This window comes from Ambystoma mexicanum, chromosome 2p (genome assembly GCF_040938575.1).
Source record: "Ambystoma mexicanum isolate Mex_15411 chromosome 2p, UKY_AmexF1_1, whole genome shotgun sequence".
Classification (NCBI taxonomy): domain Eukaryota; kingdom Metazoa; phylum Chordata; class Amphibia; order Caudata; family Ambystomatidae; genus Ambystoma; species Ambystoma mexicanum.
The window spans coordinates 728,123,265-728,411,622 of NC_090923.1; positions in this window are offsets into that span (position 1 = coordinate 728,123,265).

Consider the following 288,358-nt stretch of genomic DNA (forward strand, 5'->3'; position numbering starts at 1 on the left):
GGTTACTACTACGAAAGACAGATCAGAAACAAAACTGATACTGATTTTTCTTTACCGAGGATTCCCAGCCTGACGACGGGGAATTCATGAGCATGTGAATCCATGCCAGACCCATGCTGGAGAACAACAGTTACAGATAAGTAACTTGTTCCTTCCAAAACCAAACTTCATGAATGTAAACTCCTTTGCCCTGGTTCGTTCCCTTGTAGGTCCCAAATCTCTGCTTCTCTTTCTGCTTGGGCCAACTTTGTTCACTTCCCTGCCAAGTATGGTTCTCACTAGTAAATTGCTCTGTGGTTTCCCTTCTCATGGGATTGGGTCAGAGAGCCCTCTTTATGATCAGGAACTGGGAGCCCTCGTCTTCCAAGTACCACCATGAGGAAGTGGACTCATGTGGTTCTCGTGTAGTGGGTCCCAAATACCTCTTCTTTGTGTGCAAGTACTTGGAGCCCTTTCCTACCAAGTACCCCCACGAGGAGCAGGACATGTGTTGCTTTCGTTTGGTGGGTCCCAGACCCTTAAGATTCTCTTGTTGCGGGACAGACCTGGTTCACGTGCCGGCCAGGTCCTGTGACTATGAAGATGCTGACTGCACCTTCTTAGTTTCCCACCAACCAGCCTGAGCACTCCTCCCGACCTCTATGGAGCTTTGTAGGGGGGTGTGGTCCGCCCGGAAACACTGCAGTGTCAATCTTTCCATGGACAGTGCGGTCTTCCTTTCATGCGCTTCCCAGTCTTCAGGAACACCGGGACCTCATCACTGCCAGCTCACCTTCTGGTCCTTCCACTCTGGACTGGTCCTGGCCCTTCTAGCTCCCCTCTTGGCATCCTGGTGTGCTTTCCTGCAGCTTCATGCACCTTGCTGGCTCCTGCAGCTCCACCATGGAGGACTAGACAACTTCTTCCTAAGTCTCTCTTTCTACTCTACATTGTCCATTGAGCAGCCAGCAACAACTAGACTGCTCATTGTGGTTCTTAGGAGTACTCTTACTGCTTCTGCACCTCCTCTTCGTCCCAGTACTTATTTCAAGTTGTCTAGAATACTCATGTTGGTTCCGCAGGGCACTCTACATTCCTCCATGCATCTTCTTCGTCAGTGGTTGTAAATCGTATATCTTTCATTTCTTCCCCAGACGTCCTTGTACAAGTATTTCTACCCTTGATCTCCCTTGGGTCAGTTGTGCTATTAGTCCCAGTACTTTCTAGGGAAATGGCAGGGCAACTACAACTCATCAGCCTATTACGGAAGGGGCTGCTCTTAGGGTTGTAGAAAAGGGGAGGGAGCTTAGGGTCTGGCGATTGGCAGGGATGCCATTTTCTGAAGGGTGGGTCCTCCCAAGTCCCATGAGTGGTTTCTTCTCCCATGTGATCCTCTCTGTGCACCAACCACAGGGGAACTACTGTACTGAGGATGCACCCCCCTGGCCCCATGGGAATGGTCTCCCCCTGGGGAGAAGGGCAATGTACACAGATTTGTCACAGACCCCAATAAAATGTAAATTATGCCACATGATGTTTCAATCAAATACCTCTAAAATCCACCCTAGAGCCCTATGGTCTCTGTGACAGACCACTCGGACTAGGCAGGTAACTTGAACAAAGGTCAGTCTTTATTGACTTTTTTCAAGAAATAAAAAGAAAATATTAAATCAAGTATTAGTTCTCTATCCAGCCGAGATGACTCTGATGGGGTTTTCTGCAAGTGTAAGGCACAAATCTCTGTTTAATCTTCGTAAACCCACTGGTATGGACTTGTGGTCTCCTCGCTTCCAACCCGATTCTGAAAGAAGAAAGAGAAATCCCCACCAGTCCTTCGTCTCTCTTTGCTTTATATAGGGGCTGGCCACTCTTGACCCAATCAGGTCTCTCCTTATGTCCGAGGATAGAAAAACCCTCCCAAGCCCCGCCCCCTTCCTTCTGTGCTCCCAGTCGCCATGATGTCGCCCCGCTATGTGCCACGAGGTGAAGATTGGGGTTTATACAGTCAGAGGTCCCCAGCTTTGGTAAGGATAAAGTTCTTCTAATATTCTTCTTTTTGGTATCTTTTCTCTGTTTTACGAGTGTAAGGTTATACGGTTCTTTTGCTTCTCTTTGCTCCGTTCCCGGTTTGTGGCGTCTTGGCCCAACAACCTCCCCCCGTTGGTCGTTCGTGCTGCGGTACACGCGGCTCACGCCGGCAGACCCTTGCTCCGTCTGGTCGCCTGTGTCGTGGTTTCCGCGTTCCTCGCTCGCAGGACCCACGCCACTTCTCAACCCAGTTACCGCTACCGGCCGTGCGTTAGGGTTTCCACTATCGGCATTCAGGCAACACAATTCGCGGATGGCACCCAGGTCTGCCCCCGACCACAGATGACTGCCTCCTTCAGTGTCCTCCTCCTCCTCCTTTCGGGCCGTACGTTCAGGTTCGAGTTCTGCTTCTCCAGTGTCCACCTCATTGCTTCCCACGGGCCGCTCCGTTGTTTCTTGGTATTTGGTGTTCGCGTGTCGTCCCAGGGCCTCTGATGCAGTCTGGCTGTTACAGTCTCCATCAGTGGGGACAAACACTGCCAAACCACCACTTGGAATCCAGCAGTGATACCACCAGACAAAGTGGCGGTGCCGTTGAGATGCCACCAAACTCGTAATGAGCCCCAATGTTCTAATTTCTAATTTGTGTTGCAATCATTTGTCCGCCAACTGTGCGCTGACATGTTCCATCAAAAAATGGATGTTGCTCACCATTTTATTCGCTATGCCAATTTTGCTTACTGCGCACAAAACATTGGGGACCACTACTGTAGATGGTCACTGAATTTATCAGCTGCATAAGTCTCAAATGTACACTCAAGTGTCTTTGATTCAGAGTCGTATAACAACATGGTGTTACATTTTTCTATTTTGCCCAGACTCCATTTCACTCGCGAACCTTTGACATCAATTTCGACATTCTCACAATAAATGTTTAGGGCATCACCTTTTTTTACCCAATGCAAATTACATGAGAGCATTTCATGATCGCTAACTATTATAGGACTGACCTCCATATTAGCCAGCATCAAATATAATTCAGAGCCGACAAACATATAATCTATTGTGGAGGACTCTCCTCTGCCCTGCCACGTTGGTTTAATATTGTGCCTGATATTGAGGGCCCAACTATGGGCAAACACCAACCATAAACTTCCTCTATACATTTTACTTCTATCATTTGAATTGCGATCACCCATGGAGGACAGTGCCCATACCATGTCACTATTTGTCATGTTGCATTCAGCGTTCAAATCACCAGCTAAAATAATTGATCCACCGGTTTTGTACCCAGCCCGACGTATCTGAAAATTCCAGCGCGTTCCAATAGATGTTAATTAGCATTAAATGCTTTATGCCATTATCTGTTAGTATTTTTAGTGTCACAATCATAATTGAGTCAAAAATATGTACTTCAGATTCTACAATTATTGATTCATCATTACAAAATGCAAGGGCTAGTCCTCCTTTTTGGCGACCTCTAATTCCAGATTTAGCCTGTATACACAAAACCTCATATCCATCCCATACCAAGAGGCCTTTGGCCCAAGTCTCTTGCAATAGAATTAAATCAGGTCGGGCCAAAGATTTGCATACTTTCTTATTTGAAACAAGATGGGAACATCCCCTTGAGTTCCATGATACTATGGTAAAGGTTCCTGTTGTGCTAAAGTGGTTTCCCCAAAGCCTTCAATTGCATAATTGAATCTTTTAGGGATAATGCTATTGAACGCCATTCATGCATATCTTTAAGAAGTACACTGTTGGGATCTATTGTTTTCTGACTTTCTACTCTCAGATATTCAGGTGCGTCAGTTCTTACCATGTTTTGGCTTCCCACAATAGTATTGGAAGTGGTATACTGGTAGTTGAAGATAACATAGCCTCGCTACCAACTTTATGTCGGCTGACGTTATACGATTTAATTCTGGATTATCTGCAAACAAACTTAAGATGTATGGTCTATTCAATGACCCGGGTCCTTCATGGTCAAATATGTAATGAAGTATAAGGCTTGGTTCTTGTGGGAAAGTAGGCTTCTGTTAGCCTTTAATCTGCTCATTTAACTGACAAGTCTCCTCGACTACATAATTGAGTTTTATACGCGGTTCAATAGAATGGCCTCGAATATTCATGATCTCTTCATGTGATATCTCATCACCTATAACGTGGTGGACAGCAAGACAAGTATTAGATATCAGACCGTTAACAGTTACAGATTGATTCGGCATATTCCCTTTGCTGTTGAATGCAGTGGGGAGTATGATGGGGCTCCAAATGTTACTCATGGCTTTCTCTTGAAGACTCTTTCTATTTAATATCTCTTCGATAATCGATCGTACTGAGTGCTCAGACAAATCCATCGGCCTTGTGTAATCCGCGATGTTGCTTAGCAAATTAGCATTTAAACTTTATACACATGCATCTGCATAAGTTGTTTTTTGCAGTACTTTTAGTAATGACTCATCTCGCATTAAGGGTACACTACGATCACAAACCTTTGCCTTGGATGGATTCAACACCTTGACTAGAAAATGTAGGTCACGTTTGCACTGAACTACTTGCTTTCACACTTGAGATGTTTGTATCAGGGATTTTTAATTCTAGTTGTGTAGCTGGACCTAAATGTTCAGCTATTTCAAAAATGTCCAGGCCAGCTGAGGTTGGTGTGTTAGTGCGAGAAATTGCATTTTTTATAATATAAAATATGTCTAGGACACCCAATACAATCGATTTCAGATGTTTATCTATCCTTCCGGACATCTCCTTATTTTTGAGAGCCTCAGACATTCGAGTGCATTGGGTTGCTTTCGATTCTTTTTTTCTGCCATTCACTGATGCTCTGTGATCAGACAGCAAGTTCACTGAAGGGTCTTGTGTTGGATATTCGTTACAAGGCTGAGGCATTTCTTTTACCTCACGCAAGTTCGGATCCCTCAAAAACTTGCGAGAGGAAATATTAAGCACTTTTTGTGCAAGTGCATTTTTGCGTCGCATTTTCTTTTTCTTTTTTTGTTGGATGTTTTCACTGTGAATTGTTCGGGCGCCTGCTTTTGTAATATTCCTCCTGACTTATGTCTTTCCCTAGGTGCACCGTCACTCACAGGATCAACAAACATTGGGGCATTTTGTACTAAAGGCCCTGATATATCAGCAGTGTGCATATCCGTGCCCTCATGTTCCTCTCTTACGGGGAACATCACTTTGCTCTCAACATTATTTTTATCGTTACTTAGTTCTGGATAAGTCAAATGCATTCCTTGCCAGACTTTACAGCACACTTCTGGCATGGACGTCAGTACTAAAACGATCTCATTCAACAGCCGAGATTGTTCTTTTAATACGGCTATAATCAGCAGATTTTCATTCAGGTCAGCTGAATGCACAGCACTAGCCTCCTTTATTGGTCTTAATTTATATGCTGCAGAAAGTTGAGCCTGAGGATCTAAATGTTGTGAGAGACAAATCGCCCCGGTCGAAAAAATTAAGAAATGATTGATTTGGGTTGTTTTCATGCGCTGTTATACAATTCAGGTGTACATTTTCAGGTGAGTCAAAGGGGGTAATTCATAGAATTCAGCGCACAAGTGGCGCACGCGGCTGGCGCACAGTGTGCGCATGCGAATTTCTGCGTCAGCCGCGCGCGCTAAAATCCATTTCCGCGCACAGCGTATTCATGGATTTTAGCTTCCAAAACCAGCCGTGGCGCAGCGACCCTGCAGCAGCGCCAGTTACGCCCCCAACCCCTCCCCGTGCGCCATGCACAGCGCACAAATCCCATACATAGCGCACAGGCCCCCAACCATGAAAACGCCTGTAAAACTCCCAGCGCACCCCTCCGAATACACGTACCCCGCTGCACGAGGAGTGTCACACGCGATTGGAGCGGGGTACGTGTATAACAGGGGTTTTCGGGAAGTTTCACACGCGAAATGCCCTGTGCGAGTGGGGTACGTGTATTCCTGGGGTGTGCAGGAAGTTTCACACGCGATAGGCCCTGTGCGAGTGGGGTACGTGTATTCCTAGGGTGCACGGGAAGTTTCACACGCGATAGGTCCTGTGTGAGTGGGGTACGTGTATTCCTGGGGTGCGCGGGAAGTTTCACACGCGATTGGAGCAGGGTAGTGTATTTCGGGGGTGCGCGGGAAGTTTCACACGCAATATGCCCTGTGCGAGTGGGGTACGTGTATTCCTGGGGTGCGCGGGAAGTTTCACACGCGATTGGAGCGGGGTACATGTATTTCGGGCGTGCGCGGGAAGTTTCACACGCGATTGGAGCGGGGTACGTGTATTTCGGGGGTGCGCGGGAAGTTTCACATGCGAAATGCCCTGTGCGAGTGGGGTACGTGTATTCCTGGGGTGCGCGGGAAGTTTCACACATGATAGGCCCTGTGCGAGTGGGGTACGTGTATTCCTGGGGTGCGCGGGAAGTTTCACACACGATTGGAGCGGGGAACGTGTATTTCGGGGGTGCGTGGGAAGTTTCACACACGAAATGCCCGATAGGCCCTGTGCGAGTGGGGTACATGTATTCCTGGGGTGTGCGGGAAGTTTCACACACGATTGGAGAGGGGAACGTGTATTTCGGGGGTGCGCAGAAGTTTCACACGCGATAGGCCCTGTGCGAGTGGGTACGTGTATTCCTGGGGTGCGCGGGAAGTTTCACACGCGATTGGAGCGGGGTACGTGTATTTCGGGGGTGCGCGGGACGTTTCACACGCGATAGGCCCTGTGCCAGTGGGGTACGTGTATTCCTGGGGTGCACGGGAAGTTCCACGCGCGATTGGAGCGGGGTACGTGTATTTCGGGGGTGCGCAGGAAGTTTCACACGCGATTGGAGCGGGGAACGTGTATTTCGGGGGTGTGCGGGAAGTTTCACATGCGAAATGCCCTGTGCGAGCGCGGTACGTGTATTCCTGGGGTGCGCGGGAAGTTTGACACGCGATAGGCCCTGTGCGAATGGGGTACGTGTATTCCTGGGGTGCGCGGGAAGATTCACATGCGATTGGAGAGGGGAACGTGTATTTCGGGGGTGCGTGGGAAGTTCCACACGCGATAGGCCCTGTGCGAGTGGGGCACGTGTATTCCTGGGGTGCGCGGGAAGTTTCACACGCGATTGGAACGGGGAACGTGTATTTCGGGGGTGTGCGGGAAGTTTCACACGCGATAGGCCCTGTGCGAGTGGGGTACGTGTATTCCTGGGGTGCACGGGAAGTTTCACACGCGATTGGAGCGGGGTACGTGATTTTCGGGGGTGCGCGGGGAGTCCTACATGTGAATTGGCAGTTTTGGTTCTCCCAGGTGTTCCCTCTACACTCTCCACGGCCCCTGCAGGCAGCCCACAGCACAGGGTACTACCCTGCACCCCTGGTCATGTCCCGCAGGCAGCCCTTCCACCATGGGCATGCCCCCCAGCCAAGCCACATGTCACCTTGCACTGGTGATCACCAACTCATGTTCCCCAGCACCCTCCACCCCCCAGCAGTCAGGGGAACCTGCCAGCAGGCCCCCACTCATGTCCCCCAGCAGTCAGGGGCACCTGCCAGCAGGCCCCCACTCATGTCCCACACATGTCCCCCAGCACCCAGCAGTCAGGGGCACATGCCAGCAGGCCCCCATTCATGTCCCACACATGTCCCCCGGCACCCCCCACCCCCAGCAGTCAGGGGCACCTGCCAGCAGGCCCCCACTCATGTCCCCCAGCACCCTCACCCCCCAGCAGTCAGGGGCACCTGCCAGCAGGCCCCCACTCATGTCCCCCAGCACCCCCACCCCCCAGCAGTCAGGGGCACCTGCCAGCAGGCCCCCACTCATGTCCCCCAGCACCCCCACCACCCAGCAGTCAGGGGCACCTGCCAGCAGGCCCCCACACATGTCCCCCAGCACCCCCACCCCCCAGCAGTCAGGGGCACCTGCCAGCAGGCCCCCACTCATGTCCCACACATGTGCCCCAGCACCCCCACCCCCCAGCAGTCGGGGCACCAGCCAGCAGGCCCCCACTCATGTCCCACACATGTCCTCCAGCACCCCACCCCTTAGCAGTGAGGGGCACCTGCCAGCAGGCCCCCACTCATGTCCCCCAGCACCCCCACCCCCCAGCAGTCAGGGGCACCTGCCAGCAGACCCCCACTCATGTCCCACACATGTCTCGCAGCACCCCCACCCCCCAGCAGTGAGGGGCACCTGCCAGCAGGCCCCCACTCATGTCCCACACATGTCCCCCAGCACCCACGTCATGACGATCCTCAATCATGGGCCTCATGGCCACCCACATCACACCCCACGCCACCCCAGCCCAAAGACCCAACCAAGTATTGCATCCACCCACAGAGAAATGGCCTTTACATGATACAACCCGAATGGCAAGTATGTACATGAACACATGTCTGTCACACACACACAATGGGTGCAAGTGAATGTGAAAACCCATATCATGACATGCATGAAACCAATGAGAGAATAGCACACATCGAAGTATGAAAGAAAAATATATTGAACACAACATGAATGTAATGAAAAAAAAACACTCAATAATGGGAATAAGAAATAAAATGCAGCATGTCCGGAAAAAAATAAAAAATATGAATTCAGAATCCAAAGAAATCCAAATGAAAATGTGTCCAAAGTCTCATTCCAACCAAGTAAATCCAAGGGAAAAAAAATATATGAAATCCATTGCGCCATGGTGAAATTAAAATAAAAACGAGAAACATCCACTTTTCAACTATATACAAATCACCAATCCAGAGTCCATGAGCCCAACAAATGAAATGAAACCTACAAAAAACACTACCTAATAAAGAACTATATACAAAAATGTGGTGAATTGTCCAAGCGGCCCAAAATAAACAAAAACAGAAAGGAAACCTAACGCTATCTAACTATTTACAAAGGCAGCGGGCTAGTCTGACAGCTCACTTTTTGATATCCCGGGCATGTTCACCTCCAACTCCCTGCAAATTGCCTCGAGCCACTCGACCCGCCGCAGGGCCCTACGCATGGAGTTCTCCGCCCTGACCATTGTGAGCCGTACCTCTTCCGCCCGCTGCTGCTCCGCATCTATGGCGGGCCCAACCGCTGCCACACGGAAGACACTTGAAATCCGGGGTCCTCCTGCCCTATGGCTGATGCCTGTCCCTCCGATGTTGAAGGCCCCGAGCCATCATTGCTCCCACCATGTTGCTGCTCCTGTGCCTGTGCCTGCGCCCTGGCTCTTGCTGCCTGCACGTCTTCCTCCGGCTGGGGTGCAGTTGTCGTGGTGGCCACCCCTGCTGGACGTCCGACTCCCGACTGTGGCAGGGATGTGTCCTCCACCAGCCTGGCCACTGGGTCAGGCGCAGCTCCATAGGGTACCCAGGTGATACATGGGTGGGAAGATGGCATGGAGGATAACTGGCACGTAGGGGGTTCAGGTGAGGAGGGGGTCGCAAGAAGGTCCAGCACACGGAGGAATCCAGCACCGGTGACCCGTCCCAGTAGGTCAACGTGGTCAAAGAGGCATGCAAGACAACGTGCAGTCTCTCCACGAAAAGACTGCAGGTCACCTCGCATGCCCCGTTGACGCAACGCTATCCCAGCCAGGACAGGCTCAACACGGTCCCGGATAGCCACGTCCGTAGGGAGAGGAAGGCCAGTTGTTGTGCGCTCATCCCCTCCCTGAAAACGGGTCTGGACGTAGGCATCCCTGCTGGTGCCAGATGATGCAGTGACAGGATCAGAGACAGGATTATACACAGGCACCTCCGCGGCTGCCTGTGCTGCCTCCTGTCCCTGCCCCTGCACTGCACCACTAGCACCAGTGGAATCCCCACCTCCAGACCCCGTGTGTGTCCCTTCCACGGCCTCCTCCTCCACCAAACCCCCCACCAACCTGGATGACTCCGTGCCATCTTCCTCCGTTGGACCCTGTGGGGTCTCAGCTGCCCCTTTTGCTGCTGAGGAGTCCACCTCCGACCTCTGCCTCTTGGACCTACCCTCGGCAGCTACGGCCTGGGACGTGGCACCAGACTCCTCACTCCCTGACGAGATAACAATCTGGGAGGGTGAACCGGGCCTTGCGTCTCCGGCTGGTGGTGCGATCCCTGCTGCAGTGCTCCACAGCACCCTTTCCGCCCTCTTCATCAGTTGACGCTGCAGACAGGGAGAGATAAAACACAGACATCAGGGCACTGTACAATGGACTGATACACACATGACAGTTGCACATGAGTGGCAGTGTCAAACTTCAGACATGGCATCACACTCCACGACACACATTTCATTTCAACTCACACACATGAGCATTTCCACAGCAATATTGCACCAGGCAGCAACATCCATACTCATACAACAACATGAACAGCCGAAGGTGAGCCTGACATCACATGAAACACAGGAAATGCACTAGACATGCACACACGCCACCACACTTAGATGCATGTTTACATTTCCTCCAACTGTCGCAATGATGCGATCGCCATGCATGTCACATCTGGCATTCAGCCTTCTACATATCAGTGTCACCTGCATCCATGTTGCATCCCAGTTGCACACTTGTCAAATGCACACACATGCACATGTACACAGTGCCGATACATGCAGCAGGAACCACCATCCATGTGTGACACCACAACCATGCCAACGTACATACACAGAAATTCAAACATGTGTGCTCCCACACCTGCATTTGCACGGCATGCTTACCAACGCATACACCATCGATGTGTCTCACACCTAAGAGGGCTCACATGTGGCAGCCTCACGCCCCTGTTCATACACATTCCTACATGGCCCTACGAAAACACATGTGCAACCTGCACACTACTGGCACACCACCACACGCACAGCTTCCAATCAGTATGCATGTACACTTACTGCTCGACTCCAGACGGGTCTGCCTCTCAAGGACCTGGATGTGGAGCGCTGGGCATATGTGTTCCAGGACCCTCATCTGGTGGTCCGACAGGTGGCCCCAGCGCACCTTGGCATCCGGGGCCGGCCCACTCTCACCAAGGCCAGGTGAAACAAGGCTGACTCCTGTCCTAGCCTGTCCCAGCCGCTACACCATTCCCCCCTTCCTCTTCAGTGGAGTTGGAGCTCCCGTGACCCTGCAGGAGCAGTGGTCTACCAAAGGGAAGGCACCCCGAATTTTACAACCTTTTCCGGTAAGCGCACCTCCAAATTGTGCAAAACGGATTCTCTGCATCACAATATCCCAGCTACGATGCCCAGATGCCATTGCTGTCCCTGCAACTGAAATCTGCTTTGGCGCTGTGTTTCCGGCCGAAATTGCGACCGTGTGCATGCTTTCCCCATTGCTCACCATGTGGAGCCTAGCACACTCAAAGATGGCCGCCCGCCACCCATTTGAGGCATCCACTGCCTAATCCACCCAGCAGACGCTGCTGAGTCCCGATTGGCTGGTGACCCTTCTTCAGCTACCTATCGGGAGCCGGCAGGCAAAGCCGGCCCACTCTCACCAAGTTGTCTGCTCTGTGCCTACTGCCCTACAAGCATTTATCTTGCCTGTTGAACTAGCTGACATACTATCTATCCTGATGTTGATAATGCCTTTACTATGCTAATATAATCACATATGCCACTTGACGAGCTGTAGCAACGTAGCAACGTGCTCCATGCACACCTCTGTACTAAGTCTGCACATCTATTACGAGCGTCCTGACTTTAATCAGCTGAGCCGACTGCATATTTGAGCCCCTAGTCGCTACCTATTCGTGGTTGCTTACCACTAAGTGATCGCACCATTTCAGTGCCTTATTTGCTTGCATTGCCTATGTCTGTTCTCATTGCCGCCCAGCCCATACCTTCCCATTGCATGACCACATCACCGCTTTCATTTGCGGCTTTGTTCGCCTGTGCTTGCCTTGAAATTACTATGCTGCCAACTCCATGCTCGCTTTTCAAATGATTGAGCTCTTGCTCAGAACCGCGACGTGGACCCACTTGTTAGCTCTATAATATATGCTACTCTGCCTGCCTGATACGCTCATTGTGTATTCACTAATTTGCTGTGCCACACCTTGATCTATGCCTACATATGTTGCACCCCTCCGCATAAGGCATGTCCACATGATCTAAGCTAACTCCAGGGTACCTGCCTTACTCTGCCGTGCCTTTCAACTTGACATTTACCTGATCTGCCAATACTTGCTGCCAACACTAGAATGTCTTCTCTGCCTGAATTGTTGCACCGTTACAATTAGATCACGCTTCTTGCATTCTGCATTGTTCCCTGCCTAAAATGCTAATGTATATGCAAGCTTTGGTATTTACTTTGCCTGTGTACCCTGATCTGATGCACCCCATTGCTTGACTCTGAATAAGTAGACTTAACCTGTCTTAAACTCACTAGCCTGCATTGCTCGTACAGAGCACGCACTGCCTAGCCAAATAGTGCCTGTAACGCTTACCTATAACTGCCTTACAGACCCTGCGGCCCTTCCTCTCTAATCTCGGTAGCATGCTACCACGCTGGTCTTCCCTAAGGTCACTGCTCTCCTCATTACAAGTACTACGCTCAGTGTGGTCAATTACCAGGTCGTCACACCTACCAGCTCCCAATTTGGCTGCACCTAGCTCCTTGCACACCTCATCCATGGCCACCTCCCACAGATCTCCTGATACCTACCAAAGTACTGCACCTCAATACCAAAATATCTACCTCAACGTTCCGGCCCTATGGCTCGACCATTTCGCCAAAAAACCCTCACCCAACCAACCATGTCCTTTCACTCTTAGAAACCTAAGATTAGGATCTAGACTTATGGGTAAGAAGGGACACCCCTTGTACCTGAGCCCATACCTCAAAACTCATACGCACAGCCCGCCTCCACAAACGGCCACCTCACCCAGGCCCCATCACCCTCAAACCATCACAGCTTCATCAAGCAACGTAGGTTTAATTAAAGCTGCCTTGATTAACGCAAGATCCTTAGCTGCGCACGCTCTGGACATTGCTGATCTTATCAAAACTCAGGAACTCGACTTCATCGCCATCTCCAAGACCTGGCTGCACGCGGCTTCCGGCCCGGCACTCTCATTGGCCATCCCCACTGATTACTCCATCATCAGATGTGATCGCACTTCGAGAGGTGGAGGAATTGCTTTCATCACTCGAAACTCATTAGGACTTAGAACCATCCCAAGCACTAAGGTGGAAACTGTAGAGTTACTCTCCGTCAAGCTCAGACTCTCAGCTAACCAAACGGCTACCATCCACCTAATATACAGACCCCCTGGTCCACCCACATCCTTTGTGGATGATAGCTCTACGTTAGTACTCAACAATGCTAAATCCAACTCCCAAACCATCATTCTTGGCGACCTCAATCTAGGACACCAAGACCCTAATGATCCTGCGGCCCTCGACCTAGCTAATACCTTAACAGATTTAGGTTTCACTCACCACATACAGGAACCCACCCACATTAAAGGGTGGTCCCTTGACTGGCTTAGTGACACCAATTGCAATATTAGCGTAATCTCCAACGCCCCTTGCTTGTGGTCTGACCACCATGTCATCACCTTCAGCATCGAAGCAGCCCCACCACCCAGGCCTTTGGTCGCCCCAGCCACCCTCACTAGAAATAAAAAGAACATTACGACAGAAAAACTACTCCCCCTTATCCTTCCCACACTAACTAACGCTCCTGACACTAGCTCAGACCCCACCAACCTAGCCGACATGTATAACCAGTCACTGCTTGCAGCCATCAACTCTATCGCCCCGCTCAAACTGAGGAAACCCAAACTACGAGCGCACCTTAACTCGTGGTTTAGTCCCCAGTTTAGAGTTTTACGCAAAGATAAACGCACAGCAGAGTCACGCTGGAGAAGTCACCACTCCGACGCCCACAAGGACAGTGTTCTGATAGCCACCGTTAACTATAAAGAAGCTGTACTCAAGGCAAAAAAAGATTCTTATAATAACCGCATTATGTCAGCCCCCCCTGACTCTTGCTCCAAAGACAACACTTGGTGCACCAATATTCAGCCAGCACTCCTGGGTAAAATTGCTACCCTCCAATCTAAAATCAGGGACAAACAGAAATCCCTGCAGCTTGACCAACCACCGACCACACCTACACTTAATACACATTTACCCTATCCGCATAAACCTTTCTCCTTCTCCCCACTCACTACTTTCGAAGTAGAACACATCATAAACAATTTAAAACCTTCCAATTGCCATGGTGACCCCTGCCCAGCACCTATTATCAAGGAAGCATCTCATGAGCTAGCCACGTTCATTACAGCATTCATAAATGCTTCTTTCAAGACGGGCATTGTCCCCAACAACCTAAAGGATGCATGGGTTATCCCACTCCTCAAAAAACCCTCCCTTGACCCTAATATCCCAACTAACTTCAGACCTATCACTACAGTCACATTCCTGCTCAAGATCCTGGACCGCGCAGCCTAGGTGCAGATTCAGGATTACCTCAAACTAAACAATCTCCTGGGCTTAAGACAATCAGGGTTCCGCCCTAAACATGGCACGGAGTCAGCTCTGATCGACTTGAAAACTCAGGTGGAGTCACTGAAGGACAATGGGAAGCTAGCTCTTCTCCTTCTCCTCAATCTCTCCACAGCTTTTGATCCGGTCAACCCACCAAATACTCTGCCAGCATCTCAAATCCGCAGCCCACTTCTCCGACTCTGCCAATGCCTGGATCCACTCATTCCTGAGCAATAGATCCATGAGGGTCTTCTCACCGCTGGCATCAGCGGATCCCTCCCCTATTCACTGTGGCATTCCTCAAGGCTCGTGTGTTTCCCCTACGTTGTATAACGTATTCACCAAGCCCCTGTTCGATGTGCTTGACTATCTGGGTGTCTCCTACACTAACTACGCGGACGACACCCAGATACTCATCCCTATCACAGGAGACTACACAGCTGACACCAAAGCCCTTAACGATGTTTACTCGGTCATCCAGGCCTGGATGGCACAGCACGAACTTTGCCTTAACGATGATAAAACTGAGCTCTTACTTTTAGGATCAAATCATCGGCTCAACAAACTAGACCAAACCTACAAGTCCTTCATTATTGACGGCAATGACATTAAAGTCTCCAAAGATACTAAGACGCTAGGGGTCTATCTTGACTCCTCGCTTTCTCAGAACAGACAAATAAATGCAGTTAGGTCAGCTTCGGCCTATACCTGCAAACTTATCACTTACTGTAGACCCTTCCTAAATTCCACCAACTGTATCACACTCGCCAGAACTCTTGTTATGGCCAAAATCGACTACTGCAGTGCTCTCTACCTAGGGACCTGTCAGTTTAACCTTAATAAATTGCAAACTGTACAAAATAATACCTTAAGGGCAGCCTTAAACATCCCAAGACGCTCTCATATCTCCTCCGTCAGATCGGACTTACACTGGCTCCCGGTAAAACAGAGAATTGCCCTGAAAACCCTAGCTTTGACTCACAAATGTCTGAGCAACAACGCCCGACCTTACCTGTCTGCTCGCTTCTCACGCCACACCTCCACTCGACCTACCCGAGCAGCCCAAACTCACAGCCTCATCGTGCCTAGATACAAACTCCAAAAAGCTGGTGGGGTGAGCTTCCCCGTCCTGGCCTCCAAACTCTGGAACACCTTGCCCACACCTATCAGAATTGAACCATCATTCCACTCCTTCAAGAACAATGCTAAAGCATGGCTGCTCTCCCAAGACTCATGAGACCTTGACACAGTCCAGACTCCATGTGGGGTACAGGATTGAATATACATTTTCTCTCTGCTCTGTCCCTGTATTATACGCTGTTAATGGTACCCCTCTGTACATGTATATATTCTGTATATTTTTGTAACTCACTGTAACTACTGCTCTTTGTAACATGTTTAAGAGTATGTACATGTATATATGGTGTATATTTTTGTAACTTCTGTAACTACTGCTTTTTGTAACATGTTTAAGAGTATGCGCCCGGTTGCCCCAGGGCCTGGTTTTTTGCACTTTATAAATAAAATAAAATCAAAATCAAATCTGCTGCCTTCCAGAGACGCCGGGCCTTGTTGAGGGTCCTGGACCTGAAGTCCTCCCAGCGCTTCTTGACATGTTGTAAGTCGCGGACTGCCACCCCCTCCACGTTGATGGCAGTCACGATGTCCATCCAGATCCTGGTCCGTCCTTCATTGTCGGCGCGCGAACTTCCAAAGAGGGCATCATACTGCCCCAGGACTTGCTCCACCAGGACACCAACTTCCCTTTGGAGGTCCTGTCCAATCGGTGTTCCGGGTCCTGCGCATCACGCTAGAAGAGGCCACAGCAATCCAGACTAGACCAGCGCCCCCGTGGGAACCAGGTGAGCGTTACACTCGTCATCTTCCCCCAGGGGTCACAGACAGCCTTGCTAGAGCACTAGGGTACGAATTCCACCTAGTACCCTACCCCTTTCACCCCCAATTGCCCAGGACAATTGTTTACTGCAACTCCCATACGCACAACAACATCAGTGCCATGGTTGTGAGGCGACCTAGCGGTAAGGGAGACAAAGGTGGCCGACCTCCAAAAGGTGGGCGTGGTGGGCGCAGTAGGGGACGTGGCCAGGATTTGCAGGGTGCCCCTAGACCCCTATGTGTGGAGGACCAATCAGGGACACCCATGCCCCCCTCCCCCCCATGGTTGAGGGAAACGTGGCTGACACCATCCCAGCTCAGACCTTGTTGGACGAGCCCATTGTGACACCTGAGCCAGCACAGGATGACTCCCAGGCTGACTTCCAGGTCAGCAAGTCTAAGCCAAGTGTGTTGGTGCAAGTTGGTGTCACCAGGCCACATCATCTGCTGCCCCAAGTAGGCAGGGTGGGGAGGCTGCAGGGGCAGCTGCAGCTCTATCCACCCCAGCTCTGAGTCTCCCAGCTGGGACAGTGTCGGCCCTGGTCCATCAAACTGACGTTGCCCCTGCCAACATCACACTTCAGCCAATGCCTGCACCAAGTCCTATGGTCATTGTGCCTTCGCACACTCCCAGTACCCAGTCCACCTGCACTTATGCCCCTACTGCCCCTACTGACCAGAGCGGCGCAAGCCACTCAGGCTCTGCTCCACCTTTGAAGAAGAGGAAGAAGGGTGCTCTGGCACTACAGGCTGAGACTCCAGACACGGCTACACAGTCCGGCACGTCAAGGAAGCCTAGCTTTAATGACCCCAAACTTGATGCACTTGTGAGCTATGTGTCGGCACATAGCCGCGAAATGTTGGTGACTGCAGGGTGCAAGACCACACCTGGTCGACGTAGGGCACACTGGCAGACCATCGCGGACCGCATAAGTGCCCTTGGATTTGTAAGGCGCACAGCTGATGATTGCTACAAGCATGGAATCACCTGAAACGCGGAGCAAGGAACAAGCTGGCCTCAAATCATGCCGCTACTCTGGTGACTGGTGGTGGGTCTCCACAAGAGGACAACAAACTCACTGAACATGAGTATGTTGCTGGGACCTTTGTCACAGAGGAACAGATCCAAGGTGTGGGAGATCTACCTGATTACGACGCATTGTCCGGTGAGTGCCCATGCGTGTGTGTGTAATCCATGTGTATGTTGTTTGGGTGACGGGTTCTGATTGAGTGCCAGGTGAGGGTTTGTACTCCTGAGTGTTATGGGTCACCCGTTTGCTTCCTCCCATGCATTCATGTGCCTTGGATTTGGGTATGACTGTATCCCTTCTGCCCACAGTTGCCAATTAGGCCCACATTAGTGCACTTTACCTTGAACTGTCATCTTGCAACTACATTGTTCAGATTTTGTAAGTGTTCATTCAAGTAGATTATTTCCACTCTCCCATTTTTGCTACGCATTATTCTGCCCTATTGCAACATATGTGATATGCTTCAGTCATTCTTTACAGCCCACACTGGGCCACTATTTGTACCTGGTTATGTTAATAATTACACCATTCAGGCCGATGGAGTATTGGGCTGCAGACATTTTTTATTAGGGCTTTTTGCATGTGGAAGATGACAGATGTTTCCTGTAATGTTAAAGTGACCAACCATTGATCAGCCCACAATGACTGTGTTATTGGACACTGGATGTGTTTCAGTGTGTGGCACATGCATATTTTGCAACATTATTCAGCATCAATCTTCGCATCATGTCAATGTGACATGGATGTGTGACAGTACTCATTCACTGACATATTGCTGTAGTTTTGTAATTTACCGTGGATATGCTACATGACATCTGTGTGGTGGCATGTGTCATGTATGTGTATTGGACATGCCACTCACAGCCTGATGTGTGATGCCAGTGCTACATAACATGCTGCAAATGTGTTGCTTTTCCTTCTTGCTCTCCCCAGTGTCTGCCTTTTTGGCTCCACTTCCAACTCTTTGACAGTGCATGCATGGCAGGGTTATAGTCATGTGGGACATGTGTAAATCATGTACTGGATCTCTGGCTTGTCACGGCCTATGTGTGTGCTATGGCTGCCCCCAACTACGATACGGCACCTAGGGATTCGTACGTGTTTTGCTTGACTGAAGCGAGAAGGCACGGACGGTTTCAGCCACTGACGTTCCCGCTGGCCCAAAAAAAAGGGAAATTGTCCCTCGGAACACTCTAAAGCAACTTGAAGGTTCCAAATAGAGGGGGCCCACACTTTTATCGAAAGTGCCATTACATAATTCTTGGACACAAGATCTAAAGAAACCTGGGATGCTGGTGAAGAGAACAACATGGGTTAACTAACTTACACCCTTCGTATAAGTACAAATTCAAATGGCCACAAACGAGCCGACACCTTTGCTCACGTCTGTTTTGGATGGTCCAGTTGTTGTTGTTTCTTTCGCCATGAGGAAGGCAAAATTTGGAAATTAATTGCCAGACAAGTGGCTTATTTGCCGAAACGTGTTCTAGATGTCTGTGAATAATTTGTTTTTCTAATAAATCTCAACAGAACACTTTTGTGAAAGACACCTGCACGTTGGCAGACCTGTTCTAAGTTACAAATTGAGAAATTCACCGTAACTTGTTCTAAGTTATAATCCTTTTTTTAACCAACCATGATCTATTATGTTTTTCTTGTTAACGTTTAATGTTTTTTGGTTCAAATATTCTGTCACATTATTGTTTAATCCAAGATTGTTTAATAAGTGTTACAATGTTTTCACAGATTTTTTATATGTACTTTCTTATTGGTTTTTTGATCCAATTTGGACTTTCGTAAATACAAATATCAGAATAAAATAAAAACTTTCTTTTCTCCTTTTTTTCAACATTGTCTTGATTGCTTCTAAAGTTTGATATAGCCATCAAATTTGTTTTTTAGTGATATCATTATATGATACACTGTATATTTAAATTACTTTCTGAATTATTTAACCAGCATGTTGGTCCATTTTTGTTTTTTGATATATTGTTGTCCCGCCCCACTGCTGTGTTTGGGACACTCCCACAATTCTGTGTTTTCTTGCTATGGTGCTCATGCCTGTTTCCATTTGTTGTCTTTCATGTTTTTGCAGGTGATGACGCACTTGGTGCTGTTGAGGTTGAGGAGATGGTGCAGACCCAGGAGGAATCTCAGGCACGACCGGGCACCAGTGGGGGACGTGGTGTGGTGGTGGGTGAAAACCCAATGTTACTGCAGACCATACTGTCCAGGGGTGTCTCTGGGTGCACCTCCCCAGACCTCTATTCAGGTGCTGAGTCGGATGATGAGACTTATGTGCCGTCGCAGGTGAGTGTTTCTGGCAGGGATTCTGTTCTGTCCAACCAACCTGCACCAAGGGTAGAACCCTCTATGGGGATGTCAGTGTTAGTAGGTCCGCCTTTGGCGGTTACGGATGCAGGGTCACACTCCAAAGCATCTGATCCTGTTCCTGGGCCAGCAGATCAGAGGGAGAATGCAGTCCTGCAGCCTCAGGCAGTGCCAGCACAGCAAGGTGCAGTTAGCCTTGCCCCAAACAGGTGTGGTGCCCGTCGACGCGATGGCCGTGCGCCACCAGGCAATACTGTATGGGAAAACTCCATGTACGGTATGGCAACCCAACAGGCAGCATCAGTAGAAATGATGGCTCAGGCAATGGAGAGGGTGGCCACTTCCATTATCCCCCCTGAAAGGCAGATGGAGCAACAACAGCAGGCAACAGACTCCATTTGCCAATCACACAGGGAAGACATGTTGGTGTCCAACAGGGACCGACGGGCGGCACTGGAGACTCTGCGCGAATCCATATCAATAGAGTCCCAGGGCCACAGGGAAGCCCTGAGGGTAGAACTACATAACCTCAGGCAGGCTCTGGTTGAACTTGAGGCTTCCAGTAATTTAAGGGCAGAACAGCAGCTGGAGCTCGCTCTCAGCTGAGCTGCATGCAACACGTAAGGAGATCCGGGCATCACGTGAGGCCATGCGTGCAGAACTGCAGGCAACCCGTGATGTGCTGCATGGGGATCTCCGCACTTTAATCCTCCAGAATCAGACCTTCCAGACCCGCATGCTTGCTGCCATGGAGGACCATACTAGGGCTTTACGTGGGCTGCCTCCAGTAGTGCCACCGCCTCCTGATGCTGCAGCAGAGGATGAGCAGAGCGACAGCAGTTCTCCCACAATGGCATAGCCGTGCAGGCCATGAGCCCAAGGAGGTTTTTTTTTTCTCACAACATCCACGCAGGTGGGTGTTGGTGTGCACCCTTTCCTCGAACCTCCTGGGTGGCCTCCCCCATCCCCCTGGCCCCCACATGGCCAATTTTGATTTTAGATTTATTTTTTTTGGTTGTGACAGCTGAGTGTCCCTTATGTCATCATCATTTATTGTCAGCTGGTATGTGCCAGGGCTGTGTGCACTCCACAGGGGTGTGATTTTATGTGAAGTAATTAGCCACCAGCTGCATACGGGCTGCCTCACCACATGCCCTTCCCCCTCCCATGTGCAGCGGACGTGCATGTTGTTGGGGATGTGGGGGCACCACCATGTCCACCGGCAGGCCCCGGCGTGTTGCAACGTTGTGCAGGACACATGCTGCCACTATGATCCTGCACACTACTGGGGGAGCATATAACAGCTGCCCACCAGAGCGGTCAAGGGAGCAAAAGCATGACTTGAGCACTCTGAATGTGCGCTCCACTATGCCCCGGGTTGCAATATGGGCTGTGTTCTATCTTACCTCGGGTGGCGTGGTGGGTGGGGTTCCGAATTGGCGTCATCATGTGGGTGCTCAGAGGGTAGGCACTGTCCCCTGGGGAGGTGGTGATGGGTATCATTAGTGGGGTTGTGACATTACTCAGTATCAGACATGCATGAGTGTGCAGTGGCATTTATACTCACCAAGCAGCCATGTAACGCCATGCCGCCTAGCTTCTAGGTCCCGGTTTAGGGTTGACATTCTGTAAATTAAACTGTCGTGGGTGGACCCTGGATAGTTGGCATATACTGAGGTGATGATTCCCTTGGCATCACATACTACCTGCACGTTGATGGAATGCCAGTGCTTGCGGCTTCTATAGATGTGCTCAGATGCCCTGGGGGGATGTAGAGCCACATGGGTGCAATCAATGGCACCTAGCACTTTGGGGAATTGTGCTACCCCATAGAAATCCTGGACGGCAGCCTGCCTTTCTGCAGGTGTTCTGGGCAGGTATATGTGCCTGCGGACTGATGGGCATGCAGTCATGATGGCCAACAGCTGGTGTAGGCAGCATGACTGCGTGGCCTGTGACACCCCCCCACTATAGCACTTGTCTGCTGAAATGATCAAGTGGCAAAGAAGTGCAGTACATTAAGGACCTTCTCCAGGGGGCTGAGTGGTTGGGAGCACAGGGTGGGTGATGTGAGGTCATCCTCCCACTCACTCACCAGGTCGAGTATTATGTGAGGTGGAAACCTGTACCTCCCATACACCTCGTCATCAGGCATCCCAAAAAGGCTGGTTCTGGGTGTAAAAATTCTGGGCCTCACTATCCTCCTCCTGCGGTATCCCGCGAGCACTGCTGCTAGGAACGGTATATTCATCTTGGCGTCTGAGCTTGTTTGTTGTTTGTGCGCACTTTTATGCTGCGCGGGTCCACGTACGCCTGCTTCCTGGTGGCGTACGTGTTTCCGGATTAGCGCATCTTTTTTGGCGTACGCATTAGCCCCGTTCGTTTCCATGAATACGTGTTGTAGACGCGCGTGTGGGCGTTCCGTGCATTTACCTCCTGTACTTCCCCCGTGACGCCCACATTTTCACGCGTTGTCCCCCATTCTGCGTGTTACGCCCCCTGTTCCGCCTACTTTTGTTGTGTGCGCTGCGCTATGTGCGCTTTCGCTGTGCGCTTAGCACACGCTTTTTGGAGACATGTGCGCCAGTGTGCGCCACGCAGAATTTTAGCGCACATCCATGGATTTACACGCGCACGGACTTCCATGAATCGCTGTGCGCTGGTTTCGCTGTGATTTTCGCACTTGCACTGCGATTCGCACGCTCTCGCCGAAAATTTCAGCGCACATTAATTCCATGAATCGGCCTGTAAATCGCGGCCTTTAACATACAATGATAGCGAAGACTCATGACTCACTGCTGCCCCTGCGTGCATTTTTTTGCATCATTATTTATACTGTTTAAAGAGCACTGCTGGGCACACTTGAGTAGGTCCTCGTCGGTGTCGGAGGACCCAGGGAGCAGCAAACCAACTGCACGAGACATGCTCATCTGCTGGGTCTTTGGCCCCGAGGGCATAACTGTGCAATCCTTTCTTGGAATCTTAACATGCAACATTTTTCTTTTCATAATCTCTTTAACCATCAACAGTCTGTAATACAAGTATAATACTTTGCACGATTGGTCTATGTTAGGCAGAAACCTGTGCAGTTCCCTTAGGGACCACTGCAAAAGATTTAAGACTACAGGTGTTGGCAATAAACCCACTTGGTAGCAGTCTGTACCACCCAGATTTACCTGGTAGCTGTGGCTGAGCAGTCAGACTTCCCTCAAGAAGAGTTAGGCAGTATGCAGAGTATACACAATAGGCACTCAGGTACAATAATACAAGCAAACACTGACCAGAGATTTGGTATCAAAGTATGTAATTATTTATTTAAAAACACAGTTTGAAACACTCCAGCACTCTTATTGTAAAATATTCTAAATACAGTTACTATTGTAATATATACACCCCTATTCCCTTATCGGATATGTCACAGTAAAACACCACTTATTTTCATACAGAGGTGAGCGCTTAACTAGATTGCACTCCAATAAGTTTGTGAGAAAGGGGGGGAAAAAGACAGAATATGGAAAGGTACACCACTCTAAGGTTCAGGAACACTACAAGCAAGGCAGAAGAGCAAAAGTCACTGGTGAGCCAAAGTCCAAAGGCTGGGCCCACTCTTAGAGAGAGCAGAGCACAAATGCGTCCAAGATCACACAGTTACACTAGGCTTTGAAAGTCTTGCAGAGGGTTCAAAAAGGGTTTAGAGAGGCTTTAAGAAAGTTTAGCCAGGGTGTCCCAGACTAACCCAGGTTCGAAAGCCGGGGACTAAATCTACCCCGTACAGTCGGTAGCAAGGGAAGCCAGGCGGGACAAGGTACCTTAAGTGGGAAGGATCCTCCAGCGGTGGCAGTTGTTCCTGGTAGTGGGTGCAAGTTGCGTCGTCGTCCGGGGGAAGAGAAGATCTCGACTTGGAGGAAAGATGAAGGTTGTTGCACTACCAGGGAAGAAACCAGCCGCAGAGTTTTCCGGTTAAAGGTGGTACCTTTGTTTCGCGGTTGTGGTAAAACGTGGTATCCGGGGTGCTTGGCACGGGCAAGACGGCCACGAGATACGTCGGGAAAGCGAAAAGACGGTGAAACTGGCTATCCCCACCAGTCAAAGGAAGAAGACTCTCCGGCGGGAGATCTCCTCTGTCGTTGGGAAAAGTGGTGAGGCAGTCCAGCAGGGCTCCACCGGTGGTGGTGTCGTGGCAAGTCGGCTCAGCTTCTCCCTCGTCAGATTCTTAGGTCCTGTGGCGACTTCTGAAGTTCCAGTCCCCAAAGCCCTGCTTTTATGCAGCAAACCCCCATTCACTCAGCCTAGCTGTTACTCAAACATGCTAAGTGGTGAGCCGGCCGGCTCACCACTTGGGCCAATCAGGATGGAGTGCGACTTGAGTTGCCTAGGCAACTCAATCCAGGGTGCCTAAATTCCCCTCCACCCCTCCTAAGTACCCCAGACAGAGTGGCACCACTTTGGAGGGCTTCTGTGGAGAAGCCCGCCAAATAGTGGAACAAAGGGCTCAACTTGGGTTGGAGTCACAGAAGAGAACACAAACGCCATTTTAGAATCAAGTTTTGGCAAAAAATACCAACCGGAGAATTAATATTAATTAAATAAACCGGCGGTATGTTCAAGGATACTGTAAATAATTAAATAAAGATAGTAGCCTAAAACAATGGGAAATCCCATAGGAAAATATTCGCGGTTGAATATAAAAAAGTAGTATCCACTGCCACCAGCCAAAACTCGATCAGGGCGGACGGAGACGTGCCCCCTCGACTAACAGACCCCGGGGCAATTGAATTGCCCCAGCCAGTACGTCCACAATATGATGGTTTGTACTGGTTCTGTTCAGAATTTAAGACTAGTAAAGTCAATGGTGACTTTGCATGCCCTGGGAGACTGTAGTCAGTCCCAGGGAATGGAGTCTATACTGGGGGGTCACTATGACACCCCTGTGTTACTGCACGGAGGGTGCTGTGTAACACACATCACAAAAACACATGAAGCCCTATGGAGTAACAGACCCCATAGCCCATTAAACACATCTAGATTCAAAGAAACACACTTAAATCATGCCCAAGAGTGAGGGTAAAAGAGTCTCACTCTTGGCAGGAGAAAAAAATAAACCCCAAAAATCCAGCAAAGATGCTGGGGGACTCAATAGGTTAGGAAATTCTGCCTAAACAGAGAATTCTCCCTAACACTCGCCCCCCCACCCCCAGACTAAGGGACAGGAGGATTTAATCCACTCCTGGATGAACCTCATACCTCTAGTCGATGACATACATCCTAGAGAGTCCATCAGCATTTTGATGGTGACACCCTGACCTGTGCTCAATGGTGAAATCAAACCCTTGCAGGCAGATTGACCATCTCAATAGTTTTGGATTTTCTCCCTTCATTTGCATTAACCATCTCAAGGGTTGGTGGTCAGTCTGAATGACAAAAGTAGAACCATACAAGTATGGCCTAAACTTCTTCAGTGCCCACACAATAGCAAAGCATTCTCTTTCTATTGTTGCCCACCTTGTCTCAGGATCCTTCAGCTTACGGCTGATGAAGCAAATGGGGTGCTCTCTACCCTTCTCATCCAGTTGGCTTAGGACTGCATCTATACCTACATTGGAAGCATCAGTTTGTACAATGAAAGTTTGGTGGTAGTCAGGAGCTCTCAATACTGGAGCTTGGCAAAGAGCTTTCTTTAGTTTTTCAAAGGCCTGATTGCACTCCTCATTCCATTTGACCTTTTTAGGGGATTTTGGAGAGGAGATTACATTCAGTGGAGAAGCTATGGTCCCATAGTTCTCAATGAAATTCCTGTAGTACCCAGTGAGGCCTAGGAAGGCTCTCACTTGGGTTTGAGTAGTAGGTGTTGTCCAATTTTGCACAGCTTCAATCTTGCTGAGCAAAGGCCTTATTTCTCCACCTCCTACCTCATGCCCAAGGTAGACCACCTTACTTTGACCTATCTGGCATTTACTTGCCTTGATAGTCAAATTGGCCTGCCCAAGAGCCTGCAAAACATGTACTAGGTGGTTCACATGATCCTCCCAGGAGTGGCTGAAGACTGCAATGTCATCCAAGTATGCCATGCAGAAGTCCTCCATCCCAGCCAGAACTTGGTTCACCATCCTTTGGAATGTAGCAGGTGCATTTTTTAATCCATAAGGCATGACCTTAAACTGGTACAAGCCAACTGGGGTGGAAAATGCAGTTTTCTCCTTGGCATGGCCTGTCAAGGCTATTTGCCAATAGCCTGACGTAAGGTCAAATGTGCTGAGGTACTTGGCTGCACCAAGTTTATCCACCAACTCATCTGTCCTGGGTAAAGGGTGGGCATCAGTCTTGGTGACTGCATTTAGAGCTCTATAGTCCACACAGAATCTCAAGTCTTTGGATCCTGCCTTTGGTACTAACACAACTGGGCTAGACCATGGGCTAGTAGAGGGTTCTATTACCCCGAGATCAAGCATCTTCTTGACCTCCCCCTTGATATGGGTTCTCACATTTTCTGACATTCGGTATCCTCTGCTTTTGACTGGCAGACAGTCACCAGTGAGTTTTTCGTGCTGTCCCCAAGGGGTCAAGCCTGGTGAGAGTGAGAACAGGGAGGCAAACTGATTTAACATAGATTTGCACTCCTCTTGTTGCTCAGGTGTCAGATCTGAAGAGAGATTGACTCCTTCAATTTTTTCATCTAAAGGTACACCTCTGAGGAGATCAGGGAGAGACTCACTCTCTTCTTCCTCTGCTGCTGAAGGTAGAAGTAAGGCTCCTACTTCAGGTCTGGAGATGTACGCTTTCAGTCGGTTGGTGTGGAAGACTCTAGGAGTTTCCCTGGGTCTGCCCAGATCCACCAGATAGTTGACCTCTCCAAGTTTTCCCACAACCTTGAAGGGTCCCATCCATTTGTCTTGCAAGGCTCACTGCCTTGTTGGGAGCATAACGAGAACTAGCTGGTCTTGAATGAACTCAACCATGTTAGCCTTTTGATCATGCCAATGCTTGACCAAAGCTTGTCCAGCTTTCAGGTTATCACTAGCTTCTGCCATCACGTGTGACATTCTCCTTCGGATACCTATCACATAGTCAGTCACTCTGACTGGCTTGAGGGGAGGAGCGCCTTCCAATCCCTCCTTAATCAGGGCCAATGGACCTCTGACCGGATGGCCATAGAGAAGTTCAAAGGGTGAATAACCTACTCCCTCTTGAGGGACTTCTCTATAAGCAAAGAGAAGGCATGGCAGTAGAAGGTCCCACTTTCTTTTCAGAGGTTCCTCTAAAGCACCTATCATGCTCTTCATGGTTCTGTTAAATCTTTCTACCATCCCATTGGTTTGGGGGTGGTAGGCGGTTGAGAACTTGTAAGTAACTCCACAGGTTTTCCACATGGCTTTCATGTAGTGGGACATAAAGTTTGACCCCCTGTCGGATATTACTTCCTTAGGAAACCCAACCCTGGTAAAAATACCAAGTAGGGCCTTAGCCACAGCCGGAGCTGTGACAGTTCACACAGGTATTGCCTCAGGGTATCTAGTAGCATGATCTACTACAACAAGGATAAACCTGTTGCCTGAGGAGGTAGGGGGATCAAGGGGACCAACAATGTCAATCCCTACCCTCTCAAATGGGACTCCCACAACTGGGAGAGGCACTAATGGTGCCACATTCTTGGCGCCAACCTTACCAGAAATTTGGCAGTTATGGCAGCTCTTGCAGAACTTATCTACTTCGGCCCCCATTTTTGGCCAATAGAAGTAGAGTGAGAGCCTTTCCTTGGTCTTCTTGAAACTCAAGTGACCAGCCAAAGGAATCTCGTGGACTAAGTGCAAGAACTGTTGTCTGTTTTCTTGAGGTAGTGCAAGGCGTTTGTAGTCTCCAGGTTCAGACTCAGTTGGTTCACTGTAGAAGAGGCCATCTTCCCAGTGCAACCTATACTTTCCAGGCTCTTGCCCATCAGCCTGAGCAGCTGCCTGTTGGCGGAGACCCTCCAGAGTTGGACATTCTCTTTGTCCCTTACAGAAATCTGCCCTGCTGGCCCCACCTTCTGCCAGTAAAGACTTCAGCTCAGGATGGTCCTCAGGGTCTAGATCTCCAATAAGTTCTTGTCCTCCCACTAGCTCTTCTTCAGAGTCTAGTTCAACCATACAGGGTTGTACCTCCCTCTCAGCCTCAGCTGGAGGTGGAGTTACATGTGTAACTGTTGGAAGCACTGGAGTGCTTGCTGCTGACGTTTTCCTAGGAGTCTTGGGTTGCCCCTTTGCTCCGGATCTGGTAGTTACTGCAGTGAGTTGCTCCAGTGGTAAAGGAGTGATCTCTGTCATCATCTCCTGAGATAACCCTCTCAGGGTTTTCTCTCTTGCAGGTTTTGTGAGCTCCTGTAACCTTTTACTAGGTGGTCTGGGGGTATGTGACACAACTCCAAGAGCTTTTAGGTCATTACCCAACAGAACCCTACCTGGCACTTCACATTGTACACTGACAGGTATTTTTACAGCCATGTCATTACACTGGATGAGAACTGGTAACTGGGGACACATCTGCACAGGCCCTCCAGCTAACTTGGTGAGGCATTTGGGTGCCTTAGCAACATCCTCTGCCTTGAAAAAGGATTCATCCACCACAGTTATGCTGGCCCCAGTGTCTCTAATGGCAGGGGTCTCCTGACCATTCACCTGGACACTGTCTTTATAATACTCTTTAGTATTATCTGGGATAGAATTATACACATCTAAATTCTGTTGTTCCCACAACCCCAGAGAGACTAAAGAAACACTGGCTGAGACTCCAATGGGTTCATCAGCCAGCAGTAGAAAGTTTCCACTTGCCATTGGGACTTCCTCTTCTGGAGCGAAGGCTAAGGAGGCAAGTTGGATCCCTGAAGGTTTACCCTTGCATCTGGGATCTCCTTTCACATGGTCAGTAGAGCCACAAACAAAGCTTTTACCAAATGCCTTCTGGAATGGAGGCTTGTTCTGACCTCCCTCTGGTTTGGCACCAGAGGAGACACTATTCTGCTGTGGTTTCCCTGGTGGCTTACCCTTCTGGTTTTGTTTGGGGCCCTCTTTGGAATTTGCAGTATTAGAATTCTCTTTGGAGTCCTTTTTAGGCTGTTTCCCCTCATCCTTTTTCTGATTTACCCCAGAATCCTTGTGAGTGGCCCTGTTGGCAACCCACAAGTCAGCAGCCTTAGCTAGTTTTCGGGAATCTAATTCCTTTGAATCAGCCAAGTGCTGTCTGAGCTCAGGAGAGCAGGCATCATAAATTGACTCCAACATAGAAAGATTCTTCATACCTTCATAAGTGTTCACTTTGTAACCCTTAATCCATCACTCTAAGTTTTTCAACCCTTCACTCACGCAGGTAGCCCAAGGGGTACCATCATGCTTTTGGAGGGTTCTAAACCTCTTAAGATACTGGGAAGGGGTCTTCCCAAATCTAGCTATCAGAGCTAGTTTCACACATTCATACTCTTTCCTATCCTCCTCCCCCAACTCCATTACCACATCAGTTGCAACAGGGGGAAGCCTAGAGGACAACCAGGTGAGTAAGTAATTTCCTGCGATGTTCTGGAGCCCATGATTATATTCAAACAGAGACAACCAATCCAACACATCCAACTTAGGCTCATACATACCAACCAATTCTTTAGGCATCCGGGGTCTTTTAGGACTGGAATTTCTAGAGGAGCCAGAGAGAGAAGCATTTTCGACAGATAATTTCTTCATTTCTAGCTCATGCTTGAGCTCAATTTCCCTTAGCCTTAGTTCTTGATTAATTTCCTGATGTCTCTGTTCAGCCAGAGTATTCAGTCTCTTGAACTCTAGTTCAAGTTTCATTTTCTCTAATTCGAGATATTGAGGACTTAGTGTGGGACTTGGCAAAGGCCCAGTAGGTACAGCAGGTAGAGCAGACAGAGGCCTAGGGGGGGGGGACAGTCACAGCAGCCTCACCCTCCTCTTCTGACTCTTCCTCAAGATTATCAACATTTTGATCAATATCCATTTCTATACTGTTATCTACATTTTCTGGCATGGTAGGTTCCTCAGACCCATCATCCAGACTTTGGTTAGCTAACAACCTTTCTATTAATTCCATTTTCTTGCCTTTAGTCAGGAGATTCTTATGCTTACATAATACTCTTAAACAATCAGCAGTTTTTGTAGCAAGGGACTCTTGACTATAAGTTTCCATAGTTGACATGTTAGAAAGATTACTTTTTCAGTGCTAAGCTTTGTGGTTAGTTGTACTAAGGTATCCTAAAGCACTCTAAAGTGTATACTCAATACAAATCCCACCGCTGTACACCAGTGTTAGGCAGAAACCTGTGCAGTTCCCTTAGGGACCACTGCAAAAGATTTAAGACTACAGGTGTTGGCAGTAAACCCACTTGGTAGCAGTCTGTACCAACCAGATTTACCTGGTAGCTGTAGCTGAGCAGTCAGACTTCCCTCAAGAAGAGTTAGGCAGTATGCAGAGTATACACAATAGGCACTCAGGTACAATAATACAAGCAAACACTGACCAGAGCTTTGGTATCAAAGTATATAATTATTTATTTAAAAACACACAGTTTGAAACACTCCAGCACTCTTATTGTAAAATATTATAAATACAGTTAGTATTGTAATATATACACCCCTTTTCCCTTATCGGATAAGTCACAGTAAAACACCACTTATTTTCATACAGAGGTGAGCGCTTAACTAGATTGCACTCCAATAAGTTTGTGAGAAAGGGGGGGAGACAGAATATGGAAAGGTACACCACTCTAAGGTTCAGGAACACTACAAGCAAGGCAGAAGAGCAAAAGTCACTGGTGAGCCAAAGTCCAAAGGCTGGGCCCACTCTTAGAGAGAGCAGAGCACAAATGCGCCCAAGATCACACAGTTACACTAGGCTTTGAAAGTCTTGCAGAGGGTTCAAAAAGGGTTTAGAGAGGCTTTAAGAAAGTTTAGCCAGGGTGTCCCAGACTAACCCAGGTTCGAAAGCCGGGGACTAAATCTACCCCGTACAGTCGGTAGCAAGGGAAGCCAGGCGGGACACGGTACCTTAAGTGGGAAGGATCCTCCAGCGGTGGCATTTGTTCCTGGTAGTGGGTGCAAGTTGCGTCGTCGTCCGGGGGAAGAGAAGATCTCGACTTGGAGGAAAGATGAAGGTCGTTGCACTACCAGGGAAGAAACCAGCCGCAGAGTTTTCCGGTTAAAGGTGGTACCTTTGTTTCGCGGTCGTGGTAAAACGTGGTATCCCGGTTGCCGGGGTGCTTGGCACGGGCAAGACGGCCACGAGATACGTCAGGAAAGCGAAAAGACAGTGAAACTGGTTATCCCCACCAGTCAAAGGAAGAAGACTCTCCGGCGGGAGATCTCCTCTGTCGTTGGGAAAAGTGGTGAGGCAGTCCAGCAGGGCTCCACCGGTGGTGGAGTCGTGGCAGGTTGGCTCAGCTTCTCCCTCGTCGGATTCTTAGGTCCTGTGGCGACTTCTGAAGTTCCAGTCGCCAAAGCCCTGCTTTTATGCAGCAAACCCCCATTCACTCAGCCTAGCTGTCACTCAAACATGCTAAGTGGTGAGCCGGCCGGCTCACCACTTGGGCCAATCAGGATGGAGTGCGACTTGAGTTGCCTAAGCAACTCAGTCCAGGGTGCCTAAATTCCCCTCCACCCCTCCTAAGTACCCCAGACAGAGTGGCACCACTTTGGAGGGCTTCTGTGGAGAAGCCCGCCAAAAAGTGGAACAAAGGGCTCGAATTGGATTGGAGTCACAGAAGAGAACACAAACGCCATTTTAGAATCAAGTTTTGGCAAAAAATACCAACCGGAGAATTAATATTAATTAAATAAACCGGCGGTATGTTTTAGGCTACCGTAAATAATTAAATAAAGATAGTAGCCTAAAACAATGGGAAATCCCATAGGATAATATTCGCGGTTGAATATAAAAATTAGTATCCACTGCCACCAGCCAAAACTCGATCAGGGGTGACGGAGACGTGCCCACTCGACTAACAGACCCCGGGGCAATTGAATTGCCCCAGCCAGTACATCCACAATATGATGGTTTGTACTGGTTCTGTTCAGAATTTAAGACTAGTAAAGTCAATGGTGACTTTACATGCCCTGGGAGACAGTAGTCAGTCCCAGGGTATGGAGTCTATACTGGGGGGTCACTATGACACCCCTGTGTTACTGCACTGAGGGTGCTGTGTAACACACATCACAAAAACACATGAAGCCCTATGGAGTAAAAGATCCCATAGCCCATTAAACACATCTAGATTCAAAGAAACACACTTAAATCATGCCCAAGAGTGAGGGTAAAAGAGTCTCACTCTTGGCAGGAGAAAAAAATAAACCCCAAAAATCCAGCAAAGCTGCTGGGGGACTCACTAGGTTAGGAAATTCAGCCTAAACAGAGAATTCTCCCTAACAGTCTACGACCCTGCTTACAAACCAAATCAATATTGCTGGGGTACTTTTGCTAAGCCACACATTTAAATTCATGGCGCGATTGAAACGGAGGAGAAGCAAAATACAGCCTCAGCCTAACAGGCATAACAGGCTACTTCAGCAGGCCACTTCGCACGGGTGCACGCGCATGCGCGAGCGCCCGTTCCTTTTTGAAAACTCACGTGGGCTGGTGGCGTGGCCACCGTATAGGATGACAAAAGTTCACGAATTAGGCTAGTATACAACTAGTAATGTTCTGTTTGATACAACAGCACAAACTGTTGAAATCCATTTTGTATGAACGTGTTCTTACACTCTTCTATGCAGATGGATTCAAACTGTTCCAACACGTATTCAATCCGGCAGGGGTCCCCCAGGCATAACAGCCCACTTCAGCAGGCCACTTTGCACGGGCGCGCTTAATTACAACAGTATAACATTCGCTAGACACACTTTCTAAAAATCCTAAAATGTCAATTGTCAGTGATGTTTCATTTAAGTTTACAATGCGAATCCATTGTTGATCAGCAGACCAAGGTCCCACATTCTTAATACATCGATACAGTTTTTCATGCCACCTCTTCTCCAACATTGGGCAATCAACAGATAGATACCTAAGTGTTCCCAACTCGTTTTGGCAGTGCTGACATACTCTTGTGCTTAACTCTTGGCCACATTGCCTGCCCTGAACATCCCTTGTTAGGAAGAGGTTACGTTTCAGTTTTAGTGCTTTAAAGTGAAACTCTCTTGAGGGGTGCTTCTTCAGATAAGGTGCTAAATAATTCATATGTTTTAAGCTCCTCAAAATGATAATTGAAACATCAATAGTTCAATAGAAGCAGCCTGTTCTTGATCCATTCGGATTGTTGCAATTTTAATTTCACTTTATTCAGGTTGCACATCAATTCCTCAGCGGTTGCTTGTGTCCTTAACAAGGACTCCTCAGTTATTCAAGCCTATAACAATTTTCATGTACGATTTTCTTTTAGCTCTTGACCCATCTTAATGTGCATAGATGCCCTTGGGGGGTTCAATACAAGCGCATAAGTTTGCAACACCTTCCATTCCACTAAAGATCCCAAGGGCAGCATCCCCAATTTGTTTCTTATTGCTGCCTTAGATAACGAGCTTGGAAGGTGGCATACCCTTCTCGATAGGAGAGCCTCCAGCCTTGACCAGTCTGCTCTTGTATTCAGATGTTCCACCCTAAAAATCAATTTTGGGACTAACTTCTGTTTATAGAGTTTTACCATAGGAAGTGTAGAAAAACGACCAAACTCATGGTCAAATAACATAAGTTGGGACGCGGCGACCAAAAACGCGGCTTTATACCTTTTGTTCACGTCCGCCATAGAGTTTCCCGAATTTACCAAACTACCCAGATATTTAAATTCTTCCACCACTTCCAATGGCTGACCATCATCAAACCATTTAAAGGACTTCCGTTTGACATTTGGCGCCTTCAAGATCAATACCTTTGACTTGGATACATTTAACTTGAGGTCCAAATCTACCAGGAATCAATATACTTTGTATGAAGCATGTTGCAGTCTGCTTGGTGTTCTATCAAATAAAATGATATCGTCTGCATAGTTTAAATATCGAATTTTAGTTTGACCTAAAAGCAGGGGGGTTAGATCGTATACCTTCCTAGCCGACTGCCATATTTTCTATATAAAAGATAAACTAAAAAGGCACCAAGACACATCCTTGGCATAAGCTTTAGGTTGTATCTATCCAGCTCGTAGTTGACCCCTTTATGTCTAGTGTCACCCTTATTTTCGTGTCTCTATGCAGAGCTGAAAGGATATCAATTAATGCCACTAGGCACCAACATTCATATAATTTCACCCAGAGTAGTTCCGATTCAACCCATCGAAGGCCTTGCTAATGTCCAAAAAAGCTAACTATAGAGATTGCTTTTGCTCCTGCACCTGGGAGTCCAATGTCCATGATGGAGGGATTACTTTCAATAACAAGACATTATTAAACAGAGCAGAGATAATCCCTGCCCACAACCTCGGGTCTGATTTAAACGCGATATTCGATAACCCGTCAGGCCCTGGGGCATTTGAGTTTTTGCTAGCCTTAATCAGAGTAATTATATCATCCATATCGCAGGATGCAGCCCCAACCCAGTTGGTCATATGCAAGACAGGGGCAATAACTGCTTCTGCCCTGTAAAAGTTCCCGAAATGCTCTACCCAGGATTCCTCTGACATGGGTTGCACCTGCAAATATGGATCCATCCCATCCAACATTATTAATCACCAGAAGTTATCTGTCCCACCGCTCATTATGCAACCCAACATTTTCTTTGTGTCCTTTATGGACATCATAAACCTATGACCCCTGAGCCAGTTGTTATGCTTCGACGTCAGGGTTTTTATTTGTTGTATAGGAGCAAAAATATCTTTCTTCAATATTCTAATATTATTTCTTAGCTCTTTCTTACATTACATTACCCCTCTGTCAAATGCATGTGTGTGGATTTGCAAGGACTCCTTTCTCCATCTGTCTAGAGGTAGTGAGGTTTCCCAACATTCATCGAACTATAGGCTCAAACTACGCTGGACTACACAGTCAAGCGGGTTTCTCTAGGAGCCTCAGTTCAATAAGATCATTAAATCTATCTGCAATTTTATACTGCCAAAGAACACTGTGGTCCTTTGTGTTAACTGACACTTCGAGACCTCTACCATCTTTTATTACCTGGCATAGGACCATATCATCATTGCATGGTCGCTCAAAGGCGACCTCTGCACGTTCAGAGAGCCACACCCGGCAAGCAAATCCAATGACACAAAGATATAGTCTATTGTGGAGCGCCAAAGCGAGTTGTGCCAGGAGACGGTTGGAGGGATATTAGGGTCTAGTACCCCATTCAGTGGCACCAGATCCCACAACGCTAATTCTTGTTGAATTACCCTTCCATTGTGTAGTTTTTTGTTGTTGGATGCCCTCCTGCCCCCTGGCTTGGCTCCTGGTATCAGCCCTCATCCAAACATTCTGAGTTAAAACCCCCAACCACAATAGCATAGGCACCTTCTTCAGGGGTCTCCCCCAAAATAAGATTTTTTTAAAAATCATAAAATCATCAAGGGATACACAGTCGGGATTGAAATACATGTTTAATAGGAGACACTTGGAGAACTTATCCGCCTCTTGCGACCTCCCAGAAAGTAGTGTGACCAGCATGTCTTTTTTTCCCCACAATACCCTGGTTGTGCTTTATTCATGTTCGCAGCCCACCATATGGGCGCCCTCTTATGCCTTGTTCGGCCTTGATTGCCAATACCTCATACCCATCCATGATGAGGAGTTCACATAAGTGTTTCCTGGAGACACACTATGGGGAAAGTTCTCAACTGTTCCTCATTATTTGATATGTTGGTAAACCCCCCAGAGTTCCAGGACAGAATAGACATTAAAGCCACTCATTCTGAATGCTCTCTACTAAATGAGCCACTATGCAGCGAGCTTACACTATCTTCATCCACAAACACAACTTGCTTAATATTCGCTGGAGTTAATCAACCGTAAAGTTAAGATCTCTGAGAACACACTCAAAATATGCTGCTAAATTAAGGGGCTATTGTCATATTCTTCAAATATGCAGGCTAGGTAGACATAGTGTAAATCCTCCTCTACCTTAACTTTAGTTATTTGTCTTTTCTCTTTCCGCCCACCGAGTTTGTGTAGCTGATCTATTCTCTGTGTCCCTTTATAGCACTGCAACTGGGTCCTTGGCTCAGCTACTCTAGATACTTGATCCCTTTCCTCTGGTCTCTGCATAATAGCCTTTCTTCTATCTTCCAGGGACATAAAAATAGGGAAGGCCTTCTTCGGAGGAGCCACCGAGTTATCTTGGCTGCTTTGGGATGCTATTTCGTACTGCTGCGAGCTCCCATTACAGTCTTGCCATTTTGCTATGGTCAGAGTATGACACTTACCCTCCCCCATTCTAATCCAGCTTTCCTTGGACCTGCTAGCCCCACATTCAGAACCATGTTCAACTTTGTGCTCTACAAAACTTAGGACACTTGGGTGTATAGAAATATCACTCAAATTAAAAGCGTCATTATTCTAGGCGATTGATAGCATAAAACGTATCATAGTTTCCTAGTCTTTAGGAATAGAATCAACATTTAAGAGAACACCCTTTTTTTCAGCTTCCAGGCCGATTAGTTTCATTCTTTTATTTTTCCTGCTTCAACCATTTAGGTGGTGTACTGGAGCTACCAGCAAACTCATCTACCTTTAGCCTTTGCTTCTGCAAAAACCTTCTTTAGCCGTTATTTGAATGCTTCTCAAGAGCCTTTCAGTTTCATTTCATTGAGTCCAATAGGCGTGATGAAACAGTGAAAGATAGTTTGTCAATCATTGTTCATTCAGGTCCTGGTTAGGATCCCCCAGTCTCCCCTAAGTTAAATAGAGGTTTCAGCATGCAGTCTTCTGTCTCCAATATCAAATCTTTTCTGCATTCCTCAGACCCCATGACCTGGTTCAGAGATTTTTCCACCTGATTTTGTATGATTGAGGATACTAAAATGTTATGATGTCCAGAGTCTATATGGTGGTGCAGTATGACCTCGGCGACCTCTTCATTGTGAGCTTTATGGTTGGCACGTATTCACTGGTTAGATTTAAAATCAAGTGAGAGCCACCCGCATTTACCCAATTTGTGGGAAACTGCCAGGCCATTCCCCTTCTCACCTCAAAAGACGACTTATTCCATCGTTATCAACACCTGCGTTGGTTAGAGGGGTCAACCCTAGAATTGAGAAACTGTTTAGTCCCTCGCCCTCTGTCCTGTTATACATTAAGGGTCTGTAATACATCGAACATGGAAGGTTTGGAACCGATGGAAGAACACCTAAGATGGATGCTAGAAGGTTCGTGTGGCGGTCTATGCCCCATCCAAGATGGCCGCCAGCACGTATTTATGCACAACGCTTCAGTGCTCCGATGCGTTGTATCAAAGTACTTTCGTATCTTCCCAGCGCTGTGTTTCTGAACTCTCGCTACCTATTATTGCTTCCTGTTGATTATTCATCTCTCTTCTTCGACTATTTTACACCACGGTTTATGTACCTTTTTTTGGGTAGCTTTCCTTATAACGGTTGGATCCCTGTTAATCGCACTTTGAGGTTTGCTCTTTAACTCCTTTTATCTTTCCTTCCCTGCTACGTCTGTTGTTTACTTTCGCCTTGCCTTCCACTTTCATTTCATTTCATATTGTTCCTATTTATTTTACTTACACTGTTTTCTTCCACCTGGATTTTCTTCTCTCGAGTGGCAGTCTATCCTTTCTAGGCTGTTACTTACCGGGTTGTCGGTTCGCCGTCTTGCCGTTCTTCGACCATCCGGCCATTATCCTGTGCTCCTTGTGTGCCTTATCTACTAATCCTTCACATCTACAGTCGTGCACCTTCAATTCCTTCGGCACCACTGGCTACTTGGAACTGACTTTTGGACAAGATCTCTCAGTTCTCTCTATGTACTCTTACGGTCCTTATCATCTTACCCTTGCTTTTGGAGAGAACTACTGTATGGACATTTGGTACCAGAGTGCATACTACACAGAAGAGAAAACCGGACTCGCTTCTACTCTTCTACACAACCTGAAGAAGACCATTCACACAGGGTTTTTTCAGCTTACGGCTTTTCCCCTGGAATAGCGGGTTGACTCCTGAGAGGCTTCTGGGATTTGGTTCCTATCCGGTCACGGTGGCCTCCAGGGAGTCACGCCCGTATTTGCATCAAAAGAAGAGTAAAGATACCAGAAAGACACGAAGGAAAAAGAAGACGGAACTCCAAGAAGACTCCGCCGGTGATTTAGGTGAGGAGGAGTTGGAAAGGAGGGGAACTAAGGTTGCAAGTTTTGACAGTATACAACGCCAAAAGACAAAGAGGATGGCCACTCCAGAACAGGTTCAAGAAATGTGTAACACCATTCAAGCGCTACGATTCGATATGCAGAATCTACAGGCTGAAAATCAGTGTCTTCGTCAGCAAGTAGCTACCCGAGATGAAGGAAGAGGTGGACTACCACTGATGCCCCTATCCATTCACAAATTTGATGGAAACCCTAAGGGAATGAAGGAATTTCTCGATGCTAATACCGTGTATTTCTCTTTCAGAAGGAGGAATTTTGAGTCAGGAAGATCACGGGTTGGATTCCTGATAGCTAACGGGTAGTGCACCTCTAGTTACTTCTGATGATCCTTCGGTAAATGATTGCGACTTATTTGTTCGCAATTTCAAGACAAGGTTCGAAAGACCAGAGGTTCAGTACTCTACCTATGAGGCCCTTATGGACGTCAAGCAAGGGAACCAAGACGTACAGACTTATATATCTCACTTCCAAGGTTTGGCAAGTTTAGCAGGATGGCCAGACACTGCGCAGCAGACCATATTTCGAAGAGGGTTGCACGAAGATATAAAGGATGAGTTGGCACGTGTCGAAAGACCTGGGATGTTCTCTGATCTGGTGTCCTTGGTACTCCGGATAGAATTCAGGTTGAATGAGAGACGCCAGGAGAAACGGAAGGGCCGAGGACTCCAATGGAGCCACCAAACTGGTGCACAACTGGTGATCGTGTGTCTGCAGAGGAACCAATGCAGATAGGTGCAACCAAAAGACCCCTATCTGCTAATGAGAGAAGATGCAGAAGATAACGCAATTTGTGCATGTTTTGTGGGTCTTCAGTTGAAAGATTGTACAGAGATTCCATCTCGGCGTTTGGGAAACGCGCAACCCAGAGTCTACGCAAGGGAGACTACGGGGAAGGTGGCACAAACCCTTGCAACACCACTAACACAGGAGAAGACAACCGACTGATGATATTTCAAGTATCATTGACCCCTACTCATGGAACCTCGATTCCGGTATTAGCCATGTTGGACTGCGGTGCTGCAGGCAACTTTATTGACTCCTCATGGGCACAAGACAAGGGGATTCCGCTCAGGCAGAAGAGGAAGCCCATTCCTGTGGAAGGTGTTGATGGACGCCCATTGTTGTCAGGACCTGTTACTATGGAAACATTACCCTTACAGGTAACCATGGAGGATCATACCGAAGAGATAATCTTAGACGCTATCAGGGCTGCTCACTTTCCGGTCATACTTGGCATCTCTTGGTTGAGACTTCACAACCCTTCTATTGATTGGAGTGCTAATCGACTGAGTTTCAATTCAGATTTATGCGGAAGGAATTGCATTAACGAGCAACTGGTTGAAGTTCCTGCTTACTCAATCAACCAGTCTACTGTTTCTATTTCTGCCATTCCCATCCAGTATCAAGAATGCAAAGAGGTATTTGAAGATGTTGTTTCCAAACTCCTCCCACCTCACCGACCTGAGGATTGCAGGATAGACTTAAAGGAGGAAGTCTCACTATCCTTCGGTAGGATGTATCCGTTGTCCCAGCAGGAACGGACTGCCTTGAAAGAATATCTGGACTCCAATCTTCAGAACGGTCTGACTCGGAAGTCAAGATCCTCCGGAGGTGCATCACTTTTCTTTGTAGCCAAGAAGGGAACGAAAGGACTACGCCCATGTATAGACTATCGAGAACTAAACAGAATTACTGTCCGGGATCGTTATCCCATGCCCTTGATAAGGGACATTCTCGAAGCTGTTAAGGACTCAAGATCTTCACAAAGATCGATCTACGCAGAGCATACCACTTACTCAGTATCCATGCAGGCGATTAATGGAAAACCGCCTTCCGAACACCGTTGGGGTTGTTGAATATTGTGTGATGCCGTTTGGATTAGTCAACACCCCATCGGTGTTCCAGCAGTTCATGGACCACATTTTCGCTGATATGCTAGGAACTTCTGTAGCAGTGTACTTAGATGATATTTTGATCTACTCCTCCACACTAACAGAACATCGGAACCTTGTTAAGGAAGTACTGCAGAGGCTCAAGGACAATCGTCTGTACGCTAAGGTTGAGAAGTGTACCTTTGAGGCAGCCGAAGTACCTTACCTCGGCTTTATCTTATCCTCAAATGGAATACGGATGGATCCGGATACAGTAAAGGCCATTCTCAGGTGGCCAGAACCTTCTTCTCCTAAGGATATTCAAAGATTTCTTGGTCTGGCTAATTTCTACCGTCGTTTCATTCCTCACTTCTCGGAGATGGTACTTCCTCTGACAATGCTTCTCAAGAAGGGAAGTGTCTTCGACTGGAATCCTACCGCACAATCAGCCTTTTCGGACCTCAAGAAACTGTTTACCACAGCTCCGGTGCTTATTCAACCGGATCAGTCAAAGCCCTTTATTGTGGAAACAGATGCTTCAGGCGGAGCCCTCGGAGCTGTTTTGTTACAAGAGGATAATGAAGGAGTAGAACATCCCATCGCCTACTATTCACGTACTCTTACAGTCAGTGAACAAAACTATTCTGTTCTCGAGCGAGAACTTTTAGCTATGAGAAGAGCATGCGAGGAGTGGAGACATTTGTTACAAGGGGCCACGCATCCATTTCTAATTTGCACTGACCACAGGAATCCACGGGTTCTCCAGCAGATGGAATGCCGCAATTCCCGTCATGCCAGATGGGCATACTATTTCTCCAACTTTGATTTCCAGATAACATATATACCAGGCTCACAAAACGGAGTGGCTGACGCCCTTGCTAGAAGCTGGTCGGAAGAATGGGGAATGGAAGCTACACCTACCGAGAAGGAAAGGATGTTGCCTACCACAAGATTTATAGCAGTGATCAACTGCTTTCTTCAGAAGGTTAGGAAGGAATACAAGACATGGACTAGACAGAAGCTAATGTCTAAGGATCTTCAAGAAAGAGGTGGATTATGGTTCTACAATTCGACTCTCTTTCTTCCTTCGCAACTCCAAGCCAAGGTGCTACATTTTTGCCATGATCTCCCTTTAGCTGGTCATAGGGGACAAAAGGCAACCTACAAAATATTGGCCAGAAGTTTTTGGTGGTCTTCAATGCGAGCTGATGTCAACTCATACGTTAACTCCTGTTCGGTATGTGTAAGTGCAAAGGTCTCTAGACAGAGGCCTTAAGGACTTCTGCAGCAAGCTGATTTACCTTCTCGTCCCTGGGAGAATCTATCTATGGACTTTATTGTAGAGTTACCTCCATCCCAAGGGAAGACAGCTATAATGGTTACTGTTGATTCCTTTTCCAAGCAGGCTCATTTCTCCTCTCTAACAGGAGTGCCTTCCGCTTCAGAGACAGCTTCTGTGTTCCTACGAAACATCGTCTCGGACAGAGGAGTACAATTCACCTCTAAATTTTGGTCCATTTTGTGTAAGGAACTAGGGATCCCTAGAGCATTATCATCAGGATACCACCCTCAGTCCAATGGACAAACGGAGAGACTAAATGCCACACTGAGGAGTATCTTTGGTGTTTCTGTAACAAGGAACAAGATAATTGAGCATCATTGTTACCCATGGCGGAGTTCACATATAACAACACAGTACATGCAGCTATCGGAATGAGCCCTTTTCAGTGTACCTATGGTTACCATCTGCATTTTCTACCCACCAATATAGGCGGAAGTACCAACGCTCCGGCAGTAGACGAGGTAGTGTCCAAGATCCAACAAGCCCATCAATTGGCATTGCAGACTCTAGAGGAAAGCAGAAGGAACTACAAGAGATATGCCGATGCCAAGAGAAGACCAAATCCTCAATGGGGTCTTGGTTCAATGGTATGGTTGTCCACCAGGTACTTACCTCGCTGGACACGAATGGGCACATTTTCTCCAAGATATATCGGCCCATACAAGATCGAGGCTATGATCAATCCTGTCGCTTACAAGTTGAAGCTACCACCTCGATTCAAGAGAATACACCCGGTATTCCATACTTCCTTACTAAAGGCTCATGTGGAAGATCCTTATCATAGGAGTGTTAAGAAGACGAGTGTAGCAGATCTCAAAGAGACCAAGGAGTACAAAGTGGACAGATTGATGGATTCACGTTATCAACAAGGTATCTTGCAGTATCTGGTACACTGGAAGGGATATCCCAGATCAGAGAGAACCTGGGAGCCCAAAACCCATATAAGTGCTCCAAGACTTGTTCAGAAGTTCCACAGGTTGTACCCGAGTAAACCAGGTGGTGACCGGCATCGAAGGGGGCATACTGTAATGCATCGACTTTGGAAGGTTTCGAACCGATGGAAGTACACCTAACATGGATGCTGGAAGGTTCGTGTGGCGGTCTATGCCTATTCCAAGATGGCCGCCAGCACGTATTTACGCACAACGCACCAGTGCTCCGATGCGTTGTATCAAAGTACTTTCGTATCTTCCCAGCGCTGTGTTTCTGCACTCTCGCTACCTATTATTGCTTCCTGTTGATTATTCATCTCTCTTCTTCGACTATCTTACACCGGGGTTTACGTACCTTTTTTTGGGTAGCTTTCCTTATAACGGTTGGATCCCTGTTAATCGCACTTTGAGGTTTGCTCTTTAACTCCTCAGTCTCTGTATCTTTCCTTCCCTGCTACGTCTCTTGTTTACTTTTGCCTTGCCTTCCAGTTTCAAAAGAAGAGTAAAGATGCCAGAAAGACATGAATGAAAAAGAAGACGGAACTCCAAGAAGACTCTGCCGGTGATTCAGGTGAGGAGGAGTTGGAAAGGAAGGGAACTAAGGTTGCAAGTTTTGACAGGGTCATGCAATACCTGATTCCTTGGTAGTAACAACCACAAGGAAAAGGGCAGAGGTTCCGCTACCTACTAGCGAAGCACCGCCAGACAAAGAAGGAAAGAAGCTTTACGCCCTGGGAAAGAGGATTACAGCCTCTGCAGCTTTTTCCACCAGAATTGGCAATAACATTACCTTACTGGCAAGCTATGCTGATGCCCAATGGGGAAAGTTACGCCAAGACCTCGAAGAAGTCCCTGAGCCCCTACGAACTCGCTTGTTAGCCACTGTAACGGAAGGTACAAAAAATGGTTAACCAATGCATCATCAAAAACACACCAGATGCTGCGGAGACGGCGGGCCGGTCTTTAGTTCAAGGGATACTTCTCAAGCGTCACGTCTGGCTCCGGAACTCATGCTTTAAACCAGAGACTCAGTCGTCACTAATCAATAAACCAATCGAGGATTCTAACCTGTTTGGTAAAGCGCTGTATGACGCGCTAGAGACTGCTAAGAAGGATTTCGATACCCTTAAAACTCTAGACCAGATCTCAAGGCCTCAAAATAAGCAAGGTTACGGCAACAGACGCTTTTTTCGAGGCCAGCAACAACAATAACAACAACAACAACAATACTCCTCAGTAGGCAACTGGTCCTCTACTCAGGTAACCAGCGGCCAATACGCTCAGAGAGGACAACGTTGTGGCAGGGGAAGAGGTCGGGGCCCCACTCCTAGAGGCTCCCCGGCTACCAACACCAAATTGCCCACGGGTACGGCATAGAATTCAATCGGTCCCCTACATACAGACCCCCAAGGGGAAGGCCCCTATCACCAGAGCACCTCAACATCCTTCTTCAAGAAGTCCAACTGCTACTAGAAAAAGGAGCAATAGAGGTCATGCCTCTATCACAGGTAACGGAGGGTATTTATTCAGTGTACTTCCTTGTACCCAAAAACAACCTAACCATGCGCCCTGTACTAGATCTGTGCCCAGCGAACAAATTTGTCAAAGATGCATACTTTCATATTTTAATGTTGCCAGCGCACAGAAAATACCTCAGGTTCATGATAGAGGGCAAACACTACCAGTTCAAAGTGCTACCCTTTGGCATAGCGTCAGCGCCAAGGGTATTCACGAAAGTACTGGCAGTGGCAGCGGCCCACCTGCGCAGGTTGTCCATCCCAGTTTACCCTTACCTCGACGATTGGCTCATAACCGGGGATTCTTACGAGACATACTTCTCAAATACCCAAAAGACTGTAGACCTTTTGTTCCAACTGGGCTTCTCCATCAACGAGAAGAAGTCCAGCCTAGACCCCAGCCAGGTCAAGCAATTCCTAGGGGCTCTAATTCGAACAAAGTACGGCCTCGTCTTCCCCTCCATTGAGAGGGTCCAAAATATGCTGTTTCAGATCCCTCAAAACGTAGCCGGTCGAGAGGTGACGGTACGCAAGGCAATGTGTTTGCTAGGAATGATGGCGTCATGTATATATTTGGCACCTCACGCGAGACTGCGCATGCGCCCAATGCAAGAGTGGCTCAACAGCCAGTGGTGTCAGGCCAGCGGACAATAGGACGATCTAGTGATGGTCTCGCAGGCCTTGGTTCTCTCGCTGCAGTGGTGGTCGAAGGAAAACCTTGTAATAGGTTAAACCATTCGCCACCCCCGCAGTGGAAGCCACTCTAACCACAGACGCATCCCTCACAGGATGGGGGGCTCACCTATCCCATCAGACTGCACACAGAGTCTGGACTCCGAGTGTGGCGTCCAAACACACACATTTGCTGGAACTACTGGCGGTCTTCAAGGCATTGAAGGCTTTCCAGGCTCACCTTCAAGGGAAGACAGTGCTGGTCCTCACAGACAGCACCACAGCCATGTACTACCTAAACAAACAAGGGGGCATTCACTCTCCAGGACTGCCCAAGCTATCCCAGAACATCTGGAAGTGGGCGCTCAAACACAACATGTTCCTGTTATCACAACATGTACCGGGGGAACTCAATCTGCTGGCAGACAAATTCAGCAGAGACTTCCCTCTGCCCGCAGAGTACGAATGGCGATTACGAGAAGACATCGTCTCTGGCGTTTTCGTACAATGGGGCTTCCCAGAAATAGATCTGTTTGCAACTCTGGAGAACTCCCAATGCCAAGATTACGCCTCCAGGTACCCCCAGAACCGCTCCAGGGGGAACGGTCTCTGGATAACATGGTCAGGGAAATTTGTTTACGCTTTTCCCCCCCGACTCCCCTTCTCAACAAAATAGTGCACAAGATGCACCAGGAACCAGTTACCATGATACTAGTGGCCCCTATGTGGGCCCGACAACCCTGGTTCGCTCACCTAATGGAAATGTCACTGTCTCCACCAGCGAAACTACCCTGCCCATACAACATGCTGTCACAGGACAGGGGCAAAACTCTGCACCCATGCCCACAGACCCTGAATTTAGCAGCCTGGCTCCTGAGGTCATAGAATTTGGACATTTGCAGCTCCCTCAAAGATGCATGGACATCCTTAGAGAAGCAAGGAAACCGAACACTCGTTACTGCTACTCCAGCAAGTGGAAACGGTTCGTCATATGGTGTGGAGGAAAGAGCATCAACCCTGTTGACTGCTCTCCCACACAGATTGTTCTTTACCTGACTCACTTATTAGACTCAGTGTTAGTCTTTACTTCTTTTAAAGTTCATCTAGCGGCACTTTCCGCATACACCACATCTCAACATAAGGTCTCATGGTGGAAAGTTCCAGTTATTAAAGCCTTCATGGAGGGAGTAAAGAGGATCCACCCACCTGTATCTAACCCAGCTCCCGAATGGGACCTAAACGTGGTACTAACCAGGCTCATGGGCTCCCCCTTCGAACCCATGCACAAAGCAACACTTAAGAACCTCACTCTTAAAACCGCTTTCTTAATAGCTATCACCTCCATTAGGAGAGTAAGTGAACTACAAGCACTATACTAGACCCCTTTGTAACAGTTCACGAGGATAAGGTGATTCTACGCACACATCCTAGGTTTGCACCAAAATTAATTTCGAAATTCCATGTCAACCAGTCTATAGAACTACCAACGTTCTTTCACAACCCATCAAACTTGGGAGAAAAAAGCCTGCACACACTTGATGTGCGCACAGCGGTCATGTTTTATATGGAAAGAACTAGACCACTGAGAAAGACTAACCAGTTCTTTGTCTCGGTGGCGGCAGGAAGAGAAGGAGATGCAGTTTCAAAATCCACTATATCTAGATGGATTGTCCAATGCATCACTCTCTGTTACACTCTTGCCAAGAGAGAACTACCCTTCAAGCCAAGAGCACATTCTACTCGAGGCACTGGGGCTTCCATAGCATTCATTGCAAATGTCCCTCTGGAGTCCATTTGCAAAGCGGCAACCCGGAGTTCTGTACACACCTTTACTTGACACTACTGTCTAGATGCCCATTCTAGATCTGACTCCCAGGTGGGACAGCAGTATTAAGACATCTTTTCTCTACTGTTCCTTCTCAAACTCCACCTCCAACTCCGGGTACTGCTCGCTAGTCTATGCACAGCATGGGATTCTAAGCAGATTAACAAACTTCAGAAGACATGCATTACTTACCGTAAAGGCATTTCTGATGGTTGTATCTGCTTAGATTCACATGCGCCCACCCTTTGTCCCCGCTCGGATGTAAGCAACATAGGCGTCTTATTACTTCATCTCTCTTTTCTGTACTCACTCACACCTAAGAAGGCTCCCTCAGGGCGAGGAAAAAATACAAACAGAGGGACCTTGACGCGTGAGGGATTTTGGGTACACTGCACGTCACTATAGGGATAGTATTACAGACACACCAATGTTGACGTTCCCTTTTCGACTACGAAAAACAAAATGCAATACTCCGCAGTGACCACTGGATGTCGGACTATGCACAGCATGTGAATCTAAGCAGATACAACCATCAGAAATGCTTTTACGGTAAGTAATGCATGTCACATTAAGTTAAATTACCTGATTAGATTTGTAGTGCAAAGTGAGTCTTATTTATTTGTGTATATCTACCTGACTTGTTATCCTTAAATAAAAGGACTATGTTTTCACCTAACAGTGTGTGGACATTCCATTGTGGGGAGCTTGGGGATTCACTGTACCTAAAAGCCAACCTGCATCACCTTCCTTGAGTCTCAGCCTTGGTTGCCTGTCCATAGTTACCATTGGAGAACCTTGGCTGGGGTGCTCTGTGCCTCTACCCCAACCATATAGTGGGTGGAAGGTCAGCTACCCCCCTCCAGTCTTTACACAAAGGAATTGAATATCACTTCCTGTACATCAGGCTTAGTAATACCTGAATGCTCCATGAACACTATCTTCAATCAGTCTATTTGCAGTTCCCAATTTTCCCGAATTGTTTATCCGAGGGCAGATTTTGAGAATAGCAATTATTAAAGAGTGTCTTGCTTGTTCAAGAGCTTCCTGATATGCTGCTCCATGCTGCAGCCCTGTAGTAGGTGACTGTGCGACACATGGCATTGTGGTGCTCAGACCAGCCACCTGCCCCTTGGTGTTGCTGCACAGACACTTGTGAAAAAATCAATAACGTCCTATGTAGATTCTTCAACGTGTTTATCGTCTGTCTTTTTATCGATTAGTTGAGGGTTGGAACCTTTTATCCCTCTTATTTCTGATGTGTTTTTTCTTGTTGTTGTGTCCCCTAGGCATGTTGCATAGGCTCCCAACTGTCTCAAGCTCACCTTTCCTTTCTGTGGCTTTAAAGTGCACCTTATTGCTACCAGCCTATCCAGATTAAAAGTGCATTCTGGAAACTGGGTATGCCGGTTGTGGCCCATGTGGCACTGCTGTAATTGGTGTACATAAAGTGAGCAGTTGTGCCCTTAGGTGGGGCGTCCACCTGTTTTCTTTATTTCTTGCCCTTTTTCTGTCCCTTATTTTAGTACTGATCACTCAGTTACACTTGCCCCTTGTACCATTCATACTTTGACTCCACTGTGAGAAGGGCGAGGAATGTACTGAAACTCAGCTGAGTGGTTGTGAAAAGTTTTAATAGGGCACTTGTCCTGTACTCGCCCCACTTCCCATATTTAATTTGGGCATTACCTCCCCCTATATACTATTTTCTGTTATGTATGCCCCATTTATATTTCCCTTTCCTATCACTAATTGTACAAAAATAGCAGAAAAAGTATGGTATCCACAAACATGTACCAGACCCAAGACCTGAATACACCAGAGAGCCATACAGTTCTTACCAGACCATTTATGACTATTCTAAAACTTCAAGTATTTTTCAGGACATAACAAATATATTACTCTCAAGATCATAATACCACGGCAGACAAAAACAAACAGTAAAATCAGATATTCAAGCCAGAATTTCCATATCATGTTCAAATACCCCTGAAACAAATCAATGTCTTGTTTGGCCATGATACACCAATCTTGGCTTCTCTCAGTGGCCCACTTACGACTGGCCTCCTCCCCACTACCCCTTGAAGTTTTTAACTAGGACTCCTTTGTTCTTTTCTTTTTTCAATTGCATGTGGAGCATTTGAGAGGAGGCTGTCACCAAGCTCAGCGATGCACCCACATTGTGTGACAGGTCCGAGTCATGGTAACCAATCTGTTGGAGAAAACCAGGATCACGCTTCAATTTGGATTGATGACAGACAGAAGTGATTTATGTGTTGGCTTGCAAGTCAGAGTGCAGCATCACTGCCAGAACCAAACCCATCTAAGTAAGCCCGCCTTTCAGATCCTTCCCATTTATAGACAATCAGATGGTTCGAGAAAGCCTCTGCCTAGGCTATCTGACATCTTTATCCCACCTCTGCCAAACAAAGGATTAATTTAAACAAATCAGGAAAACTACCAAAATGTTCATGAACTGAAGTAATGTTTTACCATCATGCTTCCGGTAGAGCGTGGTCCGTCAGGGGGTGAAGATCACTTCCAGTTCTGCCTCATCAGTCAAGGGGCAGAGACCCTCCATCACCTTGACGACTTCCTTCATCCAACAACTGTCCATTATTCATACGTGTTCAGGCTGGACAGATGCACTTGATGCAGGCCCACGGTCCTTGCTAACCCAGGCGGAGATGGAGCATATCTGTCTCTTACTTCCATGCATGTCCAGCAACATTAATTGGCTTCAGCCAACCATGGAAAGGGGATCCTAATAGAATTCTGCTAAAGAAAAATGAACTAGCGGCATGTGAGGCATGATGTCATAGGGCTGGGCATATTTCTTACTGACGTTCATATGCGACAGCGCAGTCCATCCTGCAACAGAAACTCCCACACTGTAATAATTTTCACCCCATATATTTATTCGTATATTAATTTGTTTATTCAGGAAATAGTGCAAAGTTCCACACTTTGACTTTAGAACCTGGCTCTCTGGATTCTAACCTTACACTCTTTACTTGACCACATTGGTTTGAGATTGGTCAAATCACTATCTCCTTTTGCTTAAGTTTCCTTCTCTCCCATTTTCTCTACTCCCCTAATTAAAATCAAATGTCTTTAATGCATAATGATGAACAACTTTAATCTCTTCATATTTTAAAGGTTGTTTGTTTGACAGCCTACCTTTCGCACCTATTACTGTCTTCCAACAGGGAAAACACATGCAGAGTGAGCTTAATCATTAGAATTGGTGCTAACTAGTCTGCCTGTCATTTATTTATTTCATTAAAACTCATATGATGTGTGATTTTGGCTCACCTGGCATGCAATAATTTGAACCCTGCAATGGAAATGTTGACCAGCACGATATACTTCGCACAATTTGAAACATACATTCTGCACACCTCAATAAGAAGCTCCTTGTTCAGCTCGCTCTCTGCACTCCTCCTGGCCTTCTCCCTGTTCCCAGTCTGGAATGGACTGCAGGTGGTGTATGGGCTGCGAGGGCCAGGATGTGTGCAGGCTTACAGAAAGTGAGGCATTCAGATATTTTTTACGTTTTGAATGGTGAATCCAACCCTCTCTGCATTATTCTTGTCTCTTTTCTATGTGGACATGCCCATGCAGCAAGTTGGTTTGCACAGTTTTAAATGGATTCCTGATTCACCAACCATCAAGTTGCTGGCCATCCCTTTCAGCATGTGAGAATGGCAGTGAAGTTGAAAGAGTAATGACTGCTCTCGGGATACCTGAAGTGGTCCATCTTCTATTGTGTCGCCGGGGAATGCACTCCTGGTAGTTGCTGGCAGCTGGGACACATGAGTAGAGCAGCAGAGGGTGCTGGGAAAGAGGTCCAGGCAATAGGGAAGAAAAAACAATGATTCAGGATGCGTCCAGGGGAGCGCAGGCAACAGGGGTATCTTACAGTCAAGGAAATTAATAGTTACTCACTCTAGTGACTAACTTACTCTTAGTCCATAGTCCTCTTTCCTCCATACTGTATAGGCGTCCCTCGCTAGGGATGGGAGACAGAACCTTTTTTACCAGAACAATCTTCTTCCCTTTAAATTTTGAGCCAAGTGGGTGTGCGGCCCTGGAAGCATGCACTCGCCTGACTCCACCCACCAGCGCCACTCCTCAGTCCCCATTGGCGCATCGATAATATTCAGAATTGCCTAATGACACCAGTATAATTAGGGGGGAGGGTGGTGAGACGTATGGAGGAAAGGGGACTATGGACTAAGAGTATGTTAGTCACTACGGTGAGTAACTATTAATGACTCTTATACGTCCCATCCCCTTTCCTCCATACTGTATGGGCGATTACAACTGAATGTAGTCCCAGGGTGGAGAGGAGACCCTCCTTAAGAAAACAGTTTTCTTAGAACCGCCTGCCCGATAGCCGCGTCTGACATAGAGGCGGCGTCCAAACAGTAGTGCTTACAGAAAGCCGAAGGGGTGGCCCAGGTAGCCGCCCTGCTGATGACCTGCCTCGGCACATGCCGTTGGAATGCGATGGCCGTGGACTTGGCTCTGATTGCATGGGCATGCAAGTTAGCTGGCACCGGCTTGTGCTGCCGCTTATAAGCCTCCTTGATGGCTGCGCCCATCCACCTTTCTATGGAGGCATTAGAAGCTTGATAACCGGGCCTTGACCCACCGAACGTTACGAACAGGGCGTCTGACTTGCAGAAGTCCTTGGTCCTGTCCAGGTAGTATTTAAGAGCCCATCTGATGTCCAGACAGTGCTAGATCCTCTGAGGCTCATCCTTGGTGTCAGCGAAGAACGTGGGTAAGACAATCTCCTCGTTCAGATGGAAGGAGGAGGTCAGCTTGGGTAGGAAGGCAGGGAGCGTTCGCAGGACCACCTTGTCCTTGTGAAAAGTGGTGTAGGGCTCTAATGCCACCATAGCCTGAATCTCGTTGACTCTGCGAGCGGAGGTGATGCCCACAAGAAGGGCTGTCTTTATGGTGACCAGCCTGATGTCTGCGGATGCCATTGGCTTGAAAGGTTTGTGGGCCAAGGCGCCCAACACGACATTGAGGTCCCACACAGGGTGTGGTTTATTTATCGGTGGGTAGAGTCTGTGGAGGCCCGCAAGATGTCGCTTGACCACCGGTTTGAAAGAGGAGAAGAGGCCCTCCTCGAATTCCTGTAAGCCCCTATGGCTGCCAGATAGGTGCGGCATGTGTTCACCTGAACACCGGAGTGGGCGAGGTGTGCTGAGAAGGAGAGCACGTCGTCCAAGGTGCATCTAAGAGTGTCGATCCCCTTATGGTCGGCCCAATGACAGAATCTAGACCATTTACTCCTATATCGGGAAGGCGTATGCCATCATGTGGTTCCACCGCATCTGGAATGCGTCGTCCAGGGAGCTGGAGCCCTGCCGGGAGGCGAACTGCTGGCATCTCATGTTGTCCCGGGAGGCAAACAGATCTACTTTGGGATGCCCCCACCTGACAAAGCTCTCCTTCAGTACCAGGTCGTTCAATTGCCACTCGTAATTGTCCGCCCCCAGTCTGCTGAGCCTGTCCGCCTCCAGGTTGGACTCTCCCGGGAGGTGGACTGCAGTGAGGTAGATGTTGTTCTCCAGTGCCCACTCCCACATGCTGACGGCTAGATTGCACAGTGGAGGGGATCTGGTACCCCCACGCTTGTTGACATAGTACTTGCTGGTGTAGTTGTCTGTCTGGATAAGAACTGCTTTGCCCTCTATGAGAGGGAGAAAGGCCTTGAGAGCCAGCCATGTGTCCTTCAATTCCAGCCAATTGATGTGGGACTCCTGCCTCTTCTGAGTCCAGACACCATGAACGCTGTGGCTGTCCAAAGTTGCTCCCCAGCCCTCTAGGGAGGAGTCCGTAGTAACGGTGGCCAATGTTCCCTCTAAGCTGTGCGCATATGCGTTTGCCCAGCTTTCTTCTGGGTGCCGCTCAGTAGATATTTAGCAGCGCACACAGACAATTCTCACTTATTCAAAAAGATGTAATAAGGCACAAGCCACAGCAATTACCCGAAATGTTCTTTCTCTTAAAATAAGCAACTAGTCTAGATATTCTGCTCATTTGCATTACACTACTATGCAAGGGTGACGGTAAACACCTAAAATCCATAACAGCCAATTACAACACAAGAGGTTATAAACTAATATGAAAAACTGGCTCCATGAACAGAAGAATCTAACGAAGATATGCCTACACACATTAACCAATAATGTTCCCATGTCTCCTAAACCTGACTCTACCACACTTTTACCTTATGACTCTAACTTCTGCCCCAGAGCACATTAAGATACTACCGGACAACCTTCACTCCTCCTCTCTTAGCTCTGCGAAAGGTTAGCAGACGTGTAGCTACATCCACTTGTTTTATGTTTGTTGTAACTTGAATAAAGTTCACGCGCCAGAATTTCTGTTAGTCATTTTGCCTCACCCACCCTATGTAATCGAACTGCCAGCTCAAATTTCGGATACTGACTGTAATTAAGCAGGCTACTTGGATGAGTAACCAAATCCCATACTTCCTCTTCTTTGTACATATGTCATGCAAGTGCTTTGAAGCGGCCCCCTTGTAAGTTAACGCATTATAAAGCTCAAATATTAATTTGCCCTCTAAAGATTTTGAAAAGACAAATGTGATGCTCAGCGTCTCCTACTTAAGCAAGAAAAGTTGGGTAAGGGTAAACTGTGTATTATCGCGCTGGGGCAAAGTATATAAGACGTGCCCGCTGTGTGGCGAGTGGTATGTGGTAACCCATATGCCACTAAATAAGATGAGTTTAATAAAAAACACTCGCACTCCACACTTGGCCAGTATCATGATACAATATCCTTGAAGGGATTGCCAACAAGATTAATGTCCCAAAGACTTGAGTGGGTTGTTGGTGAAGTTTAATTTGCTGGAAAACAGCTAACATGGGTTTCGACACAAAGTCTTTCTCAAGGCTGTGTGTTTAACATTTTTTCAAACAAGTTGAACCAAGATGCAAACAATAATTATGTTTATTCCACATTGACTAGTTAACATAATCAGTTACAAAGTAAGAATAAACACAACATTTTCAAATAGTTTGTACATACCACATAGGAGCAGGATTTTGGATAGAGGAAAGAAAAATGCATATTGTGATAATTATTAGCCATACAGTTAGGTACCAATGTTAGGTGTAATTAATATGTTAATATGGCAATTTTTAAGTCCCAAGTATTGTACGTCACCTATTATGGTGTACCTCCAAGACTAGCCAAGTTTATTCTGATAAATGTGAGATTTCACCATTGCACCCGAGGTGAGTTGTGCTTCCACCACTTATATTGGGCCTGATTCATGGAAGCATTTTATAATGGCGCAATCCCATAGGAAAAACGTTCTGTGAATCTGGTCCATTGTTTATAATGCTTGATAGCGAATAAAGACACCCAATGTGGGTCCTTTATGTAAGAGTGCTGTTATGCTGCTACTGGGTGAATAGAGTATAGCATGTCTAGCAAACTCGAGGACTCACCCAATATGTTCTTTTAAAATAAATCTGAAAAGCGAATGAGCAGGAATGATTTCTGAGTATCAAATGTTCAAATAGTATGTACTCGGCAGTTTATAACGGCAGGATTTTTATTCTTTGTACTCATTGAAGTGTTTGCAGAGGAGCCCGTTAGGATGCACCTGCGATGTTACAGATGTTGGGTTTTAACCGTCTCCCTCATTGGAATCTATAACTGGATATAGTATTATTTTTCTATTTCTCCTGCTTCTGTGTGGTTTGTAAATACTTTTTGAAAACCCTTGTACTTTATATGTCTTTGACCATGAGTTATTTTATGTTGTGTCTATTCTTACTTTGTAACTGATTATGTTAATTATTCAATGTGAAGCAAACATCATTATTATTTGCATCTTGGTTCAACTTGTTTGTAAAAATGTTAAACACACAGTCTTGAGAAACACTTTGTGTCGAAACATGTGTTGGCTGTTTTTTGTACAAATTACCACCAGCAAATTAAACTTCACCAACAACCCACTCAAGTCTTTTGGACATTATTCTTGTCGGCAATCCCTTCAAGGATATTGTACCATGATACTGTCCAAGCGCGAAGTGCGAGGGGTTTTTACCAAACTCATCTCCTACTTAAGCATTACTAACATTACCCTATAAGTGGAGAGAAACATTGCAATATCATTTACTTAGCCTGCAAGGGATAATGTGTATGGACTATGCCTGGGATTACTTATCCATAGTATCAGGGCACTGAATATTTAGACAGGAGAATGCTTTTCACACAATCTGCATTGTTTCCAAGTGTTCAGAATTCCTTTGGGCATAGACCTTCACACGTTATATGGTAACTCACTCTATACAAAAACAGTTTCACTGAGCACTTGTGTAATCCTACACAATGGTATAAGGGTGGGGTATGTTGCAAACAATCTTGTATGTTCTGCATAAGAATTGTGTACATGCAGAGTCATGACATTCTTAAAATGCCCATAATATGTTGAGTCATTAAATATGCCTTGCTTGCTAAGCACTGTGTGTCTGCAAATATCCCAGTGAGTGTTTGTTGCTACAATCCCTCACATTTTACAGTGCTCTATCAAACTAGCATTGGAGGCTAGCGCCGGGGCCGGGGAAGGGTATGGGTGGAAGCATCACTCCTTGTGGGTGATGAACAATGCAGCACATTTCAAAGACCCAAGTCAGACGTTTCGGCTGTACACTGAAGGAAATGTGTAGCATATTTGCTAAAGGATAGGCCATTCTAGTACCCGTCTAGACAACAGCACCTTCTTTTTCTTTCTATGTTCAACTGCTGAGGGCTTTTCAATATAACCATGTGTTCTGTGTGTATAGTCTCTAGCATCTCCCTGCATCGTATTTAACTGATCACAAAGAATTACAGAAGAAGGATCCATAGTTACAGAAGAAGGCACTCAATCAGTTGTATCTCTGATTAATTGATGCTATTAACTTAAAAGACATACATGGGTGATATTCTTCAACAGGGCTCCATAATAAACCTCAGTAAGCCTCTTGTTTCATCTTATCTAGGCTGTGGTGCGGAAAGGTGGGCAAAACAATACACTTTATTATGTGCCCTGTCATTTCACTTCCTATGTCAGGGGTACAAGCAAGGCTCTAATCAGATTTTGCTCCCTACTTGGAGTCAAATTGTAATTGTTTATGTGTGAAGCGTTTATACACAAGTGAAGTGCTTCAAAGCTCTTCAAGGCGGGAAGGGAACAAGGGGATAGAATAATCATTCTTAGGCCTTGAAGATTCCAAATGTCCTAACAACAATAACTAGCATAGAAGCATACTAGGCCAGAGGCATTTCTACTGGTATAAGACTGTGCCAAAGAGTGGGGATAGAAGGCAGGGCAGGAGAGGGAGAAGGACATACAGAAACAAGCTAAGGAGGGGGCGACAGAGGGAGGACAGAAAAGACAAACCTGCTGGGCCTAGTACATTCAAGGTCATGCAAGTGCATAGACAGGAAGTAAGAGGGAGGGAGACAAGTGCGTCAAGTCCACAGGGGCCTGGGTTAAGTGTAGAGTGGTTGCCACTCACATGGAACGTATTCCGAGTTCAGTAGTGCAAAGCAGAGTGCAGGGGCCCGAGGCAAGTGCAAGGCTGGCAGGGGAGCCTGGGACCTGCAAGGCTCTGGAGGTGTACCAGGCGACCAGTCAGCGAACTGAGCAGGTTAGGGAAAAGAAAACGGAGGGAAGCAGGAGAAAAGAGAAAGGAGGTCGCAGGGGAGAGGGAGAGAGAAAGAAGAAGAGAAGAGGAAGGTCTTGAGGAGTTTCCAGAACTAAAGGAGGTCCGGCTGAAGACGGAAAGAGGCAGGGAGGCTGTTGCCTGAAAATTATTTTAATTAGCTTTGCCAATAGGGATACTTTCTGCTTATTAAAAGATGTTCTATCCCCATAAAATTTCTCTTGAGATCGGGCATTAATATTATTAGAGTTCCTTCGTTATACCATTGCTCTACTGGTCACTAATTTGAAAAAATATCAGTGGAGCTTTGTAGGTTGAAGCAATGTTCTTTGTTTCTCGTTTTTATTAGGCACATTTTTCTTTTTTTAGGGAGTAAAAATTCATGGGGCATATGTCTCTTAGCTCTAAGTTTGGTGTTCTCACTACCCACAGGAAAACATAATGTGGATAGTAAGCAGAGGCACAGGATTTTCTGATCATCATATTCTAAGGTGCAGTTATTGTGATGCAATTATCATCCTTGCACAAATTATTAGAGGCATGACCCTTGAATTACTTCATTAAAGTGGCACTTGAACTCCTTTCAACATGTTTTTTGACACATTGCTTTTAATTACCATTGATCCACTGGCAAATATATTCTGTCTGAGTTTCTTGGCAGCCACTTCAGCTATGACAAAAGATATTTGTGTTTTGTAATACAAATGAGTGATTTTCCAGTGGCATAAAACATACAGGGTCTCATTACGAGTTGTGGCGGTATCCCGGCGTAAATCCGCCGAAACACCACCCAAACAAATTACTGTTACCACCACTTGACCTGGAGGAATTTCTGCCGAATTACATGTGGTGGTAACAGTGTAATTCCCCAGTAATTTTTAGTCCAGTGGACACAAAAGGGCTTTTTTGGCGGAATTACCGAGACAGAAATTCCGACGATTCTGCTGATTTTTCAGCAGTGAGCTGGAGGATTTACCTACAGGATTTTCCTTCAAGCAAATCCTCCACTTCAGGCCCATAATCGTAATTTGGCGTAGTGGTAAAGTTGGCGGTAACAGAGTTACCACCAACTTTACCACTTACCGCCAAACTTGTAATGAGGCTGGCATTTTTGTCTGCACAGATGTACGTTTGCAAAATACTTTGTCAGATATTGAAGTCTTGGACTGGTTGATGAGTTTTCTGTATAATCACATATGACATATTTTATTTTAGTCTATGTGTTTGGAAAAAGTGCTGTAATATTTTTTAATGAATTGCAGTGGCTATGAAGAGGAAATTAATTTTCCAAACTCTCTCCTGCCACAGAAGCTCACAAAGTGGCTTACCACATTAGTAAATTGCACACATGGAAAATAATGTGCAAACAACAGCCAACCGGTTCAGCACATAGACAAAAATAATTAAAGGGAACATTGACAGTGACCTGAGGGGCCAGCTGCCGCAAGGGCTTGCACTGCCTCAGGTTGAAGTCCGCGGACCACCACATCAGGAGGAATGTCGACTGGCTCAGCTTGGGAGCCTTTCTCCTGATTCCATGAGGCTGCGAAGTGCAGCTGTAGTCTCCTCATCTTGAGCCTTGTGTGGGGTACGGCCAACAGGACCGCCACCATTATACCCAACAGATGTTGGTACCACCAGGCCGAGGTCACTGCCCTGTGAGGAAGTGCGAGGTGGCTTTCTTGATGGACGCTATCTTGTCCTGCTTAGGGAAAGATTCTCTCAGAGATTGTGTCCCAGGTGAGGCCCAGGAAGGTAAGGGTCTGCGTGGGCGTCAGCTGAGACTTCTTGAGACTGATAGTAAACCCCAGGTCGTGGAGTGTATTCATCAGTGCGGAGGAGGTATGGTGAATCGCTTCCAGAGATGTGGCCAGGTTTGGGTAGACATGGTGGCCCTGGGCCCTGAGGAGAGCTGTCACTGCATTCATCAACCTGTTAAACACCCTAGGGGCTACGTTGAGGCCAAAGGTTAGTACCTTGTATTGGAAATGACAGCCCATGATCCTGAACCGCAGTAAGGAACGATGTGGCTGCCAAATCGGGACATGTAGGTACGTGTCCTTCAGATCCAGAGAGCACATCCAGTCTCACCTGGCCCGTGTTTCCGCAGTAAGTGCTGGCGTAACCATCTTGAATTTTTGCAGAGGAAGGGAGAGGTTGAAGGTGGAAAGGTCCAACACAATTCCCAGTCCAGCCTGGTTCTTCTTCTTTATGGCACAAATCCTGGAATAAAAACCCACGCCTCGCTCGGAGGTTGGGACTTCTTCAACAGCCTGGCTCACGACGAGCGACCTGATCTCCGCCAACACAGTTGCTGTCCCAATCTGTGGGAGAGGAGGGGATTAGGGAGGAGAGGGAGGTACCGGTAGGTGGTACCCCGTGGAGACTACAAAGAGGATCCAGGGGTCCAAAAGATTCTGGCACAAAAAGTGCATGTGAAAGGCAAGCCTGCCCCCCACCGGAGACATGTGGACCCAAAGGGGCATGCCATGCCTTCTTTCCCTCTGAGGCTGTTGCAGAGGAGGGGGATTGGAAAAAGCCCTTGCCCCCCCTTTTGTTCTTTCCTCCGGTTCTGACGCAGTCAGATTGCCTGGACCTTTGTTCTTGAAAGCCCCAGAACCCGTCAAAGGCCCGCCCCTTGTCGGAGCGTTGCTGTGACAGGATGTAGGCCTTTGTCAGTCTGAAAACCCCAAGCCCCTAACCGTCGTGTTGCCCCCCCTTTGGGCAAGCACGCTCCGGTCTTCAGACGAACTTTGACAATCTGACAACCTCCTATTGGGGGTGTGGATCACTATATCCCCCCCTTTGACTGCATTCATATCAGGCCCCATGTGCACTATGGTTACTTACTAGATTACGCCAAATAACATACACCTATCTTACTACCGTGGGCAAAAACAAATAACACTAAGACACAAAGAAAACACAAATAATCGATTCAATTTATAACAATGGGATACATTTATTTATATACACACAGCTAAGCATAATACATGACAATGCAGGCAGTTCTAATGCTATGTCTAATTTGCACCTTTTATACTTCTGGTGCAAAGCTACCATGCAGTATCTATAAGCCTTTCAGGTTCCTAATGTAAGCCTGTGCTGCAAATGTGTGGTTCTAATGCAATCTAATGCAAGCGCTAGCATCCATCACCTTCATGGGTAAATCCACACCATCAAATCCACACCATCTTCAAACTCTAAACAATCCCTGTCTAGTTTCCCCTTCACCCAAACCTGTGTGTGTGTGTGTGTGTGTTCTTATCAATCAATTTAAGCCTAGGCCAAACCCATACTTCCCATTCTGTTGTCAATCAGCCAGTGGCAGGCCTCAAGACTGCCAACTGCCAAGCTCTCGATCTCATCAAGGCCCATCAGTCTGCTGCACCAAGCGCCATCTCCAGCCAACCCTCTCTGTGGCTCTCCCGATCTCGTGCAGTCTAAACTCTCCTCATGCAGTTCTCCCAGTGCAGACCTCGAAACCCCTCGAACTCTCTGGCCAACTCTCTCTCTGTGGCTCTCCCGATCACTCTGGCCAACTCCCGATCTCTCGTGCAGTCCCCCAACTCTTCCGTCTCTCATAACTCTTCCTCTGTCCTTTCTCTCCAGCCCTACTGGTTATAGTGTTCCATGACGCACCATAAGCTATAATTACTTGTATTCTATGAATGTCTTTTTCGGCGTATAGCAAAATGCCTGCCTGTCTCCTGTTTGCGTGTGTGTTCTTGCACGGCATGTCCTGTCACTTCGTGTGCTGTCAGCGTGACCTCATATCTCTCCCTCTTGGCCTTCCGAATATGTTGCGAAATACATCATCTATTCCCTGTTTCTCCATTCTCTCCACTGTAGGCTTCACTCTGTATTACAAAAAGCTCTTAGGCCCCGTTCTTAAATCACCTCTTCTGTGTGAAAAGGCTTCCCTCTCTCCTGTCTACCCACTCCCTTGGCACAGCCCCCACCTTTGCAGTCTCTGCGAAGCACACCAGCCAAGCTGATAAGCTTCCCTCTCGGACAAGGGTTCATGTTAGTTGTGTATGTCTGCCAATGTTTACGAACAGTGTACCATAACATTTCTCCGCACTGAGCAACTTCTGTCTTTCTCCATCAAAAAATGAATCATAGGCCTCATGTCTCATTCTGAATGCTTCCTAGTGTTTCCTCAAATCTCTCACAATGCAAACACTAACTAAATGCAAAACTCATTCTAGGTGCATACTCAATCATACATACATACATACATGTGTGTCAATCATATCTCTAAATGTGTCTCTACAAAGCATACATGTGTGCTATACTAAATGGCTTTTCATGGCATTTCAAATATGCCAGTGTGTGTGTGGTGCAAGGAATGCATTTTCTCTCTAAGCGCTATATCTAATGCAAACATAGATGAACAGCAAATCATGGTGAGTATATGTTGTTTCTCTAAAACACTACATGTCACTTCAAATATGTGCAAGTGCAAGTGAAGGCAATATCATTCTAAAAGCATATTGCAAATCGATACAAAGGTGACAGTCTAATATGTGGACAGTGTCTACTTCAGCAATGTACTAATCAGAACTAAACAGAATGCAATAATGGAATGATTCCATTACAAAGAGTAATGATTGGGTAATGGTGATTCTAACAGATACTAATGATGAGTCTAACGATAACAATACCAGGCTCCTCATTTTATCAGATTCACACCTTGGCCGTGACCTTTGTAAGAATAGATAAAGACTTTGCCATTTGTGAGCTGTTCTTCTTTTTATCTAATTCTTCATCCATGGTGGAGTGAAAGAGGTCACGACCCTCAAATGGAAGGTCCAGTATACGTTCCAGGATGTCGGGGTTAAACTTAGTAGCCCGTAGTCAAGCAGTCCTTCTCATGTCCGTGGCGATACAGATGGCCCGGCCAGAGGTATAGATGTGTCCCACTGTTGACTCTATGATGTCCTGCGCTACCAGCCTGGCTTCTCCTAGGCCCGCCTTGAAGCACGCTTGGCTCTGGCTGGAAGTTCTGGGAGGATATCCGCAATTTTCGGCCAGAGCCTTTGGTTAACGGCTGCCAGCATGGCATCCGCATTGGCTTGACGCAGGTGCAATGAGGCGTTGGAGTACAGCTTTTTCCTGTACGCCTCCCAAAATCTTCTCCTCCTTGCCTAGCATTGTCGAGTATGAGGTGGCCGAGGACGACTGAGGCTTAGAGTAGAGTGACACTGCACCGATCACGGAAGAGTGAGGTTGAGGATGTGCTGAAAGCAAGAGTGTATTCTCATCCATCTGCCCATACTGGGCGTCGAGGCTCCAATTGACAGGTTGGGCCGAGTGCAGTTTGAGCCACTTTTGGCAAGGGCAACTACGCCTTTCTGTATCGGGATCCCTGTTCTGGTAGGGGGTCTTAGGGTTAGGACTCCTGCCAAGACCCCCTCCTCGGGCTGTTCTGCCTCGGGCTGAGGAAGGCCCAAATATTCTGCCAAACCTGCAAGGCGTTTGTGGAATGCCCTGGCTGAAGATGGCGAGTCGGGGAACTTCTCCCTCCTTATCAGAGTCCTTCAGAGCGCAGAGGGACCGGAACTAGTGGAGGGGTGGTGGGCGGCGTGAGCAGTGATGTGGATACCGGAGCCGGTGGCTGCTGAGGAGGCTGTTGTGGTGCCGCCTTTAACATGGGAGGCAGGGAAGCTGCAATCGGAGGAGCCGCCTGGGCAGCGGTATCTGCACAGGGGCCTGTGGCACCGGAGCCAGAGGAGGAATTACTATGGGTGCTGATGGGGTGACCTGGGGGAGCATGTCCCCCTTCTGGAGAGTTTGCATCAGCCCTAGGAACCTTTTGAAGAACCTATCTTCGGAGGCTGTAGAGGTGGCAGGTGATATTGACTAAGTGGCTAAGGGCAGCTGGGCCCGGGGGAAATACTCTGCCTGGGGTGCAGTGGAAACCTGCCCTGTGCTGCTGATGGATAAACTGTAGGCCACGCACCTGGTTGACACCAGTCCCAACTTGTGACTCTTTCCTACACCCGCTCCAAAGGGGGGTATCGGACGAGCGGCCATCTTGTCTGGCGCTCTGACCATTTTTGTTGAGCTGTGTGCCACATGCCTAAGTCGTGGTGCCTGGCTCACTGGAACCAGCCCCGTTCAAGACGCTTCGTGTTGGAACAAAAGGCCTATCCCGCACCTCAGTCCATGACCTGGAAGGTGTATTCGCCTCGGCAGAGCTGGCGGTAGTGCTGCATGAAGGCGCCCCCTCGGACATGATGCCGGTACTAGGGTGTTGCCCTTCGGGAATAACCCTGGTAAAAGAACCTTGCGGTCCATCAGCACTGACCCGGAAGGATAGCCTTGGTAGGTGTGCTGGTGCTTGAACCCAAAACGTTCCTCCCAGTCGGGTGCTTCCTTGGGAAGGAGTCGCCCTTAAGAGGTGCGATGGTGAATAGAGGCCTGTCCTTCGGCCTCGAGTGATATTTGACGAAGTCCTTTAGGTCCTCCGGAGGTGACTTCTGGAAGAGCTCCCTCCACCTAGCTAAGCTGTTCTTCAGTGCCCGTGGAGTCAGTGCGTCAACACGGAACAACCTTCCCAGCCTTGGTCGGGGCCAAGGCAGAGGAGGCAAAGGGCATGGGGGTCTGATGTAGGGAAGAGCCACTCGCAGGCTGGACACCTGCTGAAGCCTACTGAAGTCGACTTGTGCCGGGGAGGAGTGTGGCATTGGCGGACCAAGTACCTAATGAAAAGAAAAAGACAAAGAGAGAAGAATATCCAGGGAAGGACGTGTGGTATTACATGGCCGAAGCCAAACCAAGGAGTGCTGGTGAATTCGGCCCATTCTTGTTCGGAAAAGGGGACTGAAGAGTGGCGCCGCTAGGCGGGGTCAGGCGAGTGCATGCTCCCAGGGCCGCGCACATCTAAATTTAAAGGTGAAGAAGATTTTTCTGGTGAAAAAGGTGAGGGACGCCCATACAGTATGGAGGAAAGCAGACAGGATTTAACAGTATGGAGCATACAAGGTTGGGTGGAGAAGGCGAAGTACAGTGAGTTCTGGGGTGAAGGCATACTCTTATAACTACAGGGGTTAGGAAGGCCGCAAAGGTTTTTTTTTTTTTAAAGCAATACTGAAAGATACGGCTGGTAGGGGGTTTGAGGCAGTGAAGTTGCCAAGTGAGATAAGGGCACAGGCAAAGTTGACATGTTTGCCGAGTCAGTAGTGAATCAAGCAAACATATTTCAAAAAGATGACAAGAATATGTAAGGGCTCATTGTCTGTGATTTGGATTCAAGGAGTGTGAAATTCCAAGTCAGGGTTTTGTTTGTCCAGATTCATTGAGAACACATAGATCCAGTTTGCACAAAGCAAGTAGTTGCATAAAGAGGTATTGATATCTTGGTTTATGTAAAAAAAGGTATGACCAGATCTTTAGAAAACCTTCATGTTAGGTTTATCCTAACCCGGATTAGGCCAGGTCTATATATATTTCCTTGTCTGCTCTTAATGCACATAATGATGACCCGCTTGCATGTTTTTCCTTTTTTAGATAATATCCATAACTGGCCTGCTCCTATGATTACATGTGGAAACATGTCAAATATACATACAACATCTTCTAAAGGTGGGCTAAAGTAATGAGAAATGTGGATATTTCGCGAAACCTGGAGGACATCCCACTCCATTGAACGGAATAGACTTTCTTCCGCGATCCACATAAGCAGGCTCAATATCAATTTCCTTACTTCTGGCCTGATCATTAGTACTGAATGTACGCATTTAGGGCTATATCATTCAGATCATTCCCTGCTCCTGATAAAGATCAAGGGACTCGTTAAGATCATTCCCTGCTCCTGATAAAGATCAAAGGACTATCAGTTATAGGAGTCATTTGACCCTGAGTTATTAATGTATGAGACATGTTATTTTTTTTTTTTTGGTTTAGAACTAATTGAACACATGGTTAGAAGTGAACAATGTATTTCGCCTAGATTAATGTGGGTTAAAATGAAGGCTTTCTTCAGAGGAAATACCATCAGTTATTGTATCACCACTGAAAGGTTGGTAGAGCAGGAAAACCTTTTTGCTTGGCTCGTCCTGTTGTAATTAGAGCATGCCACATTGCTCTGGACAGTTAAGGGGGTCTGATAAGCAAGATCACCACCTGAGTTTTGGGCTTTCAATCCGCACATGGTTGTGAAGTCGTCCACATTGCTCTTGGCTCTGTCTCACTGTTCCTTATAGGGTGCATACAGTTTTTTTTAACTAAAATAAGAATATCATACTTTGTTTTATGTTTGATCTTAGGCTTGTTTGCCAATGGGGAAAAAAGGTTCAAAACTGTCTTACTTTGCTACTATATTGTATTTGCAGACTGTATTTCTACTCCTCCCCTAATGTCACTTCCTTTATAAGGGCTTAAGAGCAGCTCACAAAGTGGTGAACAACTATAGCAAAAACTACATACACAAATATTGCAAATAAGTAGTTTGCAAAGTTTTTTCCTCTGGAAAATAGGCAGAAAATAAAGCATTCATGGTTAGTAAGAACACATTTTATATTTGTAAAATTGTTATTCCCTGTTAAAATAAACCGTAAACAGCAACAAAAATTAACTCTTAAAATCAAGTGAAGGTGTTACAATACTGTAACAGGTATTTAAACTCTACAGTGAATACAATATGGAACCCTGTAGAGAGGGGAAATGACACCTATACCATATATTGAAACAGTTCAGTGAATAACATGTAAACAGAAAGCATAGAACCACAGTGAGAGTGTTAGGAATAGGGAGAACACTTGTGTGTTTCAAGCAAAGGTTTATAAGACATTAATGTCTTGCAGGTATGAGAACTGCACGCCCCTGGCTCGGAACAATTGAACTGTCTTCAAGAACCACATATTCAGGCAGCTTATTTCCACTGTACAGGAATCTCTTCCTGTGACAGTTATTCAGCTGTTATCCTTAAACATCTCAGTGGATGACCATACTGTCACTTTGTGGTTCTGTGACTGAGCAGATCACTTTTAATATCCTGATGGGATTCAAGTATAAAAAGACTAACTCCCCACTCTCTCTCTTTGGATTAGCATGCCCTTGTAAATCAAAATTTCCATCATATATTTTAGGGATTTGTGTTTTTAAATTCTTCTAAATCTTTAATTTCTTTTATCATGTCTAGTGGCCAACATTGACTGCCCTATTCTAAATAATGACATAATTACTTTTCTATCCATATTTTCAACCTCATTCTGCATAATACACAACCGCTTGGACACATATTTGGGCAGGAGCAGCAGTCCTTTGATCCAAGCTTTAGCTTCATGGCTAGCCAAACCATACCCATAGTCATATTTAAATGAAAATCTATTAAATAAAATTGCATTGCATTCTTGAACCCTGGTAAATTGAGTAAACGACACAACTAGGTAACAATTAAGGACATTTGAGGGACCATGAACATGAGAGATCCAGTGAGAAAATTATTAAACATTAAGCATCTATTTGTAAATTTGACCCTTAATGGTAAGTTGTCAGTGTCCAGACATGTATGCTCCCTGAAAAAAAGTGATAGTTTCTACAATTTTGGCAAAAAAAAATCTTGTAGTGGATTTTGTTGTCCTTTGTAAAACTGCAGAGATTAGTTATGTTTGGATTTGGATGTAACTGCAGGATTGAAGGTGTGTGCATGGGTAGGTTGTGCTCTGTCTTTGTAGAAATCTATAACCAAGCCGCTCAATGTACTAACAGTGTGACTAAGGTACAAAGGGGGGGCAGCTTGTTTATGTCTGCCATGTTTAGCACATATTATTCTATGTAATTGCATTGCTCTTCTGTAAAACTCTTCTTCTCTTTTTATTCAAATGGCAGTTTCTCGGCTATTAAATGTGGCCTGCTCGAGCGTGATGCCAGGGGGCGGCACCAACATCGAACTTGCCCTGCATTGCCTTCATGCAGCACAGGGTCATATTTTGGTAAGAAGTTAAATGGTATTGTATGAAAGAGTTGCTCTGTTTCATAATACACCAAGGTGTACCTAGTAGTAAAGAACAGGAGGACAATGGCAAAATATTGAGATGAAAAGATATTAAATAAAGTTCTAGGGGCACATTTACTAATATATGGATGGGCAGCTAGAGATCCAGAATTTTTGGATGAACAATGTTACTCACGATTTACAGTACAACTGCTGGTGAAAGTTAAGGAGATTTAGTTATGAAATGCACACAATTTACTGTATACGTTTGAAACATGTTAAACTTATCCATGAGACAATGAAAAGGGGCTGAATGTATTATCAGTTGAAGCTAGTTTTTGGAAACCCAATGATCAAATCCCGGCCTTTTATTTTTCAGCGTAATGCTTTCTGGTTGTTTTAGACTTGCTTCCCATCAATTGCACTACTAGTTTACAATAGTTTGTAAACGGAAAACCCAAGACTGAATCATTAAACCCATTGTGACATGGAGTCATCGAGTAAAGCTAGAAAGGCATACAATTATTCCTGGTAAATATCACAAAAAGTCCACCTCAGAAGCAGGGCAAACGGGGAGGGCTTGGACAAGGGAAAGGCGGGAAAAAGAAGAACTAGAAGAGATTAAGGAAGGCTCCTGCAGCAGCAGGGAGACGAGGATGGACGGTACAACGCCGCAATCAGGGAAATCAGGAGGGACAACAAGGAAGGCACTGGAGATGAAGCTGATGGCGGAAATGGACATGTCCCTATTTTCTACAAATACACATACTGGCGTAAATTAAGGCCCTCAGGGGAGATATACAGACCTTTCTGACTGAACTAACTAGCCGGATGACAACGGTAGAACAAAGTGGAGGGCTTAGAGCACATACTACAACAGGGTACGTTTGAAAACATTCAGGGAGAATGACCTTCCCTAACCGTTATCATAACAGTCTTTTAGCGCAACATAAACGGTTCTACGAGATATAAGATTGATATAGACTGTACTGTCTCATAATTCAAAGAGAACAGGTAGGAACAATGTCCTGGCTGTCCCTAGTAGAAGAACGCCCTGACCCTAACATGAGTGCCTTGCCCTAGGTGGTAGGTGGTGCGCCTCCTATCTAACATGGATAGTGGAAAAAGAAACTGTCCCTCATTACTGCCAATTGAATTAGGTGTGTCAAATTTTATTAGATTTTTTTTTTCAACGAGAAACAACCCATCGGCTATTTGTACAAACAGGACTGATTATAAGATCCTGTCAGAATAGTTGATTGACTGGTGAAAAATCGTAACCTTGTGATTTGTGTAATTAGTTTATTTACCCACAGGCATCCAATATACCAAACACGATTGGTTTGACTAGAAAGTGAATATATATAAAAAAAGATCCCATGTAATTGGGACACCTTAAAAGGCTCACTACACGTGAGTATAGTTATGCTTTTTATATGACGTATCCCTCCTTATTGCCTTGGATATCACAATGGTCATGAGGTCCCTCCATCTTCAATGACGTATATGGTTTATGCCATCTTCTTCAGGACCGTTAATTTTTTATGGTGATTCAGATTCCAGCATGCCTCTGTGTTCGACAGTGCGGGCGAGCACCTCAGTCCCCTGTAGGGAGACAAAAGATCCAGAAAGCCGGGTGTAAGTGTCCTGATAGCTTCATGTTGTCTGCATTTAGCAGAGTTACAGCCACATTGTTAAGACGCTCATGCATTCATCTATGTCTTATCTGAGGAAGACTTTACATTGCCACATTACTTGATGGCTGTGCGCATTCTCTAGTGCCCATGGGGGGCGGGGGGAGTTTGACAAACTTAAAGTACATAATATTATTGTTTTGCATTTATCTGGATTTGATTCTGGCATAATCGTAATGCCTATGTATAAATGATTCTTGTTCTATTGACTTATGTTATTGTGTTGAACAAGTAAATGAGTATTCACCCACCTGGTTCTAAATTGGTGCTGGGGAACAGCGTAATTCCAAACGTGTCGGCTTTTAATTCATTCGCCAGCAGCTTCATAATTCTAAAAAGGTAGAAGGAGAGGCGCCGGCTGTCAAGCACTAAAGATAGTCGTAATATTGGTGTAATATGTGCCTCATACAATCATAGAAATGATCGGCTTACCTTGCTGTGACAGAAGTATACGTGTTCATCGACCGCCGTTCGCTCAATCTACTGGAAACCAGCGTCTCTCGGGCGAACACAGACTACAATTGTGATAGTTCCGCATTCGTCACAGGGGGCGTGGTCCATTAGTGTAGCGGCTGTCGTCCATGGAACGCGACGGCCATTTTGTAAAGGATCAGGGGACTCTTGTTTTGCCATAGCAATGTAAAGTTTAAGCAGACAATACTTTACAAACATAGCGGCGCCTTAGTCCACATTGCTGTATTATCAAATGCTCTACAATTTTTGTAAAAACCTCAATTTTGCTTAAGTGGACTCCATGGTCTGTACATTAACCCCTTAGATACCTTATACAATACTACAAATGTATCAAGGTCCATATCTTCCAGTGATGCGACATGTGAGGATAGATGCACAGAATTTAGACTCGGTAGAGGTACTAGGCAGGGGTGCCCCCTGTCACCCCTCCTCTTTGCCCTGACGATGGAACCACTGGGGGAGAAGATACGTAAGGATAATCAGATAAGAGGTATAAGGGTGGGAGATGATAGCCACAAAATAAGCATGTATGCAGATGATATATTGTTATATCTCTCAGAAGTAGTGGGAACAGTCCCAAGGGTGCTCCGTATATTAGAAGAATATGGAAGTGTATCTGGGTTTAAGGTAAATGTAAATAAGTCAGTGCTCCTCCACCTGAAAGGGGTGACAGAGGAAAAAAGTGAAGAATGGGAAAGGCTAGGGATACCGGTGGAGGAGGACAGTATACAGTACTTGGGGGTGAAAATATCCAAGGAATTAGACAATCTATATGAGAGGAATTTCCCCCTGCTTTTGCACCATCTCTTTGGTGAATTGGACACCTGGTCTAAACTCACTATTTCGTGGCTAAGATGCCTAAATGCACTGAAGATGGTGCTTCTCCCCAGGGTGTTATATCAATATCAGACACTGCCGATATGGTTGCCGGACCTGCACTATGCAGAATTAAAAAGGAGGATAGTGCGGTTTCTGTGGCAAGGGAAGAAACAGAGAGTGGCCTATAGAGTAGTAGTACAGCCCAAGGGAGGAGTGGGATTGCCCGATATGCGCACTTATTACAGAGCAGCTCAATTCAGAGCCCTAGTCCCTCACCTGCGGGTGACAAACCGAAGCAATGGGTGAGCATCGAGAATTACTTATTTAGAACGGTCACGCTGGGGGAGTGGCTATGGGCGCCACAGGTATCAGCTCAGCGAAGGGTAAAGACACATAAGATTCTAGGTCCACTTTGAAATCTGTGGAGGATCAAAAGCCAAATGGCGGGGTCACAACATGGCCCTCGCCTCTGAGTCACATATGGGCCCCACCGATAAGAGACCACATCCCAGACCATGAGAGATTCCAAGATTGGTTGGGGCAAGTCCTGAAGAAGGATGTATTCATAGACTTGGGAGAGCTGGAAGAGATTCTGGGTGGAGGTGCGATCTCTGTATTTAAATACCTGCAGCTCAAAGGACTGTTGATGTCAGATGGTTGGAAAGAAGAGTTACATAGGGAACTGACAGGTACGGAGAGGATACTGAACACAGAAAAGGGGATGGGAGGGCTAATATTGAAATTGTACTAAGCTCTACTAGAGGCGCAGGGTGGGGGGATTGAAGCATTTTAGAAGAGATGGGAAAGGGACATGGGAATGGAAATGGAAATAGACCAGTAGAGAAGGCCGTGCGTGAATGCACACCACACCTCGGTGGCCTGTCAATATAAGCTGCATGGGCTCAAACTCCTATACAGGTGGCAATGGGATCCAGCAAGACTGTCAAAGATGTACCCGGGTGCAGACCCCCATTGTTGGAGGAAATATGGGCAAATGGCAGATTACTGGCACATGTGATGGGCATGTGAGAATGTATAGAAATATTGGAAGGAGATACTGGGATGGATAAGGTGCCTAGATAGGAGCGACAGACATCTGGATCCCTTAAGTCATATTATTTAGGTTAGAGGTAGTGGAGGGGGACTGGGTTAAGCTCCTACATATGCCACATTACATACTGTTAGCAGTCAGGGCTTGCCTGGCGGAGGGATGGAAGAGGGGGAACTCCCAAGTGAAAGACAATGGGTGTCAAAAGCTCTCAAGATGTACAGAATGTAACAGTTTACCAGACAATTGCACGAACTCACCCCGTCAAGGGAAATGGAGTGGACAGCCTTCCTTGGAAAATATGACCCGTAGATGCCACATTTAGATGCCGTCAATGAGAGCCCTGTGCCTATAGAGGGCCCCAAGAGGGGACTAACCAATGCAGGAAGCAAGGAACAGAGGGGGAAATGAGGGGGAAAGGCGAACGGAGCTGGAGATAGGGGGAAGAGGACCGGGACAAAGCCGGCGGACCTCAACTCAGGCCCCAGGGATATGCTATAGAAGCTACCAGTGAATGCGTAAGGAAGGCTCGAACTCAAAGGTGGGGCAAATGGTGGAAGGCGGTACCAGGCGGTAATAGCAGGCTTCACAGAACCAGCCGCTGTGGCCACCCTGGGGCTAAGTCAGAAGGGAGAGTGGGGGGACGGTTTAGGGGTCGAAATAGGGGAAGGGTGGTTGCAGTTGGATTTTCAAAAAGTTGTTGTTGGGGTGGGGGGCCTAAACATTTATACAGTGAATCTTGTAATATGAAAAAGAGAACATGGACTGTTTTAGCTTATTTGAAAAAAAAAAATCAAAAAAATTAAGACATTTCTAAAGAAATTCTGGTTAGGTGGATTCAGAACATGAGGCCCAGCTTTGCCAGTATGTGCAGCCATCTAACCTATTTTGTCTTTTGCGTTTATGTATAACTGATGTAGCCCCCTCCTCGCCCATAAAATGAGGTGCGGCTTTGCCAGAATGTGCATCGACCCTATTCTTTCATTTGCATATATGATTACGACTCCAAGATCCACCCGAATGTTGTAACCCATATGTATGGTCCTGCACCTTACACAATGTCACTTTGCACTTTCTGTAACTAGTGCCTAGGTGTCTGGGAGTTTTGTGTGCTGCTATTAATGTGAAAATAAATACAAATAAATAAATGAGCCTACCACTACAGTAGATGCCATGTTGCACCAATCCCAGATAATGGCAACCTATACAAATATGAATATGGACCTTTCTTTTTCACTGGTTCTGCTAGGAAGACTTTTGCACAATTGATGGTGGAAGGAACAAAAATACTGTCATCACTTTATGTTTGCTAAACCTAATGAGGAGCTCCTGCAGAGTTTGGCGTTCCCCACACATCTTTGAAATGCTAAGATAGTAAGATTTATACCTAGCACAATATACTGGCCATACACAGCATACCTAAACCGCATTTCATTTTAGGCTAACTTGTCTGTGAATCTCTGATGTCACAGCTAGCATCTCAGGCCAACAAAAGCAAATCCTTGAACCGTGTCCATAACACGTAAAAATGTTACTACATACACATCAGAAAGGCTGTGATGCAGTCCTGCAAACCTATTGGCAATTTCCCTGGTTTTCCAGGGGTTTCTGATTGCACCTACTATCAGCTGAGGGAACCAGCACAACTAGCATGTGGGTCCAACTGACCTTGTGCGGTAACCCTTGTTCAATGCATACTAGCAAAGATGGTTCTCATTATTTTCTCAATACATTTATCTTAGCCATTGGATCTTCATGCAAGTAATGTTGTATTGACAAAAAGCATTTCTTGACAGTATTAACACCACATCCATCATATGTGGAGAAGACAGTAGAATGGCCGTGAACCTATGCAACAAGAAATAAAGCAAAATGACATTATATTTAAAGGTTAATTAAAAAGCATGTACTGGGGTTGTGGCTTGACCGCGCATCACGTCGTCCACAACCTAGATGAGCTCAGTTGGGACCTGCGGTGCCCGGAGGCCTAGAAATCAAATGAGGTCCTAATGTTAGGTGACGTGTGGCGGACGGCATCAGGCACCAGAAGATTCTACTTCTGCTTTCCTGCGGTATCCTGGAGCGCATAACCCAGCCGCGTCAAGCCTAAATGTCTCAAGGAGGGCAACTTGGGACTGCCATAGCGGCCTAGCGAGGTGTAATTGTGGCCCTGATCGGCCCGACTGAGAGGACTTGTGCGAGCAGGGCTGAAGCGCCACAGGCTCGGAAGGGACCTACCATGATGGAATCCTTCCCCTGGGGGATCCCGCTACGACAGTGACGAACTACAGGATTGCCTGGGAGAGGTCACATGCTTTCCGGGAGCTGTTCGTTTGGCCCCGAAAACAGCAGGGGAGTGGTTCGGTGGGTGAGCCGCCCTAGATCCGTCAAGTCTCGTTCCCGTTACTTTTGACGCTCTTGGTTGAACCACTCACAGGCGCATTCTGCCAACCACTTTATGCGGGGAATAAGATAATAATATAGGGTGACAGGGAACACAAGATCGCCTTGTTTGCGGATGATGTACTCCTTTTCTTAAGGGACACTGACAAATTCTTGCCCCCACTGCTCGCCACACTAAAACATTTTAAAAAGGTGGCTGATTTTCAGATAAATCTGCAAATCGCAGTATCTGAATTTCACAGAATCAAATGAGTCTGTGGGATCCCTGGTGCAAGTACTCCCTATCAGATGGTCCAACACCTCCCTAAACTACCTGGGCGTAGCACTGGAGCTGAGCCACAAAGGCCTAATTAAACTCAGTATTCTGCCACTGATCCAGGAACAGACTCAGGACCTGCAAAGATGGGGGCCCCTTGAAATCTCATGGCTGGGTAGAGTGAATGATGAAGATGAATGCTGTACCCAGTATAATCTACCTCTTCAGTAGTCATCCAATCCTCATACTCATCCAAGAACATCACAAAATCCTCTCCAAACACATCAAGTCAGATCCACATACGGACAGTATTGTCACCAAAGACAAAGTACATCAAGACAAAATTAAACCCTTCTCCTTCAGGGAAGTTACTGAGGCTGAAGTTATAAACATAGGGCCTCATTACACGTTGTGCGGTAAAAATCCATAATTACCGGCATGGCGCTCTTAACGTGTCCGCCCTCGCAAGAGGGCGCTAATAGCGCACCATTACGAGTACGCGGACACGAGCATAGCGCCATGCCGGTAATGACCCAACCGCCATGCCGCTAAAGACCCCAAAAAGTCACTTACTGCCCTCGACGAAAGTGCAGATAGCACCTCCGCCCTCGCGCTGCATGCAAATAACGGTCACCACTATTAGCGGTGACCGCTAAATTGCAGAACCGAAAATAGCGTTGGAAAGAGCACGGCGGCCACCTTTAAAAACACAATCCATTGCCATCCTCTGCCCCCTGGACCAGTCTGTGGTACTTTGCTGTCTGAGATTCACTGGAATACTCTTACCATGCCCAAGGAACTGAAAAAAACAACTGACCGCCAGCGGAAAGAAAAGTTTTCTAATGAGGAGTTACTCATGCTGACCCAAACCTTAGCAGACAATGCTGCAGTGGTCTTCGCTAACGACATGCGGCGGGAGACCCTCCTTAAGAAAAAGGCTATCTGGGTCGAAGTGTCAATGAAAGTAAGTGCCGTGGGCACCTGCACCCGCAATGTACGTGAGTGCAGGAAAAGATGGGATGACCTGAGACTCTGGGTCAGAATGATCCTGGCAGAGAATCATAACACTGCCACCGCTGGCGGATCTGGGTCGCCAATCAAGCTAAAGGAATGGGAGGAGACATGCGCCAACCTGATCGGAGTCGAATGTATCGAGGGAGTCGGGAGGATGGAGCATGGCGTAGCAGACACGTCGGATGGAGGTAAGTGTACTGATGAAAGCATGCAATGTGTATCTACAGGTCCCCACAAATGTCAGCCCAGGCTCACCTCATGGATGGCCATACATCCACACATGCATCCCACCCTGCCCATGTCAGTGCCAGACCCAAACACACACACATGCACACATCAACAGAGCCAAGTGCCACACACAACACTGCATGGATGAGCCACTGAACTGGCACATCACCTGCACCCTTCAATATGAATTGCAAATGCCCACAACTGCATTGATGATGTATCCTGCATTAAGTACATCGAACCCTAACCAATGCCATCCCCCTTCTTGTCCCCGACAGGGTCACATACTGACAGTGAGGATGCATCCCAGGCACCCCCTGCGCAGAAGAAGAATAGGCCACAGCCCACCGAGGACACCCCCACGACATCAAGGGGAAAAGGCGCAAGGCTCCATTTGCAGAGTTCCAAACATCGTTCGAGCACCACTGCCAAGGCCACACCAAACCCAACAGCCCCACCTCAGGAGGTTCACTCACCACCACCACTCACAGCCACCGAGGGACCACCCTCAGCTACTGCTAGTTCGGCAGGAGAGGCGGCAGCCACCGCCCCATTAACTGATGTGGAGGACCCAACTGAATTCGAGCTGGGCATGCACACCCCAATCCCACCTGGAACCCCCGAGCCATCACCACATCACACACCTGGCTCCAACATCACTGGTGACGAGACCATGGGATCCTTCAGTAGCCCCCCCGTGCATTGTGATGCTGGCAGGTGTACAGATGGAGGCACTCCATCTGTACACCTGCCAGCATCACAATGCACAGCAGCCACACCACTAGAGGCCGACACTGCCCTTGACCTGGCCAGCATCATCCAGCGGCAACAGGGTCTCACTGTGCTGGTTGGTCAGAATGTGTCGGAGGCTGCCCGTCTCAGGGCGGAGATTGGAGAGACATCCAGGCACTCCAGGGAGAGTATGGAGACCTGCACAGACAGGCTGTGTGGGGAGCTCGTCAGAGTTCGTGAGGTACTCACACGCATTGCGGATGCAGTGGACCGTCAATTTCCACCAGCACCAGGACAGTATGCCACTTATTCGTCCGCCGGTTCGCCCACTCCGACGCTCCGCACGCACCACCAGACGCTCCTACCGGCAGCCTCCAAATGCTGGATCAGGCAATGACCAATAGGGAGTGAATATCCATGCTTCCGCGTGCATGCCTGGATGCAAAAATTGTGGAAGACACATGAGGGACAGTTGTGGGGGGTGGGGGGTAGGGTGTGATGGGACAGTTGTGGGGGGTGGGGGGTAGGGTGTGATGGGACAGTTGTGGGGGGTGGGGGGTAGGGTGTGATGGGACAGTTGTGGGGGGTGGGGGGTAGGGTGTGATGGGACAGTTGTGGGGGGCTGGGGGTAGATTGGTGGGATGTTTGGGTACATGCACATTTTCCTGTTTGAGTTCATAAATACACTGGTGTTAGAGCAAAACACAGGCCTGGACTTCTTCATTGTGTATGTTTGATTTATTGACGCCAGGGTCCATTGTGAGCTAACAAACAGACACCAGTGCACCACCAGCCATATCCAGGTGACAGTACGAGAACTTGTTACTCAGAATATTTGGTTGATCAGATGCTGCCTCACAGCACGTCCCTCCTGGCCATCCCCTCTTGCATGACCTGCATCACCTTCACCTCCATCCTCATCACCATCATCATCCTCATCAGGAGATTCTATTTCAACGTCAGGGGGCAGTTGCACATTCCGTCTGATACACATATTGTGCAGCATGACACATGCCATGGTGATCTTGGCCAACTTCTCATGGCCATACAGGAGAGCACCACCAGACCTGATAATGCACCTAAACCGTGACTTCAATAGGCCAAAAGTCTGCTCGATCACGATGCGGGTACGGGTATGTGCACATTTGTATTACTCTTCGTGCCTGTTCTGTAGGTTCCTTAGAGGTGTGAGGAGCCACCTCTTCAGGGGATAGCCGGCGTCACCTATATGGTAGAAGGAATGGGGTCCTGTTACTGTTCACCTCAAGTGTGGCCAGTTCATTTCATTGGCTTACATCTGTATGTGCATTTGGACGATAGACTACAGGCTACACCCAGTTGGAGTATCTATCTCTCCCCCCCCACGCACACCCAGTTGGAGTATCTATCTCTCCCCCCCACGCACACCCAGTTGGAGTATCTATCACTCCCCCCCCACGCACACTGCCATGTGCTTGGCCTGCTACTCACCAAGTAGCCACGAACGCTGTCCCGTTTGTCACTCCATGTAGCGTAGGATAGTTGAGTTCCGCAGGACCATGGAATCATGGGTAGATCCGGGAAATCGGGCACAGCAATGTGTGATTATCTTGTTGGCGTCACATACCATTTGGACATTGATGGAGTGGAATTGCTTCCTGTTTCGGTACACTACTCCATTGTGATGTGGGACAACCAATTCCAGATGTGTACAGTTGATGCCCCCGATGCAACTTGGGATGCCTGCCAGTGAATAGAAAACAACTTTGGTGTTTGCAATCTCCTGGGCAGTCCGTGGCATGTATATGTGTTCGGGTGCATGCTTCAGGAGGGCATCGAGTACCTGGTTCAGTGTGCATGAGAATACTGGTTGGGAGATGCCATGCATCTGCCCCACTGTATGCTGGTAGGTGCCTGTGGCCAGGAAGTGGAGCACAGTCACCACCTTCAGTAGTGGGGGGATGGCAGTTCTGATGTCTATGAGGCTCACAATGTCGTGGTGTATCATGTTCACGATGCTGGTGATGGTATCCCGGTCCAGACGGTACAGGGTGTGTATCTGCTCAAGTGTTAGGTTAAATGGACTGGCTCTGATCCTGGGAATTGGTGGGTGCCTCTGTGGTATGATTAGGTGCCGTGGTGGTGCTTGCTGTGCCTGTCTTGCCCTCCTCCTCCTGCGTCTCCTCTGTGCTGCCTGTTGTTGCAGCTGCGCAGCTATCAGGTCCTCCAGGCCATGTAATGCTGCTAGTATTGAAACCATCTTGGTGTGGAAAGGGGTGTGGTGTGCTCCTTTTGAGCAGCCACAGTCTCCATTGCCTCCACCTGTGCTGATTGTGGCCACCTGTGGCAGGTGGTAACACTGCACAGTTATTTTAACGGGTGGTTCGCGATGGCGATATTAGCGGCATGCCGGTAAGGGGTTTTGGGGGCTTTACCATGCTGCTATTGGCATGTCCGCTCGCCTTGTGATGGTGTGCTATTAGCGGCATGGCGTTATTTACGGGATGGAGGGTCGCGTGCCCGCGGACTGGCCGCTATTAGTGGCACCGTACCTAGCGGTGCCGCTAATAGCGGTGAGCCGGGTCGTAATTAGCATGGGGATTTAACGTTACCAGTATTCCATTACCCGTAACGTTAAATCCCTACCGCCTACCGTGTAATGAGGCCCATAGTCACTAAAATCAGGCCATCGAACTGCAAAGGAGATGCCTGCCCAGCCAAACTAGTCAAGGACTGTGTAAAAACCCTAGCCCCTTTTCTAAAAAACCTTTATCAACGCTTCCTTCAATTCCAAATCCGCTGCTGACTGCCTAAAAGAAGCCTGGGTTCGCCCACTCTTCAAAAAAGCCTCTAGACCCAGAACTAGCTACCAATTACAGGCCTATCACCACCGTCCCTTTCTTGCTCAAAAATCCTGGATAAGGTGGCCTACACGCAAATCCAACAATTTCTAGAAGAAAACAAGATCCTAGGCAAAAGACAATCTGGATTCCGCCCAGGCCATGGCACAGAATCTGCTTTACTCGACCTCAAAATAGAACTTGGTGATATTATGGATAAATGCAAACCGGCACTTCTTCTCCTGCTAGACCTGTCAGCGGCCTTTGATCTTGTCAACCACGATATAGTTGGTAAGCACCTAAAAAATGTGCCCACTTCTCTGCCCAAGCTATTTCTTGGATTGCATCATTCCTCAATGGCAGACTCATGAGAGTCGTCTCAGACTCTGCCTGTGCCTCTCCCACCACCATACACTGTGGAGTCCCACAAGGATCATGTACTGCAGGTCTTACTCCCACTTATTAGCATCTACGAACAAGACGCTGAAGCCTTAACCAAGATTTACTCAGCCATACAAGCATGGATGGCAGCCAACGACCTTTGTCTCAATGGAGACAAAACTGAGATAACTCTGGTAGGCTCTAAAGAAACGCTCAATAAACTCTCTCCTCAATATAGCACTTTCAACATTGACAATACCAGCATCACTGTCTCCTCATCAGTAAAAACATTATGAGTGTACCTTGATTCCTTGCTGTCCATGACACGCCAGGTTAACGCCATAACCTCCTCGGCGTCACTTACCACTAAAATTATCAATGCTGTCAAGCCTTTCCTTTCTACTAAGAACTGCCTATCAATTGCCAGAGCCACAGTCTGCACTAAGCTTGACTATTGCAATGCCCTCTTCCTGGGCACCTCTGTCAACAACCTTCAAAAGCTCTAAGTAACACAAAACAATGACCTCAGAGCAGCACTGAGTATTCCTAAAAGGGAACACATCTCCCAGTCAAGCAAAGACGCACACCAGCTACCAGTCAAAGAGCGTATTCTCTTCAAATCCATGGCTATTACACACAAATGCCTTTCACACAACGTACCCTCCTATCAATCTGAAAGGATCACCCTCAGCTCACCTATCAGACCCACAAGATCGCATCTCACGAACAAAAACTTTGTCCCCTCCTTCAACAGAGCCAAAGCAGGAGGCACCAGCTTCCAACAACTAGCACCCAAAACTGGAATGCCCTCCCCACGGCACACAGAAATGAAAAGTCCTACACAATCTTCCGCAAAATGATGAAAACTAAATTGTTCAACTAAAGCTGTCTATGCTATATAACCTGTAACATTTGTTATGTCTTACCGCCGTTCCACTGTCACCCTGGAATATATACTCTCTCTCATGTGTCACAGCTTGTTTTGTGGTTCTGATTCATCCCTGTTACCAAGCAAGTATTCTCCAACAGCGCCACGATGCCCTTGGGCCGAGGTGCGCTATACAAATTCAAATAAATAAAATACTAGTCCACTATGAACATAACCCGCAAAGGAGGTTTTACTTCTTGATATGGGCCCAGAAATCCCTATGGATATCAATAAAAGTACTCTTGACGTCGATACACTCTGGCAGGCTAGGCATCCCTAATAGTAACAGATGCCTACTAGCATCCCAATTCTCACATATTTTCCGCTGGACAAATCCCAAAACCTTTCCTCAAATGGGCAAATATGGAACAGGTTGCAACCACACTCCTATTGGCAACCCTGCCATACCTAAGCAGAAGGGCTAGCAATGTGAGCGGCGCCATCCTCATGACAATGCACAACACGCTCCCTACTGGGATACCACACGAAGGCAAAGGGTACAAACACCAGGGCTTGGCCCCTTCACCTATCCTGGACAATGCGTCGCCTCTGCCTGAGACATTAGAGCTTTTCACAAATGGGAAGAGGTTGGTGTGAGAACCCTGGCATAGTGCTACAAGGATGATATCCCCTTACAGTTTGAGTAATTCAAACAGCGAGCGGGTCTCTCTAAAAACCAGTGGTGTCTTCAGGAATCAAATTTAGGGGGGGCACAGGCAAAAGTAGGGGGTTCACCTATAAATGGGCCATGTGTATTGTGCTACCTTCAGAAGCAGGAGTCAGGCACAAAGGTGGCATTTTGGCTATAGACCTTTATTTTAAGTAATAAAAACAACACGTACCCTTCCCTGGCTCTAAAGGGAAATCCCTACCTAAAGTAAAGATAAGTGGTTGCTCGTCATCGGGATGAATGTCTAACCAAAATAAAAGTCCTCTGTCAAATATCCTCTTCTGTCCCTACCTCTAAATGAGAGAAATACCTAAGAAAGAAAGGTCAGGAGGATGACCACCTTCTGAAACAGTGCACCACAATCATGGAACAAATGATAAGAAAATAAGTTCAAGTTCAAACGAAGGGCCAGGAGAATGACTCTCTTCTCCTGGTTTATCAAGTTTCAGTCATGATGATAGTCTGCAATACGCTGGTGGTAATTCAACGTAAACAACATTCTTCAGGTCTTGAACCTCCTTGCATGCTTGACTCTGTATTCTGTTGCTTTAGAGTCTCCCTTCTGCTGGTACAACGTAGGTGTTCTTCAAGATCAAACAATACTTTTCAAGAGCCCTTGTAGCTCCTTCCAAACTCCTTTTAGGGTGAACTGAAATTCTTCCTTTACCTGGTTTCTCCTCCACTGAGGAGACGTAGTTACTTTGCCTTTTGAACTTGAATGTCTCTCAAACAATCACTGAGACTCAAAGGGCCACTAAGACTAGAAAGGCCAGTCCTGATATGATCCTCTTCCTTCTGACTCTTAGTGGTGATTCTTAAACCATTGAGATCAATCCGATTGCTTCTTATGTCTTGCTCTCTTATATCACACTCACAGTGATGAAGGAAATCACTCCCAATGTATTTGATATTTAATTGTCTATTATCACAGTCTCTCTGAGGAGGGAGATCACTACCGTAGCTTCTCACACTGTCTTTACATTCACCACCCCCTCTGAGACAACAGAGATCCTTGTTCCTAGTTACACTTGAGGCACTTAGTTGGTAGTCACAGAGACATTGGAGATTACTACCAGGGTTTCCAAGACATATAGTATTTCTGTATTTATCACTGAGAGAAGGGAGATTACTCCCCGGACACTCTCCTCTTTTTGTAGTGTTGGATTGACTACTGGGATGAGAGATCACTTGGGATGATGCTCTTAGCTGGCCCCACTCCTTTAACGGGTCTCCTGTGTTCCCCGTTACCTGTGTTTTAGCGGGACACGTCACTGGTTCTTCCAGGGGCAGCGAATCACTGTGCCAGCTTCCGTGACTGCTTTCCTCACTCTCGTGTGTCCTGCGTAGACACTGTGTGCACCTCTGCAGCTCAACGGTGTTGGTGCCATTCTTGGACCAGCCGGTCCACCTCTACGAGGTTGTGCCACTGTTTTCCAACTTCAATCTTCCTGGTAAACCCTCGCACAGTCGGGCTGCAGCAGGCTCTCTCGGTTTACCCTTTGCGTCCTCAGCAGTATGAATCAGCTTCCCCAGATTTCCATCGTTTCTGCCATTTCGAATCTCCTGGGCTCTCCAGGCTTCGCACCTGGTGCTTCTCATTTCAGGTAGTCCTTCATCTCTCTTTTATACAAATAGGCTGAGTAGTCCCCAGCGTAAGGTCAGAATGCTTCCCTTGTTTCCTTTGGCCCATCATCCTTCCTAGTGGCCTCCTTGTCTCAGTATTTAGTGGGTGAATACACAATATGCTTCATTGAGTTCTCTTCCTCAACCCCACCACTCTCTGCTTTGAGAAACATATGATCTGCAGAGATTTGGAGCTAGAGGACCGAAAGGCTCTATCAGGGAGGTAGCTAGGGAGACACTGTTGGATGTAGCGGGGTCCCAGGCCCCAGACGGCCTTATGGATGATGCAGAGGGTCTTGAATTTGATCCTTGCAGCCACCGCGAGTCAATGGAGAGATTTAACGGCTGGAGCGAAATGGTCCCTGAGCTTAAAGCCAAGGATAAGTCTTGCAGTCCTGTTCTGGATAAGTTGAAGGGGGCAAAGAGTGGGAAGAAGTAGATTGAGGAAGAGGCTGTTACAGTAGTCCAGCCTAGTGAGAACCAGAGCTCTGGAGACATTGATTTTCTGGGGGAAGGTAAGGAATGGGCAAATGCATCTGAGGAGGTGACAGCTTTTTTAGGAGAGGGTGCACAAGGGAGTGATTGAGGGAAAGTGGAAAAGAGCAAGTGGCAAAGGAATGGTAACAGAAATCGGACAAGGCAGGGGCGAGAGCGGAGGTGTTCTTCTTGATAGTTCTTGATAGTTCCGGAGGACCAGGGGAGCACCTGCTTGGAGGAGACTTTCATAGAGCGGACAGCTATAGCGACCTCATCCAGTGTTATGGGTGAGAAGGAGGAGAGTAAAGGGGAGGGAGAGACAGGGGCCAAGGGAGGCCTGAGAGTGGTAGGAGGGTGGCAGCGAGTAGAGGAAAGGGATGACAGGGTGTCCTGGGTTTTGGTAGTGAAATGGGATGCCAGTGCAGTACAGAAGGTGTGGGATGGAAGAGGATAGGTGGGGACTGCAGTAAGATTGGCTAGTTCCTTACAGATTTTGAAGAGTTCAGCCGTATTGTTGGAGGCCCAGAGATGTGAGCTTGGATATGGGCTCTCTTCTTGGAGCGGATGGAGAGACTGTATTGCCTTTGGAGCAGGCGACAGGCCAGTTTGTCAGAGGATGTGTTTAAGGCCTGTCACTTCTGTTCAGAAACTTTGCACTTGCGTTTCAGAGAGGCTAGGTTGGAATCTTACCAGCTGTTGCATTTGGAGGAAGGCTTCATATGGATCCTTATGACAGGGGCAAGGGTGTTAGAGATGGAGAGGTGATGGTTGGGAAGGTTAGCGAGGGCTGTGTCAGTGGGAGAGTCATAAGCAGGGGTGTGAGAGGACATGAAGGTGGCGGCAAAAGCATCAACTGTCACTCGCTTCATCGGTCAAATGACAGAGAAAGAGACTGGCAATGCGGGAAGAGGCTTGGCTAGGGAGCCCAGGAGCTCCAGGTGAGAGGAGGGGAGGGAATGGTCAGACCAGGAGAGAGGTGTGGTCAGAGGGTTAGAGATAGGGATATCTGCTGCAATGAGTGCATCGAAGGTGTGTCCAGCTGAGTGGGTCGGACCAGAGAGAGGAATGGTGAGGGAAAGCTAGTCACAGAGGTCACGGAAGAGTGCAGTGGGCGCATCAGAAGAATCAAGATGAATGTTGAAGTCTCCAAGGAAGGGCAGCTTGGAGATATAAGTCATTGAAAAGAGACAAGAGAAGAGATAAAGAGGAAGAGAGAGCGGGCCAGGGAGCCTGTAGATGGTGGCAAGAGTAAGTGAGAAGCTAAGAGAGACACGAAGCCTGCAGACAAGGCATTGGAAGGAGGAATAAGCTTGTGTGCGTATGATGGAAACAGGGACCCATTCAGGGAAGATAAGGGCCACTCCACCTCCAGACTGGTTGGGCCTGGGTTTGGAGAGAATCTTATAGCCCTCTGGTAGAAGAGTGTCAAGAGCTGTGACAGAGCTGGCATTGATCCACGTCTTAGTGTGGGCAAGAACTTCAAGGTCAAAGTCTTCAAGAAAGAGACATATGTTAGAGGAGTGTTTGTTGGCAGAGCAAGCATTGAGAGTAGCTAAGTGAAGCTGATTACCACCTTTGAATGTTTTCCGAGCGGTGGGGGTAGAGGGATAAGGTACACCCATTGGTGGTGGAGGAGGGGATAGAGATGTGGCAGACAGAGGAACGAGAGGCGGAAGGAAGTTGATAAGAGACGGAAGGCGCTTATCAAGAAGGAGGTTGGGTTGAGAGCCCTGGGCCATGACAGTAGCATTCAGATAAACATTAATGATGCACCTAGAGGATGGGAAGTGTGCTAAGAGAACCTCCCATCTGGTTCCACATGTGGGGAGTCCATAAGTCTGAGGAGGGGACAACAAAGAGGATGTCAGTGATAGTTTGCCTGCAGGAAGCATTGACGTAGGTGTCAGCAATGGTGAAGGCATGCCCCTAAACGCTCACACCGTTAAAAATACAACCCACTAGGGAAAAAGGGCCAAGCAACTCTTGCAAGGAAAACAAGTTTTATTGCTACAAAAATAGGTTCGTCAGCAAAGAACTCTGCTGCCATGGAACGTTTTGAGGAAAAAGAGTAGAAGCAGAAGGGGACACTGCATCATATGTTACATCATTTGTTTTCAGTGGAAACCTGCATGGCTGGTTGGTGCGAACCCTATACATGGTCGGCCTACTCCATAGAAGATGCCAGGCCATTCGTCCCAGCCTAGTCCGTCCTTCTTCCATCACAGGGGGTCTGCTGGGCTCATGATCTCCTGGGAACCAAGGCCAAAGAAGCAATTAGTTACATTTGCAAACAGTGCTACTCTATCATTATACAAGGCACCTGGCATGCTCAAAGACTGGCACAGTGGGAGTCTCGAGGTTGTACTGACCCACACATCCTTCACTCATCCCGATTGCGTCTCTCGGCTTCCAACGCTTCCACCCTCGCTTTTGAATTATGATTTATCCCTCCCTGTACCTGGCATTACAAATCGTGTTGTCATGAAATAAAGTTGGGACCACCGTGCTGTTAGATCTTTTATGGTGGATTGGTTTATGGTTAGTGGTCTGGGGTCAACTGGTATCTTGGAATTCAGGGGTCTTGGGACTAGGGCAGTTGTAGGGGCCATAAATCATGTTGGCTGGGTGGGGTTCGGAGGCCTGCTTTAGCCTTTGTGTGATAGCACGTACACCAAGGTGCCCAGTGCTGTCTTGTGGCCTTGCATGTCACATTTTTCCTAGGACACACATATTGGCAACACCTTTAGAACAAAGGGAGCTTTCTGTGAAAGTTAGCAGCGTGGGCCTCTCTCGTCAGCGCTTGGCCCAATTCAGATTTCTCTTTCAGGCTCGTGGCCTCTGTCTAACATACTGAATACTGCATGGCCGTACAGGCCTTATTTTTGACTATGGCTACTTAATATCTGCAAAATGGCATCTGCTTATATACGTGCACTATGTCTAAGCATCTGAATTACGTACAATATTATGATTGTGTAGGGCCTTTAGAGCGGCCCCTGGACTATTATATTTCTTCCAATGGGACATGCCTTACCCTAAAGCGCCTAGGGAGCATGGGATGGGTTTGCTCCCTTCTCAACAATGGGTAGGCCTAGGTTGAAGACCTGGTGTGCTTTCTTAAACCTTTTTCTTCCAGGCTTCAAGAGAGAGTTAGGATAGGAGATAGAGAAGCAGTTAGAGTAGATAGAGATGGAGAGCACAAAGGATGCGGGGGGCGAGGGGACAAACATAGGAAATGCAGGAGGACCAGGAGAGTGCTGTGAAATTAAAATGCTGAAATGCCAAAAGAACAAAGACATTTGTATGTTACAGCATGAACTCTTATCGAATTCACAAAGAGTATATCAGAAGAATTTAATTTTAAAAAGATATACATTTAAAGTAAAGGGGATTCATTTAAACATCCATAATAAAAATAATTGTTCTATGATTAAATCTATATGTCAGCATAACACTAGGGAGATATGGGCTATCATCAAAAAAGGACAACCTGGCAATATTAAAGATTCAACCAATTCAATCAGTGCGGAATCATGGATTGATTTTATTGGTATGAAATATACATTGCCTGTGAGATTCGCCCATATTGGTTATGTGAATACTTTTAATTCGTTTTCTAGTCCTTTAATGTGGTCAACTTTGGACATTGAATTAGCTATTTATAAGCTTTTTAATTCTCGGGCTCCGGGTCCAGATCGAATCCCCTCATGTGTCTATAAGGCCGATAAATCATTCTGGGCAGCCATTTTAAAAATTAAGTTTGACAATATTCTTAAAACAGGTATTCTTCCTTTATCTTGGTTGACTTCAATTGTTATCCCTATTTTTAAAGAAGGGGATTCATCTAAACCGGAAAACTATAGACACATATCGTTAACGGATGCACCAGCTAAAAAAAATTCTATTCTGGTAATTTCTGATCTTGAAGAATCTTTGAAAGCAAAAAAAAATATTCAAAATTCCAGACTGGTTTTAGAAAATCTATCTCAACGACATTGAACGTCACTATTATGGCTCACTTAATTGCTGGTATGAAGAATAGAGAACTTAATCCAATTTATTTTGCATCTATAGATATGACCTCTGCTTTTGATATTGTTGTTCGGAATGTATTATGGATAAAGATGGCTGCATTAGGTATTCCTGAACATCCTATTTATTGGATAGCTAAGTTCCATTATAACACATCATGCAGAGTCAGAATTACTAAAGAGGGTTCCCTTACTGATCCTATTCAGACCTCTTTAGGATTAAAACAAGGATGCAATTTTGCAGCAATTCTTTTTAATATCTATCTATGTGATTTGAAAGATATGTGGAAAGAAAGCAACACGTTTGCTGCTAGATTGTGTGCAATAAGAATCCATTGCTTAGCTTTTGCAGATGATCTTATCCTGTTTGACCTCCCCCCGGCAGGTCTAAATACAACATTGCAGATGTTTTCTGAATTTGCTTACAAACATAATTTAAAACCTAATCTTGCTAAGACTAATATTATGATTTTGGATTCTAGGAAAAAGCTCGGAATGTTCAAGCAGAGTTTAGATGGAGCAGTAATTGCTCAGGTTTTGGAAATTACATATTTAGGCTATTATCTGAGTACTATGTCCTCGAGTAAAGCCTGGAGTCACTATCTTCATAATAAAGTGAGACCTCTGGCTTGCCAGATGAAAATAATATCTGCTAAATATTGCACATTTTTGGTGGTTCCTTCATTAGAATTTATGAAATCAAAGTTTGACCGGTCATTCTATATGCTCTGGATATTTCCACTATTAATTCGAAATTGCAACTTGACATATTACAGGGTAGATTGTTGAAATTGGCTCTTACTTTAGCCCTCTCAATACCTAATTGTATTATACACCATGAATTAGGTATCATCTCCCTGTCATGTAGCAAAGATTGGAGAGATTTATCGAATTATGCTAGGATGTTGTCTCCTTTGGAAAATTCCATTTACAGTGATTTTAATGAGATGACAAAGGGATGTAGCTCAAGCTCATTTATGAACTATAATTTAAGAATGTGTGTGATACTTAATGATCTTGATGTTGGACAATGGGATATGAGAATACGTCCTAGATATGTGACGAAGAAATTATTTGAACGAGATTGGTGTAATACTCTCAATGATTTATCCAAATATTGTACCTGTTGTGAATATGCCAAATTTCCTAGAAAAAGAGTTGGTTGTTGTCTTTATTTGACAATTTTTCCATGCAAACTTGCTCGTAGATATTATATGAGATTTAAAGTCAATCAAATGAAAACATTGGAAAGGACTATATTTTGGAGTTCCAACAAAAACAATTATCCTTTAAGATCTTGTAGATTCCCTAAATATGAAGAGGTTAATGAAATATTAAACCATCTAATTCTAGAATGTATACACTTTAGAGATGTACGGTCAGTGTTCTTGATGAAATTTGTTAATATCAAATTTGAGGACTGTATGGATTTCCTATGGAACCGACTAATGTTAGGACAATGGTTACGCACCGATTTTCAAATCAGTTGCAAGGTGTTGCCACCAAAACGCCAGATTACTTCAAAGTGTAAATTAAGCAAGGGTGTGAGAGTACCTTTACTGAGAATGAATATGGGTCAAATTCCCTGTTCTGTGGAATTTCTTCCACTCAAGAGGTTCTACAACCACGTAAGTATACCTTAGTGTTGTTCAAATGCTGCAAGGTACTGGCGCTGCCAATTCAGGGTGACCAGTGTTGCTCAATTACAGGGAGTTGCTAAAAAAGCACCAATTTAGGTAGGGTAATGTTCACATATGCCATGGATCTTTTACATACACCCACTAGTCCTCGGGGAATTGTCATCTAGGTGGCCAGGACACGGCCATCGCTATTGGATCCAGTTCCTGGGGGTGGATCAGTGCGGGAGCATCTCCTGGGTGAGTGGTCATCGGGGAGTGGGGGTGATTACTCTCTTTCCTGTACCTATTATGCCTCCTTATTTCGTAGGATTGTCTGAGGAAGAGGGCTACTGAGAGTAACAATGCTAACTCTTACACATCGCGTTGGACATCTCCTGTTAATTGGGTCAGGCGACGTAAGGCACTTTACTCCAAGTGCATACATCTGATACCAATTAGCTCTCCTCACACGGATAAAAGGCGAAACATAGAGACACACTCTGAGCAACACAAAACACGAGTGAGAGCAGAACTTCCGGGGCGCAGGCATACCTACTGGAGCAGAGCAATGGACCGAGGGACAAGAGCCACGGGTGGAGAACCCCAAGAGTTTCCTGAAGGAGGCCCTTGCCCCCAAAAGGCTGCGAAAGACACGTGGAGAAGGCCGAATCCCAAACATGAAGGCTGCATTGTATTTCAAGGACGCTAGCAAACCTCCCGGGTGAACGGCAGAGTTGGGGAGCCGAGGTCAAGCCTTTGGTACTAACCTTGACTTGTGAATTGGAAGGCAATAAAGACAAGAAAGAAACGCACACAGCCGGTGAGTTGGCAAGCAACATGAGAGACCGATGTATGCTAAAGAAAGATTGAAGTGGCAACATTATATCACACAATTGAAGGCTGCATGAATGTCGATGAGACACGAAGAAAGGCAGACCTGCGAATGAACCTTGAAGTAACAATACCTGTAAAGTCAGTGATACTGAGTATTGGAGTGGTCTGGCGAAAGGTAATAGCCACTCCAAAGTCTGTGAAAGGTGAAAGGTTTGTAGCGATAAAGGGAATGAACTGTAAAAGCGAGGTGATTGAAATTGACCCTGAGAAAAGGGGAGAGCAAAAAGGTGAACATTCAACTTTGGTGCATAATACAGTTAACTACCCAGACCAGGAAGCACCGGGGCAAATGATATAGAAGTGTGAGTTACAAGTTGGAAAGTCGAAGTGGTCCTGCGGAGGTCTAAAGAAAAAGCCACGCTCATTTGAAAGTCTTCAACATCAGGAATTGATCCAAGCGCAACTGAGGAAGACCAAAGGTGTGACAAGTTAGGTGAAGAGAACCCCAGCAAGTGTTTTTTTTTGTTGCTTTAAGAGGTCTGAGCACAACAGAGGGAGATTGATCTGAACATTTGCTGTAAATGGTCTGAGCCCTATTGAGGGAGACCGACGTGATCCTTTGCTGTGAAAGGTCTCAGCCCGACAGAGGGGGACCGACGTGAACTTTTTGGTGATTTGTGTTTTGGAAATTGGAGGAAAGTAAGACTTTAATGTGGAAGGCCAGGCGGGCCTTGATCCACATTTTGAACTGCCTATTTTGTTGAGAGCCTCAGCCAGAAGTGTCATCTTGCCCACAGGGATCGCCTTACTCTGTGCTTTCCAACATGGGGAGGAGAGCTGACTCAGTCACATTTATTCTTTATATTTGAACACTGACTTCCTTTTGCATGCATAGCTTCCTTTTTCACTTTTTGTACAAGATGTAGATCAGGCATTCGGTTTTTGCTAGTATAGGGCATATTGATTTGACAGACTCAACTAGGACTGTTTTATATATTATGCAGTGGTCGAGACTACTCACATTTTAGCTATTGGGCAAAGTAGGGGTTTCTCCAACCCCACTGAAACTTCAATAAAGGTTTTTTTTTAATTGTACCGTTTGTGTCAGTGTCATACTTGTGACATCATGCTTACCTTACATTAGTGTGTTTCAGTTTAACCTACTGCCCCAGGGCTAACTGCCGCCCCATCTCTTTCACTGCCTTCCTTGGGAAACGTCTGGAGAAGCTGGTCTTCCCCCTACTGACCCAGCATACTGAGCTCATTGGATGCCTACACGACCATCAATCTGGATTCCGAGCAACAAGAGGCACATAAACTGCTCTCCTGAACACCCATGAAGACCACTCCATCCTCATAAAACATCTCCATGATTCCCTTGGTATCTTGGAGCAGGCACTGGACTGGCTGACCTCTTTACTCACTGACCACCCCTCCCAGGTTATTCTGAGCTCCTTCTCCTCCCCCACCTCTATCTTCAACTGTGGCGATCCCAGGGCTCTAACCTTTCACCTTGGCTCTATCTCACCCTCCTTGCTCACCTTATTTCCCCGTTCTCCCTTCACTTCCAGTGCTATGCAGACAACACCCAACTCTTCTTTAAACTGCCCTCTGATCCTCTCCCTACTTCCTCTAACATCCCTGACTGCCTATCTGCTATCAAGTCCAGTGTGCCTCTAACGATCTCTACCTCAATGCTAGCAAGACTTTTGGGACTCCTGCTCCCTCTTTCCTCCCTTTACTCTGGCCACCCTCTATGGGTTGTCCCACTTCTCATTCATCTGAAAGCAGAAACCTTGGAGTCATCTTAGACTCCTCTCTCTTTCCTCCCTCACATCCTGGACCTTGCCAAGAAGGCCCATTTTCAACTCCACCTCCTCAGAGGTATTCTTCCTTTCCTCATTTTCCCCCAGAAGCTCAATGTCTTTAGAGATCTGGTACTCTCCAGGCTTGACTACTGCAACAGCCTCTTCCTTAATCTGCCCTCTTCCTCTCCCTGTCCTCTCCAGCTTATCCAGAAAAGGGCTGCAAGACCTATCCTTGGCCTCAAGCCCATGTACTGTATCTCTCCATCCCTAAAATCTCTCCACTTGCTCCCGGTTGCTGCAAGAATCAAATTCAAATCCCTCTGCATCATCTATAAGGCTGTCTGGGGCCAGGGACCACACTATCTACAACTTGCTCTCACCAAATACTCTCCCTCCAGATCTTTACATTCCTCTGGCTCCAACTCTCTGCGTGTCAAGCACTTTGCTAAGCGGCGAGCTGGTGGCCTATCTCTTTCCTTGGGTGGCTCCCTCCTATGGAACATCCTCCCCCTTCCTCCCCATCTTGAACCAGATCGCCTCAGATTCCAGAAGCGCCTTAAAACGTTCCTCATCACCTCCTCCTTTCCCCTCTCCCTCCCGTGCTAAACCCCACAGTTGCTGAGATTGGTGGCCCAAGCCCTTATTCGTCCCTCTGCGTCCTGGCCTTTTGTCCAACCACCTCAGTTTACGCCCTCACCCCAGCACTTGCCTTTGTGCACCCACAGGCCTGTGTTGTCCCACAGGCCTGCATTTATTTATTGGTAAGTGACCACTCACTAAGTGATCTCTGCCAGGCACTTACCTGTTGCTTGCAGCTGACTCTATGGCACTTCCCCCTCTGTAAACATCCAGCACTCACCTCCCTCTGCCCTTTCAGGATCCATATCCTCACAAGGCCTAGTAGTCTTTGTTCATCTGTGTTATTTTATTTGCTTTTTTTCCCTGGTCCCCAGGGGTGCTTTGAAACACAATTTCTTGCTGTATAAGTGCCTTAGAAATGCAAAATAAACAAATAACCGTATTATATAGTTTTGAAACTTTTTGCCTTTTCTACAAATTCATATGTCCAAATGTTTGTTATAGTACATCATAGCATTTTGCATACTCATGGATTCCATTCAGTGTCTTTCCAATTTCAGTCCATAACCTGACTATTGCAGTAACTAACGATATTGGTTTACCTGTTAAACATTGATGCCAACATTGTTTGGTTTTAATTTGTTTGAGATATGTTGTAAAGTACTTATCTGAGAATACATGAACTGTGAGAATGTTGGAGTCCTGTGTGGAATGTTGTTCTGTGAGTGTGTGTGAAGGTTCTAGCTTATGGCAGTTGGAGCTGGGCTAGCCTGGGTGATGGGGCGCAGTAGTGCCCTCTAATATAACAGCTACAGTGAACTTGTAATAAAGCTGATGTGTGAACCTTACCAAGAGTACCGAAGCTGCTTTCTAACAAGATTATACACACATTTCCTGAGATGTAATATGTGCAGTTCTTCTAGCCTATAGTCAGTATGTGTCTGCTACTTTCTAGAATGCCCTTCATCTTCCATAACCGACAATAACATTTGTTCTCATCTAAACCATATCAGGCCACACACACTGCGACAGTGGGGATCCTATTCATTCTTAGTTGTAAAAATATCCTCCTGTAATGGGGCAATGAAAATTGTATCAACTAACGCTGTGTTTTCAAGTAATCCAAATGTAGTCTTTAATATGTATGCATACATTCTGCGTTCCAACAGTGCCATGCCAGCATTGCCCAAGCCTGCCCCTTTATGGCATGTTCTGATGTAAGTGCAGCCTCAAATCCATCAATAATGCCTGATCAGGGGGCTGCAATAATATGCCAAGTACAGATTCCAATGCCCCAATAATGCCATTTTATGGTTGATAGAGTCACCATATGTAGGTTAGAGCCCCACAGGTTCAAAATCAAATGACCCAACACCACCACCACCCAGTGTGCAAGCCCCATACCTGGCATCCTGCAAACCCACCCACACCCTAGAGCACAAGCCCTATACCTGGCCTCCTGTCCCCCACCACCAGGATTGCAAGTACCATACCTGGCAGTTTGCCCTTCACTACTCAGAGGACAAGCCCCGTACCTGGGATTCTGACCCCCCACCACCCAAAGTGCAATCCCTATAGCTGCCATTGTGCCCCCCCCACTGCCCAGAACACAAGCCTCATACCTCTCATCATCCCCCCACCATCCAGAGTATATGCTCCATATGTGGCATTCTGCCCACCCAGAGACCACATACCTGGCATCCTGCGTCCCACCATCAAGAACACAAGCCGTATACCGGGAATTCTTCCCCCCACCACCTAGATTGCAAGCTCCATACCTGGTATCCTGCCACCCAACAGCCAGAGCAGAATCCCCACACCTGGCCCCTGCCTCCCAATTCGGAAGCCCCACACCATCCAGGCCACAGCAACCCCATCTTCCTCCCAAACAAGCTATTTGGAGTGGCAGTGAGCAGCCCTGGCCGAAGCACAGAAGTGTGTTCCCCTTCTGTTTTGTGCTGGCTTTCTCCATAGAGAGGCAGCAAACACAGCAACCCAGGCCCACACCTGCGGGCCACCTGGGCGGGTGGGGCACAAGTGGGGTCCCCACATATTTTGTAGGCATAGCAGGAACTCCCTTGGCCCTGCACTAGAGACGCCACTGCTGAAAATTAAAGGTATAGATATGCCTGTTAGGCAGAATTATATGCAGTACCCTTTGGGAACACTACACACAATTAAGACTACAAGTGACAGTACAATTTCACCTTTGGTACATGCCTGTACTCCAAAGTTATAGTTGTAGCAGTAGCGGAGCAGCCAGACTTATCTCAAGAGTAAGTGAACAGTACAAATAGTTACACAAAGAACAGCAATTACTATGATTCAGGCAAACACTGACTCAAGGTTTCTAAGTAAAAGAATATATATTTATTTACTGAACAGTTGTATAACTTTTCACTATTCTAAGCAAGTTAAAAATCACAATCATAAATACACCACACCACTTCCCTTAAATTCCAGACAAGTTAAGCTCACAAAATGAAGTTGTAGCAAAATGGCACTCCATCAATTATAAAGGGAGGGAAAGACAAAGTTATTAGAAATTAGGCAAAACCAACAGGTAATTACTCGGGGCAATTGAACAAGAGAGACTACAGTGAGGAGATCAGCTAGAAAAGGCTTAGGGCCAAAGTCAGTGGGTCAAAAGTCTTTTGCTCAATATCACACAGTTCAGGGTAGTTTGCGGTAAAGTTTGTGGCACAGATTCCGGACGAGGTTGGTTGGTAGAAAAGTTAGTTCAAAGAGAAAAGAAGGACAAGCCCTCGGATTGGAGAAAGATTTCAAACACTTTCACTGAGGCTGACCGAAACGGACAACTGGATTTGCACAGTACCTTAAAACGGAGAGGGAGCTGTAGCTGAGACGGACATTCCTGGTGGTTCCTGCAGGCTCACGGTTCCTGAAGCGACTGTCGGACTGCCACGAAGTAGGAAGACTGGAGATTCCTGCGCAACTCAGGGAAGAAACCAGCAGCAGAGCAAAACAACAAATAAAAGGTGCACTCCTTAAAATCCAAGCAGGGTCTGACCTTCCTGGCTATCCGGCCCACTAGCTCTGTACAGCGAATTCGACCAGACGAGAGGTCCTGGCTTGTAGTTTGGGCGAACTGGTTGGTCCCACCAGCTCAAGGGAAGAAGATTCCTGGAGGATCTTCTCTGTCGTCGGATTCTGGCGATTCGGACCTGCAGCAGGGCTTCACCGGGCGGTTCAGTCGTGGTAGGGGTCCTCTTCTTCTAGTTCCTCATTGGTTCTTTCGTTCCAGTGGCGACTCTGCCTTTCCAGTCACAGATACCTGCTTTTTATGCAGTTTTCCCCCATTCATACAGCCTGGCTGTCAATCACACAGCAGGGTGGCTGGCCTGGCAAGGCCAGTCCCTTTAGCCAATCAGACAAGAGTCTGACTTGGGTTACCAAGGGAACCCATGCCAGGGGTCCGAATATCCCTCCCTCACATCCTGCCTACCTAGACTATCAGGCGGCTTAAGGAGGGCTTCTGTGCAGAAGCCCGCGAAAAGACAGTGAACAAAGGAGTCATCCCTGGTTTGGCGTGCAGAGAGAAACAGGAGAAAGACTTTAACAAAAAGAAATGGAGAATAAACCCAGCCGGAACCAAAATAAAATGTATTTGGTAAAGCGGGTTTCTGTTCAAGGCTAATATAATAGCCTAAAACAATACCACGTTTATATAATATAATCGCGGTAGAAAAGTTAGGGTAGATACCACTGCCACCAGCCAAGTCTTACTGTTAAGGGAGCGAAACAAGGCTCCAAGAGGCACAGACAAAAAAAGGGATAAGAGTTAACCCTTTCCAATACTCCATGTAAGGTGGGATTTACTGGGTCTGTGGTTTAAAGTGACTATATAAAGTTAATGGCAACTTTACCTGGGGGACAGTAGTCAGCCCCAGAAAAATTGAGTCAGTCGGAAGTCTCATACACAACCCTGTGTCACTGCACTGAAGGTGCTGTGTAAAACACACAAAAAGTGGTGCATATGGAGTAGGTGAGGCTCCAGTGCCCAAGATCACACAAAAGTGAAAACACGCACAGCAAAACACATGTAAGAGTGGGAAAAAAGGCTCACACTCTTACCAGGTGAAATAAATAAACCCTAGAAATCCAGCAAAGCTGATGCGGGACTCATTAGGTAAGGGAAATCAGCTATTTATGAGAATTCTCCCTAACACTCGCCTCTCCCCCCAGACTAAGGGACAGGAGGAATTAATCCACTCCTGGATGAATCTCTACCTCTAGTCGGTTATAAACATCCTAGAGAGACCATCAGCATTTTGGTTTTGACATCCTGCTCTGTGCTCAATGGTGGAATCAAACCCTTACAGGCAGATTGACCATCTCAGAGGTTTTGGGTTCTCTCCTTTCATTTGCATTAACCATCTCAAGGGTTGTGGTCAGTTTGAATCACAAAAGTAGATCCATACAAGTATGGCCTAAACTTCTTCAAAGAGCACTTCTTCAAAGACTCACGCTCTATGGTTGCCCACCTTGTTTCTAGTTCCTTCAGTTTCCTACTGATGAAGCAAATGGGGTGCTCCCTACCTTTCTCATCCAGTTGACTAAGGACTGCACCTATACCTATATTGGAGGCATCTGTCTGCACAATGAAGGGTTGGTGATAATCAGGAGCTCTTAGGACTGGAGCTTGACAAAGGCTTTCAAAGGCTTGAGTGCACTCCTCATTCCATCTACCCTTTTTAGGGAATTGTGGGGAGGAGATCACATTCAAAGGAGAAGCTATGGCCCCATAGTTCTCAATGAAATTCTTGTAGTACCCAGTGAGACCTAGGAAAGCTCTTGGGTTTGTGTAGTAGGGGTGGCCCAGTTTTGCACAGCTTGTACTTTGCTGGGCAATGGCCTTATCACACCTCCTCCTACCTCAGGACCAAGGTAGACCACTTTACTCTGACCAATTTGGCATTTGCTTGCCTTTATGGTCAGATGGGCCTGCTCAAAAGCCTGCAAAACATATCCCGGGTGATCAATATGTTCTTTCCATGTAGGGCTGAACACTGCAATATCATCCAATTATGCCATGCAGAAGTCCTCCATCCCATTCAGAACTTGATTAACCATCCTTTGAAATGTAGCAGGTGCATTCTTTAGTCCAAAAGGCATTACCTTAAACTGGTATAGGCCTGCTGGGGTGGAGAATGCAGTTTTCTCCTTGGCATGGTCTGTCAGTGCTATTTGCCAATAGCCTGAGGTTAGGTCAAATGTACTGAGGTACTTGGCTGAACCAAGTCTATCCACCAGTTCATCTGTCCTTGGCAAAGGATGGACATCTGTCTTGGTGACTGCATTCAAGGCTCTATAGTCCACACAGAATCTTAACTCCTTGGATCCTGCCATTGGTACTAGAACAACTGGACAGACCAAGGACTTGTAGAGGGATCTATAACCCCGAGATCAAGCATCTTGTTGACCTCTGTTTTGATGTGGGATCTCACATGTTCTGACATTCTGTACCTCCTGCTTTTGACAGGTAAACAGTCACCAGTGAGAATATCATGCTGGCCCCAAGGGGTCAAGCCTGGTGATAGTGAAAACAGGGAGGCAAACTGATTAAACAGAACTTTGCACTCCTCTTGTTGTTCAGAAGTCAGCTGAGAAGAGATATTAACTCCTTCTCTCTGCTCATCTAAAGGTTGGCCTCTTGAGGAGGTCAGGCAGAGGTTCACTCTCCTCTTCCTCTGGAGCTGAAGCTAGAAGCAAAGCTCCTACTTCTGGTCTCGAGACATAAGTCGTTAAACGGTTGGTGTGAAAGACTCTTGGTGCCTCCTTAGGTCTGCCTAGATCCACCAAATAGTTCACCTCTCCAAGTTTGCCCACAACCTTGAAGGGTCCTGTGGGATGTTTCAACCCACTAGTCCAGGCCCTGCAACATTCCTGTGTGCTGCTTGCATTAGGAACATCAGAATGGCCGCCAGAGAGCATTTTGTTCGCTAAAATTCATCCTGAAGTGCGCAGGAAAAATCTGAAAAATAGGCCGCCATTCACTTTTATCCACACAGTATATGTCATCTAAACAAAGTCCACTTTTGAAGATGGTTGCTGGAAAGAAATCTGTCAAAAATGGGTGCAGTACCGTTACTCGCATCTGTCAGATGCTGGTGATTTCTAAATCTGACAGGAGAAACTTGTGTCTCAAAAAGCTAAATATGCCAAGGAAGGGACTTCCATCAAATGCGATATGGGGTGCCACAAATTGATTTTCATGTTGAAAAAGACTGGAATTGGAGATATGTTTGCTTATTTTAAATTTGTAACTGTAATTTTGCACAAAGAACAATGTTAAAATGAACTATAAGGTAACCTGATTCAGCTAAACTTCCAAGACGTTTCCCACACTGAGCTTCAAACACATTCTACACCTTCTCCCTAAACAAAGGAATCTTTTCTCCTGTGCTCTGCTGAGTAGCTGACAGACAAGTGTGAAAGGAAATGGGAGGGGCACTCTGGCATGTGGCTCTGGGAAAGAGACAATGGAGTCCTTGAACTGAATGGAAATTCGGGTGCGACTGACATCAACTGCCCTGGCAGGAAGACAAGCCATGTGACTCTCTGACTCAGCCAAGCTTTGGAGGCGGGCCAGAATGAAAATGTGCATTTGAAACTGGACTAAATATATGTTTAAGGAAAAGACTTATACAATATTGTACCGAACTGACAAAAATATGAAATTTAGAGATTATTAAAATGAAAAATTAACTCACAGTTTAAAACTAATCTGGAATCTGTGTGACATTCAGAGACTGAACCACAAAATGTTTAATATTGTAGCTATTGTGATTATGCTAGGAACATGAAAAATTACAGGAATATGCCCAGATGGTATGTACATGTATGTATAAAAAATGTTACTCATCCGAAAATGTGTAACCAACCAAAAGCGCAAAAAATTGTCCTTTATGAACCAAAACTCGTAGGAAGATAAGATTTTGACAGGAACGTACCTTAGGCAATCTGTGATGTGTATATGTATTATTAACAAGTTGTGCATATTGAAAATATGTTTTTTGGGAAAAATAGATTTTCTGGGTAAAAGCAAGGGGGAGGTTCTTTCCTAGATTGTAAATGGCAGCATCACTCTGACACATGATGACACCTCATGACACACTGTTCCTTTCTCAAATCAAGGGACAGGGAAGTCTCTGACCTATCAGATCCTTAGAGGGTTGGGCATAGACAATCAGCCTCCCCACCCACTTTGGAAAATGGATAAATAGGGACTGCTGAGGACAGGCGAGACACCCACTTTCACTCATCAACTGTTCCACTGGCGAAGCACCCTGCAGGAAGATCCCATCTCCAGAACCAGACTCCAGATCCTGACTCTAGAACCAGACTCTAGAACCCTGAAGCAGAGGCCTAACCTAAAAAGCTGAACCCGTTTCAGCAGGCCTTGAAAAATCTTGCAACCTGATTTAACCCCTAAACTTCCACGGGGCCTAACCCATTCAACAGCCTGGCTGAGCTGTTTGCTGCTACTGGCCAAGAAGCATGCTGGAACCCAAGATCCAGATCAGTCCAGCAAAGCTGTAACCCAGAACCCGTCAGATCCAGTCCAAGAGGCCACGCAGAGACCAGAGTGCTGAGAGCATAACCAAGCACCTGAGACCTGTCCAGTGGCGAGCGAAGTCCAGTCCAAACCTTTGACCAGATCTTTGACGGGTCCATTTTAAACCAGAGTTGTGAGTATTAGCATAGAACTGTCCATAGTCATCTCTTAGTTTAAAGTAATCCATCCGACCCATTCCAACATATCCAGACTGCATTGTAGAATCTCTTTTGTCCATTCTGAATCCTTTCTCATCCATCTAATCCTGTGATAATTGTTAGTGTAAGCCAACCTGTTTGCAATTCAAAGCACAATTTCATTAGAAATCTTGACTCCTTTTGAGAAAAATCGACATCTACTAAAACTTCTGTAACATTTGAGCCGTGTGTGATAGGAACGACATTTAAATGTAATTTTGAAGCTAACATCCTCAGCTTTCAAACGAACCCAAAACGGCATTCCAATTCCTTATAGTCTTTCCGTAATCGCGTATTTGCATTTGGCTCAATTTCATTCCATGTAAAACAGCTATTTCTTGCTTTCAACTTCTGTATTTCGTTTTCCATCTGCTAATCATTCTACAATCATTGCTAGTTTTGACCTGACCCAATCCAAAGCAACTCTCACTAGTTCTGAATCTCATTTAGCGAATGAAAGTCATTTTTAGCATTTTTCCCATTAATTTCAGATTACATTTAAAAGCAATTGACCTGTTTTAAAATCATTACTGTTCTCTGTAAGCTTGCTGGGGGGAATCGGGATTGAAACTGCAATTGTTGATTGTTATTCCTGATACCTGTGTGCCCTCATTCATCTTTTCATATTGCATATTGGGGGGAGTGAGTAACAACAGGGGGAAAGCGTGATTATATTGTCTTTGGTTGAATTCATTTCAAGTTTCTTTCTGTGTTGCATTCTTTCCTATCATTGCATTTCCTTGAACCACACAAAGTTATTCTCTGCTATATTATTCTTCCTATTTCTACTCCTAATTGATTAAAGAGATTGTTGATACTGTCATATTACCCATTGCCGATCTTTGTTCATATTCATAAGTGTGATATTCAGATATTATCCATATTTATAAAAGTGTGATATATATATTGTTCAATTCTTCAAATAATTCCTTTAATTTGCAAAACAAACCTATTTCTTGGTTCAGTGAGACTGGCAGAATTCAAAGAGAGGGGCGTTATATAAGGGTACATCATCCAGAAATAAGAAAGTTTGACATAAAAATATATAAATAAGGGTTTCCATTGGGAATCCCATACTAGGCATTGGGCCTCATTACAGGTCGGGTGGTCCGGAAATAACAGTAGCGGTAAACCCGCCGCCACTGTTAATTCCGGACCGCCCGATCTCGAGTCCTGCAGGCGGGAGGTGGCGTGCCCGCCAGGTCTGACCTGGCGGGTTTACCACCGCCCGCCTGCAGGCGGACGTGGAAACCGCGGCACTATCACGAGATGGTGCCGGTGTTTCCATGGTCCCCATTCCCATTGAGTCCTCCAGAATTCCCGGGTCACCGGGGTTGTAATGCCCCGGTAATTCTGGGAATCACGGAGGCGGAATGGTAATACGAATCCGGCGGTAACCAGGCGGTTTTAGCGCCTCGGTTACCGCCGGACTCGTAATGAGGCCCACTGACTTAGTTGGGAGTGCTGGATTGAAATCACTTACAGTCCTATCCATTTTTCCTGCAAGGCCCTCTGCGTTGTTGGCACCATAACTAGTACAAGCTGGTCTTGAGTAAACTCAACCTTGTTGACCTTCTGGTCATGCTGTTTGACCAGAGCCTGACCTGCTTTCAAGTTATCACTTGCTTCTGCCATCATGTGTGACATTCTCCTCCAGAGACCTATAACATAGTCAGTCACTCTGACTGGCTTGGGGGAAGGAGCACTCTCCAACCCCTCCTTGATCAGGGCCAATGGACCTCTGACTGGATGGCTATAGGGATGTTCAAAGGGACTTTAACCAACTCCCTCCTGATGGACTGCTCTATATGCAAAGAGAAGGCATGGCAATAGAAGGTCCCACTTTTTCTTAAGGGGTTCCTCTAAAGCACCTATCATGCTCTTCATAGTACGATTAAATCTCTCTACCAGTCCATTTGTCTGTGAATGGTAGGCTGTAGAGAACTTGTAAGTGACACCACCGTTTTTCCACATGGCTTGCATGTAGTGGGACATCAAAATGGATCCCCTGTCGGCTATCACTTCCTTTGGAAACCCTACCCTGGTAAAAATACCGAGTAGAGCCTTAGCCACAGCCTGAACCGTAACAGTTCTCATAGGTATGTCTTCTGGGTATCTTGTAGCATGGTCTACTACAACCAGGATAAACCTGTTCCCTGAAGATGTGGGAGGGTCAAGGGGACCGACAATGTCAATGCCCACCCTCTCAAAAGGAACTCCCACCACTGAGAGAGGCACCAGGGGTGCCACATTCTTAGCTCCACTCTTGCCAGAGGTTTGGCAAGTGTTACAGCTCCTACAGAATGTTTCCATTCATGAACCCATGTTAGGCCAGCAGAAATAGAGAGAGAGAGCCTTTCCTTGGTCTTCTTGAAACTCATGTGACCAGCCAAAGGTATCTCATGGGCTAACTGTAGGAACTGGAGTCTGTTAGCAAGGGGCACTACAATTCTTTTGCGGTCCCCAGGGATAGACTCAGTCGGTTCACTGTAGAAGAGGCCATCCTCCCAGCTTAACCTGTGCTTTCCAACTTCTTGCCCATCAAGTTGGTTAGCAGCCTGTTGTCGAAGACCTTCAAGAGTAGGACACTCTCTGTCCTTTGCTAAAGTCTGCCCTGTTGGGTCCACCTTCTGCCAGTAAAGACTGCAGCTCAGGGTGGTCAACAGGGTCAAGATATCCAACTAAGACAGTGTCTTCTTCCAGATCTGACTCTTCAGATGCTGGTTCAAACACACAAGGTTGCACCTCACACTCTGCCTCAGCAGATGGAGTAGTTACAGGGGTGACTTTGGGCAATCTTGGGGATGTCCTTGTAGGTAGCACAGGGGTGCTGTCTGACTTTTTCCTGGAGGTTTTGGGTTTCCCCTTTGCCTCTGTTTTCCTAGAAATGGCAGTGAGCAACTCCTGTGGAGTGGGCGTGATAGTTTCCTCTATCATCTCCTCTGGAGAGCCTCTCAAGGTTTTCTCCCTTGCAGACCTTGTGAGCTCCTGTTTCCTTTTACTGGGAGGCCTGGGGGTGCTTGACACAACTCAAGAGTTTTAAGGTCATTACCCAACAGGACTCTCCCAGGCACTTCACCCTGCACACTAACAGGTATCTTGACAGTCATATCATTACACTGGATGAGAGCTGGTAACTGGGGAGCATTTGCACAAGGCCTCCAGCTAACTTGGTGAGGCATTTGGGTGCCTTGACAACATTCTTGACAAAAAAGGATTCATCCACCACAGTTATGCTGGCTCCAGTTTCTCTGATGGCAGGGCTTTCCTGACCATTCACAAGAACACTATCTTTATAATGCTCTTTAGTATTATCTGGAATGGAATTATAGACATCTAAATTCTGTTGTTCCCACAAGCTCAGGGACACTGAACAAACACTGACTGAGACTCCCATGGGTTCCTCAGCCAGTAGGTGAACGTTTCCACTTGCCATAGGTACTTCTTCCTCTGGGGAGGAGGCTAAGAAGACAGCGTGGACCCCTGAAGATTCACCCTTACATCTGGGATCCCCTTTCACATGGTCAGTTCACCCACAAACATAACATTTCCCAAATGTTTTGATAAATGGGCGTTTGTTCTGACCTCCATCTGGTTTGGGTCCAGATGGTGCACTAGCTTGATTTGGTTTCCCTTGTGGTTTACCGTTATGTTGTTGTTTGTGGCCCTCTTTTGGATTGAAGGTATTAGAATTCTCTTTGCTGTCTTTCTTTGGCTGTTTCCCCTCATCCTTTTTCTGAGTAGCCCCAGAATCCTTGTGAGTAGCCCTGTTGGCAACCCACAAGTCAGCAGCCTTAGCTAGCTTCTTTGGATCTATCTCCTTAGAATCAGCCACGTGCTGTCTGAGCTCAGGAGAGCAGACATCACAAATAGACTCCAACATAACAAGATTTCTCATTCCTTCATAAGTGTTTACTCTGTAACCCTTAATCCAACCATCTAAGTTTTTCAAACACTCACATACCCATGTAGCCCAAGGGGTACCATCATGCTTTTTGAGGGTCCTAAACCTCTTAAGGTACTGGGAAGGGCTCTTCTCAAATCTAGCAATTAAAGCTAGCTTCACACACTCATAATCCATCCTATCCACCTCCCCCAATTCCATTACAACAGCAGATGCAACAGTGGGTAGCCTAGAGAAGAGCCAGGGAAGCAATTGATTCCCTGTGAGACCTTGAATACCATGGTTATATTCAAACATTAACAAACAATCTAAAATATCAAGTTTAACCTCATACATACCCACAATTTCTTTAGGCTTACGGGTTATCTTTGGACTGGAAGACCTAGAAGACTCTGGGAGAGAAGCATTTTCAAGAGACAATCTTTTCATTTCAAATTCATGATTCAACTCCATTTCTCTGAGCTTAAGTTCTTGGTGTTTTTGTTCATTTTGAGCATTTAAACGTTTGAATTCCAGTTCAAGCCTCATTTTCTCTAGAGCAATGAATTCAGGACTCAGTGTAGGACCTGTGCGGGTCGCAGTGGACAAGTGTTGAGGTTGCTGAGCAGGCAAGGGGCCAGGGAGGCCTACATTAAGAGACACATCTACCTCTTCCAACTCATCATTAATAGACATAGTATCATCCTCAATACTTTCCACATTTGCTAGAGAGGCAGGTATTTCAGAGCCACTCCCTAGACTTTGGTTCTTTAACAACTTTTCAACTAATCCAATCTTTTTACCTTTGGCAGAGAGTTTCCTTTCTTTACACATGTTTCTTAAATAATCAGCAGTGTAACTCAGGAGGGTCTCCTGACTGTGGCTTTCCATATCAGACATGATTAATATTGCTTTTTAGTGATGTCAGCCTTGTGGGTAGTTGATCAAAGGTAATAGCAGCACTCTAAGTGTACTTCTATCCTCACCGGTGTACACCAGCGTTGGGCAGAATTACATGCAGTACCCTTTGGGACCACTACACACAATTAAGACTTCAAGTGACAGTACAATTCCACGTTTGGTACAAGTCTGTACTACACAGTTGTAGTGGTAGCAGTAGCGGAGCAGCCAGGCTTATCTCAAGAGTTAGTGAGCAGTACAAATAATTACACAAAGGACAGCAATTAGTATGATTCAGGCAAACACTGACTCAAGGTTTCTAAGTAAAAGAATATATATTTATTTACTCAACAGTTGTATAACATTTCACTATTCTAAGCAAGTTAAAAATCACAATCATAAATACACCACACCACTTCCCTTAAATTCCAGTCAAGTTAAACTCACAAAATGAAGTGGGAGCAAAATGGCACCCCAGTAATTTAAAAGGGAGGGAAAGACAAAGTTATTAGAAATTAGGCAAAACCAATAGATAAGTACTCAGGGCAATTGAACAAGAGAGACTACAGCGAGGAGATCAGCTAGAAAAGGCTTAGGGCCAAAGTCAATGGGTCAAAAGTCTTTTGCTCAAGATCACACAGTTCAGGGTAGTTTGCGGTAAAGTTTGTGGCACAGATTTCGAACGAGGTTGGTTGCTAGAAAAGTTAGGTCAAAGAGAAGAGAAGGACAAGACCTCGGATTGGAGAAAGATTTCAAACACTTTCCCCGCGGCTGACCGAAACAGACAACCGGATTTGCACAGTACCTTAAAACGGAGAGGGAGCTGTAGCTGAGGCGGATGTTCCTGGTGGTTCCTGCAGGCTCACGGTTCCTGAAGCGACTGTCGACTGACACGAAGTAAGAAGACTGGAGGGTCGTGCGCCACCCAGGGTCGAAACCAGCAGCAGAGCAAAACAACGAATAAAAGGTGAGCTCCTTAAAACCCAAGCAGTGTCCGACCTTCCTGGCTATCCGGCCCACTGTAGCTCTGTACAGTGAATGCGACCAGAGGAGGGGTCCTGGCTTGTAGTTTGGGCAAACTGGTTGGTTCCACCAGCTCAAGGGAAGAGGTTTCCTGGAGGATCTTCTCTGTGGTTGGATTCTGGCAATTCAGACATGCAGCAGGGCTTCACTGGGCGGTTCAGTGGTGGTAGGGGTCCTCTTCCAGTTCCTCGTTGGTTATTTCATTCCAGTGATGACTCTGCCTTTCCAGTCCCAGAGACCTGCTTTGTATTCAGTTTTCCCCCATTTATACAGCCTGGCTATCAATCACACAGCAGGGTGGCTGGCCTGGCAAGGCCAGTCCCCTTAGCCAATCAGACAAGAGTGCGACTTGGGTTACCAAGGGAACCCATGGCAGGGGTCCGAATATCCCTCCCTCACATCCTGCCTACATATACTATCACGCGCCTTAAGGAGGGCTTCTTTGCAGAAGCCCGCGAAAAGACAGCGAACAAAGGAGTCATCCCTGGTTTGGCGCGCAGAGAGAAACAAAAGAAAGACTTTAACAAAAAGAAATGGCGAATAAACCCAGCCGGAACCAAAATAAAATGTATTTGGTCAAGCGGGTTTCTGTTTGAGGCTAATATAATAGCCTAAAACAATACCACGTTTATATAATATAATCGCGGTAAAAAAGTTAGCGTAGATACCACTGCCACCAGCCAAGTCTTACTGTTAAGGGAGCGAAACAAGGCTCCAAGAGGCACAGACAAAAAAAGGGATAAGAGTTAACCTTTTCCAATACTCCATGTAAGATGGGGTGTACTGGGTCTGTGGTTTAAGGTGACTATATAAAGTTAATGGCAACTTTACCTATTTATGGGGGACAGTAGTCCGCCCCAAGAAAAATGGAGTCAGTGGGAAGTCTCAAAGACAACCCTGTGTCACTACACTGAAGGTGCTGTGTAACACACACAAAAAGTGGTGCACATGGAGTAGATGAGGCTCCAGTGTCCAAGGTCACACAAAAGTGAAAACACATACAGCAAAACACATGTAAGAGTGGAAAAAAGGCTCACACTCTTACCAGGTGAAAAAAATAAACCCTAGAAATCTAGCAAAGCTGCTGAGGGACTCATTAGGTAAGGAAAATCAGCCATTTATGAGAATTCTCCCTAACAATGCCCAACTGTACCAACAACCCCAAGTTCGCCAAAGCAGGAGCAGAAAACCCTCTGCACTAAAACTAACAATCAAAGGGGACCCAGGAAAGGGGATAATAGTTAAACGTTATAAACTGCTAGAAGGCGAATACGGGGAAGATAAGCTACCATACATGGCAAAGTGTGAAAGGGAACTTGAAACTGAAAGCCAAAAGATCCGTGAATCCACATATGAACAAGAGCTCTAGATGTACAACCATAAAATAATGTTTATCCAGAATCATAATGAGATGGTATCATACGCCAAAATGCCTCCACCACCTAGTCCCCACAGACTCTGCACTATGCTGGGTTAGATTCACTGACGCAGGAACACCGGGACACATGTGGTGGACATTTCCCATAGCGCAATTCTATAGCACAATTATATTGGAAATAAATTCTCTTGAGAATCAGCGATCTCACTGGATTACAACTCCCATTAGGTCCGCTTGCTTATTTTAATATTTGATAACACGGACCAGAGTGGCTCGTACCGTTTAAGCATCATAACGGCCGCTCTAATCACATAACTCGTAAACGCAGCCAGTTTAATACTGGCCCAGGCATCATAGAAACCGCTTTACAGAATAATACACTGGCAAAATGTACTGCAATTTGAGAGCCATTCCATACACAAGCTTACAAACACGCGCAGGCCCCCACTGCTGAAACACTTTTTTTTGTTAGCCTACCCTAGCCAAACCTGGGAGGAGGGGTTGCTCACAAACAAAACCTGGATCAACAAGTATAGCAAACAGGGAGCGCTGTTGAGAAGCCAGGAAGATGGCAGCTTGAACTTAGAGCTCTGGTCCCACAAAATCCTGCATAAAGATAAATGATACTTTACACCATTATATGAGCAACAAATGATCCCTCAACACAGCGGAGGAGCCATGCATCCTGTTGCTCCGACTCGAGTGCATCCGTGTTGTTGGAGCTGTGATACGTGTCGCAGAGAATCAGGTCAGCAGGAGAGGGGGCGGAGGCCGACCAGCACATCCAGGTGCGCTGACGTCCAAACCACACATCTCGGAACCTGAGGCCAGCTACATCCCTCGACTCCATGTGCGCTAAGTGGAGCCGGGGAGGGAACCTTGTCTGTCACTTTGGCTGGGGTGTCTCGCTGCCTCACTGGGCAGCGAGGTAATAATCTTATTACGCAATGCTGTGCAGCGTGCGCCTTTCTTAACGGCCTGAACACATACCCTGACTGGATAAACCATAGCTGCCCAGCACCCGGAGAATGCATAGCTGCAACTCTGCATCACGCCAACTCCTGCATTGTATTAAACACAATGCTGTGCCTCAGGCCTTCTGCTACATACGAACTTACAGCCTAAGCAGTCATGCAAGCTAGGCAGCGACCTATAGGGAGTTGACATCCAGTGGCTGATCGTCCGGATTGAAAGGCACACCCCGCCAGGGTGCTTCAATCCTATTTGTCCCAGCAAGCAAAACCTCCAAACCCTTGTCCCTCAAGCTGGCAACGTAACTCCGAAGTTGTAACAAGGGATCGACACAATCAACCAATATCCTGACAACTCTTCACTTACACCATCCTATCAAATTCACCATCCCTGCAGCTCGGCCGTCAGTATCAATAAACAAAAGATTTGCACCCAACTGGGGGAATAAATGGGGGTACACAGATTATTTAACCCAGGCCAGGGGATTGATGACTCTAAAACATTGCTCATTGGGTTTCCCGGAGACCAAACATTGCATAGACCCACAGGGAAGATACGTGATTCCTTTGGGGACGATGTCCGGGATGGCCATACCATTAGTCAATACACATGGTCCCAACTTGGATGACCCTGAGTTCTGTGGGCAGGTAATGGAGACCCTGATTGGGGGACATCACTCCCTGATTATATGGCAGGGCGACTTTAACACAATCCTGGACTGTGTTGTGGACTGCTCGAAAGATACCCAGCGGGACCTATCAAATGCAGGCCGCATGGTGAGACAGATTATTCATCAAATGACATTAGCGGATGCATGGAGACACCAAAACCCTAACTCAAGTGAATATACCTACTACTCGTCGGGCCACGAAGCACAGTCCAGGATTGATTAATGGCTGGTCTTAGCGGGACTGATGTCACGCGTGATGGAGTGCAAGATCCACCCCAGAACCATTTCTGACTACTCACCGGTCACGCTGTCGATATTATGGGAGGGCCTTGGCACCCCTCGCCCTCAGTGGAGACTATCACCCTCATGCTTACTGGACACATCATTTCTCGAGACACTCTAGGGCAGAATCGAGGACTTCTTTCAGAGAAACAAGGGCTCCGTTCCCCGGTATTCCCCAATTTGGGAAACATTTAAGGTATGGCTAGGGGGCAAGGTGATTTCAATAACCACTCTTTTTTTTTAAAGAAATGAGAAACTAATTAAACAGAGTAGAAGCAGGCTTGAGGCGACACAAAAATGAATATGGTACAACACATGATAGAGCTTTGCTTGGCCTTATTAAATGCAACTGTTAGGCAGAATCCCCTGCAGTGCCCTTAGGGACCACTACACACGATTAAGACCACATGTGTTAATACAAGTTTTACCTTTGGTACACGCCTGTACTACTAAGTTATAGTGGTAGCAGTAGCAGAGCAGCCAGGCTTATCTCAAGAGTATATGAGCAGTAGCAGAGATTACACAAAGGGACCACAATTACTTTGACTCAAGCAAACACTGACTCAAGGTTTCAGATAAAAAATATTAGTACATTTATTTTTAAACAATCAGTTATAAACACAACACTTCTATTAACCTTTAAATAAAACCACACGTTAAATATACTACAACTAACCAATTCACTTTGTACAGTATGTCTCAAGGTAAGTACCCTGTGTTTGAATGAACCACTGTTATGAACAAAAAGCGATACCGCGGATACGGTTGCGATCACTTTTTGACAGTTCGCTCTACTAAATAAAAGCGTATCCGTGACATGAAATGCTACCGGGGCAAAAACACACTTAGCACCTGAGATACCCAGAGGGAGTTGGAGGCAAAAATCACAGGCAATATTTAGGTTAGGGAGACAGCATCGAGAAACACTCAGAATCAGGAGTTCAAAAGTCAAAGAGCCGGAGCCAGGGTTAAGTGACACCGGAGACCTGTTGGCGAAGATCACACCGTTAGACAGTTCACGATTCAGCGTAGCCCAAAAGTACTTTGATATTGTCAATGTTCGGAAGCAAAAGTTATTAGAAGGAGGGAAGACAAGGACGAGCCTTGAGGATGAAGAAAAGGGATTCCCCCAGTTTCCTCGGGCAGAACACAGTACCTTATTCCAACGGTGCCCTGGCAGTTGTTCCTGTTGGTTTCCCGCAGACCCACGATTCCTGGAGCTTTGTTGTGAAGGAGGACGCCTGAAGGGAGTCTGCACCACACAGCGACAACGCAAAGGTGTGCTCCTTAAAAACAGGAGAGGCTCAGCAGGTGGCTATCCGGACCACTACAGCAGTGTGCAGCGATTTCGACAACGGCGGAGATCTCTGGCTGAAGAAGATGAGCTGGTTATCCCCACCAGGCTCAAGGGAAGAAGATTCCGGACTGGATCTTCTCTTAGTCGTCGAAGGGTAGATAGCTCAGGACTGCAGCAGGGCTTCACCGGGACGGGGTAGTTGTAGCAGCCATTGTTCTCTCCGCTTCACTTCGGTTCCTTGTAGTTCCAGAGGCGACTCTCTGACTTCTAGCCCAAGAGACCTGCCTTTTATGCGCAAAACCCCCATTCACACAGCCTGGCTGTCAATCACGCAGCAGGGGGGTTGTCCAGCTGGGACAACCACCTCAGCCAATCATGGCAAAGTGCGACTTGGGTTTCCTAGGATACCCTGTGCAGGGGGTGACTACACCCCTTCCCCACATTCAGTCTACCTAGACACCCAGGCGCCAGGAGGAGGGCTTCTCTGCAGAAACCCGCCAAAAGACGGTGAACAAAGAAGGCGAACCTAGTTTGCCGCGCAAAGTAAAACACAAGAAGGACTTTAACAAAAAGAAATGGCGAATAAACCCAACCGGAGCCAAAAGAAAGACGATTTGGTCAAGCGGGTTTATGCTTAAGGCTGTTAAAATTGCTAAAAGTATTACCACGTTTATCTAATATAATCGCGGTAGAAAAGTTAGGGTAGATACCACTGCCACCAGCCAAGTCTAAATGTTAAAAGAGCGAAACAATGCTCAGGGAAGTACAGACAGAAAAGGGGTACAGATTAGCCCTTTCCAGTACTCCATGTAGGATGGGGTGTACTGGGTCTGTGGTAAAATTGACTATGTAAAGTAAATGGCAACTTTACCTTTCTCTGGGGGACAGTAGTCAGCCCCAGTGAAATGGAGTCAGAGGGCAGTCTAAAAGACAACCCTGGGTTACTACACTGAGGGTGCTGTGTAACCCATACAAGAACAGGGGCATCTGGAGTGGTGTTCTCCAGTGCCCAAGATCGCACAATGAGTAAAAACACATAGGCCAAAACACATGTAAGAGTGAAAAAGGATGTACACTCTTACCAGGTGGAAAAAATAAACTCCAGAAATCCAGCAAAGCTGCTGGGGCACTCACTAAGTGAGGGAAATTAGCCCTAGAAGGAGAATTCTCCCTAACAAAAACATGCTGAAATTCAGAGAATTAGCAGACCGCAAGGTCGCCTTATGAACCAGCCCACTCAGGCACGACGGTACGGGGAAGCGGCCAGGCCAGGCCGCTTTCTGGCGGGCGCGATCCGGTCAGAAAAAGGGACAAAGTACATAACGTGAATCCAGGGGCGATCTGGTGACATAATAACCACACATGAAGAGATCAACAGCGAGTTTCACCAATACTATAAAACTCTATATACTAATGGTGACGGGTGTGCCGCCACAGATCTGGCGCACTACCTAGACGAGTTCCCCCCTCCCTTCCTATCCCCAGAAACGAAATTGATACTCAACCAGCCGTTCACTCTTGAGGGAGTTATAGAAGCAATAATGGCTCTTTCGTCTGGGAAGGCCCCAGGCCCGGATGGGATAGGAATCAAACTGTATAAGGAGCTCTGACAAACCCTGGCGCCTAAATTGCTACCACCTACACTCTCAGAGGCCGTTATTATTAAAACCAAATAGACCAGCATCTGAAATGGCCTCATACAGACCACTGTCCCTTATTAACACATATACCAAAATCTTATCCAATCGCCTCCTGCCACACATGACGAAGCTGATAGACCCAAATCAATCCGAATTCATCCCCGGATGATCCAAGTGTTAAACTTGTGTAGACTCTTCTGTATTATGTCTCAGATAAATCCAAAGGCCAGGGCGGTAGCAGCCTCACTCGATGCAGAAAAGGCCTTCAACTCTGTGTCCTGGCAGTTCCTCTTTGCAGTTCTCCATCGAATGCGATTAGGCGACAACTTCATAGAATACATACGACTACTATACATTAACCCAACAGCCAGAGTCTGCACCAATGGCACACTCTCACCCACCTTTCACATGGTACGAGGCGCGGGACAGACCTGCCCATTCTCCCCATTGCTTATTGCCTTAACTATTGATACATTGTTATTTCCTCCGCAACCCAGAGCAGAACATGGCCCCATTAGGGGAGGAGATTTGTAAATTCACAACATAATCTGGGTACCGAAATAATGAAGCAAAGTTGGAACTGTTGCCACTGACAGACCCTACACATACCCCGATAGACCTTTAGGGATTTAGGTGGGGCCCGCACAAATTTAAATATTTGGGCATACAGATTTCTAGGTCACACCGCTCCCTGCTTGTGAAAACCATGAGACATACCTTGATATACTAGCAACCAAACTGCAACTGTTGGCGAAGTTCCCGATGTCGCTATATGGCAGACTTTCGCTACTTAAAATGGTTGTAGTCCCAAACCTTTATATTATTTTTGCAATGTCCGGGTGTGGGCAGTGCGGGGATTGTTCAACAGATTACGCACACTAGCGATTAGGTTCACATGGAGCTCAGGTGTCCCGTGAATGAAATGGGAGGGATTGGCCGAACCGTTTTAAACAAGGCGGGGTGGAGGCTCCCGACTTCAAGCTCTTCTACATGGCCTCACAGGCACAATATGCAGGCTATTGGAACTCTGCCCACAATACCCCAATACACCAACCCATGGAGTCATATAGTGCCTCACCCACAAAGTTAAGATCAATTATACTAGCGGACCAACAAACAGACTCATGCACGTATGACCCGGTCCGTCCAACAGTAATTGCTTGGTAAAGGCTGTTGAAGAGGCTAGGAATGACAACACCATACTGCTGATTGGTCCCACTGTGGAACTGCCCAGGGCTCCCCCAACATATGACAAAGACATCCAAATTACGTGGGCTGGCGGAGAGGAGCTGACTCTACGGGACAAGTTCCCTGACGGGACGTTTGTCACACAGGAGGAATTCCTGGCCAGATTGTGCAACAACCAGATCAGATCATTACAATACTTTAGAATGAGGATGACGTTTCGTCACTGATGGCCCTCGTTTCTCCAAGAACCTATGGATTGCGAGCTTATAGACATGGTGGCAAACGGTGAGGACCCTAGAAGGCTAGTATCCAGACTGTACAAAACATGTCAAGCCAATCAAACACCCATCAATGGATCCAAGGGGAAATGGGAGAGGGATTTGGGTCCAACAATGTTAATGTGAATGTTGAAGGATATTTGTACCACGCACTATCACCACCGGAGTGGTCCCCTGGCGCTATTGCAGCTCTGAAAGAAAAAGGGAGGGGTGGGGGGAGTTAGTGGGATGAGCTGGAGAAGTGCAAGAGAGCAGTGATGTGCTGTTGGCAGCCTCGGTCCGGAATTCTGTTGGCTGAGCTTGGGGTGTTATACTGTTGGGAGACGTTGTGTTCTGTTGTGGTGGTTCAGGTGTACTTTGTTTTGTTGTTGCAGTGTAGTGAAGTTTGTGCGGATTGTTGTGTTGTAGGTTTGTGGTTGCGTTTGGTTAGAGTTTGAGAGGTGTATACAGATGGTGAAGTTGTTAATGGGTTGGTTAATTGGCATTGATTTCTAGAAGAGGGGCGCTACATTTCCCCATTTCTAATTCGGTGGGGTGTGTGAGTGTCACCGTGTCTGTGTCCAGAACAGGGTTGTGAAACGCTCACGGTCCCTTTACCATATGGCATCCGTTCATATGCATAACCTTGCCGAAGTTGTGTACCAGCCGTCTACCTGGCCCCTGTTTGTGTGCGGGCAGGCAGGCGCTTCTGTGTCCCTTGCAGTCTAGCCCTGAGAGCATTCCCAATCTAGTCTAGTAGGAGGGTGGCATCGGTAACCCAAGGTTCGCTCCCTCCATGAGTTTGGTCTCCTCGGCTTCACCCTCTTATTCGGTTGCTCATTCATGTTATCGCTACTACCCCCTTTGGAATGTGGCAATGCTAGTATTTGCAATTATCTCCATGCGCGCTGTGTGCCTTCATTCACAACTCTCTCGGTCCATGGCCCAGCCAATATCCACAGCTTAGTTGGTGTGGCAGGTGCTAATGCTCACCCAACTTTATACAGGTATGAACTATAGTAGCATTCATCACGTGGGTGATGGTTGTTCACTGCGAGTTGGCTAGGGATGTTGGGTTCCGTCCTCATTGGTGTCGTTTGTGTCCTATTAGATTTAGGGCCTCATTACACGGTAGGCGGTAAGGGTTTACCAGTACCGGTATTTTACCGGTACCGGTAAATCCTTACCGCCTTACTACGAGGTCCCTTTGCGGGTTGGGGAATTTAACGCCTGCTTTTTGCAGGCGTTAAAAACCAACCCGCAAAGGGACCCAGGGAGCTAATTACGGTACCGTAATTTGCGGTGCCGTAGTTAGCGCCTTCTCCATTCCCATTATGCCCTATGGGGCAAAAATGGGAATAGGGAAGGGCAATGGTGGAAGGGGGAATTACTGCCCCGCCAACTTTGGAATGGGGTGGTAATTCCCCTTTCCACCAAGGCGGTGCCGGTATTTTACCGGCATGAACCATGTTGCTAATAATCACACGGCATGAACCATGGCGCTAATAATCACAGTACAATCCTACTAAAATACATGTATACAAGACCAAAGGGGCCCAAAAGGTTAATGCGTGAAATGGGTCCATAACCTAGAAAGAGAATGAAGCAGGTAGTGCAAATAGTCTTTAGGCAGTTCTGCATCAAACACAATTCTAACTGAAAGGCAGTCCAATCCCTAAGATGAGAGGAGCCTAGTGCTCAAATGTACTTGCGATGCTGGCGCACGCGGTAGTACAGATGGGCGAAACAGGGTCTTTTGTAGGGGCTATAGCAGCTCAAGAAGGTGGGTTAGGTGATGCAGAATAGGTTGCCACTAGTCATGGAGGGTCACCCCTTGAGGGCAGAGCAGGTTCCAAGTTTTTTCTTAAGGTATGGTTTTTCTTTCAGACGGATTACGTTGCTTGATCTGAGGAGTCTTGTCGGCTTATAGATTGTTAGTTTCTTTAGCAGGAATTGAGCTCCTTGTCCACTGATTGCCATTGTTTTGAAGGTGATGCGATGTTTGACTGGGAGCCAATGCAGTGTCTGCACTAGCAGTGGAAAGGAGAGGGGGCCTCAGGGGCCACTCGTGCGTAAAAATGTATGGATGCGCTAGGGGCCACCGGTAAGGATTGCAATTACTCACCAACCCCCGGCACACTCCGGACCAAACTTGGGCATTGAAGTCCACTTCGGATGCAGGTTCAAATGTGGCAATCTCGCAGCTCTGCGGTTTTCTGAGACAAAGTTACAATGTTGATTCCCAAGCAGGACAGTGGTGATTTTTCCGCTCCTGGTAGATGGATCAGGCAATTTCTGCTGTAGCATGCTTCAAGGCACCGAGGGGCACAGCTGCAATAAAATTGCGAAGTTCGTCACCACGGCTAGGCGAAACGGTAACCGCATTTACTCTGGTTCAGACACTCTCTCTTTACTCCAGACCTGGGAACGCCAAGAGTACGAAATTCAGTGTGAGAGTGCCATGAGCACATAGCTTGCGATGTACCACGTTTCAAGGGCCTCCTCGAATCGGTGGTGGGATCATAGCAAAGGTCCTGCGCAAGCTGGTCAGCCCACTGGTTGGCCCAGGGACACTTCTGAGAAGGCTTACTTGCAGGGTTTGATGAAGGTGCTGAGAATAGTTGGTCCCACTATTCCAATGGGTCCAAGCGTCTTCGCAGACCTTCTAGGACGTCCAGATGCATAGGGGTCCAGCGGGATGACAGCAGGTTCAGGGTGCCAAACCTTCCAGTGGGTCACCAGCGGTTCCTCGACTCAGCTTCTTAGTAAGTTGGATCCTATCCTTCGTTCAGTGAGAACTCCAGAGATGGACAAGGTATTGGTGTTTGTCGCCTTCTCTTTTCTAAAATCTCCTTCGCGCCAAAACCAAGAAGACCTAATGGGAGATCTGCTCACATACAGGCATACCTTATGTGGACCAATGATGGACCACGGTGGTCCCAGCCATTCACAGCACACCAGACTCTCTGACACCCAGGATGTGTATTGGAACCAGACAGTCCAGCCCACATCCTGGAAGCACACACACAAGGCATGCAGAAGCCTGCGAAAGGACAGGAAAAAGAACCTTGTGTCATGGCATTTTGGTGCCAGGCCACCTCTTCGTGCCTAATGCGGTAAACGCGGTTTGCATGGCAGGAAAGGGTTAAAAATATATGAAAAGATAAGCTGCCACCAGCCCTTCCAAGGCACATCTGCGCTTCTAAAAAAAATCCTTCAAGAGTATCTAGGGCCTTTAGAAATGACAGGAAGAACCAAGTGCACTATGGTGGAAGATGCATTGGACACTTACAACGTGTTGCAGAAAAGTTGCAACATTGACAAGGTCTAAGGGAAACAAAGTCTCCCAGTACTGACTGTCGTTAAGGGCATGTCAGTTTCCCTATAATAAAGTGAGCGAAAAGCCCAGCGGAGTGAAGCAGAAGGCTGTGCTCCTCTGGCAAAGTCAGACTATGGTGTTTAACATCAGCAAAAAGTTGAGGGGTACATATGAAATGGAAATCTTTCCTAACACTCACCCCTCCCAGACCAAGGACAGGGGGAATTAATCCACCCCTGGATGAGGCTCATGTTCAGGTCGATTAAACATTCTGGACAACCCATCAGCATTGCTATATTGGACACCTGGCCTATGCTCAATAGTAAAGCCAAAGCCTTGAAGGTTTATGGACCACCTGAGCAACTTTGGATTCTCTCTCTTTGTGTTCATTAGCCACTTTAATGGCTTATGGTCAGTTTGAACAGTGAAGTGGGTCCCATAGAGGTAGGGCCTCAGCTTCCCTAGGGCCCACACAACAGAGAAACATTCTTTCTCTACTGTGGACCATCTGAGCTCTCTGTCCTTAAACTGGCGACTAATGAAGCCAATAGGGTGTTCCTTACCCTTCTCATCTACTTGTGATAGTACAGTTCCTATCCCAGTGTCAGAGGCTCTGTCTGCACAATAAAAGGTCTTTGGTAATCAGTGGCTTTCCCACACTCTTCAGACCAAGTTACCTGCTTGCGTTTATTAGGAGTTGTTAGGGCCGTCAGAGGGGCAGCAATGGCGCCCTGGTCTGCCATGAAATTCCTGTAGTACCCAGTGAGTCCTAAAAACACTCTCACTTGGGTTTGAGAAGTGGGGGTAGGCCAGTCTTGTACTGCTTGTACTTTACTGGGTAGATGCTGTATCTCCCTCCACCTACTTCATGTCCAAGGTAGACCACTGAACCTTGTCCAATCTGGCACTTGCTGGCCTTTATGGTCAAATGAGCCTTGTGAAGAGCCTGCAACACAACCCTAAGGTGTTTCACATGACCCTCCCAGGTGGCACTGAAAACGGCTGTATCATCCTGATATGTAAGACAGAATTCATCCAACCCATTAAGAACATGATTCACAAGCCTCTGAAAAGAAGCAGGTGCATTCTTCAACTCAAAAGGCATTACCCTGAACTGCTAAAGACCCTCTGCTGCTGAGAAAACTGTCTTCTCCTTGGCATGTTCTGCAAGGGCTATTTGCCAATATCCTGCAGTGAGGTCAAATGTGCTGAGGTATTTGGAAGCTCCCTAAGTATCCACCAGCTCACCTGTTCTAGGCAAGGGTTGTGCATATGTCTTGGTGATGGCTTTCAGAGCCCTGTAATCCACACAGAACCTCAACTCAGAGGTGCCCGCCTTTGGAACCAAAACCACAGGCCACCGTCATCACGAATTCCTCGCTCATGGGCTGGGGAGCCACCCTGGAGGGCTGGGGAGGCACCTAGACTCGACAGGAGCCTGATTACCACATCAATTGGCTAGAGCTGAACGCCGTCTGGCTAGCGCTCAGAGCATTCCTACCACTTCTCAGGGGCAAAGTTGTCCTCATCCAGACAGACAACTCGACCTGCATGTACTATGTCAACAAGCAGGGAGGCACCAGATCCCCTCCTCTGTGCAGACTGGCAATCAGCATGTGGGAGTGGGCCCTGGAAAACGACATCTACTTCACGGCAGTCCACCTCCCGGGGGAGTCCAACCTGGAGGTGGACAGGCTCAGCAGGATGAGAGCTGACAATTACGAGTGACAGCTAAACAACCTCGTTATTCAGGAGGTCTTTAACAGGTGGGGTCATCCCCAAATGGATCTGTTTGCCACCCGGCACAACAAGAAGTGCCCTCAGTTCGCCTCCTGGCAGGGACAGAGCCCCGGCTCCCTAGGCGACGCATTTTGGCTTCTGTGGAATAGCATGAAGGCTTACGCCTTCCTGCCATTGCAGCTGATTCACAGAGTAATTTGCAAGATCAAGGACTCTCGCCAACTCAACATCATCCTAATAGCTCCATGGTGGCCGGCCAGGCCCTGGTTTTCGGAACTGCTCAGCCTCTCGGAGATGCCCCGGATTCACCTCCCGAAGGGCCCAGCACTTCTTTTGGCACAGCAGGGGGGCATAGTCATCCACCCCGCGCCACAGAAACCAGCGCTCACAGCGTGGTACATGAGCAGGTAACGCTGAGGCACCTCAGCCTCTTACAGACTAATCTGCAAATCATACAGGGCGCAAGGAGTAAAGCTACCAGGGCCCAGTATAAAAGCAAATGGACCAGATTCTGCCACTGGGCAGATTCCAAAGAAATCGATCCCTTGGCACGCACTTTGGATGACATGCTCTGCTTCTCGGCGCACCTCGCCCACTTTGGCATGCAGGTTAACACCTGCCTTACATACCTCGCAGCCATCGGAGCTTACAGGAACTCGGAGGAACGTATCTTCTCCTCCTCCAATCCTATTGCCAAGAAACATCTGACGGGGTTCGCAAGGCTCTACCCGCCCGTCAAGAGGCTGCACCTGGTGTGGGACCTCAACATCGTCTTGGGCGCCCTGGCGCACAAACCGTTCAAGCCAATGGTGTCCACGAACATCAGGCAGGTCACCATCAAGATGGCCTTACTAATCGGCCTCCCCTCGGCTCGTAGGGTCAGCGAAATCCTGGCGCTGGTCGCCTCAGAACCATATACTACCTTTCATGTAGACACACCCAGCATTTCTGTCCGAGGTGTCGTCTGCTTTCCACTTGAACAAGGAAATTATCCTTCCTATGTTTTTTGCCGATCCCAAGGACGAAGCACAGAGAGTTCTGCACGGCCTGGATGTCAGGTGTGCCCTGAAATTTTACTTGGACAGGACCAAGGGCTTCCGCAAATCGGAAACCCTGTTTGTCACTTTCAGAGGCTCAAGACCAGGCTATCAGGCCTCCAAGGCTTCCATATCCCGCTGGATGGTCTTAGCCATCAAAGAAGCGTACGAGGGCCAGCATGAGCTGCTTCCGGCCAACATGCACGCCCACGCAGTTAGGGCCAAGGCAACGGCCATCGCATTCCAACGCTGTGTCCCTTGGCAAGTCATAAGCAGGGCGGCCACTTGGGCCACTCCCTCAACTTTCTGCAAGCATTACTGTTTGGATGCCGGCTCTAGATCTGATGCAGCCTTCGAACAGGCGGTTCTCAGGAACCTATTTGCTTTAGGAGGGTCTCCTCTCCACCCTAGGGCTACATTCAGTTGTAATCTCCCATGCAGTAGGGAGGAAAGGGGACGGGACATAAGAAGTTCCCTTTCCTCCGTACCTCCCTCCAACCTCCCCCCAATAATACTGGTGTCATTAGGCAATATTAAATCTATTGTCGACGCGTCAATAGGGATGGAGGTGTGGTGCTGGAGGGAGGAGTCAGAGCAGCGCATGCTCCCTGGCCACCCCCCCACGCGCCTTTGAATTTAAAGGGGAAGAAGGTTTTTTTCTGGTGAAAAAGGGAAGGGACGCCCATGCAGTATGGAGGAAAGGGGACTAAGGACTAACAGTACGTTAGTCATTACAGTGAGTAACTTATAATTTCTTCTTTGGGGCTCTTCCAGAGCCACAATCATGCTCTTTATGGTTCTGTTAAACCTTTCTACGAGACCATTGGTTTGTGGGTGATATGCGGATGAAAACTTATAGGTGACACCACATTCATTCCACATGGCCTGCATATACTTTGACATAAAGATGCTGGCCCTATCAGACACAACTTCTTTAGGGAAGCCAACCCTAGTTAATATGCCAAGTAAAGATTTTGCAACTGACTTGGCAGTCACAGTTTTTAATGGGATGGCTTCATGATACTTGGTGGCATGGTCGACCAGAACCAGGATAAACCTATTGTTTGAGGATGTTTGGGGGCCAAGGGGACCAACAATGTCAATCCCTACCCTCTCAGATGGTACCCCACAACTGGGAGTGGTACCAATGGAGCTTGGATTGTTGTGCTACTCTTCTCAGACAACTGGCAGGTGGCACAACTCCTACAGTGACTTTCTACTTCTGGGCCAGTAGAAAGGAATGGATAACCTTTGCTTCGTTTTCTTGATGTCAAGGTGGCCAGCAAGGGGCACTTCATGCGCCAACTGCAGGATGATGGGTCTTGCAGCAAGGGGAACCACCAACCTCCTGTGGTCTCCTTCTGTAGACTCTGTAGGCTCACTGTACAGGAGCCCACCTTCCAGATAAATCCTATGCTTCCCAGAAGGTTCACCCTCAAGCTGGGAGCAGTCCTGTCTCCTTAGGCCTTCCAGAGATGGGCACTCACGCTGGCCCTAACTGACTTCAATCCTGTCAGGACCACCTTCTACTGACAATCCTTTTTGTACAGGGTGGTCATTGGGATCAAATACTTCAGGTAACACCTCTTCCTCATCAGATTATGTGTCTGACCAACTACCTCCACCTCAGTGGTAGGTGTATTAGGGGGAATAGTGGATTTCCCTCTTCTGTCTTTCTTGACTACTTTAGCCTTGGGTTTCCCCTTTGGCTTGGGCATGACATGGCATTGGACTTGGCCAGTGCAGCCCTTGTTTGTGACCTTGTGCAGGGTCTCTCTGCTGTGTCTCCCACAAGCTCTAAAGCTCTGAGATCATTCTCTAGCAAGACCTATCCTGGGACATCTCTCTGAATGCTCACTGGAATCCTGACCACTGTACCATTTATAGTAAGATTTACAGGCATAACTGGGAACTTGAGAGGTGGGCCATCAGCCAACTTAGTGGGTAACAGAGGAGCTATGGCAACTTCCTCTGGGTTGACCAAGGTAGAATCCACTCCGGTTCTGCATCACCCACTATCCCTAAGGGCAGGTGTATCTACTCCATTAATCAGCACAATGTCCGTAAAGTATTGCCTGGTATTATCAGGAATCCTTGCATAAATACATCTCTGAGGCGTTAGGCTCCCAGGAGCCCAGGGAAACTAAATCTACCTCAGAATCCATCCCACTGGGGAAAAGTCTTCATAGGAGGAGAAGGATCCCCCTGTAATCTCTTCTTCTTCATAGGAGGAGAAGGCCAGATTAGCAAAGTGGACCCCCAAGGTTTTGACTTTACATCTGGGGTCCCCCTGTCATGATTCCTGCCCCTCATGTCCCCAGCCCTCCAAGATGTCAAGGGCCTCTCCTTCCCTCCAAAGACCCACTTGGAGTCAGACTTGGCGCTTGTGGCACCAGACTCACTCACTCCCATAGGATAACATTGGGGATTGGACTTGTAGTGCATTGATGGGGACAAGATGGATACCCCCACATATTTCGGTTCCCAGAACTGCATGTGCGGTCTAGTCTTTTGGGTGTGGTTCAGCCCAGAGGCACCTGGGATACCCAGAGACTATTTAAGCCACACCCAGGCTGAGAAACATGCTTTGCGTTTTCTGCACCTGCAGCGTGACACTCAGCGTGTTCGGATCGGTATCCAGTAGGCCTGCATCTTTCTTCTGTACTCAGCTCCTGCAAGAAAAAGAACACTGTTAGGAACAACCTTACCTTGCGGCGCTTCTGCCCATCAGTCATCGCTCCTTCTGTTCTGCGGGCATCTTCGGCGGTGTCATTGCCATCCCGGCACGCCGCTTCCTAAGGAAAAGGGAAAAGAACAGAAAAAAGGCATTAGTAAGCATTCTGCAAATCTTCGCTTATTTTGAAATACTGTATGAGCTTCAAACGCTTACCTGAATCCCAGCCGCTCTAGGGGAACTCTGTCTCCGGAAATTCTCATCCATCTGCAAGATGGAAAATACACTCCAAGTTAGCATGGAAACATCTAGAGGCGCTGCATACCGCGCTTACCCACCGCATTTGTTCTTCATTACCGGCATCCACGCTGAAAACATTGCGGCACCTAAAAGACACAGAAAAAGTACTCAGTTCAATGCAAATACGAAAGGGGTGCATCGCGCATCGCGCTCTCACTCACCTTCAGCGCTACTCATCTCAGCAGCACGCCGCCATCCCCGGACGCCGGCCATCATCTAAGGAAGGAAAGGAACAAAGTTAGAGAACTGTTCAAAAGACTCATTATACTTACCTGTCGGACTCTTGCCAGTGAAGTAACTAGGCAGCAACGAGCCTGCATCAATCAACGCGCCCCTGCACTGAAGCAGGACGGAGAGCACACTATCCAAGAAAACATGGTGAGCTGTGGATTAAAGGGAATGGTTGGACCCTGGGGAAGAAGGGGTTCAAGCACACAGAGACAATAGGGAGTTACACTCTACCAATCCTGTGTTTCAGGCCCAGTCTCCAGTCGAATAGCCTCCAGGGAAGGGTTCGAGGTCGTAAGACGTCAGAACAGGCTGAGTGACGTCCCCGTGGATACCAGGTGAGCATTACACCCCCTTCATATGGTCACTTGCTTCACAAGCCACACAAGATCCACTGGGTGTTGGGACATAGGGAGGCTTATTGTAACCAGAGTTCTGTTTTGGAGGATAACCTCCACTACTCTGTGTTTTCTCTTGTGACCTACCCTTAGATTTCTTTTTTGTGGCTCATTTGGGAGGAAGCTTTATCAGATCCCCCACCCTCCTTATCTTTGGACTTTTTCCCCTCCTGAGTTTTGTCCTTATGGGACACTCTATGTGACACCTACAAATCTGCTGCTATGGCCAGCTTCTTAGGATCTAACTCCTTTGAATCTGCCAAATGCTGCTTAAGCTCAGGGGAACAAGATGCAAAAAGATGTTCAAGCCTGACAAGACATATCATACCCTCAAAGGTGGAGACCTCATAGCCTTCAACCCATCCAGTCAAGTTCTTTAAATAATCAGTCAAATATGACACCCAAGTACTTCCTTCTTTCTTTTTGAACTCTCTAAACCTCTTCAAGTATTGAGCAGGAGTCTTCCCAAACTTTAAGATGAGAGTTTGCTTCAACATTGCAAAATCTACTCTTTCAGCTTTTGATATGTCCATAATAATCTGCTGAGCAACCATGCAATCTTATCAGCATTTACAACCTCTTGAACTTCACATGCATACTCAAATGCATTCAACCAGTCCCTAATGTCATTCTTCTCATCATACACACTGAGCAGATCTTTAGGAAATCTTGGATGAGAGGAGGACCCAGACCCATGTCCAGATGGCTTGGATCCATTTGAAACTTGAAGCTTGGCCAGTTCCAACTGGTGATCCTTGTCCTTCTGTGTTTCTTCCATGCTCCACTTTCAGCTTGGCCATGTGACGCCTGAGCTTCTTCTTCCTAAACAGCAGCTTTTGCTGCTTCAATTCAGCTTCAGAGCTTGCAGACGAAACATTGGACATTACATCATCCAGGTCCTCATGGGCACCACGAATCAGGGCAGAGGCTTAACAGTCTGTTCTGCCAGTGGAAGCAGCTCCACCTTCTTCTGTACTCTCATCAGAGGTTATGGCACTGAGTTGCATATCTTGCCATTCCATAATTTTCTGAATCCTTTCCAATTTTGAACCTTGAGCCAGTAAAGCTCTCTCAGTACACATCTTTCTCAATGTTTCTGACTTAGAAGCATTTAAGGTTATAAATGTACTTGTTTCCATTATATTAGATAGGTCTATGGCCTTTACAGTTATCACTTCAAGGTCATTATGTGTCCTCGGTAGGAGTAATCTGAAATGCATTCACTAGTGTGCAACACTGGATACCTTCAGTCCTATCCCATCTCTGTACACCAATTTTTTAAGACGGATTTCTGAACTCTGACCTGGTGGGTAGAGGTTCAGAAGGCCAGCCAGCCTAGGTTCTTGGAACAGGGTAACCTTCTGGACAAACCAGACCAATCAAGGTAGCATTGGCGGTGGTTAAGACTAGGTCTCAGGAGGGGTAAGGGTGACTGAAAGACCTCAATGAATACACAGAGTAAAGGACACTTACAAATCACTCCCAGTCAGGTGTATATATATTTAAAATACAAATACATTTATTGCAAGGCCTTTGAGGTTCAACACACAGTAATAATCACAGTAACACTTTTAAGCCAACACAATCCTACTAAAATACATATATACAAGAGTAAAGGGGCCTAAAGGATTAATGCACACAATGGGTCCACAACCTATAAAGGGAAGGAAGCAGGTAGTGCAAATAGTCTTTAGGCAGTTCTGCATCAAACATAATCCTAACTGAAAGGCAGTCCAATCCCTAAAATGAGAGGAGCCTAGTGCTCAAATGTACTTGCACTGAATATCCCCATCAGAGAACACATTACAAAACTCAGACTAGAGGCTCACTGGTTAAAAATAAAGGATAGACTCTTCATTAAAAAAGTCTCCCTCACCTCCAAATGCCTGAACAACCTAGCACCGCCCTACCTATCAGAAAAAAATCACTAGAAGAACATCCACCGGACCCACGAGATCTGCCAACACATCTATGCTTGAGATCCCTAGATTCAAAAGCTCCACTGCCGGGGAACCAGTTTCCCAGTTAAAGCTGCGCTGTCTTGGAACATGCTCCCTCCTGACCTGAGACTAGAACAACCTTACCCCATATTTAGACACAAGGTACTCAAATGGCTGCGCACTAATGATTCTTAACTAAATCTACCTTTTCCCCAACGACTACCTACCCTACCTTGACATTGCTCCACTGTACCCGACTGGCATCTCTATTATACACTCCTTGTATGCAAATAGGCCTATAAACACCTGCATTGTTTGGTACTGTATTGTATATAGGTATGTATATGTACATATTCCTTGACACACATACGATATGCTCTGCATCACTTGTATGTATGCATATTTACGCACATGCCTGCGATATGCTCTGTAAATAAGCTATAAGTCTACTTGTACTGCTGTGCCCTCCTACCCAAGGGTTTGGTGCGCATAATCAAATAAAGAAACAAACAAACAAACAAACTTGAGATGATGGCGCACACGGCAGTGCAGGTGGACGAAACAGGGTCTTTTGTAGGGGCTGTAGCGGCTCAGGAAGGTGGGTAAGGTGATGCAGAATAGGTTCCCAAACAGCTGGTTCCAAGAGTTGGGAATAGTTTGCTAGTTCACACTAGCAGTGGAAAGGAGAGGGGCCCTCAGGGGCCACTCGTGCATAAGAATTGATGGATGCGCTAGGGACCACTGTTAAGGGTTTGCAATTACTCACCAACCCCTGGATCACTCCGGACCAAACTTCGGCAGTCGAGTCCACTTAGGTTGCAGATTCAAATGCGGCAATCTCGAGGCTCTGCAGCTTTCATTGACGAAGTTACAGTGTTGATTCCCAAACGGGACAGTGGCGATTTCTACGCCCCTTGTGGATGGATCAGGCCAGTTCCGCTGTAGCAGGCTTCAGGGCACAAAGGGGCACAGCTGCAATGAACTTGCAAAATTCGTCACCATGGCTGGGCAACACGGTAACCGCAATTACTCTGGTTCGGGTGCTCTCTCTTTACTCCTGACCTGGGAACACCAAGTTTACGAAATACGGTGTATGAGTGCCATGAACACAGAGCTTGCGGTGTACCAAGTTTCAAGGGCCTCCTCGAAACGGCAGCGATATCAGAGCAAAGGTCCTCTGCAAGCTGGTCAGACCACTGGTTGGCCCAGGGACACTTCCGAGAAGGCTTACTTGCAGGGTTTGATGAAGGTGGCGAGAATAGTTGGTCCCACTATTCCAATGGGTCGAAGCGTCTTTGCAGACCTTCTAGGACGACCAGATGCATAGTGGTCCAGCGGGATGAGAGCAGGCTCAGGGTGCCAAACCTTCCAGCGGGTCACCAGCGGTTCCTCGACTTAGCTGCTCAGTTTCAGGATACTTGGATCCTATCCTTCGTTCAGTGAGAACCCAGAGATCGACATGGTATGAGTGTTTGGAGTCTTCTCATACCTAAAATCTCCTTTGCGCCAAAACCAAGAAGACCCATTGGGAGATCTGCTCACATACAGGCATACCCTACGTGGACTAATCATGGACCACGGGGGTCCCAGGCATTCACAGCACATCAGACTCTCTGGCACCCAGGATTTGTATTCGAAAAAGACAGTCCAGCTGACATCCTGGAAGCACACACACATAGCGTGCAGAAGCCCGCAAAAGCTTGGCGTTTCGCGGCAGAATGCATGGCCAAATAAGGACTGACCCGGGTCGTCTCGACCTGGCGAAGGTGAAGGGGCAAGCTGGCCAAAGGACAGGACAAAGAGCCTAACGCGGTAAATGTGCTTTGCATGGCCGGAAAGGTTTAAAAATATATGAAAAGATAAGCTGCCACCAGCCCTGTCCAAGGCACATCTGCACTTCTCCTAAAAAATCATTTGAGAGTATCTAGGGTCTTTGAAATGACAGGAAGACCCAAGTGCACTATACTTGAAGGTACATTGTTCACTTGCAACATGTTGCAGAAAAGTTGCAACATTGACAAGGACTAAGGTAAACAAAGTCTCTGAGTACTGACTGTCCTTAAGGGCATGTCAGTTTCCCCATCATAAAGTGAGTGAAAAGCTCAGGGGAGTGCAGCTGGTGTTTAACATCAGCAAAAAGCTGGGGGGTACACAACTGGAGGGAAAATGACACATGAAATGAAAATCTTTCCTAACACGCACGTCTCGAGCTTCGCCACGGGGGCCAGCGACGAATGCATGAAATGCGGCGCGAAAGCCACAGACTCACTACATATGTATTGAGTTGCCCACAAGTTACCCAGTTTTGGCAGGAAGTAGCTGATACTCTATATGATATCACATAGATACCCCCACACTCTCGCTCCCCTAAATACCTTTTGGGCGACATTGGAAAAGAAACTGTAAAAATTCGTAGACTCTTCAATTAGGCTGTTGTCAAAGAATGCATACTGAAACACTGGAAGTCTAGAACGCCCCACTGTGTTAATGAGTGGCTTAAGGAACTAACTTATGTGAACGAAAGGGACTACATCTCAATGACTGTACCCACATGCAGACCAAAGGATATATGGGGCCCATTCCGAAGCTATTTACAGAATATAAACGATTCACAGTAAAGTACGTAACAATACACTGTTATTAATGGCATGGTAACGGTCCCCTACAATTGTTGTTAGTGAGACCGGTATTAATGTAAAGCACTGTTGGTATTGACTCGTCAAATGTGTGTACAAAGCTACATGTCCGTCACTGTACTAAATAAAGTTGTTTAAAAAAAAATATAGCAAACAATGAAATCTGTTAATGAAATGAATGTCCAAAGTCTGGATGCATTTGAGATGTAGCATGCTTTGGTATCCTTTTTCTCTTTTTCTATCCTTTTTCTTTCTTTGCGTCTCTGGATGAAATGCTTTGAGGTAATGGACTGTAATGAATTCATGAAACACTGCCTTATGTTAACAATTCTCGCCTGATGACAAGTGCCTTGCTACTAATACATTTTTTATATTTTGAAAATGAAATAAATTTGCGTAAAAAAAAAGCATATAGCAATCACCCTAGCCTCAGGGAGTGGACACGACCAGTAATGACCTGCCACCCCGAGCTGAGGTAGGACTGAGCAAAGCGGACCGTTACCGCCCATGTCCCCCCGCAACCCTTTGACAAGGGAGTGAAATCCATTCGCACCACAGCATTTCGGGAGATTGGCTGCTTGCCGTCAATCTTCTGAAGACAAAAAAAAGATGGCCACCGCCATGGGAAAAGGGACTAAGTGTCTTTTCCATTTCTACAGTATAGCCGAAGGTGGGAGGAGTGCTGGGAACAGAGCACAAACCTCTGGCCTGGCAGGTAAGTGGGGAGGACGAGGGTGGGGAAAGGGTATTTTTTGTTTTGGGGGGAGGAGAAGAGGCAACAGGGAGAGACTCCCTGCTGCCTCCCCACAATCAAGATGGCGCCACCCAAGGAAGGGCCTCGAGTGGCATGAAAGAGCAGACGGTATACAAGGTATCCTCGCCCGCTCTTCCAGCCACCTGATTGGCTGAGCGTCCTTCCTTGGGTCCAAATGCACTTTATTCAATTCACAGCCCATACCCCAGTGTGTCAGCGACTAAGAACCCATATCTGGCTTCTTCTGCTCTTGGTGTTTGTTTGCAATGTGGCTGCAATGGGGCAGTTTTCGTTGAGATCTGAAGTTTTGGTATTTGAGAATGATGTCATTGTGTACTGAAATTGCAGGAGGATTACGTTTAGGGGTGGTATGGAAGAAATTAGTACATTCCTTGCTAGGCTTCTGTCAGGATTGGAAAGCCATCCTGTGCTGCAATTCATTATGGCATTCAGAAATGTGTAACTGTTCCGTGTAACCACTGGGCAATCCGGCCAACCCCCAGAGGTGAGAGAGGTGGCAACAGGGTGAGAGCCCTATGGAAGAAAAGTGAATGATATTTTATTTATTTTTTATTTCATTTGAATTTTTGTTCAGCTAGCCCAACCCAGACGGCGCATCTGAGCCTCTTTTCAAGGTTGAAATGTTGAAAATACTGGAGGTGAAACAGAAGTTACAAAATGTTGACAGGATACTATAGGAAGATTAGGATAGACAATTGGTAGCAAGGTAGCTGGAGGGACTGGATTACGTGTGGGGAAACGGGTATGTTTTTAGGCTCTTTCAGAAGGTTGTGATATGGGGTGCAGTGGGTTTGTGAAGTTGTATGGCATTCCATGCTCTAGGTACCCATTGGGTAAATACTTGTTTTTGAGTGCATGTTAGTTTCCAGAATGCAATGTGTAGAAGATGCTGGCTCACTTGTCCGGCTTTTTGTGTTGTTGATCACTTTGAGTTTATTGTAAAGGTGAGATAGGGTTTTGAGGTGGATGGGTTTGAATACGATGCTGAGCCCTTTGAAGGTAATACTCTGGGGTACAGGGATCCAGTGGGTGTCGGAGAGATCTGGGGTGATGTGTGATTAACAGCAGTTGTGTGGTTTGTGAAGGAAAGTGGAAACTAAAACTCCAGTTCAAAGCAGTCATTTTGTCCACCACACTGCATCACCCAAGCAGAGTTCTAGCAAAACTCAGTAACAAGCAGGTGTTTTAAAAAGTGAATTTACAATGCTGCTTCTTTCCGTTCCTGCTTCCTTTTACACTTTCCACTAATTACTTTACCGCAGGAAAGTAGGAAGGATTTGGGAACATTCACAGCCATTTCAATTCAAGTCAGTAATCTGATTAAATAGCAGTGGACAGCTCAGAGTGGTCTACCTTCAATCTCACAATGCAGATCAAAGATCCCATCTCGAATGCCAGACCCTATAAACAATGAGCCCATAAATCCCTGTCATGCAGCAAGCAATTCTGCAGACCCGATGAGGTATTATGCAATTATGAACCCAGTGTCTCTTGTAGACTTCCCCCAATGTTCTAGGCCTCCGTGCTGACCCTGGCACATTACAGGCCCATGGGGAGAGCGCCCAGCTCAGTAAAGCTACACGGCCATAGCGTATACTCTGTCACAACCCTCAAAGCTTAGGTCAAATTCACCTTTGAGAAAGGTGGCCTGTAGGCCCATTTTGCCTTAGCAACCATTGGCATGATTAGTACATTTTTAGATAGTTATGCTCTGCTAAACTGCATTTGTATAGTGTATTTTTGCTGTGTCTGGACGTTGTAGGCCAGAGCTTTGATGCTTGGATGGAAAGGTGCAGTATGTTGTGAGATAGACATTTTCTCCAGTCGTCGTTCTTAATCTAATGTTGGTCTGTTGTAATTAAGTCACCTGACTGGTTTATAGGACTCTCCAAGGTGTGACTCATGGGGCCTGGTGCCACCCCGACCCAGTGGATTTTGGACCAGGAGCAGTATGACCAGAATCCCTTAATCACCCCACCTTGGTTCCCATCACATGATAGGGGAGAATCACATTACTGCTGAACATGCATCTGTTGGGGTCTAGTCATCCCCCATCCCACTAACCCATTAGGGCAGGCCCTCCATGAAAGCGTTGACCCTATTCAAACCCTTTGAGACCTTACAGGGAAATACTGACACACCTACTCCCCAATAGTGGGAGCCTGAAGCACTCCCTCAGCAGAGCCAAACTTCCAGCACAGAAAAAGAAAGCTTTCCCATTAGGGGAAATTATGTCCCTTCACTTCACATTTATAGCGAGTGTTTTCTGTTGAAACTTTACCCAAGTGTTTTGATAATGTTACAATTTCAACTGGCACATCAAAAGAATCATTGTACAAAGCCTTTGATACCCACAATGAACTCTGGTTTCACAGATTGTTGCATGTTTTTAACATTCTGAATTCTAAGTGTTCCGCACGGAAAGCAATGTTTTAGAATCATTGTTCCTCTGAAGGAAATTCTCTGTGGATAAAATGTTACCATTCCCCCATATGGTCAGTTAAACAAAGTGATTTAAAAGCTTACCCAGTGTGTTGCAGGCCTCCAAATCACACACTGGAAACACTGTAGAGTTCAGCATGGGAAGCACCATGGAGGGCCAGAGGAGAAAGATACCAAATGGCAGATAGCTAAATTATAGATGTGGACCAGACCCTGATCCCAACGCAGCCTCAGGTGCACTCGGGAGTAACGCCCAATCATAGCCCTCACAAAGCCATAGGCGCAGACCCTCACTGGATAACCCATCCAGCGGGGTGAGGGAACACACTATACAAATATCCAGCCTGAGTTGTTCAGTCTAGGTTGTTGGAGACCGTTGTGGCAGGCGATGGGACAGTGTTGGAGTGTGATAGCAGTATCGATTAGCAGATGGTGATGGGGAAGGGAGTTGGTAGGGTCTGAGGAGGAGGTGGTAACAACTCAGGAGGAGGTGTTATTACCTGCGGATTAAGTGGTAACTGAGGAGGAGGACGTGGTGGTAACAAGTAAGAAGAGGTGAGAGCTAGTGGAAGGTACAAGAGATGAGCTGAGTGAAGAGAGCAACCTCCTACTCATAAAGGACAGGAAGACTCAATGAGGCCATGTTGGCCCACGATAGGCTGAGAAGGTAGGAGGAGGAATGAGACCCTGGAATGAAGGAGAGATGAGTAGTAATCAAAGTTTTGGAAATTTAGCCTCAAGACGTGAGGGGGACAGGAGCCCTGAGCTAAGTGAGAGTGAGGTGCCAACCAGCAGAGGTGATGACCCTGGGACCATCCACACCCAGACAGATACTTTGGCGATATGAACAGGAGTTCAGAGAGACCTTATACTTTAACCTGAAACTTTTCATACTTGAGGAACAAGGTTGGAAGAAAAGGTTTGGGAACCCTTGGGAAAAATGCGATGCCACAGAGAGGAAGGACATTATCATGCCAAGTGAGAGAGACTTGATTTTAGTTTGTTTTTTCTGGCTCGGCGGATTTATATATATCAATAAAAGTTGGTGAACACTCTCTCCTGAGTCTGTGTCTTGTGCGCATCATGGATAATGCTCCTGACACATCTATCATGTTCGATGCATGATAGAAACACACTATCAGATCATGCTAAAGGCGATGTCTTAGTTCAAGGTGAAAGGTAGATGTACATCCTATGAGGCTTTAGCAACTATCGTGCATGATAGTCAGAGATGTTCTCTGATCATTATTATGCATTCATGTCACAGCATTTATACATGCTTGACCCATTGGCTTCCATGTAATTGTGCACTTGTGGATAATTGCAGCTAGTGTGTATTGCCTATACAGCCAAGCAAGTATTAGAGCTACACAATGATGGTGATGAAAGCCTGGAGTAGGTTTTGCTATTACATTGCTGCGCAGACCTTTTCTGATCCATATTTAGGTCAGTCAAAGATTTGCAAAAGTGTTCAGGCCATAGATATGTTAATGCTGTCCTCCAGTCCCAAAATGAGATTCAGAGTCACTATACAAGCATGTACTCTCTCTCCCTCAAATGGTTTTTATATGGCATCTTCTCCACTTTTCGATATTCACTGGAGGCTTGCACATTAGATTCCAGGGTAATGCTCAACGTAGTGATAGGTGTATGGTGAAACGACAGGTGCCTTCCTCAAGTTACTTGGCTCCGCTGTCAAATTCAATAGTGTTGTAGCAGAGTGGACACTTTTACTTTGAAACTGTCTCAAAGTGTAGACGATTGCAATCTATCTCAACTGGGGAAGAACGCAAACTAATGCTGAAAAGGATTTTAAGGACCCTTCACTAATGAGGCCATTTCTTAAAACTATTGCTAATGAAGATTTAATAGAGCCGTGGCAGAGTTTAGAATATGTTCAAATTGTTTCTCCTGATAACCTTGTTTTTTTGCTGACAGACACCTTCCTTTCATTTCCCGATTTTTATATTTGAAACATGAAGGTGTCTGGAATATTGCAATTTCTCTAGCATGGGGTCTGGCATGGATTCACATGCTCATGAATATTCCACGTCGTCAGGCTGGGAATCCTCGGTAAAGAAAAAATCTGTTTCAGTTTTGTTTCTGAACTGTCTTTCTCCTAATAACCAATCACTGGTCTCTGGGTCATACTGCCCTCAGCCAATGACTGCCCTCTGCCTAAGCCCCACCTCTGGCTGCCATCTTCAGATTTTTAGTGCACGTTTAAGTGTTGGGAGTCCTCGTGCTATAGCTCTCGAGCTTTTACTGCGTTTTGCGATTTTTTTCAAAGAGTTAAACCTCATTTTTTTGGTCAATCGAGCCTCAAGCTCCACCGTTTCCACTTCCGATCAACGGGGACCCGTTTCGGAATTTTCTACGCCCCTCAAGGGCGAGGTTTTCGTCGAGTCCCGCTTCTTGGAGGATTCTAGAAGATTCTTTGAGGCCTACCCCGCGTGGACATGGCCCAGGAAAAAGGGAGCATGACACCCGGATCCAAGTTGTTCAGGAGCTGCCCTGGATGCGGATTACAGAATGTCTTCAAGGAGGACGAGCATTCTAGATGCCTCCACTGCCTTCACAACGACAAAATGCACGTGGAGAAGGACTGTGCATTTTGCAAGAGCATGCTTCACCAACTGGCTGGAGGGGAAGAGCCCAGCAGCAGGTGAGAAGTAGAAGAGGTCCGAGCTGTCTTCTAAGACCTTTGAGGGCGCTCCGGCGACAGGGGCCCAACAAAAGGCAAAGCACCGTGAGACTGGGAGCGCCGAACGGTCGGGCTCCTCGGCTGCCAGGTAGAGCGCACTTTCACCGACGCCATCAACCACGAGCCAACACTCTAGCTCAGGGAAAAGGAAGTCAGAGAACCCGGGTAAGCTTCGGGAGAAGCCCCGGGTGATCCCAGTGGAGAAAGCCGAGGGGGAGCGAGGCGGTGACCCTCCCCCCAAGGTGAAGGCCTCAAGCTCGTCCAAAGTCGTCAAGGCTTTGATTCACCCGGTTAAGGCCTCTATCGAGGGGGTCGTGGCTGCCCTTGCGAAGCCTGTGGAGGCTACCTCAGTTGAGGCAACCTCGGGGCCCAGAGCTTCCCTGCCACTGCCTCTTTTCAGCCCATCGATAAGACCCCCGTGAAAACACTGGTGGAAAAAGAGGGGAGGGCTGGTGGCCATCATGGGCACAGATACAGCCTCTGAATAGGAGCTGGCTGAAGTCGTGGAATCCTGGAAAAGAGGTCCGAGGAAGTCCGGTCCAACGGGAGGGATCCCGACGAGGCGGATGAAGAGAATGACAGTGCCGCCAACGAGGTTCCCGTGGAGGTGGAGGATTCCACTCCCAACCGTCGCAGCCGGTGCCTAGGCCACAGGACAGCTCAGGAGCAATCTTGATGGCTATCCAGGCCTTGTGCACAGAGATAAGGACAAGATTGCCCTTACCCCCAACGGACGTCCCAGCGGAGCCTGGACCGTCAGGAAGCCCTCCAAGCAAGCGGAGGAAAATTCATCCCCAACCGCCCTTCCAGCCTACGCGCCCCTCAAGGCCTTCATCTCCTTCCCCGGATCCGAGGGATGACACGGGAACAGAGACGGCTACGACTGGGACAGATGATGACGGTGGTGACGACGGGATGGGCCTTCCATCACCACCCCCCTGGGCTTCCCCGCCCGACGAAATTGGCTCCTTCCACGCCATGATCGCCAGGGCATCCAAGCTCTTTCAGCTCTGCCCAGTGGAACAGAAGAAGGAAGGTTTCCCTGATCAACGGCGTGAGGCCAAGAGAAAGACGGTCCTCTCGGTCCCGTTGCTTGACGACATCTGGGACGAGGGGCTGGAGCTCCTGAAGAACCCGTCCACGACCCCTGCCAAGAGAGACCGGTGCGAGAAGAATTACCGGGTCCCGGATTCCACCCCCATGTGCCTTAGGGCGCAGCCGAACCCAGATTCGGTCGTCTCGGCGGCGGCCAAGAAGAAAGCGGCAGGGGCGACGGCTTCAACTTCGACCTCCCCGCCGGACGGCGAAGGGAAGAAATTGGATGCCATGGGACGACAGGTCACCTCGTCGGCAGCGGCAACGATTAAAGCAGCCAACGCCCTCGCGATTGTGGCCCGCTACGCCAAGGAGCTGTGGTTTAAGATCGCTCCTCTGCTGGACTTCCTCCCAGATGACAAGAGGGCTGAGGCCCTGGAGATACTGCAGGAAGGCGAGGTGGCGTCGGACCACGCCATAGCGGTGGCCACTGGCATTGCTGACACAGGCTTCTGCCAGATGGACAACAGTGTTTGCCTTCGCTGGCGTGGTTGGCTCAAGGCAACCGATTTCCACCAGGAGGTGCAAATCAGAGTTTTGGACATGCCTTTTGACGGAAACAACCTGTTTGGCAAGACAGTGGACGAGTCACTTCAGGCCATCAAGGCTGACACGGAAAAGGCTCGGGCCTTGGGAGTTTTGCAACAACGCCGGCCGCCCTTTCGGAACTCTGGAGGCAAGCAAGGTGCCTCCAAAGGATTTTGGCGGCAGCTCCTCGGCGTACTGCAGGCGGCCCGCTCCTCGTCGCAGGAGGCCTACAGAGGTCGCGGCAAGTCAGGAGGATCTTGCCGTCGTCATCAAGGAGGCCAATGCGGCAATGCCACTACCAAGCGTCGGGCCCTCACCTGAGCACCCCGGTGGGAGGCCAGCTGGCGAAGTTCGTCAGCGTGTGGGAGTCCATCTCCACTGACCGATGGGTGCTGGATACCCTGGCCCGCAGGCACACTCTTGAGTTTCTAAATAAATGTCCCTGCATTCCTCCCGTGGCCAGGAAGGAAAACCACGTCCCTCAACTGCTGCTGGAAGTAAAGGCGATGCTGAAGAAAGGAACCATCGAGCTCGTCCCAAAGAGGCACCGGGGCTCCGAGTGTACTGACGATACTTCCTCATAAGGAAGAGGACTGGCGACTGGTGACCCATCCTGGACCTTCGTCACTTAAACAAGCACATCAAGTCCCAAAAGTTCTGGATGGTCACTCTCCAGCAAGTGCTGGGACAGCTGGAGGGAGGGCGACTTCCTATCGTTGCCGGACTTGGAGGATGCTTACTTCCACAACCCCATTCTAAGAGGACATCGAAAGTTCCTCAGATTCGTAGTCCGAGGATGGCACTACCAGTTCAAGGCCCTCCCCTTCGGATTGAAGTCGGCGCCCAGGGTATTCACCAAATGCCTAGCACCAGTAGCGACGCGGCTGCGCCTGCAGGGGATCCATTTCTTCCCCTACCTGGACGATGGGCTCATCCGAGTAAGGACAAGAAAACTTGCCGTCGGACACACAGCGAAGACCGTCCAGCTGATCACGGATCTGCGATTTTCCATCAACTACGTGAAATCCCACTTGGTCCTGTCACAAGTCGCACTGTTTCTGGGAGCCAGGCTCGACACAGTGGCGCGATTGGCCTCTCCGTCGGAGGAAAGGACGAAAGCCACCCTGGGCAAGGTGCAACGACTGTCGGCCATGGACGTGGCCAGGGTGAGGTCCATCAAGTCCCTTCTCGGCATGATGTCCTTGTGCATCTACCTCATGTGCCTGTGCAGGCTGCGGATGCGTCGACTGCAAGAGTTCCTCGACGCCCGTTGGATGCAAGCAGCTGGCAGCTTCGAAGACAGGATCTCGCTCAACGAGACCTTCTGCCAAGCAATCCGGCGGTGGGGCACCCGCGCGGATCTCGCGGCGGGGATGGACTTCCAGAGACCCGCACACCAGGAGGCGGTGATGACGGATGCCTCCCTGGTGGGATGGGGAGCGCACACCGGAGATTTCCACGCAAGAGGCCTTTGCCTCCCGGAGGAGAAGTCTGTCCACATCAATGTCCTGGAGCTCTGAGCCATGTTCTGGGCCCTCAGGTCGTTCCTTCCGTCCCTCAAGGGCAAGGTGGTGAGGATCTTCACTGACAACACCACCACGATGTTCTACATCCGGAAGCAGGGAGGCACCAGATCCCCAGCCCTATCCAAGGAGGCCCAGGATCTGTGGCACTGGACCGTCACCCAATGGATGTTTCTGGTACCCTTCCACCTGAGCAGGCTGAGCTGGAGATTTTGCTGCAGCAACCTCCCCCTTTGTTGTCACTGACGCCCCTTATAACAGGTTGGTGTAAACCAGACTATTCTGGGAGTGAGTTTGGGTATTATGGTGACTCAAAACAAAGAATAAGTTCTGGCAGTTGGCGCGCGATCCATCCTGTGTTGGAACAAGGAGTGTTTGGGCTCTCTAGCTGTCCAGTGTCCAGTTCTGAGTATCTGGAGGAGAATACAGGTAAAGCCAGTTTTGGATTCTGTATGGACACTAGAGCTCTGTATTCTCTCCCAAGGCTGAGACACACTCTTCACTAAGAGGTAACAACTTAGTGGATCAGCTCTGTACTGAAAAGTATAGTTGCTGTCATTATTTCTCTGCACGGTATGGCAACATAGCCCTTGCAGTGTATGCTGAGGAGGCAGCAGTTTCAGCCTTTTTTTACTTCAGTATATGAACTTCTGTATTGGTGGCTGCAACTGACACCTGTCAAATGAGCTTAGCCCCTTTTCTGAATGGGAAAATTGATCACAGCAATTCATGTCTGGGTGACATGGCAGATCCAACCCCCAATTGGACGGAACTGGGTATGACTCAAGAGACTTGGTGTCAGGCCAACTTGTTCAGGGAGACAACCAAGTGTCAAACTGAACAGGAGCCATTGGCCGTCCTCAAGTATGAAGTTTGTTATGTTGGTACAAGATGCAACCTCTTGTCAGTAAAATCCTTCATGTACAAAACTGGGCAACCCCCACTACCCAAGCCCAAGTGATGCCTTTCCTGGGCCTCACTGGGAAACACATGATCAACGTGGCAGCCTATAGCAATATAGCTGTCCCTATAACTGCCCTCGCGACTTCAAGTGGACCTAAGCAGTTCTTATGGACCCTTGAGTGTGAGAAGGCCTTCACTGGCCTGAAAAGAATCATAAGTTCAGGCCCCTGGATTAAGGGCACCTGATTGGAAGAGGCCCTTCTTAGTGCAGACAGATACCTATGACACTGGGATAGCTGGGAAACTTGCACAGCTTGCTGATAAAGGTGAGGATCAACCTATATGTCACATCAGCTACCAGTTTAGGTTTGGAGAAAACATGCTTTCCCATTTTATGGTGCCTTAGGAAGTTAAGGTCCTACCTCCATGGGACTCACTTCACTGTGTATGCTCCCCCTGAGCCTTTGAAGTGGTTGATAAATGTTAAGGGAGAGAATCCAAAGTGGTTTAGGTGGGCCATGAGTCTGCAGGCCTTGAACTTCACTATTGGGCATAGGCCAGATCCCAAATTTAGCAATTTTGATGGGCTGTCCAACAGGGATAACCGAATGGAACAGCGGATTCATCCAGGGGTGGATTAGTGCCCCCTGTTCCTTAGTCTCAGAGTGTGGGGGTGTGTGTTAGGAAAGATTTCTCTTTAATGCACCTTTCCTTCTATCTTTATGGAACCCCCAAACTTTGTGCTTTTATTTTTGATTCTGACCTCTTTTTGCCTTGCATTGAAGCTGTAAGTTTCACTAAACTGGCTTTTGCTCATATGTTATGGTAAAACTGACATGTCCTTCAGGCTGTCAGTACTGGGAAACATTGTTTCCCTTAGTCGTGTTACTGTATTACTACTTTTGGTTACTTTTGTATCACTTGTGGTAACTTTTTATCATTGTGCAATGCAGCATTTTTGTTTTGCCCTAGACTAACAATCCGGATTTTTGGTTACTCTAGATGTGCTGAAAGGATAAGCTGGTGGCAGCAGTGACTTTTTCCCACTTTTGGGGACTTTTCGTATTAGCCTTACTGCGTTTACAACGTTTGACTACTAACTGTGGCTACTTGTCAAACATGGCCATGCCACGAGATTTTTTTGATGGTCCTTTTGCCATCTTGTTCTTTAGCCTTCTTCATGGCCTGTGAGGGCAGGAAAATCCTTATGAGGACTTCCAGTGCCCCGGAAAGCAGAAGCTTTTGGGGGGCTACTGGAGGTCTGTGTGTGTTTGCTGGCAGGATGTGGGCTGGGACTGTCTGGTTCCAATCCACAAACTGGGTTCAGTTTGTCTGAGTGGTATGCATGAATGTTCCCGCCAGTGATCCTGATTGGACCACTGCTGGGGTGTGAGTGGTGGCTAGTCATGTCATTAGCTAGTGAGGGCAGCAGCTCTTACCTGGCTTTTTGGATAAAAAGAGAACCCCTGCACCCATTCCTCAGAGATCGTGGAGAAACCTGGAGGAGCCAAGAATCCTATCCAGCTGTGAAACCTGCGAAGAAACCGGAGACCGGTCGGAAGAAGGCTTGGCTACCAGCTTCTGCTGCTGTCCTGGTGGAGCCATGTCTTGCTGAAGATTAGCAGCCTTGCCAAGGAACTGCGACCCTTGGAGTGGAGGGAACATCCATTCCTGACGTCTACTCGGTACCCGGCAATGAAGAGCCTTCGGAAGTGTCCTAGGATCGTACTGTGGCTGACCAGCTCCGAAGTTGGGCTACCGTGCTGCCAGCGTCACCGTTCCGAGTTTCAACCTGGAACCTGGGGGATCTTCAGCTGGCCCTACGAGACTAAACTCTGTGAAATGTTGGCGTTCTAGCATCGAGGGGACCGGAGATAGGAGGGAAAGTCTGATCGCGGAAGTTGAGTCCCTTTGCGTCACCGTGCTGCTGTGACCACCATCCAAAATCGTTTACCTGACCCGAGTCCAGTCCTGAGAGGGGCCCTGCACCGAGTTTTGCTGCATTCTATAATCGAGAGTCCTTGCAACAGTGAAAGACACCAACTGCAGATCAGCTACACGGGCAACCTCTACAAATCGAGGACTGCAAACTTCAGCGGGAAAATTAACCTCAGACCCTCTTCCTTTGTCCTGCCAAGTCTGGGGAAGATTCGGAGTACGGGGTTAAGTTACAGAGCTTCTTAGCTACCCCTGTACTCCCATTATAAGTCAATGGACTTATAATAAACCTTTATTCTAACACTTTTGGCTTTGCCAGTGCTTGCTTGTGCAAGACTTCTGAAAGTTGGGGCTACTTCTGTTAGCTAGTTTAACTTGTACTCTAACCATAAGAACCGTTCACTGGACCACAGAAACCCTACCTGCATTTTTTCCTGCTTCAAAGATTCTATGGAACCTGTACCTGAAATATTGGGCAAAAAGACCCCAACAACTTAAGGCTGGACAATTTAAGTTAGGGATCATTCTCTGTGGACTTTGAGTGCATAATACTAATCTTACCATTCCTTTGCAGGAGTTTGTGATATGTATTATGCCCCATAATAAGTGTATCTATATAGGTATCTATTTATCTATTTTATTTAGTGTTGTGTGATAACTCTACTTGCTAGTAGTCATTGTTCTATAATGTATTTTGGCCAATAAATAATAATTGTATTTGTATACATCCTGTCTAAGTGTAATCTATGATTCCCATTATGTGACCTCATTGTGTACCCTTTACAAGCTCACCACCTCTGCAGAACTTAGTCTCGACCGCCTGTCACTGCTATCTGCACTGGTTTGGCTACAGCTCCGCAGAGTTGTCCCTGTCCCAATATTAGTTGGCCTTCTATGCATCTGTCCACCAGGCCAAAGTATAGAAATCAGTCCTCACACTTAAGAAACTGACAGTTCTTACCACTCATGTTCTTCCTACGCCCCTTGTGCAAGACAAGGCTTGTCATTCTCCTCTAGGCCACATCATGGCCTTTCTCAAGGAGCAGTACCTGAGACTGTATTTTGACCACAGTCTACTCAAAGTAGCCTTGATACTTTTTCTCCATTTGATCAATATCCTCTTGGTCCAACTAGCTATTGTAAACATAATAAAATACAGGAAGACCTGCGAACGGTTGTACTTGAAAGCGTGATCCCAGAAACTCACTCCTCAGTCTTGAATCGATCCAATCTCTTGCTGGGTGGGATTAAGCCCAACGATGTGGCTAGGATGTTTTTCCTTGATCAAGCCAGATTGGATCAAGTGGGGATTTACTTCAAATCAAAACTGGTAATGGGCACAGTTTTGAAGGCACATGATAACCTGAGACGCCTGGTTTATGACCTGGTGCCACTAGTGATTAATCAGAGGAAGGGGGCAGGTCCACTTGGGGTGCCATAATCCTTAAGTACGAGCAACCCACAGTACTATCCAGGGCCTCAGGCCAAAGTGGAGGACCAGGTCCTCTCTCAAAAGAAAAATCATGGCATCGGAAGAAAACAGGGACTGGTCTGGGCTTCTTGCCTCCACCTCGCAATAGACTAATGACCTACTTACTTACTATCAACGGGGCCAGGAGTCCGGAACAACGCACGGATGGATTGCTTTTCGGTGGCATCACTTAGTACAAGAGGGCATACACACTTTTTCAACAATCTCTCATTGTCCACCTTACTAAGAAATTCACGATGTTCAATCAGCAGCAAACATGGCTGAAGGTGCTCCCGCCTTCGATGGCTACACAGGCATACATCAAGCAGCATGACAGGGTGACAATGGCTGGCTTTTTGGAGGCGTTTTGGCTTTGGTCAAGCTTTCCTCCTCATTTGAGGTAATGTCACCCCCTGACCTCCTGTTTGGAATACTAGTGACTCATATTAGATTATTCAGGGATCCGATAGAGAACATTCTGGTCATTAACATTTATTGGCATCGAGGAATGGAGGCCTTGGAACAGGTCATTGAAACCCTAATTCAATGCGTTCCAGATTGGCTATACGCAATACCATTGGGTCACGTCATGGATGTGGGAGATCAAAATTCAGACTGCCTTATTGCACCTGCTTTGTATGATGATCATCCAACTAATGAAGAGCTAAAGATTAAGAATGGGAGAGTTTGGTCTGATTGTCTTACGGATTTGGGCCTGTTACCCGTTAACGGGTCAATTTTGGGGGATATTCCCCCTGCGGCCAGCTGATCTAATGGGTGGAGCCCCTCAACAATTGACTATATATTTGTGGGTCCTTGGTTGATGGGGAACTGCTCCCACTTTGATGTTTTGAGCTCTGACTTTAGCAATCATTCTCTCCAGGCATCTTGCTTTGACTGTTTGATGATAACTCGTACACCCCCGGCCTCTGACTCAGGGTGTAGGGCAGTGTTACCTAACACTCATGGTACTCGGTTTTACTGGGCTCCACAAAAGCTGGCTAAAGCCAGCCGGAGTGCTTTGGAGAGGACCACATCCATGTCAATGCTTGCTAAGCGGTCTGACTTTTCAGTAGAAAACTTTGAATGTTTCGTAGTAAAGTAAGTGTAATTGCCCCGCAAGTCACTGAACCTAGTACCAAGAAGCATCTCGTCTCCGCTCATCCATACACATATGACAATAATGTTGCGGACAAAAGAAGAGAAGTGAGATATTTATTAAGACACATTAGAACTGATACCACACGCACTGTCCAGGCCAGACATGTAAGGACAAAGCAAATACAGCAGGCATACAAGAACTGGCTCGCACATCTAGAGCTTCCCGTCTCCAAAAGGATGCAGAAACTATGCTGTTGGTTTTGGTCCAGCGGGATTCTGAATCCTTTTGGTCCTTAATTAACTTTAGGGGTAAGGTGCCCGTAGATAGGCTGGTTAATGCAGTAGTGGAAGATGCCTGAGTGCAGCATTTCGAAACTCTTTATGCACAACCTTCCAAACCGTATAATTTTAACTGGACGAAACAATCCTCTGAGGGGACCCGGTTTGACTTAGCCCTTTCTGAGCTGAAACTCATTGAAATTCTTGGTTGTTGTAGTAATTCTAATGTACCTACCCCGAATGGCCTCTCTAACAGTCTTTTTAAATCTAATCCACCTCTATAGGTGTAAATTCTGTTCTTTCTATTTACCGACATTGCTAAATCTGGCCAATTCCCGCCTACATGGGACAAAGCCCACATTATACCCATCTACAAAAGGGAAAAAGAGAGAACCCAGGAAACTAACGCCCAATCGCAATTTTTGATGCTGATTCAAAAATCTTTTCCTGTCTCCTCCTTGAACATCTGGAAGCTTGGGCTTGTAGCCAGAATTTAATATCTAAATGGCAAACTGGGTTCAGGAAGGGGTTGGACACTCAGTTTAAAGGCATGTTACTCAAATACATACAGTGCCATGCCTGGTCAAAGGGAAGCATTCCCGTTTTTCTGGCATCAATTGATCTGGCAGCAGCGTTCAATGCAGTGGACTGGGCGTTGCTTTGGCACAAGCTAATGAAGTGGTGCATTCCATTAGGCCTTTTAAGAGATCTGGTTGCTTTGCATAATGAGTCCTCTATACAAGTATGTTTGTTTGTTTATTGAATTTGTAGCGCACACCAAGCCCCAAGGTAACAGGGCGCAACAGAGTACAAGGTTCCTTAATAGCTTGGTTACAGAGATAAGGGTACAGGGTACAGGCGGATAGGTATATATGCATATAATACAGATAGATGAAACATATGTACAATCAAGTAGGGTCAGTGCAGACATGTAGGTTCAATCACAACAACGTGTATGTGAATGGTAGTGTCATTTCAGTCTGGGGCAAGTCAGTCATATTGGTTGTTAGCGCGTAACCAGTTAAGGGCATTGCATCTAAAGCTGTAGCAGGACTGATCTGTTCTAAGCTCAGGAGGGAGTGCATTCCAGTACTGATCAGCTTTTACCGGGAAGCTATTCCCACCAGTATTTTTTTACTTGAATCTAGGTACTTGTAGGGAGTTGGCCGCTCTGGAGGGACAGGTGGAGGATCTTCTGGTTATTCGTTCCGTTAGGTAAGGTGGTGCTGCATTGTTTAGGCATTTGTAAGTAATACTATTTTGAGGGTGATCCTGTCGCTAATTCCGAGCCATGTATAGTCTCTCCTTGTATTGGAAACGTGTTCCCTAGCCGGGAAGTTAAGAGCCGTTCTGAGGGCGTTATTTTGCAGTGTCTGAATTTTGTCAATGATGTATTTGTTGGCTCCCAGATAAAGAGCGTTACAATAATCATGTTTGGATAATATTAAGGCATTTGCTAGGATAATGCAACTGGCTTGGGAGAGAAAAGGCCTACATGATCTAATGAGTTTGCATGTATAGGCAGTTGATGAGGCAAGAGAGTTTACCTGCTTATTTAAAGTTAGAGTAGAGTCAAAATAGAAGCCAAGTGTTTTTACTTCTTTGGCTACTGTGATTGTATTACCATCTATGTTAAAGGCAGAGTACTTTTTTTTTAGGTTAGAAGCTGAGCCTAGAATCAGTAGCTCAGTTTTAGCGTCATTCAGGCAGAGGCCATGGGTTGCCATCCATGCCATCCATGCCTCAAAGAGGGTTTAAATATCATTTACCAAGGCCGTATCAATGTCAAAATTGTCCAAAAGGGGAATGAGGATCTGGGTGTCGTCTGCATAATTAGTGTAGGTAACACCCAGTCTATCTAATTTGTCAAATAGGGGCTTGGTAAAAATATTGTACATAGTTGGCGAGACGCAGGAGCCCTGTGGGACACCACATGTTGTTTGGATAGGGTCTGCTCATGCCGTGGGAGAGAAAACTTGCATTGTTCTATTGACCAGAAATGATTTGACCCATGCAGTAGCTTTAGTCGAGAAGTGAGCTGCCGATGTTAGGTGCTTACATAGGACTGCATGGTCCACCAGGTCGAAGGCCGCTGACAGGTCGAGGAGGAGCAGCAGGGCAGTGGTGCCTTTATCGTTAAGCTCGTCAATTTGTGCTTTGAGGTCTATTAGGGCCGTCTCAGTGCCATGTTGTGGCCTAAATCCAGATTGGCGTGAGCCCATGAGCTTGTTAATCTCAAGATAATTCTGGATTTGACGATAGGCTGCTCTATCTATTATCTTGAGTGGAAAGGGGACCGTAGTGATGGGCCTGTAGTTAGTCGGGATAGAGGGGTCTAGCGTTTGTTTCTTAAGCAAAGGTAAGACCCATGACTCTTTTAGGTTACTCAGGACTGTATTTGATGAAAAGGATGCATTAATTAGTTTCGAGATAAAGGGAGCTAAGTCTTTTGCGGCATCCTTGATGATTTGGGCCAGGCAGTTATCTCCTTTGCAGTTAGAAGGCTTCAAGGACATAATCATTTTTTCAGTCTCCTGAATAGAAACTTTAGTCAATTTGAATGGGATGAAGCTCGCTTGTCGAGAGTAGGAAGGTTGGTAGTTAACATCTCAGTACGGGTTAAGGAGGCTTTTTTTAAGGCAATTTTAGTTTGCTGAGTTGTTCTTTTGCTAGCTAGGGCGTTTTGGATGCTAGTGCACCATTGTTTGTCTTTAGGTAGATTGTCAGGTGGAGGTGAAGGTGATTCTAATTCCCAAAAGATCACAAACAATTCCTTAGTGTTAGAGCTGGCCTTTAAAATTCTTTCGTTGAAAAGATCTTTTTTAGTACAGATAATTTCTTTTTTATAGCTATTGGCCATAAGATTAAGCTGCAATTTATTTTATGTCTGTCGGGGAATTTCGCCATAGGGATTCTAGTTGTCTCTTTTGCATTCTCAATTCTTTAAGTTGGGGGGTGAACCGGGCATTAAGGTGAGCTTGTTGTTTGCTCTTGCGTAGCTTGAGAGGCGCAATGATGTCAAGGGCTCTGGTTGTGGTATTGTTATAGATATCCACCAGGGAGTCGGGATCAGAATGACTTGGGAGATCATTAATGGTCAGGAGAAGGAGGGGTAGGAGTTTGTCATGGGTGATATCCTTCTTAGATCAAGTAGGGAGAGGATCGGCCATAATTTTAGCTTTAGCTATTTGTTTGTTTAGAGTTAGGCAAAAGTTGATTAAATGGTGATCAGTCCAAGGTTAGGGGCTGATTTTGGTAATTACCGTAGGACAGTTCAAAGTAGCTACCCAATCAAGGATTCTGCCTTTGTCATGAGTAGGGGTAAGAATCTTTTGGTTGAGGTTATGTTCAGTAAGCATAGTTCCTATAGCTTGGGCATGTTTGTCCTCTGGATCATTGAATCATAAGTTAAAGTCTCCCAAAATAAGTAATTGAGAGGATTCCTTGATGTTATATGTTAATAAGCTAGATAGATCCTCTTCAAATGTACCGATACGCCCTGGTTGCCTATATCTTAGTGGGTAGTTAAGGTGCGATGGGGGGGATATGGGCAGTTTAGCCGTGAGTAGTTTACAGGATTTTAGTGGGAGTGACGCTGATAATCTTAGGTTAAGGTTAGCTTTAGCAATGATAGATAGGCCACCTCCTCTAGCATTGGGTCTGTCACATCTAATTAGGTGATAGTTATCTGGTATGGCTAGCGTGAGGGCAGGGCCTGCTGCTTTGTGTAGCCATGTTTCTGTGATCACTAGGAATTCTAGTTTGTCAGAGGAATGGATATCAGCTATTTCGGTAGCATGAGCCACTACGGATCTGGCATTGATCAAGCCTGCTGCTGGCGTGGTAGAAATTGGTGATTCTGTGGTTCCTTTGAGGGTAGTATATGCTGTTTAAGGCTGGGACATGGTAGCCTGCGTGTGTGGGACAGCTCAGAGTGCAAGGTATTGGGTTTGTGGTTAGATCGAGTATTGGGGTGTTTACTGTAACTTTTAGGCTCGTAGAGGCAAGGGAGTCTAGCTCGTAGCGTAGAGTTTCTGTTGATTGTAGAGCAAGGTGTAAACATTATTTTGGCCATGACTAGGAAGGTTATAGGTATGGTAAACAACATTAGAGAGGCTACCAGGGACTTTTTATCATACATCATTTAGATAGGGTACAGTGTTGAAGTAAGTAAGTTAGTATCAACAGTCTAAGGCAGGTCAATGGTATGCGCAGGGGTCTGCAGTTTTGCTCATAGGAGGGTAGCTGTGGCACTTTCTGGCAGATCCAAGATAGGAGTAGCAAGAGCAGGTTCAATTAAACTAGGTTTAGTATGAGTTAGATGTCCTGCAGCAGGGAGAGCAAGTATACCATATGTAGAATTCATGCACAACTTAGATAGGCTAAACTGGACTTGAATAAGTAGTTATCCGTCATAGTAGTTTGGTTTGCCTAAACAGTAGATTATCATTACAAGTATGCTGAACTAACATAAGTATGGCAATTGTACAGTAGTGTACATCAGAATTACATAGGCAAAATCAATACAATTTCAATAAGCATAATAGATGTAGTAGACAAATGGGCAATGTACCATAAAGTAACTTATAACAGGAGTCAATTGTGGTTGACTGGTAGGGCTATTTCAGGTTTAGTATTGGCCTGGCCGATTATGCAATACAAGTGAACGTAACTTTCTCAAAAGGGGAGGGAGCGTTGGGATTGCTATGTAGGTAAAGCAGTGCAATCGTACTAGTGTGAATGGGCAAGTGCAGTTTAGCGTTATGGACGCACCTAGGTATCTGACACTGGTTTATCAATAAGTGTTCTATTGGTGTATGAAACAGACGGCTAGGCACTATTGACTGGCATTTGGTATAGTCGGTGGATACGATAGTCTGTACACAGTCACAGTGGATGAGAGCGCGTGTTTCTTATATTTCTGTCATAGTAGATGTCAGTGAATGCAGGTTGTGATATGTAGGATTTAGAAAGCAATTTACTGTCCCTGAGGTACTTGCAACAGTTTAGCTATGCAAGTATAGTTTGATTTAAAGTAATAGGCAGCGCGACTAAATGGTAGACTAAGAGGATATCCGTGGTACAATATACATGGAGTCTCGAAACAGAGTGCTTTAGCAACTAGTGATATAGTATGTAAGAATCACTGACCATTGTAGATGGCAAGGTAGGTGGTTACAGTTGTCGCGATAGGTAGCATTTAGTCATTATTGGAGTTATTGTGTGAGGCTCGGTGCCCAAGATCTATAACTATCTCGCATCGGTTAGCACATCATAATGCAGGCAATAGAGGGGTTGTTAAGGTGCAGGTGTTGTATAAGGAAGGTAGCGGTGCGGTTAGGCAACGCTGAGGTGAGTTCTAAGTCTTTTCACCAGCCTTGCTCCTGGCGTAGATACAGTCTGTGGAAAGCCCAACAGGGCGGTAGCGAAGTTTGATGATTTCCATAATGGAGTGCAGGAGCTGGGTGGACAACAGTGAATGTACTGAATGCAAGGTGAAGGGCGGCATACGCCTCTCAGACACCTTCGGACAGATTCAGACAAATGGTAGGCCTTATATACCAGGCCTTACAAGCACCAGACCGGCTAGCGCCATCCGGCGGTGCAGGAAGCAGTAAGTAGTAAAGATGGCCCAGTCGGAGACTTTGATGCGACGAGGCCTGTTGCTGGGCAACATGTACACAGAACTTGGTGGCAGCCATCTTAAGGTCAGCTGCACGCGTATGTACGCTTCGTGAGATGATATTGGTGGGGTAAAGCCATGCGGAGGGCCTTGCATGGGAGGCAGGTATGCCAGAGGGGACCAGGTAAGGCACAGCAGTGCGATCAGAATATGCACAGCCTTACCCTGTCTGAACAAGAAAGGCATGCTGTCACGCGTGATAAGAACCTATAGAGGCGTGAGACAGGGGTGCATTTGGCCCCCTACCTCTACAACCTGTACATGGCAGACATAGATCAACATCTGAAGTCAGCTGCCCTGGCAACAGCGAAAATGTCCTCCCTCAGGCCTTTATGGACTCGATGTAAGGACGACTACCTGGTTTTCGACAACACACTGATTGTCCCCCAAACATTCTAAATGCCTTTTCTACCTTTGTGAGTGAGAACACATTACAGGTGAACCCTGCAAACAAAAAGGTTCTGCAACTTTCATCCAATCATAAGCGGGTTCCTTTCATGTGGCACATACAATCTGACCCGGTGAAGAGGATTGACTAATTTGTATATCTGGGCTTTGCGATAAATTCTAAACCACCCCTTGCTCCTTTGCACATATTGCTTAACACCAAAGCCATTAAACTCACAACGCAACTTCAAAGGGTGGATTTTTAAATTTGCTAAATATTCTCATCTGCTCTGTTTACATTACTATGGGGCAAGATAGTCCCAACGTTGCTTTATGGGATGGAGATTTACAACCCGGACCTTATAGATTACTTAACAAGCCTGGAAGCCCTGATTTGGAGAAGAGTCCTTTGTCTTCCGTCCTCTGTGCTGCATGGAATTATCCAATACGAATTGGGCATTACTTCTTTGAAGGCAAGAGCTCCCTGGCAATATCTATCCTTCTATCAGAAAAGGCTCCTTCCAACAGCTAACTCTTTGATGGAGTATTTTGCAGAGGCATGTGACCGGGGGGTTCTCAAGCCCTACAAGACCTTAGGGGGCTAGCCCTACTGTCATTGGCTGAAACAGGCTGCTCAGAGAGTGGTCAGAAAGGGAAACTCAATAAAGTCAAGAAGGCCCTTTTCATAGCGGATTGGTCCAGCGCAGTGACTGAGATTCATTCATAATCTGTCTTAGATCATCTTAAGGCTGATCATAAAAAGCAGGGATGTCTGGCCCCATATTTATCAATCTATTCCAGTAAGGCTGTGCAATCAACTTTCCTGAGATTTCCCTTCATCTGATAAGATCAAAGGACACACTGTTAAGATATGGCTTACTCCTGGAGGCCGCAGCCTTCTGCAGATTTTGTAAAAGTGAGTCTGTCAGAGGAACACTGAAGCATGTATTGCTATACTGCGCTGCGCTGAAACAGCTACGTGATAAAGTATTTCACAAACTTAGAATTAAGGTAACTTTGGATAGTGAATCAATGTGGAATCACTGCTTATCAGGAACTGCTACCTCCACTGTAAATGCAGTTGTGTCCTTTATTGATTCAGTAATGATTGGTCATGTATGTTTTTTTTTTTTAGTGGACATTCAAACCTTGATTTGAGAGGCTATTTATTTTTCCCTTTCATGTTTATTTCTGTGTGCAGATTTGTTTTTTAAATGATGAAGTTTTACTGTGTTTCGTTCTCTTGTTGCACTGTGTTTTATTCTGTATTATGTGAAGTATTCAAGTACATAATTGTTTAGTTTAAGTGTAAATTGTTAAAGGTTGAATACATTTTTAAACAATAAAACAATAAAAACAAAAAATCTTCTGCTGCTCACCCATGAGCATGGGCACTACTAGCCCTTAGCCCCACTCCCTCTCCCTGCACTTGTACATAATCCTACGTCCCGTCCCCTTTCCTCCATACTGTATGGGCGTCCCTCACGAGGGACGGGAGACGGAACCTTATTCACTAGAAAATCCTTCTTCCCCTTTAAATTTAGAGGCGCTTGGGGGCGCAGCCCTGTGAGCATGCGCTCGCCTGACTCCGCCCACCGGCGCCACTCCTCAGTCCCTTTTTTCGCATCGACGGCAACGGGCCGATTTCACCAGCGCTCCTGGGGTTGGCTTCGACCATGTAATACCACGCGCTCTTCCCTGGATATTCTTTTATCTTGTCTTTTCTTATTCTTCTAGATACTTGTTCCTTCCGACGCCACACTCCTCCCCAGCGCATGTCGACTTTGACGGGCTTCAGCAGGTGGCCAGCCTGCGAGGGGCTCTTCCCCACATCTGACCCCCACTGCCTTGGCCCCGACCACGGCTGGGAAGGTTGCTCAGCTGCGACTCCTTGACATCTCGGGCACTGAAGAACAGGCTAGCTAGGTGGAGAGAGCTCTCCCAGACATCACCTCCTAAGGACCTAAAGGACTTTGTCAAACTTAGTTCGAGGCCTAAGGTAAGGCCTCTATTCACCATCGCACCCCGCAAGGGCGACTCCATTCCGAAGAAGCGCCCGACCGGGAGGGGCCTGTCTGGCTCTAGTACCAGCACACGTACCGAGCCTAGTCCAGCTACCGGCCTTGCAGCCGAGGGGTCTACAGATCCTTCTGGTATCTGTGCTGAGGGACCGCAAGGTTCTTGTACCGGGGTTACTCCTGAGGGGCAACACCCTAGTACCGGCATCATGTCTGAGGGGGCGCCTTCACGCAGCACTACCAGCACTTCTGCCGAGGGCTCTATGCCTTCCAGGCCCCGGCCTGAGGTGCGGGATAAGCCTTACGATCGAACACCAAGTGTCTTGGATGGGGCTGGTTCCAGTGAGCTAGGCAGCACAAAAACAACGGTTTTATAGGAAAATATCTTTAATTACTCAGAGTATCTGAGGCAAAAAACTGGAAGTTCATATCCTCGAACTCAAGTGCAAGGGGTGACAAAAAAGTGGCAAATCCAATAGGGTTGGTACATCGCTGTCCAGAACTGAAGATTAGATTCTGTAGCTGTGTGATGGTAATTCAACCTGGCGAAGGTCAACTGTTCATATTCTGTTTTCCTGTGTTATTATTTTAATGGTTCTCGTGGGTCACAGGGAGGTAGGAATACTTGAGGTTCAACGGTTGGAAAATGCACAAAATAAAAATGGCCAAGGGGCCAAAATGTTGTGATGGGGCTCTTATAAAAAATTGCACACTCTTTACATCTGGGTGTGCACAGGAGTAGTTGTTATCTGGCAATATCTTCTTCCTTTCCGTAAAGATATTTGGGGTAGGTCATGAGAGCCCTCATGACCAGTGGGGTCGACCGGTTTCAATGGCACTCATAATTGGGGCCATCTTCCTCAGGACCGTGATTCCAAAAAAGGAGGAGAAATCCGAAAGTTTCAGAAATGTCTGAAACGGGGACAGGTAACTCCTGTAGGGATACAGAAAAGGGGGAAGGGGTAGAAGAGGGGAGACAATGGCATGAAACAATCTAGCCTTGTCAAGAAGTGTAATCTAGACCTTACCCCAAGAGTGAGAGGATAAATGTGGATAAAACGTATAATCTAATTGCGGTGAAAGTTACAGAACTATTGTTGGTGCCTGATCACCGGTGTCTAAACATGTCTCATCGGGGAGGGGAGGAGAAGTGCTGGAGTGGGGTGACTAGTTCACAGAGGGGAGCGTGCTCAGTGGCAATATGGAAGAAGGGAGCCATAGGTACCTCTGATCACACGATGTGTGCTGGAGGGAGTCTGCCTGTCGCAAGCTGGCTGGTTGCTCTGGAAGACAAGGCAGGAGGGTCTGTAAACAGAGAGCTAGGTAGCAAAATTACAAATGCAGCTGAAACGCTGGCTGCTCGGTAGGGCTAGTGTGGCAGCAAGAGCTGTACCTGTGTCTTCCGTGGAGGCGTCTGCTTCATTCGGAGGGGCCGCTCGGAATGAGCGCGATACCGAAATGAGGCCAAGCGCCTCTAAAAACAAGGTTGCAGCGCGCGCCCGCCTGGCGTCGGAATGACGTCGGCGGGCGTCTAGGCAACGTCCTAACAAGTGCGGTGTAGGTCCACACCCCCATTGGATTAGGAGCCCACCCCCTCCTTGGCACGTTTAGCCTCCAAGCCCCACACAGCTTTAGTATTCTTCAGCTGTCTATACGTGTTTCCAAGCACTCTTTACGGGCGCTTGGGCAGGTTCCCCTGTGTTTACAGACCCTCCTGCCTTGTCTTCCAGAGCAACCAGCCAGCTTGCGACAGGCAGACTCCCTCCAGCACACATCGTGTGATCAGAGGTACCTATGGCTCCCTTATTCCATATTGCCACTGAGCACGTTCCCCTCTGTGAACTAGTCACCCCACTCCAGCACTTCTCCTCCCCTCCCCGATGAGACAAGTTTAGACACCGGCGATCAGGCACCAACAATAGTCCTGTAACTTTCACCGCAATTAGATTATACGTTTTATCCACATTTATCCTCTCACTCTTGGGGTAAGGTCTAGATTACACTTCTTGACAAGGCTAGATTGTTTCATGCCATTGTCTCCCCTCTTCTACCCCTTCCCCCTTTTCTGTATCCCTACAGGAGTTACCTGTCCCCGTTTCAGACATTTCTGAAACTTTCGGATTTCTCCTCCTTTTTTGGAATCACGGTCCTGAGGAAGATGGCCCCAATTATGAGTGCCATTGAAACCGGTCAACCCCACTGGTCATGAGGGCTCTCATGACCTACACCAAATATCTTTACGGAAAGGAAAAAGATATTGCCAGATAACAACTACTCCTGTGCACACCCAGATGTAAAGAGTGTGCAATTTTTTATAAGAGCCCCATCACACCATTTTGGCCCCTTGGCCATTTTTATTTTGTACATTTTCCAACCGTTGAACCTCAAGTATTCCTACCTCCCTGTGACCCACGGGAACCATTAAAATAATAACACAGGAAAACAGAATATGAACAGTTGACCTTCGCCAGGTTGAATTACCATCACACAGCTACAGAATCTAATCTTCAGTTCTGGACAGCGATGTACCAACCCTATTGGATTTGCCACTTTTTTGTCACCCCTTGCACTTGAGTTTGAGGATATGAACTTCCAGTTTTTTGCCTCAGATACTCTGAGTAATTAAAGATATTTTCCTAAAAAACCGTTGTTTTTGTGCTACCACGTCTACCCCCTTTAACGGTTAAAAGGAAACCAACGGCTTGTCCGTGCTCTCTCTTATTTTTTCCACAACAACGTAACCCTGTTTGTTGTTATATCCAGTGAGCTAGGCACCATGACTTCGGCATGTGGCACTGAGCCTCACAAAATGGCCACCACGCCAGACAAAATGGGTGCTCGTTGTTAGGGAGAATTCTCATTTATGGCTAATTTCCCTCACCTAGTTAGTCCCCCAGCAGCTTTGTTGGACTTCTGGAGTTTATTTATTTCCCCTTGGTAAGAGTGAGAGCTCTTCCCCCACTCTTACCTGTGTTTTGCTATGTGTTTCTACCAGTTTTTGTGTTTGTGGACGCTGAAGTACACCACTTCAGTAGCCCCTTCTTTTTGTGTGTCACACAACGCCTTCAGTGCAGTGGCACAGGGTTGCCTTTGAGACTTCCCTCGACTCCATTTCTGAGGCGACTACTGTGCCCCAGAAAAGGGTAAAGTTACCATTAACTTTACTTAGTCAATCTACCACAGATCCAGTACACCCCATCTTCCATGGAGTACTGGAAAGGATTAACTTGTATCCCTTTTTATCTGTACCTCCTAGAGCATTGTTTCTCACTTTTAACATTTAGACTTGGCTGGTGGCAGCGGTATCTACCCTAACTTTTCTACCACGATTATATTAGATAAACGTGGTACTGTTCTTAGCTATTATATTAGCCTCGAACATAAACCCGCGTGACCAAATCGTCTTTCTTTTAGCTCTGGTTGGGTTTATTCGACATTTCTTTTTATTAAAGTCCTTCTTGTGTTTTACCTTGCGCGTCAAGCTAGGTTTGCCTTCTTTGTTCACTGTCTTTTGGCGGGCTTCTGCCCAGAAGCCCTCCTCAAGGCGCCTGGGTTTCTAGGTGGACTAAATGTGAAGGAGGGGTGTAGTCACCCCCTGCACAGGGTATCCTAGGAAACCCAAGTCGCTCTTTGTCATGATTGGCCAGGGTAGTTGTCCGGGCTGGACAACCCCCCTGCTGGGTGATTGACAGCCAGGCTGTGTGAATGGGGGTTTTTCGCATAAAAGGCAGGTCTCTTGGGCTAGAAGTCAGAGAGTCGCCACTGGAACTACAAGGAACCGAAGAGAAGCAGAGAGAACGATGGCTGCTGCAACTACCCCATCCCGGTGAAGCCCTGCTGCAGTCCTGAGCTATCTGCCCTTCAACGACTCAGAGAAGATCCAGTCCGGAGTCTTCGTCCCTTGAGCTTGGTGGGTATAACCAGCTCTTCTTCTACAGCCGGAGGATCATCTTCCGTGGTTGAAATCGCGGCACACTGCTGTAGTGATCCGGATAGCCACCTGAAGAGCCTCTCCTGTTTTTAAGGAGCGCACCTTTTATTCCTTGTCGCTGCTGCCGGCTTCATCCCTGTGTGGTGCAGAACCCCTTCAGGCGTCCTCCTTCACAACGAAGCTCCAGGAATCGTGGGTCTGCGGGAAACCAACAGGAACAACTGCCAGGGCACTAGCTGCACCACTGGAACAAGCTGCACCACTGGAACAAGGTACTGTGTTCTGTTGAGGAAACTGGGTGAATCCCTTTTTCTTCATTTCCAAGGCTTGCCCTTATCTTCCCGCCTTCTTATAACTTTTGCTTCCGAACATTGACAATATCGAAGTACTTTTGGCTACGTTGAATCGTGGACTGTCTGACCGTGTGATCTTTGGCAACTGACCCCGGTGTCTTTCGACCCTGGCTCCGGCCCTTTGACTTTTGACCTCCTGTCTCTGAGTGTTTCTTGATTCTGCCTGCCTAACCAAAATATTGCCTGTGATTTTTGCCTCCAACTCCCTCTGGGTATCTCAGGTGCTAAGTGTGTTTTTGCCCCGGTAGCATGTCACGGATATGCGTTTGTGTAGTAGACCGAACTGTCAAAAAGTGATCGCAATCGTATTCGCGGTAACGTGTTTTGTTCCTAACACCGGTTCAATCAAACACAGGGTACTTACCTTGAGACTTACTGTACAAAGTGAATTTGTTAGTTGTAATATATTTTATGTGTGGTTTTTATTGAAGTTTAATAGAAGTGTTGTGTTCATAACGAATGGTTTAAAAATAAATGTACTTATATTTTTCTACTTGAAACCTTGAATCAGTGTTTGCTTGAGTCACAGTAATTGTGGTCCCTTTGTGTAATCTCTGCTACCGCTCATATACTCTTGAGATATGCCTGGCTGCTCCGCCACTGCTACCACTCTGACATAGTAGTACAGGCGTGTACCAATGGTAAAACTTGTATTGCCACCTGTAGTCTTAATTGTGTCTAGTGGTCCCTAAGGGCACTGCACAGGATTCTGCCTAACACTCGTCTGATACCTCCTCTAGCAGAGCGGGTTGAGGAACGAGTCATAAGGTGGGACTGTGGTCAACCAGGTACGTGGCCTACAGCATATCCATCAGCAGCGCAGGGCAGGTTCCCCCTGCATCCCAGACAGAGTGTGCCCTGGCCCCAGCAACACGTGGCCACTCCATCAATATCTCCTGCCACCTCCTCAGCCTCCAAAGAAAGGTTCTTCGAAAGGTTTCTGGCGCTGATGCAAATGCCCCAGATGGGATATATCCTTCGGGATGCTATCAGGGACATGCTCCCACAGGTCTTCCCACCAGTACCCTTAGTCATGCCTCCGGTGCCTCCGGCCCCATTGCTTCCTTTGCCGCGTCCTGCGCCGGCCCCCGCTCTGCAGGCAGTACATGCCGTTCCACAGGCTCTGGTACCCACACCGCAGCCCATGGAACCCAGTACCCCTCCACCAGTTCTGGATCCTCCGAGCACTCAGGCGGACACAGACGAGGAGGAAGACCCCGACACACCATTGTCAGCGAAGGCCTTCCACGAACACCTTGTGCCCTGGAAGAATACCTGGGCCTTCCTCAGCCTGAGGTTGAGCAGCCCGAGGAGGGGGTCCTGGCAGAAGTCCTCACGCTAAGGCCCCCCTCCAAGATGGGGATCCCGATGCAGAAGGACGTTGTTGCCCTGGCCAAGAAGGGGTGGCTCAAGCCCCACACGGCCCAACCTGTCAATCAGCACCTCGATGCCAAGTACAGGCAGCTAGAGGCAGCTACACTCTTGCTTTCGGCTCATCCTCAGCCGCACTCCTCTGTGATTGCTGCGGCGTCACTCTTTTCTAAGCCTCAGTCATCCTCGGCCACCTTGTCCTCTCCACTGCTAGGCAAGGAGGAGAAGATCTTGGAGGCGTACGGGAAAAAGCTGTACTCCTACGCCTCCCTGCGTCAAGTCAATGCTGATGCCATGCTTGCAGCTGCTAACCAAAGGCTCTGGCAGGAAATCATGGACTTCCTCTCGGAACCCCCTCCCCAATGCCAGGCTCACTTCAAAGCGGGACTAAGAGAAGCCAGGTCGGTAGCGTCCGACATCATGGCCCATATCGATTACCTCTGGCCGGGCCATCTGCATCGCCACAGACATGAGAAGGATGGCCTGGCTCCGGGCTACGAAGTTCAACCCGGACGTCCAGGGACGCATATTGGACTTTCCATTCGAGGGTAGTGACCTCTTCCACTCCACGGATGAAGAGTTAGATAAGAACAAGAGCAGCTCACAGACCGCTAAGTCTTTATCTATTCTTACAAAGACCACGCCCAAGGCATACACCCAGTCCAAGCCATGCTCTGACAACGGGCGGGTGTCTGGAGGGTTCCGAGGCTTCCAGGAATGGAGGTCCAGGCAACCTGATTGTTCCCCGATCCTATCTGTAGTCTCCACGGGGTACTACCTAGTGGTCCCTCTTTCTCCTCCCTCCTCCCCTCCTCTCCCACAGATTGGGACAGCAACTTTGTTGGCAGAAGTCCGGTAGCTCATCGGGAGCTGGGCACTGGAAGAAGTCCCAGCCACCCAGAGAGGATTTGGCTTCTATTCCAGGATTTTCACCATACATAGGAAGAACCAGGCTGGCTTGAGAGTTGCATTGGACCTTTCCACCCTCAACCTCTCCCTACCTCTCCACAAATTCAAGATGGTTACGCCAGCTCTCATTGCAGAGACACTGAACAGGGGAGACTGGATGTGCTCCCTGGATCTGAAGGACGCGTATCTACACGTCCCAATTTGGCAGCTGCATCGGTCCTTTCTGCGCTTCAGGATCATGGGCTGCCATTTCCAGTACAAGGTTCTACCCTTCGGCCTTAACTGAGCCCCCAGGGTATTCACCAGACTGATGAATGCGGTGGCGGCTCTCCTGAGGGCCCAGGACCACCACATCTATCCATACCTCGACGACTGGCTCGTCAGGGCCTCATCTCCGGAGGCGGTTCTTCAAACCTCATCCGTGCTTATGAACACACTCCACGACCTGGGGTTTAATATCAATCTCAAGAAGCCTCAGCTGCAACCCACGCAGAAGCTGACCTTCCTGGGCCTCATCTGTGACACTGCCTCCAAGATGGTGTTTCCCTCAGAGGACAAAATCACGGCCATCAAGAGAGCTACTATTCGCTTCCTCTCAAGGACTATGACCGCGGCCTGGTGCTACCAGCACCTACTGGGCATTATGGCGGCGGTCCTTCTGGCCGTCCCCCACGCAAGACTCAGGATGAGGAGGCTGTAGCTTCACTTCGCAGTTACTGGGAATCAGGAGAGGGGCTCACAATCAGAGCTTGTGGACTTACCCACGTCTCTCCACCCGGACCTCCTCTGATGGTCCGCAGACTTCAAACTACGGCAGGGCAAGCCCTTCCGTCAGCCTCTCCCTCAGGTCACTGTCACGACAGACTACTCCCTTGAGGGCTGGGAAGCTACTCTGGACAACCACAGCGTCCATGGAGTCTGGACCCGGCAGGAACAGGAGTCCCACATCAACTGGCTAGAGTTGAGGGCAATATGGCTGGCTCTCAGGGCCTGCCCCCCCCTCATAAAGGGAAAGACAGTACTTATCCAGATGGACAACTCCACCAGTATGTACTATGTGAATAAGCAGGTTGGTACCGGATCCCCTCCACTGTGCAACCTCGCGATCAGTATGTGGGAGTGGGCTCTGGAGAAAAACATCTACCTCATGGCTGTCCACCTCCCAGGGAAAGCAAACCTGGAGGTGGACAATTACGAGTGGCAATTGAACGACCTGGTACTGAAGGAAATCTTTCTCAAATGGGGGCAACCCCAAGTGGATCTGTTTGCCTCCCACGTCAACAAGAAATGGCAGCAGTTCGGCCTCCTGGCAGGGGCAGGGCCCCGGCTCCCTGGGCAATGCCTTCCAGCTACAGTGGAAATACATGAAGGCGTATGCCTTGGCGCCCACCCCCCTGGTCCACAGGGTGATCTGCAGAATAAAGCAATTGTGTCACCTCAGCATCATTTTGATAGCTCCCTGGTGGGCGGCAAGGCCATGGTTCTCTGAGTTGCTCAGCCTATCAGACAGGACTCCCATTCACCTTACCGCTGGGCCCAGCTCTGCTTCTGACACAGCAGCGGGGCAGGGTCCTCCACTGTGCTCCTCACAAGTGTTAGGCAGAAACTGTGAAGTTCCCTTAGGGACCACTGCAAAAGATTTAAGACTACAGGTGTTTGGCAGTAAACCCACTTGGTAGCAGTCTGTACCACACAGATTCACTTGGTAGCTGTGGCTGAGCAGTCAGACCTCCCTCAAGAAGAGTTAGGCAGTATACAGAGCATACAAAATAGGTACAGAAAAACAGTAGTACAAGCAAACACTGACCAGAGCTTGGGTGTAAAAGTATATAATTATTTATTTAACACACACTTATAAAACACACTAGCACTAAATTGGTAAAATAAGTTCAAAACACAATCACTATTATCATATGTACATCCCTGATTACTTGTTGGACAAGTCTTAGTTAACACCACTTATTTCCAGACAGAGGGGAGCGCTTAATGTTCGATGGCACTCCCAAGTTAAATAAAAAGGGAGGGAAAAGCAGAATTATGGAAGCATACACACTAAACATTTTTTTAAGAACCACAGCAAGTTAGGAAGGCACAGTCTACTGGTAAGCAAGGAAGTTTAGATGCCAGGCCCACTTTCAAGGGAGCCAGGCGGAAGATACCCAAGATCAGACAGTTACACAGAGTCTTCAAAGTTTGTGGAGGTAGTTTGAAAAAGGTTTAGTTCAGTGAAGGAAAGTTAGCTAAGGTGTCCCAGGCTAACCCAGGTTCGAGAGACGAGGATTTAATACACCCCGTTCAAACGGTTGCAAGGGAAGCCAGGCGGAACACGGTACCTTAAATGGAGAGGATCCTCCAGCGGGGGCAGTTGTTACTGGCAGCGGGTGCAAGTCGCAGCATCGTCCAGAGGAAGAGGAGGTCTCGCCGTGGAGGAAGGATGAAGGTCGTTGCACTGCCAGGGCAGAAACCAGCCGCGGAGTTCTCTGGTATAAAGGTACTACCCATTTGGTTTGCGGTAGTGGTGAAAACGTGGTATCCCTGTTGCCGGGGTACTTGGCACAGGCAAGGCGGCCACGAGATGCTCCAGGGAGGCGAAAAGAAGGTAGACTGGTTATCCCCACCAGTTGAAGGAAGAAGACTCTCCGGGCTGGAGATCTCCTCTGTCGTTGGGAAAAGTGGTGAGACGGTTCAGCAGGGCTCCACCGGTGGTGTCGTCGTTGCAGGCCGGCTCAGCTTCTCCCTCCTCGGATTCTTAGGTCCTGTGGCAACTTCTGAAGTTCCAGTCCCCAAAGCCCTGCTTTTATGCAGCACACCCCCATTCACTCATCCTAGCTGTCAATCAAACATGCTAAGTGGTGAGCCAGCCGGCTCACCACTTGGGCCAATCACACAAGAGTGCGACTTGAGTTACCAAGGTAAATCAGTCCAGGGTGCCTAAACCCCCTCCCCCTGTGGTACCCAGACAGAGTGGCACCACTTTTGGAGGCTTCTGTGGAGAAGCCCGCCAAAAAAGTGGAACAAAGGGCTCGACTTGGGTTGGAGTCACAGAAGAGAACACAAATGCCATTTTAGAATCGAGTTCTGGCAAAAAATACCAACTGGCGAATTAATATTAAATAAATAAACCAGCGGTATGTTCGAGGCTATAAGAATTAAATAATTAAAGTTGGTAGCCTCGAACAATGGTAAAATCCCATAGAGATATATTCGCGGTCGAATATAAAAAGTAGTATCCACTGCCACCAGCCAAAACTCGATCAGGGGGGACGGAGACGTGTCCCCTCGAACAACAGACCCCGGGGCAATCGAATTGCCCCGACCAGTACGTCCACAATATGATGGTTTGTACTGGTTTCTGTTGATAATTTGGGACTAGCAAAGCCAATGGTGACTTTACATGCCCTGGGAGACAGTAGTCAGTCCCAGGGTATGGAGTCTATGTTGGGGAGTCGCTACGAGGACGGGACGTAAGAGTAATGACTAGTTACTCACCGTAGTGACTAACGTACTCTAAGTCCATAGTCCCCTTTCCTCCATACTTCCCACCATCCTCCCCCGTAATAATACTGGTGTCATTAGGTAATGTTGCATATTGTCGACTTGTCAATGGGGACTGAGGAGTGCCGCCGTTGGGCGCAGTCAGGCGAGCATATGCTCCCAGGGCCGTGCCCCCTCGTGTCTCTAAATTGAAAGGGGAAGAAGGTTTTTCTGATGAAAAAGGTTCTGTCTCCCATCCCTCGCGAGGGACACCCATACAGTCTGGAGGAAAGGGGACTATGGATTAAGAGTACACTAGTCACTACAGTGAGTAACTATTAATTTCTGAATGCTCACAAGGCCTAGTAGGTCTGTCTTTATCCTTCAGTATTTCATTGTTTTTCTTTGAATACCATGTTCCCCTCCATGTTACTTGCTGTATAAGCGCCTTACGAAGGCACAATAAATAAATAGAACCGATTCTGATTGGGCCTTTGTGGTCGTGGTTTCTTGTCGAAGACCGTCAGAGATCTCTGGCGCAAGCAGGTGAAACCACGAGTCGGGGCAGCATTTGATGTGGGCCTCCAAAGGGCCGGTTCCTGGAACCCTGCAGCAATGAAGAAGACAGAGCCAAGGCTGATTAGTCAAACAAGTTTCTTATTAGACAGAAAATAAACAGCCTATACGGAATAATCAGCTGAGATTCAGGGAAGCACAGGATGACAAGTATCAGCAGTTGTCAAACAGAGCTCTTTCCCTAGAGCACAGCTTATAAAGGCATATCACTAATATGTTCTGGTAATTTCATGATGGTAGGTGGTACTTTCCATCACGTTGCAGACATATTGCAATAACTGACAGTGCTATGTTGCACATAAGTCTTGTGGTTACTTAAACTTGAGTACATTATGTTGTAATATAGATAAGCAGCATTGGCTAAAACAACTGTAACATACCGTGCATGGCGCTAAAGCAGAATTTACAGAAAACAAATGAAAAGCACAGTATGACGTGTCTTTGGAACTGTTACTGGGCCTTAGACGATTCGGCCAAGGCGGGGTAGACCTGTGAGTAGTGATGGGTGCAGTGTGAGGCTCCAGGCTGAGCAAAGATGGAGTAGCCAGGGCCTTAGTCTGTAAGGAAGATTAGTATAGAATAACAATCCTGTTGCATCAGAACCCATGCAGAATGTACAGAGAGCAAACAAATAATCTGCAATGCGAGAGGATAAATGAAGAGGCAAGGCCATTAAAAATCCAGTCCAAAGAGCAATGAAGGGCGATACATGCTGGGGAGAGGCATGCGCAGACCTGATCAAAGCAGGTCAGAGGAAAACAGGATAAGTGCCCAGCAGGAGCCATCGACACAAGGAGAAGAAGAAAGCCAGAAATCAGAGGTTCTACCAAAGAGACTGAGATTGGAACGAAGACCAACTGGATGAAAGGTCTTTGAAATCATAAGTAACCTGAGGAGGTAAGGGAAGGGGAGCATATACCTTACTGAGAGTGGAAAATCCCTATCTCCATATCCATTAACAGTGACTTGGAACACTATAATACCACATCTGGAAGAAGTGAACCAGTTGCTATCTTCCAGGGGGTGATCTAGGTGCTATATCCCTGTAAAGGGGAAGTTTGGCAAATAAGTGACTGAATGATTTACCCTGTGACTGTGTGCTTGAACCAAGAAGCATATGGGTGCTATATCCCTGAGACTTTGTAGAGATCCTCTTGTAGACCAGTGTCACAATGTGGTGTTTAATCCTAACACTGTATTATTTGACCAATCCTGACACTATTACTTTAGATTATTCCCTAGAGGCGAATTTCCTCTCGTATATATAAACCTCCATATCGTGTAAGCGTTTTTCTCATTCAACCTCAGTTTTTGAATAATATAGCATTCACCCCTGTGCCAGGGGGCATACCCGGGCTGGCAATTGCCTGCCAGCTCAAGGTTAGGTGGACCATTACCAGCCCAGGTACACCCCCGATGCAGCTGTGATTGCTATTTTTAGTAATATTTGCTTTTACGGGAGACAAGCTCTGCGCATATTGTGCAAGCCCAATCGCTCATAAAATAAACAAGATGGCCCCTGCCATAGTAAATAAAAAACGGACAAAGTCCAGTTTCTATTTCTATAGCAGGCGCTGAAGATGGAATGGAGGGCCATGACCGGAGCTTCTGCTCTGATTAGTTGGTAAGTGGGTGGTGTGAGGCACCTGAGGGCGTCCTCACGTCTTTTCCCCCTGGATCCTCCTCTCAGGTGGCCAGGGAAAGGCCATTGATTTTGTATCCTGACCCTGGGGTTGGATATGTGAGGGAGGATCACCTGGGTGGAGGGAACATAGGGAGTGGGGTGAGGACGTCCTTAGCTGAGACATGGTATCCCCAATTCCCTTTTCAGAAAGAACCCTCTATTCCTCAAGCCTTTGTCGGCTACTGCCAACCCTTTCCCTTTTCTTCCCTTAAAACTGTCTGCCAGAAACACCCCCTCAATGAGGAAGAGACCAACTAGGAAGACACATACTCATTTGATTGATACAAACACATATCAGAGACAACACAGAGTTATGCATTCTTCTTTTATTAAATCTGACAGTCCCAACACCACTCTGGTATGATATGATATGGCATTTATAACGTGCCTATACACAAGTGGTCCAAGGAGTGACGAGGCAAGGGAGGGGTAACAGAGGGAAGACAGACAACGATCTTACTAGGCCAAGTGTCATTCAGATCGCGCAAGTGCAAAGGAAGGGGGAGGAATAAAACTGCAGGGGGGGAGAAAGTGCAGTGCATGGGATTATAGAATAACAAGATAAATAAACGGCCAGCAGGTGGCAAGTGCAGGGTGAGTGCAGACATAAGTGCTAGTGGGGGGACTCTAGGGATACAGAAAACAGTCCCCAGGTGCAGGGGTTGCCAGGGAGGCAGTGCAGGCATGCATCTGGCAGGGGTAGAGGCCGAGATCAGATGGGTGGCCAGGTAACCAGTGCAGTCTCAGTAACAACCAGGACTTTAGCAGGGGAGAAGGGAAGAGAAAGCGGAAGCAAAGAGGAGGGTTTTCAGGTGCTTCCGGAACCAAAGATGGTTCTCAAGTTTCAGGGAGGCAGGGAGGCTGTTCCAGCGGGAGGCCCCAGCCGAAGAGAAAGATCTGCCACCAACTCGTTGCTTGGAGAAGCGATGGACCCTGAGGGAGTTGGAGGCGAATGAGCGAAGAGCTCGAGAGGGAAGATATCTAGGAAGAGAGAGTTGAAGGTATTGAGACCCCAGACCCCAGATGGCCTTGTGGACGATGCAGAGGGTTTTGAACTTAATCCTCGCAGCAACTGGGAGCCAGTGCAGAGAATTCAGTCCTGGAAAGATACGATCCCTGGGCTTGAGGCCAAGGACAAGTCTTACAGTCCTGTTCTGGATGAGTTGCAGAGGGCGTAGAGTAGAAGCAGGCATATTTAGAAAGAGGCTGTTGCAATAGTCCAGCCCAGAGAGAACCAGAGATCTAGAGACAGTGAGCTTCTGGGGGAAGGAGAGGAAAGGAGGTAGTGTGATTTCTTTATTTTTTATAAAAACTTTTTTTATTAGTGGTCCAGAAAACACAAAACACAGTTACAACTTCATTGTGCAGATAGAAATAAACATGACAAGGTAGAAAATCAGTACATATACCATACATCTCCTCGAGGTGGTAAGTTTACACAGCTTCATCATCATCGGAAATCATATTACACAAAAACATTCTGAGGGGTCCCCATATATCTTTAGGACTGCTCACTGATGGGTGGGTGAGGACAAACTGTTCTTCAGCTTCATTTATGTATGTCAAATCCCAAAGGAACTGCTTCACAGCAGGTGGCGCTGGATTTTTCCATTGTTGTAGAATACATTTTTTAGCCACTGCGCACGTGACATTAAACAGTCTTCTGATCTTTTCAGAGCACTTGCCTATATCCCCGAATAAGTATTTCTGTGGGGTTAATGTCGGGCAGGGATTTGTGTGATTTCTTCAAGTATTCTTGCCACCTCCCTCCAGAACCCAGCCACCGCCGAACAACTCCAGTACATGTGGAACAAACCAGCATGATCCGCTTTTCATTTGGGGCATTTACCTGGACTATCTGGAATAAACTTGGCTATTTTGGCCGGGGTGTAGTGTAATCTTTTAAGAATTTTAAACTGGATTAAACGTAATCCAGCGTTCAGGGAAACTCTCTTGGTAAGGGAACAGTACCTGTCCCAGGTCTTATCGTCTATAGGGATTTGAAAATCATTTTCCCATTTGTCTTTGATCAAATTTGCCGTGGGCGAGTGTGCTTGTATTATAGCATACAGACTGGATACTCTCAAACCGTCTCCGGCCGTTATCATCTGCACGCAAGGGTGCGTAGGGGGTTCATCGGGGAAAGACGCCCAGCACCTCTGGAAGGCCGATCTCATACGATAATATTGCAGCATCCTAAGTGGGCCCCTGCCAAACGCTCCCGTTATCAGCTGAAGGGTCACAAACTTCCCTTCAATAAACATATCTCCCAGTCTCATCTCACCATTGGGATCCCAGTCCTCACGCAAGTCTATGTCATGTGTCGGTGGCATACCTGGGTAATTCCAGAGGGAAACCTCAGGATTGTTGGGGGTTATCACTCCCAGTCTTTTAAATATAGCTCTCCAGGCACCAATCGTACACCTTACCGGGTGAAAGTCGCATGTATCTTTGTAGTGTGCGTCAAAGATTACGGACTGTATGTTCGTGGGGGAAGTGGTGAGCTCCTCGACATCCACGTCATGGGGGCCCTCATCTTTGGAATACCAATATTTTGAGAATTGGGCTTGGGAAACATAATAATACAGTTCAAAGTTAGGTGCTGCTAGGCCGCCTGAGGAGTATGGTTCAGTTATGTTTTCCCATCCTATTCTTGGAGCCTGCCCATGCCAGAGAAAGGTCGTCGCCATTGACCTAAGTTTGTTAAAGAAGAGTCTTCCCGGCCATATTGGGATGTTCACGAATAGGTACAATAATTTGGGCAGGACTATCATTTTAAGGACTGCTATCCTACCGTGTAGTGATATCGGAAGGCGGTCCCATAACAGCAATTTAGTCTTAAAGGCCTGTGGTGTGCCATCATGATTGTCTATGTATAGCTTGTTTTTTCCATGTGAAACAAGTATCCCCAAATATCGGATGGACTCACTAGACCACTTCAGACCACCCAGGGAGCCGGGGCAGCTAGTTGCCGGTGTAAGAGGGAAAACCTCCGACTTGTCTCTGTTTATGGAGTACCCCGAGTGTGCGGTAAATTCTTGAATCTCCGCCATAATGGGTGCTAAGTTGTTTTCTGGTTCACGGATATATAAGAGCGTGTCGTCCGCGTATAGGGATATTAGCTGGGTAGCCCCTTTCAGGTTGATGCCCCTGTTGGAATGTCGAAGCCTGACTGCTATGGCCATTGGCTCTATTGTCAAGGCAAACAGTATGGGCGAGAATGGGCAGCCCTGCCTAGTGCCCCTCCCCAATAGAAACAGATCCGAGATCGACTGATTGGTCAATACCCGCGCCCCAGGTTCCGTGTAGAGTAATTTCACGTATCTAATGAAATTCGGGCCAACCCCAAATGCCTCCAGTACTGCTAGCAAGTAGGCCCACGACACAGAATCGAAGGCTTTCTCCGCATCTAATGATACGGCTACCGCGTTTCTTCCTGGGTCTATTTGGGCCATAATACCAAAAAGCCTATGAAGGTTAAGGGCCGTAGATCTAGCGGGGATAAACCTGTTCTGGTCAGGATGAACAAGTGTAGGGACGGCCGGTAAAAGCCTATTGGCCAGTACTTTGGCAAATATCTTGGCATCTGTGTTAATAAGAGATAGCGGTCTATAGGACGACATGTCCTGGGGCGGGCGGCGCGGTTTAGGGAGAACAGTTATCAAGGCCTCTCTCATGGACGGGGGCAATATTTTACACTGGAGGGATTCCTCCCAGACCCGCAATAACAATGGAACGAGCTCTGTGCTGAACTCCTTGTAGAACTCTGCACCCAGGCCGTCTAACCCTGGAGCTTTATTGGATGCCAAGTCCTTAATCGCCTCAGCAAGCTCATCTGCAGTGAGAGGTCGATCCATTGCCAGGCGGGTGTCTTCAGGGAGTTTCGGCATCGTCAGCATCTCTAGGTATGTCCTGATCTCCGAGACTGACTTGGTGCCTCTATTACTGTACAACCGTTGATAAAAACCCAGCAAACTCAACATTGATCTCATTCTCATTCAGCAAAACCTCCCCGCGGGACGTTTGTATGCTAGTAATTCGATTAGGGAGCCTGTTTTGTTTCAACAAATTGGACAGTGTCTTTCCTGCCTTGTTGCCCTTGCCATACCTACGGGCTCGGACCGGGGCCGCCATGCACTGTATTTCCCTAGAAGCCAGGTTGCCAAATTTTTGTAGATGTTGCTGTATTTCAGCTAGTGTGGCCTTATTATTTGTACGCGCATTGGCGTCCTCCAGTTTTCCCAGTTCGTCTTTGGTTTGGGTCAGTTCAGCTCTGACTCCTTTCAGAAGACCCACAGATTTGGATAGTAACGTTCCTCTGACCCAGACCTTAAAGGATTCCCATACCGTGGAACATCTATCAACTGACTCTATGTTAATTTCATGGAACTCCGCGATTTCAGTGTGTAGCCCCTCCACCACCCCATGATCTCTCAGCAACCCTTAAGGCATCCTCCACCTTCTGGGAGGTCTAGGGCAGTTGTGAAATGCGACCTCAAGTGTTAACGGGGAGTGGTCAGAAAGTGTGTGGGATAGTATCTCACATGATTTCGTTACAGCAATCATAGCGGGGGAAACAAACCAATAATCAATTCTGGACTCGGAATCGTGACCAAAGAATATTAAGTGTAGCCCTTCCCATTCGGGTGCAGAACTCGCCAGGCATCTTCGAGGGAGAGCTGAGAAAGGACATTTCGCACCGCAAGAACAGTCCTACTCGGTGCTCTAATGACCATGCTGGATCTATCAAGTCTAGGGTCCATTGCAACATTGAAGTCCCCACCCCAAACTCTAGTAGGAATATCAATGGCAGCAATCAATTGATAATCATCTGTATAAAAGGCAGGGTCATCAATATTCGGGCCATATGTGTTAACCAATAGTATTCGCTGTCCTGTAATCGAGCCCCACACAAGAACATACCTGCCAAGGGGGTCTAATTTATGGCCATCGGGCCGGAATCCCAGATTTGGGTGTATAAGCGTAGCAACACCCCTGGACTGGGATGAGTAGTTAGTACAGAACCTGGTTTTGCCCCAGCCAGGCAATATGCACTCATTACTAGTACCAAAAGTATGCGTTTCCTGTAGCATAACAATTTGGGCACCATGTCTGACAATGTAATTTCCCACCTTCTTAGCCTTCAACCGATTATTCAGTCCCCTTACATTCCACGACAAAAGTTTAACCCTCAACGCGTGGTCGGAGTTTTACATAAAAATGTTCGGATAGTATCACCAACCTCTTGGATGCATCCTCCAAACATTATGGATCGTGTCGGTACTTCCCAGACCACTTGTTTAAACAGTAACCTATAACCAATTCCCCGGAGAACTTCCTCAGAACAAAGTACCATACGGTGGGGGAACTTTCCCACTTCAAACCATGGGATATTAGATTGACAACAACCCATTCCAAACCCCCTAACCCACCCACCGCCCTCACTGCCAACTCGACGGTGTCTGCTCCTAAACTTATGGAATACTCCCGGAGTAGTCATGTTGCCTCACATGACCGCCATCCCCGGCCCCCAGCACCACCAAATCACAAAAAATGGTTGACTGTAGTATCAATTCACCAGGTCCCCTGAAGTAAGGCCGCCAACCGCTGAAACCAGATTAGTAAAGTATGTTCACCTTAGTCCGCCGGCCGAGGTCTATTGTTCGGCGCAGGTCGTTCCCCTCTTGGAGGGAGGGGTATAGAGGACTCAATATACGATAGGGATTCAGATGGATTCTCAAAAAAGTGTGCCCTTCCTGCATGCTGAATTCTCATTTTGGCCGGGAAATCAAGGTGTACGTGACCTGCCGTTCTCTAAGAAGTTTCTTGACCGGTTCATAAGAGCGTCTGCTTTCCTGGACAGAGGCGGAGAAATCCGGATATATGTGTATACGGTTGCCTTCATATTGCAATGTGCCAGCCTCCCTGGCCAGACGAAGGATTGTATCTCTGTTTCTGTAATTCAGGAGACGAGCAATTATTGTTCGTGGCGGGGCTCCTGGTTTGGGTACCGGTGCAAGAGTACAGTGCGCTCTCTCCACAAGGAAGTGCTCAGATAGTGCTTCGGGTCCAATTAAGGATTTGAAAAGATCTTCCACATGTTTCTCCATTTGGCCCCTGCCGAAGGATTCCACCACACCGGAACTGGATTTGAGGTCCTCACACTTGCTTTGTAATTTGCTCATCGTTTCTTTGATGTAGGATATATCTCGGCTATGGTGGACAATAGTATCTTCGTTCACGCTTATCCTGTTCTCAGTCTCAGTGACACGTGCACTTTCCTTATCTATTCTGGCTCTCAAGGAGCCAATGGTGGCAACTATTTCATCCAGCTTGGTGTTTACTGCCAGGAATCTGTTTTGAACTAGTGCGGTCAGTTTATCCTCTCTATCCATCACATTCTGTTCGGCCTGAGCACCTTCGTCCGGATGCGTGTCCACCGTCACAGCGTTTGTAACCTAAGATATAGCCTGTGGTCGGGCAGGACGTTAGGGCTGAAATGATATTTAGTACAAGGGGGTGGTCATGACCTCAAACATTTAAACTACAATGGTTTGCTGTAGAAACAATTATAACACATCTCCATATTAAGTAAAATACATCTTCATAAGTATGCATCATAGGAGGGAAACGTACAAATCCAAATTCTGGAAGAACTGGAAAACCAGTTATTGAGACCTTTATTTATTTAGGTCACATATTTCAGCATGGATAATTAAATTTTGCTAGCTGAAAGACTTACATATAAACAATAAGCATTAAACATAGTCACCTGCTTGCTGAGTTTTGTAAAGCAAGGACACAAATGTTTAACACAACAGCCACAAAATGCTGCCTGTTATACTTAAAGTCGTACAGAAATCTAAAGTGACTTTTTATAGGCTCTCTGCCAACATTTCAAAAAAGAGCACATTCGTAAGATAAGTATAGTGTGTTGTCTCCAAAATACTATATTGTTACTCTGTTGTGTTGCCTGTGTGTTGTGTTCCAAAATATTACTTCATATTTGTCAACACTTTTACAACCAGTACTTCGTACAATGCAATGTTTTACTTCAAAAAACCTAAAAATAGGGTCTGCTAAGAGGCGGCGTCAACACTGAAGGTGGTAAGGATGATGTAGGCCATTGGTCTCTATGATGTAGGTTCAAGACACGATGACGTGAGACGTTTCAGCTGTGAAAGGGTGGCAGCCTTCTTCTGGGGCCAGGAAAAGCAGGTCTCCCTTGCATTCGGAGGTTTTTAGGTGTATGAGCTGATAGTAGCAGTGCTCATAGTAGGGGGTGTTAGAGTCAAGGTTGGAGAGCAGGTCTTCACGGATGTTCAGGAGAGCAGTTTCCGTGCTTCTGGCAGCTCTGAAGCCATTCTGATGGTCATGAAGACAACCAACAGATTCAGTGTTGAGATTTAACTGGGAGATGGCCAGAGTCTCCAGGAGCTTGCCCAGGAAGGGAGTGATGGAGATTGGGCGATAGTTTGCCGGGCAAGAGGGATCGACAGAGGGTTTCTTAAGAAGAGGGTGCACAAGGGAGTGCTTCAGGGGGGAAGGGAAGACTCCAGTGGCGAAGGAGTGGTTGCAGAAGGCAGCCAGGGCAGGGGCAAGGGTGTCAATGTGGTCCTTGATGGTTTTGGAGGAACAGGGGAGAACCTGCTTTGACGAGACTTTCATAGATCGGACTTGTCTAGAAACATCGTCTGCGGAGAACATGGGGAAAGGCGGAGAAGGAAGGAGGAGAGGTGGCTGCAGAAGGGCCAGAGGAAGAACAGGGAGTTTAGGGAGGGAGGGGAGAAGAGGAGAGGGAGGACAGGATGTCCTTAGTTTTAGAGATGAAGTTAGACGACAGTGCTGTGCAGAGGGCCTGGGAAGGGACAGGAGAGGTAGAGACTGCGGCAGGATTGGCCAGTTCCTTGCAGATTTTAAAGAGTTCCGCCGAGTTGTTAGATGCCGCGGAGATGCAGGCTTTGGATATGAGCTCTCTTCTTGGTGAGGACATAGAGCCGGTATTGCCTTTGGAGCAGGCGACAGGCCAGTTTGTCAGAGGATGTACAAGAAGCACGCCATGTCCTCTCAGTGACTCTGCACTTGCGTTTAAGGGTGATGAGGTCTGAGTCATACCCGGAGTTGCACTTGGCTTTGGGCTTCAGGCAGATCCTCATGACAGGGGCAAGGATATCAAGAGTATCAGATATAGCAGAGTGGAGCGTGGAGACGGCTGTGTCAGGGTGAGAGTCAGCCAAAGTGGGTAGGAGGGTGAGAAAGTTACGGCTAAAGCCTCAACTGAAATGCGCTTCATGGGTCGGATGACTGAGAAGGTGGGTGGCAGTGATGGAAGTGGCTTGGCCTGTGAGGTAGAGAGGGTGAGATGGGAGGAAAGGAGAAAGTGATCACTCCAGGAGAGGGGAGTGGTGAGAGGGACGGAAAGGGGAAGGTCTGAGGAGATCAGAACATCCAGAGTGTGCTCTGCAGCGTAGTCGGGCCAGAAGAGGGGAGAATAGTGAGTGAGAGAGAGTTGCAGAGGTTGCGAAAGAGTCCAGTGGAAGGACAGGAAACATGTGGATGTTGAAGTCTCCAAGAAGGAGGAGTTGAGTGGTCGAGGCCAGGAGTGAGGAGGGGAGGCCCACCACTCAGAGAGGAAGGAGGAAATCTGACCAGGTGGCCGATAGATAGTACCCACAGTAAGGGAATGGCTAGGGGAGAGAGAGAGCCTCCAGGCGAGGCATTCAAAAGAGTAGTAGGCCTGCGTAGGAATGACACTCAGGGAAGATCAGGGCTATACCCCCTCCAGAGCGGATGGACCTGGGCGCAGAGAGGATGTTGCAGCAGTTAGGGAGGAGCGTGTCAAAGCTGGTGACAGAGCTGGCCGTGAACCATGTCTCAATGAGACCGAGGACATCGAGGTCAAGTTCTTCCAGAAGGCGACAGATGTCGGAGGAGTGTTTGACAGCTGAGCGGGAGTTAAGAGTGGCAATGTGGAGTAGGTTGCCATCCTTAAAGGACTTCCGGGGAGGGGTACAGATCAGAGGTACGCCCTGCGCAGGTGTGTAAGGAGTCCGAGGGGGGCCAGAGAGGGAATGAGAGGGCAAGGTAGCCGAGGAGGAGGCAGGAGGAGGAGGCAAGGAGGCCGTGGAGGGGGGAGAGCGGACAGCAGGAGAGGAGAGGAAATTGATGAGGTGCAGAAAGCGTCTATCAAAGAGGTGAAGGTTAACCTGAGGGCCTTGGACCAGGACGGTCCCATTTGAATAGACAATCATGACCTTAGAGGTAATACTAAGATGAAGAAGAGGGCTATGAAGGCCTACAGGTGGAACAGCCAAGCATGTCCACCGAATCAGTTTTGCCAGATTGAGGCAATCAGACTTAATGACCCACACCTGGGTTCATTTTTTTTAAAGAATGTTTCATTTATTTTAATTCTTATAGCTCGCCACATGCCCATGGGCCTCAAGGCACTCAAAAAACAGAAAAACAAGTACAAGTCAGACGAAAGTCAGAGCCAGGAGGGGGCAAGAGAGCAAAGGACAGTGGTTGAACCAGGTTTAAGATTATAAAGGTAGTGCTTCACCCTTCTCTTAAAAAGATTGAATGTTCTTGCTAATCTAATGGGACATGGTAGAGCATTACAGGCAAGAGGAGCCTGGACATCAAAGGTTGTGCCGACAAACCTGACCAGCTTGTATCTGAATTTAAACATTTTAAGGTTGTCCTGTGAGCGCAAAAGGTGATCTGGTTTATTCACCTTTATCCGATCCTTCAAGTATTTAGGACCAATGCCAGTCCTGCATTTATAGAACAAGGTTAGGATCTTATGAGTGATCCGATATCCTATGGGGAGCCAATGAAGATCCCTTCTAGCATCTGAGATATGATTCCGTGTAGAGAGACCGTGAATGGCGCGAACTGCCCCATTTTGGGAGACCTGAAGAGAATGAAGATTTGCTTGCGAGGTGCCAGCCAACAGACTATTGCAGTAGTCCATTCATTCAGAATTCACTAGCGCAGTGCTAATAAAAAGTGATTGCTGGCTGAAATGAAACACCGGATATGGCTGAGAAGCTTTGTTATGTATCTGCATGAGTTTTCATGGTAAGTTGGTCGTCTTGAAAAACACAGAGGGTTTTCACCGTCTTTGAAACAGTGATAGAGTTGCCAGCAATGCTGAAGATGCTATAAACTGGATTGAGCTTTTTCAGCCGTGGGCCAGAAGTCACAGTTAGAAGCTCTGTTTTGTCCCTATTGAGGGCCAAAGAGTTGTCGGCCATCCACCTCTGAACCACATCATACACCTTGTTGATACCATATGAGTCCTGTGCGTGATCACCAGTAAGCACGAGGACGACCTGCGTGTCTTCAGTGTAGTTGGTGTACTGCACACCCAGACGGTCCAAGAGACTGAGAAAGGGCCTGGAATAAACATTGAAGAGAGTTGGAGAAATACACTATCCCTGTGGGACACCGCAGGTTTTAGTAATAGGAATGGAGCTAGCTTCACCAACAGCCACTCTAGCAGTGTGCGTGCCCAGAAAGGAAGAGATCCACTGAGCCGCCCGATAGGAACAGTGTACCTGGTCCTTTTGTCTGGTCACCAAAAGAGAGTGATCAACCAAATCAAAGGCCGCAGAGAGATCCAAGAGCATCAGCAGGGCAGGATGTCCCCTGTCCACTATGCTGGCAGAGGTGGATTTTAGATCCAGCATAGCGTTTTCTGTCCCATGCTTAGCTCTAAAGCCTGACTGGCCAACCCCCAGGATACCATGTTCTTCAATGTGGCCCTGAAATTGTAGATACGCTATTTTGTCCGAATGACACGTTTGAAATGGGCCGATAGTTTTTGCCCACTGCTTTATCCGGATTATTTTTCTTAAGAAATGGTGTAATCCAGGCTTCTTTGAGAGATGAGGGGACAGTAACTAAAAGAAAGGTTGATAAGTTTAGTTATCCAGGGGACGAGTAGCTCAAGAGAATCTCTTAGAATTCTAACAGGGCAGCTATTTCCCAGACAGGAAGAAGGCTTCATGGCACAAAAATTGTTATAGATTTCGGCTTCCGAACAGGGCGTAAAGTTGAAGGTGGCAATGTTGGGCACTTCCTGGGAAGGAGGAGGAGGAACTTGGTTCCCAACGGAGCATTCTTGAAGGTCCTGAATGGTCTGCCTATGTCCAAGGATTTGGCAGAGAATTCATCATGAATGGCCTGGCACCATGCAGAGTCTTTAGTGAAACCTGATTGACAGTTGGTGGGTCCTCACATTCAGTAAGGATTTGAAACTGTTTGCTTGAACTAGAACGAGCATTAGCAATTCTGGTGTTAAAGTAGGCATATTTAGCTTCAATGCTAGCTGTTTTGAATTCTGTCACTGCCTGTTTGTATTGGCTGAGAGAGAAGGGGGATTTGTTCTTGTACCAATTCCTTTCTAAGGATCTTTTAATATGTCTGAGTGTAATGATACTATCATTGTACCATGAGTTCTTGCGAGTCCCTTTAATTTTTTTGGGGTACAAGGGTTTCAATAACACAGTTAATAGCGGTCGTAAGATGGGTCACCAAGTTAGACGAGCTAAGAAAACTGTCAGTAGGCTGTAGCCTGGTCACAAGCAGATCTGAGAATTACTGGAAGTGACCTTTTTTTAAAATTTCTGGGTTTCTTTTCAATTCTATGAAGGGAATCCAATCTAGCAGGTAACACTGGTAGTTGTGCATGCCCGTTCATTAAGAAGTGACCCGACCATGGACATGGGGAGACTTGAACATCAGAAAGGGAGAGGCAGTGAGTAATAGCCCAGCCCAGTGTATGGCCCCCTATATGTGTGGGACCTTTTGCCCATTGTGAGTGTCCGATGGTGCAGAGGGCTTTACTTAGTGAGGAAGCATGGCTATCTCTGCGGTCTTCAGCTCAGAGGTTCATGTCTCCCAGAATGATTAAGGGAGTTTTGGTCTTAGTAATGAGATTAAGCAAGTCAGGAAATTGTTCCTTGAAAAGAGGCATATCCTTGGGAGGTCTATAAATGGCCAATACACTCATGGAGACATTGGCATTAATTCTTATTTTAACGAGGAGTGTTTCACACTCCCCGGGACTAGGATGGGTGACAACATGGCAGTCGAGTTGTTTTGTATTTATTTATTGGACATTTTTATGGCTCGTATACACAAGTGTTTCCCGGCGCCACAAGACCAGAAGGAGGGATAGTGAGCATGGGAAAGCTGCAACAGCAAAAACAGCAACAAGAAAAGAGACGGTAATATTGGTCTTGTGACAATTCTGCCGTGCAAGTGTTAGAGGAGATAGGTGTAAGGGAGAGGGGGTGGAGGGAGAAGTGCTATAGTGGGGGGACCACACAGGAGGGCAAGTGCTGTAGAGGCCAAGGCGGCAAGTGCCAGGAGAAAGCAGGGGTCGGGGGGAAAAGTGCAGTGGGCAGGCGGACAGGGTAGGGAGATCCGGGAGAGGGAGCCTAAGGGTAAGTGCTGGCAAACGATGCAGAGAGGGACTGGTAGGGGGGTGACCCGGTCCTTGTATGGCTCAGAATGGACCAGGCCCCAGTCGCAGTAGAGATCTTAGCAAGGGAGGGGGTAATGGAAGGCAGAAGAGAAAATGAAGGTCTTGAGAAATATCTGGAAACTTAAAAAGATCTGGCTCAAGTCTGAGGTGGAGCGGGTGTCATGACCCGGCGAAATTGCCCCTTCTGGACCTCATGGTCATTATCACGAAGGGCTAGTACTCCTTGTTCCTCCCAACATGGCCGAACCAAGCTCCGTGCTACGCACTAGCCTTCACGTCGTGGCACGTACTATAAATTGGTCCCGCCCCTGCGGGTCCGTGCGTCTCAACGCTATCTTCGGAAGTGACCCGACGTGTGCTTACTCTCTGCTTTGATTCCCTTTGATCCTCTTAATTCCTTCCTTGCCCCTTATCCTGTTCCTGGAATTTCCCCCGCTACTTACTCGTTCATCGATAATCCTGGATACCCTGGAACCACGAACTTCCAGGAACTCTGAACGCGTACTGCAACCTGACGAGGCTCGGGCGAGCCTGTTCAAGACCCGAACCATCCACAGGAAGAGTCCTGCGGCCGAACAAGGGAGATCCCGATCACAGGTGAGACGGGGGAGATTTACGACAGCGGGAGGCTGTTCCAGATGGAGACGCCAGCCTAGGAGAACGATCTACCTCCCACTCTCTGCTTGGAGAAACGCTTCACCTGCAGAGAGTTGGAGCCAGAGGACCAAAGGATTCTGGCTGGGTGGTATTTAGGGATTGAAAGTTGGTTGTAGAGTGGTCCCAGGCCCCAGACAGCCTTGTGGATGAGGCAGAGGGTTTTAAGTTTGACCCTTGCAGTCACCGGTAGCCAGTGGAGGGACTTTAGGGCTGGAGGGATGCAGCCCTTGGGCTTGAGGCCAAGGATATGTCTTGTAGTCCTATTATGGTTTAGTTGGAGAGAGCGAAGGGAGGAAAGAGGAAGGTTGAGGAAGAGGCTGTTGTAGTATCAAGCTTAGAGAGAACCAGGGCGCTGGAGACATTGAGCTTCTAGGGGAAGGTGAGGAAAGGTTGAATGCCCCTAAGGAGATGGAGCTGGAGCTGGAAATTGGACTTCTTGGTAAGGTCTGTGATGTGTGGAGAGAAGGAGAGTGAGGAGTCAAAGATGATCCCACGATTTGTTGCCTCATAAGTGGGTGAAGGGAAGGGATCAAGGAGTCTGGCCAGAAAGTGAGGGCTAACCTGGGGGCAGGTATCCTAATGAGAAGGATATCAGTCTTGCTGGTGTTGAGGCAGAGATCTTTGGCAGAGCACCATGCCTGAATAGCAGTCAGACAGTTGGGTATGAGGCAGGAGGAGGTAAGGGAAGGCAGCCGGAAAGAGAGTTGTGTTCGTCTGCATAACACTGGAAGTGAGGCGAGTAGGTCGAGATCAGGTGGGCCAAAGAGGCCATGTAGATGTTGAAGAACCATGACGACAGGATACAACCCAGAGGGACGCCACAAGTGGAGAGTGTGGCGGAGGACAGAAAAGGACCCATTTGAACTTGGGAGGGTGTGTTAGAGAGGAAAGAGGTAAGCCATGCCAGAGCCCTGTCTGTAATGCCTAGGGTATCACAGAGACGGTTTGAGGCTGGAGTGGTTGACAGTGTCAAAGGCAGGGGAGAGATCATGGAGGATCGGCACAGATGGAGAGTTAGAGTCCAGATTGGAGAGTAGGTGTTCTCGGGTATTCAGAAGAGCAGTTTCCATGCCCTGAAACCAGACTGGCGGTCATGAAATCTGCCAGCCATTTCCGCATGTAAATTCAATTGGGGGATGACCAGCTTCTCCTTGAATTTGCCAAGAAAGGGGTGATGTAGATAGGTCGATAGTTAGCTGGGCAGGAGGGGTCAGCAGACGGCTATTTTAGGAGAGGGTGCACAAGAGAGTGCTTGAGTAGTTGAGGGAAAGCCTGTGGCAGAAGAGTGGTTGCAGAGGTCAGCCAAGTCAGGGGCGAGAGTGCCAATGTTGTCCTTGATGGTCCTGGAGGAGGAGGGTAGCACCTGTTTAGAGAAGGCTTTCCTAGAGTGGACAGCTCGAGAGTTCTCATCTGGTGAAATGGAAGAGGAATGAGAGTATGGGGGAGAGGGGAGTCTGAAGAGGTGAAAGGAGGAGGGGAGTGGGAGGAGGGAGCAGATGACAGAGAGAGGACAGGATGTCAAGAGTTTTGGAGGAAAAGTGGGAGGCAAATGCAGAGCATAAGGCATAGGAGACGGAGGAAAAGAGGAGACTGCGTTAGGTTTGGTGAGTTTCTTGCAGATTATAAAGAGTACAGCCGTGTTTGTGGCTCCAGAGATGCAAGCTTGGACATGAGCTCTTGCTTTGGAGCAGATGGAGGGGCGGTATTGCCTTTGGAGAAGGTGACAGGCCAGTTTGTCTGGGGATGAGCTAGATGTCTGCCACTTCCACTCTTCTGCTTTTCACTTTCGTTTTAAAGTGGCTAAATCAGAGTCATACCAAGAGTTGCATTTGGTGGCAGGCTTCATGCCAATCCTCATAGCAGGGACAAGGATGTCCAGGTTGTTAGTGGTAGAGAGATGGATGTTTGTTAGGACAGTCAGCGGGAGAGTCCAAAGAGGGGGATAGGGGAGGGGTGAAGGAGGAAGCAAACGCATCCACTGATACATGCTTCATCTGTCGATTGACGGAGAAGGAGATAGGCAGTGCCGGAGATGGGTACTGAGGGCGAGGGAGGTCAAGGAAAGAGGAGCGGAGAGACTGGTCAGACCAGGATAGAGGGGTAGTGAGGGGGTTGGACAGAGGAATGCAAGTCGAGATGAGAGCATCCAGGGTGTGCCCTGCAGAGTGGGTATGGCTCGAGGGAAGGATAGTGAGGGAGCGAGAGTTGCAGAGATCACGGACGAGGGAGGTGGTTGCATCAGGAGAGTCAAGATGGATGTTGCAATCCCCAAGGAAGATACGTTCGGGAGAGGAGGAAATAAGAGAAGAGGAGAGTTCGACCTATTAAGAGAAGAAAAGGGAGGAAGGACCAGGGGGTCTGTAGCTGATAGCAAGAGTGACAGAGAAGGAATGGGTGACAGACAGCTTGCAGACTAGGCTTTCAAGGGAAGAGTAGGATTGAGTGGGGATGACGGAGGCAGGAACCCACTCAGGGAAGATCAGAGCCTCTCCACCACCAGATCGAGTGGGTCTGGGGTTGGATTTGATATTGTAGCCCTAAGGAAGAAGAGTGTCAAAATCAGTGACGCAGCTGGCCTTGAACTAAGTCTCAGTGAGGGTGAGGATGTCAAGGTCTTCAAGGAGGCGACAGATGTCAGAGGAGTGTTTGCTGGCAGAGCGAGAGTTGAGGGTAGCTAAGTGAAACTGCTGACCCCCTTTAAAAGATGTGAGGGGGGAGACAGGGGTGCAGTGAAACCTCTGAGGGGGGAATGAGAGAAAGGAGAGGTGGAAGGAAAGGGTGGGAAGTTGAAGAGGGAATGAAGTCACCTGTCCAAAAAGAGAGGGTTGGGCTGAGAGCTCTGGACCATGATTGTGCCATTGTGATAGACATTAATAGTACATTTGGAAGATGCGAAGTGAGCCAAGAACACTTTCCGTCTAATGGCGCCAGTAATGGGTGAGGAGGAGAAAGGGGAGGGGACAGAGATCATATGGGGGGTCCATAGGTTATTTGAAGGAACAGCAAAGAGAATGTCAGTGATAGTTTGTCTGGAGAAAGCATTGATGTAGGTGTCTGCGATGGGCAGACCAGGGTTGGATCTTAGCAATGTCTTTTTTAGCTTCTTCCTTCCAGATTTAGTGAGCGGGAGCATAGGAGATGGAGAAACAGTTTGAGAAAATAGGGGAGACTAAAAGCACCATTGGGGGATGGAGCAGGAGGTGGGGAGAGGTCAGAGGAGGCAGGGGAAAAAAGGGTCAGAGTCACTATGCAGATATAGAATCGCACCAGGCGACCAAGCAGACAGAAAGCAATAGGTGTGCACAGGTGCGCAGTCGAAAACAAAATGAAAAAAGGCTGCACAGATGTAAGGACACCACAGTTCGATTTTTGATAAGAGCCACTCTATGTACACAAAGTGAGCATTGCTGCATAGATGCAAGGACACCTAAATTCGATTTGACAGGAGGCACTCTAAGCACACAAAGTGAAAAGGATATACAGAAGTAAGGACACCACAATTCGATTTTTGGATACAAGGCAATCTAAGCACATGAAAAAGAAAAGGGCTGCACAGATCTACGGACACCTTCATTCAATTTCTGATAGGAGGCACTCTAAGCACACAAGTGAAAAAGGCTGCACAGATGGAAAGTACAATCTGAAAAATAAAACTGACTTTGCTAGACAGGCATTCAGGGGCACGAAAGACAAGGAAGTGATGTTGTTTGGTGCAGTACAGAAGTAGTAGAAAGATAGTGGGGAAAGGAACACGCCACAGTATCAGTAGGGATAGTGTCACGCAAGGAGGAGAAAACTAAGTGCCTCAAGGCAGCATACCAAGGCAGGTGGAAAGTCCTAAGGAGTCATTTTGAGATGAGAGGTCCAGCAGGGGAAAAAGCAGGGAGAGGTGCACCCTGCTACATCACGCTCCGACAGGCTAAGAGTGCCGGTGTTTGCCTACCGGCTCACCTGATTGGGCCTGAAAGAGAGAGCAAGGCTCAATCGGTGAGGGAGAGGTGGTCGTGCACTCCAGTTCCTGCATATTAAGAGGCGGCTATGTTGAAATGGAGGCTAGGAAACAAAACTCGTAGGCTGTCCGGCAATGATTCAGGATGTTGAATGGCGAGAAAGTAAAAACACCAGTCCAAATATGACACTGCGGTGGGTGAAATGACCGCATTTAAAGAATTAAATATCTTTCTTCTTTTTTATGTTTTTCAAATGCTGAAATTCATACAGCGCACAGCGCTCAGTTCGTGATGGAATGATGGCAAAGACCCAACAAGCCTTTCAGGGCTTACCTGGAGGAAGGCTGCTTTTGGCTCCTTCTTAGCCTCGTGTAGGATGGGTGTGGGGCAGTGATCTTCTTCCTCTGCCTGCCGCGATGTAATGGAGGAGTCCAGGCTCAGACGGGGGCTTTGATGGCCACTCCTCCACCTTTTAACCTACACAGTCAGTGCGAAAGGTCATGTAGTCCGGTGAGAGGGATAGGGTGATGTCAATGAGGATGGAGCTGTTGATCCAGGTCTCCGTGAGTGCCATTATATTTGGGGCAATCTCAGTGAGGTGGTCGGCGATTTCCACACCTTGTTTTTTTTTTAAACTCTTTTTATTAGTGGCAACATAGGAACAAATAGCACCTCATTGTCAACAGCATACTTTTTCAAAGCAAGTATAAGTGTCATGGTCACAGTATTTACACAAAATTATATAGATTCATCATCATCGGAGGCCAGGGTACATAAGTAAGTTCTGAAAGGGCCCCATATATCTTTAGGCCTGCAAGCTGTGGGCCGGGACATTACATACTGTTCTTCTGATTCATTTATATAGGTCAGTTCACAAAGAAATTGGTTCATATTGGGGGGCTCGCACTTTTCCATTTCAGCAGGATACACTTTTTAGCAATTGCACATGCAACATTAAACAATCTTCTAGTTTTCTCGGAACACTTGCCTACATCACCAAATAAATATTTTTGGGGTTTCAGATCTGGTGGGATCTGTGTGATATCTTCAAGCATTACAGCAACATCTTTCCAAAACTTTATCACCACCGACACTCCGAATACATATGAAAGTCCCCTGCCTGTGGCATATTACACTTCGGGCATGAATCCGATGCATTGGGGGTAAATTTCGATATTTTAGTTGGGGTGTAATGCATCCTGTTCAGTATCTTAAATTGGATTAACCACAGGCCAGCATTTAGGGAGACCTTCTTAGTCAAGGAACAATATCTATGCCATTTCTCGTCTTCAATGGGTATCTGTAGGTCTTTTTCCCATTTATCTTTTACATGGTTTATCGTGGGCATTTGGGCTTGTACCTCTGCGTATAGCATAGATATTCCCAGGCCTCCCGTAGAGGTCACCATCTGTACACATGGGTGTGGCTGGGGTTCGTCTGGAAATAGTGGCCATTTTTTTTAAAATGCAGACCGCATGCGGTAATACTGAAGTGTCGTGAGTGGCCCACTTCCGAACGCTCTTGTTATTTCCCCCAGGGTCGCAAATTTGCCATTTATGAACATATCCCCTATTTTCATTTCCCTATTAGGGTCCCAAGACTCTTGTATAGTGCTGTCATGCGTGGGGGGTATACCTGGGACGTTCCAAAGAGGTATCTCAGGATTATATGGCATTTCTATTTACAATCTTTTATATATGGCTTCCCATGCTTTAATCGTACAGCTAACTGGGTTATATTTGCACGTATCCTTGTATTGTGTATCAAATGTGACTGATTGAATATTTGTGGGGTGTGTAGTAAATTCTTCTATTAGTGCATGGGATGTCTCCTGCGCGGTATCATACCAATGCTTTGCAAACTGTGCTTGGGCCACGTGGTAGTAGAGTTCAAAGTCCGGGGCCGCAATACCACCCGTAGAGTATGGCTCAGTCATCTTTTCCCAGCTTATCCTGGCAGTTTTCCCATTCCAAAGGAACGTCACTACTGTGGAACGGAGCTTGGCGAAAAAGGTTCTACCCGGCCATATGGGAATATTGACAAATAGGTAGAGTAGCTTGGGCAGGATTATCATTTTAAGAACCGCTACTCTACCATGTAAAGATATTGGTAAGCGCCCTCATATCTGAAGCTTAGTGGTGATGGACTGCAGTGCGGCCTCATGATTGTTCAGATACAGTGTGTTCCTATCTCTAGACACCAGGATTCCTAGATATCTGATCTGCAGGTCCGACCACCTAAACCCGTGCAGCTCCTCAGGGCACTCAGTGGATGGCGTGAGTTGAAATATTTCAGACTTTGCTCTGTTAACAGTGTATCCCGAGTAGTCAGCAAAATGTTGTATTTCCGCCATTATGGGCGCTATATTTGCGTTAGGCTCACGAATATACAATAAGGTGTCATCAGCGTATAATGGAATCAATTGGACGGATCGCTTTATATTTATGCCTTTATCAGAGTGTTTCAGCCTCACTGCAGCTGCCGTAGGCTCTATGGTTAACGCAAACAACAGGGGCGAGAACGGGCAGCCCAGCCTGGTGCCTCTACCCAGCAAGAAGAGTTTGGAGATGGACCTATTGGTCAGAACTCGAGCACCAGGCTCAGTGTATAATAGCTTAACACATCTAATGAAGTTCGGTCCAATCCGAAATGCCTCCAACACTTTTAGAAGGTAGACTCAGGAAACCGAATCAAAAGCTTTCTCAGCATCTAGGGATATTGCAGCAGCGTTCCTCTCGGGGTCTATCTGTGCCATTAGCCAGAAGAGTCTGCAGAGATTCAGGGAGGTGGATCTGGCGGGAATAAACCCATTTTGATCAGGGTGGACCAGGACGACGACCGCTGGTAAGAGTCTATTGGCCATTACTTTTGCGAATATTTTAGCATCAGTATTTATAAGTGATAGAGGCCTGTAGGAAGACACATCTTGTGGTGGTCGCCTCTGCTTGGGGAGCACTGTAATCACTGCCTCCCTAATAGTTGGGGGCAGTATATTATATTCATGGGATTCCTCCCCCACTTGGAGGAGTATCGGGACAAGTTCAGCATGAAATTCTTTATAAAATTCTGCCCCTATCCCGTCAGACCCTGGTGCCTTACCCGATGTTAATGTTTTGATAGCTTCTGTAACCTCTTCCGCCGATATCGGCTGATCTAGCGCTAAACGCTCTGCCTCTGGAAGTTGGGTAAGGTTGAGGGTTGCCAGATAATTTTCAATGTCTGCAGACGATTTTTTATCTTGATTCGAGTATAGTTTGGTATAAAATTTGACAAATTCTTGGTTTATCTCCTCTTCCCTAATGAGTACTACCCCTTGTGGCGTCTGTATACTTGCTATTTGGTGTGGTTGCTTATCATGTTTGAGAAGATTAGAGAGTGTCCTGCCGGCCTTGTTGCCTTCTCCGTACCTGTGTGCAGGAATGGGGGCAGCCATATACTGCACTTCCTGCACTCGCGGCCAGTTTATCAAATTCCTGTAAGTGTGTATGTATATCCGCTAGTAGTTCCCTATGCTGCGTTTGGGTATACCTTCCCTCCAATACCTCCAGTTTACATTCAATGTCCGCCAGTTCAGCCTGCACGTTCTTCAACATGCCAACTGTCATGATCTCTGCTTCCAAAAGGTCAGGGTTTTCCCAACTCCCTTGGAAGCAGATCCATAACCCAGGTTCCGAGTGCCAACCAGTCCCAATTGGGACCTTTTGGACCCAGTCCTGGCGCCAGTGGCACCAGGCTCATAAATATGCCCAGTCCCAGCGCTGGAAGCGCCGGGCTCATAATGCTTGGGTGGACTTACCTGCAGCAGACCATGCTGCTTACTTGCCTGCCAGTTGAGCCTCTGATCCTCTTCTGTTTGGAACTACTTTTCCTGTTGGGTGGGGCAGGAGCCACTCCCTAGATTCAGAACACTGGAACTCTTCTGGAAAGCAGGAACTCTTTTCTTACCTAGGCGTGGCTGTGGAAGGAGACACCTAAGCACTACAGGAGGCTATTTAAACCACACCCGATGGATGAATTTTGCTTTGCGTTATTCTGCATCCTCTGCAGCAGAACGCTCATCGTTTCTTCTGCATCTGATCCTGGGCCTAAGGAAAAAGGCTTACAATCCTGAATCCAGTCTTCAGCAACACCTATAAAGACAAGAAAGAACAGGTTAGCATTACGGTCTTCAGTGACAGCTCTTCACTTACCTGGTCCATCAGCTGTCACCAACGCCTCGCGCTGCATTCCGGCATCTGAAAGACAAAGGCTTACCTACTCTTCGTCGCTCCGGAGGTCTTCACACTGCATTCCGGCATCTGAAAGACAAAAGCTTACCAACTCTTCGCACGCTCCGGAGGCCTTCGGCGCTGCATCCCGCATCTGAAAGACAAAACAAGGTGCGTTTAAAGACATTGGGGAACTTTAATACTCACGTGCCATTACTCCTTTCCACATCTAACCCAGTGGGTATTCCGGCACCCTGCAGCCGCTCCGAACTTGTACCTGCAAAATAAAAAGACAGTTAGAGCGCATCGTGAAGCAGGCAACAAGCGCTTACTTACGTGCTTCCAGGCGCTTCTATTCATCACACGGGCTCCATCTTCAACTCACTTCAGCCCGTCATCCGCCATCGCCGGAACCCTGCAAAACAAGAAACATCATTACTAAAGACTTTAAAGACATTAGAATTACTCGAAACTTACCGTTCGTGCAGTAAACGACGGACAGCAGTCCTCTGAAGTCAAGAGGCCTGCTCCCCTTATCCAGTGAAGAAACTGGTTACAGCACCCTGCCCCGAGGCAGATGGAGAGCACGGCGTTCACTTACCTAAGGTGAGAGCGTTAACCTTTGGGGTTCTACAGGAGAAGAGAAAGGGAAGAAGAGAGAGACATTCAATAACCCAGTTCCTTAATCCCATATTTTCTATCTGCAGACATCTTACCCTTCGAGTCAGACATACAGTGCACAGAGGTCCAGCCCAAAGAGCCAGCCGTGTGTTACACATCACCTTTGAAGATACGGTATACGCCCAGTCAAGACCGGCGCCTCTACGGGAATCAGGTGAGCGTTACAGAACGCAAAGCCTACCACAAAACTCCCGTCCAGGCGCTATGGAAACCTCGGATACCGACCAGCTAGCCCAGTTACTTGGGGAACTAAGGGCAGAAGTGCATGCAGCCCGTCAGGAAACGAACGCTCTAAGAAGGGAACTGATTATTTCCAAGGAGCGAACAGATGATCTCGCTAGACAATTGCTACAGTCACAAGCCGGACAGACCCCGTTACCCGCATCTGGGGGAAATCTTCCTTCTACATCCTCTATGAATCCAGTGCAGATCAACCTACCTGGGAATGTACCTCTGGCTCCGCCCGAACGATTTTCTGGTGACCCAAAGAGGTTTGCAGTATTTATCAATCAGTGCCGGTTGCATTTCTTATGCCGGCCAGCAGCCTTTCCAACTGATCAAGCTAAAGTAGCTTTCGTGCTTTCGTACCTTCGTGGCAATGCGGCAGACTGGTCGATCCCTCTAGTAAATCAAGATGATCCAGTCCTCCATGATTTTCAAGCTTTTCAGCTCAGTATGGAAAAACTGTTCGCAAGACATTCACAGGGGCAGGCCTTGGACAATGAGCTTCTTTCGTTGCGACAAGGTAATCAAGACCTTTTGGCTTATATTGCGTCTTTCAACAGACTGATAGTGGAAACTCAATGACCTGAGGACAAAAGGATTACGCTGTTTTATAGAGGTCTACGTGGAGAGCTCAAAGATGTGTTAGCCCAAGTAGTGAATCCCCCACAAGATTGTTCGGACTATATAGACTTAGTCGTTCAAATAGATCACAGACTGCAGAACAGGAAGGCCGATCGTTCCAAGTTTGATGCTCGAGTATTTTCCAAACCGCCAACTCCTTCCAAAGGAGTAGACTCCGGGGAACCCATGCAAATAGGGGGTCTGAAAGGTCCTCTAACACAAAAGGAGCGGGAAAGGAGAAAACAGTTGCAATTATGCCTCTATTGCGGAAACTCAGGGCACTTTCTTCGAGACTGTCCGGTGAAACCTGCCAAGAAGGCAGTAGGAGCTGCAGTTACCAAAGTTACAAACTCTGAGCAGGGAAACGACCTCGCCCGACAAGAATAGAGGTCCTCTTGCCGAGCGTGAAAACCAGTTCTGTGACCTCGCATTTCGTGATACCTATGGTCCTCATTAGCCCTGATAATCCGGATCGATTACATGCAATTGAAGCTTACGTCGACAGCGGTGCCATCGGCAATTATGTGGATCATGAAATGGTTTTGAGGATGAATCTAACTCTTTGTCCCAAGGCTGTAAAGGACGTCATTACTACGGTGGATGGTACGGTGATAGCCTCCGGGCCAGTAACGCATACCACTCAAGAGGTGACGCTAGTAAGTCAAGATGGACACCATGAGAAGATCGTGTTCGATGTGATCAATGCCCCTCAGTTTCAGATTATTCTAGGAATACCTTGGTTAGAGAAACACAATCCTCTGATCGATTGGCGAGCAAGAACGGTCCAGTTTCCAGAATGTGTCTCTACTTGTCACCCTCCACCTGGTGTTGCACTGGCAGCAATTTCTTCAGAGACTCCCCAGTTACCTCCCGAATACCTAGAATACCAAGATGTTTTCCGGAAGGATCAGGCTAACTCTCTACCTCCTCATAGGTCTTATGACTGCCAGATAGACCTGATACCTGGATCTACTCCTCCTTGTAGTAGAAATTATGCCCTCACCGAGCCTGAGAACCTTCACCTTCGACAATACCTGGATCAATACCTGGCAAATGGGTTTATTCGTCCTTCCAAGTCCCCTGCTTCTTCAGCTTTGTTCTTCGTTCCAAAAAAGGAAGGAGACCTTAGAACTTGTATAGATTATCGCTCCCTGAACCAGATCACCGTTAAGAATAGATATCCGTTACCTTTGATCCCTGAACTCCTGGACCAAGTCAGAAAAGCATGCATATATACAAAGCTGGATCTTAGAGGAGCTTACCACTTGGTACGAGTAAAAGAGGGCGATGAATGGAAGACGGCCTTCCGCACCAAGTATGGGCTATTTGAATATCAGGTCATGCCCTTCGGACTTTGCAATGCCCCGGCCGCCTTTCAATATTTTATGAACGATGTCCTCAGAGAGCTCATAGATGTGTGTGTTGTTGTTTACATTGACGACATCCTCGTTTATTCTTCATCGGAATCTGAACATCGGAAACACGTGAAAATGGTCCTCGAGAGATTGTGTCAACACAAACTTTTCGCTAAGTTGGAAAAATGTGTTTTCAACGTGACTGAAGTTGAATTCTTGGGATTCATATTATCACCTGGCGGAGTGCGTATGGATTCAAAGAAGGTCGATGCAGTTCTCAAATGGCCATCACCATGCTTCGTAAAAGGTGTGCAAAGCATGTTAGGCTTCGCTAACTTTTACCGCAGGTTCATCCCCGAATTCTCTCGAATAGTCCAGCCCATCACTGCCTTGTTAAAGAAAAACAAACGTTTTGAATGGTCTACCGAGGCGGAACAAGCTTTCCAGGATTTGAAGACTAAATTTATCTCTGCACCAATCTTAAAACACCCTCGCCCCGAACTCCCCTACATCGTGGAAACTGATGCTTCAAGCCTTGCCATGGGGGCAGTTCTATCACAAAAGGACCCGGTAACCAATCAGTTGCATCCCGTGGCATTTTGGTCCCGCAAATTCTCACCTCCTGAAATCAATTACACGATTACTGACAAGGAACTTCTGGCTATCAAGTCTGCCTTTAAGGCTTGGCGGCATTATCTGCTGGGGGCCCGACACACCGTTACTGTGATAACGGATCACCGAAACCTGCAATATTTGAAAACCGCAAAAGCCCAATCCTCTAGACAACTCTGTTGGGCATTATTCTTTGCCGAGTTTGACTTCATAATTACCTATCGACCTGGTACAAAGAACGGTAAAGCTGATGCCCTTTCTCGGATGGGAGTGGAAGAACACTTGATCAACCCTAAACCTGTACCAATCATTCCCGAACAAAGAATTCTGGGTGTAATCGCCACAGAATCCATAGAGGAAGTTAAGGATAAAGCCAGGCAACTTGTAACTCCAGCAGACATACAGAATTGGCATCTGCAGGGAAAGGACTTTGCAGTAAAGCACAACTTATTGTATTTCCAAGAACGATTATACATACCCAGCACAGATTTACAGAAAAAAGTAATCTCTTGTTATCACGATTCTTTAATGGAAGGACATCCCGGTATGGCCAAGACCTCAGAAAAGATCAAGCGCTACTTCTGGTGGCCGTCTTGGAAAAAAGATATCAGAGACTTTATAATGTCCTGTGGAGTATGCGCCCAAAACAAGAGTCAAAAGGAAAGACCAGCAGGCCTCTTACGCCCTATTGACATCCCACCTCGCCCTTAGCATACGCTTTCTATGGACTTCATCACCGATCTACCTCCATGCTCCGGATACAATACGATTCTAGTAATCGTGGACTTATTCTCCAAGATGGCGCATTTCATTCCGCTCAAAGGCTTGCCAACAGCAGCAACTCTGGCCCGAGAATTTCTCGAAAACATCGTCCGACTGCACGGTTTTCCTTCGGTTCTAATTTCGGATCGAGGTAGTCAATTTATTTCTCATTTTTGGCGAAGTTGCTGTCGGTCGGCTCAAATTGATGTGAGACTATCGACCAGTCACCACCCTCAGACCGAAGGACAAACCGAGAGGACCAATCAAACTCTGGAACAGTATTTACGCTGCATGCTGCAACAAACTGAAAAAACTTGGAAAGACATCCTTTGGATAGCCGAATATGCCTACAATAACTCTGTCCATTCGGGAACTGGGAAAACCCCGTTTTTTCTTTTGTACGGCAGTCACCCTCGAACCTCGGAGTTGGATCCCCTCCAAGATCTTGAAACACCAGCAGTAGACTACCTGCATTCTACAATCACCCAAGCCTTTAAGGAAGCTGTTTCGCACCTTCAAAGGGCTAAAGAACAATACAAGAAAGGAGCAGATCAACATCGGAAGGAAGCCCCTCAATATCAAGTAGGGGATCAAGTCTGGTTATCCACCAAATATCTACCTCTAAAACGGCCACGCACATTCAACCCAAGATACCTTGGTCCCTATTCCATCACTACCATAGTAAACCCAGTAGCGGTCAAGTTGGACTTGCCCCCGCACATGAAGATACATCCGGTCTTCCACGTCTCTCTATTAAAACCCGTACAACCTCAAACCCGACTAACTAAATCTCCAAAACCTATCCTAGTTGATGGAGAACTCGAGTTTGAAGTCAAAAGCATTCTGGACTCCAAGATCTTCAAATCTAAACTATTTGACCTAATTGACTGGAAAGGCTACTGCCCCCAAGAGAGATCCTGGGAACCTGCTGAATATGTCCACGCTCCTCGCCTAATCAAAAGATTTCACCGAACATTTCCTGACAAGCCAAAACCCCCGGAGAAGCCCGATTTGGGAGGGGCCTTGAGGGGGGGTACTGTCATGATCTCTGCTTCCAAAAGGTCAGGGTTTTCCCAACTCCCTTGGAAGCAGATCCATAACCCAGGTTCCGAGTGCCAACCAGTCCCAATTGGGACCTTTTGGACCCAGTCCTGGCGCCAGTGGCACCAGGCTCATAAATATGCCCAGTCCCAGCGCTGGAAGCGCCGGGCTCATAATGCTTGGGTGGACTTACCGGCAGCAGAACATGCTGCTTACTTGCCTGCCAGTTGAGCCTCTGATCCTCTTCTGTTTGGAACTACTTTTCCTGTTGGGTGGGGCAGGAGCCACTCCCTAGATTCAGAACACTGGAACTCTTCTGGAAAGCAGGAACTCTTTTCTTACCCAGGCGTGGCTGTGGAAGGAGACATCTAAGCACTACAGGAGGCTATTTAAACCACACCCGATGGATGAATCTTGCTTTGCGTTATTCTGCATCCTCTGCAGCAGAACGCTCATCGTGTCTTCTGCATCTGATCCTGGGCCTAAGGAAAAAGGCTTACCATCCTGAATCCAGTCTTCAGCAACACCTATAAAGACAAGAAAGAACAGGTTAGCATTACGGTCTTCAGTGACAGCTCTTCACTTACCAGGTCCATCGGCTGTCACCAACGCCTCGCGCTGCATTCCGGCATCTGAAAGACAAAGGCTTACCTACTCTTTGTGCGCTCCGGAGGTCTTCACACTGCATTCCGGCATCTGAAAGACAAAAGCTTACCAACTCTTCGCACGCTCCGGAGGCCTTCGGCGCTGCATCCCGCATCTGAAAGACAAAACAAGGTGCGTTTAAAGACATTGGGGAACTTTAATACTCACGTGCCATTACTCCTTTCCACATCTAACCCAGTGGGTATTCCGGCACCCTGCAGCCGCTCCGAACTTGTACCTGCAAAATAAAAAGACAGTTAGAGCGCATCGTGAAGCAGGCAACAAGCGCTTACTTACGTGCTTCCAGGCGCTTCTATTCATCACACGGGCTCCATCTTCAACTCACTTCAGCCCGTCATCCGCCATTGCCGGAACCCTGCAAAACAAGAAACATCATTACTAAAGACTTTAAAGACATTAGAATTACTCGAAACGTACCGTTCGTGCAGTAAACGACGGACAGCAGTCCTCTGAAGTCAAGAGGCCTGCTCCCCTTATCCAGTGAAGAAACTGGTTACAGCACCCTGCCCCGAGGCAGATGGAGAGCACGGCGTTCACTTACCTAAGGTGAGAGCGTTAACCTTTGGGGTTCTACAGGAGAAGAGAAAGGGAAGAAGAGAGAGACATTCAATAACCCAGTTCCTTAATCCCATATTTTCTATCTGCAGACATCTTACCCTTCGAGTCAGACATACAGTGCACAGAGGTCCAGCCCAAAGAGCCAGCCGTGTGTTACACATCACCTTTGAAGATACGGTATACGCCCAGTCAAGACCGGCGCCTCTACGGGAATCAGGTGAGCGTTACACCAACCGATTTGGACAGCAACACCCCCCTGATCGAAACTTTAAATGATTCCCACATAGTGGAATATCTGCTTACCGAACCCACATTGTTAATGAGGTAATCTGCTATCTCAACATGTAGTGTTTCCACCACCCTGGGGTCACCCAGAATTCCGCTCGGCATTCTCCATCTATTAGTAGGACAAGGGGTGTCCTGAATCTCGAGTTCTATCATCACTGGGGAGTAGTCAGAGAGCGTACGGGGCAAAATTGCACAACTCTGCAGCGCAGGGGACATGCTAGATGTAACAAACCAGTAGTCAATCCTGGACTCAGAGTCATGGACTGAGGAGTAATAAGTATATCTCCTGTCCCCAGGGTGTATCAGATGCCAGGCATCTATCATTGACAGCTGTGTGAGAATGCTGCTCCGGGTGGAAGCTGTTTTGCTAGGGGCTCTAGTAACCCTGGAGGACCTGTCTAACACAGGGTCAAGCGCCACATTGAAGTCCCCGCCCCATATCACATTTGACAAACTGTTAGGGAGAATTCTCTGTTAAGGCTAATTTCCCAAACCTAGTGAGTCCCCCAGCAGCTTTGCTGGATTTTTGGGGTTTATTCTTTTCTCCTGCTAAGAGTGAGACTCTTTTTCTCCCACTCTTAGACATGATTTGAGAATGTCCTTTGACTGTGAATGTGTTTTTTGGGCTATGGGGTCTTTTACTCCATAGGGCTTCATGTATTTTTGGTATGTGTTACACAGCACCCTCAGTGCAGTAATACAGGGGTGTCATAGTGACCCCCAAACATAGACTCCATACCCTGGGACTGACTACTGTCTCCCAGGGCATGTAAAGTCACCATTGGCTTTACTAGTCTCAAATTGTGAACAGAACCAGTACAAACCATCATATTGTCGAAGTACTGGTAGGGGTAATTCGATTGCCCCTGGGTCTGTTTTCCAAGGGGGCACTGTCCAGTCCCCCCTTGTCGAGTTTCTGGCTGGTGGCAGTGGATACCACACGAAATATTCCACCAGAATATTTCTTATGGGATTTTTTCATTGATTTTAAACGCACCACTTTTTGGTGCAATGTTAAAGATACCGCCGGGTTATTTATTTAATATTTATTCCCCGGTTGGGTCTTTTTGCCAGGACCCGGTTTTAAAATGGCGTTTGTGTTCGCCTCTAAAACTCTAACCCGAGTCGAGCCCTTTGTTCCACTTTTTGGCGGGCTTCTGCACAGAAGCCCTCCAAATGGTGCCACTCTGTCTGGGGTCTACAGGATGTGTGGGAGGGGTTTTAGGCACCCTGGACTGAGTTGTCTTGGCAACTCAAGTCGCACTCTTGTGTGATTGGCCAAGTGGTGAGCCGCCCGGCTCACCACTTAGCATGTTTGAGTGACAGCTAGGCTGTTGAATGGGGGTTTCTCTGCATAAAAGCAGTGCTTTGGGGACTGGAACTTCAGAAGTCGCCACAGGACCTAAAGAATCCGAAGAGGGGAGAAGCTGAGCCATCTACAACGACAACACCACCGGTGGAGCCGTGCTGTACGAACTCACCACTTCCCCGATGACAGAGGAGATCTTCTTCCAGGAGAGTCTTCTTCCCTTTGAGCTGGTGGGACAAACCAGTTCGCCTTTTTCCCCTTCCAGGACGCCTTGTGGTCGAATTGCCCGTGCCAAGCACCCCAGCGGCCGGATAGCCACGCTTCACCACTGACCGCGAATAAAAGGGTTGTACCTTTTAATCGGAAACTCCGCGGCTGGTTTCTTCCCTGGCAGTGCAACGAACTCCAGCTTTCTTCCTCGGCGAGATCATCTCTTCCTCTGGTTGAAGCCACGACTTGCACCCGCTGCCAGGAACAACTGCCCCGCTGGAGCTTTCTCACCATTTCAGGTACTTTGTCCCGCCTGGCCTCCCTTGCAACTGACTGTCCAAGGTGTCCCGTAAATCCTTGACTTTCCAACTGGGTTGGCCTCCAAACCTTCTAACTTTATCTTTCTGAACTGATCCAACCTCTTTTGACATTTTCTGCAAAGACTTTGAGTGCATTTCCACTGTGTGATCTTGGGCACATTCCGCCTTGCTCTCTCCAAGAGTGGGCCTGGCCTATGAACTTTGGCTCTACAGTAGACCCTGCCTTTCTTGACTTGCTGTGGTTTCTTAAAAAGTGTTGAAAGTGTTTTCGCGCCTTGAAACACTTGTGTATAGGCGCGTTACAAATGCCTTATCATATCATATCATTATCATACTGTGTTATTTCCATACTCTGCCTTTTCTCTCCCTTTTTAACAAATTATTGGAGTGCCATCTAAGGTAATGCGCTCAACTCTGTTTTGCTAATAAGTGATGTCTTAACCTAGACTTGTCGAATAATTAATTAGGGAGGTGTATATATTTCTAGTGACTGTTTGAACTTGCTCGACATATTAGTGCCAGTGTATTTTTACAAGTGTGTTTTTAAATAAATAATTATATACTTTCATATCAAAGCTCTGGTCAGTGTTTGCTTGTTCTACTGTATTTTTTTGCCCTATTGTGTATACTCTATATACTGCTTAATTCTTCTTGAGAGAAGTCTGACTGATCAGCCACAGCTACCAGGTAAATCTGGGTGGTGCAGACTGCTACCAATCGGGTTTACTGCTTACTCCTGTGGTCTTAAACTTTTTGCAGTGGTCCCTAAGGGAACTGCACAGGTTTCTGCCTAACACAAACCATAGGCATTGATCAGTTGGTATATATTCATATAAAACAAAGGGTCGTCTATATATGTTGATCCACCTTAAGCCCCTCCAGTCCGAACCCCAATTTTGGGTGAATAAGAGTAATTACCCCTCTGGCCTGAGTAGAGTAGTCAGTGTAGAAACGCTGCTTTTCCCCATTTGGGAAGTATGTGTAAGTTGCTGTTCCACATTGTGTGTGTCTCTTGCAGCATTAGTATCAGAGGGCCATGTCTAGTAACATAATTAGCAATCTTCTTGACCTTCACTTGGTTATTTAGACCCCTTACATTCCAAGTAAGCAGCTTTATTCTTATCATGTCACCAGAATCGAGCAATAATAGATCTTTCCAAATCTTTGACCATAATAGTTGTGCCGTATGTACCAAATGCCCAGTGCCGTTCCCGAAGCAGCCACTTTTTTAACATAGAGCAAACTGCTAACCGTAAACAGACTGTAACCAGGGTCACTCCTCTCCTGGTGACCAAAACTTCTGCCTTCAGTGGACTTTTTCCCACCAAAGATCAACCAACTCCCCCCTCCACCCCATGCACTCCCACCCACATCATCAACCCCAACTTGACGATGTACCCAAAATAACTCTTGGATCTTTCCAGGGAGCCATGTTGCATCAGGTGGCCACCCCCGGAAAGACTGGACGGTCTTACCGGCTGCAGTTATCATCATTGGTGGATCCAAAGCACCCTGCTCTATCCTGGGGAGGAGAGTGAAAGGGGATAGGCCTTGTCCTCCCTACCACTGGAACCTGGGCTAATGTGAATGTGACTCCCCCTTCTTGTTTTGAGGTACTAGTTGCCTGCCTGGCTGACCCCCTGGCTTAATAATCTACCACTGTCTTGCCTCCATATCAGACCTACTTGGCTGGACGACGTTCTATGACGCAGAGCCCTAAAACCTGGCTCTCAACTAAAGACTACTTTGGATTCCCTTGCCACTAATTGCCACTTGTTGATTATTCTTTCCAGCCCGAGACCCCCTCTCTTGGTAGCGGGGGAACTCTGCAACTCTACTTTCCACGTGGCTGATGACCAAACGAGCCAACAAGAAGCAAAGTTCTATCAATATGTATACTAAGGCAGCACAGAAACTGAATTAACACCAACTGGAGCAGGGGGCATCCATGTCAATATCCCCTGAGGCCTCTCGGTCACAGAAAATGATGGAATACGTGCGGCAGGGGTTCACTGCTCTTCATTCAAAGTTGGATGATATGAACGCACCATATGCTTGATCAAAGCCCACATGGAGAAAGCTGATGCTCGGGTGACGCAGGTGGAGACCAGGGTCGGGACAGCTGAGGACGACATTGTGGACCTCCGGGCTGAAGTGACTGCCCTGTCCAGACAGGTTCAAGATGTCAACAAGAAGAGTGTGGACCTTGAATCGCGCTCCAGGCGCAATAATATACGTATCATCAGTGTCCCTGGTAATAACATCGAAGGCCCCATGGAAGAATATGTCAAACGTACACTGCTCTCTCTGTTAGACTCTCCGAAACTCTCCCTGCAGTTCGCCATCGAGAGAGCCCATAGATCCTTAATGGCAAAGCCCAGGCCTGGTGCCCCTCCCCGTCCCATTATAGCTACAGTACTGAACTATCAGGATACTCTTCTTCGTGCAGCGAGAGCCAACGGCAATCTTTTCTTGGTTTCCTGCAGGATCCACATTTACCCAGATTTCTCTGTGGCCATTCAGCAAGAATGGAAAACCTTCCTGGCCATCAAGAATAAACTTCAAGACCCAGGGTTTAAATACCACGCTGAACGCAGGATTGAACACTCGAGCCGAGTCTTCTTTTTCACCTTTCCTGAGGAGGCTTCCAAATTCTTTGAGGATAATTTCGACTTTGAATGTTGTCCCTGCGGTCACCTCGGTTTTTGTTCATTGTTGAATGTTAAAAAAGCTCCTAGTGTGAAACGGAGCTCAGATGACCAATTCGTCAGCAGACCATTAGACTGATGAGACCAGCCGACATCTGGCCCGCAAGTTTGGCTTCCTTTTTTGCCTCTTCTGTATTGTCATCACACTGTGCACCACGTAATGCCTAGTTATTAACCCACTTCGGATGCACTGCCGCTCATGACTGGCGCACGGCCTCCCAAGCGATGTCGCTGCTGTTTGTGATTGGGTTAAATTTGTTTGTGGTTATCACCTCTTTGATTGGAGGAGGGTAGGGAGTGGTGTTATAGTTGTAAAATGCTTGACACGCAACTGTGAATCCGAGTCCTTGCATCCTTCCATGTGGGTCTTGTTAGACTGAGGCCTTGCTGCCCCGGGTCAGGGCCCTGTAGCGTAATCCTCGGTTGGGATGATTCTCTATTGATGTTAGACTTCCGCTACAATGGCTGATGATAGTGTTATATGTCTGAGCTGGAATGTCAGAGGACTGGGTAGTCACGCAACAATGCGTAAAATACAATTGTGTATAGAACGGCACAAGGTTTACTCTTACGTCCCGTCCCCTTTCCTCCATACTGCATGGGTGTCCCTCGTGAGTGACGGGAGACGGAACCTTTTTCATCAGAAAAAAACCCTTCCCCTTTAAATTTAAAGGCGTGCTGGGGTGCGGCCCTGGGAGCCTGTGCTTCCCTGACTCCGCCCACCGGCGCCACTGTTAGGGGGAATTCTCATTCTATAGTTAATTTCCCTTACCTATAGAGTCCCCCAGCAGCTTTGCTGGATTTGAAGAGTTTGTTTCCTTTTATCTGCTAAGAGTGAGAATCTTTTCCCCACTCTTAGGCACTTTTGCTATGTGTGTTCTAGGCTATTTTTGTGTTTAATGCCTATGGGATCTTCCTCAACCCCATAGGAACCATCTTTATTCACATGTGTTACACAACACCCTCAGTGCAGTGACACAGGGGTGTCGGAGCTACCCCCAAACATAGACTTCATACCCTGGGACTGACTACTGTCTCCCAGGGCATTTTAAGTCCAAATTGACTTTACTAGTCAATTTTTATGAACTAAACCAGTACAAACCATCTTACTATGGAAGTACTGGAAAGGGTTAATCGTTTTTCCCTTATGTTCATTTTCGAGAGGGTACCGTACAGTCCCTCTCTCAAAAGTTTCTGCCTGGTGGCAGTGGTTACTACCGTAAATATTCGACCGCAAATATTTCCCTATGGGATATTCCCATTGTTCGAGGCTACCACTTTTTCTGACAGCCTCTAACATACCGCCGGCGTATTTTAATATAAACTTTACTCGGGTAGGTTTTTATTGCCAGAACTTTAATATAACTTCTTTCTCGTGTCTTCCTCTAAACTCCTAACCGAGGTCGGGGGTCCTTTGTTCGTCCTTTCGGCGGGCTTCTGCCGAGAAGCCATCCTTTCGGCCCCACTGAGTCTGGGGTGGGTCCATTGTGTGGGAGCGGGAGTAGGACCCCTGGACAGGGTTCCCTCAGCAACCCATGTCGCACTCTATCCGGATAGGCTGGAGGGTCTCCCGCCAAGATGACCACTCCACTGTGTGAGTGACAGTTAGGCTGTATGAATGGGGATCTTTTTGCATAAAAGCAGGGTCCTGAGGACTGGAAGAGCAAGACGTTGCCACTGGAACTAAGAAGCCGAAGAGGAGAGAAGCTAAAGACATCTGCAACGACTGAACCACCGGTGAAGCCCTGCTGCAGCATCTCACCACTTTTCTCCACACGACGAGAGAAGATCTTCACCTGCAAGAGCCTTCTTCCCTTGAGCTGGTGGGGCCACCCAGTTTGCCAATCGCCTTCCCGGACCTGCCTTATTCGAATCTCCCGTACCCTGTACTCGGAGGCCGGATAGCCAGGCACCAGTCCACCCGGACCGCGATTTAAAGGAGCGTACGTTTTATTTGTAGGGCAGCACCGCAGCTGGTTTCATCCCTGGGTAGTGCAGTAACTCGAGCCTTCCTCCACGACGAGAGCCTCTCTTCCTCTGCTGGATCACCCAAACTGCAGGAACTACCTGGAGCACCCGCCACCGCAGGAGCCACTTCTTCATTCTAAGGTACATTGTTCCGCCAGGACACTCTTTCTCCGTGGTAGCACTAAAGGTGCTTTAAATCCTTTACCTACCTGTTGGGTTGGCCGCCCCTCTCTCTTAACATTGTCTTTTCAACTTCTGCATCCACCTTTTCCACTTCGTTAACCAAAGACTTGACTGCAGCTACAAGAACATTTTGCTCCTGGGCCCTTGCCCTGTACCAACTGACTTTGGCACAGGCCTGCTGACTCTGGTCACATTTGTTAGATCTGCCTTCTTTAGATTGATTCTCAGCTAGAACTGTGTGGTGCACCTATTCCTTTTAACTACCCTTTCCTTCCCGTTTTTAAACTTTGTGAAATGCCATTTTGCTCAGTTTTTATTTAAGTATTGCCTATACTGATGCACTGTCTTGCTTAAACTGGTCCACAAACGTATGGGGAGTGTTGCAAGGGTGTGTAAGAATCTATTTCTATATAACTTGTGCTTTCCCTTCCTTGTGAGGAATTGTTAGAGGATCCCTTGTGTGTAGTTGTCACTGTGCCGTTTTGCTCAGTTTTCAATCTGGTTCACTTGGTCTACAATTTAATTTGGGAGTGTGTATATTTTTCCTTTGACTTAATTTAACTTGCTTGATGACTGTGATACATGTGTTATATCTAGAAGTGTGTAAAATAAATATATACCTACTTTTTACTACAAAGCTTTGGTCAGTGTTTCCTTGTGCCATAGAACTTACTGCTGGCCTATTGTGTAAACCCTGAATACTGCTCATCTCCCTCTTGAGATATGTCTGACTGCTCAGCCACAGCTACCAACTAAATCTTTGTGGTACAGACTGATACCAAAGGGGATTTATTGCTCTCACCTGTAGTCCTAATCTTGTGTAGTGCTCCCTAAGGGAACTGCACAAGATTCTGCCTAACAGCCACACCTCAGTCCCCTTTTCCGCGTCAACGGGAACGGGCCGAATTCACCAGCGCTCCTGGGTTTGGCTTCGGCCATGTAAATCCATGCACAGATAATTCTTCTCTTTGTCTTTTTTGTCTTTTTATCATTCAGGTACTCGGTCCTCAGGCGTCACGCTCCTCCTCAGTGCATGTCGACTTCTACAATGTTCAGCAGGTGTCCATCCTGCGACGGGCTCTTCCCGAGTTAAGACCCCCACGCCCTCTGCCTACGGTGCCTTGGCCTCGACCATGGCTGGCAAGCTTGTACCGCATGCAATGCACTTTCCTCGAGGTCTCTGAAGAACAGACTGGCCAGGTGGAGGGAGCTCTTCCACAGATCGCCTCTGGAGAACCTGAAGGACTTCATCAATCATCGATCTAAGCCCAAGGTCGGGCCACCCTTTTCAAGTGCACCCCGCAAGGGAGACTCCTTCCCAAGGACTCGCCACATGGGAGGGAACGCATTTGTCCTGGTAACAGCACAAGTACCGAGGCTGAATCATCTACCGGCCGCCAGGCTGAGGGGGTTACCGGTAAGATAGCTCAGCGGGTTGAGCGCTCGCTGCTGCGGTCTGAGCGTGATCTGCCGGTCGCCGGATCGAATCCCGGCAAGGCCAACTCAGCCTTTCATCCTTCCGAGGTCGATAAATGAGTACCAATTTGTGATATTGTATGTAAATATGTGATCTGTAAAGCGCTTTGGATAAAGGCACTATATAAATAACACATCATTTTCCTCCCAGTATCAGTGCTGACGGAACGGAATGTTCTTTTACTGGGTCTTCACCCCTGGTACTGGCATCCTTGTCCGAAAGGGCACCTTTAAGCAGTTCTATCGGCAGATCCGCCGAGGGCGAAACGCCTACCAGGCCTCGGTCTGAGGAACAGGGTAGGTCACATGATCCACACTCAAGTGTCCTGGACTGGGCTGGGCCCAGTGAGCCGAGCAACACGACGCAGGCACGTGAAAGGCAGCTCGGCAAAATAGCTGCCGCGCCAGAAAATCCAGACATCCGGCCGACACCCCTCCATGGAAGGCAGGTGGAGGACCGTGTTTCGAGGTGGGACTGGTGTCAACCAGGTATGTGGCCTACAACTTAACCTTCCTTTGCGCAAGGCAGGTTCCCGCTGTGTCCATACGGGCAGGGCATGCAACAGCTCCAGCAGCTGCACACTACCCCGTCAGTACCCCCTACCACCAACCCAGCCTGCGAGGACAGGTTCTTTGTAAAGTTTCTCAGGCTCATGAAGTCTCCTCAGATGGGGGTCATCCTCAGGGGCGCCATCAGGGACAGACTGTTCCGGTCCCTGTTCAGCCTCAGCAGCCCGCTCTGGCCCTCCATCCGATTGGGCAGGCGGTTCCGTACCAGCCCCCGCTGCAGCCTCCGACTCTGATCCCCTCAACTCAGCCCCCAGCTCCGGTCCCCGCCCCTCAGCCCGCAGCTCCTGGCTCCCCCCCTCCAGTGCCGGAACCTGCGGACCCGCAGGTGGAGACAGATAAGGAGGACCACGACACGCCATCTTCAGCCAGGGCCTTCCACGAACATCTGGTATGTCTGGCAGAGTACTTGGGCCTTCTTCGACCCGAGGTCAAGCAACCAGCAGAGGGGGGAGAGGGGGCCCTTGCATAAGTCCTCACGCTACGTCCCGTGGCCAAAACGGGGATCCCGATGCAGAAGGACGTTAGCTGCCTTGGCTAAAAAGGGTTGGCTCAAGCCCCACTCATCCCAGACGGTAAATAAAAGGCTGGACGCCAAGTACAGGAAGATGGTGGGGGATACACTCTTGCTATAGGCCCATCCTCAGCCACACTCCTTGGTGATCGCTGCAGCATCACTGTACTGTACTCCAAGCCTCAGTCCTCTTCAGCCTTCTCCTCTACGGCGCTGCTAGGCAAGGAGGCTAAGATCTTGGAGGCGTACGGGAAGAAGCTGTATTCCAACGCGTCCTTGCACTGCGTCAAGCCAACCGGATGCTGTGCTGGCAGCCGTTAACCAATGATTCTGGTGGGAAATTGCAGATTTCCTCCCAGAACTTCCGGCGCAGAGCCAATCACGATTCAATGCGGGATTGGCGGAGGCCAAGATGGTGGAGTCCTTTGTGGCCCACATTTGACACCTCTGGTCGTGCCATCTGTATTGCCACGGACATGAGAAGAATGGCCTGGCCCTGTGCTACGAAATTCAACCCGGATGTCCAGGAATGCATACTAGATCTTCCGTTCGAAGGGGGTGACCTCTCCCACTCCAAAACGGACGAAGAGCTGGATAAGAAGAAAAAAAGCTCTCAAACAGCCAAGTCTTCATCCATCCTTACAAACACCACACCCAAACCATACACCCAGTCACAGCAGCTCTCTGAGAAGGGGCGTACGTACGGAGGGTTCCGCAGCTTCCAAGAGCCGAGGTCCAGGCAGCCTGACCATTCGCCGTCCCAGCATCGGCGCAAACAACAAAAAGGGGGGGGTAAGGGCTTTTTCCAGTCCCCCTACTCTGCAACAGCCGCGGAGGGAAAGATGACATGACACACACCTGTGGGTCCACGTGTCTCCAGTTGGGGGCAGGCTTGCTCTTCATGCACATTTCTGGCGCCAGAATTTCACAGACCACTTCATCCTTTCTGTAGTCTCCACGGGGCTCCGCCTCCCTATCCCAGCCTCTCCTCCCTCCTCCTCTCCACTCCCACAGGTTGGGACTGCAACTCTGATAGCTGGTCGCTCGTCAAGAGCCAGGCAGTGGAGGAAGTCCCAGCCTCCCAGCGAGGCTTAGGCTTTTACACCAGGATTTTCGTCATTCAGAAGAAGGACCAGGCGGGCCTGAGAGTTGTACTGGACCTTTCCACCCTCAACCTACCTCTACAGAATTTCAAGATGGTTACGCCAGTTTTGATAGCGGAGACATTGTGCAAGGGAGACTGGATGTGCTCCCTGGATCTGAAGGACGCGTACCTACTCGTCCCGATCTGGCAGCCTCATCGTTCCTTCCTACGATTCAGGATCATGGGATTACATTTCCAATACAAGGTGCTTCCTTTCAGCCTCAACTCGGCCCCCAGGGTCATTACCAGGCTAATGAACTCTGTGGCGGCCCTTCTGAGGGCTCAGGGTCACCACATCTACCCGTACCTCGACGACTGGCTCATCAGGGCTACATCTCCAGAGGCAGTGCACCATACTTCCCACGCTCTTATGAACACACTGCACGAGCTGGGCTTTTCACTCAACCTCAAGAAGTCACAGCTGCAGCCCACGCAGAGACTGACCTTCTTGGGCCTCATTTGGAACACTTGCTCCGAGAAAGTTTTTCCCTTGGAGGACAAGATCACAGCCATCAAGAGGGCCATGGCGCACTTTCTTAGCAGAGAAGTGACCTCGGCTTGGTGGTACCAACACCTACTGGGTGTCATGGCAGCGGTCCTCTTGGCTGTTCCCCACACGAGACTCAGAATGAGGAAGATACAGCTACACTTCGCAGCATCCAGCAACAGGGACATCAGTCAAAGATTACCAACATTCCTCCGTCGCTTCACCCAGACCTCACATGGTGGTCTAGGGACTACAACCTGCGGACGGGCAGGCCTTTTCGGCATCCTACACCACAGGTCACCATCACCACAGACTCCTCTCTCGAGGGTTGGGGGGCCACTCTGGACAACCACTGCGTCCATGGCACCTGGACCCGGCCGGAGCAGGAGTACCACATCAATTGGCTGAAATTGAAGTTCATCTGGCTGGCGCTCAGGGCTTTCCTTCCGGTTATCGAGGGCAAGGTCGTCCTCATTCAGACCGACAACTGGACCAGCATGTTCTACGTCAACAAGCAGGGAGATACCAGATCTCCCCACAGTGCAGGCTAGCAGTCAGCATGTGGGAGTGGGCCCCGGAGAACAGCATCTACCTCAGGGCGATCCACCTACTGGGGGAATCCAACCTGGAGGCAGACAGGCTCAGCAGACTGGGAGCGGACAGCTATGAGTGGCAGTTGAACGACCTAGTGATGCAGGAGATGTTTCGCAAATGGATCCACCCTCTGGTGGACCTCTTTGCCTCCCGGGGCAACAAGAAGTGCCAACTGTTCGCCTCCTGGCAGGGTCAGGGCCTGGGCTCCCTGGGCGATGCCTTTCCGATCAGATGGGACGGAATGACATCATAGGCCTTTCCACCCACTCCCCTGATTCCAGGGTGATATGCAAGATCAAGGAGTCTCACCTCCTTAGCATCATCCTAATAGCTCCATGTTGGCCGGCCAGGTCGTGGTTTTTGGAGCTGCTCAGCCTCTCGGAGAGGCCTCCCATTCGCCTGCCGACGGGCCCAGCTCCTCTTCTGGCGCAGCAGGGTAGCAGGTTCATCCACCCCACACCAGAGAAATTAGCCCTCACAGCGTGGCTCCTGAACAGGTCACGCTAGAACATCTCAGCCTCTCTCAGGCTAATTAAGAGATTATACAGGGCGCCAGGAGCAAATCTACCAGGGACCAGTATAAAAGCAAGTAGACCAGGTTCTGTCACTTGGCAGACTCTAAAGGCTCTGACATGTTCCCTGGATGACATGCTCTCCTCTTTGGCGCATCTCGCCTATTCAGGCGTGCAGGTGGACACTTGCGGCTCCTTCCTGGCTGCCACAAACCATTCAAACCAAAGGCATCCGCGGACATCAGGCTGGTCGCCATTAAGACGGCCTTGTTAGTCAGCCTCACCTCAGCTCGCAGAATCAGCGAAATCCAGGTGCTGGTTGCCTCAGAGCCATACACTACATTTCACAAGGACAAGGTAGTCCTACGGACGCACCCAGCATTCTTACCTTAGGTGCCGTCTGCATTCCATCTGAACGAAGAAATTGTGTTGCCCATGTTTTTTGCTTAGCTCAAAGACGAGGCACAGAGAGTTCTGCACTGCCTGGATGTCAGGCATGCCCTGAAATTCTACATGGACAGGACCAAGGGCTTCCGCAAGTCGGACACTCTTTTTGTCACCTTCAGAGGATCAAGACCAGGGTATCAGGCCTACAAGGCCTCCATAGCCTGTTTGATGGTCTCGTCCATCAAAGAAGCCTACGAGGGACAGCACAAGCCACTGCTGGCCAACATGCACGTCGATGCAGTCAGGGCCAAGGCAACGGCCATCGCTTTCCAGCGGCATGTCCCCTAGTAAGTCATAAGCAGGGCGGCCACATGCGCCACCCCTTTGGCTTTCTGCAAGCACTACTGTTTGGAGGCCGGCTCTAGAGCAGGCGTGGCTTTCGGATAGGGGGTTCTTAGGAAGCTGTTTGCTTAGGGAGGGTGTCCTCTCCACCCTGGGGCTTCACTCAGTTGTAATCGCCCATGCAGTATGGAGGAAAGGGGACGGGACGTAAGAGTAATTATAAATTACTCACCGTAGTGACTGACGTACTCTTAGTCCATAGTCCTCTTTCCTTCATACATCCCACCAACCTCCGCCTTAATAAAACTGGTGTCATTAGGCAGTGTTAAATCTATTGTCGACACGTCTATGGGGACTGAGGTGTGGCACCGGACGGCGGAGTCAGGGCAGCCCATGCACCCAGGGCCGCACACCCGCGCGCCTCTAAATTTAAAGGGGAAGAAGGTTTTTTTTTTCTAGTGAAAAAGGTTCCACCTCCCATCCCTCGCTAGGGACACCCTACACAGTTATAGTGGTAGCAGTAGCGGAGCAGCCAGACTTATCTCAAAGAGCAAATGAGCAATAATAGTGATTACACCAAGGACTACAATTACTGTGACTCAAACAAACACTGACTCAAGGTTTCTGGTTAAAAAATATAAGTAGATTTATTTTTAAACCATCTGTTCACAAAACACTTCACTTCTATTAAACAAACCCACACTCTAAATATACCACACACAACCAATTCCTTTGGTTTAGTTCAAAGTACATTAGGATTTGACAGACCAGTGTTGTGAAACAAAAGCCGTTACCGGGGGTTAATAATAATAATAATAATTCAGCGCTACAAACCCTCAGGTATCTGAGCGCTGCTTATTATTACCCACGGTGTGTGGTGCTCATTTATTGACCTCAGAAGGATGAAAGGCTGAGTTTGGCCCCTGCTGGGATTCGAACCTGCGTTGGCAAGCTCTGCACGGATGTCAAAGCGAGCGCTCTACTCGCTGTGCCACTTGACCGGCTCACTTTCTGACAGTAATGACAGTTCGGTCTTACAAAAGAAAAGCGTACCCGCGGGGAGAATTGTAACCGTAGTCAAAACACATTTAGCACATTGAATAAAAACCAAGGCAAAGGAGATAAAAATCATAGGCAATACTTTTCTCAAGGCACTTGAATCAGAGGACGTATTCTAAGAGACAGATAAAGTCAATAGGCCTGTGCTAGTGTCACTTGGAGCAGGGCTCTGTTGTCGAGGATCACACGATTAGAACAGTTCGAGATTAACGTTGCCAGGAGTACTTGGATATTGTCAAAGGGAGGCAAATGTTATAAGAGGGAAGGATGAAAGGACAAGCCTTTGGTAAGAAGAAGGGTTCACCCTGATTCCTCAAGATCGGACCGAGAGAACGACCAAATGGACACAGTACCTTATTCTAATGAAGAAAGCTGGTGCTATGGCAGGTTGTTCCTGGTAGTTCCTGCAGACTCACGATTCCTGGAGCTTCAGTCGTGGGGACAAGAAGGGGGACGTCTGGAGCGATCAGCACTACCAAGGGATGAGGCCAGCAGCAGCAAAGCAACAGTGAATACAAGGTGCGCTCCTTTAAAACAGGAGAGGGCTCTTCTGATAGCTATCCGGACCACTACAGCTTCGGTAGCGATTCCGACCCAGGAGAGGATTCTCTGGCTGTAGAAAGGTGAGCTGGTTGATCCCACCAGGCTCAAGGGAAGAAGACTCCGGACTGGATCTTCTCTGTCGTCGAAGGGTAGATAGCTCAGGTCTGCAGCAGGGCTTCACCGGGACTCGAGAGTTGCAGCAGATGTCTTCTTCTCCGCTTCTCTTCGGTTCTTGTAGTTCCAGTAGAGACTCTGACTTCCAGCTCAAGAGTCCTGCCTTTTATGCCAAAATCCCCCATTCATACAGCCTGGCTGTCAATCACACAGCAGGTGGGTTGTCCAGCCGGACAACCGCCTCAGACAATGGACACCAAGTGCGACTTGGGTCTCCAAGGAGACCCTGTGCAGGGGGTTACTAAACTCCTCCCTCACATTCAGCCCACCTAGACACCCAGACGCCAAAGGAGGGTTTCTTCGCAGAAGCCCGCCAAAGGACGGTGAACAAAGAAGGCAAACCTGGTTTGCCGCGCAAAGTAAAACACAGGAAGGATAGTAACACAAAGAAATGGCGACTAAACCCGACCAGAGCCAAAATAAAGTATATTTGGTCAAGCGGGTTTATGTTCGAGGCTAACACAATAGCCTAAACCAGTACCTCGTTTATATAGTATAATCCTGGTAGAAAAGTTAGGGTAGATATCACTGCCACCAGCCAAGTCTTAGGGCCTCATTACACGGATGGCGGTAAGGGATTACCGGCACCGGTAAGGGCACCAGTGCCGGTAATCCCGTACCGCCCTACTACGAGGTCCCTTTGCTGGTCCCTACCTTAACGGCTGGTTTGACCAGCCGTTAAGGACGGGACCCGCAAAGGGACCTTGGAGGCAATTACGGCACCGCAATTTGCGGTACCGTAATTGCCGCCTTCCCCATTCCCATTGAGCTCTATGGGGGCTCAAACGGGAATGGGGAAGGGCCAATGGTGAATGGGGAATTACGGCCCGCCAACCTTGGAATGGGGCGGTAATTCCGCCATTCACCATGGCGGGATGGGTAAATTACCGGCGGCAACCATGGCGCTAATAGCTCCATGGTTACCGCCTTCCGTGTAATGAGGTCCTTAGTGTTAAGGGAGCGAAACAAGGCTCCAGGAGGTACAGACAAAAAAAGGGATCAGTGTTAATCCTTTCCAATACTCCATGTAAGAATGGGTGTACTGGGTCTGTAGGTTAAATGACTACATAAAGTAAATGCCAACTTTACCTGTTTCTGGGGGTCAGTAGTCAGTCCCAGAGAAATTGAGTCTTTGGGAAGTCTTAGAGACAACCCTGTGTCACTGCACTGAAGGTGCTGTGTAACACACACAGAAAGTTGGGCTCATGGAGTGGTGTGGCTCCAGAGCGCAAGATCACACAACCAGTAGAAATACACATAGCAAAACAAATGTAAGAATGGGAAAAAGGTTCACACTCTTACCAGGTGGAAAAAATAAACCCCAGAAATCCAGCAAAGCTGCTGAGGGACTCAGTAGGTAAGGGAAATTAGCCATATATGAGTATTCTCCCTAACACCCTCTTATACCTCTACTCTGGGGCAGGGATTTCAACACTAGTTTAGACATTAATCACGATAGATCGGGATCCAGACCCCGCCAACTTTCCAAGGTAGCTACAACCATCATAGATTTACAGGCCCAATTTGAAATCACTGACACGTGGTGGCTGATTCACCCTGACTCCCGAATGTTCACCTTCTACTCCTCAGTGCACAATTCCATTCACATATAGGCAGATGGCTTATTTCAGATACACTTGTCCATTACCCAAATGTCCATCCTTCCACTCTCGGACCACTCTCCTGTAATGATCTCCCTGAGATGGAGTGAAGAAGACCCGAAGACCCCCTCATGGAGGTTGAAACCGCATTCCCTGCTAGATGTTGCCTTTGAAACCAAAATGGGAACCGGCATAGACGATTTCTTCTCAATAAACACTGGCTCTGTCAAATCAAAGGCCACCCTCTGGGAAGAATTCAAGGTTTATATTAGGGATTTCCAAAGAGATGGGATTCTCAGAGCAATACAGAGGGACATTGCTAGAGGAATCTAGACTTGCCTTTCTCAAGACCCACTATGCTTTCTCTCAGCTGGCTGTCACTCTTGCTGATTTAGGCACTGAATTAGATACGTTCCACACTCATGCGGAGTGGGAACAGAGGTTCCTTGATGGCCCCCAGTATGCTCGTAGGTATGGGGAGGGTGAACGTCCTGGTCGTGTCCTGGACAGGTTGATTCGACTTGAGAATGGTGCGTCACACATCCCGACTATCAAGAGGGCCTATGGCACTTTGGCTCTGTCATCACATGATGTCAACACTGAATTGCGCTCCTTTTACGAAAACCTCTATTGCAACGCAGACAAGGTCACTACTGCTGACATAGAAACATTCTTGAATAGCTTTCCGCTCTCTATCTATTCCTCAGAGACTAGAGATGCCCTAGACACCCCAATCACGCCTGAAGAAATCTCCAAGGCTATAGACTTGCCAGCATCTGGAAAGGCTCCTGGGTCCGACGGACTCCCAGTTGAATTTTATAAACAGTACAAATCCTGCCTTGTCCCACAGTTCTTGGCCCTGTGGGTGGAGGCCTGCGATACGGGTGTCCTTTCCCATCTCTTCGTAAAGCAATAATGACGGTATTATCTAAACCAGGCAAACCTCCCACACAATGTGGCTCCTACCCATCAACTGTGATGTCAAAATGTACGCTAAGCTACTAGCCCTGAGATTGGTCCCTTATATGTCATATATTATTCACACGGACCAGTCAGGTTTTATCCCAGGTACCTCCACCTCTCTTAATCTATGCCGTCCATTCAACATACTGGCCCGGATCATCCGGAGCACGGAAGCAGTCGCGGCTACCCTTGATATGCAGAAAGCTTTCGACTCCATCTCATGGAGGTACCGATGGCAGGTACTTGAGAAATGCAACTTCGGTCCTAGCTTCAGATCGTGGGTTAAACTGCTATACTCCTCCCCCGTTGCCATAGTTTGCACCGAAGGCCTGTGTTCGACTCAATTCCCGATAGCTAGAGGCACGAGGCAGGGTTGTCCCTTCTCACTGCTATTTTTTGCCCTAGTCATTGAACCACTTGCCAACAGGATACGCCAGCAACATCCGCATGGAGGCATACAGTTGTCAGGTCCCCCTGAGGTAATCTCCCTTTATGCGGACGATGCTGTCCTCTTCATCTGTTCCCCTGAACATAACCTGGCCCCAGTATTGGAAGATGTCGTACGCTTTGGTGAACTATCGGGCCTCCAAGTAAATTGTTCTAAATCCGTGTTATTCCCATTGACTGAGGCCACCTCCCACCCCCCTTAAACTCCCAGGGATTTGCAGGGGCACAATCCGAGATTACCTATCTGGGAGTGGTGGTCTCACGGCAGCAAAACGCCTTATATGAAGCCAACTTCGGGAAATATCTAACCACTCACATCCAAAAGTGCATGGGCTCGCTAGACTGCCGATCTCTCCGGCTGGCAAGATCACCATCCTCAAGATGGTGATATTGCCTCAACTCCTGTATAGATTTTTGGATGTTCCCCTATGGCCAGGCCGAGAATACTTTGCAATGCTGAGCAAACCATCAATGCCTTTTTATGGCATTCCGGCACGGTCCCACTGAAGCTGGGAACACTAACCACCCCAATGTCAAAGGGCAGACTCAGCACCCCTAACTTTGAGGGGTACTGGATGGCAGCTCAAGCCCACTTTGCATCATACTGGTTCGTACCTACCGATCCCCATCTTCATGTTAAACTTGAACGCCTCGCTACGGAGGGTTCTGACATTCGTTCTCTAGTACTCCTCTCCTGTAGCATCAAATTTGAATCCCTTGATCCGGTTAGGTCTACGGCACTAGCCCTGGATAAATTGTGAAAACGGGTTGGTACCCCGCGCCCCTTTCATGGTGACCTTCCCCTCTGCTATTGTTTTCCAGAATCTCCTCGAGTGGACACCACAACAACACATCATTGGGCATGTGCGGGTCTAGCTACTATCCGAGACGCGTTTGAACAGGGCATCTTCATTGTATGGTCTAACCTGCCAGAGTCCCTCCGAAGCAGGCCCTCCCACTGGTTACACTATACGGGCCGGCGCCACTCTCTTAAGAATAGATGCCCAGACTTCTCCTCAATCCCTCCGGATGACCCAATACTGTCAGAAATCCTGAACATTATGACCTCCAAAGGGAAAGTCTCCAGGCTATACACCACCCCCCAGAGTAAGACAGCCTCTCCATTCCCCAAACTCAGGGACTTCTGGGGTAGGGATCCGGGTGCTGAACTGTCAGACCAACGCTGGGATCGTATGTGTGCCCGTACCCATGAAATTTAATTTAATTCACTTTTCAAACTGATTCAGTTCAAGGTACTCCATAGATTCCATTACTCCCCGATCAGACTTCACCGCATGTCACAAGACCATCCACTGACGTGCCCGAGATGCATATCCGATGACGCAAACTACATACACATGGTGTTGTCATGCCCGCGCCTGTCCCAGTTTTGGGAGGAGGTATGTGCTACCCTATCTGAAATATTAGACTGCACTATTACCCCTTTCCCTCTGAGATGTCTTTTCCACGAACTTCCCAGGCTTGGGCGGGACTCCAAGAAACTGGCGGGTCTATGTCTGCTTCTTGCGACCCACTGTATTTTACTGCTTTGGCTTCGTCCTAGGACTCACACGCACGCTCAGTGGCTCTGGGCGGTCACCTGCGCCTCTGACACTGAAAAGTGCAGGACACAGCTACAACCAACAGTGTCTAGACCTAGGAATATCTGGGCCCCTTTCTGTTCCTAAATCTCATCCCTGTCCACTGACACTGAAGACGAGGCCAGCAATCTGACCTCTCCAGTACCCAACTCCATTTAGCCTATGTGCCCTGATTGTCCTTGTGTTACCTATATCTCTGGCCACTGTCACCCCAATTGGCGCTCTACTGCTCTGTACAATCTTCAGTCAAAATCTGTACACGGAATGTATACTCTTTGACTATCTGTGTATTGCTCATTTTCTCTGTTGTAATGTCAAGTTTAATAAATAAATTAAAAATTAAAAAAAGGATATGACTAATCGATTACCAAGGTACCTGAACCAGTCAAAGAGTGCCATACCTTAGAGTTAGCCAGGTATGTTTGTGCCTCCAGTATTACCACTTTTTCTAGTGGTAACTCATTTACTGACACGTTTACTGCAAATTCTGATATTAGTAATGAGGTGAAGGAGTTACCTCCTGCATGTTTCTGGAGGTACCACCTCCACTTTACCCCCAAAGAATGGATGATTTACTGTGTCAAAATTACTACTTGCGGTAGATCCTCATGCAGTTCCATAAACCCTATACATGTGGCTTCAAACTGTGCCTGACACTGCATGTACAATTACATGCAAAATGGTAACAAGCCAGTGTGTGCACGTTGGTTGATGTCCTTGCCTAATGTGCAAACATTGTGACTTGCATCCTGCTATCTGTAGTGTATGAGCAGCTGCCCCAGGAGCAAACTAACATTTGTTGTTACGTGGGTCCTCTGCCTTTGTAATACACTTCAAAGGATTCTGCATCTTCTCCTGACAGGTTATTTCATCCCTTCCATTTATAACTTTTGATACTTAATTGCAAACTAGGTGCACATTGTGGAAGAACATGGGTGGCTGAATATGTGTGGTAGCATACAAGAGCTTTGCGGTTCTTCTTTTCATTACACATGTGTATATGCCAACTATCATTGATGCTGCCTAATCATGCTTCTGGTCGCCTTTGTGCAGTTGCAGTTTCTACAGTGCCACCATTCAACTATGTTGAGCTCCAGAGGATGTATGTACTACAATTCCAAAACATTGTGCATGGGATGGGGCATTGTACATCTGCTGGAGCTGTGATTGATGTGAATTTGTACATTTGAGGGTGCTAGTAGTGGTTCATGTATTGTGCTGGGTTCAGGCAGTGTCAACAAGTAATGCAAGTGGGAAATGAGGATGATAAGGAGGAAGAGGAGAATCAGAGGTGGGTGGTGATGGCTGCTTCCTGGAACTCCCACATTGTCGTTTGTGTGTCATCTCAGCCTGGGAAGCCTGGGTGGCTTTTCCTGTTGAGGCTTCTGAAGGAATTCTGGCTAAGTGGCACTCTGGCAACTGTTCAACCTGCAGGTAGACTGGCACAGAAGGTGGGGGTGTCACTGACTAGGCAAGCTATCAAAGCCCACACAGATGCCATTCTTTCCATGTTTAGCTGTGTCATCTGGTCCTGTGTTATACTCCTCGCCCTTATGAATGCGTCAGTCAGGGTTGTCCATTCTGCAATGTGTATAGCCATCTCACGTCGGACGGACTCCCTATTTTTGATGGTCTGCTCGACAATCCTCCCCAGCTCAAAGTGTTTGGACAACCACCCGCTGCTGCAGGAAGATTTTTACCAAGTTTGGAGGGCCCATCGTAGATGATCCTGCATGCTGGGGTAGTGGTTGCCCAGACTGGGGATGGGCGGCAGGAGTAGCAGACATGTCATTTTTCCTACGTGGGGTCTGTTGAGATTTATGGGTTTGAGAATGGGGACTTACAGGTGTTATGTTTGTGGAATATCCACTTGATGACGTGTCTGGTGTCTGGGGCTGTGCAAGGGGGCGGTTATCCTCAGCAAGCACCTACAGTTTCTCCTCCACTGATGGCTGGGCAAAATGAAGACCCACTCACATCAGGCCAAAAAATGCGATGCAATGCAACAATGTTCCTCTTCGGTTGGAGGTTTGGCATCTTCCTCCTTCTCATCTTCCACATGTTCCCTTCCAACAGTTAGTTGATGGTGGGTGTCTGTTGTTGTTAGTCCTTCTCTGCTGTCCCATTCATGCTGTCACCTGTTGCTCCTTGGTCACCCATAGCAGGTGTTTTCTTAGGGGCCACAACTGGAAAGTTGAGATGGAGAACCTCATTTCAGTCTTTCACATAGTGTGAATGTATTGACAGTGCATGTATACATGTTGGTGCAGAGTCTGTGAGTGTGCCACACGATGTACGCTCAACCAATGATGACAGTGTTTCTCAGAGTGGGGCTGCATATTTGTCTGTGTGTATGACATGCAACTGTTGACCTACACTTACTGGTGAACGTGTCCTGTGTCCCAGTCAGTGTGTATTGAGCCAGACATATAGGTACCTGTAGTTGTGGCATGCAGTGCGACCATCATGACCCATGTCACTTTGGCCACGCTGAAGTTTTCCTCAGGAAATGTGTGGTGTCTCACGACAACAGTCATCTAATCAGTGCATGCCTTCATGTGCAGCCATACTTGTGGCAGGCCTCAGATGTGACCGTTCACATCTTTTGGGGATATTGCACTCATGAATCACTATAATCTGCGTAGTGAGGGTGTGAAATGAGTGTTGTAAGTGCAATGACATTCCATAGTCACATATGGCCCAGGTACAGGCTTGGGGTACATGGAAACCCTACAAAGGGTGTTTGTCATACAGAAACATCTGTCTGTAAGCAATGGGAATTGTGTGGGACATGGTTGTAGAGATACCAAGGTCACAGCAATGGGCTCTGTATATTGAATGTTGTGCAGCATTCCTATGGGGGTGCTGTCTTTATCCATTAAGGCTGGGTAGATGTAATTTGTTGTCAACTGTGCAATGACCAGCCCATATAGGTGGATATTTGACAATTATGTAGGTCTTTCGCTAATGACACAGACCTGGTTGTGAGTATGCAATCCAGGCTGAGGCAGAGTGGTGGTGTTTTCTGTCAAGGGATGATGCAATTGGCAATGAGAGGGCGAATGTGCTTGGTGCTGGGGCCATTGCTGGAGGATGTAGACATGTGGCAGTGTTGTGATGTGTGTGTGGAGTTTCAGGTGACATCTTTGAGAAATACACATGGATGTAGGCATAGATGGACAAGTGGAGTGCATATTTATCCATGAGGGCTATGTTCATCACATGTCTGTCAATGGTGTCTTTGCAGTGGTCGAAGTGTATGAAAAGAAGTAGTGGAACTATGTTCCCTGCTGGCCTGCACCGCTCCCCACAGGCCCCATCACAGCGCCCCCTCCCATGCACAATAAAACCCCTAAAACACATGTACCTGCTCTTTAAGGAAACGTCCTGTGCAGTGCACAGAAAGTGCAATGTCCAACCTCTTCCTACACTTTTATTTTAAAACGAAACCGTTCCGGAACAGTTTTTTTAAAAAATAAAAGTATAGGAACGGTAAAACTTAATTAAAAGAAGTAGAGGAGCACCGCTCCTAACTGCTCCCGCCCACTTCGACCACTGTTTCTTTGACATTCTGTGCATGCCATTGCTGGAGGATGTATGCATGTGGCAGTGTTATGATGTGTGTGTGGAATTTCGGGTGACATCTTTGAGACATACACATGGATGCAGGCACACATGGACAAGTGGAGTGCATATTTACCCATGGGGGCTATGTTCATCACATGTCTGTCAATGGTGTCTTTGACATTCTGTGCATGCCATTGCTGGAGAATGTAGACATGTGGCAGGGTTATGATGTTTGTGTGGAGTTTTGGGTGACATCTTTGGGACATACTCATGGATGCGGGCACAGATGGACAAGTGGAGTGCATATTTACATATGGTTGCTACGTTCATCACATGTATGTCGATGGTGTCTTTGACATTTTGTGCATGCATTACATGGTGGTCATGCTCTGCTTTGGCAGTGTTTAACTCATTCCAGTATTTCCTTTAAATGTTGTTGGCAGTTTCTGCTGTCATGTCTCCACATTCCATGCAGGTTTATAATGAATAGGCCTATGTTGTCTTCCTTCCCAGCGAGGCATTCATGCTCATTTATTGCCTCCTCCTGTACAGAATTATGGCACTCTATTGAAGATGTGCCACTGATGTCATTATGAACATGGGATCGCAACTTTGGTGGGTCATGATTTGCCCTCCTGGATTGTGGGGGCTCGGTCTGATGGCGTGTACCTACATTGACAGCCATTCACATTTTTGGCCTTTGACTTATCATGATTGGCACATGGGTAGTGTGTATTAGCTGCTTGCAGCACCCAGTCCAATCTGACCATTCGTACCACAGTGGGTTGAAGTGGTTCTTCTTCTTACGCTGTGCACTTGTGAAGTGTCATCTGTTTCTGCTTTCAGGGGGGACTGTTGTGTCTGAGACAGTTTGTCTCCTGAAATAGAATAATGCCCACTCTGTGACCCATGAATCAGAGTGTCATTGCAAGTCTGTCTGATGAGAAAAAAAATGGCGGGCTGTTCACCTTGCAGACTCCTGTCGCATATATTGATCTGTATCTCATAAGAGGCCAGGGGCTGTGGAGAGAGAGGGAGCCTGAAGGGCATAATTTCTGGAATGTGAAATCTGGGCTGTGCATGTATGAAATGGTGTGTGTGTGTGATGTTAACTTTCATTTGTATAGCCCATCCTGCCGTCGTTTATGGCATCAAAGCGCTTTAGAGGCAAAGGAGGAGTATGATAAAACATTCATTAGTGATATGGAGTGAAGGCAAGTCCCAGAACGCTTACACCAGAGAGAATACAACCGGCTAATGAAGAGAGGCCCAAGTCGATCTTGTAAGGATAACAAGTTTTAATCTCACATGCAGATGAGAGCAACAGCAAAGAACTCTGCTGCTATGAACTTTCTGCCAAAACGTAGTACAAGCAGAATCTTAGAAAGAAAAACATCATCATACATGATGTAATACATATAGTAAAAGCCCACGCGGCTGGTTGGTGGGCTCCTATACATGATCCACCTGCACCATAAGAGATGCCAGGACATTGGTTCCTGCCCAATCCGTCCATCTTCCATCACGTGTGTGCTGCAGTGATCATCATCTTCTCATGTCGAAGGTCAAATAACAAATTAACTACACTTCAGACATAATGCTGTTTTATCACTATACAGTGTGCCTGGCAGACTTTGGACCACAAAGGAGGTTCTGGGACACTTTAACCTTCACACACACATTTCACAATCTGGCTCCAAGGTCTCCATCCTTATTGTGAACTATAATTTTTCCTACCAGCACCTAGCAATAGAAGTCACATGATTGTCGCTTCAACAATGTGCCCTGCCCATCCTCTTTGAACATTCCAGGACTTGTTTCTTTGGGGTTGGTGGTCAAAGGTCACCTTGTGCCATGGAATTCAGGGATTTTAAGGTTTAGTCAGTTATATGGGCTATAACTTGTGGTCGCCTGGGCATGTGCCAGGTCATACTTTGGCCAGTGTGAGATAACATGCACACAAGGCGCCAGTCTGTGATCACGACCTTGTAGGGCACATACCTCTTGAGTAACAAACACATCTTTTCAACACTGTTAGAACAATGAATAGGCGTTGAGGCGGTTGGGAGCGTGGGCTGTCTTCATGGGAGCTCAGGCATGGCTGGAGATTACACTTGTCTCGCAATTTGGGCCTAATGCATGCAATACGGCATTCTCCATGCCGGCCTTACCTTCTACCTAGGTGTACTAATAGCTATGCAAAATAGTAATGTTGTTCGCGCCCCATGCTCCACTATGTGGATATATTATTTTTGATTATACTGATGTCACTGTCTCCCCTCCCCACTGGCCCATCACAGTGCTCTGAATGCATCTCGCCTCACTCTGAAGTGCCTAGCGTGGTGGGACAGGGCTGCCCCCTTCCCAACATTCCCTACTTTTGTTACTTCTACTGTAACAAACTCTTTAATACCCCTCCGCTCCCGCAGTCTCCTTTGCGCTTTCACGTATGGCTGTGTTCCCTTTATCGGTACCCACGCCCTACATACTGACCGCAAATTCGCCCCTCTACGCAAACATTCCTCAGGTGAGCAAGTCATATAGATGCACCCACACCCCCTGCCAGGTCCTCCCAAACCTCTGTGTAATTTTCTATGTAAGGGGGTGGAGAAATAATAGTATGGTATAGATGGTCAACTTCATCTCCATACGGGATGGGAAGCATTTCATACTTAGGACCACTTTCTGGGATATCAGTCTGTACTTCAAAATCTTTTGTCTCGCAAGGTGCTTTTGAAACCCCAATTGATACCATAATTCTTGTGCTATTAGGTGTCACATTGGCACAACATCGATGGGCCAGTTGACAGGTGCAAAAAATAACAAGGATGAACACGATGATGGGCAATAACATCTTTATAATCTCTCCAAGCCACGACGGAGCCCAGCTAAATGCCAAGGTAAACCCATCACTGTCCTGTCCTGTACTGCTGCAATTATATGGGTTAATGATGCATTCTCTGTATCCTCTGGAGACGCAAATGTGCATCAGGAATCGCCAAATATTTTGCAAACCCTTCCTTCCATTGCTGTTAATAAGTCTAACACATATCGGTTTTGCATCATCATAAGTCTCAATGCACGCAACTCAACCTTGATCACATTGAACCCGTTTTCTGTACCGTTTGCGAGCTGTACCAGCTCCCATCCCACGATCTGCAACCATTTGGCATTTGCTGTAGCCTGCACTCCCGACAAAAGTAAAGATGCAAAAATGGATTCTGCTGAGCTGAAGAGCCTGTATTCTTCTGATATTTCAGCAAGCAATGTAGAAGAGTCTTTAGATATGTAATTCAATCTTTTCATCCTCTTTGGTTGTTGACACTGTCCTTTTCCTGGCAGGATGTGGAGCTGTTGTGTGGACAACAGGCCCTTATCTTCATTTTCCACTATGGGGAGACAAGTTGGCCCCTCGGCAGGCAGTACTCCCCCCTTCAGATGTTCTTCTGGGATTACTATTTGCACTGAGTACAATGTGGCCAGCGAACAGCAGTCGCTCCATGATGGTGGGAGGTGCAAGTAAGCTTGTTGGCCACAGACCCAGTAGAAATCCATCATCACCACTGTTACCTTTGTGAGACACCTGAAGGTGTCTCACTCACTAGTCCCCGGGGATCTGTCATCCAGGTGACCAGGACACGGCCATCGCTATTGGATCCAGTTCCTGGGGGTGGACCAATGCGGGAGGATCACCTTTATGAGGGGTCTTTCGGGAGTAGAAGTGGGACACCGGAGGGTGAGTCGCAGTATCCCATTGCTTATGACATCTTTTCCCCGTTCTGCCAAGTAGGATATTTTGAAACTTTACCCTGCCCCCTCCCCCTCCAATACAAAAACTTTCTCACACTGTGAGCGACAACTGACTAAGACCAGAGCCGTTTACCTGACATGTCCCAACACAAGGGTCAGGCAGAGTCAGGCTATTGCCGACAACTACACACACCTGACTGCCCTTTCCCTTCCCCATAGGGATAAAAGGCATAGCATGAGAGCACACTCTGAGCAAGGCCGAACGCACAAGGAAGCAGTTCAAACAGAGGAGAAAGGCGTCAAGACCTAAAAGGACATCAAGGAAGGAGTTGCCCTTGCCCTTTTCAACCCAGGCTCGCGAAGCCTCCGACAAAGGAAATACAAAACCGGGAATCACAGCTGGCGAATGGTGTGATGGATATCAGCGGTACATGAACCCTCCCTCAATGATAGCCAGGCCAGGGAGATGTGGTTGCCATCGTGGTACCGTCCTTGAATCCAGCGGCAAAAGAAACACCAACGAGTTCAGCACAGCCAGTGAGTCGGTGGAACCTGATATGGGATCGAACTGTGTTAGGATCAAGGTTTGCAGTGGCAACATTAAGATGATAAATAGACAGAGGTCTTTGTTGTGAATGAACTTGTTACCAGAGATAGAGTGGTCCAGCGCCACGTGGACGCACATCGGAAGGTCTCTAGCTGGTACCCCTTTTCTAAATAAAGAGAATGTAAAAATACTAAATTATTGAAAACAACAAGTACCAAGAGGCCACAGGGAAGGCTGGTGTGAGGTGTCAAGGTGGTCATACAATGGTCAAGCCAAACCCCTTGTACAATCGAAAGTCCTTGACACATTGCGGAAGATTTGATGATTGGGAAATAGTGAATCTGACTAAGAGAAGGTGAAACAAGCGTACAAACTGTGTTTTTTGTACAAAGCCTGCAATTGCGTAGGCAAACACAGTGACCCGGCGAGACGTGATCACCCTTCGGAAGTCTCTGTTTAAAATTGACAAATGCTTTGGATGGTTCTGAGTCCGGATGAGGGGGGCCAAACGTGAACATTGTGAGATTGTTTAAAAAGACATTGGGCCTCATTACGAGGTGGGAGGTAAGGAATTACCGGCACCAGTGCCGGTAATCCCTTAACTCCCTACTACGAGTCCCCTTTGCGGGTCCTTCCTTAACGCCTGGTTTTTGCAGGAGTTAAGGACGGACCCGCAAAGGGACTCTAGAGCTAATAACGGTACCGCAATTTGCGGTACCGTTATTAGCGCCTTCCCCATTCCCATTGAGTCCTATGGGGGCTCAAATGGGAATAGGGAATGGCCCTGGTGAATGGGGAATTACCGGTCCCTCCGACCTCGAAATGGACCAGTTATTGCTCCATTCACCAGATCGGAGTCGGAAGGGTTTAGGAGGCAGCCATGGAGCTGACAGCTCCATGGCTGCCTCCAACCTCGTAATGAGGCCCATTGAAACTTCGGAATATTTCAAATTAGGTGATTGTGATTGGAAGGCAGTAGGGAACCTGACTGTGGAACGTCAAGTTAAAAACATAGGGAAGTGAATCCCAGTCTGTGAAGAAGCTAAGTGAACTACATTGTGACGACAAGTATGAACCCGACTGAGGGAGGCCCACAGTGAGTGGTTGGTCTGAACCCAACCCAGAGAGGCTGACAACTGAGAGAAGGATCAGTGCCCGGCTTAGGGGGATCCAAGGGTGAAGGGTAATCACCCACCATGAAGATTAACAGAAGGAACTTTTGTTTTGTTGTTTTGGCATAAGGGTGAAGGGTAATCACCCAACATGAAGATTAACAGAAGGAGCTTTTGTTTTGTTGTTTTGGCATAAGGGTGAAGGGTAATCACCCAACATGAAGATTAACAGAAGGAACTTTTGTTTTGTTATTTTGACATATCAGGCCCTCTGAAGCAAGAATTGTTGCATGAGGAGAGACTTGGACACAGAAGGCCCTGATATAGAGAAAAGGAACTGTAAGCTTGTGCCAGAGAAGCCCAGGAGTGTGCTGTACTCAAGAGTCGCACCTTGTCCTGTGCTGCAAACGTGGGGAAGAGAGACCCTGGCCATAACATCCTGCCTTATCTTTTTATAAACATTATCCCACATTATTTTATAGCATAGCAGTAGGAAGTGGTATAGTTTCTTTTAGTATAGGCCCTTTTTATTTGACTATACTCTACTAGGACTGTATTATTATTATTTGATGATAGTAGCTTGCTCACATCTTAGATTTAGGTTTAGATTAGGCGTTTATCACACCCATTTTACAGTTTAATAAACACCCTTGAACTGTGATCACTTGTGTCTGTCTTACTTTCATACCATGCATTCCTTACACCTTCTTCATGTCTGTGCTCAGGAGAATCTTATTGCAACGTTCGTTCCAGTCGACAAAGACTGTACCCTTGCTGCGGAAACAGTCTATATTCTTCTTCCTTGTGTACTCGCACCGGCTTTTCCAATGTTGCAATCAATGTCAGCTTTGTGATATGCTCTGTGCAGATTTATGCCCAGAAATTGTCCACCCTTACTATCCTTTCCTTGCTGTAAGTTACCAGTCCTTCTGCCAAGCAAGGTAGTGTGGTGGCCTGCCAGTTATTCTTAACAAGTTTATACCGTTTCACCATCAGATATGGCAGCTCCACACACTTGATGTCTTTTAAAATCGCTGCTGCACTGTACAAGATCTGGACCCACTATTTGCAATCGCACACTATGTGCCTGGAACGTTCCTTTTATTCTGCATAGCGCAAGATCAACTATAACAGCTTCCATTCACAGTCTTTCTTCCCACACCACTCATGTCTGAATACAATAAGTTGGTAAACCCGGGATGGCAGATATCCCCAATCACATCCAAACCCAGCCCTTGATACATGTCATACTTTTTTCGTACCTCCATTTTCATTATTCTTTGCATGCTTTCAGGGGTGGCAGCTTTAATAGTGCTCATGGAAATATCATTATGTTGCTTCGTATTGGCAGAAAATGTCCTACTTGCTGAAAACAACCTTTTTAGTGCTTCCCCCACTGTTTGTGATATGCTTGTTATATTCATTTCTATTATTATTAGTGTTCACATGATTACTAATATATGTAACTACGCTATTATTATTAACATTTATATGTATGTATTGTATTCCTCCCCTTTATAGGACCTCCCCCTATAAGATCCTCCCCCGATTCAATCCCAATGATACTATCAATATCACAAAGAGAGCTACAATAAGGGTCAACCCAGAATAATAATCATAGATCCATATTTTCTCATTCGTGCATCTACTCCTCAGGTCCCTACTTAACAAATGTTTTGCATTAGTCATGTCCATCTTCTTTCCTGAAATGGGAATACAAACACACAAGACAACAAAAAGGAGAGATGCACAAGACGTACTTTTTACACAAAGAAAGAGAGAGAGAGAGAAGAAAGAGAGAGAGAGAGAGAGAGAGAAAGAAAGGAAAAAAGCACTCCTGACAAAATAAAGATACAGAGCGAGCAGATAAACATCGGCCCACCACTGGAGCGTGTTACTGCACACGTATCACACCTGGACAAGCCAGTGAGGTAGATGGGGCACAAGTATTGCAACCCCTCTTTTTAAAGATAATTGGTGTGCCAACGTACTATCTGGCGGTGCCCTACGAACATCAGAGATGTGGACCGAATAGCGCAACCCCTTGACTTTCACAGGGGAGTGCATGCACCGACCAGTCACCACTTCTTGATGTAACAAATGGTGGTCTTTACTGGGCTGTGTGCGTAAACTGAAGAGGGCCAGAGGCAAACAGTGCACCCAGTTCTTCTTCAATGTAGTACACAATTTGGACAATTTCGTTTGAGGAGCCAATTGATCCTCTCCACAACGCAGCTGGCCTGTGGGTGGTAAATTGCACACATCCAGTGCCTAATGCTGGGTAGTGCTGTGACATGCTGCAATAAGGCTTTGAAAAAATGTGTGCCGTTGTCTGACCTTAAAACCTTGCACACACCCCACCGAGGGAAAACCTTGCATACTAAAAATCTGGCAGCACTCTTGGCATCCGGATGTGCACACGGCCCTGCTTCCACCCACCTTGAGAAAGGGCAAACCACTACAATGAGGTACCTTGAGCCGTTACAGCGCTCACCCATGTCAGTGTAATCTATGTGTAATTCACAGAAACGGCCAATTAGGGCGTAGCAAGGTGCCCTGTAATGTCCGTAGTGTCATCCCGGTACTTTGACATGTGGTGCAATGTTCGACCATTTCTGTAATGCTTTCCTGGATATTGGGTATAAACCAGTCCTCCTCTATATCTGCTGCTATATGCTGCTTCGAACTGTGAGATGGATAATATAACTGTTCAAAGGCGATTGCTAGCAGCTCCTGGGACATTACTGTCTTCCTGGAGCTGTCTTGCCTCCATAACAGATCTGTCCAGGATTGCTTGCAACCTCTCTGTGACCACAGCGCTTTCTCCCTTTCAGGTGCCCTCCTTTGTAGCTCAATAATCTGGGAGATGGGCAATGCTGTGTAAGGTGCTGGTTGTTCGCTTGCGGGTGGGGCAGTCACAAAGTATTCGGCGGGTATTTCATTTGGCAGATGCATCGGCTGCTGTGTTCCCCGTTGATATTTCACCTGTCCTGTTAGTGTGGGCAGCGCACTTGACGACCGCCACAACAGATGGTTGGGACAATGCTTCTGTTACGCTCACCTGGCTCCCACAGGGGCGTCGATCTGAACTGGACAGCTGCGGTCTCCACCAATGTGACACGTAGTGCCGGGATGACAGACTGGACTGGCCCACCTAGCTTTGTTTGCTTGGCCCGTAGGAGTATTCTTCTGCAAATGGAGAAAGGGAATTAACCACCTGTGGAGTTGAGTGTTAACCCCACCCCTGCTGTTCTCCCCACTGATCACCTTTAATGTCCCCTCTTATAGTTTCACCTGATGGTTTGGAAAGATGAGCTCTCCATCCTGCATTGAGCGCAGGGGCGCGTCGATAACCAGTTGCTTCACTGGTTCGAATGAATTGGTGAGTTCCAGAACAATATTGACACTGAGATTTCCGGCGAGACGCCATAAGTATATAGTTCGTAAGAGTTCAAATGTCTGACTTTCACTCTTGTCCGATTCCTTGCAGGTTGCAGCTTGACCCTAGCAAAGAGTTCCTCGTGGCAACCGGTAACATTCAGGTAAGGATTTGTATTATCCAACACAGTTCGATAAAATAATGTCAGTATGTAACCTGTTGCTTTCTCCCTTATTCAGATGCTGAGAGAAATTATGAAGTCTCGGGGAACAATGCCTCCGGCGGTAAAATTAGGTAAGTCTATTGTGGTGAGAAGGATTCCCTTTGTTTGTCCCTTTGTTTCACCTTGCTGTCCTATTGTTCCCCTTAGGGGCCGGGGTACGGCGAAGATGCGGTGGAGGCTGCGCCGACCGGTGAAGAGGAATAGAACCCCCGGCAGTAAAATCAGGTAAGTCTATGGGGGGTAACTAATATTGCCTCTGTTTATTCCCTTGGCTCACCTTGCTGTTCTTGTGAACCTGAAGGGCATCACCTGGTATTCGAATAACCCGTACTTAGTGCGAAAAGCAGTCTTCCATGTGTCGCCGTCTTTCACACGTACCAGATGGTATGCCCCCCGGAGATCCAACTTAGTGTATATGCAAGCGTCCTTTACTTGGTCTAGTAGTTCGGGGATCAGAGGCAATGGGTATCGGTTCTTAACAGTGATCTGGTTCAATGCGCGGTAGTCTATGCACGTTCTGAGGTCACCTTCCTTTTTGGGCATTAAGAACAAAGCTGAAGATGCAGGGGACTTGGATGGGTGAAAGAAGCCATTAGCAAGGTACTGGTCTAGGTATTGCCGTAGGTGAAGGTTCTCAGGTTCCGTAAGGGCGTAGATCCTGCTACAAGGGGGTTGTGCACCGGATATGAGATCGATTTGACAATCGTACGATCTGTGAGGTGGTAAGGTGTTTGCCTGTTCTTTTTGAAAGACATCCTGGAATTCTTGATATTCTGGAGGTAATTGCACGACTGATGTGGTGACTGTGGCCAGGCCTGCGTTCAAGTTTTTCTTTGGGTAACAGGTTTGTGCACAATCCGGGAAGGTTATTCTCTTCTCTCGCCTATCAATACAAGGATTATGTGTTTCCAACCAAGGTATCCCCAATATTATTTGGAACTTTGGAGCTTTGATTAGATCAAACACAATAGTCTCCCGATGCCCATCCTGACCCAATAGTGTTATCTCTGCGGTGGAATGAGTTACAGGCCCAGAGGCAATGTCAGTTCCATCAACTGTGGTGATGACATCTGAGGTGGTCTTTCGGCAGAGAGGTAGATTCATCCTGGAAGCCAATTCGTAGTCCACATAGTTTCCTATTGGCCCGCTATCAATGTATGCCCTTACTGCGTGCATATGTGATGGCTGCCTTGGATCTATAAGGACCATTGGTATGATGAAATGCAAGGTCTGAGTATCCTTCTTCGTTCTCGGCAAGCGGACCACTACGCTTGTCGGGCGTGGTCGTTTCCCGAGTCTGACTCCATATGGCTTTTATCAGCTGCTCCTACCACCTTTGTGGGCGGGTTTACAGGGCAATCCTGTTGAAAATGCCCAGAAGTTCTGCAATATAGACACAATTGCATTTGCCGTCTCCTTTCTCTTTCCTTCTGGGTTAAGGGTCCTTTAACCCCTCCGATTTGTTTGGGTTCTGAAGCATCTGCTCCTTTGGGGTTAGCGTGGGTTTTGACCAACACCCGATTCTCAAACTTGGCTCGATCAGCCTTTCTGTTCTGAAGTCTGTGATCTAACTGGACCACTAAGTCTATATATTCAGCGCAGTCTTGAGGTGGGTTCACAACTTGAGCCAAGACATCCTTGAGTTCTCCTCGAAGCCATTGATGAAATAATGTGATTTGATTTACCTCAGGCCTTCCAGTTTCCACTATCAACCTATTAAAGGTTGCGATGTAGGATAGAAGGTCCTGGTTACCCTGTCGTAGGGACAAAAGTTTGTTATCCAGGGCCTGTCCTTGGGAGTGCCGGGCAAATAGTCTTTCCATGCTCATTTGAAATCCCTGAAAATCCTGAAGAATTGGGTCATCCTGATTAACTAGTGGAATTGACCAATCAGCTGCACTGCCGCTGAGATATGACAATACAAAGGCTGCCTTGGCTTGATCGTTTGGGAAGGCTCCAGGTCTGCATAAAAAGTGCAAGCAGCATTGGTTTATAAACACGGCGAACCATTTGGGGTCCCCGGCAAAGCGTTCAGGCGGAGCTAATGGAATAGTTCCTGGTAGGTTTATTTGCACAGGCTTACTCGATGACACAGGAGCTGGATTTCCCCCCCGAGTCCTGGTAGGGGTGTTTGTCCAGCCTGGCTTTGCAGTAGTTGCCTAGCAAGGTCATCAGTTCGCTCCTTTGACAAAATCAGTTCTCTCCTAAGAGCATTTGTTTCTTGATGGGCGGAATGCACTTCAGCCCTCAGTTCCCCTAGTAAATGGGCAATTGGTCAGTTTCTGAGGTATCCATAACGCCCGGGTGGGAATTTGTGGGTAGGCTTCGCATTCTGTTACACTCACCTGGCTATCACAGGGGCGTCGATCTGAACTGGACAGCTGCAGTCTCCACCAATGTGACGCGTAGTGCCGAGATGACAGACTGGACTGGCCCACCTAGCTTTGTTTGCTTATCCCGTAGGAGTATTCTTCTGCAAATGGAGAAAGGGAATTAACCACCTGTGGAGTTGAGTGTTAACCCCCAACCCTGCTGTACTCCCCACTGATCACCTTTAATGTCCCCTCTTATAGTCTCACCTGATGGTTTGGAAAGATGAGCTTTCCATCCTGCATTGAGCGCAGGGGCGCGTAGATAACCAGTTGCTTCACTGGTTTGAAGGAATTGGTGAGTTCCAGAACAATATTGACTCTCAGATTTCCGGCGAGACGCCGTAAGTATATTGTTCGTAAGAGTTCAAATGTCTGACTTTCACTCTTGTCCGATTCCTTGCAGGTTGCAGCTTGACCCTAGCAAAGAGTTCCTTGTGGCAACCGGTAACATTCAGGTAAGGATTTGTATTATCCAACACAGTTCGATAAAATAATGTCAGTATGTAACCTGTTGCTTTCTCCCTTATTCAGGTGCTAAGAGAAATTATGAAGTCTCGGGGAATAATGCCTCCGGCGGTAAAATTAGGTAAGTCTATTGTGGTGAGAAGGATTCCCCTTGTTTGTCCCTTTGTTTCACCTTGCTGTCCTATTGTTCCCCTTAGGGGCTGGGGTACGGCGAGGATGCAATGGAGACTGCGCCGACCCGTGAAGAAGAATAGTACCCCCGGCTGTAATCAGGTAAGTCTATGGGGGTAGTTACTATTGCCTCTGTTTATTCCCTTGGCTCACCTTTGCTGTTCTTGTGTTCCCCTTAGGTGCCAGAGTGCGGCGGGAACGTGCAAAATGATGCGGTGGATCGTGAGGATGCTGCGAAGGCCGGTGAGTTCAGCGCGGCGCTGCAGCAGGCGAGGCGGCGCGCGTAAAATGCTTCTTTCTTCCAGCTCGAAGGTGCGGTGGATCCGGAATTCAGGTAAGGATTGAAGGTTTTGCTCTTATTCGAACCTCTTCTCCTTTTGTTACTACCTTTTTCTAGGAGCTGCAGACTCGAGGCGGGCGTGGCAGAAGACTGGATGCAGGCTTGCAGACACGGTGAGCGTTACGCTGCTGGATGCAGAATAACGCGAAGCGTGTGCTGCTCTTCGGGAGTGGTTTAAATAGCCGCCAAAGTAGTCCCAGGTAAGTATTCCTCCCCAGCCCCACCCAAGTAAAAAATAGTCCCTAGGTAAAATAGTCCCTTCCAAGCCTCATTTGGCTTGGAGCTCTGCAGCATGGTCTGCATCAGGTAAGTTCTACTCTATGAGCCTGGCGCCTATTGCGCCAGGACTGACTCTCCATATGAGCCTGGCGCCATAGGCGCCAGGACCGCACCCAAACAGCCCCTAGCAGGGGATTTTGGGCTTGCTCAAAATAACTCGATGTCTGCTTCCGGGGTTGCTGGACCTGGTCTGGTTCCCCGGGGGTAGGCATCATGACACCTATCTGGTAGTATTCTTTTACCATTCGCTGATATTAAATGCCCCAGACAGAGCACCTCTCGTTGACACTATTGTAATTTGGCTTTGTCGAGCGTGTACCCCTTACATGCCAGAAATGCAGGAGGGCAATGGAATCCATTCAGCAGTGCTGTTAACTATCACTACACACTAGCAAGTCATCCACGTACTGGATAATCGTGCTGAATATTCCCTAAATCAGCATGCAGTATCCTGTTGAATATGCTCGGGCTCTCGCAATACCCCTGAGTTAACCTAGTATGTTTGAACCGCATCTGGCCCTGTGTAAATGCTGTGAGGTACCTTGACTCAGTATGGAGTGGAATCGAGAAGAATGCATTTTTCAAGTCCACTACAGTGAAATAAGTGGCTTCTTTGGGGATGCCGCATAAAATTGTCGCAGGATTCGGAACAACTGGAAATTCTTTCAGCACCACATCATTGAGGGGGTGCAAATCTTGGATCATTCTCCAATTGCCCCGTGTTGATTTCTTGACAGAGTATATCACTGTATTACACGGAGACGTTGACGGCGCAATGATCCCCTGGTCAAATAGGGCCTGTATTGTTTTTCTAATACCCTCCTCTGCCTTTCTTGATAATGGATATTGTCTTACCCTGGGCAGCACCACTCCCAGCTTCAGTCTCATACGCACAGGGGTCACGTCTTTCAGTAATCCTACATCATGTGGATTTGTGGTCCACAGCTGCAAAGGCATGTGTTGTAAATCCTTGTAAAAAAATAGGGGTGGAGTTAATACTGCCATCAAGAGGCACAGCACTTGTCGGTACTGCATCATTATCTCACAGGGGCTACAGATCTCTAATATTAGCTCACAATCTTTGTCATTATTCTGAAACAACTCGTCATCCATCATTTCCTTTAGCTGTTCCGTCGGATCTACACAGAGCTCTGTGCGCCACTCACACCCGTCCCTGTCAATTACTAACATGACAACACTTTTGTCGGAAATCAACAATTGCTGCACATCCAGCGACAATATCGTTCCTGCCACCTCCTCAGGTGACACCGCTGGACGAAAAATAAAATCTGTAGGCACTCGCCAACACTGTTTAGCAATCTGGGGCACAACCTCCACCAGCACAGTAATGCCATAAATAAACATATCAGGGTTCCCGGGAGTCCCGGGGACCACCACCTCCCTTGTCATTGAGTGTATTATCAACATCGCTCTTATAGCGCACATCCCAGGCGTAGAGGAATATATACCACTATCTGTAAATTATATTGTCATGTTTACTTTGCTGAGCAGGTCCCTACCTAGTAAATTAACTGGGGAACTTTCGGAATATAGTAAGGGCGCCCGCACTACCTTCCCTCCCATCTTAACATCCAGCTACTCAGTATATGGAACCTTGGAAATAGCCCCAGAGAATCCCAGCGCATGAAGATATTTTCCTGATAAGGCAACATTTACCTCCATGATACATGTTTTAGTTGCACCTGAGTCCACCAGAAATATCAAGTGTTTATTTCCCATCTCCGCCCCCACCAAAGGTTCCTCTTCAGGGTGGATGGTCGTTGACAAGACCGGACACGCAAGTGCTCTCTGTGGGCTGTCCTAATCAGGGTATGTGTTAGTTCCAGGGAACAAGAAGGAGTTGCCCCTATCACTGCTGCTCCTCCAAAGGGAGCGGTAGCCCCACTTCGTACTCTGCTCACCAGAGCAGCACCGGCCTGCTGTGGCGGATGTCGCACTTGTATGTCAGCTGCTTGAGGTTGCTGGTTATGTGTTTGGTGATGCTCTGTGGATACCCTTGGTTCTGATATCCTTGACCCTGTTGCGGATACCCAAGTCCTTGGGCCCCTTGGCCCTGTTGCTGTAACCCGTAATTATACCCCACTGCAGACCTGTTCCTACATTCCCTTGCAAAATGACCCACCTTTAAACAATTCCAATATTGGGATGGTCCAAGCCCACCCCCTCTTAGTCCAAATCCTCCCCCTCTTCCTCCTCGAAATCCCCCTCTTCCTCACTGCGGTCCTCTTTGTTGCCACTGTGGGCTGGGATACTGTTCTCCCCCGTCGCACTGTCCTTGTCCTCATTCAGCCCAGTGTGTAGCAATAGTGGCGCTCGCGCCCTGCTGGGTGCTCTCTGTCCCCTCCACCTGTACTGGTGTCGACACAGGTGCCTGAACGACAACTTTTGGCAATTTCTTTTCTACCAATTTGGCTTCCTCCGCCTGACTGTTTCCCTCTCCCGTTCCTTTATCCTTTTGTAATGATGCACTATTATACTCTGTATTTCCAGCCACCCCTTTTCCTCGATACCCACAATGTTATCCAAAGCCATCTGCACTTCCTTTGGCAATCCTCTCTTTAAAATAAAATAGAAGAACAATATTGACCAATTCCACAGTCCTCCCGTCCCAGCTCTCGACATCTCTTGTAATATGAGAATGAATTTAGCTCTATCCTCATCATCCACCTTTGTGCACTGCTTCAGGGATTGTAAATCGGGGGTATCCGGGAAAGCCCTCCATATCGCATCCCACACTTTGCTCTAATTCTGTTAAACGATGCTCCGTCATGTCCATCGTCCCCTATGGTTATTCCCGGATAACCAGCTTTAACCCACACGTCCCCAGCCTGGTCCCCGATCATAGCAACCATCATGCTCTTAATGTCTCCTATTGCCAAGAGCACCCCTGCTGTTTGCTTTTCAAATTCATATTGTCATGATCTCTGCTTCCAAAAGATCAGGACTTGCCCGACTCCCTTGGAAGCAGACCCATAACCCCGGTTCCGAGTGCCAGCCAGTCCCAATTGGGTCCTTTTGGACCCTGTCCTGGCGCCAGTGGCACCAGGCTCATAAAGATGCCCAGTCCCAGCGCTGGAAGCGCCGGGCTCATAATGCTTGGGTGGACTTACCTGCAGCAGACCATGCTGCTTACTTACCTGCCAGTTGAGCCCCTGATCCTCTTCTGTTTGGGACTACTTTTCCTGTTGGGTGGGGCAGGAGCCACTCCCTAAGTTCAGAACACTGAAACTCTTCTGGAAAGCAGGAACTCTTTTCTTGCCTAGGCGAGGCTGTGGAAGGAGACACCTAAGCACTACAGGAGGCTATTTAAACCACACCCGATGGATGAATCTTGCTTTGCGTTATTCTGCATTCTCTGCGCAGAACGCTCATCGTGTCTTCTGCTTCTGATCCTGGGCCTAAGGGAACAAAGGCTTACCATCCTGGAATCCAGTCTTCAGCAGCACCTGTAAAGACAAAGAAAGAACAGGTTAGCACTACGGTCTTCAGTGGCAGCGCATCTCTTACCTGGTCCATCGGCTGTCACCAACGCCTCGCGCTGCATTCCGGCATCTGAAAGACAAAGGCTTACCTACTCTTCGCATGCTCCGGAGGTCTTCGCACTGCATTCCGGCATCTGAAAGACAAAAGCTTACCAGCTCTTCGCACACTCCGGAGGCCTTCGGCGCTGCATCCCGCATCTGAAAGACAAAAGAAGGTGCATTTAAAGACATTGGGCAACTTTATTACTCACGTGCCATTACTCCTTCCCACGCCGAATCCAGTGGGTATTCCAGCACCCTTCAGCTTCTCTAAAGCTCCGAACTTGTACCTGCAAGATAAAAGGGACAGTTAGTGCGCATCGTGAAGCAGGCTACAAGCGCTTACTTACGTGCTTCCAGGCGCTTCTATTCCTCTCGCGGGTTCGATCCTCAACTCTCATCAGCCCGCCATCCGCCATCGCCGGAACCCTGCAAAACAAGAGATATCATTACAAAAGACTTTTAAGACATTTGAAGTGCCCAGAACTTACCGTTTGTGCAGTTAACGACGGACAGCAGTCCTCTGAGGTCAAGAGGCCTGCACCCTTATCCAGTGAAGAAACTGGTTACGGCACCCTGCCCCGAGGCAGATGGAGAGCTCGGCGTTCACTTACCTAAGGTGAGGGCGTTAACCTTTGGGGTTCTACAGGAGAAGAGAAAGGGAAGAGGAGAGAGGCACCCAATAACCCCAGTTCATTAATCCCATATTTTCTATCTGCAGACATCTTACTCTTCGAGTCAGACATACAGTGCACAGAGGTCCAGCCCAAAGAGCCAACCGTGTGTTACACATCACCTTTGAAGATACGGCATTCACCCAGTCAAGACCGGCGCCTCTGCGGGAATCAGGTGAGCGTTACAGAACGCAAAGCCAACTGCAAAACTCCCACCCAGGCGCTATGGAAACCTTGGATACCGACCAGCTAGCCCAGTTACTTGGGGAACTAAGAGCAGAAGTGCATGCAGCCCGTCAGGAAACGAATGCTCTAAGAAGGGAACTGATTATTTCCAAGGAGCGAACAGACGATCTCGCTAGACAATTGCTACAGTCACAAGCCGGACAAACTCCGTTACCCGCATCAGGGGCAAATCTTCTTTCAACATCCTCTACGAACCCAGTGCAGATCAACCTACCTGGGAATGTACCTCTGGCTCCGCCCGAACGATTTTCTGGTGACCCAAAGAGGTTTGCAGTATTTATTAATCAGTGCCGGTTGCACTTCTTATGCCGGCCAGGAGCCTTTCCAACTGATCAAGCTAAGGTAGCTTTCGTGCTTTCGTACCTTAGTGGCAATGCGGCAGACTGGTCGATCCCTCTAGTTAATCAAGATGATCCGGTTCTCCATGATTTTCAAGCTTTTCAGCTCAGTATGGAAAAACTGTTTGCAAGACATTCACAGGGGCAGGCCTTGGACAACGAGCTCCTTTCATTGCGACAGGGTAATCAAGACCTTTTGGCTTATATTGCATCTTTCAACAGACTGATAGTGGAAACTCGATGGCCTGAGGACAAAAGGATTACGCTGTTTTATAGAGGTCTACGTGGAGAGCTCAAAGATGTGTTAGCCCAAGTAGTGAATCCCCCGCAAGACTGTTCGGACTATATTGACTTAGTCGTTCAAATTGACCACAGACTGCAGAACAGGAAGGCCGATCGTTCCAAGTTTGATGCTCGAGTATTTTCCAAACCACCAACTCCTACCAAAGGAGTAGACTCCGGGGAACCCATGCAAATAGGGGGCCTGAAAGGACCACTAACACAAAAGGAGCGGGAAAGGAGAAAACAGCTGCAATTATGCCTCTATTGCGGAAACTCGCGGCACTTTCTTCGAGACTGTCCGGTGAAACCAGCCAAGAAGGCAGTAGGAGCTGCAGTTACCAGGGTCACAAACTCTGAGCAGGGAAACAACCTCGCCCGACAAGAATAGAGGTCCTCTTGCCGAGCGTTAAAACCAGTTCCGTGACCTCGCATTTCGTGATACCTATGGTCCTCATTAGCTCTGAACATCCGGATCGATTACATGCGATTGAAGCTTACGTCGACAGCGGTGCCATCGGCAATTATGTGGATCATAATATGGTTTTGAGGATGAATCTGACTCTTTGTCCCAAGGCTGTAAAGGACGTCATTACTACGGTGGATGGTACGGAGATAGCCTCCGGACCAGTAACGCATACCACCCAAGAAGTGACGCTAGTAAGTCAAGATGGACACCATGAGAAGATCGTGTTCGATGTGATCAAGGCCCCTCAGTTCCAGATTATTCTAGGAATTCCTTGGTTAGAGAAGCACAATCCTCAGATCGATTGGCAAGCAAGAACGGTTCAGTTTCCAGAATGTGTCTCTACTTGTCACCCTCGACCTGGTGTTGCACTGGCAGCAATTTCCTCGGAGGCTCCCCAGTTACCTCCTGAATACCTAGAATTCCAAGATGTTTTCCGGAAGGATCAGGCTAACTCTCTACCTCCTCATAGGTCTTATGACTGCCAGATAGACCTGATACCTGGATCTACTCCTCCTTGTAGTAGAATTTATGCCCTCACCGAGCCTGAGAATCTTCACCTCTGACAATACCTGGATCAATACCTAGCGAATGGGTTTATTCGTCCTTCCAAGTCCCCTGCTTCCTCAGCTTTGTTCTTCGTTCCAAAAAAAGAAGGGGACCTTAGAACTAGTATAGATTATCGCGCCCTGAACCAGATCACTGTTAAGAATAGATATCCGTTACCTTTGATCCCTGAACTCCTGGACCAAGTCAGAAAAGCATGCATATATACAAAGCTGGATCTTAGAGGAGCCTACCACTTGGTACGAGTAAAAGAGGGCGATGAATGGAAGACGGCCTTCCGCACCAAGTATGGGCTATTTGAATATCAGGTCATGCCTTTCGACTTTGCAATGCCCCGGCCGCCTTTCAATATTTTATGAACGATGTCCTCAGAGAGCTCATAGATGTGTGTGTTGTTGTTTACATTGACGACATCCTCGTTTATTCTTCATCGGAAACTGAACATCGGAAACACGTGAAAATGGTCCTCGAGAGATTGCGTCAACACAAACTTTTCGCTAAGTTGGAAAAATGTGTTTTCAACGTGACTGAAGTTGAATTCTTGGGATTCATATTATCACCTAGCGGAGTGCGTATGGATTCAAAGAAGGTCGATGCAATTCTCAAATGGCCATCGCCATCCTCCGTAAAAGGTGTTCAAAGCATGTTAGGCTTCGCTAACTTTTACCGCAGGTTTATCCCCGAATTCTCTCGAATAGTCCAGCCCATCACCGCCTTGTTAAAGAAAAACAAACGTTTTGAATGGTCTACCGAGGCGGAACAAGCTTTCCAGAATTTGAAGACTAGATTTATCTCTGCACCGATCTTAAAACATCCTCGCCCAGAACTCCCCTACATCGTTGAAACTGATGCTTTGAGCCTTGCCATGGGGGCAGTTCTATCACAAAAGGACCCAGTAACCAATCAGTTGCATCCCGTGGCATTTTGGTCCCGCAAATTCTCGCCTCCTGAAATCAATTACACTATTACTGATAAGGAACTTCTAGCTATCAAGTCCGCCTTCAAGGCTTGGCGGCATTATCTTCTGGGGGCCCGACACACCGTTACTGTGATTACAGATCACCGAAACCTGCAATATTTGAAAACCGCAAAAGCTCAATCCTCTAGGCAACTCCGTTGGGCACTATTCTTTGCCGAGTTTGACTTCATAATTACCTATCGACCTGGTACAAAAAACGGTAAAGCTGATGCCCTTTCTCGGATGGGAGTGGAAGAACATTTGATCAATCCTAAACCTGTACCTATCATTCCCGAACAAAGAATTCTAGGTGTAATCGCCACACAATCCATAGAGGAAGTTAAGGATAAAGTCAGGCTACTGGTAACTCCAGCAGACATACAGAATTGGCATCTGCAGGGAAAGGACTTTACGGTGAAGGACAACCTATTATATTTCCAAGAACGGTTATACCTGCCCAGCACAGATTTACAGAAAAAGGTAATCTCTTGTTATCACGATTCTTTAATGGAAGGACATCCCGGTATGACCAAGACCTCGGAAAAGATCAAGCGCTACTTCTGGTGGCCGTCTTGGAAAAAAGATATCAGAGACTTTATAATGTCCTGTGGAGTATGTGCCCAAAACAAGAGTCAAAAGGAAAAACCAGCCGGCCTCTTACGCCCTATTGACATCCCATCTCGCCCTTGGCATACGCTTTCTATGGACTTCATCACCGATCTACCTCCATGCTCCGGATACAATACGATCCTAGTAATCGTGGACCTATTCTCCAAGATGGCGCATTTCATTCAAAGGCTTACCAACAGCAGCAACTCTGGCCCGAGAATTTCTCGAAAACATCGTCCGACTGCAAGGTTTTCCTTCAGTTCTCATTTCGGATCGAGGTAGTCAATTTATTTCTCATTTTTGGCGAAGTTGCTGTCGGTCGGCTCAAATTGATGTGAGACTTTCGACCAGCCACCACCCTCAAACCGACGGACAAACCGAGAGGACCAATCAAACTCTGGAACAGTATTTGCGCTGCATGCTACAACAAACTGAAAAAACTTGGAAAGATATCCTTTGGATAGCCGAATATGCCTACAATAACTTTGTCCACTCGGGAACTGGGAAGACCCCGTTTTTTCTTTTATACGGTAGTCACCCTCGAACCTTGGAGTTGGATCCACTCCAAGATCTTGGAACACCAGCAGTAGACCACCTGCATTCTACAATCACCCAAGCCTTTAAGGAAGCCATTTCTCACCTTCAAAGGGCTAAAGAACAATACAAGAAAGGAGCAGACCAACATCGGAAGGAAGCCCCCCAATATCAAGTAGGAGATCAAGTCTGGTTATCCACCAAATATCTACCTCTAAAAGGACCACGCACATTCAACCCAAGATACCTTGGTCCCTATTCCATCACTACCATAGTAAATCCAGTAGCGGTCAAGTTGGACTTGCCCCCTCACATGAAGATACATCCGGTCTTCCACGTCTCTCTATTAAAACCCGTGCAACCTCAAACCCGACCAACTAAATCTCCAAAACCTATTCTAGTTGATGGAGAACTCGAGTTTGAAGTCAAAAGCATCCTGGATTCCAAGATCTCCAAATCTAAACTATTTTACCTGATTGACTGGAAAGGCTACGGTCCCCAAGAAAGATCCTGGGAACCTGCAGAATATGTCCACGCCCCTCGTCTAATCAAAAGATTTCATCGAACATTTCCTAACAAGCCCAAACCCCCAGAGAAGCCCGGTTTGGGAGGGGCCTTGAGGGGGGGTGCTGTCATGATCTCTGCTTCCAAAAGATCAGGACTTGCCCGACTCGCTTGGAAGCAGACCCATAACCCCAGTTCCGAGTGCCAGCCAGTCCCAATTGGGACCTTTTGGACCCTGTCCTGGCGCCAGTGGCACCAGGCTCATAAAGATGCCAAGTCCCAGCGCTGGAAGCGCCGGGCTCATAATGCTTGGGTGGACTTACCTGCAGCAGACCATGCTGCTTACTTACCTGCCAGTTGAGCCCCTGATCCTCTTCTGTTTGGGACTACTTTTCCTGTTGGGTGGTGCAGGAGCCACTCCCTAGGTTCTGAACACTGGAACTCTTCTGGAAAGCAGGAACTCTTTTCTTACCTAGGCGAGGCTGTGGAAGGAGACACCTAAGCACTACAGGAGGCTATTTAAACCACACCCGATGGATGAATCTTGCTTTGCGTTATTCTGCATTCTCTGCAGCAGAACGCTCATCGTGTCTTCTGCTTCTGATCCTGGGCCTAAGGGAACAAAGGCTTACCATCCTGGAATCCAGTCTTCAGCAGCACCTGTAAAGACAAAGAAAGAACAGGTTAGCACTACGGTCTTCAGTGGCAGCGCATCTCTTACCTGGTCCATCGGCTGTCACCAACGCCTCGCGCTGCATTCCGGCATCTGAAAGACAAAGGCTTACCTACTCTTTGCATGCTCCGGAGGTCTTCGCACTGCATTCCGGCATCTGAAAGACAAAAGCTTACCAGCTCTTCGCACACTCCGGAGGCCTTCGGCGCTGCATCCTGCATCTGAAAGACAAAAGAAGGTGCGTTTAAAGACATTGGGCAACTTTATTACTCACGTGCCATTACTCCTTCCCACGCCGAATCCAGTGGGTATTCCAGCACCCTTCAGCTTCTCTAAAGCTCCGAACTTGTACCTGCAAGATAAAAGGGACAGTTAGTGCGCATCGTGGAGCAGGCTACAAGCGCTTACTTACGTGCTTCCAGGCGCTTCTATTCCTCACGCGGGTTCGATCCTCAACTCTCATCAGCCCGCCATCCGCCATCGCCGGAACCCTGCAAAACAAGAGATATCATTACAAAAGACTTTTAAGACATTTGAAGTGCCCAGAATTTACCGTTTGTGCAGTTAACGACGGACAGCAGTCCTCTGAGGTCAAGAGGCCTGCACCCTTATCCAGTGAAGAAACTGGTTACGGCACCCTGCCCCGAGGCAGATGGAGAGCTCGGCGTTCACGTACCTAAGGTGAGGGCGTTAACCTTTGGGGTTCTACAGGAGAAGAGAAAGGGAAGAGGAGAGAGGCACCCAATAACCCCAGTTCATTAATCCCATATTTTCTATCTGCAGACATCTTACTCTTCGAGTCAGACATACAGTGCACAGAGGTCCAGCCCAAAGAGCCAACCGTGTGTTACACATCACCTTTGAAGATACGGCATTCACCCAGTCAAGACCGGTGCCTCTGCGGGAATCAGGTGAGCGTTACACATATATCCACTTGCTGGCCCCTGCTGTGAGCTGTGGTAGGGCCTTAATTAAATTATTCTTATCCATCTGGAGCAAGGGAACATACTGGGCCTCATTAGGACCCAGGCGGTAAGGGGTTTACGGCGGCGTAAACAGCGCCGACCCTTACCGCCTGATTCCGAGGTCCCTTAGCGCCATGGAGGTTTTAACACCTGCTTTTAGCAGGTGTTAAAATCCATGACGCTAAGGGACCTTGTTGTTAATTACGCGACCGTAATTTACGGTGGCGTAATTAACGCCTTCCCCACTCCCATTATGCCCTATGGGGCAAAAATGGGAATGGAGAAGGGTAAATGGGTTAATGGGGACTTACCGCCCCACTCACCTCGGAATGGGGCGGTAAGTCCGCCAACCACCATGGCGTAAACATAGTTTACGCCATGGTGGTAAAGGTACGACCCAGGCGGTAACTTACCGCCTGGGTCGTAATGAGGCCCACTGTGTTCTCCGCCGCTCCGTTATGTATCAGGGGCGTCTGCATCTTCACCCTACTTCTCATGCCCTTCTTCACACTTCCCTTTTTCCTTACTGTCGCAGTCCGGCCGGTGCTACTCAACCTGCCCCTCACCCACATGCCAACTCCCTTTCTTCTTCTTCCCCCTGGTCCTCAGTGAAAAAGTCACTATAGTCCTCCCTCTTGACATCTCTCACCACTGTATCTGATCCAAAATAAGTCCACTTACCCCCGCCTCCTTCCTTTTTGACACATACATTTTGTATTCCTCCCTGATTCATTCTAAGCAATACATCTCCTGATCCCCATTCTCTTAATCCATCTTCCAAGGCCCGTACATCCCTCACCTCTCTTGAGGATTCTTGTATCCTGTTCAATTCTGTTAAGAACTCCGCCAACCTGTTCTCAAACTCTCTTGACCTGGCACCCGCAGATGCCAATACTTCAAGCGGGTGTGCATATGTGGGTGGGGGAGCAGTAGCCTTGTGTGTTACCGGGTTCTCCAAGGTTGGAATGACCTGGTAATTCCTCATTCATAGAACCCAGAGCTGGAACCCGGTATGAAGACAGCCATGCCCTTATTAAGGGCATGGCTATCTCCATACTCATAATGAGGCCCATAGATTGGATTTGTGTACCCTTCTGCGGGATACGCTGTCAAGGGATATAATCCCATGGACTCCATTGGCGCCCCACGCTCTGCTTCTCCTTTCCTGTACTTTCCATCTTTCGGTCTCTGCGCCTCTACTCCATCCCCTTGGTCTTCTGTGTCTTAGAACATACGCCAGAGATCTAAGATTTATTTTCCCTTCTGTAGCTACTTTCCCTTATACTTAGCTACTAAATATGTGGACCTGTGTTCCAAGGCACGCTTATTGTGCGAGCCCTGCCCTGCCCTAGCCATGGGCATGGCATCCCCCCTCCTCCTGTCTCCGCAATCCACCGCTTATGGTATTTCTCCACCCTATCACGATGCAGTGCTAGGGCCTTATACATGTTCTCTATTGGTGTTCCTCTTCCCATGCTAGTAATATCTATCTCTTACTGACCCACAAAGTACTGCTAAAGCGCAGCGCACGCTGCCGCTTGCTTATAACCAAAAAGAACGAAAATTAACCCCTACCCTTTTCTCTCCCCGTCCTTGTACACATACACCACTCCATGAAACCATCCAATGCCACACCACACCGCAGTGCACACCATTACCGCCCGTTCTAGTGCCTGTTCTTTACCCAACAAAACATGAATACAATGCTATAGAATAGCAAGCTAAAATAACAACCACAACTTATTCCAGGCCTATTCTGAGACCACTAGTTTTATTTCTGTATTCCTCCATTAAATAATATGCTGTATTGTGGTACCACCTTCCCTCACCTTGGGATCAAGTCGGGGTCACCAATTGAAGGCAAGTCACTGAATGTTCACACCAGACAGAATACAATCCACTAGGGAAGAAAGTCCCAAGTCAATCTTGTAAGGATATCAAGTTTTATGGGGTAATTCATGGAATAAATGTGCCGAAAAGGGGAGCGCAAGCGTGAAAATTGCAGCGCACTCGTGCCAAAGCCGCGCACGCAGCAATTCATCGATTCATGGAATGCGCTGTGATTGTAAAACCGGGGATGTGTGCCAAATCCGTGGGTGGCGCACGCGGGCACACATGCCTCCAAACGGAGTGCACGACGCGCACTGGAAAAGCGCACCTCATGTAGCGCACACAAGAAAAGTGGGCGTAACACGGGCGTAACACGCGGAATGGGGAACAACACCTGAAAATGTGGGCGTTACGGGGGAAGTACAGGAGGTAAATGCTCGCAACGCCCACACGCACGCAAACAACACGTAGTCATGGAATCGAACAGGGGAAAGCCGTGCGCCAAAAAAGACAAGCTAATCCGGAAACACGTACGCCAGCAGGAAGCAGGCGTAAGCAGCCCCGTGCAGCATAAAAGTGCGCGCAAACAACAAACAAGCTCATACGCTACGATGAATATACCGTTCCTCGCAGCAGTGGTCGTGGGACACCGCAGGAGGAGGAGGATAGCCAGGCCCTGCATTTTTTTTACCCAGGACCAGCCTTTTTGGGATGCCTGATGACCAGGTGTATGGGAGGTACAGGTTTCCACCACAAATAATCATAGAACTGGTCAGGGAGTGGGAGGATGACCTCACATCACCCACCCTGTGCTCCCAAGCACTGAGCCCCTTGGAAAAGGTGCTCAATCTACTGCATTTCTTGGCTACTGGGTCATTTCAGTGGACAAGTGCCATAGTCGGGGGTGTCTCACAGACCACGCAGTCACACTGCCTACAGCAGGTGTTGGCCATCATGGCTGCAAGCCCCTCAGTCCGCAGGCACATATACATGCCCAGAACACCTGCAGAAAGGCAGGCTGTCGTCCAGGACTTTTACGGAGTGGCACACTTCCTCAAAGTGCTAGGTGCCATTGATTGCACCCATGTGGCTCTACGTCCTCCCAGGGCCACTGAGCATATCTATCGAAACCGCAAGCACTGGCATTCCATCAACGTGCAGGTTGTATGTGATGCCAAGGGAATCATCACCTCAGTATGTGCCAACTATCCAGGGTCCAGCCATGATAGTTTCATATTCAGAATGTCACCCCTAAATAGGGACCTGGAAGCTGGGCGGCATGGCAACACATGGCTATTTGGTGAGTATAAATGCCTCTGCACATGCATGCATGTCAGAGACTGAGAAATGTGAAAACCCCACTAATGACAACCATTATCACCTCCCCAGGGGACAGTGCCTACCCTCTGAGCACCTACATGATGACACCAATTCGGAAACCCACCACACCACCCGAGGTAAGGCTGTCATGATCTCTGCTTCCAAAAGATCAGGACTTGCCCGACTCCCTTGGAAGCAGACCCATAACCCCGGTTCCGAGTGCCAGCCAGTCCCAATTGGGACCTTTTGGACCCTGTCCTGGCGCCAGTGGCACCAGGCTCATAAAGATGCCCAGTCCCAGCGCTGGAAGCGCTGGGCTCATAATGCTTGGGTGGACTTACCTGCAGCAGACCATGCTGCTTACTTACCTGCCAGTTGAGCCCCTGATCCTCTTCTGTTTGGGACTACCTTTCCTGTTGGGTGGGGCAGGAGCCACTCCCTAGGTTCAGAACACTGGAACTCTTCTGGAAAGCAGGAACTCTTTTCTTACCTAGGCGTGGCTGTGGAAGGAGACACCTAAGCACTACAGGAGGCTATTTAAACCACACCCGATGGATGAATCTTGCTTTGCGTTATTCTGCATTCTCTGCAGCAGAACGCTCATCGTGTCTTCTGCTTCTGATCCTGGGCCTAAGGGAACAAAGGCTTACCATCCTGGAATCCAGTCTTCAGCACCACCTGTAAAGGCAAAGAAAGAACAGGTTAGCACTACGGTCTTCACTGGCAGCGCATCTCTTACCTGGTCCATCGGCTGTCACCAACGCCTCGCGCTGCATTCCGGCATCTGAAAGACAAAGGCTTACCTACTCTTCGCATGCTCCGGAGGTCTTCGCACTGCATTCCGGCATCTGAAAGACAAAAGCTTACCAGCTCTGTGCATGCTCCGGAGGCCTTCGGCGCTGCATCCCGCATCTGAAAGACAAAAGAAGGTGCGTTTAAAGACATTGGGCAACTTTATTACTCACGTGCCATTACTCCTTCCCACGCCGAATCCAGTGGGTATTCCAGCACCCTTCAGCTTCTCTAAAGCTCCGAACTTGTACCTGCAAGATAAAAGGGACAGTTAGTGCGCATCGTGAAGCAGGCTACAAGCGCTTACTTACGTGCTTCCAGGCCCTTCTATTCCTCACGCGGGTTCGATCCTCAACTCTCATCAGCCCGCCATCCGCCATCGCCGGAACCCTGCAAAACAAGAGATATCATTACAAAAGACTTTTAAGACATTTGAAGTGCCCAGAACTTACCGTTCGTGCAGTTAACGACGGACAGCAGTCCTCTGAGGTCAAGAGGCCTGCACCCTTATCCAGTGAAGAAACTGGTTATGCCACCCTGCCCCGAGGCAGATGGAGAGCTCGGCGTTCACTTACCTAAGGTGAGGGTGTTAACCTTTGGGGTTCTACAGGAGAAGAGAAAGGGAAGAGGAGAGAGGCACCCAATAACCCCAGTTCATTAATCCCATATTTTCTATCTGCAGACATCTTACTCTTCGAGTCAGACATACAGTGCACAGAGGTCCAGCCCAAAGAGCCAACCGTGTGTTACACATCACCTTTGAAGATACGGCATTCACCCAGTCAAGACCGGCGCCTCTGCGGGAATCAGGTGAGCGTAACAGAACGCAAAGCCTATCGCAAAACTCCCACCCAGGCGCTATGGAAACCTCGGATACCGACCAGCTAGCCCAGTTACTTGGGGAACTAAGAGCAGAAGTGCATGCACCCCGTCAGGAAACGAATGCTCTAAGAAGGGAACTGATTATTTCCAAGGAGCGAACAGACGATCTCGCTAGACAATTGCTACAGTCACAAGCCGGACAAACTCCGTTACCCGCATCAGGGGCAAATCTTCCTTCAACATCCTCTACGAACTCAGTGCAGATCAACCTACCTGGGAATGTACCTCTGGCTCCGCCCGAACGATTTTCTGGTGACCCAAAGAGGTTTGCAGTATTTATTAATCAGTGCCGGTTGCACTTCTTATGCCGGCCAGCAGCCTTTCCAACTGATCAAGCTAAGGTAGCTTTCGTGCTTTCGTACCTTAGTGGCAATGCGGCAGACTGGTCGATCCCTCTAGTTAATCAAGATGATCCGGTTCTCCATGATTTTCAAGCTTTTCAGCTCAGTATGGAAAAACTGTTTGCAAGACATTCACAGAGGCAGGCCTTGGACAATGAGCTCCTTTCATTGCGACAGGGTAATCAAGACCTTTTGGCTTATATTGCGTCTTTCAACAGACTGATAGTGGAAACTCGATGGCCTGAGGACAAAAGGATTACGCTGTTTTATAGAGGTCTATGTGGAGAGCTCAAAGATGTGTTAGCCCAAGTAGTGAATCCCCCGCAAGACTGTTCGGACTATATTGACTTAGTCGTTTAAATTGACCACAGACTGCAGAACAGGAAGGCCGATCGTTCCAAGTTTGATGCTCGAGTATTTTCCAAACCACCAACTCCTACCAAAGGAGTAGACTCCGGGGAACCCATGCAAATAGGGGGCCTGAAAGGACCACTAACACAAAAGGAGCGGGAAAGGAGAAAACAGCTGCAATTATGCCTCTATTGCGGAAACTCGGGGCACTTTCTTCGAGACTGTCTGGTGAAACCAGTCAAGAAGGCCGTAGGAGCTGCAGTTACCAGGGTCACAAACTCTGAGCAGGGAAACGACCTCGCCCGACAAGAATAGAGGTCCTCTTGCCAAGCGTTAAAACCAGTTCCGTGACCTCGCATTTCGTGATACCTATGGTCCTCATTAGCCCTGAACATCCGGATCGATTACATGCGATTGAAGCTTACGTCGACAGCGGTGCCATCGGCAATTATGTGGATCATGAAATGGTTTTGAGGATGAATCTGACTCTTTGTCCAAAGGCTGTAAAGGACGTCATTACTACGGTGGATGGTACGGAGATAGCCTCCGGACCAGTAACGCATACCACCCAAGAAGTGACGCTAGTAAGTCAAGATGGACACCATGAGAAGATCGTGTTCAATGTGATCAAGGCCCCCCAGTTCCAGATTATTCTAGGAATTCCTTGGTTAGAGAAGCACAATCCTCAGATCGATTGGCGAGCAAGAACGGTTCAGTTTCCAGAATGTGTCTCTACTTGTCACCCTCGACCTGGTGTTGCACTGGCAGCAATTTCCTCGGAGGCTCCTCAGTTACCTCCTGAATACCTAGAATTCCAAGATGTTTTCCGGAAGGATCAGGCTAACTCTCTACCTCCTCATAGGTCTTATGACTGCCAGATAGACCTGATACCTGGATCTACTCCTCCTTGTAGTAGAATTTATGCCCTCACCGAGCCTGAGAATCTTCACCTCCGACAATACCTGGATCAATACCTAGCAAATGGGTTTATTCGTCCTTCCAAGTCCCCTGCTTCCTCAGCTTTGTTCTTCGTTCCAAAAAAAGAAGGGGACCTTAGAACTTGTATAGATTATCGCGCCCTGAACCAGATCACCGTTAAGAATAGATATCCGTTACCTTTGATCCCTGAACTCCTGGACCAAGTCAGAAAAGCATGCATATATACAAAGCTGGATCTTAGAGGAGCCTACCACTTGGTACGAGTAAAAGAGGGCGATGAATGGAAGACGGCCTTCCGCACCAAGTATGGGCTATTTGAATATCAGGTCATGCCCTTCGAACTTTGCAATGCCCCGGCCGCCTTTCAATATTTTATGAACGATGTCCTCAGAGAGCTCATAGATGTGTGTGTTGTTGTTTACATTGACGACATCCTCGTTTATTCTTCATCGGAAACTGAACATCGGAAACACGTGAAAATGGTCCTCGAGAGATTGCGTCAACACAAACTTTTCGCTAAGTTGGAAAAATGTGTTTTCAACGTGACTGAAGTTGAATTCTTGGGATTCATATTATCACCTAGCGGAGTGCGTATGGATTCAAAGAAGGTCGATGCAATTCTCAAATGGCCATCGCCATCCTCCGTAAAAGGTGTTCAAAGCATGTTAGGCTTCGCTAACTTTTACCGCAGGTTTATCCCCGAATTCTCTCGAATAGTCCAGCCCATCACCGCCTTGTTAAAGAAAAACAAACGTTTTGAATGGTCTACCGAGGCGGAACAAGCTTTCCAGAATTTGAAGACTAGATTTATCTCTGCACCGATCTTAAAACATCCTCGCCCAGAACTCCCCTACATCGTTGAAACTGATGCTTCGAGCCTTGCCATGGGGGCAGTTCTATCACAAAAGGACCCAGTAACCAATCAGTTGCATCCCGTGGCATTTTGGTCCCGCAAATTCTCGCCTCCTGAAATCAATTACACTATTACTGATAAGGAACTTCTAGCTATCAAGTCCGCCTTTAAGGCTTGGCGGCATTATCTTCTGGGGGCCCGACACACCATTACTGTGATTACAGATCACCGAAACCTGCAATATTTGAAAACCGCAAAAGCTCAATCCTCTAGCCAACTCCGTTGGGCACTATTCTTTGCCGAGTTTGACTTCATAATTACCTATCGACCTGGTACAAAAAACGCTAAAGCTGATGCCCTTTCTCGGATGGGAGTGGAAGAACATTTGATCAATCTTAAACCTGTACCTATCATTCCCGAACAAAGAATTCTAGGTGTAATCGCCACACAATCCATAGAGGAAGTTAAGGATAAAGCCAGGCTACTGGTAACTCCAGCAGACATACAGAATTGGCATCTGCAGCGAAAGGACTTTACGGTGAAGGACAACCTATTATATTTCCAAGAACGGTTATACCTGCCCAGCACAGATTTACAGAAAAAGGTAATCTCTTGTTATCACGATTCTTTAATGGAAGGACATCCCGGTATGACCAAGACCTCGGAAAAGATCAAGCGCTACTTCTGGTGGCCGTCTTGGAAAAAAGATATCAGAGACTTTATAATGTCCTGTGGAGTATGCGCCCAAAACAAGAGTCAAAAGGAAAAACCAGCCGGCCTCTTACGCCCTATTGACATCCCGCCTCGCCCTTGGCATACGCTTTCTATGGACTTCATCACCGATCTACCTCCATGCTCCGGATACAATACGATCCTAGTAATCGTGGACCTATTCTCCAATATGGCGCATTTCATTCCACTCAAAGGCTTACCAACAGCTGCAACTCTGGCCCGAGAATTTCTCGAAAACATCGTCCGACTGCACGGTTTTCCTTCAGTTCTAATTTCGGATCGAGGTAGTCAATTTATTTCTCATTTTTGGCGAAGTTGCTGTCGGTCGGCTCAAATTGATGTGAGACTTTCGACCAGCCACCACCCTCAAACCGACGGACAAACCGAGAGGACCAATCAAACTCTGGAACAGTATTTGCGCTGCATGCTACAACAAACTGAAAAAACTTGGAAAGATATCCTTTGGATAGCCGAATATGCCTACAATAACTCTGTCCACTCGGGAACTGGGAAGACCCCGTTTTTTCTTTTATACGGTAGTCACCCTCGAACCTCGGAGTTGGATCCACTCCAAGATCTTGGAACACCAGCAGTAGACCACCTGCATTCTACAATCACCCAAGCCTTTAAGGAAGCCGTTTCTCACCTTCAAAGGGCTAAAGACCAATACAAGAAAGGAGCAGACCAACATCGGAAGGAAGCCCCCCAATATCAAGTAGGAGATCAAGTCTGGTTATCCACCAAATATCTACCTCTAAAAGGACCACGCACATTCAACCCAAGATACCTTGGTCCCTATTCCATCACTACCATAGTAAATCCAGTAGCGGTCAAGTTGGACTTGCCCCCTCACATGAAGATACATCCGGTCTTCCACGTCTCTCTATTAAAACCCGTGCAACCTCAAACCCGACTAACTACATCTCCAAAACCTATTCTAGTTGATGGAGAACTCGAGTTTGAAGTCAAAAGCATCCTGGATTCCAAGATCTCCAAATCTAAACTATTTTACCTGATTGACTGGAAAGGCTACGGTCCCCAAGAAAGATCCTGGGAACCTGCAGAATATGTCCACGCGCCTCGTCTAATCAAAAGATTTCATCGAACATTTCCTAACAAGCCCAAACCCCCGGAGAAGCCCGGTTTGGGAGGGGCCTTGAGGGGGGGTGCTGTCATGATCTCTGCTTCCAAAAGATCAGGACTTGCCCGACTCCCTTGGAAGCAGACCCATAACCCCGGTTCCGAGTGCCAGCCAGTCCCAATTGGGACCTTTTGGACCCTGTCCTGGTGCCAGTGGCACCAGGCTCATAAAGATGCCCAGTCCCATCGCTGGAAGCGCCGGGCTCATAATGCTTGGGTGGACTTACCTGCAGCAGACCTGCTGCTTACTTACCTGCCAGTTGAGCCCCTGATCCTCTTCTGTTTGGGACTACTTTTCCTGTTGGGTGGTGCAGGAGCCACTCCCTAGGTTCTGAACACTGGAACTCTTCTGGAAAGCAGGAACTCTTTTCTTACCTAGGCGAGGCTGTGGAAGGAGACACCTAAGCACTACAGGAGGCTATTTAAACCACACCCGATGGATGAATCTTGCTTTGCGTTATTCTGCATTCTCTGCAGCAGAACGCTCATCGTGTCTTCTGCTTCTGATCCTGGGCCTAAGGGAACAAAGGCTTACCATCCTGGAATCCAGTCTTCAGCAGCACCTGTAAAGACAAAGAAAGAACAGGTTAGCACTACGGTCTTCAGTGGCAGCGCATCTCTTACCTGGTCCATCGGCTGTCACCAACGCCTCGCGCTGCATTCCGGCATCTGAAAGACAAAGGCTTACCTACTCTTCGCATGCTCCGGAGGTCTTCGCACTGCATTCCGGCATCTGAAAGACAAAAGCTTACCAGCTCTTCGCACACTCCGGAGGCCTTCGGCGCTGCATCCCGCATCTGAAAGACAAAAGAAGGTGCGTTTAAAGACATTGGGCAACTTTATTACTCACGTGCCATTACTCCTTCCCACGCCGAATCCAGTGGGTATTCCAGCACCCTTCAGCTTCTCTAAAGCTCCGAACTTGTACCTGCAAGATAAAAGGGGCAGTTAGTGCGCATCGTGGAGCAGGCTACAAGCGCTTACTTACGTGCTTCCAGGCGCTTCTATTCCTCACGCGGGTTTGATCCTCAACTCTCATCAGCCCGCCATCCGCCATCGCCGGAACCCTGCAAAACAAGAGATATCATTACAAAAGACTTTTAAGACATTTGAAGTGCCCAGAATTTACCGTTCGTGCAGTTAACGACGGACAGCAGTCCTCTGAGGTCAAGAGGCCTGCACCCTTATCCAGTGAAGAAACTGGTTACGGCACCCTGCCCCGAGGCAGATGGAGAGCTCGGCGTTCACTTACCTAAGGTGAGGGCGTTAACCTTTGGGGTTCTACAGGAGAAGAGAAAGGGAAGAGGAGAGAGGCACCCAATAACCCCAGTTCATTAATCCCATATTTTCTATCTGCAGACATCTTACTCTTCGAGTCAGACATACAGTGCACAGAGGTCCAGCCCAAAGAGCCAACCGTGTGTTACACATCACCTTTGAAGATACGGCATTCACCCAGTCAAGACCGGCGCCTCTGCGGGAATCAGGTGAGCGTTACACATATATCCACTTGCTGGCCCCTGCTGTGAGCTGTGGTAGGGCCTTAATTAAATTATTCTTATCCATCTGGAGCAAGGGAACATACTGGGCCTCATTAGGACCCAGGCGGTAAGGGGTTTACGGCGGAGTAAACAGCGCCGACCCTTACCGCCTGATTCCGAGGTCCCTTAGCGCCATGGAGGTTTTAACACCTGCTTTTAGCAGGTGTTAAAATCCATGACGCTAAGGGACCTTGTTGTTAATTACGCGACTGTAATTTACGGTGGCGTAATTAACGCCTTCCCCACTCCCATTATGCCCTATGGGGCAAAAATGGGAATGGAGAAGGGTAAATGGGTTAATGGGGACTTACCGCCCCACTCACCTCGGAATGGGGCGGTAAGTCCGCCAACCACCATGGCGTAAACGTAGTTTACGCCATGGTGGTAAAGGTACGACCCAGGCGGTAACTTACCGCCTGGGTCGTAATGAGGCCCACTGTGTTCTCCGCCGCTCCGTTATGTATCAGGGGCGTCTGCATCTTCACCCTACTTCTCATGCCCTTCTTCACACTTCCCTTTTTCCTTACTGTCGCAGTCCGGCCGGTGCTACTCAACCTGCCCCTCACCCACATGCCAACTCCCTTTCTTCTTCTTCCCCCTGGTCCTCAGTGAAAAAGTCACTATAGTCCTCCCTCTTGACATCTCTCACCACTGTATCTGATCCAAAATAAGTCCACTTACCCCCGCCTCCTTCCTTTTTGACACATACATTTTGTATTCCTCCCTGATTCATTCTAAGCAATACATCTCCTGATCCCCATTCTCTTAATCCATCTTCCAAGGCCCGTACATCCCTCACCTCTCTTGAGGATTCTTGTATCCTGTTCAATTCTGTTAAGGACTCCGCCAACCTGTTCTCAAACTCTCTTGACCTGGCACCCACAGATGCCAATACTTCAAGCGGGTGTGCATATGTGGGTGGGGAGCAGTAGCCTCGTGTGTTACCGGGTTCTCCAAGGTTGGAATGACCTGGTAATTCCTCATTCATAGAACCCAGAGCTGGAACCCGGTATGAAGACAGCCATGCCCTTATTAAGGGCATGGCTATCTCCATACTCATAACGAGGCCCATAGATTGGATTTGTGTACCCTTCTGCGGGATACGCTGTCAAGGGATATAATCCCAAGGACTCCATTGGCGCCCCACGCTCTGCTTCTCCTTTCCTGTACTTTCCATCTTTCGGTCTCTGCGCCTCTACTCCATCCCCTTGGTCTTCTGTGTCTTAGAACATACGCCAGAGATCTAAGATTTATTTTCTCTTCTGTAGCTGCTTTCCCTTATACTTAGCTACTAAATATGTGGACCTGTGTTCCAAGGCACGCTTATTGTGCGAGCCCTGCCCTGCCCTAGCCATGGGCATGGCATCCCCCCTCCTCCTGTCTCCGCAATCCACCGCTTATGGTATTTCTCCACCCTATCACGATGCAGTGCTAGGGCCTTATACATGTTCTCTATTGGTGTTCCTCTTCCCATGCTAGTAATATCTATCTCTTACTGACCCACAAAGTACTGCTAAAGCGCAGCGCACGCTGCCGCTTGCTTATAACCAAAAAGAACGAAAATTAACCCCTACCCTTTTCTCTCCCCGTCCTTGTACACATACACCACTCCATGAAACCATCCAATGCCACACCACACCGCAGTGCACACCATTACCGCCCGTTCTAGTGCCTGTTCTTTACCCAACAAAACATGAATACAATGCTATAGAATAGCAAGCTAAAATAACAACCACAACTTATTCCAGGCCTATTCTGAGACCACTAGTTTTATTTCTGTATTCCTCCATTAAATAATATGCTGTATTGTGGTACCACCTTCCCTCACCTTGGGATCAAGTCGGGGTCACCAATTGAAGGCAAGTCACTGAATGTTCACACCAGACAGAATACAATCCACTAGGGAAGAAAGTCCCAAGTCAATCTTGTAAGGATATCAAGTTTTACAGGGTAATTCATGGAATAAATGTGCCGAAAAGGGGAGCGCAAGCGTGAAAATCGCAGCGCACTCGTGCCAAAGCCGCGCACGCAGCAATTCATCGATTCATGGAATGCGCTGTGATTGTAAAACCGGGGATGTGCGCCAAATCCGTGGGTGGCGCACGCGGGCACACATGCCTCCAAACGGAGTGCACGACGCGCACTGGAAAAGCGCACCTCATGTAGCGCACACAAGAAAAGTGGGCGTAACACGGGCGTAACACGCGGAATGGGGAACAACACCTGAAAATGTGGGCGTTACGGGGGAAGTACAGGAGGTAAATGCTCGCAACGCCCACACGCACGCAAACAACACGTAGTCATGGAATCGAACAGGGGAAAGCCGTGCGCCAAAAAAGACAAGCTAATCCGGAAACACGTACGCCAGCAGGAAGCAGGCGTAAGCAGCCCCGTGCAGCATAAAAGTGCGCGCAAACAACAAACAAGCTCATACGCTACGATGAATATACCGTTCCTCGCAGCAGTGGTCGTGGGACACCGCAGGAGGAGGAGGATAGCCAGGCCCTGCATTTTGTTTACCCAGGACCAGCCTTTTTGGGATGCCTGATGACCAGGTGTATGGGAGGTACAGGTTTCCACCACAAATAATCCTAGAACTGGTCAGGGAGTGGGAGGATGACCTCACATCACCCACCCTGTGCTCCCAAGCACTGAGCCCCCAAGCACTGAGCCCCTTGGAAAAGGTGCTCAATCTACTGCATTTCTTGGCTACTGGGTCATTTCAGTGGACAAGTGCCATAGTCGGGGGTGTCTCACAGACCACGCAGTCACACTGCCTACAGCAGGTGTTGGCCATCATGGCTGCAAGCCCCTCAGTCCGCAGGCACATATACATGCCCAGAACACCTGCAGAAAGGCAGGCTGTCGTCCAGGACTTTTACGGAGTGGCACACTTCCTCAAAGTGCTAGGTGCCATTGATTGCACCCATGTGGCTCTACGTCCTCCCAGGGCCACTGAGCATATCTATCGAAACCGCAAGCACTGGCATTCCATCAACGTGCAGGTTGTATGTGATGCCAAGGGAATCATCACCTCAGTATGTGCCAACTATCCAGGGTCCAGCCATGATAGTTTCATATTCAGAATGTCACCCCTAAATAGGGACCTGGAAGCTGGGCGGCATGGCAACACATGGCTAATTGGTGAGTATAAATGCCTCTGCACATGCATGCATGTCAGAGACTGAGAAATGTGAAAACCCCACTAATGACAACCATTATCACCTCCCCAGGGGACAGTGCCTACCCTCTGAGCACCTACATGATGACACCAATTCGGAAACCCACCACACCACCCGAGGTAAGGCTGTCATGATCTCTGCTTCCAAAAGATCAGGACTTGCCCGACTCCCTTGGAAGCCGACCCATAACCCCGGTTCCGAGTGCCAGCCAGTCCCAATTGGGACCTTTTGGACCCTGTCCTGGCGCCAGTGGCACCAGGCTCATAAAGATGCCCAGTCCCAGCGCTGGAAGCGCCGGGCTCATAATGCTTGGGTGGACTTACCTGCAGCAGACCATGCTGCTTACTTACCTGCCAGTTGAGCCCCTGATCCTCTTCTGTTTGGGACTACTTTTCCTGTTGGGTGGGGCAGGAGCCACTCCCTAGGTTCAGAACACTGGAACTCTTCTGGAAAGCAGGAACTCTTTTCTTACCTAGGCGTGGCTGTGGAAGGAGACACCTAAGCACTACAGGAGGCTATTTAAACCACACCCGATGGATGAATCTTGCTTTGCGTTATTCTGCATTCTCTGCAGCAGAACGCTCATCGTGTCTTCTGCTTCTGATCCTGGGCCTAAGCGAACAAAGGCTTACCATCCTGGAATCCAGTCTTCAGCGCCACCTGTAAAGGCAAAGAAAGAACAGGTTAGCACTACGGTCTTCAGTGGCAGCGCATCTCTTACCTGGTCCATCGGCTGTCACCAACGCCTCGCGCTGCATTCCGGCATCTGAAAGACAAAGGCTTACCTACTCTTCGCATGCTCCGGAGGTCTTCGCACTGCATTCCGGCATCTGAAAGACAAAAGCTTACCAGCTCTTCGCACGCTCCGGAGGCCTTCGGCGCTGCATCCCGCATCTGAAAGACAAAAGAAGGTGCGTTTAAAGACATTGGGCAACTTTATTACTCACGTGCCATTACTCCTTCCCACGCCGAATCCAGTGGGTATTCCAGCACCCTTCAGCTTCTCTAAACCTCCGAACTTGTACCTGCAAGATAAAAGGGACAGTTAGTGCGCATCGTGAAGCAGGCTACAAGCGCTTACTTACGTGCTTCCAGGCGCTTCTATTCCTCACGCGGGTTCGATCCTCAACTCTCATCAGCCCGCCATCCGCCATCGCCGGAACCCTGCAAAACAAGAGATATCATTACAAAAGACTTTTAAGACATTTGAAGTGCCCAGAACTTACCGTTCGTGCAGTTAACGACGGACAGCAGTCCTCTGAGGTCAAGAGGCCTGCACCCTTATCCAGTGAAGAAACTGGTTACGCCACCCTGCCCCGAGGCAGATGGAGAGCTCGGCGTTCACTTACCTAAGGTGAGGGTGTTAACCTTTGGGGTTCTACAGGAGAAGAGAAAGGGAAGAGGAGAGAGGCACCCAATAACCCCAGTTCATTAATCCCATATTTTCTATCTGCAGACATCTTACTCTTCGAGTCAGACATACAGTGCACAGAGGTCCAGCCCAAAGAGCCAACCGTGTGTTACACATCACCTTTGAAGATACGGCATTCACCCAGTCAAGACCGGCGCCTCTGCGGGAATCAGGTGAGCGTAACAGAACGCAAAGCCTATCGCAAAACTCCCACCCAGGCGCTATGGAAACCTCGGATACCGACCAGCTAGCCCAGTTACTTGGGGAACTAAGAGCAGAAGTGCATGCTAGGAGAAGTGCGTAGCCCGTCAGGAACGAATGCTCTAAGAAGGGAACTGATTATTTCCAAGGAGCGAACAGACGATCTCGCTAGACAATTGCTACAGTCACAAGCCGGACAAACTCCATTACCCGCATCAGGGGCAAATCTTCCTTCAACATCCTCTACGAACCCAGTGCAGATCAACCTACCTGGGAATTTACCTCTGGCTCCGCCCGAACGATTTTCTGGTGACCCAAAGAGGTTTGCAGTATTTATTAATCAGTGCCGGTTGCACTTCTTATGCCGGCCAGCAGCCTTTCCAACTGATCAAGCTAAGGTAGCTTTCGTGCTTTCGTACCTTAGTGGCAATGCGGCAGACTGGTCGATCCCTCTAGTTAATCAAGATGATCCGGTTCTCCATGATTTTCAAGCTTTTCAGCTCAGTATGGAAAAACTGTTTGCAAGACATTCACAGAGGCAGGCCTTGGACAATGAGCTCCTTTCATTGCGACAGGGTAATCAAGACCTTTTGGCTTATATTGCGTCTTTCAACAGACTGATAGTGGAAACTCGATGGCCTGAGGACAAAAGGATTACGCTGTTTTATAGAGGTCTATGTGGAGAGCTCAAAGATGTGTTAGCCCAAGTAGTGAATCCCCCGCAAGACTGTTCGGACTATATTGACTTAGTCGTTCAAATTGACCACAGACTGCAGAACAGGAAGGCCGATCGTTCCAAGTTTGATGCTCGAGTATTTTCCAAACCACCAACTCCTACCAAAGGAGTAGACTCCGGGGAACCCATGCAAATAGGGGGCCTGAAAGGACCACTAACACAAAAGGAGCGGGAAAGGAGAAAACAGCTGCAATTATGCCTCTATTGCGGAAACTCGGGGCACTTTCTTCGAGACTGTCTGGTGAAACCAGTCAAGAAAGCAGTAGGAGCTGCAGTTACCAGGGTCACAAACTCTGAGCAGGGAAACAACCTCGCCCGACAAGAATAGAGGTCCTCTTGCCGAGCGTTAAAACCAGTTCCGTGACCTCGCATTTCGTGATACCTATGGTCCTCATTAGCCCTGAACATCCGGATCGATTACATGCGATTGAAGCTTACGTCGACAGCGGTGCCATCGGCAATTATGTGGATCATGAAATGGTTTTGAGGATGAATCTGACTCTTTGTCCAAAGGCTGTAAAGGACGTCATTACTACGGTGGATGGTACGGAGATAGCCTCCGGACCAGTAACGCATACCACCCAAGAAGTGACGCTAGTAAGTCAAGATGGACACCATGAGAAGATCGTGTTCAATGTGATCAAGGCCCCCCAGTTCCAGATTATTCTAGGAATTCCTTGGTTAGAGAAGCACAATCCTCAGATCGATTGGCGAGCAAGAACGGTTCAGTTTCCAGAATGTGTCTCTACTTGTCACCCTCGACCTGGTGTTGCACTGGCAGCAATTTCCTCGGAGGCTCCTCAGTTACCTCCTGAATACCTAGAATTCCAAGATGTTTTCCGGAAGGATCAGGCTAACTCTCTACCTCCTCATAGGTCTTATGACTGCCAGATAGACCTGATACCTGGATCTACTCCTCCTTGTAGTAGAATTTATGCCCTCACCGAGCCTGAGAATCTTCACCTCCGACAATACCTGGATCAATACCTAGCGAATGGGTTTATTCGTCCTTCCAAATCCCCTGCTTCCTCAGCTTTGTTCTTCGTTCCAAAAAAAGAAGGGGACCTTAGAACTTGTATAGATTATCGCGCCCTGAACCAGATCACCGTTAAGAATAGATATCCGTTACCTTTGATCCCTGAACTCCTGGACCAAGTCAGAAAAGCATGCATATATACAAAGCTGGATCTTAGAGGAGCCTACCACTTGGTACGAGTAAAAGAGGGCGATGAATGGAAGACGGCCTTCCGCACCAAGTATGGGCTATTTGAATATCAGGTCATGCCCTTCGGACTTTGCAATGCCCCGGCCGCCTTTCAATATTTTATGAACGATGTCCTCAGAGAGCTCATAGATGTGTGTGTTGTTGTTTACATTGACGACATCCTTGTTTATTCTTCATCGGAAACTGAACATCGGAAACACGTGAAAATGGTCCTCGAGAGATTGCGTCAACACAAACTTTTCGCTAAGTTGGAAAAATGTGTTTTCAACGTGACTGAAGTTGAATTCTTGGGATTCATATTATCACCTAGCTGAGTGCGTATGGATTCAAAGAAGGTCGATGCAATTCTCAAATGGCCATCGCCATCCTCCGTAAAAGGTGTTCAAAGCATGTTAGGCTTCGCTAACTTTTACCGCAGGTTTATCCCCGAATTCTCTCGAATAGTCCAGCCCATCACCGCCTTGTTAAAGAAAAACAAACGTTTTGAATGGTCTACCGAGGCGGAACAAGCTTTCCAGAATTTGAAGACTAGATTTATCTCTGCACCGATCTTAAAACATCCTCGCCCAGAACTCCCCTACATCGTTGAAACTGATGCTTCGAGCCTTGCCATGGGGGCAGCTCTATCACAAAAGGACCCAGTAACCAATCAGTTGCATCCCGTGGCATTTTGGTCCCGCAAATTCTCGCCTCCTGAAATCAATTACACTATTACTGATAAGGAACTTCTAGCTATCAAGTCCGCCTTTAAGGCTTGGCGGCATTATCTTCTGGGGGCCCGACACACCGTTAGTGTGATTACAGATCACCGAAACCTGCAATATTTGAAAACCGCAAAAGCTCAATCCTCTAGCCAACTCCGTTGGGCACTATTCTTTGCCGAGTTTGACTTCATAATTACCTATCGACCTGGTACAAAAAACGGTAAAGCTGATGCCCTTTCTCGGATGGGAGTGGAAGAACATTTGATCAATCTTAAACCTGTACCTATCATTCCCGAACAAAGAATTCTAGGTGTAATCGCCACACAATCCATAGAGGAAGTTAAGGATAAAGCCAGGCTACTGGTAACTCCAGCAGACATACAGAATTGGCATCTGCAGCGAAAGGACTTTACGGTGAAGGACAACCTATTATATTTCCAAGAACGGTTATACCTGCCCAGCACAGATTTACAGAAAAAGGTAATCTCTTGTTATCACGATTCTTTAATGGAAGGACATCCCGGTATGACCAAGACCTCGGAAAAGATCAAGCGCTACTTCTGGTGGCCGTCTTGGAAAAAAGATATCAGAGACTTTATAATGTCCTGTGGAGTATGCGCCCAAAACAAGAGTCAAAAGGAAAAACCAGCCGGCCTCTTACGCCCTATTGACATCCCGCCTCGCCCTTGGCATACGCTTTCTATGGACTTCATCACCAATCTACCTCCATGCTCCGGATACAATACGATCCTAGTAATCGTGGACCTATTCTCCAAGATGGCGCATTTCATTCCACTCAAAGGCTTACCAACAGCTGCAACTCTGGCCCGAGAATTTCTCGAAAACATCGTCCGACTGCACGGTTTTCCTTCAGTTCTAATTTCGGATCGAGGTAGTCAATTTATTTCTCATTTTTGGCGAAGTTGCTGTCGGTCGGCTCAAATTGATGTGAGACTTTTGACCAGCCACCACCCTCAAACCGACGGACAAACCGAGAGGACCAATCAAACTCTGGAACAGTATTTGCGCTGCATGCTACAACAAACTGAAAAAACTTGGAAAGATATCCTTTGGATAGCCGAATATGCCTACAATAACTCTGTCCACTCGGGAACTGGGAAGACCCCGTTTTTTCTTTTATACGGTAGTCACCCTCGAACCTCGGAGTTGGATCCACTCCAAGATCTTGGAACACCAGCAGTAGACCACCTGCATTCTACAATCACCCAAGCCTTTAAGGAAGCCGTTTCTCACCTTCAAAGGGCTAAAGACCAATACAAGAAAGGAGCAGACCAACATCGGAAGGAAGCCCCCCAATATCAAGTAGGAGATCAAGTCTGGTTATCCACCAAATATCTACCTCTAAAAGGACCACGCACATTCAACCCAAGATACCTTGGTCCCTATTCCATCACTACCATAGTAAATCCAGTAGCGGTCAAGTTGGACTTGCCCCCTCACATGAAGATACATCCGGTCTTCCACGTCTCTCTATTAAAACCTGTGCAACCTCAAACCCGACTAACTACATCTCCAAAACCTATTCTAGTTGATGGAGAACTCGAGTTTGAAGTCAAAAGCATCCTGGATTCCAAGATCTGCAAATCTAAACTATTTTACCTGATTGACTGGAAAGGCTACGGTCCCCAAGAAAGATCCTGGGAACCTGCAGAATATGTCCACGCGCCTCGTCTAATCAAAAGATTTCATCGAACATTTCCTAACAAGCCCAAACCCCCGGAGAAGCCCGGTTTGGGAGGGGCCTTGAGGGGGGGTGCTGTCATGATCTCTGCTTCCAAAAGATCAGGACTTGCCGACTCCCTTGGAAGCAGACCCATAACCCCGGTTCCGAGTGCCAGCCAGTCCCAATTGGGACCTTTTGGACCCTGTCCTGGTGCCAGTGGCACCAGGCTCATAAAGATGCCCAGTCCCAGCGCTGGAAGCGCCGGGCTCATAATGCTTGGGTGGACTTACCTGCAGCAGACCATGCTGCTTACTTACCTGCCAGTTGAACCCCTGATCCTCTTCTGTTTGGGACTACTTTTCCTGTTGGGTGGAGCAGGAGCCACTCCCTAGGTTCAGAACACTGGAACTCTTCTGGAAAGCAGGAACTCTTTTCTTACCTAGGCGTGGCTGCGGAAGGAGACACCTAAGCACTACAGGAGGCTATTTAAACCACACCCGATGGATGAATCTTGCTTTGCGTTATTCTGCATTCTCTGCAGCAGAACGCTCATCGTGTCTTCTGCTTCTGATCCTGGGCCTAAGGGAACAAAGGCTTACCATCCTGGAATCCAGTCTTCAGCAGCACCTGTAAAGACAAAGAAAGAACAGGTTAGCACTACGGTCTTCAGTGGCAGCGCATCTCTTACCTGGTCCATCGGCTGTCACCAACGCCTCGCGCTGCATTCCGGCATCTGAAAGACAAAGGCTTACCTACTCTTCGCATGCTCCGGAGGTCTTCGCACTGCATTCCGGCATCTGAAAGACAAAAGCTTACCAGCTCTTCGCACGCTCCGGAGGCCTTCGGCGCTGCATCCCGCATCTGAAAGACAAAAGAAGGTGCGTTTAAAGACATTGGGCAACTTTATTACTCACGTGCCATTACTCCTTCCCACGCCGAATCCAGTGGGTATTCCAGCACCCTTCAGCTTCTCTAAAGCTCCGAACTTGTACCTGCAAGATAAAAGGGACAGTTAGTGCGCATTGTGAAGCAGGCTACAAGCGCTTACTTACGTGCTTCCAGGCGCTTCTATTCCTCACGCGGGTTCGATCCTCAACTCTCATCAGCCCGCCATCCGCCATCGCCGGAACCCTGCAAAACAAGAGATATCATTACAAAAGACTTTTAAGACATTTGAAGTGCCCAGAACTTACCGTTCGTGCAGTTAACGACGGACAGCAGTCCTCTGAGGTCAAGAGGCCTGCACCCTTATCCAGTGAAGAAACTGGTTACGGCACCCTGCCCCGAGGCAGATGGAGAGCTCGGCGTTCACTTACCTAAGGTGAGGGTGTTAACCTTTGGGGTTCTACAGGAGAAGAGAAAGGGAAGAGGAGAGAGGCACCCAATAACCCCAGTTCATTAATCCCATATTTTCTATCTGCAGACATCTTACTCTTCGAGTCAGACATACAGTGCACAGAGGTACAGCCCAAAGAGCCAACCGTGTGTTACACATCACCTTTGAAGATACAGCATTCACCCAGTCAAGACCGGCGCCTCTGCGGGAATCAGGTGAGCGTTACAAAGATATAACACAGCCCATATTGCAACCCGGGGCATAGTGGAGCGCACATTCGGAGTGCTCAAGTCACGCATTCGCTCCCTTGACTGCTCTGGTGAGCAGCTGCTACATGCGCCCCCAGTAGTGTACAGGATCATAGTGGCAGCATGTGTCCTGCACTACGTTGCAACCCGGCAGGGTGTGCCGGTGGACATGGTGGTGCCCCCACATCCCCAACCACATGCACGGCCGCTGCACATGGGAGGTGAAAGGGCACGTGGTGAGGCAGCCCATACCCAGCTTGTGGCAAATTACATCACCTAAAATCCCACCCCTGCGAAGTGCACACAGGCCTGGCACATACCAGCTGACAATCAGTGATGATGACAAAAGGGACAGTCAACTGACACAACCATACCAGCCTGAGATTGTTCACCTGGAAGTGCTACATTCTGTACATCTCTAGCTACTTAAAGACACCCAATGCTGTGTCAGAAAAAGCCACACATTCATGCAGCATGACGGACTACCCCCTTGCAAAATACCACATCTAAATAGTGGCATGTCTCCCAACCCCTCCCCATCTCAGACACCCAACACACCATGGCATGGCATGCAATGTGAAAGCAACCAAATGAATGCACAACACATGACACAAGTGTCACAAAGTGCACTGTCCCAAATGGAAACAGGCCACAGACAATTTGCTCTCAGTAATGAATAAAAAACAATACACTTGAACAACTACTTACCAGCAAGACAAAACATCAGTACAGGATCAAACAGTGGCAACATATGACAGTTAAAAATTAAAGTAGTGCAAGTGTCACAAGCTGACTAAGGCAGCACATCGAACCCTTCCAACTGCAGAGTGTTGCTGGTAGGCAAATGTGTCAGTGTACTGCATGCATACAACATGAACTGCATCTGCAAAGGAGACGGGCTTGTTAAGACATGATGAGGGTACATTTATATAAGGAAAAAGTCATGGATGTAGAGCCATATACAAATCCATCATGCGTGGAGAATTGAACAACAATCCCCACTAGGGATGTATACACAGTTTTGACTACAGACTGCCCAATGTCACTGTGCAAGTTACTGTCACTTGGTCACACCCTTTGCGAGCCCATGGAAAGGGGAAGCAGGAGGTGTGTGTGTGTCAGGAACCCAAGTTTCCAACCCAAAGACAGGACAAGCCTGCATGTGCGCAGCTGGAATACACAGTCGATGTCTACGGGAGCCACACAAAGCAACACACTGTCACATAAAAAAAAGAAAAAATCGAAAATGGCCATGTGTGGACCAGGGGGGTGGGGGAGGCCACCCAGGAGGGACAAGGTACAGGGTGCACCCCAACACCCACATGCGTGGATGTTGAGAAAAAAAAAAACCTCCATGGGCTTATGGCATGCACGGCTACGCTACAGTGGGAGAAATGCCGTCGCTGTCATCACCCTCTGGTGCTACATCAGAAGGTGGGTGTGATATGGGAGGCAGACCATGCAAAGCCCTCGCATGCTCCTCCATGCCAGCAAGCATGCAGGTGTGAAAGGTTTGGTTCTGCAGGATGATGGCATGGAGATCCCCATGCAGCACCTCACGGATAGCACGCATTTCTGCCTGCATGGCCTCGCGTGATGCCTGGATCTCCTGACCGGTTGCCTGGAGCTCAGCTGAGAGTGTGCGTTTCAGCTGCTCCAGCTGCTGGTCTGACCTTGTACTCCGGGACACTTCAAGTTCACACAGAGTATCTCTGAGGGACCTGTGTTCTAACCTCAGGGCTTCCCTGTGGGCCTGTGACTCTGCAGATATGGCTGTGCGCAGAGTATCCAGTCCAGCCCGTTGGTCCCTGTCGGACGCCAACATGTCCTGTATGTGTGAGTGGCAAATGGACTCAGTTGCCTGCTGCTGGAGCTGCACCTGCCTTTCAAGGGGGAGAATGGAAGTGGCCACACTATCCATGGCCTGAGCCATCATTTCACACAATGTCCCCTGTTGTGCTGCTATAGTGTAGATGGAGTTCTCCCACACAGTATTGCCTGGTGGCGCACGGCCACTGCGTTGGCGGGCACCACACCTGTTTGGGGCAAGGTGACGTGCACCTTGCTGTGCTGGCATTGCCTGAGGCTGCAGGACTGTATTCCTCCTTTGATCTACTGGCCCAGGAACAGGAGAAAATATTGTGGAGTGTGACCCTGCATCCGTAACCGCCACAGGCGGACTTTCCAACACTCAATGCCCCATAGAGGGGTCTACCCCCAGTGCAGGTGGATTGGACAGAACAGCATCAGTGCCAGAAACACTCAGCTGTGACGGGACATATGTCTCAATGTCCGATTCAGCACCTGATTCATAGAGGTCCCCGGAGGTGTACCCAGAGACACCCGTGGACAGTATGGTATGTAGGAGTAATGGGTTTCTCACCCACCACCACCCCACGTACTCCACTGGTGGCCGGTTGTGGTTGTGAGTACTCCTGGCTCTGCGCCATCTCCTCCTCAACAGCATCAAGTGCCTCATCACCTGCAAAAACATAAAAGAAAAGTAATGAAAACAGGCATGAGCACCATAGCCCACACACATAGGCATGATGAGGCAGACATCCAGTACATAAATGACACATGTCACACATGACAATAACTCTAGCATGCATGCACTGTCAATGAGTTGGGAGGGGAGGAAAAAAGCAGACACTGAGGACTCCCAAGATGGAAAACCAACACGTGCTGCATGCTGGATAACACTGGCATCACACATTAGCCTGTTAGTGGCATGGACAATCCACATACATGACACATGTCAACACACAGATGGAATGTAGCATAGCCATGGCAGATTTGACAGCGACACCCAGATGGTAGCAAATCAGTACTGTCACCCATCCATGTAAGATGGACATCATGAAATAAAACATGCAAAATAGTGTGACAAACAGCATGTGCCACACGCTGCAACAAAGCCAGTGTTCACTGATGCAGTGATGGCTGGCACATGGATACATCAATGGTTGGTCACTTAGACATGACAGAAGACATTTGTCATGTTCAACATTCAAACAGGGTCCCAAAATGATTCTGTGCAGGCCATGTGTAGGTGCACATTACTCAATCAGCCTGATTGGTGAAATCATTCCCATAATAAGGTAAGAAATGTGGGCCATTGTGGGGTGTAATCTATGACTGAAGTATGTTACATTTGGGGCAGTACCGCACCAAAATGTGTGGTAAAAATGCTAAGGATTTCATCAATCAGGCAGAATGAACAGGAAAACAGCATTAACAATGTTGTGGCAAGATGACAGTTGAAAGACAAGTGCAGTAATCAGGTGCAAATTGTCATCTGCGATCAGAAGGGACACTGTGAACCCCAAACCCAAGGCCGGGGAATGGTTTGGAGGGACCACATGGTTGACCCATAACAGTCATGACTACACAGCCTCACCTGGCACTCAATCAGAATACATCACCCAAGAAACATAAACATGGATTGCACACACATGCATGGGCACTCACCGGACATTGCTTCAAGATCTGATAGGTCTCCCACGCCTTGGATCTGATCCTCTGTGATGAAGGCTCCAGCGATAGACTCATGTTCAGTGAGTTGTTCCTCTGGTGGAGACCCACCGCCAGTCACCAGAGTAAAGGCATGATTGGAAGCCAGCTTGTTCTTTGCTCTGCGTTTCAGGTCATTGCACCGCTTAGAGCAATCATCAGCTGTGCGCCTCACAAATCCAAGGGAACTAATCTTGTCTGCGATGCACTACCAGTGAGCCCTACGTTGAGCAGTCGTAGTCTTGCACCCTGCAGTCACCACCATTTCGCGGCCATGGGCCGACACGTAGCCCACAAGTGCGTCTAGTTCTGCATCATTGAAACTAGGCTTCCTTGACGTGCCGGAGTGGGTAGCCGTGCCTGGGGAACCAGCCTGTACCGCAAGAGCACCCTTCTTCCTCTTGGAAGGTGGTATCGACCCTGAGTGACTTTCGCCGCTCTGGTTGGTAGCAGCTGAAGTGCAGGTGGACTGGGAACTGGATGTAGCCAAAGGCACAATGACCAAAGGTCTCACTGCAGGCATTGGCTGCTGGGTGATGTTGCCAGGACCAACCTCGGTGTGATGGACTTGGACGAACGCTGTCCCGGCTGGGAGACTCGGAGCTGGGGTGGATTGAGCTGCAGCTGCCCCTGCATCCTCCTCACCCTGGCTACTTGGGGCAGCAGATGACATTGCTGCCCCAGATCCACGTGGCCTGGTGACAGCAACTTTCACTGCCAAACGTGGCTTTGACACAGAAGTCAGCCTGGGGGTCATCCTGTGCCGGTTCGGTTTACAATATGGGCCGGGTTAACAAGGCCTGAGCTGGGATGGTGTCAGCTACATCTCCCCAACCCATTGGGGGGGGGGCATAGGTGTCCCTGATTGGTCCTCCACACACTGGCCTCTTGGGCCACCCTGCACATCCTGGCCACGTCCCCTACCGCGCCCACCTCTTTGAGGTCAGCCACCTTTGCCTCCCTTACTGCTTGGTCGCCTCCCAACCATGGCATTGATGTTGTGCGAATGGGAGGTGCAGTAAACAATTGTCCTGGGCAATTGGGGTGAAAGGGGTAGGGTACTAGATGGAATACGTACCCTAGTGCTCTAGCAAGGCTGTCTGTGACCCCTGGGGGAAGATGACGGGTCACGCAATGCTCAGGCACCCCGAAAACAAAATTTAACGTGCATGCGACCCCTAGTAGACCACGTGTGTGGAATAAAGAACTCGCACTACGCTGTGGCACCCAGAAACACAAAAATAAGCGTATGCGTGGTACATGCAGGCTACAATGACCTCTGAATGGGTACGCGACTCACGGGGGCAACCACAGTTGAAAAATACGTGTGCGACTCACTGTCTGCCTGGAAAAAGAATGTGAAAAAGATGCGCGTGTGCACGTTGGCAACACCCTCGCCAAAAGAAGAATTGAATGCTGTCTGAGTATACAGGGAGTACGAACTGGAACCTTTGTGAAGTAATTGCGTGTGAACCGACAAGAAGTACAAGAATCACCCGCTCGCTCTCCACAAAAAGCACGTACAAGAAAATGGCTTCCTACGCGTACCTTTTAACCCATCCCACACGTGCAATGTCACTTACATGCGTATGCGGTAAGGGCCTTTCCTCCAATTACACGCAGTGACACCTGGACGTACAGTTTTTGCACGTGTACAATCAACATGCACCCATGTTGAGGGAAGCGCCTGTGCGCGTCACGTCACAGACGCGCTTACGCGCTAAGGGCCTTTCCTCGAATTACACGCTGACGTGCCGTTTTTTCACGTGCCAAATCACTCTGTATCAAGCCAGCCACACAACAACACACGGAAGACCACGCTCCTGCCCAGAAGGCCATTTTCCTGCCCCCCAGACCCCCAAGCACGATCCCACCTGCCATCTGCTGCTGCCTGCCTGGCTGCTGGCCACGTGACCTGCTGTTTGGCGCCTGCACAACAGCCATCTGCAGGGTTCCAGTTTCTGTGACCACCCCTGCTGGAACAGAAGACTCCTGACTGGGATTCCATCGCTCCACAGCCCAGCCCCAGGACCCAGTTGCCCACCCACACCTGCCTCTGGGGTTGCCATGTCGGACACAACACCATCTGGCACCAGCGGCAACCCCCCAGCAGAGAGGCAGAGGGCTACCAGCTTCAGTGCCAATGAAGTTGGTATCCTGGTAGAGCAAGTCCTGGGGCAGTATGATGCCCTCTTTGGAAGTTTGCGCGCCAACAATGAATGACGGAAGAGGATCTGGATGGACATTTTGGCTGCCATCAACGTGGAGGGGGTCAACACGTCCGGAAGCACTGGGAGGACCTCAGGTCCAGGACCCTCAACAAGGCCCGGCACCTCTTGAAGGCAGCGGATTCTGGGGGGTGCCGGGTCCGCCTAACCAACAACCAGATGAGGGTCCTGGAACGTATATACCCAGCGCTCCACCTCCAGGCCCTTGAGAGGCAGACCCGTCCGGAGTCAAGCGGTAAGTGTACATGCGTACTGATTGGACACTGTGCATGTTGAGGTGTGCCAGGAGTGTGCAGGTTGCACATATGTCTTTGTAGGCTCATGTATGGATGTGTAGGGACATGAGCCTGCCGTATGTGAGTCCTGTCATGTGTGAGACACATCAATGGTGTATGTGTTGAAATGCATGCTGGCCGAATGCATGTGTGGGTGCACACATGTTTAAATTTCTGTGTATGTACTGTGGTATGGTTGTGGTGTCACACATGGATGCTGGTTCCACCTGCATGTGTCTACACTATGTACGTGTGCATGTGTGTGCATTTGACAATTGTGCAACTGTGATACACCATGGATGCATGTTACACTGACATGTAGGAGGCTGATTGGCAGATGTGACATGGATGGCGATGATATCACTGCGACAGGTGGTGGAGATGTACAGATGCATGTATGTCTGGTGGCATGTGTGCATGTGTTCTGCACTCCACGTTGCATGTATTTGTATTTTGTATTTGTTTTATTTGTATAGCGCGGACCAGGCCCAGGGGCAACCGGGCGCATATGTTAGTGGAACATTACATTACAGGTGGGGCCTGTCGTAGACAGTGGTCCCAGCAGATTGCAAACAGAGTATACAGTTGATGTTACACAGCATAGATGTACAATTCACGTTACAAATCATGACAGCGATCAATGCTAGGTCCCAGATGGCCCGTTCAGACAGAAGAGTGGTTGTTAATGGGATGTAGCTAGCCACAGCTTGGCTTTGTGTTTGAATTGGTTAAAAGTGGGTAGCGTTCTAATTGTGAGTGGTACAGTGTTCCATAGCTTGGCTGCCAGGACTGGGAAGCTTGTGCCACCAGCAGAATGAAGCTTGAATCTAGGGACCGCCAGACCTGGGGTTTGTGCAGATGTGAGTGTTCGTGCTGGAGTTTATTGCGTGAATCGCAAGGCTAAGTATGAGGGGGCCTGGTGGTTAAAACAATTGTATGTGAGGGTCAGTGCTTTCAAGGAGATTCTTTGGGCGACTGAGAGCCAGTTGAGGTTCTTCCTAGTTTCTGAAATGTGGGCAGACCGGGGGATGTTGAGGGCTGCTCTAATGGCATTGTTTTGGATCGTCTGAAGTTTAAGATTGCCCTGGTTAGTAAACTGGTACAGTGCATTGCAGTAGTCCAATTTGGACATGACCAGGGTCCTGGCCAAGGTAATGCAATTCTGGGCAGTAAGGAAAGGGCGACAGGCTGAGATCAATTTGCAGGTGTATGCCCAAGCAGCGGCCACTGCATTGGTTTGTCTGGTGAGCGTCAGGGAGGCGTCCCAAGTGTATACCCAAAGTGTTGGTGTCTTTAGATACTTTAATCAGGTTGCCATCAATGTTAAAGGAGCCAAACAAGTTGCTCAATTTGTTGAGTCTCTGTTGTGTGCCTAAGATGAGAAGCTCAGTCTTGTCATCGTTGAGGCACAATTCATGCTGGGCCATCCAGGCTTGTATGACAAGGTAGATGTCATTAAGGGCTTTAGAATCAGCAATGTAGTCACCAGTGATGGGTATGAGTATCTGGGTGTCATCAGCGTAGTTCGTGTAGGTGGCACACAGATAGTCAAGCACATCAAATAGAGGTTTGGTGAAAACATTGTAGAGAGTTGGGGAAACACAGGACCCTTGCGGGACCCCACAAGGGACTGGTGTGGGATCGGCCGATGCAGTAGGGGAGAAAACTCTCATGTGTCTGTTGTCAAGGAATGACCTGATCCAGTTGGATGCATTGTCAGAGAAATGGGCTGCTGACTTCAGGTGCCGACGTAGTATTTGGTGATTGACCAAATCAAAGGCAGCTGATAAATCCAGTAATAGTAGAAGGGCCAATTTACCGTTATCTTTAAGGTCCTCAATTTGAGTTTTGAGATCAAGTAGAGCTGTTTTGGTCCCGTGCTTAGGTCTGAAGCCAGATTGTCTTGATCTGAGGAGGTTATTGGTTTCTAAGTAGTTCTGAATCTGCAGGTAAGCTGCTCTGTCCAGTATTTTGAGAAGGAACGGTACGGTGATGATTGGTCTGTAGTTAGTTGGTGTTTCAGGGTCTAGAGTCGTTTTTTTTAGGAAAGGGATAACCCACGCGTCCTTTAAGTTGTTGGGTACCGTGCCCGTTCGGAATGAGGAGTTAATGAAGGTAGTTATGAAAGGAGCGAGGTCATGTGCTGCTTCCTTGATGATAGGTCCTGGGCAGGAGTCACCTTGGCAGTTAGAGGGATTTAAATTGCGAATGATGTTTTTGACCTCAGGGATGGTGAGTGGGGTGAAGCTAAAGGGGGAGTGAGTAAATGAGGCCAACAGAGTGTGGGGCGGTTTAGTCGGGGGGTTGGTGAGTAGGGTGGTTTGTTTGGCATTAATTTTAGATTGCAAGGTTGATTTTGTTAAGAAGAGCGTTTTGGATGTTGTTGCACCATTTACTGTCTTTAGTGCAGGTGTCAGGCACGGGGGATGGGGATTCCATTTCTTTAAGGATTTTAAATAGCTCCTTAGTATTGGATTCTGCTTGTACGATGCGTTGGTTGTAGGTGTCCTTTTTGGCTTGTAGGATTGCTTCCTTGTAGTTGTGGGTGGTGATGATGAGGTGATCTTTGTTAGTGTCACATGGGTGGCTCTTCCAAAGTGATTCAGCCTTGCACTTTTCTTTGCGTAAGGTTCTTAGCTGCGGGGTGAACCAGGAGTTCAAGTGGGCTTGTTGTTTGGCTTTCCGTAATTTGAGCGGAGCTATATTGTCAATGGCTTTGAGCAGTGTTTGATTGAAGGTGTCTACTAGGACTGTGGGGTCGTTATGTTGGGACAGGCATTTATTCAGGATGGGAAGGATGAGGGGGAGGAGTTTATCCTTGGTGATGTCTTTTTTATTCCTTGTGGGAATGGCTGGAGCTATCATAGGAGTGGTGTTAGGGATGGTCGCTGGTAAGTGGAAGATGATGATGTGGTGGTCAGACCAGGCACAAGCGTAGTTGGAGCTTATGGATGTGTTGCAGTCAAGGTCAGTAATCCAATCAAGCGTCCTGCCCTTAATATGGGTGGGTTCGTCAACGCGTTGATGGAAGCCTAAATTAGCTAGTGTTGTGGCTACTTCGGAGGCTAAGTGATCCTTGGTGTCGTGAAGGCCCAAGTTAAGGTCACCTAGAAGCAATACCTGAGAGTTTGGTTTGGTATTGACGGTGAGGATGGCCGTGATCTCATCCATGAAGGGGCCAAGTGGTCTTGGAGGTCTATAGATAAGGTGGAGGGTGGCAGTGTTGGTTGGAGATAGAGTGAGTTTCACAGAAAGGGATTCTGCGGAACTAAGCTCAGTGTTGGGGATAATTCTGAGTGTAATGTTATTTCTGTGTATAAAAGCAACACCGCCTCCTTTGGATGTTGTTTGGCGGTCAGCTCTAATGATAGAGTACCCGTTGGGGATAGCAAGTGCAAGAAGTGGGCCGGAGGCTGCGTGTAGCCAGGTTTCAGTAATGGCTAAAAAATCGAGGTTTTGAGTGGTGATAAGGTCAGAGATGTCCCAACGCGTGCGTGGTAATAGATCTAGCGTTGATGAGGGCACCCTTGAGTTTTTTGGCGGAGAGGGTACTGTGGGATGATGGTGGCTTCTGTGTGGTAGTGGTGTTATGTGTGTGCTGAGTGCCGGAGGCACGAAGGGCGCGAGGCAATTTGGATCCCAGTCTGAGGGCCTCATTACACGGTAGGCGGTAAGGGTTTACCGGTACCGGTATTTTACCGGTACCGGTAAACCCTTACCGCCTTACTACGAGGTCCCTTTGCGGGTTGGGGAATATAACGCCTGCTTTTTGCAGGCGTTAAAAACCAACCCGCAAAGGGACCAGGGAGCTAATTACGGTACCGCAATTTGCAGTGCCGTAATTAGCACATTCCCCATTCCCATTATGCTCTATGGTGCAAAAATGGGAATGGGGAAGGGCAATGGGGGAAGGGGGAATTACCGCCCCACCAACCTTGGAATAGGGCGGTAATTCCCCTTTCCACCAAGGCGGTGCTGGTATTTTACCGGCATGGACCAAGGTGCTAATAGCACCTTGGTCCACCGCCATCCGTGTAATGAGGCCCTGAGATTCCTGACTTGGAGCGTGCATGGTTGATTGGGTGTAGGTTTGGTGGTTAAGTGTTGGAGCCATAGGGCAGGGTCATTGAGGTATGGATTACTAATGGGCATTGTGGGAGATGGGGGGGTGGAGTGACACGGGCTGGTCTTAGTAGTGCTAAAGGTGGGGGGACAAATCAGTGTGGCAATGATGAACCCTATGAAGGTGGCGAGAGTAAGGTGGCTAGCGGATGGCAGTGGCTGCATGTCGTGATCCGTGCCCTGACCGTCTGTGACTCAAAGGCAGAGGGTAGGTACATGTGCAAAATGCAATCAATGACTCAAAGGCAGAGGTTCAGCTAGTCTGGCAAAATGCAATCAATGACTCAAAGGCAGAGGTTCAGCTAGTCTGGCAAAATGCAATCAATGACTCAAAGGCAGAGGTTCAGCTAGTCTGGCAGGGTAAGTACATGTGCAAAATGCAATCAATGACTCGAGGCAGAGGTTCAGCTAGTCTGGCAGGGTAAGTACATGTGTAAAATGTAATCAGTGACTCGAGGCAGAGGTTCAGCTAGTCTAACTGGGTGAGTACAGCAAGTAGTGAGTGATTGGGATAACGACATGCGCTATGCGACTACTGCACAGGGAGATTGTTGAGCGTACATAAGAGCCTTTAGAAGCGGCGTTGAGTCGTAATGATAATAGACAAGAGACAAGTGATACTAAAATGGGTTAGTGCGCTCCAAGCGAAGAGTGGTGAGTGACCTTAGTAACCAGTCTGGGCAAGAAGTGCGACAACAAGGTGACTTCTACCATATTCGGTACAAGTACGTTAGTGTAGCGAAGTGTCTTACCGCCTTACTTGTTATGTGATCAAGTTCCATACGTGTTCTGTGCAACAATGGTGCAGAAGGCGTGACGATATGGTGCTGCTGAGGAGCAGTGTCCAGCACCTTAGCGGACCGGTGCGGACAGGGGCCGACAGGAGGGGCCTTTGGCTCACGGGCCTTAGGCTGCTAGGGCCGGCTTCCGCCTCTGGTTTTCCGGGGCGATAGATATGTTGATGTGGTTGCTAGGCAACCGAGATGAGCGTTGTGATGACGATCCTTGTGGCGGCCATCTTGTGGCCGAGATCCTCAGCGGATTCGGGCTGCTACGGCAGATATTTTGTGCAGAAAGGTGCAGAGGTGCACAATGCAGGCAGGTGCAGGCACTCAGTAGTGCCAGATGCAATTCAGGTAAGTCGGGGAGATGGGAGTCCGTGTCCCAGCTGCTCCGGCAGCGTGGGAGCGATGTCGGGCCTTGGCGCGAGATGAAGGTGCAGGGCACCTGCAGGGCTCCTGCCCGGATAAAGAGTGGGCTGAGGGGCAGACAGGAGGGGCCTTTGGCTCACGGGCCTTAGGCTGCTAGGGCCGGCTTCCGCCTCCGGTTTTCCAGGGCGATAGATATGTTGTTGTGGTTGCCAGGCAACCGAGATGAGCGTCGTGATGACGATCCTCGTGGCGGCCATCTTTTGGCCGAGATCCTCACCGGATTCGGGCTGCTACGGCAGATATTTCGTGCAGAAAGGTGCAGAGGTGCACAATGCAGGCAGTTGCAGGCACTCAGTAGTGCCAGATGCAATTCAGGCAAGTCGGGGAGATGGGAGTCCGTGTCCCAGCTGCTCCGGCAGCGTGGGAGCGATGTTGGGCCTTGGCGCGAGATGAAGGTGCAGGGCACCTGCAGGGCTCCTGCCCGGATAAAGAGTTTGCTGAGGGGCAGACAGGAGGGGCCTTTGGCTCACGGGCCTTAGGCTGCTAGGGCCGGCTTCCGCATCCGGTTTTCTGGGGCGATAGATTGTTGATGTGGTTGCTAGGCAACCGAGATGAGTGTCGTGATGACGATCCTCGTGGCGGCCATCTTGTGGCCGAGATCCTCGGCGGATTCGGGCTGCTACGGCAGATATTTCGTGCAGAAAGGTGCAGAGGTGCACAATGCAGGCAGGTGCAGGCACTCAGTAGTGCCAGATGCAATTCAGGCAAGTCGGGGAGATGGGAGTCTGTGTCCCAGCTGCTCCGGCAGCGTGGGAGCGATGTCGGGCCTTGGCGCGAGATGAAGGTGCAGGGCACCTGCAGGGCTCCTGCCCGGATAAAGAGTGGGACGTCAGACTAACCTTCGGCTGCTCATGCTGTTGTTTGTGTATGGATGGTGCTGCCTGGTGCAACATTTCTGTTGATTTGCTCATGTGTGTGAGTTGAAATTATATGTGTGTTGGGGAGTGTGATGCCATGTGTGAAGTTTGACACTGCCACTCATGTGCAACTGTCATGTGTGTATCAGACCATTGTACAGTGCCCTGATGCCTGTGTTCTATCTCTCCCTGTCTGCAGCATCAACTGATGAAGAGGGCGGAGACGGTGTTGTGGAGCAAAGCGGCAGGGATCGCACCGCCAGCCGGAGACGCAAGGCCCGGCTGCCCTCCCATGTTGTCATCTCGTCGGGGAGTGAGGAGTCTGGTGCCGCGTCCGTGGCTGCTGCTGCCGAGGGTAGGTCCAAGAGGCGGAGGTCGGAGATGGACTCCTCGGCAGCAGAAGGGGCAGCTGAGACCCCACAGGGTCCGATGGAGGAAGATGGCATGGAGTCATCCAGGTTGGTGGGGGGTTTGGTTGAGGAGGAGGCCGTGGAAGGGACACACACGGTGGCGCTAATATCCCTACCGCCAAACCCCCCAGCGCTATTAGCGCCAGATCACGGGTTTGGCGGAAGGGTTATTGCCCATTCCCCATTGGGCCCATTCGGGAATTCCTCATTCCCCATTGGGCCCAATGGGGAAAATTTGCGCTATTACCGCCGGCGGATTTCCTGCCGGCGGTAATCGTGCCTAAAATCAGCAATTTTGCCGCGGATTTCCCCCAGCTCATAGTTGGGGGGAAATCCGTTAAAAAGCCATGATCTGGCGGACCCTTAAATGCAGCGGTAATAGCACTACCGCCACATTTAAGGGTTACCGCCAGACTTGTGATGAGGCCCTTAGTCAGTTATATGAACTATAGCTTGTGGTTGCCTGGGGATGGGCCAGCTCATGCTTGGCCAGTGTGAGATAACATGCACACCAGGCACCGGTCTGTGATCACGGTCTTGTAGGGCACATTCCTCTTGAGTAAAAAACACAGCTTTGCCACACTGTTAGAACAATGAATAGGCGTTGTGGTGGTTGGGGTGTGGGCGGTCCTCATGGAAGCTCAGGCATGGCTGGAGATTCCCCTTGTCTCGCAATTTGGGCCTAATGCAATGCCGCATTTGCCACACAGGCTTAACCTTCTACCTTGGTTTACTACTATCTACGCAAAATAGTAAAGTGGCTGGCGCCCGCGCTAGACTATGTGGATTGATTATATTTGAATATATTGATTTCACTGTTCCCCCTCCCCCATGGCCCATCACAATGCTTCGAATGCATCTCGCCTCACTCTAAAGCACATAGTTGGGTGGGACGGGGCTGCCCTTCCCCACAAGAGAAGCCACGTCGTGTAGATAGTTGGGATAAGGGCGAGGGTTAGATACAATGCACAGGAAGGCATGAGAATGAAAAGGAGGAGCTAAGTGTACAACTGGACCAAATTAATCGTGGGCTCAACTGTATTCTATGGGACGCAGCACCAAGAGGCGAGAGAGGTGGAGAGGAGCTGTTCGCTGTGCAAGGGTTTATGTCTGGAAATTACTCACTGCATGGTGAGCCTGGGCATGTGGAAGCCATCCCCAAGAAAACCTAGGTGGCAAAGACATTGGGCCTCATTACGACCATGCCGGTCCGGTAACATCGGTGCCAGTAAGCCTACCGGCACCATTTTTACCGGACTGGCATAGTACGACTCTGCGGGCGGGTGCCGTCCTGCCCGCCAGGGTCAGACCTGTCCGGCAGAACAGCACCCGCCTGCAGGGTTTCACGGAAGCACCGGCACCGTTATTAACAGTGGTGGTGCTTCCGTGGTCCCCATTCCCATTGAGTCCTATGGGACTCAAATGGGAATGGGGATTAACATTTACCAGCGCCTGACTTCCCGGAACGCTGGGGTCGTAATCCCCCAGTGTTTCCGGCAAGCCAGGCGCTGGTAAATATTGGAAGTCCGGCGGCAATCCACCGGTAGCACCAGCAGGGTTACCGCCAGACTTGTAATGAGGCCCATATATTTACTTCCCAAGCCCCACAACAACATTTGGGAGGGGTTGTATGTCAAATCCGAATTTGACAAGTTTGCAATAGCTCCAGGAAGAGTGAGCAAAAAACAAAACTCCCATTTTTTGGTTTCCTCATTTTTGTCATGGTTACCAAAACCCTAGACTTATGTGCAAAGGGCTTAAGGACAGAAAGGACCTCATTACGACCCTGGCGCTCCCGGATTGAAGGGGCCGGTACAGCACTGGCCCCCTCAATTCCGGGAGCGCCGATTACAAGCTTCCCATCGCGGGACCCGGATCGCACGCCTGATAAAGCCAGGCGTGCTTTCCGGGTCCCGCGAGGGGAAGAGGGAGGCAATAACGGGCCAGATGTAATCTGCCCGTTATTACCTCCCTCCCATTCCCATTGAGCCCTATCGGGACTCAAATGGGAATGGTGAAGGGTTCCTGCATGGAGGACTTACCAGGTCCTCCTATCTCAGAGTAACCCGGTAAGTCCCCATTGTAGGAACCCGGTAATGGAGCCCGGAACGGTGGCAGCCATGGAGCGTTGTTCTCGTAATGAGGCCCAAAGCCTGTCTATTGCCAGACTTTGAACCTTACACTGTGTCATGGTTATGCAAGGCATTTAGAAAACCATGCCCAAGAAAACACTATGTGCGAAGCCCCTCTACTTACTCCCCTAAGCGGCAGGTTCTATATATATAGGAACGCTGGAAGGAAATATGGGCACATTAGTGTGTCTGCCTGCCAATGTATGATTCGTTATACTGGTAATGTCACATCTCTGTTATTGTGTTTCCACTGTACCAGGGTGTAGAGGGTGCAACTGCTGACTGGTAACAAATGTCGGGTCAAAGATTTCAGCAGAACAAGTAATATGAGTGGCAAAGAGGCCATGTGGGATTTCCCTTCGGTTGTGCATTTAGGCAACAATTATGCTATGAGTAATCTTTTGTTACTTTCCAATAGCATCATTTCCACTTTGTGAATGCGTAATTTACACTGATGCCTGGCAGTTCCCATTTTCTGTCATATGTGGTTTCTGGGCCATTCACAAGGATAAATGGGAACATTTATATACCTGGCGGATGGGGCTGGTGTTGTCAGAGCAGGTGGCCAGTGGGGTACATGCAGGGTCAGGTTGCACTAAAGTGGCCATGGATTGGTGAGGCAGCTGGCTTTTTAAGGGGGCCATTGATGGCCAATAGTCTTGGATGCCTATACAGCAGTGTGCCTGTAATACACAGATCTGCATTTTTAAATGTGTATATTGTGCATTGGCCTAACAATGATCTTGCCATACAATTAATGATATAGCAGTTGAATGAAATTATTAAATACATCAATTATTATATATCAATTCCCATTGCAACATATCCAAATAAAACTGAGTTGATAAATCTGACTAACGTCAATGAGTTCCGATTAGCCACAAAAAGGCAGGACAAGAATTCCTTGGAAGTAAGAAATCCCTCATTGTGTAGAAATGATCTGAAATAAAGGAGCCTAATATTGGTAACAGCTGGACATTCCAAGAATATGTGTTACCATGTTTCATTTTGCTGTGGGTTATTGCAATACCTACACCTCTCCATGTCAATGTTATGCCCCACTCTTATACATATAATTTCCCCTATGGGTAAAAGATTACATCTAAATCTCAAAAACGTTTGTTTTGTTATATTGTGCATTAAGGCATCTACATTGGTACACTGAGGGCTGACTCTGCTTTTTTTCTGTAAACACCAGCTCCCTATATTGTCAAAAAATGGTTAAGCCCTGTCCAGGTGTCTATCCAATCGGACTCCCAAAGTTTCAGCTTTGAAGCACAAGGGTTAGTAGTAAACTCAGCACAGTCAACCCCCAAGATTCACTCACACTTCTCTAGCAACTCTTTCAGCACTCCATTCTTGCCCAACTGAATGACATTTCTCTAGTCTTCAAACAAAGAGTATGTCTGCAGAAACAAGATTTTATGAACAAGAATGAATAGGTTCCACTGAATATGTGCACATACAGAATTTAGACACAGTTCCAATCGAACCACTGAGGCCGGGACACAATTTGGCAATTGGCGAACCTTTCTCCATAACAAACCATCCAATACTCTTAGTTTGTTCCATTCTTCCAAATGCCAGCGTTCTAAACCATAGAAAAAGCATGGACTAACTTTCCCATTGTAAAATTGTAGAAGTGACATCAAGGAAAAGTGGCAGTATCTAGATTTCAAGGGTTTCATTTGGGCTGCAGAGGGACGATTTTGATTTTAACAGCAAATCCAATGCTTTTAGGTTTGGTCTATGATAAAACTGGAAACCTTGCTACTTCAGCCGGGCAACCACTTCCAGCCTTGTTTTTCCAATTGCCCAAATAAACTTAGATATTTTATATTTTTTGATGACTTGAATGGTTTTAGTTTTTGAGGTATTTATCTCTAATTCGTGTATTTGCATATAGGTACAGATGGCATTTAACACATGTTTTAAACGTACAGGAGAGTAGTCGAGGAGTGCAATGTTGTTGGCGTACCAACCTTGGGGGGAAGCTGTGTGTTGCATCTAGCACCGTACCTAAGTAGGAAATATAAAAGTTGAGTAGGCAGGGTGTGAGTATGCATTCTTGTCTTATGTCGCTATCTATAGTTTCATGTTAGACAAAACTCTGTCAATTCAGTCTTACTGTTATGTCTGTATTCAATCAAAACACGAAAAGAGGCGCCAGGGGAATTAAGCCCTCCAATAGCGATCCCTCATTTAGGTTAACCACCTTTAACAACAAACAACAACGCTATGGGGCAAGCCACACTGTTGTCTAACAGGTATGATCCACCAAAACACTGGTTAAGTTAGACTGATGCCTATAACAAAGCTAGAAGCAAACAGTAATTTATCACAATTTTTATTCTAATTGATACAATATTAAAACTGCATAAAAATACACTAGTGGGCCTCATTACGAGTTTGGAGGCAGCCATGGCCTTAATAAGGGCATGGCTGCCTCCAAACTCGGGTCTGGGTTCCCTGGACGGGGAATTACCGGGCCATTCCGACTTAGGAGGGCCCGGTAATTCCTCATTCAAGGAACCCATCCCCATTCCCATTCGAGCCCCCATAGGGCTCAATGGGAATGGGGATGATGCTAACAATGGGCCCGTTAGTTAGTAACAGGCCCATTGTTAGCATGCTGGTCCCCTCGCAGGACCCGCAAAGGACGTCTGGTCTGACCAGACGTCCAGAGCGGGTCCTGCGAGGGAACCTCGTAATAGGGCGGAATGGGTTTAACAGCGCCGGCACCGTTAAACCCATTCCGCCAGGGTCGTAATGAGGCCCAGTACTGACTTTATTCATGACCTCTATTTAATTTATGGGCCCTCATCACAACCCTGGCGTTAAGGGGTTAACGGCGCTGCAAAAGGTGGCGGCGCCGTTAACCCCTTAACGCCTGATTACGAGGTCCCTTTGCAGGTTGGCGATTTTAACGACTGCTTTTTGCACGCGTTAAAATCCAACCCGCAAAGGGACCTTGGTGCTAAGTACGGTGCTGCAATTTGCGGCACCGTACTTAGCCCCTTCCCCATTTCCATGGAGCCCTATGGGGCAAAAATGGGAATGGGAAGGGAAATGGCGGCACGGGGAATTACCGCCCCGCCAACCTTGGAATGGGGCGGTAATTCCCCATTCCGCCATGGCGGAGTCGGTAAGTTACCGGCATGGACCATGGTGCTATTAGCACCATGGTCCAACGCCAGGGTTGTAATGAGGGCCAGTGTAACACCATTGAAGCATTTCAGTTGCTAAATCTCTTAATTTTCAGAAAAAAAGTAACTTGTGCTGTGCAAAAGATAGTACAATAAAACACATCAAGCACTCCATTCACACTTAGGGCCTCATTACACGGAAGGCGGTAAGGGTTAACGGTCACCGGTAATGGTACCGGTGACTGTTAACCTTTACCGCCTTACTACGAGGTCCCTTAGCGGTTTGGTACTTTAACGCCTGCTTTTAGCAGGTGTTAAAAAACAACCCGGTAAGGCACCTTGGTGCTAATTACGGCACCGCAAATTTGCGGTACCGTAATTAGCACCTTCCCCATTCCCATTATGCCCTATGGGGCAAATTTGGGAATGGGGAAGGGCAATGGTGGAAGGGGGAATTACCGCCCCGCCAACCTTGGAATAGGGCGGTAATTCCCCTTTCCACCAAGGCGGTGCCGGTATTTTACCGGCATGGACCAAGATGCTATTAGCACCTTGGTCCACCGCCTACCGTGTAATGAGGCCCTTACTCATCACTCATACCAATTCATTCTTCAACAAACACCATCTCAACATGTTTCTTTCCATTCTATTCTCAGCAAAAAATGCATTGGAAATCCTTGCGGGGCTGCCTGAATATAACTAGCACGCTGTTGTCCAAAATGTACGCAAGAGAAACAATAATGCTAAGTTTCACAATCACACTGCTAATCCGACTCAATGGCAATTTTGCTATTTGGATGCTAGTTCCCAAGACCCGTCAGTCCAACTTAACAACCAGCCTTGAGGATCATCCCATGAGGTAATGCTTTAGTCGCCTCTGAGAACGCGGAGAGAGAGAAGGGCAGGCCCATCGCGGTATTGTAAACACTCTGCTGTGTTGCAATATTATGTTCACACGCTTCAGAATCCCACAATGCAAAGTGCATCAACACCTGTCTAATCCTTTTGTTAGATTAGGTGCCTGTTCCACTGCATCTTTTGCAAACTCTCGTCAACCCGGCGTAATGGGAGGTCGAATTTCTTTAACAAGCACTCAGCCCAATCAATTTGAGCAGCGTTGCCACAGATTCGCGGCTATAGACATTTGCGATGTTCAAATCCGACAAACAATGACAGTCTTCTTATGTCATATAGATCCCAAAGCCTCTGGCTGTTCGTCTGCCCAGCGGTCGTTTGGCGTAGCTAGCACCGTACCTAAGTAGGAAATATATAAGTTGAGTAGGCAGGGTGTGAGTATGTATTCTTATTTTATTTATTTATTTTTTATTTATTGCATTTAGTTACACGGCCAAGCCCTTGGGTATCACAGCGTAAGTTACATACATCTTAGTGAGCTTAATTGGTTGCATATGACATGGGTAGGTCTCTTAGGTATCTTGTTGTCGTGTCTTGGTTGCATATGACATGGGTAGGTCTCTTAGGTATCTTGTTGTCGCATCTTGGGCAGGTACATACATTCATAGGGGTGGTTACATATTGGACGGGTACATACATACAACTTAGGTAAAAAATCACTATAGCATTACGTGCAGTTACAAAAGATTGAGAGAGGAGGGGTGTGTCCACAAAAGGTGTAGAGTGGGAGCGAATGTTGTGGTTGAAGGGGTGGTGGCTGTTAGTATTTATTGAATAGCCATGTTTTTAGTGCCTTTTTGAATTTCGGGAAGGAGGTTTCGTTGCTAAGGTGGGCGGGGAGTGAGTTCCTGATACGGGGTGTTGCTATAGTGAAGCTGGTGTTGCCAGCTCTGGATGTTGTGAAGCGTTGGATGTGGAGGTGATTGTTGTCGCTGGATCGGAGTGTTCTGGCCATGGTTTTGTGGGAGATGCTTTGGCTGAGGTAAATGGGGGCGTTGTCTGTGATGCATTTATGGGTGATGGTAGGGGTCTTGTGGATAATTCTAGCTTGCACTGGGAGCCAGTGGGCATCTCTTCTATGTTGGGAACTGTGTTCTCTTTTATTGAAGCCTCGAGCAGCTCTGAGAGCTTTGTTTTGAAGGAGTTGCAGTTTATTTAGATTCTTTTTTGAGGTGCCTAATAGAAGGACATTACAGTAGAATAATTTTGTTAGGATGAGGGCTCTAGCGAGTGTGATGCAGTTTTCGGCGGAGAGGAGAGGTCTGCTTAGAGTGATGAGTTTAGCAGTATATGCCGTGGAGGATGCAAGTGCGCTAACATGATTGTTCATGGTAAGGCTTGAATCAATGTGAACTCCTAGGGTTTTGACTTTATGGGAGATGGGGATAGGGTGCCGTCTATCATTATGGAAGAGTAGTCAGGGTGAAGTTTGCTGAGTCTGGCTGGGGAGCCAACTATAAGGATCTCAGTTTTTTCTCCGTTGAGACAGAGACTGTTGTTAGCCATCCAGTTTTTGATGAGAGAGTACATTTTATTGATGGAAGCTGTTTCATGTTCGAGATCGCCTGTATTTGTGTGTCGTTGGCGAAGTTGGTATAGATGACTCCCATGGCATCTAGTGCAGCGAAGAGTAGTTTTGTGTAGGCGTTGTCGAGGGTGGGGGAGAGGCAGGATCCTTGTGGTACTCCTAGAGGTACTGGGATGGGGTCGGCGGTTTCGCCGCCTTGGTGACTCTTGAAGTGCGGTCGGAAAGGAAAGATTTTATCCATGCGGTGCATAGTTTACCTGAGTCTCTGATGTAGTCCATTTGGTTTTTTAAGTCCAGGAGGGCAGTCTCAGTGCTGTGTCTATGGCGGAATCCACATTGTCTGTCTCCTAACAGGTGGTTTTGTTCTAGGTGGTTTTGTACTTGGGTATATGCTATTTTGTCGATGATTTTCAAGAGAAAAGGCACTGTGGTAATGGGTCTGTAGTTCATGGGGATTCTTGTCTTAGGCCGCTATGTATAGTTTCAAGTTAGACAAAACTCTCTGTCAATTCAATCTTACTGTTATGTATGTATTCAAATACAGGTGAATGAGGATGCTCAATAAACCTGAAGGTAAGCCCCCCTCTGCCAATTTCCTCCATAAATAGGAACAATGTCGCAGTCAAATGCTGCTGTTAGATCAATACTTGCTGCGTTGATAGCTGTGGAGTTTGCCATTGTCGCCAGCCTCTACATTCCATTCAGATGAGTTCTAAAATGTCTCCTAGAACAAATTTGAAATTACTTTATTCTGCCCATGGCTTAAGTCCTAGGGCCTCATTACGAGTCCGGCAGTAACCGAGCCAGAAAAACCGGCAGGTTACCGCCAGACTCGTATTACCATTCCGCCTTCGTGATTCCTGGAAATATCGGGCATTACGACCCCGATGACCCAGGAATTCCGGAGGCGGAATTCTTTAAGTCCCCATTCCCATTGAGTCCCAGAGGACTCAATGGGAATGGGGAAGTGGAAACATCTTGTGATGGTGCCGGTGTTTCCACGTCCGCCTGCAGGCAGGTGGTGTTAAACCTGCCAGGTCAGACCTGGCGGGAATGACACCTCCCGCCTGCAGAACTCGAGATCACCCGGTATGGAAACAACGGTGGCAGCGGGTTTACCGCCACTGTTATTTCCATACCGGGTGACTCGTAATGAGGACCCTAGTGTCTAGCTCCCATAGAACAACAGATGTAAATAATGTTCTTACTAAAGGGAGTGGCAACCACAGAAACAAAATTACACTAAGGGCCTGATCACGAGTTGGACGGTAGCCCTTAAATGCGGCGGTAATGGTGTTAGCGCTGAATTTAAGGGTCTGCCCAATCTTGAGTCTGATGTGGGGGTAAATACACCAGAAAAAATGCTCATATTCGGCACAATTACCGCTGGCAGTGTTACTGCACCAAAAATTCCCCATTGGGTCCACTGGACCCAATGGGTAATGGGGACTAACAGTTAGCGCCCACCCCATGATCTGGCAGTAATACCGCCTGACAGGTAGGTACTAACGCTAATAAAGTTGGGTGATATCCCAGCTGGGATACCTCCCAACTCGTGATCAGGCCCTTAAGTGCCATAGCACTGCTGGGACAGGGCTTCCAATCAGCATGAATATTAGTTTACACACTGCCATGGTAACGACTAATCATGACACAAAGGTAAAAGGTATAACTGAAAGTAGGACATTGTAACTGTTAAACAAAAAGGGAAAATAAGAAATTAAGATTGTTTATGGAAACAGCTAATAACACGCACAGCACGCAAAAAGACATGGGGCCTCATTACGACCCTGGCGTTAACCATGGCGCTATTAGCGCCATGGTTTACGCCGATATTTTACCACATTACCGTCCCATTCCAAGGTGGGCGGGGCGGTAATTCCCCATTCACCATTGGCCCTTCCCCATTACCATTTCTGCCCCCATAGGGCTCAATGGGAATGGGGAAGGCGGTAATTACGGTACCGTAATTACCTCGAAAGTCCCTTTGCGGGTTCCTTCCTTAACGGCTGGTAAAACCAGCCGTTAAGGTCGGACCCGCAAAGGGACCTCGTAATTAGGCGGTAAGGGTTTAATGGTGCCGACACCTTTTACGGCACCGTTAACCCCTTACCGCCTGGGTCGTAATGAGCCCCATTGTCATGAATACGGTAGTCGAGCACTGATGCATGCCACGTTTATATAAAAAAGGAATCAACATGGCGCCTCTGCAGGTCTGCATAACAGCATAGGAACAAAGTCAGGAAAGACCATCAATATAGGTAAGAATTGCAGCATTACTTAAGAAATCAAGCTAACACACAATTCAATTAAGTGCTAAAATAGGACACATAAAGGATCACCCCTACGGCTCATTTGCTATATTTATTTTCTCATTGACTGAGATAAGAATAGTTACAAAAACCAGAGAAAAAAAGCAAAAGCGTGCGAGATAGAAGTAAGAACTTCACGTCATGGAAGTGCAGCATTGCTGAAAAGCGGGTATTCACGTAATACTACTTCTTTATCACATGAAATATAACAATGTATACTCACATTAAGGCTAACATTAACTCTCTTTTGCTGTATGCTTGCTAGATGCAATTAAAAGCTACAGATCTTAAACAAGTAAGAATTGACCTTGAAGAGATTTAACATATCTGAGACCGAACAGGTATAAACAGGTATAAATCACGCCACATAATTTGTAGTGGCACATGGGTTCTGAGTGCTATCAAGTAAAAAATGAACAAGATTAATTACAAAACCAAATACGAGAGTGTAAAGCATTGTAGAAATCACACCCACATTTAGCCAACTAACAGACAATGGGACTTGCTTATAACAAGCGCAGTGCAGCGTTAGTAGTTGCATGCGCATCCTTACCTGACTGTTATTAGAAAAGAAATTGACTTTGAGAAAGAAATTAGATAAGAATTGCCCTTATTTGATATTTTTTCTTATGGTTTGTTTCCTTTTCTCTGCAACTCTCATTCTTGTATCATTTGAAAACACTCTCCACAATTTGGGATTTTGAATTGTTACTTACATATTTCTTTTGTTGATATTTTTTTCAAGCTGATGATATAGGTGTTGCACATGTTATAGAAAAAAGGTTATTTGTCATTAGAGCTGATATCTTAATGACACTTATTTGTTAGCCTTTAGAAAGCCGGAGGAAGGGCAAAACTGTTGGCCACACAGACTGTACAATGCAGTTGAATTTGTTAATTGACAACAAATGTCTAGAAGACGTATTCACCTATGATACTAACTCACCAATATGAAAATGTATTAGACTGGATTTACATGTATACATTGTATTAAATCCTTAAGTTTTGAAGGATATGACTATAATATCTTTTTTATGAAGATCATTCTATTTACTGGTTCATAAGGAAGGGGAGTGCACGTCCAAAGAGACAACAAATTTGCAAATAATGTTCTGCTAGCGTTCAGAAGAGCAATGGGTTAGACCTGTCCCCCTTTTTAGTTTGTGCTATTAGGTGGCGCTGAAAGCGCTACCATTAAGACAAAACTATTGTAATTAAAATAAGAGCTTTAAGATAAGAGCTTCAAATATGGGCTTTGAATGAGGGTCTGTAGTGATTTTCCAATGGAGATGACATTTGAGGAGGGATACACAGTGGGCCTCATTACGAGGTTGGAGGTAGCCATGCCATTTATACCGGCATGGCTACCCCCAAACTCGGGCCCGGCTCAGGGTCCCGCAAAAGGGGAATTACTGGGGCATTCTGACCTCGGCGGGGCTGGTAATTCCCCTTGTGCGGGACCCGGAGCTGGTACGTCCCCATTCCCATTTGAGCCCCCATAGGGCTGAATGGGAATGGGGAGGATGGTAGCAGTGGTACTGTGCATAATGGTACCTATGCTACCATCCAGTTATGCTCGCAGGTGCCGCTCTGCATGCCCGGTCTGACCAGGCGTGCAGAGCGGCACTCGCGAGCAGGTCTCGTAATGTGGCGGCATGGTAACAACGGCGTCGGTAGCACTACCATCGCCGTTGTTGCCTTACTGCCACAATCGTAATGAGGCCCAGTTTATTTGGTCTTGTTTGATTACTGAATCCCGCCCATTCCCTGCCCCTAGCCATGCTAATCCCTATGGCTAATCCCACTCATTCCTGCCGTTCTCTGAACTCTTTGAGCTCTGAGCTCTTCCATGGAGTCAGTCATCTTGGGTGACAGTCTCTAAGTAATCTCTCTGGAAACAAACCAAAACTAGTGATCATCTTTGAATGTGAAAGATACCATGCATCTTCCTGTACTTTTGGTACCCCTAGTTTTTTTCTGGGACTATGCTCATTTGTTTTGTTGACAAATAATAAAGGAATGAGCAGTAAAGATTTGTATTTTTAAAGAAGGTGCAAGCAATAATCTAAAAGTACTTGAGTATTGCTGTCGATTTAACAAAAACATGAGCACTTTGTCAATTTGTCTTTCTATCAAAACATACAAACATTACAACAATTTACCAGCCACAAACACACACGCTAATTTCAGGGACACCGAAAGCAATCTGCCAGACTGCATAGCAAGCAGAGCCACCCCACAGAAGCACATTAATAGCTAAATGCAATCATACCCGCAATACTTTCTTACGATTTAAATTCAATCTGTTGTACACCAAAGAAACAACTGCAAATTGGATTGGTAGCAGGAGGAATAGCGAAAAGCAGTGCAGATTTCCGATGTGCACTGAAACCACAGAATCATTAAAACATCTGATTTTATATTGTCCTCATTTTAAATATGCAAGAACTGTCTTATTTATGGATTTCGTAAACATTAATTATATTGATTGTTTACCATTTTTATGGGCCCGAATGATACAAGGCAATCACAAACCTCTTATGTTTACCCTCACAAGATTTTGTAAAGTGATAGAGAGAGAGCTAGATAAACATGCGAACATGAATGCTTGAAAACCATATATGTAAATTTTGATATTCTAAAGATCGACCTATATGAATGATGTCGAATTTTCTTCAACTTCGTTACACCTCAGAATGTTTGTATTTGCACTCTCTCAAATTCAAATTCAATAACTGCCTTGCTCTTTGCACATGTTCTATGTCCTTTTATGAATTTATATGGAATGATATTTTTACATGTTTTATGAATTATACGATAACAATTATTGTGCTTAGAATTTTGTAAAGGTTCTGTCATTTTTTTTGATAGAACCACATGCAAATAATTTTTTTTAAAAAAAATAGTTAAAGTTCCTTTGATGAATCATAGGAAACGTGCACACGTAACAGCCTCAGATACAGCACCAGGAGTCCTGAGAGAATAGATTATGCACTTTCAACGTATATATTTGGTAGCTCCCATTTTCATTGACTTTTTATTAAGGAATGAGAGTGTTTGTCTCTTGTCACTGGTGCACGTATGTAACCCTTAGTTATTAGCATGTTGCATCAGCGTGCAGTGAGAATTCTTTCTTCATCTAAACCCTATGGTAATCCAACCCTATAACATATAAATGATGCAAACGATATTCGCTTCACTTTGAAAAAAGGTCACATAGGAACAGAAGCGCTCACTCCTTTGTGGACATACAATCCAATATTTCAGATGAGAGATCAATGTAAATGTGTGTTGCGGCAGGTCTCCGGTAGACAGGGGCATTTTCCCTTCTTCAGGTAACAGACAGTTTTAATTGATTTGTTATGTATTATGTGCCTATGCAAGTGTTTCAAGGCACAACAAGGCAGGGGAGGGGGAACAAAGGGAGGACAAGAGAGCGATCTTACCCGGCCTTGTGTCATTGAGATTGTGCAAGTGCGCAACAAGAAGTGCAGGGGGAGGGTACAGGGAGAAGTGAACCCAGAGCAGCAGGGCCCTGAGTTAAGTGCAAGGAAGGCTGGGACTACAGCAGGCAATCCCAGCCCGGTAGTGCAAAGGTTGGGCCAGGTGGCAAGTGCAGGGGGACTGGTCAAGGGGGAAGGGAGCATCTGGTGTGATATGATATGGCATTTATAAAGCGCCTATACACAAGTGTATCAAGACGCAACGAGGCAAGGGCAGGGGAACAGAGGGAGGACAAAAAAACAATGATCTTACTAGGCCTAGTGACATTGAGATTGCACAAGTGCAGGGGAGGGGAGAAGTGCGAGTGTTAAAAACAGTTGTCAATAAGTACAGGAAGGGGACTGTAAGGTTACAAATGCAGTCCACAGTGCAGGGGATGCCAGGAGGCAGTGCAAGTGTGCTACTGGACGGGCAGGGACCTGGGCCCTAGTTCAGAGGGTAGACAGGTGACCAGTGCAGTATCAGACAGGAGATAAGCAGGGGCGAGGTAGAAAGAAGACAGAAGCAAAGAGCAAGGTCTTAAGGTGCTTCTGGAACCTAAGCTGGTTCTGCTCAAGTTTCAGAGAGACAGAGAGGCTGTTCCAGAAGGAGGCGCCAGCCGAAGAAAGAGATCTGCCCCCAACTCGTTGCTTGGAGAAGCGACTGACCCTCAAGGAGTTGAAGGTGGGGGAGTGAAGAGCTCGATGTAGGAAGATATTTCCGAAGAGAGAGTTGTAGGTATTGCAGTCCCAGGCCACGGAAGGCCTTATGGACAATGCAGAGAGTCTTGAACCTGATCCTTACCACCACTGGGAGCCAATGGATAGATTTCAGGCCTGGAGAGATACGATCCCTGGGCTTGAGGCCAAGGACAAGTCAGTCCTGTTCTAGATGAGTTGTAGAGGACGGAGAGTAGAGGCAGGTAGATTTAGAAAGAGGCTGTTGCAGTATTCCAGCCTAGAGAGAACCAGAGCTCTGGAGACAATGAGCTTGTGGGGAAGGTAAGGAAAGGAAGAATACCTCTGAGGAGATGCAGCTGGTAGTTTGACTTCTTAGAGACATCAGAGATGTGAGGAGAGAAGGAAAGTGTGGAGTCGAAGATGACCCCGAGGTTCTTAGCCTCACAGGTGGGAGCAGGAAGAGGGTCCAGGGTTGGTGGCCAGAGAGTGACAGAAAAGGAAGGTGCAGGTGAATCGATGAGGAGGATCTCTGTCTAACTGGCATTAAGGCAGAGATCATTGGCGGCACACCACTCCTGGATTGCAGACAGACAATCCAGGATGAGAGAGGTTGAGGAAGCGGCTGAGCGGAGCCTGAAAGCGAGCTGAGTGTCATCCGCATAGCACTGAAAGCTGGAGCAGAGTGTAGCTATGCAGGGGGCTAGAGGCGCCAAGTATTGGTTGAACAGCCAGAGAGAAAGATTAAACCCCTGGGGTACACCACATGTAGAGAGTGAGATAGACGAGAGGAACGACCCAAGTTTTGACCTTGGAGGGTCGGTCAGAGAGGAAAGAGGTCAGCCAGGCCAGGGGCTGATCGTTGATACCCAGGTTATCACAGAGCCGGTTGAGCAGGATGGCATGGCCATCCTGCTCAACCGGCTTTGGGTAACCTGGGTATCACTGAAATAGCAAATCCAGAAGAGAGATTGAGTAGGATGAGGACAGAGGGGTGGTTCGCATCCAAGTTAGAGAGCAGGTCTTTGCGGATATTCAGGAGAGCAGTTTCTGTGCTTCTGGTCGCTCTGAAGCCAGACTGATGGTCATGGAGCCAACCAACAGATTCATTGTGAAGATTAAGCTGGGAGATGGCCAGCTTTTCCAAGAGTTTGCCCAGGAAAGGAGTAATGGAGATTGGGTGATAGCCGAATAGGAGGGGTTGGCTGAGGGTTTCTTGAGAAGAGGGTGCACAAGAGAGTGGCGAAAGAGTGGTTGCAGACGTCCGCAAAGGCTGGAGCAAGGGTGTCAGTGTAGTCCTTAATGGTTTTGGATGTACAGGGAAGAACCTGTTTTGACAAGACTTTCATAGATCACACTTGTCTAGAAACCTCGTCAGGGGTGAACTAAGGAAAGGAAGAGAAGGGAGGGGTAGAGGTTGCCTCAGTAAGGCCAGATGTAGAGGAGGAAGGAAGAGAGGATGGACAGGAAGTCCTGGGTTTTTTATATGAAATGTGAAGCCAAGGCTGTGTAGAGGGCCTGAGAGGGGCAAAGGGAGGTAGAGACTGCCGCTGGATTGGCCAGCTCCTTGCAGATTTTAAAGAGATCGGCAAGTTGTTAGATGCCGCATAGAAGCAGGCTTGGATGTGAGCTCTCTTCTTAGTGTGGACAGAGAGTCGGTACTGCCTTTGGAGCAGGCGGCAGGCCAGTTTGTCAGAGGATGCACAAGATGCCAGCCATTTCCTCTTAGCCACCCTACACTTGCGTTTAAAGGGTGACGAGGTCTGAGGCATACCAAGAGTTGCACTTGGCTTTGGGCTTCAAGCCAATCCTCATGACAGGGGCAAATTTGTTTTTGTTTTGTTTTATTCATATTTATATAGCGCACAACAGCCCGAGGACATTGTGGCACTTGGTACAGTGCAAAGCTTAGTTACTTAGTTACATGGTCATTAGCAATATTTATACAGGTTGCAATATAGTAACATAGTCATTAGCAGTATATATACAGGTTACAATATAGTTATATCACATTTGTGTTATATTACAATATACATGGCAGAAGTGGAGGAGGCAGTCCTCCACTTGCTAGTTGAGGAGAGTGGCCTTGAGGTTGTTGCAGAAGACAGAGATGGAAGTTTCAGCTCTAAAGGTGGCAGGGAGTGAGTGCCAGAGTTTCGGGGCAATATCGGAGAAGCCTCGACCTCCCGCTGTGGCTCTATTTATGCCTGGTATGTGTAGCTGGTTGGTCTACTGAGCTCTGGTGGGACGAGTGGATGTGGTCCTTGATATTGCTTCAGCTAGGTATGCTGGAGCGGTTTTGTTGATGCACCTGTGAGTGATGGTGAGGATTTTCAGAGTAATACGGTCTTTGACTTGGAGCCACCGGGCTTCACGTCTGGCGTGGGATATATGGTCTCTTCTGGGGATGCTCATGGCGGCTCTGAGGGCATTCTTTTGTGTGGTTTGCAGTCTATGAATGTTTTTGGCAGAGGTGCCAGCTAGAAGGGCGTTGCAATAATCGAGTTTGGCCCCTATAGTTGCTCTAGCTATGCCCAAGCGGTTGGGGGTGGATAAGTAGGGTTTAATGGCATTGATGAGTTTGGTGCTGAACGCTGATGCAGAGGCTATGGCGCTGACTTGTTTGGTCATCGATAGATTTGCATCAATGTGAACACCTAGAGTCTTGACAGAGGATGATACGGAGATGGTTGATGGTTGAGTTGTCTATGTTGAAGTTGTTGTATTGGGGGCTTAGTTTCGCTAAATTTGTTTGTCTGGCCCAGGATGAGAATTTTAGTCTTCTCCCCGTTAAGACAGAGGCCAGTGATTGCCATCCAAGCTTGGATAGTGGCATAGATGTTGTGAAGGGCCGTGGCGTCTTGGTGATGAGTCCAGATAGGGGTAAACGTACTTGTGTGTCGTCTGCATAGTTTGTATATGCAACACCCATGGAGTCAAGTAGGTCGAAGAGGGGTTTTGTGAAGAGGTTATAGAGGGTGGGGGCTGTACAAGAACCTTGGGGGACGCCGTAGTTTATACTGGTAGGATCTGCATTAGCTGTGTCGGAGTAGACCTTCATGGCTCTTCCTTCCAGGAAGGAAGTGATCCAGGATGCTGCTTGATTAGAGAAATGGGCTGCATGGGTGAGGTGAGTGGTGAGTGTTTGATGATCTACCAGGTTAAAAGCAGCTGATAGATCGAGGAGGAGGAGCAAGGCAGGTTTGCCTTTGTCCATGATCTGTGAGATTTGATTTTTTTAGGTCTAATAAGGCGGATTCTGTTCCATGCCCGACACGGAAGCCAGATTGTCTTTTGCCTAGTATGGAGTTAGCTTCTATGTATGATTGGATCTGGATGTGAGCTGCTTTGTCCAGGAGTTTTAGGAGGAACGGGACTGTCGTTATCGGTCTGTAGTTGTTGGGTTGCACTGGGTCAAGTTTGGCATTTTTTAGAAGTGGCCACACCCAGGCTTCCTTGAGATTTTTTGGGACAGTTCCTGTTTGGAAAGATGCGTTAATGAAGGCATATATGAGTATATATGAATATATCAAGAGTGTCAGAGATAGAAGAGTGGAAGTAAGAGAGGGCTGTGTCCAGATGTGGGTCAGCTAGAGGGGCAGGAAGGGGAGAGAAAGTGGCAGTAAAAGCATTAACTGACCCACGCTTCATTGGTCGGATGACCGAGAAGGTGGGTGGCAGTGTAGGTGTTGGCTCGGCCTGAGGGGTAGAGAGACAGAGATGAGAGGAGAGGAGAAAGTGGTCACTCCAGGACAGAGAGGTGGTGAGAGGGTTAGAAAGGGGGAGGTCTGAGGAGATCGGAACATCCAGAGTGTACCCTGCAGAGTGAATCGGGCCGGAGGGAAAAATATAGAGAGAAATAGAGTCACAGAAGTTGCGAAAGATTCCACAGGAGGGACAGGAAGCATCCAGGTGGATGTTTAGGTCTCAGAGGAGAAGTTGAGTGGACGAGGCCAGAAGGGAGGAGGAGAGGTCCCCCCAATCGAAGGGGACGGATATTACCTGGCCAGGTGGTCAATAGATAGTAGCCACAGTGAGAGAGTGAGCAGGTGAGAGAGAGAGCTTACAGATCAGGCATTGAAAGGAGGAGTAGGCCTGCACAGGAATGATGGAGGCAGGAATCCACTCCGGGAAGATCAAGGATTCACCCCCACCGGGATGGTTGGATCTGGGCGCATAGAAGATCATGTAGCCATCAAGGAGGAGAGTGTCAAAACTCGTGACAGATCTGGCCGTGAACAACGTCTTGGTAAGACCAAGGACATCAGGGTTGAGTTCTTTCAGGAGACGGCAGATGTCAGAGGGGTGTTTGACAGCTGATCAAGAGTTTACAGTGGCGATATGGAGAAGGTTGCTACCCTTGAAAGACTTAGAAGGAGGGTGGGCAGAGGGGGGAGAGGGCAAGGTAGTCAAGGAGGAGGAGGAAGATGCCAGAGAGGTGGCAGAAAAAGGAGGCGAGGAAGCCTGAGAAGGGAAAGAAGAGACAGCAGGAGAGGAAAGGAAGTTGATGAGGCGTGGGAAGTGTCTATTAAAGAGGAGGAGGTTGGCCTGAGGGCCTTGGACCAAGACGGTGGCATTTAGGTTAACATTAATGATGATCTTAGAGGAATGGAAGGGGGCCAAGAAGGTCTCCCACTGGTTGCCACCAAGAGGAGGAAAAAGGAGAGAGCACAGAGCCCATGTGTGGAGGCCATACATCTGGTGAAGGAACGACAAAGAGGATGTCGGTGAGGGTCTGTCTGTCTACCAGATTTAGTTTGAAGGATAGGATAGTCAATAGAGATGCAGTTAGAGAAGATAAAGACAGAGAGCACGATAGAGGATGCAGAGGGAGGGGGAAGGGCAGAAGAGGTTGTGGGGGAGGTGAGGAGAGGGGGAACACGGTAGGGGGAGACACTAGGGGCAGGCACAAGAGGAGTGGTGCAAGCAGACGACACACAAACGAGACAGTAACAATTTAATAAAAAACAAAATGGGCTCAAAGAGACAAATAAGAAGAGCAGTCAAATAGATGTGAAAAAACGAAAACAAAACCATTTAACAGAGTGTGAACGAGGGAACCTGAAAGAAAAAGGACACAGCAGGGAACTACCAGGCAGAGCAGGGGCAAGTAACAGAACAAAAAACACATGAACCTAAGGAGAAGAGTGAAAAAACAAATGGAGGTAGGCAGTACAATAACAGCAATCAAAGATAGCAGAAACAGGAAAAGTGTAGCAGATACAGGAACAGTGTGGTCAAGCCAAGGTGGCCTAAAAGAAGAACACAAAGCAGCAAAACGTAGATCAGGGTCAAGGAGGGGGGTGGGGGCCTGAAGAGGAACAAGGGATGCTCAGGGACACG